The following is a 208,936-nucleotide window of genomic DNA, read 5'->3' on the forward strand; positions in this document are numbered from 1 at the left end:
TGTGAGAGAGTTCGATTGTTGTCCTAATGGGAAGAAGTGGACATTAAAAGAGAGTGAGTTACCGAGAAGATGTTGTCCCGTGCTGTCCTTACCCACAGCCCTAAAGTCATATAAGGTCAAGTTAAGGCAAGTGGAAGGTGTCATTATAATATTATTCATTATAAGATACAGTGGATAAATACATTTGGACTCAAATACACACACAAATAAGTCTTGGTTCACTTGGCCATCTGTTGTAGATACCAGACCTTTGCTAGTAGTTTTTAACAGCTGAACACAAGACGGATCTCTATTTTCCAAAATGTCTTTTGTAGACCAGGTGCTTTTCTACATTTTGAACAGGGAGGTTAGTTGTTGTAATAATATGATTCATAATTCACTTACTTTTTCTGGAGCTACATCACATGGCCTTCATCAACATTTGAAGTTTGTGTAGTTGTCATGTAACTGTAGATGCTCAAACTTTCCATTAGTCCAGTTCATTGTCATTCTCCTTCAGTGGTTAAATATTGGACCTGCTAATGGAATGTAAATAGTGTTTATACACACTTGACCTTTGGCACAGAGACCTAAAGAAACCAAAATGTGAGTTGGCCAACAACACAGATGTGGTCAGCAGTGCATTTTCATATCTGGGTGAACACAATGCCTGGTCATCTGGGGGCCCTGGCCCTCTGTTGCATCATGTGCACAGCCTCTGTCCCTGGCACAGCTGCCGGGTGGCCTCATTGTGACAGGTAGGGGATTTGGAGATCAGTGGAATAACTTACACTTTAGAGATGTTGATGAAGGTTCACAGTCATCCAGGTCACCTCTCATCCAAGACGTTTCTTCAGCTCGGAACTGAGGAAACGTCTTCAAGGGACCGAAACAAGACCAGTTGCCTACGATACAGCACTTAGAATTACACTGTAGAGGTGCTGCTACTAAAATGACTGCACTATAAATTCATGAAGCATCTCATCCAGATGTCTCCTCTGAGCTCCCTGACAGCTTTCTATCCGTGCTTGCAATAGACGACTTGTGACATCTCCATATAAAAGAACTGGCTGAGGGATATGAATAAGATGAGTAATAATCTCATGAAAAGAATAATTCAGACAAGTATGTCTAATACTTGTCATTGTTCAGCTGAGCATTCTCAACCCTGCCTGAGATCATCATTCTATGTTCACACCCAATATTATTAGTTATGCTGTATAAAAAAAGGGACCGATCATAATAGAATTTCATTTCAAATCTCGTTGTCAACGTACATACTGAGTATGTAATGTGCGGGTCTATTATCTGTCTGTGCTCGCTCTGTCCCGTCAGCACTGCTGCTGTCTGGAGGAGAGTCTGAAGCATGACTGGTTCAAGAGAGCCATCTAGTGGATATACATTGGTTTACATCACCTGTGTGTTAACACATGAAGGGTTTTGATCAATACGATACGCCATCGTTCAAAGAAGAACTGACAATGTTGAATTGTAATCAGTGGCTTTTATTTTATATGCCATGAAAAAGACAAAGCCATCCCTGTCATGCTTTTCTTTTCTTTTCTTTTCTGTCAAATAGACAGACTGCGGTTTCCTTCAGTTCTACTGCTAACAGTTCAAGTTCTTCAGCCCTCAGCTTTACTGTTTTGGTTCACTGTTACCGCTCTCGTCATTAGTTTCCAGCAAAAAAGCTTCCCTGTACGCTACCTTATTAGCACCAGACAACAGTGGATATAGAAGAAGATTTAGCAGCTAAAGAGCTAGATATATTTCACAGGAGTTAGTGGAGACCGAAACTAGCTAACTCTCTAAAAGGAGAGAAAATATTGACTTTAACAAATTCTTTAGGACACAAACACAATTCTAAATGAATGCTAATGTTGCTCTGTGTCTGCTGGATGTGTAAATAAGCAACTGTTAACTGCTAACTGCTAACATTTGCCAGAACATCTTTATATAGTCTTAATTTGTCAATGTTAGCACGTAAGCAAGGTTTTAAATTCTAAACATTTATAGAAGAGATATTGCAGTGTTGGTGATGTCCCTATAGAACATTATAACACATTTTTCGTGGACTGTCACTGCTGTGATGTCATAGCTTTGCATCTTGTGTTGGTGTTGTTCCTGAAACATAATTATTGTTGCACTGGGACCACCAGTACAACTTAGGAAAAAGCAACAGAGTCCCCATCTGGATCAAGTCATTGTGGCCAAATTAATTGAGAAGAGGACCCTGTTTGGAACTTATCGTTATAGTGTTCCCTTATTGTTTTGTGTGTTTTTCAGTTTCCTGTCACAGTTTGGTTGGTTCAGGCAACAAAAATACTTGGGCAGGTTTAGAAAAAGATGGTTTGGGTTAGACTCTTTCACGCTGTTAACCACATGTGAGAAGAGATACATTTTCCTTTGTGTATACTTTTCTGGCATTTTTTCCGCAGAGTCGCAGAGCAATATGGCATCACAAAAATAAGACTGCTTTCTGTCTTCAGTTGCAGTGATGGTTCTGGAGCAACATTAATTATGATGCTGTAAAGACGACACCAACATGGTGATATCAGATCGTGCCAGTAGATCAACCATGATAGCCTGACCTGCTGAATCCTCCTGAAAACCTGCTTTTGCTTTTTAAGAGGTGAAGATTTATGGTGTGGCTTTTGCACAGAGGTATATTTCATGTAACGTTGGACGCAAGCGATAAATCTCTCCACATATGTTTAGATACAAAAGAGCAAAAAATCTTGTTTCTCCTCTTTAGTGGGAAACTAAGGCTCCGAGAGCTCATTCGTCTTCATTCACCGCTCTCAACCTCCTCACACTTTTCTCTCATAAGTCATACCGCGCTATATGTAACCTGCTGCATTGTTCTGCTCCTCCGTACCTAAACTCACTTCATCTGGCTTTCACAATAAGGCGAATAGAGATAAATGTCTATTGTCTGCGTCTATATAAAATCTGTAATATTACTGTCACATACTATCCAGCTATCTTGTGAGCTGGAAGGGGGGGGTGCTGCTCTTTATCTGCAGTGGCGGATGTGACTGGAAGTGTGAGACAAATGAACAGGAGTCAGTTTAAAACAACAAAGATAATACATTTAATATTGTTTCTCTTTTGGGCAATGCGAGATACAATGTAAACATGTACAAGATACAAAAAAAGGCTTGTCAAAATGAAAAGGTAAATAAGAAAATGCCCTGTTTTCAAAAGGAATGCACAAATGCAGAATGTCTCCAATCAGAAAGGAATTTGGATAGCATTTGCTTTTATTGGATTTCATCCTAGTACACTGGAGTACAGTGTAGTGATGCTTTGAACAGATACGTCTGTGGCTTTGTCACCGTGTATGATTCGGTGGGGAGATGAGTCATCACTGGATGATTCACTGACATTTACAGTGGAATAAAGCCTCCTTAGCCTCCTCATGGCATATCTTTTGAAAACAAGGAGTTTGCAAGAGTTTAACACAATTTGCATAACAACAATGGTAATGAAAAAAAAAAGAAAAGAATAGCACCTCCTTTGGTCCAACTCGAGGCCTGTAGTTGTTACTGTGTTTGTTAGTGTCGCTGACATGCTGGTAACAGATGTACAGATCAGGAGTTTGATGGCATCGGGCTTCCAAGTGTTTTTTTCTTTTTTTGGCACACTGCTCTCCACAGCAGGGCGATGACAAATTCCATAAATGCAACATCGAGGCCAAAAACAAGCTCCACCTTCACATTAATCGACCTCAGCTGCAACTCAACATCAGTCACTTCTGACAGCTCACCTCCACCTTAAAAACGTGGCTGAGCTACGACCGGCACCTGAGGCTCCCACGCAAAATGACAGCGGCGCAGTGTTCTTGATTAGAAAGCTGTTAGTGCTGGAATATCCTCTGACTGGCTAAGGTTAATTAAGATACACTGTTGTGCTAATTAGAAACAGGGATTCAAACAGAGACAAAGAAAAGTGCCACAGAGACACAGCGGCGTGCCTCGTTCCTCGACACAGCCTCTTTTCTAGAACTCGGAGACAGCTCCCGCTGATGCCCGCTGGTGCATCAAACAACTGCGATTCTGTGAGGAAGTTTTCAGACTCACATAAATAATCAGCATTCCCTGATTCACACGCTGGGGATTTTTGTTTTTTGCCCCAACTGCTTGAGAAAAATCCCCACAGCTTAACTTGTTCTTTCCTTTCTTCTCATACTCAAACAAAAATAGATATTAATTAGAAAACGTACAAAATCTCCCCCCCTAAATACCTCCCGCCTACTCCCACACACTTACTAAAACGTTCTTATCAAACCTAACCCTCCTTCTATCAAACAACTCACTTTCCAGAGCCGGGTGCCTAAAGCTTGTTTCATTAGATGTGAATAAACCTTTCAAATCCTGTGCTACACTTTTACAACATTCAATTATTTTCTCAACTAAAACTCAAATGAATGAGGCAAAAAAAGATACCGAAATCTTTCACTTGATTCCATTCCTGTCTCATTCCACCCAACACCCAACTCAAGTCTCACACCCTCAGGGCTACATAAGAACTGAAGACGCTGACAGTATAAAAAAAAGCTAAAATCAGACGTAGGATCAGTTTTAAAAGTTAGAATATGGATGGAGAGCGAGACTGAGAGAAGCTGCTGTAGTGTGAACTCATTCATCTCTCCCTGACTCTCAGTTCCTTGTGAAGCAGCTTCAAAACATCAAGTGCTGCAATTAAAACACTGTTTGGTGTAATGAGATTTTACAGCTCAGGTTTGGAAGCAGTGAGCTCATTAGGTCTGGGGGTTTAAAAGGTAGGTAGAGGGAGTCGGATGAAATGTTCCCTCCCTGTTTGAATGTATTATTTTCCACAGTTTTAGGGCAGAAACAGTGCCCGCTCTCCTTCCATCTCCCTCCTATCAAAGCAAGCTCCTCTCACCTCGCTCTCACCTTGTCTCCTAGCATCCACTATCTGATCCATCTTCTGTCTCCCTGCATCCTGCTCTCGCAAATCTCCTCCTTGACCTCCCAATTCTTGTCTTCTGAGCGCACCTGCAAACAATCCATCTCATCATGCAAAAACACACACGCGCACACAAACAACACCCCACCCCCAATCCTCAAACCCCCTGCATATCTCAATCATTTCAGCGGGAATAGACTGCTCGGCTGTGTCGAGGAAGGGAGAGATGGAAATACGTGGCGAGGGAAGAAAAATAACTGGGGAGTGAAAGGCATGTATAGCCAGGAGGAACACACTATGGCAGCTGCTAGTGTTTGGAATTACAGCGCTTACGGTGCTTCACGCCTGAGAGATGCCGTCCATTTGTTAAAATAGAAAGGGAGCAAGGAACAAAACAGGGTGCCAGTGTAGCGGAGCTGTCTCACCCGGGTGACCTCCGGGAACATGTCGGGGAACTCACACATTTCCTCTGGCATGAATGACTCCTCATCATCGTTGAGTGTGTTGGCATGTGTGCACACGCTCAGCTGCGCAGGTGGAATGCAAAAATATTATCTCCGCCAATTCCATTTTCATTCTGCTGTGTGGATGCACGCAGCTTTTAAGAGTGATGTGGTGGAGAACTGGCTGGCCCTGACTGAAAAATAGGCCTGTAGCCTAAAGAAATACTTTCACATTTTGAGAAATAATCTTAATCCCTTTCTTGGTGTGAGTTAGATAGGAAGATTCATACCACTCTCATGTGTGAACGCTAACTATAAAGCTAAAGCCAGGATATATTTAGATTAGCTTAGTATAAAGACTGACAACAAGTTAAGTAATGAGCTTTAGAGGTGTCTGCAGACTTTGGATAGAGCCAGAATAGCCGTTTCCCAACACTCCCAGTCTTTATGCTAAGCTAAGCTAGCCATATCCTGACTTTGGCTTCATATTTAAAGATCCCCTAAAGATGTGTTTTAAGACGTGACTGGTTTGAACAATCATTTATGTCAGATTATGATTCTTTTCAACCAAAAAAGTATTTGTCTTTTTTCCAACAAAAAATGTAATAAACTGGTTAAAGTTCCAATCTTAATGCTAACTATCTTCAGCAAAACACACATTTGTGTGGAGGTCTTTAACAACATAGATATAGATAGAGATATAGATCTTCTCATCTAAGTCTAGATGAGAAAGCAATAAAAGGTACTTCCCAAAATGTCAGACAATTCCTTTAAGTTGGAGTTAAACTACCAACTATCCCAACAAAACAGTGTATAGACACAACCCCCCTCTAACAATACAGGGAACTCCATGAATTGGCCTGTACACACAGGAGGTCTTTAGCACAATGACATATTCACCTGTAGCACATTCTGTCTGGGGCTCAGCAAAGACAAAAATAAAGTTTTTTCCTATTTTTGGCGTACATCCTGGAAGTTGATGGATTGAACTGAGATAGCCTGAGGGAGCATTCATCTCCCCGCTCTCTTGTTTACCGAGACTCTTCCACCAACATCTCCTTGTCCGCTGTCGCAAACGATTCCAAGTATCACCTTTGCCGTGATGATTGGTGAGGACAACGGTGGGTAAATGTCAAAAGAGGCATCAGCGTAGGTGCAGAGAGGACAAAAAAGCAGAAAACAAAAAGAAAGGAAAACAACAACAACACAAAAAGAAGAAACTATCAAAATTCCATTCAGGCACAAACGTGACAGCTCAGAGCAGGGCCACTGAGGCCCCTGATGAAGGGCCAAGACTCTCCATCTGTGAAGAAGACCCCAGATGGCTGTAATGTCAATACAGAATGGGTAAGCAGGTTTCTGCCGTGTCATTCACAAATCACTGTCCGCTGCTGATCCGGGTCAGGAGGAGCAGAGCTCTCATGTTAGTTATTAGAAAAGTCCGTCGAGTCAGGATGATAATGAGATGTCACATACGACTGCTTTGGTCCGATGATGCTGTTAGGGCCTTTCTCATCCGCTCTTTTAGTAAGAATTGTAACGATACATTTGTAATGATGGTAAAAGCTCATGACTGGCAGTTTGACTGGGAGCGTCCACTCCCAACACATGTAATGGAATTGTTCACGTTTTTCTCGACCTGTGATATTTTTCCTCTTGTTGAAGCATGATGTGCTTCTATTGCACATTTCCTCGCAGGTATATTTTTCAGAATTTGACAAAAAAGGGTTGAAAAGGAAACAGAAAAAAGCATGAATAATGATAGATGCTACACAGCTGAATGTAAGCTCGATGCACAACGTTTTCCCTTGCTATTTCAGCCAAGTAAATTCAGCTCAATCAAACAAAGCAATATGCAATTATAATAATATGTGCTGAAGCGAAATGTTAAAAGTGATTCAACACGTTTACATAATGCCTTCGTCGGGATGGGGAGGCCTTGTTGCCTGACAGCAATTGTCAACATTGTAATTCTTAATTTAAATATTGACAGGTCCTTATAGGGTTCTTAATTTGTATTTATTAATGGTAAATAACTTCACATTCTCAATTAAAGGTTTTTGACTTTTTGTTGACTGCTGTGTCAGCTTTTTGCATATTCAGGTGAGTGAGGATCATTTATGATCTGTAGAACGCTTTACAGTCATATTTTGAATGGGGGTGATTGTCAAACCGTGATAAGATATAAAACTATTCATAATAAATACACATAAAATCAGGCATTATGTAAAGCACAATAAAGATGAAGGAAGTGCCCATGATTTGCTAAAGTTGCAGCACACAGCATAGGGAAAAAAAAAGAACTTCTTTTCAAAAAATAAATTATCGCCCAATACAAAACGTGCTACAAAAATAATTTTAGCTGCACTGAGAATTTCAAAAAAGAGAAAAAAAAGAAAAACCATCATGTTTCTGTACAATTACTGTTGAGACTCACTGACCAGCAGTGCATTTCTTATTGCACTGAGGTAGGACAGCTGGTAAGCCTTGTTGATGGGCTAAAAATCAAGTTGTAGTACTTTTGACGTCCACTGGAGGTGTCTATTTCACCAATTTTACTCTAACTTTGGCATGCTCACTGACTCATTATTGAGTTCAGCCTCTCATCTGAGGTGAGTTAAAACAGAAAAAATTAAATAATTACAAAAACTTAGTCAATAAATAGTATGCTGAGTATTTACTGCATCTTTACATTAATGCACCATAAAAACAGGTTTAAAGTGCACTAATTCACAAAACAGAACCACCTCGTTCCTCAATATTGTCACTGTGTGATCACAGAGTAACACATTAAACACAGTAAACAAATATGGTTCACTAAAATAGATAACTGCGATCTAGCAGGTACTGTACTTTGTTTAATACTATGATACTGTCCAGCAGAAACATAATGAAAAAGTGTTCAGCCTCGTACAGAGAACTCACAACCATCATTAGAAAATGTATTTCAGCAGTCTTGAACATCAGCCACTTGAATTTTGAAAGTTAGATTTGAGCTCCGTATTTCAAATTCTCTTATTTCACTTCTACACTGGGGAGAAATGATCTCTAACTTCATAGTTTGGGTGATTGCTAAGTCTTATTTACATGATCTGGTAATAGAATAATATCAAACTAAATTTGGAAGATTTGAACAACAACCAAACTGCACAGCAATATCTATTACAATATTACAATGTACTTGTTTTCTTTTTGTTTGTTAGATCTAATAGTTTGAGAAAATGTATCAAGGATCTTCCAGGAACTGATAAGAAACTTTAATTTTTCCATTCAGAGACCTTTTGTTGTATACTGTATTACTCATACCTTAAATAAATAGAAGAAAGAAAAACAAACAAAAAAACCTCTTTGGTTTTATCACATTTTGGGCTAAATGCTGTGCAAATATATCCCTGGGACTGAATTATCTCCCTGCATTTCCAGTACTTATTCAATGCATCTCTGCAACAGCGATATTATTATGTCTACAGAAGAAAATATGTACAAAGTCAATTGTTCCTTGAACTACAGTAAACCTTTGTAAACTAAGTGTTTTTATATTTAAAGGTTGTTAGCTATGCAGTTAAGAGGTGGTTTTGCTCTGTAGAGCACTCAAGTTACATGTTATGTCTTTGATTTTCCAGGAAACGTAAATTTCCAACAATTATTTTCAAGTTTCACAGGTTTTTTGTTTTATTTTGTTTAGTTTTTTTTGTTTTTTTACATGAGTTATCCTGAATAGTTGCATCTGTGATTAAAAACATGAATAGTAACACATTGTTAAGGGGCCTAAAGATCTACAACAAAACTATGCCAATTAATCAAACCTGAGCAGCTACTGTGTATTTTGCCTGTGTCAGATAATACGAGACATGAGGCAGGAGCTTAAATGTTTCTAATTCCAGGCTCTTGGTGGAAAACAGATGTCACAAGAAAGCAGAAATAATTCTCTAAGGAACACTTGCATTAACACAATTATAACATGAACAATGAAACTAAATAAAAATAATGATAACAAGATTAAAATGTTGTTTTAGTTTGCTCGATGACTTGGTGGCTTCAAACAAATAAATTCTGCGTGACTTAAATTCCTTAAATCTTGGTTTTTCTTTCTTCATCTGTGTTGTACCAATTAGAGCACTTAAGATTGAAAGTTTGCACTTTGTAAGCACTCTACAGTGGAGCTCTAAATTGGTTATGGAAATACTCTTGGTGGTGTTCATAGGCCTATGGCACTCTTAAAAGATTTGGTTGATTTAATGTTTTGCCATCCACCATTTAGGACCACCATTCAGGTGAACAAATACAAAAGGCACTTATCGGCCATCATAATCAGTGATGGGCAGAAATAAGCAGAGCTATAACCCTGCTTTACTCGAGTATTACACAATGCAAACCTCTTTAAGAGGTTATCACTCCCATTCATACCATTTTGTTTCTCAAAGACACTGTCCTCCTCAAATTCCCTCGCTCAAGGTTGACCAGTCCCACAAAAATCCTTACATTTCTCTTTGAAAACGTTTTAGTAAACCAGCACTAAAAGTGTCCTTCCTTATCAGATTAAAACATCTTTTTTTTTTTTTTTTGTTACACACAGTATTTTCAGAAATGTACATTTTCAAGGACATATTGCTTAGGGGAGAAAGCGGGCAAAATTCCTAAAAATTGATGCCACCCACGTCCTTGAAGACATCAAAGGGATGTGGGGTTGTTTTATTTCTTACGCTCTAGGTAGTTAGAGGGGACCCAGCCCTTGCGGGGAAGCAGGCTGTCCTGCACCTGGCAGTACCACCATCCATTGGGGTTTCTCTCCAAAACCTCCAGACAAGTACCCTCAGTGAAACCCATAGTTTCCTCATCGCCACGGTAGTCAGCGATGGACACGTAGACATCTCTACCAAGGTTATTGTGGATCAGCTGGCTCTTCTCTATGGGCTTGGGTCGGACTGTGGACACAGGGATGCCATTACGTTGGTTAACTCTGCTAAGGGCATCCTGGACATTGCTTGTGCTGAACGAGCTCCCTGAGGACCCCAGGCTGGAGCGCTCAGCAGGCCTTGTCTGACTTTCAACAACTACATGTGGCCTCACGGTGCTGAAGGAGGCATTTCGCCGTACACCAAGAGTGGCAGAACCAGAACCATAGTGATCACTTCTGCCAAGTGAGTCATTGCGCCTCAGAGAACCAGTCATGTAGTGCCCATCCTTAGCCGGCTGTGTCGTTGTCACAAATACAGACTGAGGCCTCACTGCCACCTGGCGTACCCCATTCCTCATCCGAACCCCCCCATTAACTATTCCAGACGGCTTCGAGAAGCCACCAGGGGGCTTGGAAGGAATCGGCGGAGTGTTCCTCCTCATGCCTTGATGCTGTGGGTTCAGACCCTGAATATTGATGTTATTGAGGGCCAAAACGTGTTGCTCATTTTTCTCCAGGCTGTTGGACTTGCTCCCACCACTCCCATGCCCATCTGATTCCAAACCACCTGGATCACCAATTTGTCTGACAGGTTCCAGGTAGTATGAGGGAGCCCAGCCCTCCTCGGATCCCCAACGGATGTACCACCAACCACTCTCTTGTTTTTCCAAAATCTCAACCTCCACTCCGGCTGGAAAGCTGATTTCAGAATCCTGGACCTTCTTATAGGCGTCCAGGGAGCGGTAGAGATTGGGGCCTTCCACGTCTGAATCACCACGACTCCCTTTGGAGTAAACAGAAGAGAGATCTGAGGTACTGCGTGAACACATCGAGTCCTCTGACGAAATAACAGAGGCTGTTTCAGAGTCGTCCCCACGGGTGGGTTTGAGGCTGTGTCGAAACTGACTTGTAGGCCTCAGTTGCCTTCTCAGAGAGCTGATATCCATCCTCTCAGGACTCTGGGGCTCTGATTTGGTCAGGAGTGGTTTAGGTCTGACAGAAGGCTTGGGCCTGGTGGAAGGGCTCTGGCCTATTCTCTGCTCCACATCCCTGCTGAAGGCAGGGGCTTTCTTGGAGCCTCTGCTCAATTCATCTGATGAGGAGTGGGGGCTGCTGTCCTGTGATCTGAGGCTGATATCTATATGTCTGCCCAGGGTCTGGCTTCTCCGGCTCATCTCTGGCGTCATGGTCTTCATGGGTCTACCAGCTAAAGGTGAGGACCCAGAGGGTTTGCGTGGGACTGTGGAGGAATGGTAGCTCCTTGGGGAATTTGGCTGACTGGAACCTTTGACTGTTGAAGTTCCCTCAATGCCGCTGCTTCGCCTGAAGCCGTCGTTCTCATAGATACACTCCTCTTTTGCAACCTCCTCTACAGACCTGAAGGACGCCCTTCGATGAGTGAACACAGGGGACGCCTTGCACACAGGAGGAGAGGCCTTGCAGGAAGGTGGGGAGCTGCGATACTTGTCGCTGACCACATTGCTTATCTTCACATCCAGGCTGCGTTCATCCTTCAGGGAATCTGTGTCTGATTCACCTTCGCATCCAATTGCAGGTACGTCATATTCAGGTTCCTCGTACACAGGTCTGCTTGGCGGCTCTGAGGCTTTAGAGGCAGAGTTAGCGGGAGGGGGAGTCTCCTCTGAGTCTTGTTTTTTGACAGGCGGCGCTGGGGGTGGGACTTTGGGCCTTGTAAGGGTGCTGGTCCGACGGCTGAGGTTGGGCTTCTTGCGCTTGTCGATGTAGGAGCAGGGGGCCCAGCCCTCCATCTCTCCAATCTGCACATACCACCAGCCTCCTGGGTTCTTCTCTATCACCTACACAACAAGACATGAAGGAACAAAGATATCAAAAACATAAATAAACTTGAAGGAATCAATTTTATCATCATCTATCTAGTAGCTAGAACTATCGTCTTGCTAATTCTGTCTACATCATCATGTTCACATCACACAAATCTCAAGGTCGCATCTTGGTTGCCTCAGCTTTCTTGTCTATCTGGGCAGCACTCAGTTGACATGCATATTCAATGAGCCATGACTGCCTCATCTCAGCAACAACAATGTAAATCTGGCCTCTTACATCAGCCTTTTGTCCTCCACGGAAACTGATGCCATCAGAGATGGAGGACTGGAAATCTGCTATAGTGTAATACTCAGCTTCCACAGCAGGTGGCTCTGGTGGCTTGGGTAACTGGAATCCCTGTGCAGCAGAGGGGGAGAGATGTGAGCAGCTGACATCATATCTAGTCATCATTATTGTATCAGACTACAACTTAGGAAAGGGTATATTCTTATGACTAAAGACAATAAAGGCAATATCTTCAATCATTTCAAATATAAGGTTCATGGCTTAGTAGGTTATAATATACACATATCATAGTATGTAAATACTGTCATTTAAGTGTGCACAGTGGTTGATACAGATCATCAAAGAATAGACATCGTTATTGTTCTTTCATGGTTGCTATGCCAACTCTCGCAGTAACCTGGGAGCCAGTTAGAAATCTTTCCTTTTATGTTGTATTCAATGTATATGTACTGCTTTGAAAATATTTTTTCAGCTAGAACTGGTGTTTGTAAATGTGCTGGAACATTCTTTAGTAGTTCTGTGATGTTCATTCTTTCATATTTCTGTTGCACATACAATCACATAATCACATAAAGAAAGTCTTGTTCAGATGTTAACAGTAGCTTGTTCATTTTCTCACCAAGTGGGTTTCTCTTCTTGGTGGAGGCTTTTGTCTCAGATTTGGAGACCCTGAAAAACATAGAAACATGTCAGTCTGGGCCTTTGGCAGTTACATATGGCTGATGCAGCCTCAGCTGTCATTCAAAATTAACACAAGATGCTTCTCGCTTCACCCCAACAGCAAAGATGAGGTCCAGTGAAACATTTCACTCATGCTCATGCATGTCTCACTATGGGATAGGGAGACTCAACACGTGTATCTTGCTTGACCGACACCACCTCACACAGAAGTGTAAATGGGATGGACTGCATTTATGTAGCGCTCTAAGTGCTTTGTCACAAGTCCGCATTCACCCATTCACACACACACGCTGGTTTGATTCCTCGGTTCGATTCCCTGGCTTATACGAAGTCGAAGAATCCTTGCGCAAGATACCCTAAATTCCATCGATGTATGAATCTGTGTGTGAATATGACAAGTGTTGTAAAGTGCTTTGAGTCGTCAGTAGACTGGAAAAGCGCTATAGAAATGCAAGTTAAATTGCTACTTACATTCATACGCTGCTGGCAGAGGCTATTATGCAAGGTGCTACCTGCTCATTCAGGGCACTAACTACTCATATGCACACTAACACACTGATACAAGAGCCACTGGGAGCAATTTGGGGTTCAGTGTCTTGCCACAGACACTTTTGACATGTAAACTGAAGTGGCTGACAATAAACCAACAACCCTTCAATTAGTGGACAACTGCTCTCCCTTAAGAGCCACACTGTAATGCCTTGGGCAAGTAGCTAGAATCATAAAGTTTGCCAAACTACTATAGAACTTTTAGAACCAAAATAGTACAGATGAAAACTAACAAAACTTGGTAATTAACCAAATCGGTATAATTATGTGAGAATGTGGTGTACCAGATCACCTGTCCAAGTTCTTCCCTACTTTCCTAGTACCTGGTTACACCATTAGGAATCTGACTGTAGACGGCCAATCAAAAATTACCTTCTCCAAATTTCTGATTGTCTTAAACAGTGGCACACTGTAACACTGAACATGGTTGAGGTAGGTTTACCTTAGAGAGGGAGGGAGACACTTTGAAAGTGTCCAAGGGTTTGCCAGCATACAGTCTAGTCAATTGTATTTCTTGGGTACTGTAAATATTAGCAAACCTGCTAACAGTGAGCATAACAAAGATTTTAGTTCGCTCTTTGTGTGATAATTATTTCTTCATTCATGTATTTGCAAAAAAGTATTTTTCTGTTCTCAGCATGTCCCATCACAAATATTCTTAGTTCTTAGTATGTGAGAGAAATGGATATTCACACAAAATTCCATGTTAAATATCCACAGGTTAGTTTGATAAGGTACATGTGACTGGATATGGGATTACACCACCACCATTTCCACCATGAGATACACCACCACTCATGTAGCTTACCTATAGCATCAAAGCCTATACAAAAGGAAAATGACATGTCATAATGTTTCATACAAAGACTAAAAGTCCCCTTCTTCTTAGCTACAATGCATTTACTGCTTTATTCACTGGCACAATTGTCTCCTAACACAGAACAAATACTCACCAATTTCCACTCTATGTGGTGCCACTCTCGCAACAGCTGGGGACCCTGGCTCGCCTCTCACTTTGTTTTCATTTAGGGCAGCACTTGCTGCTATTCCCAGACATGGGCTGTTAGTGTCACGGCCTGCACTCAGCCTCCTGCCCGTCTCGGCATTGATTTCAGCGCTAAAGGGCATGGGCAAGCTGATCTCGCTCTTGGAGATGTGGCGTTCGGGTGTGGTGCTACCCTCTCCGTCTGTCTGGATGTCCTTCTCGCTGACTGACTTCTTTTGCAACAGGTTGCTGATCTCCATGATGTTGCCGATGATCTCCACGGGGCCTGTCAGGGTCTTCTTGCGAGGGGAAAAGTCCTCTTTCACCTTTTTCAAGTAGGAGGCAGGGGCCCAGCCCTCTTTCCCTAAGTATCTGTGGGGAGAATGCATAAAGACGATATGTTTAATTTTGTATCTTATTGAATTTTTTAACTTTTGCTGTTATTTAAAGGGGCACTGCAGCAATTTTACACATAAAGGTCATAATTACTGAGGACATTGAGTTTGAAAGGCATGGACATTTACCAGGCAGGGAGGGTAATGGTGTATTCCATTTACCTCAGAAGTCAGAGCTGGGAATGACATCATATCCCAATATTCACGTAAAAGACGTTGGAATACCAGATCTAGCCAGGCTAGCCATTGTTAGCGATACCAGCTGATAACAACACATTACACAGTATTTTTTCTCATAAAAACACCAAAGCACTTCGATGGAAGTTAGACATGACTGTGTGTAAGACTGTTTAATGAGACATTTATGAGACAGAAGTGGTACTTAACAATATATTCTACAGCTTTCACAGATGTTGATGAGTGGGGCAGCCATCTTGGATTTTTGAGGTTGGGTTGGTGAGGTGCAAGCCGGCGTTAGGGGGTGCTCCAGTTGAAATTGCCAACTGGGAACTTAGAAATTCTGACTTCCCAGTTCAAATGGGACGCACCATAACACAAACCAATGTTGTGTGTTGCATTATGGGGAATGCAGGATCCAGCGTTTCTGGACCTTGACCTAAATTTAGACATTCTCTGGCATTTAACTATGTACTACAATACACCGAGCAAGATCCTATGCATTGAAAAACAGAGGCTATTTTCATTCTAGTAGCGTAAGGGTAGCCAGAGGCAAGTAAACAGACTGCATACAGAAATACATGCAAAGGGACACTGCTTCCCCATGTTTCAAAATTCATTGTTAAACTAAATGAGTCATTTTAGAGTGCTTTGCAAAACAATAAGTAATGTTTCCAAATGCCTGAGTCATTTGCCTCTAGGTGGGCTATTTTCTGCTCAAAAGAAAAACAATTGTTTCTGCTCCCCTATTGCATTACTCAAACTACAACCACAAGGAGTCCCCATAACTAAAAGAGCTCCGTGCCTGGACTTCACTGTGGTAAACCGGCCCACAGAGAGCAGCTTGACTCAGACATGCATCTGAAGGTTTATTTCTTGTTGCGCTCTAAAATGGCTTGTTGTGCATTCAAGTCCAATAAAGCCAATTTTATTGATTTAGCCCTTTATCACAAAATATAAATTTGCCTCAAGGGGCTTTACAATCAGTAAACAGCACTAGACAACCACTGTTCTTAAGCATTTGATTTGTAAAAGGAAAAACTCCCCAATAAGCAAGCACTTGGAAACATATGAGCCATTATCACATAGGCACACACAAGCACCTTTGACAGGGACAGGGGCATAAGTTCCAGTGTATTCAAGTTTGCACACTCTTTTGTGTGCATATGCATGTCAGATGCCACGAGGCAGCATGTGATAGTAATTCGCTGTGAAGAGGAGCTCCACTCTCTTATGCCCCCGGGGATACACAGAAACAAACAACTGACAGGAAATACACACTGCCCGGGTAAACAACACACATACACAATAGAAATCCCAGGAAGGACACCCAGTTGATCTGTGGAGACTGCCATATGTTAATGGTTTCTCCCCAATGCCATTACGCAAATGAGAGCTGCAGGAATGCGCTGCCTTGATCACAGCCCTAAGCTATGACAACTGCAAGCAGTGTCACTACTGTCCGAGGACTTGTTCACTTTGACATTGGATGAGAAAAACAATGAACTTTGGGCAGATTCCATTTCTCTCATTGAGCTTATATTCATTGATGCTCCTGCTGTGGTGGCTCAGTCAGCTGAGCATCTTAAACATATCGGATTTTACTGACCTGATGAACCACCAGCCCTCCAGGTTCTTTTGGATGACCTCCACGGTGACCCCTTTCTCAAAGCTGACTTCATCCTTCCCTTGACTGGTGTACGGCTGTATCGTCACATATTTCTCCTCTGGAGGAAAGAGAAAGGGAGGCAAAGTGAGTGAAATGTTGTCATTAAACAGTCTGACACTGAGGGGTTAAACTCCTGTTATAGTTTACATCTTCCCAGAGGGCCTTATGAGGGAAAAATGGCTAATGTGACCTACTTAAAATGCTCCAACTATTTCCATACCAACACAAACACGCTCCCCCTGTCATACACAGTAATAACCGGCTCCCTCTACTGGCTGAACCTCTCCCCCTTTCTCCATGTTGGGCCTCATTCAAGCTTTTTGGACCCAGATCCAGTGTTCATCTCTCTCCAGAGGGAGATTCCTCTTCTAGCAGCAGGCCTACATCAGGGCCTCCCATGAGGAGATAAGATATTTGGACCAAGATCTCTCTACTCTAATCCCTATCTGACCGCCACTCTGCGTCTCTCACGCTCTGCTAGGCTTCCAAGACCCTTTAGGGAAGGAAATCCTACAATGGTCATAGTGGGGAGCATTACAAGGTCAGGGGATTCATAGACACCAAGGCATAAGATGGGAGCAGAGGAGGAGATGAATGCAGATAGAAATAGCCGCAGGAAATAATCTAAACATGTAGAGAATAAATGAGTCAGACAGGAGTGAATGTGACCCCAGATGGCAACATTGTTCAAGGAAACGTGAGAGGCAGGGATAATATCTCGGATGCATGTGGTTATTCATCTCAATGCATGCTTTCAGTAGGTGGGGTATGTCTTCTCCTGCCCGCCACTGCAGAGCAGCTGAGGACAATAATGTGGAGCAGAGTGGAATGTCTGGCCCTGAACCTCAGCTCGCAAAGCATGCTGTGTGTGTGTGTGTGTGTGTGTGTGTGTGTGTGTGTGTGTGTGTGTGTGTGTAGACGTTTGGGGTGAGTACTTGCAGATGGACAGGGAGTAACAAATGGAGTGGCTTACATCTGGAACGTCTACCTAAATGCGTGTGCTTGTTATGTATGTATCAATATAGTTCTAACAAAATCATTGGAACTATGTGACAGTACTGTGGATGTGTGTGTTAATCCCCGAAATAAATGACAAAAGATTGAATTAATTACACCTGTGAGGTTGTTCAGATCCGGTATTAACATCCGTCCCAAGTGATCCGATCACATGTGGACAGCTCTAAGTCAGATCACACCTGGCATTGACATGCGTTTCAAGTGACCGCTTGATCGCTCTCACTCACCATATTTTTTTTACACAAAGACAGAAATGTTTCCATGTATAACATTTATTTAATTTACAAGACGGCCAAAACAGTTAAGAATTTTTTGTAAGCAGCGATTCACACAGTTTACAAAGTTTCTTCCAACTCAACAACTCAGAAAATTGGGCGATATTTTAGTCTGGGGACTTTCTCCACATGCAACAAAGAAGTAACCTATATTGGTTACTGTTTACTGTATTTGTAAATTTGACATGTTTGCTGTCAATAAAATGTTGTCTTTAGTGTAAATGTGAAATGCGTCAGCTGGACTATATAAGATAAGATTCGGGACCTGCTGTAATGATAGCAGTCTGTGAAAGAATGGACCACAGCCAGCAGGGCGGAGTGACGATGATTTCAATTGAACTTAGTGCGAGACGCCATCCCTGCTGATAACATAATGAGGTCACTTTTCTGGCAGCAGCCAGTCAGCAACCCCAGGGAGGTCAGGACACCCTCACCTGACCTGAGATGTGCTGTATTGTAATTTGAGTCCTGTGCCCGACCTTATTTTATTGTCAGTACTCAGGATCACGTTCTCATCTTCTTTATGAAGCGTCACATAAAAGGCAAAGAAATCTGTGTCAGCAAGTGGGCTACAGAGTATACGACTGTTTTCTTCCATTAGCAAATTACATCCTGGGAGAACATCAATCCTATGTGGTCGGTCTTTGTTTTTGTCCTTTGTCAGTGCTACTAAATCAAACTGTATCTCAAGTGTCTGCACAGAGCTGTTAAACCTCATTCAACCATTTCTTATCGCTAGCTCAGCAAGCAGGGACAGTTGTGCCTCCATTCAGCAAGTAGAAAAGGGTGGAATGGAGGACGAGAAGGTGGGGAGGATGAAAATAGAAGAAATGGAAATGGAAATTGGGAATTTGGGCTTTAACTTTGAAGATAAAATATATAGACTTTCTTGTGGTTATCTAAACTTTCTAGCACTCATATTATTTCTAATAGCAAACCCAACCCATCTGGTGTGCCAAGAGAATTAACACAAACCACTGCTGTAACTGCACACATTGGTATTTGATCCAGGTCTATTTGAAGCGCAGTTGAGGCAGAGACAGACAGACAGTGTACAGAAATTGGACAGCACGTCAACAGACAGCAATACAGTGCAGTCCCAAAATGAAGAGTGGTGGTGAATGAAAAAGTTGGAAAATCCACAAAAATGTTTGACATGACTCCAGTCAGCAGCAGCTGCACTTTTCATGATGAGACTATTTTCAGCTGTGGAAAAAACGCTACTGGTCTAGAAGCCGTTAGCTTGTTTGCAATGTAGCCAACAACACTCGATGCCATGAGAAACTCTAGTCTAAAGTCCTCTGTAACCTTATATGTGGCTTTGTCACATTCCTTTGAACTAATGAATCACACAGCAGTTTTTTAAATTCTCTATTTGAGCTACACCAAGGCTGCCTTAAAAAATATGTTAATTCAAATATGAATATGCAATACCTCCACAACAAAAGGTCCAAAAAATAACCTGAACTGACCACAGCAGACCTTGTGGTGTACAAAGTTGACAATCCAACAAATCATATTTTTTGACCATCTGAGAGCCAGATGCAGATGGTGAACGACCCACTGATGTGTTTCATACACAGTCCAGCTGCCTCTTTTTTCAGATCACGTACCCTTCAACTAAAACCACGTGCTGAACTATAGCCAAAAAACTGTGTGTTTGGGCTAAAGGTTTCAAGATTTGGCCACCATGACATTATTTAGCTCTTTTGGTGGCCTGTAATGACATTTGCAATGTAAAATCATGCTAAGGGGTAGAAAAGCAAGAAAAGATGACAGAAGAGACGTCTTTCCATGGCAGCATGAAATTATTCACCTGCTATGGGGCTTAGGGCAAACATGAGCTGCTGGCGCTCCATTTACCCTGAATAAATGGGGGCCCAACAGCATAAAATTACAAAGTTTAGTGATTAAGGTCTTGAAATGAGATTTTGGCTCTTCAAGACACGGCCTCAATATCAGATAATACAGCAGGATCTATCTCACGGCCTAGACACACCAAACATGCATCCAAGAACTAGAGTTGATGAAAGATTACTTTTGTTGCCTCCCATCACCTGTGTCCGAACACAGCCAACAGGCAGCTAGCTTGTACATTCTGCGCCCGCTTGCGAGGTAGCAGTCATCTGTATTTGTCATTCAAAATGGGAAACTGGAAGACTCAGGAAAAGGAGATACAAACCTTTGTTATAATAAAGCAGCATTTTTTTCTTGCTTAAGTAGCCAATTCCAATCAAGAATATGTCTGATGAAAATGTTGCAAATTGAGTTATTCCGATTCTGATACCAGTGTCAGAAATGCTGCCGATACTGCCGAAAACGTAGGTATCGGTATTGGTGAGTATGTGAGTCTATGCACCGCTCCAATACCACGTAATTTAGAAGCGGGACCCTTCTACTTCCCAGTTAGCTCCGTTAGCTCTGCTTAACGTTACACGCTGCAGATTCAACATGCTCAATTGGCTGGAAAGCTGCTGATAAGGGCTGACCAGTGGCAATGGTGGGAAAAACATCACAACAACTACGGCCACAGACACTAATCAATGGCCCTGACATGGGCCAAAGGCCGACAGTTGGTCTGGTGTGTCAGGGGCCTAAGACTATATCACTGTAAGAAATAAGGCAGCCCTCAAGTTCATTTGAATGGGGCCAGTCCAGCCATGAAGCAGGGGGGCCGGTACAGAGGACCCTGATGTGAAAACCTGCAAAAAAACCAAACCAGGTTCAACCTTTGGCGCAACGCAATATCATCTGCACCAGCCATACAAATACATGCAAGCACGTGTTCCTGGTAGACAAAATTTTACAAAACTGGGAGTGAGACTCAACAATAAACAATAGTGGCTAACTTTCTCCCTTCAGAATCGCCTACTCAACCATTGACCTGGGGCTGTTTGCGGTCTTAAATTCCTGCTTCGCCAGCAGCTTCACTGGGCCAGTTTCTTGCATTACTCTGAAATCCATTCTTGCATGGTAGTGACTAGAAGCTTTTCACATTTTGGAGAAACTGGTATGTTCAAGTGTATACAAATACAAGTGCCATCATGAAAACAAAACAAAAACAAAAGGTTTTAATAAAGCCACACAAAAATGACCTGAAATAGCACCTCTACGTACGAGAGTAAAAATGTCGGAGCCTGAAAAGGTAGGTGTTGGAATTGAAGAACAGGCCCTCCAAAAGTGTTTCATGCCCTCATTCTCTGGTGGCGACAGGGAGCTGGATGACTCACCCCCGCTCTACAGAGGTTCAAGTCTATGTGATTAAAACCAGTCCACAGATTGGGCTGCTGCCCCACTTTCACACTTTCCATGACTTTCTCACTGTTCTGGGAGACATATCTAGTACAGTAACATTGCTGCAGACCTGGCTGCCACTGTATCCCTAATCTGTTAAATGTCTCATATTCTTTGATTCCAGTCTATGAATGACAACATACTGTAAAAGGTCTTCTAATATCTCTTCTTAGACTTGTGACAAACGTTTGCCAGTTTGAGCTCCTAAATTAGCTGTGTGGGTGACGTGAATGAGTCATTTTCCTGTCTTTCAACAGCTATCACTACTCTTTACCCCTAAACCAAATATGATTAACAACATGAGAACAACTGTGTGATATTGTGTGTGTTTTCAGAAGAAGCGGGAGTTGTTTTCACACCAATGTATTCCTCTCCTGTACTGTAAGTTACTATAGGCTCTCTAGAGTAGAAGCACACGCCATTCCACCTGTGTTCAGTCTCCTCTGATTAATCATTTGTGCCCTGTAGCCCTGGTCTGGAGGAAAGTGGTTACACAAGCAAGTCCAGCCAGGCTTTATTATGATGGTGAGAAACAAATAGTTTTTAAAGGTTTTGCACTGGTCCTGGAACAGCTTCTAGGAGGCGTCTGTTAGAAGAACTGACTAATCCTGAAACCAGACAGGTGCCTAACGGACAGTCTGAGAAAAGTATGAGTTAGAAAGCACTAACTCACCCCCAGGAGAAGTGACTGTTCATTCAGACAGACTCATGTCTCACTTTCAGTATTAAAGCAATAATAACTGACAAAACCGCATGTAACTTGCCAAAAGCAAAAATGAAAAGCATGCAAAGACATTTTCATGTCGTTTTTTTTTGTTTTTTTTTAAGATTTACAAGCAAAATGCAAAAAGTCATTAACAACATTTTGAACCTAAGGGAGCTTGCTTTAATTAAGCAGCAACACTGTTCTACAGCCGTTTATGTTCACATGGCTCAACGGCCGTCATGGTTGTTGCGTTTGTTCTGTGGGAGCTGAAAGAGCCTTAATTACCCAAATCTGTTTAATGCAGTCCAATTATTTTGTTGTTCAGTGTGAGCGAAAGAACGTCCAAGTTTGATGGAGTGTGATTTGAGATTTTACTGTCAGAGCTGAGTCATGGCCACCCAATATGCTGCTCCCAGTAGATACATGAGGCCATTGGTTGATGGCTGATTTGTGAGGATGTAAATGAGTTTGTTTACAGTGTGGCCTCAGAATATGTGAGGAGTGGGGCCACGAGAGGGGCTTAGCAGCAGTACTGTAGGTCTGTTTCTTACAGTATGAGAGGAAGGTGTGGACTGTATGTGTATGTGTGGGTGAGTGAGTTTCAGACACTTGATTACTGTGTCTTGTCCTTTGTTAGAACTGCTTTCTCATCCACATTTTCATTACCCATTAATGTCCACTCTGGGATCATTTCTTTTACAGCATTTAAAGTACTAGCTCAGGTAAGCACAAATGTACTGACATGTTTCAAATTGTTCAAAGTATGAGGCTAGTATGAACATTTCTTAGAAACATTCAACTGGAATGTCATGTTTTGCCCTTTTGAAAGAAAATCAACTTTGTTTCCACATCACATTTTCTATTGAAACCTAGTTGTTAGTCAATGGCTTAAAAAACATTTTACATTTATTTGACTAAATAATCTCAACTCAAAGGTCTACTTGCTTCTGCATCTCATGGTCTTCATTTGCAAAAATAACTGTACGTAGTATGCTCAACCTTTTTATCATCATTTTCAATAGTCCAGAATTTTCAAATGAAGCGTATTTTAATGAAATGTGTATTTTTAGTGAGCAACACATGACCACTTGCACTGAATACATTTTAGTTTGCCAAAAACAGCTACAGTGCAAACAGTACACTTCCAAACAACCAGCAGGAACATTTATGAAAGCAGTTCTCTGATTCATGTTAGTGAAACAACATTATTTTTTGTGGACAACCTTTGTACACTTTAGCCAAAATGTTGGTAACAGAATTAGCTAACTAAGTAGCTTACGTAAGGTCACATAATTAAACCTGAGGCAGTTCTCTTCACTGATGAAGACTGTAAGATGCAGTTGAAGTGAGTTTGTGTTGTACATATATGTATGTCGAGGCCCATCCATGTGGGATGTAATGCATTTGTCCCAACTGTGTATTCTGTGTGTGTGAGTGTGTGTGAGTGTGTGTGCCCACTGTCTCCATGTTCACCTCTGCTCTGCTGGCGGTTGACTATACCCCCAAGGGTCCAACGGCGGTCCAGCCTCTTCAGGTGTGCCTTGCGTCTCTTAGTGACTGATGATGATGAGGAGCAACCAAGGAGGAAAACAAACAAACAAATGTAGAGTTAGTGTAAGAAGCAAGTGAACAAAGGCAAGAAAAGCTGTTAGTAGTAGAGCCAAAATCATTTCTGAGGGACGATGGCAAATAAACAACTTGCAATGCACAAGGTTTGTAAGTATTTTAGCCAAGCATTAGTCATAGTCCAAAACACTTTCTACACATTTCCCTACATGTGCATAAGTCTATGAAGTCAAAAAGTGGGCAGGATCGTCCTTATTCTTTTCATATGAATTCTAGCCGACCACCACTTGTTATACTGTAACATTATTTATTGGAGGATGGATGTGTACTGTACTTTCTGATGCACATTTATTATGTTGTGTAAATTATATTAGTAAGATATGTTGTTTTATCCTCCTTTTAGGGTTCTTTATTTAGCATCTGAACGGGACCCTAACAGAAAACATAACACCATGTTTGACGGTGTCAGACAGCTCTTGATTCAGGCAGCATTCACATACGTAACCCCACCTCTTCATAATCAACATAATCATTGCTGGCTTTCAACTGACACTGGTAGTCAGCACATTTTCACACACATATCGTAACATCCAGCTACTGTAACAGGTATCTTGGACCAGAGTTAGGTTTCACTGTGACAGGAAGGCAAGTAGACAGCTACAGTAGGACTGTCATGAACACACAGCTTTCTTCTTAGACAGATTCACACCAAGTGTCTGACTTAAAGAGTTTCAGTGTGTACCTTCTCTGAAACTATTATTAAGACCTGAATATGGCACCGCCGCTCAGCCTTGGTTTTACATTTGTAAAACTTTCCTTGAGTCAGGAAAGCAATTTTTTAAAAATGTGACATCATCATAATAAGTCTTTGGGCTGAGAGGGAACTTGCAGGCAAGATAACAACTACAGTGCATATTCAGTGGGCTGCACAATCAGGAAGTAAACCCAGAAGAACTTTTTAGGTGTATGAGCCAGGAGAGCAATTTTCATTGAACTGAATCGGTACCATCTTTGCCTTTGGTATCTAGCTGTAGTGTAAACCTATGGTACCCTCAAACCAGTACACATCAAACTTAAAATCATTTTTATTTCAGTTGCTCTTTTGATTGTTTTTTACCCAAATAAAGGATTATTTTTTTAAGACTTTGAAATGAATGAAAAAAAATGCCTTCTTCTACAATTTATAACATCCAAAAATCTTAATGTATCCAATTTACACTGAAATAAAACAAGTCTATAAGGGGCGAATTCCTTTTGAAAACCTGATTAGGTACACTATTATGTGAGGATATGTTTATATAGAGTATGTTTACACAACCAATGTGTCTTAGTAATTTCTGTCTATAATTGAGTACAAAAACCGTATATCATTAAACTGGTTATGAGGCAGTTTCAACTACAATACTGATCCCTCTACTGTATATGACCTACGAAAGCAAACCAGTGGGTCAGATAAGTCACAAAATGATAACTATACTTCATGGTGGAGTGCGGAGGGGCTGCCGGAAACAACAAAACATTCAAACTCCTTGTAGCAGCTTTAAAATCGGTCACTGTAGTCAGAATATCTTTGCCTGTTTCCAATACAATAAACTTGTTTCAAGAATTCTATGGAAATGAGTGCCTGTATCTTGAAACAAAAAGAATAAAGCAGGAGGAAATGATTTTTGCAGTCGTTGGCTTATAACTGACAAACCAGTTGGTTAACATTACTATTCTGCAGTGAAGAGTTTAGATCTGCTGATCAATTCAGGAGGAGGACGAGGCCCAGATCACACTGATGTCAACCGGTTACTCATGAGGTCTACATACAGTAATTCAGTGGGAAACGAGCTATTTCGCTGAACTCTTGACCTCTTTCACTCCTTATTAGTTCAAAGCCTGTATGATAAAGCAGCCGTCATAGCATGAGGAGTAATTTTCCTTTCTTAGTGCCTTCTCCAAGGCCACATGAAGAGCGAACACATTAATGCAGGAACAGCTAGATGGAAACAGCACTTGTCTTCTGTCTGCTGTGGTAATCTAATTCCTTCTTTCTTGCTCACTCTCTCCATCTTCTGCCCTCTCTTCACCCTCTTGTCTCTCCATTTTACCTTATGCTTGACATCCGCCCTCTCCCCCTTTGTGTGCTTCTGCTACTTGTCATTTCCTCTCCCTTTTGATTCCTCTCTGCCTACCATCCATCCCACTGAACATCACCCTACTCCTGTTGACCTCCTAATTGAAATATCAGCTAAAGGCAGGCACAAAGGGAAATGTTATTTCGAGGTAATTTCAGCGGGGCCTGGCTGAGCCTGTCGGTTCCTCTCCAGCAGGCTGAGCTGTCAGTGGAATTAGGTTACAGACCACGCAGAGATAATGAGATGTAAGAGACGACATGAAGCGAGAAGGGGGAGATCAGAAATAAGAAGTGACGATGTGTGCAAACACAAAGACACCGACCTAATGGGAAAATGAGGCCCACTGACAGGATGGGGCAGGAGGGAAGTGTGTGTGTGTGTGACACACAGTTACACACTTCTTGTGTGTAGTTGTGACCTCAGGTACTTCCTGTATAAATTCACTTCAGTGAAAAAAAAAATATATATATACACATATCTATCTATCTATCTTTCTAGCTATAGATAGACAGATAGATAGATATGTGTATACATATATATATATATATATATATATATATACACACACATATGTAATATCATGACAGTCATGATGGAAAAGGTCACTATCGATGCAGCAGAACAGTCTTTATTTATCCCACGCATTCTTCCTTGTTTAAACCTGAAGCCTGCATTACCCACAATGCATTTTGACTGGTGACAGTTTTTTTCGAGATTCGGTTGTGTTATGCAAGTAGCAGCTAATGTACCCTCGAGCCTCAAGCAGACATGATGAGCAGCTACAGAGGTCTCCACACCCTTGTCATTTCAGACTTTAAACATGTTACAACCCACACTGACTCAGGTGACATCCCTTGAGGATGTTTGGTTCCCCTTTAAGGGCCTGTCACACAGAGCATGTCATGAAAGAACAGCATGAAAATGGAAAAAAAAGCAAGTGTTAAGTTTTGCTCAGCTAAAGCACAAAATGTTGGTAAGACATTATGAATATGTGTTGGAAGTGAAAGCTCTGCATTTAAAAAGATCATAGGATAGTAGCTGTCTTCATTGTTAAACAACCTCTTTACTAAGTTAAATATATCTATGTGAATCAGGCCAGAATGGTCACTAAGGAGATAATGTTCCAGACATTTTAATGCAGAAATGTTACATATTGTATCTTTAAGTTATGTCAGTGGACAAGTGATAGTCCAGCTCACATCCATTGCCAGAAGCCTCTGCAACCCTTGCCTGATAATCAATCTAGTCTACTGTAATAAATCCCTTTAATTTTAGGACACCAAATTCAATCTAAGTATATTGTATATTTTTTAATCTAATTAAAAAAACATTAAGAAAAACATTTAATCCACAGACAACCAATGCTCCGTATCCATACGGCTGTTTCACCTCCATGTAAGGATTCCACTGTTACAGCCACTGACAACATGTAGTGTGTGTGAATGTGTGTCACAGGGAAAACATCCAAGAAACAAATGAGAACAGCAAATAACAGTGATGGTGGCAGCTGTGCAGGAGCTGTCACCACTCTAGCATGTGTGTGTGTGTGTGTGTGTGTGTGTGTGTGTGTGTGTGTGTGTGTGTGTGTGTCTGTTTCTTGCAGAATGTGCACGACTCAATGAAGCGTGGAGGCTTGCATGTCTTAATGAGAGGCAGAAAATGTTTGTTAGATAATCCAGTGGCACTCTGCAGCAGATACAACACTGTACCATTCCTGTTCCTTATGACTGCAGATAAACTGTCTGCATGTATGCATTGCCTGCATTTCAACTCACTCACTGCTCATGCTAGTGTGATTGGGCTTTATTTATCTCTATTGGATTCCCGCTGTCTAAAAGTAGAAAGGGGCTTATGACACAGTGATGAAACGCTCCCTCCCAGCAGTCAGACTAAACATTAGAGAGGATAGGGTCACAACAAAACAAGGCTCCTGCAAGAGTTGCAGCCTCCCGGGGGAGTACAAAGGAATTTTCTGTGGTGCCAAAATATTGCAAATCCTTTGGCTGCGGTCTGGTACCATTTCACCATGGAGCTGCGACTGTGGTCTTCAAGGTTCCCAATGTGTGGTTGGAAGTGTGTGTACGTGCATGTGTGTTTAGTGCTGACTTCTGTATGCTGCTTTTAGTCTTAGACTGAGATGTGAGCACAGAAAAACCATCCACCAAAAAACATTATTGAGAAATCGGGGCCTGGGACACACATAACAAGCCGGTCAGAATGACCTTTATGTCTTTTTCTTCCTGTGTTTAATGTGTGTGTGTGTGTGTGTGTGTGTGTGTGTGTGTGTGTCTGCACTAACCTTCTCCAGTCCTGGAAGTGCCCAGGTCCAAATCATCTCGGGTTACATTCTGGGAGTCCAGGTATGTGGCCGGCACCCAGCCCTGCTCCTCTGCTGTGCTGACAAACCACCAGCCTAGACAGAGCGACAGAGGACAGAGAGATGAAGCAAGACAGAGTGAAGACAACAGTACTGTAACAATCATCAAACCTGAAGGACAGCAGTGAGCATCATTCCCATGGGGTGATTTAAACCCAACAAAGGGAATTTCACGTAATTGTTGCTCATCTTTAAAATGTAGCAAAAATAATGTTTAAAGAGAGATGTGAGGCGGACTCATGGTGGCTGGAAGCTCCGGCTAATTGGACGCGCTCATCATTACTAAAGCAGACATTTAAAGAGAGGAAAGTTACCGGAGAGACTAAGTGTTGGAGCTTGAAGCAAACACAGATCAACACGAGCACTTAATGCGACTGTTGAAGATGAATCTGTTAAGATCCTTAGGTGGTTTTAAGAAGTTACTTCACTTTTCACTATTCCTCATTATGAAACATGTTAGCATCCAAACCAAGTGGCTCTAAATTAGACACATCAAGGTTGTACAGTGTAACCTTCTAATCATACAACGTCTACAGCCATGCTAGCAGCACTGTGAGCTTCTACTTCAGCACAACAGTGCTGTGAGTGAAAGGCTATCAACAACAACAAGGCTCACAAGGTAACATTACTAACATACTAGCTCACAATTATGCTTACAGGCTGGTTCTAAGCAGGTATAATGTTTACAATGTACATCATCTTGTAGTTGTAGATACCAGATCAATGAATTTAGCTGACTTGACACTTTTTTACAAAAACAAAAGTCACAACAAAAGAACCAAGAGGCAAGTCAGTCACATCGATCACTTTTTGACAGGCAGCATGTGCCGAATCATTACAAAGACTGTTTTACAAAATTCAGAGACATGATGAGTACTGCCTTCATAACATCTGGGATAAAATCAATGGTGCTGAAAGGGTTGGACATCTTAAAATGTGGGGGGTGTGACTTCAATATTGTGGTCGCTCTGGCTTCTGGCCAGAAACCACTGCATGAAACATTATACTAATATATACAAGACAAGCAGGCATGACAGATGACTCTGTTATAGACAAGGATGAGATTCTGTATCACAGCATTTTACTTTTTACAGTAAAGAAGTTGGTAATAGATGTATTTATATTCACAACAGCAGTGAGGTAGAACATATTTGGGAGGGCACTGCAAGAAAGTGTCCTGCTTGTGGCCACTTGTAATAGTAGCATTTGTGAGCTACTTGCTTGCTACAGACACCCTAAATTTTACCAGTATCCCAAGGTTTTAAATTAGCAACCCTCTGGTTTCAAGTGCTCAGACTGGTCTCAAGTGTCCTTTTCTATGTAAGTGTGATTGAATGTATGAATACAGCAAAGCGACAGAATTAGAGAGATGGGTGGACCGGAAAGTGGAACAAAAATGACAACAAGCTATTTCTTTTCTCTCTCCAAAGGAGTCCAACAATTAAGTCATCACTGCTCCAATGTATTTGTAGTCATATGGATCGGATTTCGAATGTGGTTGGAGAAGGCTGCGTGAATCACCCGCATCACACCCTTTTTTATTACCCGGCAAAACACCAATCACATTAACACGTGTAATGAGTGATGTGGAAAATATGCCTGTAGCATAGAGCTGTATCATAGGGAAAGAAACAGTAACGGTGGAAGGTGTGTCCGTGCTGTTTAAAGCATCTACAGTATAAGCAACTACAGTATATACCACCACTGCTTGAGCTGCTGCTATTGATAACTGGAATTACATAATCATCTGTCACATTACTCAAAGGTCATCTCCAGGTCAAACATGTTAACTTGCTTTAATGTTCAAAAACATACATTTTCTCAGTGTCTGTTGTTGTAGCACCACTATTCACCCTCTGTCTGAATGCTCTGTTTTTATTGCCTGTCTCTTTAAGACCCTCCTCACAGAAAGCCCAGTCTGCGCTGATTGGTCCGCTCTCACAGGCCTGAGCAAGCACCACCCACTGTCTTTCCGCAACCACAGCCATGTTAGTGACATGGCTGAAGGCAGCATTTATATAGCACTTAGACATTCTTTATAATAATAAAAGGCAGGAAATCTCATTTCCTACATGATGGGGCCTTTACTTTTTAAATTATTGGTCTATTATAGTCAGAAAATGGTGAAAAATGCACAAGTCAATGATTGCTTACAATTATCAAATGAGATAGGGAGGATAAAAGCACAATACACAGCAAAAAACTGCATCTTGTGGTTGTCCTCAGTGGCTGGAGTCTTGTCAGTTGGGCTAACTTGCAGCTAAGCAAACTCCCGCTGCTAAGGAAGAGCATTATACATTGTTGAAAGCTCTGGAGTAATGTAAAGTGACCACACTATAGGTTCATTTGAAGATGAAACAGAAGCACTGCAGGAAACACAGAAAAGTGGTCCTGAGCTCCGTTTGTGCCAGACTGTAACAACAACTACTACACTAACAGGCATTAAAATATTATTGGGTTGACACTTAACAGACCACAGTAGAGGACCCTGGCCAGCCCCCCGCATGTGGCCTCATCTCTCCTTATACCCATATAAGCACAGTGAGGCCTGAGCCACCCTCACCTTGACAGCTTATGTGCAGCATTAAAAAACCTTCTTCCAACACACACACACAAGCTCACACATAAAATCATACTGAAATACTGTCTCCCCTGAATTTCCCCACAGCTGGTCATGTCTCGCAGCCAACACAGCAGTTAATTCAAACCGAGGGCCTGTGGGGGTTTTGCACAGTAGCTGCAGTGTACAGTGGCTCCTCCAACTTGAATTTCCTCAGTCACACTAGCTGTCTGTGGATGCTCTGCACCTCTCCACCGACTGCTGTCATATTCCTGCAGAGATGTTACAGTGCAACTTGGCCTTGGACCCATCAGGATCAATTTCAGACCCTGTTTGGGTGTGACTGGTGAAACAGTCATACTATCGTTTAAATCTTACACCATCTCTCCTGACTGAAGAAGCCAGTGTTGGAATGCACAGAGCTTGCCACACTTCTGAGACTTGTAAAATCAGGGGGGGCTGTCAGACTTTCCTGACCGGGGGTCATCTACTTGTCACCTACAAGTTAGAAAAGTGGGCTTCGGATCAGCTATGGCTTTAAATCATGAATTCAACGACGACTTTCTTTGGTGTGTGTGTTCATATGTGAACGTTCCAAGCAGCCTTGGGTTCTTCAGTGTAGATTTCGTGCTTTGTTGCAGTGTGAAAGGTCCGCCTAGCAGTAAGAATAGCTTGCTCCATGTGAAACACATTAGGACTCTCATAGGCTGATTCATTGCAACTACTTAAAAAGCTAAAGAAGAATTGGAGCCACCTGTACGAGGAGAGCAGTAGTTCTGCACTGAGACAAATGCACCTGGCACACAGTGGAAAAACACACTGATAAATCTCCTGCACTGATAGAGGACTGAGGTGACTGCCTGCCATCAACAGTGGCAAGTGTGAGCTCCCCTGCATCTTACCTTCAGTAAAATTAAATATACTGTACACTGATAGGAGTGTTTGTTTTTGGCGAAAATTCAAAGGTCATTTGGATACGGACCAGTCATACATCAACTCAGGAGTAACATGGTTTCATTGCTGGTTACAATCACAGCTTCAGCACTGTCCACAATGAAGACAATGAAACATGAGTTTTAGATTGATGCCAGAATGATGAGGGTTGCAGAAATCCAACTGTCGGGAATCAAAATCATGAGCTGCTTTCTCCAGACCACTAAATAATGAAAAAATGTTTTCAGTTGTTTTTGAAGAAAGACAGACTGCACAAGCCTCTTCAGCCGTACAGATGATCAAGCCTGACATCAGAATCAAAAGATTATTCCTTAATTTTTACCTGCTGTCAACATCTAACACTGGCCAGCAGGAGTGTTCATTATAAAACCACTTCCAGTGTTTCAGAGGAAACTTCAGATTTCTTATTAAGCTTTGGAGATTTAAGTGACACGGCACTATTTTGGGAAACACACAAAATTAGCTCTCCTGCCCAGAGTTAGATGAGAACATCGATACCACTCCAATGTCTGTGCATTTAAACCAGCAACAGACAACTTTTCTGCTTTAAGTTACCGTTCTGAAGTAAATACTGACTGCACAGTGTAATGGCTGTAGCAAGATGACACCATCCACACAAAGATTGGTTGCCTATTAGGCCACCAGGTCAAATGATTGCACAAAGGAAGTGTGTCTGTCAATCCACAACCACAACAGGAAGAGGCATTGTTTTCTCAGGTTGTTATTCCCAGGTAATGAAAAAGAGCTGGTGGAGGAGGCAAAGAAGGTGAAGAGGAAAAGTGACAGAAGCAGAAAAGGTTTCTATCTGTCTGATACCTGCTGTCTGAAATTGCTTGGTCTGTTGCAAATAGGTGATGCCATCTTGTTCTCTGTGCCTGGACAAAATATCAAGTTTAGTCTCTTGGCTCAATACACATTTATTACAGTTTCAAACTATCTGAACTATTTCTGACATCAACAAGTCAGACAAAAATAACATGAACTTCTCCATAGGCTGTTTTGTGACAGTTGGCTTCTGCCTCTAGGATTTTCCAAGTGAGCAGGGCTCAGTGATCTCACTATCACATCATACTGCTTACTGATGGAATGAAGCCCAGACTTGTTTTATTGATTTCCATGTAGCTTGATTATGTTGGAAATTAGCTCAGAGTTTGAAATTGTGAAATAGTATATGTATATTATGTGTATTGTATGTGTAATGCTTGGGAGAATCTAGCTCTAAAGCTATATTTAGCTAGATCTCTAGCACTTAGTTTTTTTTATGGAGGACCAAATTACTTCTATATGTGATAGAACTACATTAATACTACACAGAACCACAATTTGGTTGCAAGAAAGTGAAAATAGAAAACATTGAAAATGAAAACATGTAGCCAAGTTTCTCTCGGATGTTCAGGACAAATTTAAACCCAATCCAGTGAAAAAGAAGTGATTGGTGAGGTTTAAAGAACACATACAAAGAATCATAAAAATGATTCAACACAATTGTTAACTGGGAAGTCCTCGTGTGTTGGCATGGAACTGCCCTACACTGTTGTATGATTGAACAAACGAGATATAACATGTTTATCAGTGAGCTTTAGAGGTGTATGCAGATTTTGTCAGAACCAAGCCTGCCACCACTTGCTGTTTCCCCACAAATCCTGTCTTTATGCTAAGTTAAGCTAACTGACTAGTGGCTTCTGCTGAAAACATTAGTGTACAGGTGTAAGAGTGGTATCAATCTTCTTATCTAACTCTTTGCAAGACAGTGACTGCCCCCCAGAATTAAACTATTCTCCTACATCATGCTCAGCCATACAATCATTTTTTTAAGAGGAAAAAAAAGTGGTACAGAGATGGTATGACCAGCTGTGCACAGAATAAAATAATCTGTATGGAGATGATTTCTTTATTTGCAAGCAACAACAGGCATGTGTGAAGAAAAATAAAAACTAATATTTTTTGGTTTCCTGTCTTCTACACATATGCCCAACGAGTCAAGAAGCCTCTTTATCTCACTCACACATGCCAAGCTTCAGACTCCCATCGTGTGCACATATGGTGTTGCAAGGGAAGGTTTTGACAGGGCCCAGTCCCCCTATAAATCCAGCTCTGGAGAAAGTGGGCACAGTAAAAGCAGATAAATGAGGACCAGAAGCGGTGCTGGACCCCGTCAAATATGCACATATACACAATTCTCCCCTCACAGATGATAAAATAGACCGGAGATAAAGGGTAAGAAAAACAAAATGGAGATGCAGATGTGAACATACGAGACTAAATGAGAAAGATAGAAGATAGAAAAGCAGTCACCCTCTGACAGTAATAGCCAGTTGGCAGCATGGCAAACCTGGGCCTGACTCTTGTGTGCAAGCAGCTTTTGGTTAGATTACAGTTTTCACAGAAAATCTGTCCCGTAGGAGGAGATCTGGGCCAAAGATTGGCAGCAAAGATGGAGAAAAATTACTCAGACTCAATTAAAGCAAAGCATAACTTGGCTCAGGATATGCGTGGGATGATGCATAAACAGTGGAGTTCAGGGAGGGCGTGGTGGGCCCAATTTACTGTAAGGGGCAAATATGCTCACTTTTAAAGAGATTCAAAATGGAAGGTAACTTATTTGTTAACTTTTGTCCCATGAGTGACAATGCCTAATAGCCAGTGTTCAAGGATAACGGTGCACAGTTTTGGACGGTCCCTCCTCAAATACACAGTGTTGACTTTCACACAGTTGTACACACCAGAAGTGAAGGAGGTCGTATTGTTAAGAAGAGCAGCTCACACCTGGCCAACTGCTTCATGAAGTGAGTGGGATTTTTGCAGAAAGTTAAAAAAATTGTCAAATGAACACCTGCCCCCAGGGGTGGGGGGCGGGGGATGAAGCAGCCGACCCCAACCAACACAACCCTTTTTAAAGCAATGTTGTTTTGAAGTCTGAGCTCTTGGTAAGGATTATGATACGGCTGGGTCGCTTGGTGTGTTGCACTATTTTAATTACGCATGGATATTCATTTCCACTTCGGACCCTCTGCTGCCTCTTGTCTAGTATCATCCTCAGGAGAACAAGGGCTGGGCAAAGTATCGATATTACATTGTTATTGTGATATGAGACTATACAGTATATCGTTTTAGACTTTGGATATCATGATATGGAACGAGTGTTGTCTTTTCCTGTTTTTTGAAGGCTACGTTAAAGTAAGTAGTCGTTTTCTGACCCTACCAGACTGCTCTACTTGTTCTAATACTTTCCTTTACCAACTTCATCATTATATCCACATTACTGATGATCATTTATCAAAAATCTTATTGCGTTAATATTTTGTTCATGGTTCCAATAGTCATCCCAAATATATTGAGGAAAAATCGATTTCGAGGTATTTGGTCAAAATGAATCTGATCTTTGATTTTTTTTCGTCCAGTCCTAGCATTTCATTTTGAGATATCTAATGTGTATTGCTACATAGCCAAAAAAATATCATAATATTATTTTAAAGCCATATAACATATGTGAACATATGTGCTCCCAATGTGAAATATCATTTGAATTTCAATATCTTTTATCTTTAAACACTGTCTTTCAGCCTCAGGACAAAATATACACCGATAGTTACACTACTTGCTGAAAAGAAGAACTAAATCCTTAGTTTGTTCAATGCCTTTTACTTTTAATTTTGAGATTATACTTCATGTGTGTAAAAATTCATGCATATGGTGGAACTACAGTATCTCTATACGTCTTGGAGACAGAGATGTTCAAATGTTTTCATCTTAACTTCCACATGTGGATGAAAAATGAGTGTGTTATGATAGTCTCGCCTACTGTGGAGTTCAAAGTGTCCCCTATAGGGGCTGAAGTTGTGATCAAAGACCTGCTTAAATCGGAGAAAACACATCACATTTTCTCTGAAACATGAAAAATAACTGCACATGTTCGTGTACATGAGGTGCCATGGAAAAAGGAGTCGGAGTCAAACCCAGCTGTTGGGGTGGGTGCTAGCAGCTGTGAAACTGAACCAGTGCAGAACAGGACGTGGCGACAGGGTGTTCAGGTACTGAAGTGCACACTGTACAGCCATCTGTACATGCAGCAGAACACACTTGTTTTAACAGATTGAAATGATCATACATTATTATTGGTGCCTAGGTTCACTCTGTGTACGTGCTTTTGGGTGAGTCATACGATGTGCAAAGCAAACTCATTGCTGTGTCAGTCCTCTTGACTTGAACCTCAGCTATGATGCGTGGTGTTCGATATGATTAGAACAGAAGTGCTCATTTCCTGTTAGGTGTCAGGTCTTTTTATTGTCCAGGTGCTTGGTGAAGTGAAGCTCAGCCCACTTCTACACTAAAATAGAACAGGTCAACATTGTGTTGCTTTTTTTTATTTTTTTAAATGGACTCTCTTGCTAGTTTGTCCGACATAACCGAACCGACTGTTCTGGAGGATTTATGAGGCACTGAACATCTAATGACTAATATGCAGAGAGGTTATGCAGCAACACCTGCTGTCTCCCACATTTATACACACAGCGCAAAATATGAATATGTAAGACAGCAGAGGGGCTGTAATTGGCATTTCTTACAGCGTGGAGCTCTAATTGGAGAGTCTAGCTACACCATGTCTTGGCAGGCAATAATTGCCTGCTTTCTACCACAGAGGGGAAGTGGAGGTCACGGTGAACACAGTGGCACAGTAAGTGAGCAGAGCAAGATTATCATTGACCGTCACAGGCCTGGGCCCCGTGGGAGAGGTTTGGGATAATGGGAGATGCATGAAGTGACACAATAAAAAAAGACATAGGCCAGAAAGAGATTAAAGGAGTGGTATGAGGGAAATATGACAAAAGAGGGAGAGCCAGTAATTGTTTGGCTGGAGCTTCAAAGCGGTGGTATTTCATGCATATTCCTATTCCAAGAACAACACCACATGCTTTCCTTTCAGTTTCTCATTTTTGGATCGTCAGAACGATCATCAGACAGTTCTGACAATGATGTCTGTTAGTAATGCAACATTCAGGGAGGATCCACAAGGTGACTGTCATTCTTGTTTTCTCCTCTCAGCATCTAATTAGGAACAGATCCCCTGGATAGCAGCAAGTGCTGGAACACATTGCTTCTTTTTTTTTAGATCCTCATCATCTTCACTCAATCTGTGCGGATGTGCTCAAGATGATAAAAGTTTAAAGTAGTGACTGAACCACATTCTGAACTCAGGACCAGACACAATCCAGAGCAAAGCAAAGTACAGCCATGCAAATAGTCTATGTCAAAAAAACAACAACCATACTTTAATACTTCACAATCTATAAGTAGTGAAGTGAGAGAAGTTATTTCAAGCGTTCAGGCTTCTCAAGGCAAAACTTGCATTCATTTTCTGGATTGCCAGTGTTAGGTTTGCTTAAGAGCACTCCAAACAACAGAATAGGAGTCCAGTTGAAACATCAGTGTGAAAGACGAGTAACTGCTAGAAAATACCTGCTGCTTTGACAAAAAACTCCAATGTCAACGTTTACATTAAAAAGAAGACAAGTCATGTCAACTAGTCAAGTCTCCCATTGAGCATTTGTGAAAGAAACATCCAATCACTGAGCTCAAAACCTAAATGTGTGTTCCTGTACTGCCAATGGTGAGGTAAGGATTAATACTACCAGGGGTGTGAATCTTCGGCGATCTCACAATTCGATTCGATTTTGGGTGTCCAATTCGAGTCAGAATCGATTTTTGATTCAAGACAATACTGGATTGAAGTTTGATTATCGATTGAATGAATAGAAAGGGGCACTAATCTCGGTCTTTTGCTCCCGTTCATTGTGTGCTAAACTATTAATTGGGGTCCGCAATCTGCTGAAATACAATATGAAACAAAACTGCAAATTAACATAAACGATCTTCAGCCTTTTTATTTTAAAAAGGGCATCAATCAACGACTGAATTAATTAGAAAACATACATTCTATATGTGAAGAACAAAATAAGTAGATGACCCTGACTGGCTCTCCCTCATTGTGATTGTAGAGCACTCTGAAAGTGAAGATGATTTGCATGAAATACTGCATTTCTAAACTGCCAAGAAGCTCAGATTGCCAGACACCAAATATCTGAACAAACTTTGACACCACAACACTGGCTAAACTGTCAAGCTTCAATGCAACTACTTTTACCACTACTTGGTCCTTAGGAAGATGTAATGGTGGCTGTTAAAGACTTCGTACTCAAATAATTAAATGTATTCCACACAACTTTGGTCCATCGGTGTGTATTAAATCTATACTTTTTCAAACCTTTTCAAACTTTCTCTTTAGGACCCATGCAGGAGTCTGGATGGTGGAGATCGGGTATTGGCCATGTGCATTTCCTATTTGTTGATTGCAAATAAGTTGCTTGATTGCCGAACAAACTAAAAAAAGAATTTGATAATGAGCACCCTCAACAACAATGTGATAAAATGACCCAGGGTACTCCCATGATTCCTCCTGTTTTGAGGAATGTTAAGGTTATCATGATAACTTTTAAATGTCAACTTACAATGGGGAATATACCTCCACCCACTTCACTGCTCTGAAGAAGAAGTCTGAACAAACTGAAACTTCTTTCTGCTTTGAAAAGGTGTTTGCACACTTTTACCATCTACCTCTCAAACATGTGGGTGATGACTATTGTATATTCAAAAGATTGGATATTCTAAAGGAGTGCCACTTTAAGACAAGCTTGTTTCAAAGATAAAAATAGGATATATGAGGGCTCAGCCAACCTGTTCTGTGCTGTTTCTTCCTAGAAAGTCTGAGCCAATTTCAAGGTTGTGCTCTTTATTGACACAATGAGATGGGGGCATAACATCCCAGTTTGAAGCTCATGTTACTTCCTCTTGAAGCTTATGTCATGGTTGGAGTTTTCATAAAATGTTGGAGTCTTGTTACCGAGCCAGACTTGTAACAAGTGAAAGTGGATAGCCAGCGTTGACTAGACATCACGCTCAGTGGGGTCAAGCTAAACCTCTGCATTAATCCCCCACATGGTGTGTGTGTGCTAGCATGTGCAACAGTACCACCCTCTAGCTAAAATATCCTCCTCTGACACACACACCCCTCTGTGCTAACTCTATCATCATGCTCATTAAAAACAATAGACTTTTCTGAGATGCAGAGTATATATGTCAGTATCAGTACCCATGTCTTTGCTATGCTTATTTAAACATACTGTTTTTAACCTGAGGCCCTCGACGTGGCTCCCTGGTCAGTTTAAAATAGTCTCTCCAGAGCCTCTGCTAGCCACAGATTGTCTGAGCTCAACTCTAAGAATGTGACTGAAGCAGTTTAGCACTTTTTACTGCCTGAGGGTGAAGCTAGCTCACATGGCTAAGCTAGGGTGTTGTGAGAATGATACTAGGCCATCTCTTGGCTCAAGACGTACCACCCTGATTAATGCTGGCTGTCTGTTTTATAGCCTGGAGGCAATGCTAATGTCGCCGACAGTCACCCATGTGAACTCTGTCCAAAACAGCGCTCTCTGATCCAGAACATCCTTTAAGCTAGCCCTCAGTAGACCTTGATTAAAGACATAGGCTACATTTTACAGCCTAAGGCGAAGGGTATATCAATCTAGCTTCTATGCAAAAATCCTTTATAGCGCCCTCCAGAGAAGGCTTTGAGAGGGAAATGGTGCATCATTTTATATTTTGACACTTTGATCATTTTTAGTGGGCTCGACAGACCACATAATATTTAAAATATAATAAATTCTGCAGATTAAAAAGATAGTTAAGCATTATTTTACAATGGTTTCATAAACGTGTCATTCATCTCTTTATGCAACATCATTGGATATATTTGTTGTATCTTTGTTGTATTCTCAATGGTGTAGTTCTGAAACAATTAGCTTATTAACAGATTAGTTGAGGCTTTTTTCCATTTAAATTAAACATGTTGGTTTCTTGTTGGAGCTGTTGACTTATGAAGGGAATTTTTAATGAATGATCATGTTCCAAGTTCAGAGTAATGAATCCTTTGCCCCAGACATCAAAGCCAGGTTCCTGTATAAGTTTCTGTACTACAGTTTCTTAACACTGGAGGTAGAGCCGAGAGCCAAAGGGCAGGCAGTCCAATCAACATACTACAAATCAACAACTGAACTCATCAATGCTTTAATTTGGTGGAATTTCTTCTTTTTTGAGCTGCTCCAGCATACAAATGCTGCAATTATTTAACTGCCTTAAGGTAAGTCTTACCCTAATCTTAACTAGAGCTTATAGTGCAAACAACCTAAAGCGATGTGAGGTTCTGATACTAAATTTTAGCTCAAGGCTTTCTTTGGAAAGGCATTATGGTTTAGACTGAATGCTGCAAGCCTCACTAGATCTCCTGGGCACTTTCAAAGGTGTGGTGGTAAAATATTACCAAAACTCCTCGATTCTTCCTTAAAAACAGTGTTGTAACTGCTGACAAGCAATGCTACACAACAGAGAGATCTCGTTTCCGTGAAGACTGTAGAAACATATGACAATGTCCACAAAAACATAACTCTTATCTTTTTCCAAAATAGAGGATTATTATCTGGCAACACAACTGGAGGTCATTCTCCATGTGAGGTGTAGAGTCAAGTCCAGAGAGAGGTAAGCAAATCTGTCTAATCTCTTTAAATCAACTGTGACAAAATGCCCCTGAAACTTGGCCGCGAGGAGGGCCAAGATATTTGGGTAAATGGCTTCTCCGGGTGGCGTTGTGGCTTGGGCGGTACACTAACCCAAAGACTCCAGTTTGCAGTTTAGTGTCAAGGTCCTCCTGGCAGATCCATTAGTCTTGGCTGATGAAACAGGGGGAAAAAAAGGTATTTTCCCCCACATTTATTTCCCCCTCTGTCACTGTGGCCACAGAGTAGAAGGCTATTGACGAAAATACAATTTAATTTCTGAGATGATATCAGGGAGTGGAGAAGAAAACACAGCCGTGTTTAACACAGCATCAGGTTTTTGTGTGGGCGTAATCAAAGCTTTGCTCTCACTTTCTTCAGATCATTACAGCCTGGCAGTAGAGGTCTTGATCCAGGAAAAAGATAAGCCAGGCTCAGTCGAAACAGAGCTTAATATAACCATAATGTGGTCAGCCTCCAGACTCACAAAGACCTCTATCTGGCAGGCAGTCAAAATTTTAGCCATACATTGGTAGAGATGACACTGTCCTTATGTAGGTCGGTCAACCACTTGGGTCAAGACTTAAATATCTTAACTACTCGCTGGATTGCTTTGAAACGTACTACAGATATCCATCGTCCCCAGATGATGACTCCTGATAACTTTGGTGCTCCTTGGACCTTTCCTCTAGCAGGACTAACTATAACTTGGCCTTCCAGTGTGTCCAAAACTTTGGCTTATAATGAATTACTTGATTAACTGATGACATGACCATCAGCCTCAGCTATACTTTCTGTTCAGTGCTTAGCTAACATACGGAGTTATTCACATCAAGTCCTATCCGACACAGGTCTGCAGCTTTTAAAACACCCTGACCTTTCCTCTCCGTCTCCTTCCCATCACTGCCTCCTCTTAGTCCAACACACCATATAATTTAACTGGTCACATATGCAGATTTATTTTCTCCAGCTGGGACATTCCTCTCTCCAGACGCTCTATGGTTCCCATGTCCGAGGGAGAAAACCATGACAGTGGCCCAGACGCAGCCTCTACTCCTCTCTCAGGGACAATTTTGGCTGTCCGAGCCCGACTCCCCTGGTGCTTCATAAATCTCAAATTACTAGATTGGATAGGCGAGGATACAAGTACACAGAATTCCCTCACACAAGGGCATAACCATCCATACAAACTCATCCACATACACACCAATCCCCCATCTCATGCACACTTCAGATTTAACCAGTTTTCACCGTGACAAAGGATCTTCTTGACACAGAACAGTGAAACAGCTGGGTCTAGACTTGCAAGTGCAATAACTTCTCACATGGGGCAAAACAACATCCGACTCTGGAGTTGAACCCATAATTATACAAGGTTGAGCCTGCAGACAAAACTGGTTGAAATATTCTGTGTTTGAATGAGGAACAGCATAATAATGCTTAGCAAAAAGCTAAGCATTTGACGAGAAAAGCAAGTCAAACATGGATTTCTTCCTTGCTTTGAGAGTACAGAAGGCTGCAGTAAAAGCTTTGAAAGCGGAAAGGGGGTTGTGGGTTACTATATGAGCTCTCAGATGTGTTTGTCTTGGCATAGTGTCTGAGTGATGTCATCATCATCATCATCATCATGGCTGTTGCTCCACTTCTTTGGCCCAGTAAATGACGACAGCACACATATCCAGCTCTTGGATGAGAGCGCCTCAGAGTTCAGCAGTTCCCCAAACTGGTCTGGTGAGCATATGCTGTCAGGCCAGGAGATTCAGAAATGGGATCACCAAAGAAAACTACTGTGTGGCTGAGAAACACTTCTAAAAAAAATAAAAAAAATAAAACTAACACTAACTCCAAAGTGTTCCTGGGAATCAAAGGGAGTCAAGAGTTAACAGGAACACTTGACATTTCAAAACCTCACAAACAAAGCTGAAAGGAGAGATGGAAATGAAGACATCCACATGCTTGAAGTTTGACCGAAAGCCACATCACAAAATAAATCATTTTCCATGGAACTTCTTCACTCTGTGAAAACTTCATTTCACAATTACCACATTTATGCTGACAGGGGCACAAATTGGGAATTACCCAAAAGCTACACAGAGACGAAATGACAAGACAGTTCAAAGCCAGAACCGACTCATTAAGACACACAATCATTGAAAGATGGGCGCACAAGATATCTCAAAGAAGAATGAATTCACACATTGTAATCAGGGTATAGATAAGAGCCTAGAGAACAACGGGATTATTTCTGCCAAGCTTTCTGCTGACTTCTCTTGAGTTGTGCAAGCTGCTGGCTGTCAGTGGCTGCTTGAGTGGAAAATAATATCCAGCACTGGGATTGCTAAACACAATTTCTACAGGGGAGAGGCAAGGTGAACAGTGAAGTGCTGCATCTAACTATTAAGCAAGGAATATCTGTCTACCTGTCCTATTTGCATATCTCAAGAACAATTCATCTAATCTACTTCATACTTGGCAGGTTTGTTGCTGAGGACCAAAAGAAGTGCTGTGTTGAAGATGGTGGACTCATTATTAACATAAATTAGGGCTGTCAAACGCAAATTCCTCTTAACGCTGTTCATTTTTTTGACGCACAATTAACTCATGCACGTTATGACCCTTGGCCTGCTCTGTAGTTTGGGAAATCAGGGAGTGATGCAGCAGTAACGTTGTGGATGGCAGCAGAAACAATCCTCCTTCAGCAGAAATGGATAGAAGAAAAGAAAAGAGTCTTTTGAATGGCAAGTTCAGCTTCAAAGCCCTGCCAAGATGGTTCTCTCGACAAGAACAAAGTTATATGCATTTACTGTCGATGTGGAGTGAGTCACCACCGGACTACATCGAGTCTCATATACGACTTGCTGGCCAAGTACACAGCTGATGCAGAGAGCCCTACTCCCCTCCAAAGGAAGACCATGGTGGATAGTTTGCGACAGAGACGCCTGAACAACTCTACATGAGACATGGTGTAAGCTGTTTATTAAACATTTATTAATATTGAATGTGTCGCTATTCAAATTTGCACGAAATTCAGCACTGCACTTCCATGGGTCCTCAGCAACAATACTGTAAATTGTTAAGTACATCAGTTAAACAGTTCTCAAGATATGTGAGTAACAGACTGACAGAGACTGTTTCCTTTACAGTAAGACTTTAGTTAATAGTTATTTTAGCAATGAAATGAGTTATAAACAATGTATGAAGCATTTGTAAAGGTTTATAAACATCAGTTGCAGCTTTACAATAAACAGTTGCTTAATAAATGGTTTGTAAAGCATTTCATTGTTCCAAACAGCGAAATAAATATCACCTTCAGTTTGATTAACCATTAATGTACCATGTAGGTTTACCAGAAACTGGTCCCAGCCACAACAATGCCTTTCTTCCACACACACACTAACATCTGCCAGCCAAACAGCACCTCCAGGTGGTGCCAAGTCCTAGCTAGGAGATCAGGAGATTGGGTGAGGAGGGGAAAGACTGCGGGAGAGCATAGGAGCGGGGGGGAGGATGGAGTGGGGGACTCTCGAGGACAAAGGGGTTAGAAAAAGAGGGAGTCAAATAAAGAGAAGGGAGAGAGTGAGATGCTGAGCGAGCATACCTCTCTGTGTATGTTTACACTACTAATGTGTACTCTGAGAGAGGAAGACACAAACAGGAAGAAACAAACCAAATGTCAGGCAGTTCGGAGAGCATGCTGGTTTTCACAAAGACACATTTTGGTTACTTTTCACACAGCATGTGTTACATTCAGTGTGTGAATGTTCAACAAAAGAAGATTCCACTCACCACTTTCGCTCTTCTCGATCACGTCCACTGTCTCGCCGGCCTTGAGGCTGATCTCCGAGTTCTCCTGCCTCTCGTAGTTGGCCACGGCCACGTACTGCTCCAGCACCATGGGCTCCGAGCTGTCAATCCCTGAGGGAAAGAAACAGGCTGTCAGCCACCTGCCCGCCGTGGCGCCCCGCGAACGCCCGCCGCAACCAACTACACCGCTGCCGCCATGCACCCGGTACGCAGCCATCGGCCAGCCCCTGCTCCCTGCCGCCCTGACCAATCACAACGCAAGCTTGCGACTCGGCTGCATCGTCCCAAACGTCTGGCCATATAGCTGAGTTGACCCCCAGCCCACAGCAAAGGACTGAGGAGCATCGGAAGGAATCAAAACAAAAGGAGGGAACGGGATGGAAATGTTTGTAGGGGCGGCATCTCACACCTAATGTGGATCCATGACCTGAAACTTTAAGATCCAAAATAGAAAGAAAGTGGCGAATTAAAAGAAAAAGGAGAACCAGAGGAGCAGCTAGTGGTTGGCGGGGAAGACTGAGGAGGGAATGAGTGGAAGAATGGTGAAGTTTCCCTGTGGAAAATCAACAGTGCGGTTGAGAGGAAAGGCCTCCCCTCCGCTGCCTTTGGGAGCCAGCCGTTGGACGGCGAGTCGGGAGGGGGGGTGAACACACCAATCATGGTAGTCAGCACTGCTGGCCTTAAATAGAAACATATGAGAGGAGGAGAGAGAGAGAGAGAGAAACAGGGAAGGAGGCTGGGTCCATGTTTATGTGAAACAAGAAGAAAGCATTTCAGTTGGGGTTAGGCCACTGTGTTTTCTCGCTCTCCTCTCTGATATTTAACCTTTTCAATGCCAGCAGTGATTTCATTGACTAATTTCATGTGGTGTGTATCTGATCTGAGCTGCAGACACGCCTATTTGCTTGCTTGGCCATAGCGAGATAATATAGACAGATTGGAGAGGACATTTAGGCCTATTACGCTTCACAACCTGTGGTGTTTTGTTGTTTAAGTGTCTCAGCATGTCTGTATCTGTGACATTTATACAGTGAGAACAGATACACTGATGTTGAGTAGGTCAGAAAATACAGTAAGAAAGTTAGATATTCATATCAGTCTGCCAGTTTGTTAAAAGGGTGATTTCACACCATGACTCAGATGATGTGGCTGATCATAACAAATCATCAAATGAATGCAACCCACTCCCCGAACAGATCCTTACTGGTCCACTGACGACCTTCCAGAACATTTAACAATCAACAAATAATTGTCACCACATTTGTGCATGGCAGCTGCAGCAAGGTGTAAGTTAATTAAAATGAAGGCATGGGTAAGGTTAGGCAGTTAAAAGATGGTTAAGGTTAGAGACAACACTACCGATAATGATTACAAACAACTCCCTTTCAGCTTGTACACGGCCTCTTAACAAAAGCAAATGTTTTAAGAAGTTGTAAAGTTACAATTCTTGCTCGTGCTTTAACATCAATATCAGACGGAAACAGCTCATGTTTCACCTGCAGGACCCAATTTTTTTTACTTTGGACAGACCCAGGGTAGCTGCTTCTCCTGCTTCCATACTTTAATCACCTCCAGCAAGTTTTCTCATATAACACAAAAAAAGTGTCAGGAAGTGAAAACTGGTAGTTGTTTAACAAGAATGTGTTTACACATTCATCCATCAACTTTAACTCTGGCACCATTGGCACTAAAGGTTGATACAGAATGTAAATCCTCAGTGCACTATTGTCCTAAAGAACATAATTTCTGGGGAGGTTGGGCTGAAAGCTCATATAAGTGCACCTGTGCTGCAATATACTGTCATTAGTCATACCTTGGCAGCTAATCCATGACATTATCAAACTGACTGTATGATTGAAGTCAGAAAGAAACCATTCCTGAAAAACAGCACTTCACTGCCAAAAATCGATTTCGATGATCAATCAGACACGTCCAGTGCAAATGAAAAGATCAACTCCAACAACACAGGTGACCTGTTCCATTTGTAGCATCAGCTTCAGCAGAAAACCGTCTATAAGTTGTTTTTGAGGAAACTGAGAATTGATCACCAATATAAGGAATATGCAGCAGACAGGTGGGAGCCAACGATCCTGAGTTTGCTTCCAAGCAAATGTCTAACTGCTGACCCTTATCAGTCATAGCAGACACATTTTGGCAAAGAGAGATGAAGGATGCCACATGTACCATTAACAAAAAGATAACTAAATATAATTTATAAAAAGAGAAAAAAGGCACGTCAGCGTCAGCAATGACAATCTACAGAAAACATGAGCGCTGGCTAATTACTGCAGCTGAGAGGAAAAGTACTACACTTTGTCAGCAGATCTCTCCATCTTCCCACTTACGACCACATCTGAGACAGTGGATTCTCTGCTGTCAGCCTCTTTGTCATTTTATAAATGGGATAAGACCTTGAAAATTGATTGTATTCCGAGAGTTAAGCTGTGCATATCCTGCATGTACAATGCCACTGTCCTTAAAAGTCTTCATGAAGCTAAGTGTTTACTGTGCAGCTCACAAGTGGTTTTCTCCAACTATTTAACACTTTGTTCCGATTTACAATTTTTCTGCCCAACCCCCTGGTTTTCCAGTGCTCCTTGACCCTCAGAACAGAGTTACATCGGGTAGTGGTCGAAATCTCTCCCTAGGACAACCCTTCAAGACCCTCATACGTCATCACTTGTCGTTGATGTCTTTCATGTAAACCGACCCGACCAGACATTTCCAACATGCCGTCCTCAGCTGGAGTGATTTCTCTGGTGTTACTGTGACATCACAATGCCATTTACCATTTATCTGATGGAGATAGAAAACATGGACGCTCAAAAAAAAAACACTGCTTCATTACCTGGCCACTAGCGATGCTTTATAGGCTAACATTAGCAACCCCTGCTCCTACCCTGCCAGTTTGCACTGATATATGAGGAGCACTACCAAGTGCAGCAACTTCACTGCTGGAATTTGAAACATGAAAGTGGGATGCAATATTGAAATACGTCAAAATGCAGGACTTCCATGCACAAACCAGCAATAACAATGCAGCGTTAGCTAGCTAGAAAGTTAGCTACCAAGGCATCCTCAAACTAAAAGCGATTATTTTACACATGCGATAAAGAAAAGAACCGTAATACATTGAAACAACAGATAGTTCTCATAACCCTTGGTTTTATGTGTGCCTCTGAAAAACCAACTACACCTAGATGTGAACCCGCAAAATAGAAGGTAGAGTTAAGTGGCAGGGCCAAAGAGTGTATCGGGATCAGGCCTGAATCTTTTCAAAGGGGGGTTTGTCTTTGTGGTTCATAACTCGTACTGACACAGTAATAGATCTAATGGAAGGAGACAACATGCATTTGTCTTTCCCCAGCAACGCCTCAATTACAGTTCAATGTCTCAGAGAATGTACACCAGATGGAGAAATCTGCGAATTTATGTCATGATATGTTTAAATCTGCCAAAACATTTTCTTTTCTAGGATGTTTATTTCCAACAGAGACAATTTCAAGTCAATTTCTTCTCTCACGACTCTGTACTGTACGGTACACGCAAAGTCGCAGCAGTTATCTGCATTCATGTTGCAGACAAATGTAAAGAACCAGACTTGACACCTCATTTCAGTTTTCGCCACATGCAGAACTAAAGTCCATGCTCTGGCCCTCTGGCACTGCGCCTAGCTGTTGTGTTGGCCAATGAAGTCTGCAGAGATGGATAGACAGGCCGCACAGAGAGAGAGAGAGAGAGAGGCTGATATGAGCAGATGGGTGGACGCAGAGGAAGATGACGGCGCATGCAAAGCAGATGTCGAGAGAAGTGTGAAAAGAAATCAACTGCAAAAAACAAAAGGGATGCAGCTGGCATGTTGCTCTCGCACGAGCACAGTAGTGCATGCATATTCAACATGTTGACATAGACACACAAGGCTACCTGAGGCCTCTTTCCTTGGGCTGTCTGTAAAGCCGTACATCCATACTGCAGACGAAGAGAAGGAAGGAGAGAAGCAGAGAGAGATTATTCAGTTGGACAGCATGCAGAAGCAACAGTATGGTAAAGCACACCTTATTCACACCCACTGAGCACAAAGTATAAAGAGGCAGAGATTAAGTCCTACGATCTTAGCGCTGGATGCTAAATCTGGACTGACTCATCCGGAGATGACAGACAGAGTATTGACTCTGAAGAGGACAAAGTGCATCTGAGGTCAAATAACTGGCCAATGTTTTGGTGCTGTGCATTACAAACACCCTTCCATTTTTAATCTCCTACTCAAACCCTCCGTCCTTCAGACTGCAAGACACTCCCTCCACCCTTCCCATGATCCCACCTTCCTCCATCTCTTCATACCTTTAATCATTTCTTCCATCCCCTCTATATGGACCTCCTGGAATGTTTGAGATGGTAGTCACCAATTTCTCAAGTCTTTCCTGACCCCCCCCAACCCCCCTTCTTCAAAAAACATCTCAGCCTCTAGCCAGGAAATTAAACGCCATGCATCAGGGAAGACAGGGACAGAGGAGCTGGTGACCGAGGTCTGGGGTGCAGCAGATAAAGCTACCTTGGTATATTTAAGCAAAGCTGTGATTGAAAGCTTGATTTGAGATCTACAGACCAAAATAATATATGAGTGTCTGGCTGTCATCTTGTCCTGGAAGTGAGGCAGCGTGAGGGCTGCAGGACTGCCTCAGACACAGGCCATATACAGTACACATAACACGACAAAGGAGCTGGAAGCAGCAGCCAGGCAGGGCAGGGCAGGGCAGGGCAGGGCAGGGCAGGGCAGGGCAGGCTGCTGAGAATAAAGGCACTGCAAGCAATGTCCACCATGATGTATGTGTGTGATCGGTCTTAAAATGTTGTAGTTTTCTTTACTCTTATGAAGTACTTCACTTGTTTGAAAGCAACTGATCCTCATTCAAGAGCTTGTTTTAAGAAAGGTTTTCATCAACTTTGCTTTATGTATGGATAGAAGTGAAAGTCTAAAGCCCACAGGCATTTTAACAGGGGAGAAATAGGAGCATAAGCTTGAATAACTACGGATGTATATGGACTTTTGCAGTATAAACAAGCAAAATGGGATGTTCTGTATTAAACACATTACATTTCAAACTGCTCCAGGGGTAGGCTGGCTAAACTCACCATAACTCAATCATCTCAGAATCCTCATCTGTGAATACTGTGGCGTTTAGGCACAAGCTTGAGTGAATAGTAGTGAAATAAAACTCTTCAAAAAAGGGTTCATTTCAATAAAAATTCACTAATTTGTTTTTATTTCCTGCTCATAGTTTTCTGTTGTGATGAATGCAGCTAGCCATGTAGGAAGATGTACTATTGATGATGTAATATTGCACTTATAAAGTTCCCAACTAAATATAAAACGTTGTGCTGGTGTTACCTCTGTTTCCCTAGAAATACATGCGGTCTGATTACTGACCAGACAAACAGTCACGTCAGTAGACTATTTGTACAAACTATTTGTATAGTAGAGTATATGTAATGAAACCTAAATTTGTATCCAAGCAATTAAGCCAACCCTCAGTAACGACTTAGCAATAGAGACGATTTCTAATTCCTCTTGAGTCAGCCTGTAAACCTCAGCTAACTTTACAGCTTTCCAGAGATCTTGTGATTTCCCAATTAAATAAATACCCTCGGTATAAACACAAAACTGCCTAGCTAGCTCAATCTTGTGCTATGCTGATTTGATCCAATCAAAATGTTAAATAGCAGGCAGTTAAAGGTACATATCTCTCACTTTAAAAATGTCTTAAAGCCATTAGTTTTGTACAATAATGGCCCACTTCAATGTACCTCACAACACATTTTCAACACTATAATCTTTATACTAATATAGTATAAAGTATATACTATGGTATAGTATAGTATAGTATATATACTATGGTTGGGGTGAAAAGAACCCTGACAAAGCCAACTGTTTGAACTCAAATCAAAGGTTTATGACCTGAGTGCATCTGGTGTTATAGCTCAACTGTCTATGAGAACATTTGAAACTCATGGAAATTTTTCAAAAATAAATGGTCATCAGTCTGAAATTAGGGCGGTTCCCTAAATTAGTCAACTTATCTTTTGGAGAGATTTTTATATTTCATTAGCAGTATGTACTGGATTCTGAGCGCCGCCCCTGCTGTGAAGCCGACAGTTCCCCTCTTGACATGAGATAATAAAAGCCAAATCCCCTCTCGCTCCACTAGAGCCTCAGGAGCTTTGCTGGATTGATGTTGGCCCCAGAGGGAGGCATATGGACTGGTCCCAGGTCAGCCAGGGTCGAAGCCCGCTCACTAACACCCTACCATGATTATTACCCACCCAACTGCTCTTAGTGTGGCGCTCAGCATCTGATTGATATTAACTCTCTTCTCTAGTCAGGGCTCCACGCTAAGTCACCCCCAACTCCACACACACACACACACACACACACACACGCACACAATGCTCAGATGCTTAATCTCTTTCAGGTTTGGGTGATGACGCCACAAACCAGCAGAGCCAGCGGTGTTTTCTCTGTCCCTTTGCTGCTGTGGTTAATTTTCCTAGAATTCTGACCCCAAACGTCTACATTACCCTGTAATTAAGGGCCTAGAGAAAGTGAAAAATGTTTTCTTTGAAGTCCTAGTTTCTAGGTTTGGATTTGGAGGGGCTTAATAGCTATTCGTCTTGTTTTTCCATTGACTAGGTTGATTGTGTTTTGAAAGAAAGGTTCCTGTTATCGCACATCCCCCAAACAAACCACAATCCATCACAAGCTAAGACCTGTGGCCTGAGGAATGAAGTGTCTGTTGAAACTGTTCAGCATAATTAACTATCTATTGGATATTTCTGCAGCTTTAGAGATCACATAAACTAGCTGATGCTGAAACCTTAAAGACACTCTCTAAAGGTCCGACATTACATCAAACTGCATGTTGATACTTCCAAACCTGACAGTCTACAGTAGATGTAGCATGTTTTGTAACTTAACTTGCCTTGTTTCTCATGTATGACAGTTATCTAGCCTCACTATGTCTCATTAACTCAATGTCAAAGACAACACCACATTGTGATGAACAGCCACAATTTAAAATATATTTATATTCCAAATACAGTAATAATTTAATAACAAGTATTTCAGTAATTCAAATAAGCACATTGAGCACACAAATATCTATTTTGAGGGAATACTTTGGAAGACAGCAAGAGGCTGATAGCTAGGGCAATGAATCGGCACATAAACCGATCAGCCACAACATTAAAACCACTGACAGGTGACAGGTGATAACATTGATCATCTCATCACAATACGATGTTCTGCTGGGAAACCTTGGGTGCTGACATTCATGTGAATGCCACTTGACACGCACCACCCATCCAAACACTGTTGTGGACCAAGTACACCCCCTCATCACAACAACACTACCCGATGGCAGTGGCCCCCCAGCAGGACAATGTGCCCTGACACACCACAAACACTGCTCAGGAACAGCTCGAGGAACACAATAAAGGGCCCGAGGTGTTGACCGGGCCTCCAACTTCCCCAGATCCCAATCTGATCGAGCATCTGTAAGACGTGCTGGAGCAGGTCTGATCCATGGAGGCCTCGACCCCCAACATATAGGACCCAGAGGGTCCACTATAAAACGCCCTGGTGCCAGACACCACAGGACACCCTCAAAGGTCTTAAGTCCATGTCTTCACAGGTCAGAGCTGTTTTGGCTGCACAAGGGGAACCTTCACAATATATATATATATATATATATATATATATATATATATATATATATATATATATGTATAAAATCTGTGGGTGTGGGGGTGCTATGTGATACTGTAACAACATCATCAGTGAGTGTGTCTTATAAGCGAGGCTGGAAGAGAGGGGACAGGTGAGACAGAGAAAGACAGATAAACAGTTTAAGAAAAAAGAAGTAGACAGCAGACAACTTTCAGCTGGTTGGGCCACAAATATTAGATATTACACATCAACAGCATGTACTCACTGTGTACCTTAATCCTACAGCCCTCTCTCCAAAAACAAACTGTCAAAAGTAAGATCTGAACCTTACGAATAGGTAGGCACAAGTCAGTTATCACAGAAAAGCCTGTAGTGGCCTGTACTCCCTGTATATCCATCACAGAGCTAACTGTAGCTGCTGCCACCACACAGGATCTTAAATGCTAAACCTCTGTCACCTGACACCAAGACAAAGGCGACCAATGACAAATTACGGTGAACCGATATTGATTCAACACTCGTGAAAAAGCACAGCAAAGTGATTTACACCAACGCTAACAATGTCAAACCACAGGCAGAAGCTAACTAGTATTGATACAGTGTTTAACAAGAGGAGAAAACAACAGAGAAGTAAACATTCACCCTGACTGTGACACAAATGTTTGTGGTGACAAATGGCATTTGCGTTCACTCAGTGTGCCGGCGGCGGCGGGGTGACAGTTGACGGGCCCTCTGCTTTAGCCTTGACACAGTGCTAGTGCTGCAGAATACAGTTCCCAGCCCAGGCCGGGACAGTGACATGGTGTGGGTGCTCGCCTCACGGTGAGGTCAAATCCCATCACAGGCCACATCTGTTCCACAGAGAGCACAGTCGCTCTCTCTTCTCCTTCTTCCCTCACTCTCTACTTCACTCTTTACTCTGACTCACCTTACTCACTAGTTTTTGGCTGAAGTGGGCTAGCATTACAAACATGTCCAAGTGACTCGATGCAGTTACACCATTGGTCAGTCGCGTGTGGCAGTTTCCCCATTGGCTGTTGCTCTTTCAAAATCAGTAGGCGAGATTGTCACTAACGTTCTGTAACTCTGGATTCAACGAGTATAGGTGCAGTACACTAATGCTATCACTAGTGGTGGGTTCATCCTTCACTCATGCAGGACTGAAGATTCTTAGTCTAGTTGATTTAAACTAAGCTGAGTGGGGATGAGACACAATCAGCTCTTGATAACAGTTTTTTTTTCAAGAGGGGTACACATAGATGACAGATGGCTACGCCAGTACGTTATACCCCTTTCACAATGGGCAAAATACCCACTAACACCTGACCAAACGGCATTCACTGATTAAACATAGAACAATTTGGCCAGAATATATCGCACTGACCATACACAATCCAGCCACAATCCAGCCACAATCCAGCCATATACAGAGGTAAACACTGTCACTCTGCAGGGAATAACTCTTGCTCCTCTGTCTTATTGTATATGCCTCAAAGTTTCAACACTGATGTGGTAAGAATGTGCTGACATTATAATTGCGGGAATTAAGTACTTAGTGTGTTTAACTCTGTAAAAGTCAACATAGGGAAGGGTTTTATTTTTACAGGTTGTTATATGGAGGCAGGTAATGGAGGGTGTAAGTGTCATATAAATGTGTCTGTTTACGGAGGAGCTCCTGATGGCACAGACAACAGACGAGGGCTAAGATCCTAATAAGCACAGACAGCTTAACAGATATGTGCACACACAAACTGCCCTGTCCACTAAACCTACACTTGTAAAAACGCTAACACACACACACACACACACACACACACACACACACACACACACACACACACACACACACACACAGCCCTCCTCCCTCCTCCATGTAAATATGACGGACGTCAGTCTGAAATTGTATCCACTCTGCGACGTAAACAAACTAGCGCCTGTCTGACAGTCTCAACCCCTGTGGCCTCTGCAGCCCAAACAGCACCCTCCTCCATTCCCTCTGAACGTGGGCCTCACATGGGGGAGCGAGCTTCATCTGCTCCAGGGGAGGAGCACAGAGCTGTGACCCCTGAAACTCCCTGGACCTGACCCCATGTTTAAAAAAAAAAAGCATGTCTGACATCTATGTCCCCCACTAACTTGATGCAAGACAAATCAGTATTTGGTTTCTGTTGGGAAACACACACACACACACACACACACACACACACACACACACACACACACACACACACACACAAAATGGTCATCCAGCTTTCAAAGTCCAAATTCTTTTGAATTATGCACTTTCAGATAATTTCCTCACCGTTATCATATTGTCTTAAAATAAGACAATAGAGGAGCAAAGAAGCCAGAAAATCTTTACATTTAGGAAACTGGAAAATTCAATTACTTAATAATCTAATTGACTGTTGCAGCTCTGTTGGTTACCTTTCTTCAAAGTTGAAAATTTTGCAGCCTGTCACCAGCAGCTTTTCTATTTCCTGACATATTTCAAATTGATCCGGCGTCAACAAATGCTGAAAATGATAGTTGTTTTGTACCTGCATTTTCGATCGACAGCGGTTAGTGCAAAACTCACTCAAACTCATAGCATTAAGAGCAGCAGACTTTGAGACTGTCACGACCCATGGCATCTTTTTCGACCATCCAACCTGACAGGCTGGACCACCCCAGGGAGGAAGAGAGTCGGAATAAGAGCCATGCTAATCCAGCTTGGTTTAAGGCAGCTCCTGGCTAATGTCCGGTTACAGGAAAAGGAAATGGACAAGATAGGATGGCAGAACAAGGTGAAATCAGAGACTGTTGTGCCTACAGAGACCTGTTGTCACAAGTTTATTAACCAGTGGGAAAATATCCTCATCAGGCTTCCCTAATTAGAGAAGATGACATAAAACAAAGGTCCCTAGATGTACTCAAACTGGAAATTGTAGTTGCATGGTGTGAATCTCTGATAGCTCCTCCACCAGGACACTGCAGCTGGTTCCATTTTATCCACTTGGCAACTCTATTTTATGTTTTTGTGTCTGGAGAAGTGCTCTGATGCAATGTTTCCCATAGAGACAACAACAATTTGTTTAGAAAGAACAGAGGAACAGCAGGGAAGATTAGCAATTGTCATCATCACAGACAACTCAAATCTATTACGAAGTGCTAGCCATAATTTTAAGCTGTTTACAAGAATCAAACCACCGGAGAAACTAGGTGCAGAGGGCACCTCATTAAGAAAATGTGACACACCCACTTCATTAAGGGATGTTCCTTCAATTTCCACTCTCAGAAATATTGCAGGTGTTATGTAACCACCCAAGGGTTTAAAAACAGACATTCAGACACCCTGCTGCCACACTGACTGACTCAATGTTACCTCAGGTTGTTGCAGAGATCACTGGGTCAGTGGAGTGGAATCCAACTGAGCTTTATCCTAAAGAGTTAGCTTGGCTGGTACAAAGGGTATGGAAGCCACCTGTTTCGAGGCATAATGCACTGCACTAAGGGGATGTAGAGAAAAAACACAAGCTGGCTAATCTGCAGCAGCAATCAGCTTCCAAGAAATCAAATCAGTTTGAGGAATGTGGATGTAATTGAATTGGTAGAGAGCTCCCTCTGGGGCTATGACATATCGATTCCTCACAGGAGGGTCGTAGACTTTCTTTGCTTTGAGTCCAAAAATAAACTCACCATCAATTTCAATGGTTGTTTACTGAAAGGAAGTCGCCTTGGCCTTACTCAGAACTTTTACGAATGAGGTCAAGGGGCCACAACATACAAACTTCTTCTTGGGTTGCTATACGCCCACTCATTATCAAATCTGAAGATATTTCCATTCCAGAACTCACTTCTCAAAAAACAAGAAAGAATAGTCATCTGTAGGGCATCTGCAGCAAGAGAATCATATTCTCCATTAACCACAGGCTATTTCCTGCATTTCCTCTTCAATAATTCAAAAGAGGTATAACTGATATTTCCTCCTAATTTCCCAAGTCTACCTCTGCTTAAAAACAAAGGGTTAGGGTTCTGGGTCCAAGATGCATAGAGACTCACATGTACCAATGCTTTTGTTAAGCAGCTATACTGCAGCTAATACCCTCTAAGAACCATACATTTGCTAAGATGGCTAATGAGGCTAAAAATCCTTGACAGTAAGGAATGGATGAATAGTCTTATAGACAAACAACCAGTTGTTTTGTGGTTTGTTGGCCTGTGCGACAGAAATCACAAAGATACAGTGGAACAGGACCAGTACCTGTCTATGGTAGGGTGTTTTTTACTTTATATTCTACTGAATTGATTGTGTGGTGTCTAATAAAAGTTTCACAACTGTTGTTTACCTATTAAGTTGCAGGAAATCAGACCACGCAGATCAGGATAAAACCAAAGCCCCCATAATGTACCTTAAAGGCATCTCTGTTAAAGAGAAATCATTCTTTCTCCTCCCTCAGTGAAAATGACGAATTAAGAATACTAAACATGTGTCATGAAAAAGCTCCACCTAGAACTTCAGCAAAGACTCAGTTTAAACAATCCATCAAACGTCCCGATTGTCACATTGGAGAATAACGCTTTCTCTTTACAGGACATACGCTAATGACTCTGTTTTGACATCCAACAGAGCTATCAGGCAATTCTCAAACCCCACCCTCGAGTGCTAGCCAAATTGAAACCAGAAGGAGAGGGATTGACAGCCTTTTGAACCCACCCCAAAACACAGTCAACAGTAAGTCACCGTAATGCAGCGAGACAAGTAAACAAACCACACGCTGACATCACATGGATGGCAGATAAGTAACAGAGAGGGTCTAAGAGTCACAACAGCCTCCCTTGGATCTGAGGCGGTTTGTTTAAGAGCAACAAGTTGAAAGAGAAAGGAGGGTGAAGCTAGCATTAGGGGAGGACAGTTAAAGAAAACAGGTGACTTACCCGACTTGCGCTTGGAGCCATAGTCCCTGAGAGAGAAGCAACACAAGAGGGACATGGTTAGTGACAGTGGACGCCACTCAGTCGACAACAAAGCATGCAGTCACCGCTGATGGATCCTGACACTCCTAAATGGCAAAAACTGGTAAACGCGAAAAACACATGCATGCAATTGGCTTCAGCACACCAACAAATGCATGTGTTTGAGGGAGAGAGAGGAAGAAGAGTGGAGGATAGAGAGAGAGAGGGAGGGTTGACTTTGGCCAGCTGCCCGTACTCCCTGCAACAGACACAAATTAGTCATGTGACTCCAAAGCGGCACCACCATCCTCTTCCTATACTCCTCCTCTCCCTCCCTCCTTCGTCCTGTCAAGAGAGGAAAGCGACCTCTCCCCATATTTGAACGACGGAGGATCAGTTTAAGATGCCTTGCTTAATGGATTCTAATGGGATTATGCCACAAGGCTGAGCTATACATGGGGGGTGACAGAGTTGTGAGCGTGCTTGTGTGTGGGGTTTGCTGTACTGAGTGTGTGTGCTTCTGCCCTTGTTAAAAGTGACTTCTGGACACAGGCAGCATGGCAGTTGGGGTAAAAAAGATAGATGAAGGGGTCGATCAGGTGAAGACAGAAGGTGCTATTTATAGAAGGACAAACCTGACAATCTGTCACTCCACATTCTCCCCTTATTTCTCTCTCATGCTACTCAGAATCAATATGTCCTCTCAGTTTCCCCAAGGGCTAATCAAAAACTCTCATCCAGCCTCAAATTTAGCCACGTCATCTTGCTGCAGTACAGTTGAAAATCAGATCCAAGCAGGGCAATAAAACTGAAGCACAATGCCGCAGTGAGGAGCTGAATGCCACTAGAAGGTTCTCACCCATGTGAAATACCCTCTTTTGTTTAAAAATAACCCAGAAATAGGTACTGATATCTAGCCACAGATGGCAACAAGAGATATAGAGACCAGGCGGTGAAGTGGTCTGTGGATGACGGACAACTGCACTCATTTCAAGAGGTTGCAGCTGATGAGGGATGTGTGTGAGGTAAGTAGGTGTATGTAAGAATTGGTTGTAGATGTTGAGTCAGTGAACATGGGGACTCAAATAGGCAGTGGATGTAACTGATCGTGGATTTTCCCCTAAGATTCAGTATCAACTGCCAAGCTACAAGAGCTGCCTTGATTGGGACAGTTGACCTTGCTGGCCCTGTTAGCCCATTACATTAATGAGGGACCTCTCATCTTGTCAGGTTCGAAAGATTATACCGCAGCACCAGGAGAGCACAAACTGCTCAGGGCAGCGTAACCAGCAGTCAAGGTAGTGCCCTCTCACTGCATGAGGTTAATGAAAACCTCCTCTTGGCTCTTGCTGTGACTGCACTTGAGCTAATAAAGAGACACACCAACACATACGCTGCTCGTGCACAAGGTCACACAGATACACAAGTGCTTTACAAGAAGACAGACAAGATAGCACATGCACAAGCAAAAGCCATGTCTCATTTGAGATAGAACAGATCCGGATTCTTCAGTGTCACTATGCTAGCTCTCTTTTACTCTATCCCTTCATCCATTCCCCTGTGATCTGATGTATCTGTCTCTTTGTGACCAGCCACAGCAGATGAATAAAGCCTTTATACCAACCTCTCCACCAAGATCACTGTGTGCTAGCAACCAGAATATGCTTCATTGTTACCAAAGTGGGGCACGGAGAGGGCAGGACTTGACCCCACCCCTCATCCCATCCATCTTGAGCCATACTGGACACACAACGTTAAATACATAGGGAATGGATATGTCAAGTCAATGGCCAATGACTTTCAATGAGTTGTACTGCAGAGTGTCTGGATGTGTCTCAGTGGAAAATATGCTGTGGACAGACCAAGCCTCAGAGTTGGCAGGAAATTTGCCAGGATGTTTGCCCTTTGCGCTCGAGGTTTGCCGCAGTGGCATTAAAGATGCTGATATCCTCTGTTCAGGCACAAAAGAATGTTTTACATTTCCAGGGAATGTTAACTGCTGTGCTCACATTTCCATTTTCTCGAGTACTCCTCTCTTACAAACACTCTTTTGCTAGCTCAAATGGATTGTCGAAAATGAGGTAAGGCAAGGTCCAAAATAAGCCACTTCCTCTAATTTCATTCTAAAAAGTAAGTTTTGCTTGTATGTCTTCTTTAAGAAATTGGAGGTCTAACATGGGAACATGACACAATTGGTTCCTTTGTCATAGAAGCTTACATGGACAGGAAAACTTAATATCCTGTTTTCTTAGTAATTCATTTCATTCCCCGACCTAAAATACTACTGTGCACTGAGCCTGCAGCATCTACTGTTGTTTTTTTTTCTGGTCCACCCTTGTAGGACTTAACAGGGCAAAAGGAATTCAGCTCATCTGGTCAAGAGGTCTCCAGCAAAAGCCCTTACAGCAACTACCAGATTTGACAGCACGCACTATCTGACCTCCTTCTTCATATTGGGGAAGAGGTATCAGAGTGTGCCAAGTCAGGTGAAAAGGGCACGTGTTGGACAATTTCAAATCAGCATCCCTGGATGGCAGTCATTGCCACTGTGGACTTGTTGGCTTGTTCATTTTCTCATGGTGCTGACTTGCAATTTTCAATTACCTTAAACTTTCTGCATAATTACGTAAAAAGTTGAACTGCACATGCATAACAAACAGTAATGAAATAATTGAACATTTTATTCATTTTTCACCCTATTTACTATTCAAAGTACAGTATATTTGTGTTTTCAGTGGTCCAGAAATGTATGGTGTACATGTAATGCTTGACAGTTAACCAAAGTACAAGAGACCCAGAGTGTATAAGGATTGACCCACCATTAGACAGACTCCAAAGATTTTATATGTATGCTGGATGCCTGCTGGGTTAATTGAACAAGTTAATCGGGACCTGGAAATTGTTGGTTGTAACCTATCAAGGAGGTGAGGACAGAGGCCAATGAATGAGTTTTGTTTGGTGGAAAACAGCGGCAGCATGAAAAGTACTTTGGTGAAGCAAACTCCCAGGGAGCCTTTTAAGCTTTTCTTGCTGTGCGTGGTTTGAAAGGCAAACACAACCTCTAAGCTCTATAAACAAGTCCCAATCAAGACAACGGCAGGGACGTCAGCAGTTTCTGCTCCAACTGGAGATGTCTACACAAATCACTCAGCCTTCAAATGAGGGTCTAATCAGAGGCAGTGCTGCATATGATTCTCTGGGGTTAATTGTTCTTGATGAATGATCAGATGAAGTCACAGAAAGTACAGCTGTTAAAGCCCTTTGTTAATCCCGACACATGTCATCGGATCAATAGCATGTGCTTTTACTGTTGTCATGGAAAACAGGTCAAAGTAGAGGTCAGTTTGTATCACATGTGGGTTAGCATTAAACATTCACAAAGGGCTTTAGTTTAACATGCCTGCATGACATCTAAGCATTAGCCCACTAAAACAGCTCAGGAGGCAAATATTAGTCAGCACACAGGCACATTACCCATGCTATTAACTAGCAGCTAATTACAATAACAGCTAATAAGAACCAAAAATACCCTAGTTTTGAGTAAGAACAGACTCTGTTTGTACGTAAAAAGAAAGACAAATGCTTTCCTTGTTAGCTAAGCAGCTAACATTTAACATTACATTACGACACACCAGTGGGAGTGCAGCTGGCTATTTTTGGCTTTATTTTCGGGGTATGGTTTTGGAGGCATCTGTAAAACATTAGGGCCAAAAGGAGGGGCAGGCGAGGGCAAAACTTTGAGTGAGGGTGGGAGGATGAGGAGGGAGAGAAGAAACACAGGGTCCCGACTCTATTCAGTGACCCGAGTCCCTGAGGCTGAAATCAAAGTCTTCCCTCGAGGGCTAAGCAACCAGCTCCGGCTGTCAGCTCTTTTCCTACGTCTCCTGGAGGTATGGAGAGAAGGAAGCAAGGGGTGAAAGGCGACGTGAAGAATACATACTGCAGTGGTGCAGAAAAGGGTGTTTTATGTGGCTAGGCGGAATCTCAAGGCCATTTTTTTCAGCCAATAGAGAAACACTACACTGGTCCTGGTGACTATTTGTTTAACAGAGGAGTTATGAAGTCTTTGTAGTTTTTACATTGATATTCATACACATGTTCCTGTATTTTAAAAAGGTTGTTAAAAAAGGTGAGAAATTGTAACATGCACAGATGTTGATGTGACAATGCAGTTAAAATGTATGTTATTTTGTTATTTTTAGTTTGTGTGTGTGTGTGTGTGTGTGTGTGTGTGTGTGTGTGTGTGTGTGTGTGTGTGTGTGTGTGTGTGTGTGTAAATCCGTCAGACATAGCAGAGAAAGGTATGTACATACCGGGCAAAAACATCAACAGATGGGCCAGTTGTATACATAAGGACACACACACACACACACACACACACACACATTTCGTCACACTTTTCATCACATGCTGACATTTCGTCACAGTGTATTCACTGACCACAGCTCCATGAAGCAGGAGCACTTCCATGCACGTCTTATCAGTTCCAGAGCTTGGAGCTCTCGACATTGATTGTCAAGCCAACAGATGTGAGTGAGGGTGGTGAGGCCGGCCATGTGGTGTAAGGGTCAGGCAGGTCAGCTCAGTGGTCAGCTGACTACACAAGTGTGAGTCAAGACATTTTACAACGCGTTTACTGTTTGCTCATGTCAAACAGTAAATTCCTCAAATTCACATTACACACAAAAATGAGTCTCCCTCCTTTTGTGTTTCACACTATGTGAATGCTGCTGGACCAGGATTATGTTGGCTACGAAGGGTGAACAAAATGAGGTGGTTAGCTATATTAATCCTCTTAAACAAAATCACTAGATGAGATTAAATTGTACCATAGTTCAGTTTCTATCCACAGATAGAGAATAGTAAGTGCTTGAACCTGCCTTTTTGTTTTTACACATACTGTATAACTCTGTAACTGCTAAGATCTGCTTGGAAAGGTGGGAAAACTCAATTTCGTTGTATTGTTGCAAAAAGAAATCTTGAAAACACGAAACCCAAATGAATCCAATATATTTAAAGCCCAACATTATGATCAGAATAATTACATTTATGTTATCCACTCACTCCAGGTCTCTGAGGTTTTGGTTGACACTGGGTGCTTGAATCCTTGCAAGTCTGGTATTATTAGATGTGTTTGTGGACAATTATGAGCTCTGACTTTATTCCAGTAGCCTAAAACCGTAAAAGAAACAAAGAGACAATGGTCTATGAATGCAATGTATTTACTCATTAACAATATATAGGTGGGCTGGCAGATAAAGAGCTAATCGATGCGTTTACATGTATTAGCATAATGGCAGCAAGCTAATGACTCTCAATCGCCCCCTGCTATGCTAGTCTTCAAGACGGGTAAATAAACACTTCCCGAGATTATCGCCTTAGCCTCTCTCTCTCTCTTTCCCTGAACACCACACCCCACTTCATCCCTTAGTGTCACCAAATCCAGACCTCAGCCCTAACCTTCCTACCCCCAGGTCCACCTAATCTAAACCCCTCAGGGGGCCCAAATTACCCTCAGCCATCCCCTGTCTTGTAGCCCTCGTGGCTATGACAAGGCTAAAGCCCATTGTGGGAATTAACACTCCAGATGGGGTTCAGTGACTCAATTAACCTCAATACTCTCCTGAACACACAAGTGTGGACACACTTATTGTAAGCACAGACACATACAGTATGCAGATACAAAATAATTGGTGGCTGAGGAATTTTTAAGCAAACAAATACACACAATTTGTTAATTTATTACTACATTAACATCGGCGGACCTGTTCACAGTCAGGCAGTCATACATTTTGGACTGCATGTGGACTGCAGAGACCCTCACATACACGAGCAGCTGATGAAATTTATGCATGAACCCTTGGGCTATGAAGATGCAATAGTATAATTTGAGCTTAATTTATTACAAACATTGTCCTATCTAAAAATGTGTAGTTTAAGTACAAACAACATATACAACGTAATGCAATGGTGCCATGAAGCGGTAATGAAGTGTTCACCTTAAACACAGAAATAATAACAAGAAGGCAGCTTTTTGACATAATAATTTAAAATTCTTATTTTTTTTGTTTTTAACAAAGCCTTTCATTCATTCCCCTCCAAGTGTCACCACAAGGTGATTATTTATTTTCCTAAAGAAATGATTCATTCTCCACTGAAGCCTACATCTGCATCCTTACCCACACTCATCTACTGCTGTATGTGACATTACCCAGTACAAGCACGTCAACCTACAGCACAACATAGAGAACAGGTAGAAAATTGGTGGTGGTTTTCAAAGGTTAAAGGTATCAAGGTAAAGGTTTATTTGTATAGCAAAATTCAGACACAAGGCAACTCAAAGTGCTTTACAGGGGCTGCATTTAAAATACATTAAAAACAAACAGGAAAACATTAAAACAAGTTAAGAAATAGTAAAAGTAGGCTAAAATTTTAGGTTTCGGTCTTCTAGGTTTAAAAGAGAAAAGACTAGAAAATAAAAGTCAGTGTAGTTCAAAGCCTTGAAATTGCTTCAGTGAAAGGCTGTGTAAAAGGTAGACCATGTATCTTTTACTGAACAATGGCTGAATGTAGGGATACTACTACTAAAAACAAAGAAAGAAAGAAAGAAAGAAAGAAAGAAAGAAAGATTAGCCATAATCTACAACTAACTGTGTTTTAAAACAAAAACTACCTCCGTCTAGCGTTTTAGCACCGTTTCTAAAATAATCTCTGTCCATACTAACACATCAAAAAACACACATCACATGGCCATACGTGTACACTGGGCATGTGTATGCCAGTGTAAACGGGAAGCTGATTGTCTACTCTGTGGTCGGTTGCTTAGTTACAGTAAAGACTATGAACGATTTTTACTTTAATGTACTCTTCACTTACTTACTTATACTTTTAGTTTCTATTATATATGTTACAGGTACCAGGCCAACAATGATGAGGTAGGATAATACTATTTTCATTCAAACATTGTGTTTTTGTCTTTCTTCGCCATCATTCTATTATCAATGTCTGTACTAAGTCAAATAATCCACAATAGAAAAACTCATACACATACTACTACACATATTGCCAATAATGTTACATATATGCTGACAGCACCCAATTTGGAAGCAAACGTGTATCTGCGACATTGTTTCCCAAAATCTCTACTTCTACTGGTCCAGATGTAAAGACTGACAGCAGAGTTTCTGAATATCTTATATTCAGTGAAAATATCAAACGCTGTCTACATGTGTATAAATAGGCCAAAATGCATAGAAATAGCTATATTTTAAGAAATACCTGAGTATGTGCAGACAGGGCTGTAGCAGCTAAACCCCCAAGTGTTTCCAATTGAGTAAGGGTGTTTGTGGATTCAACCTTTGATTTAAAAAGAGGTAGAATGCTGTGTCTTCTTTCAAAAGAAGTTACATAGTCTCCTTTTAAATGCACACTCCATGTGAATCGAGTCAGTATCAGTGAGAGAGCTGGAAAACACTTCTGCCCCAATACTCCGCCCTCACTCTGTAACACAAACACATTATCACCCACTTATTCCTAATTATCCCAAAAACACCAAATCTGTCTTCACCCCATCAACCCTGCTACTTAGGCCATCCCCTGTCGAGAGCCCAAAAGCTGACCAATCACGCGAGTTAGCGACTTATCCCGGTAATAATCTGATAATCTTGCAGCATCTCTCTGCTCAAGGCACAAGCCAAGGTCGATCCCCATTGTTATTCATGGGGAGGGTTGTGAGGGGGCATGATGAATGATGATAACATCACCCGCGTCTCACACTACACTAGCCTATGGGGGGCAGTCGCCAATATTTTCATCATGGCTGAAAAGCGGTATGCGCATATTAATAGAGAAATTTGTCAACCTTATGGTCTGCAGAGGACAGATAATGCCATTTAGCCTGATAGTTATTAGATTGCTATACCAGGCACCCAGACAGATAAAACTAATCACAGCCCATGTCCCATGCAAATGGACTTAATAAAAATGCAAGATGGGGGCAAAAATGCTAAGTAAGAGAAGGAAAAAAAAACATGTCTTACATACAGTGAAGGGAAAAGGGACGGAGGGGAGGGGAGGGGGTGTTTAGGAAGCTTTGGAGAAGCGAGAAATTCCATTGCGTGGAATAGATCTCACACAGGAAGAGCAGGGGGCCAAAATGGACATAGATACAGAGAGAACGACAGAAGGAGGCTGAGAGAAGTGCCTGAGAAGCTGGCCAGACAGAGGATAGTTTCATAGAGGACGAGAAGCCCTGGGGAGGTGTGTGAGTGGACAAGAGCAGTTGGGGGTTCAGGGGACATCATTTGCAGCTGTTTGTATTGTGAAGTACGCCACCATGTGGATAGTTACTGGAGAGTAGAGTCAGAGATAACGCAGCCCGATGGAGGGCTGTGCTGGGAGCAGTCTGATGCACATGCAGTGCGAACCTTGAGCAGTGATCCACAATCTTTCCTGCGTTTGATCCTTTCAAAGACAGATTCACTTCTTCTCTCAGTCTATCTTTAAACAGCACTCACACTCTCATGTGTACATATGAAAGGGTTTTTGGTATCTGTAGTTTTCACTGCTGTCTACACTGGCTATGAAAGAAGCTGACTCCAGTAAAAGAGTTAGAGGACAACTTTTACAGTCCTTGTTCTGACTTTTTAACCATTCTAATTTTAGCCATATTAATATATTTGATTAATTATTTCAAATGTGTTTTATTCAAGAATGTTGACATATATGTATAAACATGAGAACATACATATCCATACAAATATTCATGAAATATGATCGTACTGTGCTCACTTTCTTTTCCCTTTAAAGCATCTATATAAAATAACAATAAGAACTCAAAACAAACTGGAACCGCTTATGCAAACGGAGGATTGACAGAGAGCTTCATCACATGGTGCAACAACAATTACCTGAAGCTCAATATCAGCAAAACTAACCAGCTTGTGTTGGACTAATGCTGTAAGTTCACTGAGAGAAACAAGATAACAGTCAAATTCCTTGTATGTGTTCACATGCCTGAACAATAAAGCAATAAGAAGCTGCACATACTAAAATGTGGTTTCTTCACACACTTGTTGAACCCAGCAGCACAGAGTATCTCTACAATCAGCACATTGTGAAGGTGGACACATGAGATTAATGTCACCAAGTCAGTATCTGACCAAATGTGGAATATGGTCACATTCTCCGTTCTGTTGATGAGTTATGGTGTTGAATAATGGCCAGAAAAGTGTTTTTGCAGAACATTATGATATCTAATAATCATTTCTTTTCATCCTTTAAGACATTTATGTGAACATTTTAATTGATTAGCATATTAATTGATGGTTTATAGCCAAAAACTTGTTTTGTGATGTCACAGTGACCTTTGACCACCCAAAGTGGGAGTTTGTGCCAGATTTGGAGAAATTCCCTCAAGTTGTTCCTGAGATATCCTGCTCACTAGACTGAGAAAGAAAAGACAGCAGTGGGAGGCAGGTGTGGATGAGAAAGAGCTGGATTACAAAGACGAGAGCCTCCCCCCTGCTTTCAGACTACTGTCTGGAGGATGAAGCAGGTCGTTTCTACTTTTGTCATTTCATACACTAGAATATAAATGTTATTCAGATCTATTTATTATTTTTGATAGTTGTTATTTTATTTTCCTACTTTAGCAAAGTAATATATATATATATTTTTATTTTCTGTTTATTTTAGTACGTAGAGTTAATAACAACTAAATTGTGAGGACTGTGAATGTTGTGCATAAGTGTGTTTATTAAGATATCACTTCTTTAAAATGAATGGGGATATTCATTTTAGGAAATATTGCTCAGCCCTAGGTCCTTTACTGAGCTGCAGTGGAAGGATAGTAACACAAAAAGAGCTTCAAGAGACATGAAAAGACAAGACTACAAAGTGTTTCCACAGAAAAACACTAAGATTGGAAAGAATTCTGAAAAATAAACATACTACAACATTTTTTCTCTTAGTAATCATCTTGTTTCCTTTTAGATTCCTTGCGTGACTCCTTATGGGGGCCCTAACCCACATGTTGGGAACCAGACTTACCCTTGGTTTCCATCGGACGCGTGTCTACGACGTTATGTGTGCGATGCTATTTTGCTCCGTTCTCCACGAGACTTCATATCCCACCATGAGCATTACAGAAGCGGAGCGTGCTGCCGGCTGATACAGTAGACCTCCTGAGATTTTGTTTATTTCGTCACATTCATGATTTTTGTGCTTGTACCATGGGTGAGTAGGTTCCATAAAAAATAGACTCGCTGCATATTCTCCACGGAGCAAAGGGGAGCGCCGCTTCTGGGACGCGCTGTGGCGCAGCTGGTGGAAACACGAGCACTGACTGGAACGCGGCAGTGACGGTCCCATTGGAATCTAAGGGTTAGAGAGTATACTCTGCTCTGTGGGAGACGGGTAAGTAAAGTAAAGTGAAGTAAAGTATGTGTTTTCGCACATAAAAATGTCATTACGCTGTTATGATAAATCCATCCTTTGATATCCGCTTAAGCACCACAGGGGAGATATATTCATGGTTTTGTATTTTTTATTCTGCAGGACATTTCAATGCATCAAAAAGCAAACAAAAAGACCAGAGATCCAGCTGAAGATCCATTCAAAATACATTAAACATCAAGGGCACTCGGCTTCAAAAAGGAGCCCCTGATTGCACAAGAGTGACATCAGCCTGGAGTCTTAACGTCCCACTGAGCTGCAGTGCTTTACTCCGCAGACAGGGGTCAGTATCTCTCAAACACAGACAGATAGAGGGGAGAGGAAACTGTGGCTGATGGTGGGATCTGCTCAGGCGTCTGTGTGCTTTCTGAGCTTTGATTGATGGGATTGATTCCTGTGCTGCCCTGCAAGGCTCGTGGCTCCTTTTTCTAATCAGATCATAGTCAGAAAATTCAATCTTACATGGTAGAGTCGGAGAGGCGTTGGTTATTGTTAAAGCGTACCTCCTTTAATAAGATTTTACGAAGGGTGTATAAAAAATAAGATGTCACAGTTCGATCCGCTCACAAAAATGGCACAAGGTCAGATTTTACACCTTGCTTTAAGCTTAATGCCAATATATCCGCTGCTGCGTATATTGATCAGCTTTAAATCTTCTCCAGCCTGACAGAGTGCAGTGGGATGGCCAGTGCACCGTTGGCCTTGCACTCCTGTGTTCATGACCTCTTCACCTCCCTAGGGATCCCCCCCATCCTCCTCATCTCCTTCCTCCGTTCCCAGGAAGAGATGCTGTGGGCACATTTCATCTCCCAGGTAGCTACAGCTGCCTGCTCTATTCATCACACTCATGTACAGTCAGGCCCTCCCAAAGCTATTACTGTAAGCAAGCCGAACCCCACCATGACAACACCCTGTGAGTTAGTGTGTGAGGCAGAGAGCACAAGTGAGTCAGACAGCGTGTCGGGTGGCTGAGTGGGTGAATGAGTGCATCCGTGTAAAATGGTGGCAGGAGAAAAAAAGTAGAGCTGAGACGGTAGAACGCAGACAGAAGGGAGGTGCACTGAAATAACCTGACAACAACAAACAGGCTGCAACAACAAGCAAGACCAATTTAGTCCTGACAAAAAAAGCACTCAACTATTCTCCTGCCGCTCTATCTCTATCTATATCTATTTGATGATGAGCCAAAACATTTTGAAACCTAACTGCATGAAGTGTAGACCTGCTCCACTTGTGATCAATAAATACTCACAGATGAGAGCACATGCATACACAAACACGAGACCTCCCACAGGCCACACGCTCGGCTGACCACTCCTCACCACTCTGACACACTCAGTGTTTAACCCTGTTGACGCTGATGCTGCGCGCTGCTCGCTGCTCGTGTTGTGCTGTGCAGTCTCCAGTGAGTGCTATTGATCCTAATAGTGAGCGGAATGGAGCTGCTTATCCATTAAGGCTGAGTGAGTCTGTCGCCTGTCTCCTGCTCGCCGCAGACGGAGTGGAACGGACGGACGACTGGGAGGACCAATGGAGGGGGGGGTGAGGAAGAGATGGGCAGAGAAGGTAAATAGCCACGTGAAGAGAGAACAATGTGAAGGAGGTAGTGGAAGAGGGGAGAAATTAAGTAAGTTTACTGTTGTGGCACCTTCAAAGCGCACAACATCATAAAATTGATCACTATACTCATTCAACTTAACAAGAGCAAGAAATTAAAAAACTAAATTAAGAAATTAAGAAACTAAATAAAACAAAGCACAGTCTCCTTTAACATTAAGTCTAGAGTGAGGGTCACCATCATCACCACTTCAGCTTGAGAAAACAACAGATGAGATCTGCAATGTTTGTCAGATGGAGAAACATGAACAATTTAAACACTTAGAGGTCCAGTGAGCAGGATTTAGGAGGATCCATGGGCAGAGACTAAATATAATACTCAGAATTATGTTTTCATTAATGTATAATCACCTGAAACTAAGAATCACTGTGTTTTCTTTGACTTAGAAATAGCCTTTTAATATCTACAGAGGAAGCAGCTCCTCTGAACAAACAAGGAACCTTGTGTAGGAACCTTTAACAGCTAGATTTAGAGGAGAGGTTACGAGAGGAACTTTAATAACTCAGAAGGGTCCCTGGTAGTGTTGTCACGTTGCGTATCTCTAACTTCGATAGGCTACAGTACCTTAAAAGTCATATTCAATACCATTATCTTTTTTTTTTTTTTTAAAAAGATAAATAAGGCAAGGCCTTATTTGTGTACCTCGTGATCAGCTCAACAGCATTTAAGGTAATTGGGTGTGAGGGGGCGGTTCTACAGGCGCACTGCAGAGGTGTGTGTGTGTGTGTGTGTGTGTGTGTATGGCGGTAGAATCGTGTCATAATGCGTGCGCACCTATCAACTGAACGTGTCACACGCGCGTGCTTTGACGCCTGTGCAGCAAGCAGCGCCTGACGTGTAATGTAGTTTCCTCATTGACTTATAATGGTCCCCCGTTCACACGCACGTTCACGCGTATGACTGCTGCACGCCGGTAATCACACTACGCGTAGTGACTACGTGTAACATTCATGCGTTTTTATGCGAACGCACGCACGCACGCACGCATGAAGATAATTGAATATTTTTGTCACACGCTCACATGTAGGCGGAAATGACGTGCGCAAACTATGTCACGTGTAACAAGATGCTGCGTGCGTACGAAGCAGCGTGCGCACGTCTGTCTGTCACTGTTTGACAAATGTTGTCAGGCGTTCACACACGCGTGCGGTCGCAGTTTCTGATGTGCGACCGGAAGTTGATCTGCACCGTGCGCAACACAACGCGTACGTGAACGCCTCGCGTAGTCGGCCTTTTCATTTTATTGAAGTGTCGTCAACCAGGGGAGGCAGCAGTGAGCCAGACACTGCTGCCAGAATTATAAAAGAAGAATGAGAAGGAGGAGAAGTGTTTTTTTTGTTATATATATATGTATGTATAAAAAACGCTGCTGCTCGAGTCCTCAGTGGGACCAGGACGGTGGATCATTGATAAAAGTGCGTGCTTCCCCCGCCCCTCCCAACAAAAGTCCTGGGAGTGTGTTGCAGCTGTTCAGGTGCACAAACCTAACGCACCTCTCCAGCGGTCCCAGCAGTTCTCAATGAACTGATCACCTGCGGGGGGCGTGGTTAACTTACAAATGTTTGTCATTGATTTTGTGTCTTATGTGAGAAACAAAGTAAAAGAAACAGCAACAGAACTCTTTCTCTGTCTTCATGGAACAAATGAATCATGTCATGTAAAAGCCTGTGTGTCTGTATCTCGTATTGGATCGATGGCTCCATCTACTGGATGAACATGGAACACAGAACAACTACGCGAGGCGTCCAAGTACGCGTTGTGTTGCGCACGGTGCAGATCAACTTCCGGTCGCACATCAGAAACTGCGACCGCACGCGTGTGTGAACGCGTGACAACATTTGTCAAACAGTGACAGACAGACGTGCGCACGCTGCTTCGTACGCACGCAGCTTCTTGTTACGCGTGAAATACAGTCTGCACGTAACAACGCACGCACGCACGCACGCACGCACGCATAACAAAATTCTCATGCGTGCACACACCCGTTGCTGCGCATCTCTCTGGTTGTTTTGACATTGATATACCTTCATAGTGTGTGTGTGTGTGTGTGTGCGTGTGTGTGTGTGTGTGTGTGTGTGTCGGCTTGCTATTTCATATCTGCACAGCAGATTTATGTTAATTTCGTCTATGTCTTCATTTTGTGACAACAACAAAAAAACAATTATGTAAAGCTGAGATCAAGTTGAGTTTTCTCGAGATTTAAGATCACAGTTTGGCATTAGCCACATTTAATTGGTAAAACAATGAAAAAAATGTGAGTCGGGATCCAGGTTGATAAAACACCCACAATCATTATCTCTGAGACTAACAAGCTCTGTTTTTAATTAGCAATGTATAAAACATTGAGTTGTAGGCATCTGGTTTAATCAGCTGAAGCTAATTAACATTACGTGGTTATAGTGCTCACTGGGAGCTTTGTCGGTCCTTTGTAAGGTAGAAGAAGCATCTCTCACTGTGATCAAGTGGATTGTGTTTTTGAAGGTCAGAAACAGAGTCAGAGTGATGAGTCTTCTTCATGAAATGATCCAGTTGTGTCACGTCAATGTCAGAAGCCAGAACAGCCCAGTTAAAGGTCCTAAATGCCAAACTGAACACCAGCAGTGGTCGCAGTTCAGCACCAGCATGTTAGACCTAAACAAACCAGCGTGTCGGCCACACCTCCCCACCCCCCCCCCCCCCCCTCTCCCTTCCCCACCCATGTGCCCCACCCTCTCTACCGCCACGGTTTTCAGCAGTGCAGAGGAAGCACCCCCTCAATACAGGATATCACAGAATAAAGTTACCCTTTTGTGGACCATGACAACTGACGATGTAAGTACATTATACAAGGGAGAGATCTTGACTATTATTTGCTTCAGTTACTAACAGAGCTGGGACGCCGGCAGACAGAGAGTAAAGGCATGTTGAGCGTGTGTGTGTGTGTGTGTGTGTGTGTGTGTGTGTGTTCTGACTTATGCCACTTCTGGGGACACCAGAGTCAGACCACATTTGCACTTGCTGGTTTTTGTCCCCAAAAGTGGCACAAGTCAGAACACACACAACCCTGTTCACTGCATCTATAAAAGGGGCGATCCAATGGTTCTGAGGGGTGGGGGCTCACATGCACTAACCTGCACACATGGCCAGACCGGCTGTCCAAAAGAGAAAATCAAAGAAGCTCAATAATAATGATACTAATACACAGAGAGGCAGTGTGACATCACTCTCTGCTCAGTACGTCTTTACTCCACTAAGGGCCGGATCTACTAAGATCCCAAATTGCTTGTACTAATCTTCGCTGGCAATCTAAAAATTTGCGTGTGGGGTTGAACCGCGGTTTGCGGGCGATTTACTAAGAGTGATTGCGTTAATGACAACAGGTGCAAACGTGTTGGAGACACGCCTATTTAAATGAGGGTTTAGCGTGTTTCATGGTTTTCAGCATGGCGAGTTTGAGAGAGTGAAAGCGCAAAGTGAAATTCGACCCTTTGGAGTTAGAAGTGTTGGTAGAGGAAGCGAATAAACATTTCAATGAGCTGCAGCAAAGGAATCTGACGGTCGCGCAAAGGAACGCAGTGTGGGAGAAAATCGGTGAAAAAGTTGGAACAGAACAGTGGATGGAGTGAAAAGGAGATACCAAGACATCAGAAGAAGAACAGAAGAAAAATTGGCATATAATAATATAAATATAATAATAATAGTAAACTTGCAAGGAGTTTTGTTATTGCAGGTACTGCGTGACTCCTTCTCGTAGCTGGCTCCAAATCCACTCTGAGTTCCTCCAACAGCTCCAAAATGTCAAGGCTGGATATGCGATATGTTGTAATGATAGTTTCCTCATTCATCCCAAAAATGTTCACACGAGGGTGAAAAATGCGTTCTCGGCGTCTCCTTCCATTGTTTCGGAGTCTCCTTGCAACAATAACGGCAGACATGTGTGCGCATTATATTTTCTCCACCCACAACACGCACGATTGCGTGTAAACGCCCCATGTTGCATATTCATTGCTGCAAACGTACTAACTGAATGCAGACGCGCTATTTTGCACCTTTGACAGACGCAACCCTTTTTGCGCACTGTTAGTAACTCAGTTTGTGCATTTTTTTGCGTATGCAAGGAGTTTGCACACGTTTTAATACACGCAAACCTTTAGTAGATCCGGCCCTATATCTTTACATAGCAAATGTGAATGTTGTGTAATGAACCTTTAAACTTTTATATCATATCAATAATTTAAGCTTATTAACTTGACAGTTTGGAATCAGTGCCTCCAGTATTTGCATGAAGTAGCTCATGAAGCATAGGGTTTGCAAAATAAAGTATACCACTGTAGTTATTTCAATGTGTCAGATACATATTTCATCTACAGTTTACTTTACACCTATTGCTACTCATCTCATTTTAAGGTTGGAGCTACAGGTTGCTGGGACCTTACCACATGGTCTTAACAATAGAGGCCTGTATGTAAACCAAAGTCTAACATGCGGCCTCCATACACTAACAAAGCCTGTAAACAAAGGGAAAAGTGTGCCCTCTGTGTCCAGTAGCAACACCTGGTTGCTACAGTTCCTCAAGCCTGAGTTTGTTCACCGGCCGCTGAGTGATAGAAAGGCGAGTATTGTGTCTCCACAGCTCCCTCCTTGCTGCGCTCCCAGTGTTAGCCACCTCTCTCTCTCTCTCTCTCTCTCTCTCTATTTATTTTAATAATTACTATTAGTAAATATTAATTACTAATAACCAAACCTACCCGACCTTTGTACCCCAACAAGGTTGTCAAAGTAAAAGTAAACCTAAGTGGTACAGGCATTCAACAAGCGAGGTTGATTCTGGATTTAGATTTGATAAAATGTCATCAAATGTCATCAAATCTGATAAGGATAAGTGCTGACAGCTGATCAGTATCAAAAACTCAGATCAAGTTTCAATGTTGAAAACCTTATCATGACATTCCCCAGTCTGCATAAAGTCAGGCACATACAGACATAAAGAGCAAATTGAGGAGATGTATATGGTAAGAAGTCAATATCAGATCACTAGGATATAATAGATGAGCTGACAGGACACACACTTGAACACACACACACACAAGCCATGATGGATTAATATTATCCGTCAGCAGTCCATCTTTCTCAAGGCTCCAAATCACTTCCTCTACAGCACTCAAGACATGTGTGTATTTGGACACAAACATTAAAGAACCCACACACTACATACACACACTACCCAATCACAACTTTAAATCAATGGCCAATCTCATTCCTGAACACCCTCCCCCATGATTCATTTTCATCCAGCAGATGCGTCATGAATAGGGATTGGAAGGAAGCCATCCAATTTCGCCCCGACACAAGTCAAGTCCTCTGGATCATGACGTCTTACTTACCATTAACTGAGCAGTCGTTTTCTTTTTTAAACAGAGCGGGCATTAACCCCATGAGTGTTTTCTCATGGCCTTTACTGAGACCGAGAGAACGCCTGTAGGGACACATAGTAGCCACAAGAGGTTCTGGCTCTATTTGATCTGAACTGACTGGAATGGAGCACTTGCACTAAAATTACACCATCTCTGGGTTTAAAACACACTTCTACTTCACAAGGTGCTAGGTAATGAAAGTAGTCCACTGATCTATCATTTCACTCCTATAACACTGTTGGATTCATTATGGACGAAGACAAATGATCACAATCGATACAGCACAGCCAAAAAAGTACCCCCTTTTTTATTCATCATATTCTTCATCCTGTCCAAAACCTGGTGCCTACATTACCCACAATACAACTAAGCCACTGAGTGACATCACTGGAGGCAATTTATCAGATTATATGCAGCTTCCTCTGGAGCCACAAAAGGCTTTCGATTACTTTTTCACATATGCAGTAGGACTCTCCAAGACCTGTAAACACACTTTAATGTCTAGAATCTGTGGAGTTGCCCTTTAATACTGAAGCTTGTCACAGTGGTCCAAAATCTTAAAAAAAAGTTGTGTGCAAGTAACTTCTGGAATTTGTAGATAAAACTGTACTAATCTGATAAAAAAATTTTCCTTAAGAGTCATTAATGACATCTTGGCAGTTGAGTTCTTCTTGATTTAAGTGCAACTAAGACCAAGTGCTGATTCTTGGAGATTTTAGGCTTGAACATCTGGTATAGCACTTGAAACCTTTTCCTCCTTTTTATTTAAATCACAAGTTCTTTGTATCACTTGCTGACAAGAATCTGGTGATGCTCCTGTGATGTGTGGAGTTCCTCAAGTGTCGATCCTCGGCTCTCTCCTTTTTCTCCCTTTACGTGCTTCATTTAGAGCAGTTTGACTGTCTCTCTCATCACTGTCAGGACCCCTGTGGTCCATGTGGTCAACTTCTTTAATGGTATCCTTGAAGGATCTTCATGAACTTAGTTAACTTCAATGATATGCAGCATTTATTTCAGTGGAGGAAAACTAAATATGTAAAATGTGTCTGTGCACCATTGTGCGTAGCACAGATGGGGGTTACATACTGTGTGTGGTGAATGCAGTGTGCACTCAGATGTATAGTTTCACCTCCCACAACTCCTGACAAGATTGATGCCATTTCTTTATGCACCAAAATACACTGACATATACAGAACAGAGACAGAGAAGAGGAAAGAAAGAAGAGAGAGGACGATGCTTATAAAGAGAAAGAAAAGAAGGATGGGAAGAGATGAAGGGTATAAGCCAATTGAGAGGCAGGAGGAGAGACACTAAAAGAGATGAGAATGCAGGCAGGGTGGCAAGCTGTATGGACAGCGAGGAAACGAAAGCTGTTGATGAAAGAATGACTGCATCTGCGTTGGTGTTTCTAACCTTGAGCAGCCGCATCAATTAAACGTATTTTAATTCATGAGACCAAGTTGATACAAAGAATTACAGGAGAGAGGAAGATGAGGAGAGAGAGGGGCGCTTTACGCTGTGCTGAAAACACTGGCAGGCAGAGGTCACTAAATACTGCCTGCTATGCTTTCTCTCCTGTCATAGGAGAGGAGAGGAGAGGAGAGGAGAGGAGAGGAGAGGAGGAATATTGACAAAAGTAATTAAAATACAAAAAAAAGACATAGCCTGGGTCTAACAAGAATACTCGGTTGCAGTGCCTCGGGTGCAGCTGTCTTGGTGCATACAGGAGCACATTACAAATGAATAGTGCTATACTGACATTTGAGATTTGGAGAGGAGAGCGTGTTCTCTAATTAAAAACTACCCAAAGGGGCTATCTCCTGCGATGAAACAAGTCATTCTCCTCCTCCCACTCTCACATCCATCAACTCTCTGTACCCCCAACCACCACCACCACCCCTTCTGCCTGGCCTGGTACGATGTCTTAACGAACTACGAGATTTAGGAACAGACTAGAAAGTGGGAACAGACAGAGAGGTAATGAGCTTAGTCACGGTACAATCATTCTGGATTTTTGAGGCAATGTGTCAAACAGTGACATGCAGAAGATGCTAGAATTCATGACTCCATGCACAGGTGTGTCAATCTTGAGAAGAATTATCAATCAACAAAATCAGCAACATCATGTTTGCATGTTGAGCAAGTTTACATACCGTATGTGTGTGCATTCATCTGTGTCTGTATAGACTAATTCTGGTGGTAGGCAAAAGTAAGCAGGCCATTATTACTGCAGAGGCATCTCACTTGTAAAACTGTGCTGTAATTTATGTAATGAATCTGAATTTGAGCTGTTTTTGTGCAGCTCTTGCCAAGGAAATCTTGAACACCTGCTAAATGCTGACACACAGTCATGCAGTTGAAACTAGCGTTATACACTGATTTTAAAAAAGTTGGGACGCTGTTTAAAATATAAATAAAACAGATTTTGATTATTAGCTGACATATACTTAATTGAACTTTTTTTATGTTCAACCTCATTGATTTTTGTAAATATCTGCCTATTCTGGATTTGATGGCAGCAACATGTTTAAACAAGTTGGGACAGGGGCAACAGAACAGTGGAAGTTGTGGAACGCTCCAAATACACCTGTTTGGAACTTTCCACAGATAAACAGGTTAATTGGTAACAGGTGATAGTATCATGATTGGGTATGGAAGCGACATCCTTGAAAGGCTCCATCATTAAAAGTGTGCAAATTCTCTACTTGCACAATATACAGTAGTGTGACGCATGTCTGCTTCACCAGCCTTTTGCTTCCAGTGTCAACTCTACAAAAAAATTATCTCAGTGATTTTTCATATGTCATATGTTTATTTAATATAAAAATAAATTACTTTTCATGGCTCGCTTTTAATATATATTGTCAATAGTTTAATCTTCGTTTTTGTATATCGTATTTTTAGCATTTTGATAATTTAGATAATCACATAGGTGTTTTTAACTCGCGAGGTTAGCCTGTTAGCTTGACTACCTGGCTTCCTAAAAAGGTCTGCATATACTATACATATAACAGCAGAACCCTTCTGTGGTTTAAATCCCTTATCCAGCAGTTAGGTCAAGGCTTTACTGCTCACTTTCACAAGACAGTGTACATTTAATTACATTATTATACAGTTACTTTCATTTCTGGCAGCTCTACCTAGCACTGAGTGTTCTGATTTGTGATGTAAATCACTTATCCAGCAATGAAGTCTGAGCTTTATACCTACCTAATGTTAGCGTGTGGGTAGCTAACGGTTATCTATCCATCTTAAGGATCAAAAATGTTAAAAACACTGTACACAAAAATGAACAGTAAACTGTTAACAATATATACAAAGCAAACTGTGAAAAGTTAAGTAATTTATTTAAATGTTAGGAAGAGCTTCCAAAAATGAAAGTGACTGTCTTGTGAAAGTGAGCAATAAAGCTCTGACCTCATTGCTGGATAAGGGATTTAAATCACAAGTCAGGGGGAGAGGTGACTGGTTCTGCTATTATGTGTATATGCAGAGCTTTTAAGTGAGCCAGCGAGGCTAGTCGACAGGCTAACCTCCCTTGTTAAAAACACCTATGTGATTATTTATCAAAAATGCTAAAAAAAAAAAACACGATACACAAAAACAAACACTAAACTATTAACAACATATACAAAGCGAACTGTGAGGTGAAGTATTTTTACTAAGTTACAGATGAAAAAACACTGAGATAACTACAGACGTATACTCTTCAGTTGGCTCCAGACGTGCATTTGTAAAGCGGATATATGTCACACTAATATGTGCACGTGGAGAATAAATCTAAAAAGTACAATGTCTGCCTCCAAAATGTAAAAAAATGGAAATAGTCAAGTGAACTTTATTCGGTTGACCGCTGCAGTAATGATAGTGTCACAAAAGAGTCTGACACATAAACTAGATGGTGGATTAGTCTATACATATACAGTAAGTGTACACGTGTCTGGGTTTCTTTGTGCGTGCACAGTACAGTACGTGACACTCACTCTACTGGGGGGTTGACGTCCTCAGCTTTGGTCTCAAAGAAGCGCAGCACTTCCTCACTCTGAGAAATCTGAGGGGGGAGTCGCACCAGCGCCTGCGGAGAGACGGAGAGAGAGAATGGAGGGTTTAAGAGACAAAAGCCTGCGATGGAATTAGTCATGTTCTTTACTTGTTTAACTTTCAAGTACTAAACCTACTGTACATTTTTAGGTCTGTCTTTTGGCAGGATTTTTGGGGGAACTGCATTACGGCTGAGGTCTCTATGATTCAATATAATTAGTGTGGCCCACACAGAAACTGCTTTTTTGTTAATTTTGTAGTTACATCCTGTGTGCATCCTTCCTCCACTGTCCTCCCCCTATATGTTCATTCACAAAGCCACACCACAGTCAAAGGGAGCATCCTTTGTCTGACTAACCATCTATATTTAATGATCTGGCCAGCTTCCACTAAAGGTATAGCTTATGTACAGTACTGGGGTGCTGGACCGCAGAGATATGCGACAACACATGTACAGCATAGGCTTTTCATATAAATCGGCAGGGTTTGGGCTCCCTTCATAATTCATTCATCGGATCCTATATCATTGAAAGAGCCTCGCAGTTGTGGTTGAAGGGGCCGTATCTTGCTGTGCACCCACCACTGGCTGGACTCCCACAATCTCCAGAGAGCAGATCCTTTGAGAGTACAGGGTAATTACTCCTCTCTGTTGTTTGACTCATAAACAGGATGTAGGAAGTAAGCAGTGCGGCACACTCCAGCGCTGGGCCAAAAACACAGGCTCGCTATAGCAACTGTAAACATTGGAGTGCCTCAGGTTATTTGGGTAATGAGGAAGCCTTTGACTGTGCTGAGCTAAGGATCAGGTTCATTTCATATGGATGTAATTGCTTTCGGTTTTTAAACTTCTTTTGGTCCCAATTACTGTGGCTAACCTTTCCTAATGTAGGCCAGCAGTACTGCGCAGTAATTGTGTGCATAGAGACAAACATAGGAGCCCAAATTGGGTTGAATGCACCCTCTCTCTACTGCTAATGTGGCTTTGTGCCAAGAAGGAAGGAAGGAAGTGGGGAGGGCATGACGGGGGAAAGGATCTGAATCCGGGATAAATAATAAAAAAAAACTAATAAGAAAGGGAACAGGAAGTGATAAGGCCGGTCAGAGAATGATGAAAGTTTTTCAAGGTTTCTTTTTTTTAGCACGCTAATTTGGGAGAGAACCTTTTTTTCCTAAGTGTATCAAATAAAGGGATAAGGTTGTTAGTGAGTGGGGCTTTGAAATAATGAAAGAGCTCAAAGTCTGTTTCATGCAGTTTGATGCACATCTAGGTCGCCCTGCATCTCTGACTGTGGCACACAGGCAGATAAACAACCCTTCAACTGTAGTAGCAAGAGATCACAACACCAAGCTGAGCCTTCATTGACTCAGAAGACTTTAGTGTCAGTGCACATTACAGACGCTACAGATGTCTCAGAATAGCTCAGATACACAGCTCCTCCTCGTCTCTGTAAACTCATGTCTCATGTCCCGTGTTTAAAGCATGTGAAAGGACAGTGTGGGCTGTGACCTTTGACCCCTAACAGGCCGGGGGGGACATTCCCCAGAGTCAGATAGGGAACCGAAGGATGTTGACAGAAAGGCCTCTTTACCCTGCAGTAGTCGTCGATGAAACGCAGCCGCTTCATGGCCACGTCTCGTACATGACTCCTACGGAACAGGATTTTGCCTGGAGCGGGGAGAAGGAGAAAGAAAATCAAAATGTGTGGGGAGGGAAAGGGTGACGGAAAAAAGAGTGATGATGATGGAGACAATCTGACACATGCATACAGTCCTCCCTAAAAATACAACAACTTAAAGCTGATTTTGCAGTGCTCACTACTTTGTGTAATACCCTAGCCGACCAGGAGATGTCAGTAATGCGCGGTGGTGATCCCTCACAGCCAATCAATGCCCTACACTCAAGGCCCCAGCTGGCCCCCAATGGGTTCCACGACCTCTGCCTGTGACACGGCTTTCCAAATAACAAATAGGATTTATACACACATGGGTTAGCATCACAGGCCCTGCTGTCATCCCACTGAGGGAGAACACTGAAGTCACCACCCAGGGATCAAGACCCAACAATCTACATGTCTGCACTGCATCCTGTCTCAGATCTGTACAGTGAGTGTCTCTTGCATTGTCAGCTCATGGGGGTAGTATTATAGGAGCTGTACTAGAATAATCATAAGGATCTGTGTATATATTATTTATCTTTTATTGGTTTACACATTGACAAATAATACAAATGAATATATACATGAGCAACAAAAGAAACTTGATTATTTCGAATAAATATGCTACATATAAGCATTTTCTCAATCAATCGAATTAGATTTTGGTTTATAAAATAGGGACGCAACAATTAAAGATTTGATAGTATGATTATAGTCTAAGGAAAAATCCTGGTTTCACAGTTCCAAAATAATGCATTCATTTCACCACTAGAGATGTATACACATTACATGAACATTTTTATTCAGAGGGTTTATTGTACTTTGTCCCCACAACATTTATTTACTGACTGTCTTTCGAAACAGCTTTCATACAGTAACCAAATAATACAGAAGAAAATAATGAACAGAAATAAACAAAAAGTCAGGTCAAAGTGCAGTTTTAGTAAAAAATGAAAGAATTAAATTGAACATTTCTTATGCTGGTGTTATGCTCTTGGGGAGATTACATGCCGTCTTACTGAGCGTTAGTTTATAAAGGGTGTAACGCCCCCTGTCCCGTTTTGTTGCCGTTGGTTTCGCACTGAAATGCGTTTTCTCCATCATGTCCTTGGAGAGTGAGAACAGAAACAAGTGTAGCTGAGCTTTCAGTTACAAAACTGTCAAATTTTAGATTTCTGTTTGAATGTCATTTGACCTCTATTGAAAATTCTTCAATGGCATTGCTTGAGTTGGCTTTTGATGTTGACTCTTGAGTTTTATCACTGACAACAGTTTTTTTTTTTTTGAGAAGACCTTGTTATTCGTTTAATGAACTCTATAAAATAAATCTACAGTATTTGTCCTTAAACAAAAAAAAGGAAAGCTGTACAGAGGTTTCCATTAAATCAGGGACCATCCAATCAAAGAAAAGGTAGACTAACAAGCTGGTTCAGCCCAGCACCAAACAAAGGAACAATTTAGTTTTTTTGTGACGTCTTTGTGTGTATGACAACATTTTTGTTGAAAGCCCACCTTCATCTGAAATGTTGCCCTGCAGTTTAACGAATTCCAACAAAGGCAGAGGAGTTTATCCTGAAACAAACCTCCTCAAACTAACGCAGACAGTCAATAATGTTTGCATCTGACTGGTTTCAAAGATAAGAGGTAGGTGGATGTTTGGGTGGTTTCCAAATTGGTTTTGTTTGTGAGTGTGTCAGCCAGAGAGAGAGAGAGACTCAGAGGAGGAGCAGGGCTTGAGGGGAGATGGAGAGCATATACAGTAGGTGCTGGGACGGTGTGTTTGCCACAGGGCTTAAACAGAGCATTTAGTAAAATAGACTACACCAAACAGACAGTGTTTTACACCCTGAGCACAGATTCATCTGCAGGAATCTGACAAACACACAGGTGTACACAGACACACACACACACAGGACATGATTAGCAGAATCACTGTCAGCCCCTCTGCCCCGGACACTGAACTGTTACAAACACCACCATCGATCACTGCCACACTGTACTGTAGGTTGCCATGGCTTCACGCCACTGAAGCCGAGGGAATCCTGGTCAGTGGTGACCAGAGGCGCCGGGGCTCGTCCATCTCCCCCTGCTCCGCCTCCGGACCTTCCGCTGGAAAACAGGTACGACATCCTAAGCCTGCAGGATTTCCCTCCCATGGGAGCGTGCTCCAGCTCGCCTCCGGGACCTGTCCACCCAGCCGGTCGTGGCTCTCGCCAGCCCAGGAGCCGGGGTCCGCGCGTCCAGCCTGGCCCCTCCTCTCCATCTCGGCCAGAAACAACCGCGGGCCGGCGCCACCAACCCCGGGTCCCATTCCGCCAGCGGCGCACCTCCAGGCACCCCGCGGAGCAGTGCACCCCCTCCGTGCTGGTCGTCGGGACCTCGATGGTCAGGCACGTGACGGTGCATGGCGGCCGGACCTTCTGCCAGCCTGGAGCCCGCGTCAAGGAGGTTGAGTCCTCCGCCCTCCAGCTGTGTGCTCAGCACAGCTCGGCCTCCACGCTGGTCCTGGAGGCCGGAATTAATGACCTCAGAAACCAGCAGTCCGAGATCCTGAAGCAGGACTTCAGGTCCATGGTGGACCGCCTGCTGGACACGGGGAAGCGGCTGGTTATTTCCGGCCCGCTTCCCCCGCCGCGCTATGGTGACGTCATCACCAGTCGCCTCCGCCAGCTGCACCTGTGGCTGAAGGGATACTGCCTTGCCAAAAGTATCCCATATGTGGACAATTTTATCGCTTTTTTAAACAGACCCCACCTTTTTAAACCAGACGGCCTACACCCAAATCAGGAGGGGTCAAGGCTTTTATCAGTCAACATTGACCTGACTGTCCGCACCACAACCACCTCCTGACTCACTACACCCATACACAGGCCCCCTGCATCTCACTCACACTCACCTCCACCCCCCCCCCACCTACACCATACACACCCCTCCCTCAGTGACCCCAGTGGCACAGGACAATATTCACACAATAGAAACTATAATATCACACAGACAAATGAGACCCAGGACTGTTTTTAGATCAAACTGTGTTTTTAACATTCCACTGAAAAAAAGTGATGAGTGCACGTTCAGCACAGATGTTAAAATGGCTGTGCTGAACGTGCGCTCTCTTTTAAACAAATCTTTTATTATAAATGATATTATTTTAGATAATAACCTGGACAGCATTCTCCTAACAGAGACATGGCTTGGGACTGACGCACCTGTTGTTCTCACCGAGGCTTCCCCACCAAATTTTAACTTTTTATTTTCTACTAGGGGGTGCAGAAGAGGGGGCGGTACTGCTTCAATCACAAAGACCAACATGCACACAAACGAAGTCAATTTTAACAAATACTCTTCTTTTGAATACCATGCCTTCGTTTTTAGCAGTCCACCCATCCTCTGCATAGCTGTCTACCGACCACCCCAGTATTCCACTTCTTTTATTAGTGAATTCTCAGAGCTTTTATCAATTATTCATACCTCTTTTAACAGAATTTTAATAACCGGTGATTTTAATTTACACGTCGACATCTCCTCAGACTTAATGTCCAGAGAATTTTTAAACCTTTTACACTGCCTCGATTTTAAGCAGCACGTCACGCAGCCGACCCACAGCAGGGGACGCACCTTGGACCTGGTTATATCTTATGGTCTGTCCGTTGGTGCGCCCTCTGTTGTGGACCTGGCTGTGTCTGACCACTTTTGTGTGTTTTTTACAATCACCAGTTTTAATCAGCGGGAGGCCCCTGTGAGAACAGTGAGGAAACGCTACCTAACTTCTGAAGTGGCTGCAAATTTTATCCAGATCTTACAGAGCACTCCTGCCGAAATTCTACCAGCACCCTGCGATTTTATTACTGACAACTTTAACAATAAAATAAAGTCAACACTCGACTCAGTGGCTCCACTTCTTATCAAAACGATTAAAACAAGACCTACACCCCCGTGGAGAACTGAGGAAATTAAAAAACTCAAAAGGGAATGCAGGAGTGCTGAAAGGAGATGGAGAAAATCAAAGTTGACAGTTCACCATGACATACTACGTCAACACCTCAAAATTTACAATAACACAGTCAAACAGGCAAGAATCTCCCACTTCCAAAACCTAATCCATGACCATAAAAACAACCCCAAATTCTTATTCTCCACAATCGATCTTTTAACAAACAAAAATTTTAAAAAATCCTCCAAGACACCAGATAACGCCCTTTGCGAGGATTTTGCAGACCACTTCAGAAGAAAAATCAATGACATCAGATCAAGTCTTTTATCCCAACAGCTTTTAACACCTGGATCATTGCTTTTACCCGAGGAAACACTGGAGAGTTTTGCCCTGGTTGATGCGAGGACACTTGGTCGAGTTTTCACCCAGGTAAAACCCACAACCTGCCTTTTAGATCCCATTCCCACACCGTTTTTTAAAACACTCTATGGATTCTTTGAGGAACAGCTGCTGTATTTGGTGAATTGCTCTCTTCAGACGGGTGTCTTCCCCACCTCCTTTAAAACAGCGGTGGTGAAGCCCCTTCTGAAGAAGAGTGATTTAGACCCACATGTTTTAAATAACTACCGGCCTGTATCCAACTTAACATTTTTAAGTAAAATTTTAGAAAAACTTGTTTTTAATCAAGTAAACGAATTTTTAAACTCAAAACATATTTTAGAGACTCACCAGTCTGGTTTTAGGATGAACCACAGTACAGAGACAGCACTCTTAAAGATTTTAAATGACATCAGGTATAATTTGGATAACAACAAACTCACCGTCTTGGTACTACTGGATCTAACCGCCGCCTTCGATACAGTAGACCATCACATTTTATTAAATAGACTGAGGAACCTGGTCGGCCTCTCTGGTACTGTTTTTAACTGGTTCACATCCTACCTCACTGATCGAAGTTTCTTTGTAAGTATGGATACATGTTCCTCAGGAACCCATAAGATAAAGTGTGGGGTTCCCCAAGGGTCAATTTTAGGTCCAACTCTTTTTAATCTTTACATGCTGCCCCTTGGGGACGTCATCAGGAGGCATGGCATCAGCTTTCATAGCTACGCTGACGATACGCAACTGTACATCGCCGTGTCGCCTGATGACACAGGGCCAATTGATGTCCTTTTTAACTGTATTTTAGACATTAAGTCATGGATGGCAGCAAACTTCCTACAGCTCAACCAGGACAAAACAGAGGTTTTAGTCATTGGTCCTGAAGGCCAGAGAGAGAAACTTTTACCAAAGTTACAGGATTTTAAACCCTCAAAATCAGTTAAAAATCTCGGCGTGATTTTTGACTCTGAGCTCACTTTTATTCCACACATCAAAAACATAACAAAGATAGGTTTTTACCATCTTAAGAATATAGCCAGAGTCCGCCCGTTTCTCTCTCAGGCCAGCACGGAGGTGCTGATGCATGCTTTTATCTCTTGTCGTTTAGATTATTGTAATGCCCTGCTCTCTGGTCTTCCCAAAAAGAGCATGCATAACTTACAATTATTACAAAACTCAGCTGCACGAGTGCTGACGAGGACCAGAGGGCGGGAGCATATTACACCTGTTTTAAAATCGCTGCATTGGCTCCCTGTGCGCTTCAGGATTGATTTTAAGGTTCTTCTACTAGTTTTTAAGTGTCTTAACGGTCTTGGTCCTTCTTATCTATCTGCATTACTTTTACCCTATCAACCCTCGCGGACCCTGAGGTCCTCTGGTGCTGGCCTTTTAACGATACCACAAGTTAGAACTAGAACACACGGGGAGGCGGCATTCAGTTATTATGGCCCCCGATTGTGGAACAGCCTCCCAGAGAACCTCAGGGCCGCAGAGAATGTTGATGTTTTTAAAAAGAGGCTCAAGACCCATCTTTTTAATCAGGCTTTTAACTAAACTCATTTAACTTTCTAAGTTCTTACATTTTTTATTATTATTTATTACTATCCTTATTTATTTATTATTATTTATTTATTTATTTACATATTTATTTATTATTATTATTATTATTATTATTATTATTATTATTATTATATTTTTATTTTTAGCTTAGTTTATCCTGTTTCATTACTTTATTGTTTTACTTCAATGTTTTATTTCAATGTTTTAGTCGTTACTTATGGTCTATTTTATACATTCTATTGTTTTATTCCCTCAGTTTTAGCTCCTATACCTTTTATCTTATTTTACTGTTTTAGCCCCTCGATCTTCCAGTGTTTCCTCCTGGGGGCCTACCACACCGGGAGTTGCTTCTGGTCCACCGATGGGGGTGCTGTCCCGTGGATGGCCCTGGCCCGGGTGGCTAGAGAGCTCTACACCTTGGTGTGGAGCCTCCTGTCTGCCTGGGCTCGGGGGGTCTATGTGGTGGCGCCCCTGCAGTCATGGACCATGATTCCTCTCGGTGTGCATGGCCCCCAAAGGTAGCTTCTTCCTCACCTGTGATTTCGGTGCCCAGCCATGTCTCCTTAGCAACAGCTAGTGTATGTGTGTGGGTGTGTGTATGTTTGTGTGTGGGTGTGTATGTCTGTCCATATGTCTGTGTATGTGTGTGAGTGTGTATGTAAATGTATATCTGTGTGTATGTTTGTGGGGGTGGGAGGTTTGTGGTCTTCATGGTGTTTTGTATTGTTTTGTTCTGTTTTGTTCTGTTTTGTTCTGTTTTGTTTTTAACCTCTGTGAGGCACTTTGTGTTACCGTACAGTATGAAAAGTGCCATATAAATAAAGTTGATTGATTGATTGATTGATGAGCCTGAATGTCAGGTGGCGACTTACAGCAAGAGATATTAGCATGTGTGCTACGACTCCAATCAATACAAGGACCTGCTCACATGCTGTATATCCATGTCATCCAATGAATAAATGCATGCAAAAACTCAAACAAATTAAAATTGATCCAAATATCTCCTAAAAATCAAAAAAATACACTCACACACAGGCAGACACACAGCCAAGATTTGAAAGTCACAGATAGCGTATTGTCAGCAATAGCACAGTACACACACATCTATGCATACATACACACAGAGACACACACATGCAGCACAGGCAGGCATCAGTAACCAGCTCATATTGATGCTGCGCTAGTGCCAGCTATACATTATTAATACGGGAGCCTGTTCAGATAACTGGAGCCCTGGCGCAGGCTATTACCTGGGAGAAATGGGATGATCCTCTTCTTTGGGTCTTTCTGCCCTCCCTCAATTGGGAACTTGTCGAGTATCTGCATCTAGAGGAGGAAAAAGGGGGAAAAAGTTTCAGATTTATGGACTATAAAGTTAAAAATCTGCTTTCTTTCAGAGAGTAAATAAAAAGATCTGTATCAATCTTGTGTCTTTGCGTTATTATAGAGCTGGGGGCAGGAGGCAATTAGCTTAGCATGAGCACAGCTAGCCAGGCTGTGTCCAAAGTTCATACACCAAACAGCAGCTCTACAGCTCACTAGTTAATATGTTCTATCTCAATGGTTTAATCCCGACACAGAAGAAATCGTCAACGTGACAATTTGTGGTTTTACGAGGGGTTACGTCCTGTAGGCTTAGTATGTCTTGGTGTTTTCTTTGGGTCTTGGTATAAAAATAAGGATGCCAAGGCAACCAGCAGAGCTGTCTGTGGAGAAACAACAGCACGTATAGCAGCAGCTGCAGAGCAACACCGTGCCGCCAAATAGTGCTGCCATCATCGATCTTCACTGGATAAAACACATCCTAAAACCACAATTTCTAAAAAGCACTCCAGTGTTCAAACTCTGAATAAACTCCTGAGTTTCAGTAAGCACTGACTGAAAATGTGAATAAAATGCTTTTGTAGTTACTGGGGGTTCCTCTCATTTGGTAGAGACTGGCAACCTCCTATTATGTGGTTAGCTTGATGCTTACAGTCAATCAAATGAGCGGGATTCATTTACATTATCATTATCATGTCCTGTCACACTGCACTACTTTTATTGTAATCTGAAGTCGAGGAAGAAAAAGAAAAGAATACGTGTGACAAAATGCTGTTACAGATGCCAAACAGCTTGTGTGTAGGTATTCTCATAGAAACTATAGGCTGTGTTTGTGCCCGTTCCATACAAACAGATGCATGCTACGACCGGGCTCAGAGAGCTGATACTGATGAGAGGAGAGAGGGAAAGAGGAGAAGAGGGTCTGCTCTCATTGGCTGATGCTTGTTCCTGGCTCCCCGACCCATCTGCGACATGCCAGTGAGCTGTCCCAAATCGCGTCAATGAGCAGATTCTATATAATGATCATCACACACGGAGCGTTGTGCCGATTTGCTTCTGATCTGGGACTTTTTGTCAGCGATCTTCAAAAAACCTCGCCTACAGCAAGATCAGGGCTAAAATCCTGTAATATGAATTTGGCATTAAGGGTGCTGGTTTTGGGGGTTTGGAAATATGGCCACACTTACTTCCATCATTTTATTTTACTCTCAGATAAAACGCAATTTGCTTCATTAGATGTATGACTTATTTCAGTTGGTTTATAGACTCCCATGGACAAAATCAGACAGTCTTTACTTTTTATTCTGACCAGGAAACATCAAGTAAGATCTTTTTCTTTCAAAGTGGATGTGCAGCATTTTGGTGGTGACACCCTTCATATGCGCTTAATCCCAAATCCACGAGGGTATCACAAATATTCAAAAAATCAAAGCCTGTCGACACTCCTTTGGTCCCAAGGGCGTGCAGCAGAGGAGGTACTGTGAGCTGTGGGGGTTCACAGGAGTCAGGCGAGCTCCGATTTATTCATAAAGCATGGCGACACGAACATGGTGAGAAGAGAAGTGCTGACACTGGAGCTGAAGGTGCAGGCAGAAAGAACGAGAACGAGGGAGGATGGCGAGAAAGAGGGAGAAGATAGAGACAAAGCAGGAAGAGGGGAAGGCAAAGGGAGAAAAGGAGAGATGCAGCAGAGGTCAGGCGGTGTAGATGAGTGTGTCAGCCCTATTATGTTTACCCAGGTTCACCCTTCAAATAAATCATTCAAGAGAGGGATTAGAGAGAAAGTAAAAGCAAAGCACAGGAGAGATGCAGAGGGCTAGCAGACATACATACTGTACAGCACTGCAGCAGACTGTTTCCTACAGTAATCAGAGACAGAGAGCAGGTGAAGAAAAATGTGTGTGTGTGTGTGTGTGTGTGTGTGTGTGTGTGTGTGTGTGTGTGTGTGTGTGTGCGTGCGTGCGTGCGTGCGTGCGTGCGTGCGTGCGTGCGTGCGTGCATGTGTTTGCATGATTGCATACAGGGGTGGAAGTCCAGAAAGAACATTAAAGGGAAGAGAAGAGACATCAGTCGTGTCTGTGTCTAATGGCTGAGGGATGTAAAGGACCCCAGGGAGCTAAGTGAGCAAACAGCCTGGTGGGCCTTCAAGACATCTAGTATGGACACATCTACACATGCACACACACACACACACACACACAAATCCCCCACATCCTTCCCTAGATCCAGCTCTCCCCGACTATCTGTCAATCTGCATCCACCTCTATATAGAACTCCTGTCTTGGTTTTTACCTGGTTCTCCCTGGCTGGAGAGGTGAAGGACTAGCCTGTGTCCAGGACATCCCTAACTCATAGTCTTCTAGGGAAGATTTTTCATTAGCTGCCGTGAATGCAGAAGCATTCAGCACAACTCTTGCAGCCGGCCCAGCTGTTTGGACCCCCCACACATGCTGCCTGGGACAAAAAAATCCTGCTGAATTTACAACCAACTTTGAGAGACACGCAGAGGGACAGATGGATGGTGGACCAGCAACCAGACATTTAGCAGAGAAGCAGATTTAAAACGTGGCTGCAACCTTTCTTTTATGCTTTCTTAACAAAAGTGAGTGATGAGGTGGGATGTGGGGTGGGTCAGTCAAACAGTGTATGTAAGCATATACTGTATGTGTGTGTTCATGTGTGCACAGGTGCAAGAACTGGAAAGGACAGAAGCACCTCTCACAGGCTCAGCTCATGTCATCTTCAATCAGCTGACTTTTTCATCAGATTTCTTTCTCCCAGAGTTCAACACACTAAGTGATCACAAACCAGTCCACCCATTCTCATTCGGTTTGGTCCAATTGGCTCATTTGGACCAAGGTCAACTCATTATTCAAAACAGTCTCCGGCTCTTTCAAACTCGTCCTAAAATACAGGCTTTCCTGTCCCTGCTGACAGATTCCTGGCACCAGGAGCATGCTCGCATCCCTCCAGGAATCATGGGATCACAGAGGGAGAAAATGGTGAGAACAGGTGGGACGGTGGGGATCAGGTGACAGAGCCTGTGACTCCACTGCTCTTTTACATGCATGCATACATGCTGCACGCTGTACAGGAAACGCTCAGCACTCTTCCTTCCTTAACTTCTAATAAGACAAACACAATCATTAGTCTGGGTGGTTATATTAAACTCCCAGGATGTCGAAAGAGAAAGAAAAAAATAAATAATAAATTAAAAAAAACACTCATGCCAAACCATTGCTCCACTTCCCAGACTTCACTTCACTGTCTCCTTGGTAACCAGCACAGAGAGAGTGCGAAGAAGAGTTGTGAAGGGATGTGATTGGATGATGCTGCACAGCTCTGGACCACTGGTGTAAATGTTGGGAGTCAGGTAAAAAAAAAAAAAAAAAGGCATGAGGATGAGATTCTTTTATCTCTTCAGATTCAGAGTGAGCACAGATAACTATGACGTAATGTCCGATTCATACTCTTACACATCACACCTTCAGGAATGTCAGGATTTTGTTGTTGGTTTTTGCTTTCAGCACTCGATTCAAGCCAATTCAAACGCAGGATTACAGCTCTGGAGAACAGCATTTACCTTCAAATGTAAAAAGGGCTGCAGTGCTGCAACGGTCAAATTATAATTCATTAAAGGAAGACAAACGCTCTGTCTGTATGCAGAACAGACACCAAAACATGACAGAGTGAGCACTTCTAAGTCCTCATCAGTTAGTGTCAGGTTTGTAAGATTCTTTGGATGGTTAGAATTCATTAAGGCTACACAATTATTCAAGCTATTATCAAAATCCCAATATGGCCAAGTACAATAACAAAATTACAAGAAGCTGTCATTTTTTGATAAACTTGGAATGTGTGACAAAGCAGCATTATAATGTAAAGTATTGTAGTGCTGCAGAGAGTGTCCTGCCTGCAAATCTCCTGATGTGAGACAACGTGTTTATTTGGTACAGACCCTAGTCCTGCTCCATGGTTTGGGGTAGAGGTCTTCACAGGATCAGAAATCCTGGATCTTAACCTGTGCAAAACCCACAGTCTGAATTGACTAGAGGATAATTAAACGGGTCCAAAGTGCTGACTGAAGAGAAAACACCAGCATGATGTCCCATCAATTAAAAAGCGATAGAGATTGTCCATCTTGCTTCCAGAGACCATGACTATGACGTACAGACCTGAGACACATGGCAGTACAACGGGGCTATAAAATGAACGAAAATGAAGTAGAACAGGTTCAGGTGGGGTCCAAATCATATTCAGTCTGGTCTGAGGGAACCATGGAGACATCTAGCCAGGGGTAGGGCTGTAAATAACAACTGTAACTAACAAGTAGTTAGTTTTCAATATTAGGGGCGTCATGATTCTCCACATCCATGATCTGATTGACTTTACATTTTGTAATTCTTCTTCAAACAGACAGGGGTATTTTACAACACCAGCTTGATTTTATCCTGGTGGATTTTTGCAGCTTAGCGTTTGGCAAATTCAAATAATATTCATTAAAAATATAAAAGATTCCAGAGTTCAACAAAAAATACCACCCTTGGGTGATTCACAACAAGGATAGAAATTAAGTTTGTTACAAAGTTCGGTTTCTCAAATTTGTCCCGAATAAACCTTCTTCCCAAACAAATGTATGAAGGATCCCCTGAAAATAAAATAAATCAAACAACTCTGATGCTGCTGAAGTTACCTCTGGTACCGGCCAGCTGATCGTCTTCGTGCTAATAGGATAAGTGTCTCTAAGTGCAGCTGCAGGCTACCAGTAAGCTAGCTGTTATCTTTGAAATGTTTTTGTTCCCCTTTGGATTCACACAAGTAGCTGCGGTGTACAGAAAAAACACTGGGATAATGGCTGATCCTGCTTTTGATTCTTGTTATAGATACTGAACATTAATTTTGATTTTTGAACGTTGTATCGTAGTTTGATAGAATCAAAATCATGGCACCCCTATTCAATAACAACTAATCTGTTGAGTAATGTTAAGATTCAGCAGTTGATTGAGGAAACAGAACCATGCTTTCTGTCCTGGCTAACTAAATGTTTAGCACTTAGACAACAATTGGAAACCGTTCAGCACTCATTTGGGTCAAATTTGAACCATTTCCTAGCAGACCAAAACACTGTGACAGTTCCAAATATATACATTTTGTAGGAGGGCTTCTCAACTAATTAACAATATCCATTTGAAGAACAATACTCTCTTCAAACAGCAGCCCTTTTAGTTTCAGTTGCAGAAGCTTGTAGAGAGAGAGGTACTGAGAACTGGGCCAGGGATGGATTGTGCTCCTCCTAACAGCAGCTCCTTCTTCATATCATGCACATGAGCTAAGAATAGAGCCTCCATATAAGGAACTGTAAGGGTCAGTTGGCATAAACTTGGGGGATGCCATACTGTTAATAGTGCACTGGATTGATGCCTCACTTCCTGCCGGTGGTCATGTGACCGTGAGGGTTTACCCTTGGCTTCGCAAGTAGTGGAACAGAAATATAAACACGCATTCAACCTCTGGAGCAACTCATGACCGGCACAGCAGGACAACCATGTGATCCTCGCAGCATGGTGAGCGAGGCCACAGACTCAGCATGGTTGTTCTCACTAGTGTTGAAGCATGACATGATAAGGTCACTGCTCTTGTTTCTGCAAGCAAGCATACAGTTCAAGATAAATCCAACACATATCCTGTCTCTGATGTAAACATGTTGTTTCCTCTCACTCTTAGTCCCAAGATACATCAAATTCCCCCCTCATCTCTCTGACCCCTTGATCAAGCTCCGGAAGGGAGATTTCACACAAATCTTTGACAGTGAGAAGTGCCCATATGGACCAACTTCTGCTTTTTTTTACGTCTTCTTCGTACAGCTCAAATCCTAAAGACAGAAGGATGGAAACTAATGGAGCACAAGTCTCAACATGCATTAGTGCCTAGCAGGATTCAGTTTCAGAGAGACAGATGTCTGAGATGGGCTCGAGGGGGGAAGGCATTCCTTTCCAGCCACAATCACTCACAGTTGTGCATCTAAATTTAACCTGGCATCCTGGCATTAGATCTAAATGCTGCCCATGGTTGGCACATTATATTGGACATGGTTGAACATGATATCCCGGTATTCTATGCAATGAATGCATGTGTGGGAGTGGCGTACGGGTTGGATTTGTCTAAAAATCTGAGCTCTGTTCCTGGAGACGTCAACACTGGGGGGTGATACACCTCATGTGGCAATCCAGGCTCCCCTTGTTTCAATGAGACAACAGGTGCAGGGATGTGGTAACCGTCTGTCCACAGTCGTTCATTTGTCACTCCCCAGTCTCAGGCGGCAGAGCCTGCGGTGGCCTTTGGAACAAAGCTCAAGAGATGGTTTCTGACTGGGAAACACCCTTAATGGACTAGGATCCCATTTCCTCCTGGGGCTGAACCGGAATTCCAGCTTAAATGAAAATCTGGTGGCATCTGTGGCCATACGAGTGATATGAATCGGATGTGTTGTGAGGGAGGATGAGGTTGTTTGAATATCTTTAAGTATTATATATTATAGAAAGCTCAGTGTGATGTCTTTAAATTGCTTGTTTTGTCAAATAGTCCAAAACTATCAGGATATTGGTAAAAAAGCAAAAATAGAATGGCACAGTAGAGCACATACCTCTGCCAATGCCAAACAGTCGCCTTTAATTCAGTCAAACCTAATCCTATATCAAACTGGACAGCCCTGTATCTCTCTAAATTAACCCTAGTTTAAGCTCAGCAGATCTAGGATCCATATCAAATTGTACTCACATACCAGCCAGCTGAATATGCCTGATTTTTTTTTTTTCTTTTTTAAAATCAATATCCAGGTGGTATTCCCTGAGAAAGTAACGAAAATGTTTTAAAAATAGTCCTATTGTGCGTAGTAAAAAAATTCCTGTCCCTTAACCGGATCAACACCATCCAAGTTTCATGGAAATCTGTTCAGTGGTTTTTGTATAATTCTGCTGACAGACCATCAAAACCTACCAACAAACGAACAGACATGGGTGAAACCGTAACCTCCACCGAGGACGTAATGAAATAAAAAATATATTTGTATATTGAACTGTCCTTAGAACCCCTTTTCCTTTTTATAAGGAATATTACTAGAAGATTCTAATTGCTAAGAAGATAATCCCAATCCCAATCTCCTGGTTGAGGTTGTACCCCCCCACAGCAACACAACAGAAGGAATTACATTAAGGATTTTTCTCTATATGGAAAACATAACTGCCAGACTACAATTAAAAACATATATTCCTGACTAAATGGTCCCCAATTATCTCATACTTCTTCAACTGATGTCATCTAAGAGACAGTAAAATAATTGGTACGTTTCTTCTCTTTTATAATGTACATTCTCTGGTTTTCTTTGTGTCTGTGGACGACTGTCACTATTCTTTTATATTTTCAGGGTTTCTTCCCTGAGAATGGTGGGAATTATGTATGGACAATGAAAAGACGCCAAATTCCACTGGCTGTCTTTTCAGAAATGTATGCCAGAGTTGTGTCTCTGAACTACAGCCTGACCAGTACTCCTTTTTCAAATATGGATATAGAAGTATTTTACAGTTTAACAATAACCTTTGTGTAAAATGACATCAGTGCAATGTCATTATTATCTCTTAACAAAAAGAAAGAGAAAAAAAAGAGTTTTGACCATACGTTGATGGCCAACATCGGTCAATAATATCAGCCAGCTGTCACAGTTTGGCATAGCTGGTCACCTGCTCAGTTCTGCCTGCCCTGTCACCAGCCATTCTCACCTTATCAGCCAACTCCACTCATCTGTTCTCTCAGCTGCTCCTCATCACCAATCAACCTGGTCTATATACTCCAGCCTCACAGACACTCATTGCCAGATTGTTTTTCACCTCATGTAAGAGTCTCCAGCACTTTTCTCCAGACTGATTACCTGCTGCCAACCCTGCCTGCCTCTGACCAACCCGCCTCATCTGATCCCGGGTAAACTCACCTGCCTTCAAAATGCAGCACACGGGAAACCAGGAATAGTCGATTGAGGATTTTAATAGTCAGACTACATTTGAGATCCTGCACTGTGAGATTGCGCTTGTTAAAAGGCAATAAAAACACAAAGGAAATTATGGATTATGGATAAAAAAAAATAGGTGCTGTTGGATGATTTCAGTGAAATTGCGTAACTTAATTTCATCCAAACATTGACAGTGAAACAAATTAAAAGACGCATTAGCCAGTTGTGTTAACACTGTGCCGGTGCAGAACATCACCTACTGTAGGAGAGCCTGAAATCACTGGAATTCTCTCTCTCTCTCTCTCTCTCTCTCTCTCTCTCTCTCTCTCTCTCTCTCTCTCTCTCTCTCTCTCTGTACAGCGGAGGTAGTGGTGTTTAAGTTCAAACAAATAGAGGCTTTACTCACACACAGTCATTAAAAATACATTAATCAAAGAGATAAAAAAAAAGCATAAGCTGTGAGAGAACCTTGAAGACACGATAGGTCCATAGCTATTTATATTTAGTTTGTAATAAATTGCTGTTTTGAAGGGATGGGAAACGAGAACAGTGCCACGATTACATTTAAACAAAGAAGAGGCAATCATTTTATCCTCTGAGCTTTGCCCTTTATTTGTGCCCAACGTTTTTAACCTCCTTTCATATTTAATAGAAGCACTATAACTAAATGTTCCAGTGGCATTTTTGGGCCAATTACCATCTCGACTGCTGGTCTGAGATCTGCCCGGGCAACCGAAAAACAGCTTCACCTTCCAGACCCGCAACCCTAAATCTGAAGAAAAGAGCAGTGTCGGCTTACACACGGCCCGCTTTAGTTTGGGTTAAATAAGTAGGCCAGCCAACTTACAGTTCACTACAGGCGAGGCAGAGAGGAAGGGCTCTCACCTGTGCCAGGGTTCAGTGTTAACAGAGTAGCCTAGGACCTAATTTAGCCATGCTGATGGTCTCAAGAGTTTCCACACTGACAGCCAGGACAAATATTGGGCAGTGTGGCCAAACCACAGTCTCACCCAGAAGGGGTGAATCGGATGGCAATGCCGTGTGTGTGTGTGGGGTGCTAGATGCACTGCACACACATACAAGGGCGTGGAAGGGAAATGAAAAGTGAGGTTTTGAGTATAACCATGAGTGGGCTGAGAGGAGTAACAAAGTGGAAGAAACCAGAGAGAAGAAAAATGTGAGTTCAAATTAGCTGCTTTTCCTTGTCATGTGAAGTTATGAAATGACAAAGAAGCTCTGCCAAGGTTAAAAGAGTGCTTGATTGATTTTTAAAAAAACACGCTCAGCAGTTTACTGACTGTTTTGCAGTTTGAAAGATTGGATAGATGGACTACCTCAAACTCCAAGTTGGCTTATTTGAAAAACACCGTCACAATGTGTAAGCAACACTCCTCCACATACATATTTTAATGTGTTTTTTTTTTTGTAAAGGTGTCCAAACAGCATCAGAAGTCCTTTTCCTTACAGAGTATGGCTGACACTGACCAATAGAAGAGCAGACACAACACACTAGGGGAGGCTACCATTCACATTTGAACAGATATTGGTAACCAATGGTACATTTACAATACTTTACTCTCTCTCTGTAATAATAATACAAATTTAATTTCAAATGTAAAAATTAAGTGAGCAATTACAACTGGCATTGCTCCAAATGACGAAGTTGTTCAAATACCTGGAAGCAGCTGGAGAAACTGTTTTTACGATGTGCACTTTACTCGACCTGGAAACCTGGACTAAAATGAAGAAACTGACAGAATATCAGTACAGTATTGGACTATATAAAAAACATAGGTAACTGTCAAAAGGAATGTTAATAATGAACAGCAGAAGGCAGCAGTATTGCAGCATCTAGTCTGACTCACGCAGTGTCCGCGAGACTCACGCAACTGAGTATCTTCACACGATCACACTCTAATCCTCATGTCACACAGTGAGAATCAGAAGTTGCCCCTTTTTATTTTTTCCCCTCTAATATATTTCCTCACTTGCTGCTTATCATACTTGGAGCCCTACCTCTGATTTGCTTACCCAGATATTAACCCTAACCAATCATCAGTCCTCATGTCTAAGTCTAACCAACACGAAAGGCAATGAGTACCAACAATCAGAGGCTGGGCGGGTCATGCCGTCACATCTCAGGAGGAGTAAGAAGGCCAGGCTGCAAACATTCAAAAACTACTGTGATCTGAATAATGACCGTCTGTCAGCTGAAGCTGAAGGTCAAAACCCCATTCTGATATGAATGATGTTATTTTTCTAGATTAATAAAATGCCTTCTTAAATAGTCACCACAACTCACAGACCAGGGAAAATGCTATCGATCCGGACAATAATTTCTTCTGTAACATAAATGATAATAGCTGCTACTACACAGAGGAAGAGTATAATCAAACCATTAAGACAGATTATCAATAATCCACTTCACCTGCAGAAACCTGTAAGCAAACTTCAACAACATCAAGGAATCCTGAAGTCAGTTTACACAACCGTTCAACATAACTGTCATATCTGAAACATGGATCAACCTGATAAAGGAAGAAACTTTGAATCAGACGGATATGAATTCACTTATATAAACAGAAACAATGAGAGTGGAGGAGGAGGCTATGAGTGAGTTATAGTGTTAGAATGTACGACAGCTGTGGTGGACAACTTATTAGAGTATAACAGGTGAAATCTGCATAGAGGAAAACAAATCTGATAATTAGTTGTGTGTAAATACAGGGCTCCAGGGTCTATTGAACCTTTCAGGGACTGCAGGGAGGAAATGTTTTCAAACATAAGTCAGAAAGTACTTTTCTTTTGTGGTGATTTTAATATTGATCTGTTGAATCCAAATATACAAACAATGGGTGAAGAGTTCATCAACACAATATACAGTATGAGCCTAGTTCCAAACATGACAGACCAAGTAGAGTAACATCCCACTGTGTCACTTTAATAGATAACATATTCACTAATGACATAGAAAACCATACAATGAGCCGATGAGCATATGAATCATTCTTCAGAATATTCAGATCATTATGTGATTCAAATTGTTCCATAAAACAATATAGCAGAAATTATGAATATAGAGATCATCCATGGATCACCAGGGGATTACAAAACGCCTGCAAGAAGAAAAATACACTATACAAAGATTTCATAAGACAGAGAACTAAAGAGACAGAACATAAATACAAAAAAATATAAGAATGAGTTAACTAATATTATAAGGAGATGTAGGAAGGACTACTGCAGTAAAATATTAGATGATAATAAAAAATAATGTGAAAGGAATATGGAATATATTAAATAGTATAATAAAAATATAAGTTATCTTCAGTATTTTATTGATAATTATAATGAAAATTATAATATGGACGATGTTGTAAATAGCTTTAACACATTTTTGTTAAAAAAGTGTTGGACTGAACTGATCCACCACTGACAACCGAAGAAATTAATGATAATTCTATAGAAAGGAATCCCAGATCTGTTTCTGACAGCAGAGGAAGAGAAAGCAATTATAGATATTGTTAATAAATGTAAAAACAACACGCCTACTGACTTTAATGCAAGACAGTAGTGGAAAGGGTTATTGTTGGGATTTCAAAAGCACTAACATACATCTGCAGCTCGTCATTCCAAACCGCTAGATTTCCACGCAAAATGAAAAAAGCTAAATAAGTAAATTAGTTATTTTTCATTTTAGTGTCAGATTGGATTAAAAAACAGGTTGAACTTGCTGCCAGGGTCAGTTTGTCTTTCACATTTGGCTCTCATTTGCAATTTCAGTTTGGCATTAATTGATCATGAATCATATTCGGTAGAACCAATGTAATTCGGACAGAACCCAAAGTACCGAGGTCAGTACCCGACCCTAAAGTTCACAGAATCACACCACAACCACAAGATTTGTAAAATAAAGACTAAATTCTAACTAAAACTGAGGAACATTAACCAAAATAACAGCAGCACTGACCTGCTGATTTTTTAATTGTTTAACACTTTAACTCTTTATCTCTCATATTTTTGATAATAGTTTCTGGTTGCTTAATTGCACCCACAAGTTTGTTTTGCAAAATGAAGTGAACAGAAGTCACCCTCTAGAAGCTAACGTTCAAACTGTAAACTGCACTGTGCTCTGTAGAAGGGTTTTAATTTGAAGGTTATATTCTGTCAAGCTCGTTCTGTTACTACTGTATAAAATATAATCTGAGAGAGAGGAGAGGCCCCAGTGGGTGGAAACTGGATCACACACACACTTACACATGTGCACACACTAAAAAATAAAATGTATGCAAGCAAGGCAGCCTTACATGAAAAACCCACAGCAGCAACATCTGTGGCCTGTGGCTCTGTAAGCTAATGCACTTGACCCCGGGAACATGCAGGTCGTGGAAGATTGGCCAGGGAAAACTAGCTCAGAATAAACCAGAGGGGTGTTGGTGGGAGACAGGGAAGGGTTTTTCTGAGGAGACAGAGACAGATGGATGAGAGGGGAGAGATATGCAGGCAGTGGGGGGGGGGAGAGATAGGGTGAGAAATTGTAGGAATGAGATATGAATGTGAAAAAGTGTGTGAGGCGGGAGGGAAGACGTGCCGAGTCAGGCGTGTCGAGGGAGGCAAAGACAAATAGAGAAAAGACTGATGTGGAGAGCAGAATGAGAGATAGACACACGAGGATCACTTTGAATTCTAGCAGGAACTCTCGTCATCTCTTATCTCTGTTTGTCTTGCTCGTGTCTCTCTCTCTGTTTCGACCGGACTAGGTGGCTTTAAAAGTCTGTGTCCCACATGTTCTGTCCCACCTGCTGTTTACCCAATCACTGTTCATTAACCTACAGACAGAGAGGCCACGCAGGGCATTGGCTGGACTGGGACTGGCCATCGCCATCGATACTGTAGATAAGCAGAGGCAATCTATGAATTTGCACGATCAATAATAAACCTGAAGGGATGTTTGTCTTAACATTTTTGGAATGTCAGACAAGTGAGGCTTCAGGCATCAGGAGAACACAGATAGTCAGATAGGCTAATGAACACAGTGAAGTATGCTCAGTTCAGTTTCACATGCCTGGGTTTAGCCCGGTTGCATTTTGGAGAGTTTTGTGTGCAAACAAAAAAAACATTGCCCAGAAAAACAGCACTTGATAAAAATAGTGAATTGACAATTATTTTATTTCCATTGAAGAAACAATTTTTTTGCCTTCCAAAATTCAAAGCACTATAAGTAGATTTTTTTGTGAATTAGCATATTGTTCAATACATTGTTTTTTGCTGGTAGGAGAATGAGCTAACCCTAGTGAAAACTGGTGCCGTCACTCATTCTCAGGTCATACTTGTGTGAGACTTAAAGGTACATTGTGGAGTTTTTAAACACTACCTGTTTTGTATTGTACAAGGATGCACTTATGTGGGCAATAACACATTCCTTCCTGATGCTTTTCTGCTCATCAGCAATTTGCCGGTAACCCACCAAGAAACAAAGCAATTCACCAACAAAGGCAGTAAGGAGGAAGGTTGCAAGCTGGAAAAATGGACATAAACAATTCCCGATTATAAATATTTTAGAAATTGGCGTTGCAAATGTTTTATTGAAACAAAAACACTCAACACATTTGTTAGATCTAAAGGATACACACAATGCATTTTAAGCCAGCGTTTTAGGGATGAAGTATTTCAATTACATGTAAAATTTTCATCAAATTCTGATACAGAAGTTCAATGTAAAGTGTCACATCTAACAAAAGTTTCTCTATCATGTCGAGTCAATGTGTATAAGTTAAATAACCCACTGAATGGGTCACTCAATTAAAGTACTAAAAGTAATTAAAATATTTAAAGTCACTGTATTAGGCATAATTATAATTATGGTGAGTAACACTGAATGTAACTTTTGTTTGTTTGCAGTAAAACTTTAAGGTCTTACAGGGCTCCAGACTAACTTTATACAGTGGTTGCACTGGTGTGCCTAATGTGCACCAGAACATAATTTATATTTATATTTCTTAACACATTATGCTAATGATTGTTCACAGAAATAAAGGTGCAGATAACTGTTCTGTTAACAAGAAATTGTGATGACCTCAAAAATGTTTTTTAGGCTCTTTTTTGTTTAACCAGCGCTGTTAAATTTCAGGCGCATCGGTGCCACCAATGGAAATGTTTAGCCACCCTTGCCAGATTTTTGGGAGCATGAGTAAATAACTGTTTGCTAACACATTCCGTTTATTCCACTTGGCCTCGTCCATGGCTAGAGTGAAGGGCTTGTGTGAAGAGATGCAATCAATAATACTACGCAGTGCACCAAGAAAAGGCAAGTACTCATGTTAGTGCCAGATCACATCTTCTGGCAACAAATTATAAAACAGGCTCTTTTGAATCACCTGGAGAAGGTGATGATCAGACATTGACATGTGAATATCAATACAGGTTTCCTGCTATCTTTTGCCCCACAGCCAACCCCAAACACCCCATTCAGATCCATTTATTTTGACTGAAGACGTGGACTTGGCTTTAGTTTTTAGATTTCCGAACAAACTACGACAGTCCCACCCAGGAACCTTGTCCTATTAGGGCTTAATCAAAGTTCTTGTTGGATTGTTTAAAGGTATCTGAAACAGGCTTATTTGACATACTTGTGGTGGGCGTCCAAAGTTCTCAAAGGTTTCACATAGTGGCTTTTAAACATGACTATTAAAGACAAGGATATATGTAAGATGTATGTTATTGTTGATCCAGCAAGAAAGCAGGAATTGATTTGATTTACAGATGTCGACATGTAATGATTTTCACATAGTTCTGCTATGAAAGAGGAAATATGACAGAAGGACATGTGTAGCATTCCTTTTCTTCCTCGACTTGATCCTCCACATCTCAGGACAACAAATAACTGTATGAATTCACTTCATACTTTACAGGTTCATATTCCTTTGCATTACATGTTCCTGATAACATCTGTCTTTCAGTCATTCAACAGTGCAAGCTGCTCTGCGCTCAACAGTACCCGGGCATACAAAAAGAAAAGACACAACCCTGCCCTCTATACACAGTAGGAGTATAAAATAAATAGTGTTTTATCAAATGGTGAATGCAGGCAGCGGAGATTTAGCCTGAAATGTAATGAAAAAGAAAAAAACCTTGAGCAGCCTCTCTGTTCAAGGCTCAGTGTGAGGCAGAGCTGTCAGTGATGTCTCAGCGCACAAAGTGCTCAAAAGTATTCATCGACTCTCCTCACCATCCCATTCGGGTGGAGGAGACCTTGAGCCGAACAGAAACACGAGGACTGGCCAGCCGAGCACAGAGAGGGAAAGAAAACAAGACAGAGATGGATAGAGAGCAACAGCGGAAGTCTGTCAGCTGGCACATACTTCTCTGAATAACAGGCAGCAGTGTAAACAGAGGGGGAAAAATGGGGAAAACACGTACACTTCATCTGTTGACTATTCTACATGTAATCAAATGTGTAAATCAGCTAAAGTCAGAAGAAGAGAAGACACGTGGATGTGAGAGGGGACGGATATTGATGCATTGAGAAATAACACTATACAGTAAAAATCAATTTTAATCATGTAATGACCTTTTGAGAGTTCTGCTGAAAAAGAAAATAAGAGTAAGTGACACACTTCTTCGTGAATCCTCTGCATTCATGCCTCACATGCAGAGGTTGCCAGTCACTGGGAGGGCCTCTCCACCTCAACACAAATAGCAAAAGCCCGGAGAGGAACAATACCTCTCCTCTTCTCCACACACTTGAAGAGGCCAGCATCAACACTCCATTCAAACATATTGGATCAATGTAAAGGCCTGAGGTTCTAACTTGAGAGCTATCACTATATCGATCTACTGCAGCACACTGTGGCTTTGACCCATGCTTTTCTTTCTCTTGACTGCCTGTATGTTGGTGATCTAAAAACTAAAGCCAAGTCCACGTCTTCAGTCAAAATAAATGGATCTGAATGGGGTGTTTGGGGTTGGCTGTGGGGCAAAAGATAGCAGGAAAACCTGTATTGATATTCACATGTCAATGTCTGATCATCACCTTCTCCAGGTGATTCAAAAGAGCCTGTTTTATAATTTGTTGCCAGAAGATGTGATCTGGCACTAACATGAGTACTTGCCTTTTCTTGGTGCACTGCATAGTATTATTGATTGCATCTCTTCACACAAGCCCTTCTCTAGCCATGGACGAGGCCAGGTGGAATAAACTGAATGTGTTAGCAAACACACATCCAGGAGAAACAGAGTAACATTAGCATTCAGATGTAATCGTGTCTCTGGCCATCAGATGAAACCAACTCCACTGCTCACGCTATTTTGCCCTCCGCCAACACTATTTGACTCTTTAGATGCTAAATGCTCCACTAGCTGGTCATCATTTTGTCTGTCTATTGTCGGGTACAGGCAGGGATCTTTGAGTCTGAAAACGGCTGCCTGCTGCTTGAAAAAAGCGATATGAGTGGAGTTCAGGATATAAAACCAAAACAGCAAGCCAAAACAGGCTAAAGGGCTCCATACTGCATAATCACTGTGACATTATATTTCACTGTGGGTTTATCACTATGAGCGACCCCTACCAGATCACACAGTCATTTGATCAATTGTTATAAATAACGTATTTGGTGTTTCAGGTATCTTCTTGAGGAAGTTTCACCGATACAAAATAAGCTGTGTTCAAACTCATTTGTCTGTTTGCTAGTTAGGCATGTCTTATAACTTGCTAACTGAAATCTGGTGTTAGGCTGAAGTTAGGCCATAGGTCAAAGAACATGCATACACGTACATATCACGGCATACGCATCCAACAACTGACTTCTATTCCCACGGAAAAAAGAAAAATCTAATAATTTTGTACTATTAAATTAACAAATTTAGTGGATTGTTGCAGTTTTGTCTAAAGTATATGCTCACTAGATGCTTTCACGTTGATTATGTTTAAAGCTAAGTTTGGTAAATCACTTTAGAAGCATCAGCAGCTAACAGAGAAGCACAAAGAACACAGCCCCTGAACCACAGTATGAGCTGCTGTGGCACCAACAGAGTAGCTCAGCAGCTAACATCTTCTCTTTCAAGTTTTTTTTTATCATATCATATCTTGTGTCTACTATCGTACCTTAAACCTCAAGTTTCCACTGCCAACTCCACTCTTCTTTATCGTTCTGTCGGTCTATCTGCCTGTCTGTCTCTCTGGTTCCCTGAATGTGTCCCAGTCACCTCACAGTCACACAAGTGTTCTGAGCCATGGAAATGTCCCACAAACGCCTGAACTGTGCTCATTCATCCTAAATATAGCCCACTCTCCTGATCCCTTCGCCATGGCTGTGGGAAACACTGCATACTTTCCCCCCTCTGCTCGCAGTCCAACGAGAACCCGGACAGGGCCGTGCTCTCAAGTGCCGATTGTAACTCTCAAGAACAGGTCCTGTGTTGGGTGTGTAGGTGTCCTTCATCTGCCTCTCATCAAGGACTAAAAGGTATGTTTCCCTCTCTTCTCTCTTTCACACACACACCCATAAATAAAATAAAACAGCCCTTTATCCTCAACTTGAAACAATGGGCTAACTCATTCAGTTGAGTTACAGTACGTCCACAGAACACCTCAAGGACAAAGGGGCTGAGCTTGTGGCCCGGCTTTTCAGCAATTTATCCTCAAGGATGGCATACCGATAATGCCTTGTGGTCTAGACATATGTTTCCATCAAACAGCCCACTTAGAGGTTAGAGATTCCCAATTCAGTGACCTTGCTTTTAAGCGCTTTGACCACAGCTACTGTATAATTTTCTGCACTGAACATAACATGCTGTATGCCAAAAGCCTGCTGCTAGTGCTAGCATCCGTAAAGCTGTTTCTAAAAGGATTGAACATCGACCTTGAGACTGACTCTCTGAGCAGACAAAACTAATATCGGCTGTTGGTTCTCCAAATGTACACTGAAAAAGGGACATCGGAGATAAGTATCATTAAAATCTCCCCCAACTAAAAATATTCAGTTTTGTAGGGAGGCTCATACGAGGGCAGACTTGGAAAAAGAAAAGAGAGGGTTTGTGTTTGCGCGTGCGGACAGAATACAAACCAAAGGCTCTCGTAAAAAGCATGAGTCAGAGCGTGTCCTTCTTTCAGATGGTGAGCCATGCCGCAGCTTTAAATATACCAACTTTGCCCAAGGACACCCTGGGCACAATCACCCACTTCTCAAAAGGTTCCTGAAACATGCTTATGAAGGCTTCTTTGTAACAAGTGACCCTGAAGAAACCCACATCACATCACATCTTTTTTTTTCCATCTGCATCATCAATGACGTCAGCATCAACAGCATGAATCTTAATCATCAACACTGTTCACTATTGCTATCATCCTCATTACCATAATCACTTTCATATCTTTCATCACTGTCCTCCTCTGCCTCATTATCACCGCCACAATCATCATCATCATCCCACTCCAACTCCTCATTGCTCCTTTCTCCCCTGGCTGCCTGGCAGGCTGACCTGTTCCACTCCCTGTCCCGGTTTCCTCCCCTCCGACGAGTAACTTGGGCTGGCCTACTTCTGACAGAAGGACACACTGTTCGACTCATTAGTCAGGTCGTGCTGAGACAAAACTACGTCAGTGCACAGCAGAGCAAGGGAGATGAGCTGTTCTTTTAGTGGACACAAATCAGCAGGGCAGCTGTATCACCACAAACAACTGTAAAAACTGTAGAAGACTTAATGGAAAGACGATGGCAAAGGATGGCTGATAGGCTGGTCTGACCTGTCATTACCATCTGCCTTAGTGATCCGGTCACAAGTGGACAGCTCTGCGTCCGTAATTAAGTTTTTACTAAATAAATAAATGACCCATTTACATCAATAAAATGTCTTCTTCAACAAATTTTTGTGTAAATGGTGAAATCAGTTGAAATGTTGTGTTTAATTAGCAGCTAAATGTTGGCAGGTAAGACTTCAGACATGGACGCAGACAGGCTGGTATAGTGATGCCGCAGCAAACTGACACCATTTACAAGGAAAGAAAGAACTGAATTTGCAAGAAGGCGTAAATGATTTTGAATTTGTTGTAGCTGTTTCACAAATTGTGTCTTCTTCTCACTCAACAACTCAACAAATCGTGTGATTCGTTGAGGGAGTCTGGGGATATTGTGGTCACTCTTTCAATGGTTGGAATGGTTCGCAGACGGTGTGTTCACAAACATCTGCTGCTAACATTGACAGGTTAAACATGTAAATGTACATTACAGTGAGCCAAATGGAAATCAGACAGTATGTAATCCATGCTGCCTGTTGTTGTGGCTTCCTCTTGGTGTTTTTGCGGAGGACATCAGTTGAGTAGGTGGTCCTTCAATGTGGCACAGGACACCTGTGTGTGTACACACTGCTAAAAGAATTTGGTCAAATGCGATCACCTTTGAATGTGGTCCGACTCATTGGATCTCGAATGTGTCCTCGATACGTCTCGGAGGGATCCACACCTGAACTTAGAGCAGTCCACTCATGATCAGATCACTCAGGACGCATGTTAGCACCAGGTCTGAACAGGGCCTGAGAGAAAGGTGCTACTTTCTCCTCAAAGAAGTGGACAGTGTGGGATCCAACCCACGCTTAACAGAATAAAAGTGCCCAGACACAATGTCTCCCCATAGGACAATTCTGGCAACATTTTGCATTAATAGATTCATTCTATTAGCTGCAAATGACTTGGTTTTCACAGAGTGCCATTAAATAACACTAATATGGTTCCTATTATTTTTAACTCAGACATCCTACATCGCTGGCTTCACACTGGCAGAAACGCTTTGAAGCTGAAGGTTGCGTCACTGGATCTATTCAAATTCCTCATTTTCCAGGAGAGTTGGCAGGAAGCAAGCATGTGCAAGATTTTTACAGGTGATACAGAAAGAGACATATACACCTTGAATGGTCAGAGGTTGTATTGTGCTTGCATTCTACACAGAACATAAAAAGTCTGTTTTCAGGGCAAAACCTAACCAAAGTCAATCAAAGCTACCACTCACTCTCATTCTTGACACCCGTGCAGAACCAGGGCCACGATGTTTCCAGGAAGACTGCCTGTTCTGGTTATTACTAGCAATCAGTCTCAAAATCCCCAGCAGCCTTTGCCAAAGCTTTGGATAAAGCGCCCTCCGACAGTTTCGGAGAGGCCATCCATGTTTCTGCCTTAGGGTTAGCGGGGCTGCTGAGAACAGCAGGGTCCCTGCACCAGATAAATGTTTGGACAGGAGAGGCTCCAGGTTGCTCTGAAAACAATGGGATCAAACCGCACCATCAAAGGCATCTCGCAGGATCAAAGGCTGGCAGAGAGAACTTTACTTTTGGTCCATATACCGGCAGAGATGGAGGATTACTGACTATTAGAAAGCTGGTCTGTCAGAATTGCCAGTGGTAGTTTTAGTGTCACAGTGAAAATGGAAACATCAAAGAACTAGGTAAAGTAAGACGTGAGCGGTGAAGTGCTGCTGGAGATATCCTGCAGTGTGCTTTAAAAAGGACATCTGGTAAAACCCAGAAATATATGGAGCCAGGGATTTTCACAATAGCACTCATTTAACAGCAGCCAGCCCAAACTCTGACAAACTTTGGCTATGTGAGAGCCGCTTTCTTTGACAGCTCAATAAAGCTCCAACCAAGTTGGCTGACCTTTGCCCCCCGCCATCTGACAAAGCTAACGAAATCAATCTTTTCACTGCTGACTGGGAGTGATTTTGTGCCAAGCCATCCATGAACCATTAAGGTTCATTAGTTTCCTCCCAGGCAATTTAAGGACCACGCTTGCGTACGTGAGGGGCTGAATATCAGGTGGAAGACACGCATCCACTCCACTCACTGATGTCTCTGACTTTTCCAGAGCAGAGACATACTTTGCTTGCTTTTCCGTGTTTATTATTCTAGTTCTGCCTTTTATTCCACATTGGGAGTAATCAGTTGCAGGGGGTCCATTTTCCACCTTACACTGCCCCACTGGTTATCAATGGGACCTTTCAGAGAGGACCTTTCCTCCACTGATTGAAACATCATTTCCTGCTGGACTAGAACACTGAGGCTATTGATATCTATCTCCTGTAACTCTCACTACAGCCCTTTCATATTTACTAGTGACCCAGAGACCTCTGGTCCAATATACATTTGGTGTCAGCTTGTAGCACACAATGGGTGCAAGGAGCATAAATGCACACAAACACACTCTCAGTATTGAATAGTCAATCTAAGAGACACAGGGCAGGGTTTTCACTGCAACCCCTGCTCCGTTCCAAAATAAACCTGACAAGGGAACGTGACACTTTCAACATGAGAGTAAAGCATCTGAGCCAAGTCAAGAAAACAGAAGAAAAAAACTCCTCCATATAGGACTATATTTAAAGAGCCCACCAATCAGGACAGCCTGTACTAGAGAATCTGACGGTGACCCACTATAAAGCACGGTACATTAAATTGACTTCCCTGTGGATTTCTTGCTTGTACTATAAAAAAGGCCTGTCAGCTCCCTGACGTTTTGAGGGTAAGGCAGAGATGAGATGAGAGCGAGGAAGAAGAGGGGAGGGTAGAAATACAGCGAGGGCAGAGAGAGAGAGAGAGAGAGAGAGACGCAGTGTATTGCTGCATCTCTACGAGGCTAAGGGATACAAACCATGTCTCCCCTGCTCCCCGACCAATTACTAACACACACATTGATTCATTGAGGCGACGAGGTGTGGAGAACATGGGCACAGACACGGCAGCAGTGAATAGTCGCAAGGCTTACACATTAATCTATACAAACAGAGCTGCAAGTTCACAGGGCTGACATGTTCAAAATACATCAGCAGCAATGAACTGTGGATTTTGATACAAAAGCATGGTGTGTGCAGGGGAGCGCATGAGTGAAGAAGAACATTACCTGTAGGTCAAAGAATTTGCTGTATCTTCGGTAGATGATGTGGGAGGTGTTGTCAGAGTAGGTGACATTAATGAGATAAACCTGCCAAGAGAAGAAAGGCAAAGTTAAAACGTGGGCCACCGTCCAACCAACAGTGCAAAACCCAAAGATTTACAACCACAATAACAAGGTTGATATTCAAGAAGCTGCAGATGGCTAATTTTGAAGTTTTGCTTTTTTTTAAATGATGATTAATTTATAACATTGTCAATAATTTTCTGTCAGTCAACTTATCAATTAATCTACTGACTGTAATGTTACACGTAGACATGTGGTGCAGTGCCAACAAACACACAGGCAAACATGCTCGCACAGCCCAAGACCAATCCCCCCAACATGGCTGTTCAATGACACACAGGTATAAATCTGTCCGTGGTCTGTCACGGTAGATGATGACATCATCCCTACTTTGTCAACACACTTACGCGCTGCCCTTTACCCTTTGCTAAAGCAATGCTGCACCATAAGAGGCCTGATAAGATTGAGATAGAGAGAGTCCATTTATCTGTCAAGAGGAGGCAAGTGATGCTGCCATCATCTCTAATCTAATGAAACATAGATTACCAAGGTAACAGATCCAGAGGCCAGGAATTTTTCATCAGAGACTTTTGGAGCAGGTGGGATTTCTCGACTGCTGATATAGAGATGTTCAGAAAAAGGCTTTGGATGTGAAATTACCCACGTAGATGATCTGTTACATAACATTAGCTACATGCTTTTGAAGAGGAAATTACACTGAGTTAATAGTTCATTGGGTGCACCTCCAGAGTCACAACACAACGTTTTAAAGCTGATATTGTTCCAGTACTCTTCTAGACCTTAGAATGAGACTCAAAAATCAACTATCTATCCTCAGAATCACTTTGACAGTTTGCTTATATTACATAGTGTTGCTTTAATTGTCCACGTCAATGCATCCACACTGGCCTGCCTTGCATGTATGTGTCTCTCTCCTCTCTGTGTTCTCTCTACCAGCAATGTCATTTGCTATCTTCATCGCGGCAAATAACGGCAGCAGTACGTTTTTTATAAAGTCGACCAAAAAACATCATCAGGCAAGCCACGTGTGGAGGAAGCTTGTTAATGAGCAACATCACAACAACCAGGTGCACTTACAAGCTTGTACAAAACAATGGCATAAGTGGGCCAACAGCAAATACTAGAGTTTGCATTTACAGGAGGGATGTAATACCAGAGAGCGTCTCTCTCTCTCTCTCTCTCTCTCTCTCTCTCTCGCTCTCTCTCTCTCTCTCTGCAGAGCATATAAGTATATATTTATAGTATAAAATGCTAAGATGGGTTACCAGACCATTAATATACCTGCACAAAACAGAAAAACATAAGAAGGAAACACTGAAACTACAGCAAGTCCTAGACCTCAAAACTGGCCCTTTGCCGTTGCATTGAAAAACAAGCGTCTTCTTGTTACTGGTAGGATGGCCTTGTTTGTCAGTGCCTTCCAAACTGTATATGACTGTTGATCATTAGAGTCATATGAGTGTTTTCTTATCCAACACCTCCATGTTAAGTTCTGATTAAGTCTAGGCAGCTGAAACTACAGTTAGTTAGTTAGTTAAACTACTTGGGAATGATCGTAATACTGTTGAGAAGAAGAACTACTTGGTTAGGGAATAATCATAATGGTATGGTAAAGGACCAAGATGCCGACTGCTCATCTGGAGCAGTTTGGGTTTCAGTATCTTGCTTCCGATTACCGGACAACCCGCTCTACCTCCTGAGCTACAGCCGGCCCTGTAGAGAAGAAGAACTACTTGATTTGTATAATCATGGTGAGAAGATGAGCTATTTTTAGCGTTATCTTGGTCCTGGGTTACTTCCACCTTTGCTTCTGAGATTCAATGCATGACCCCAAGAGATCGCTTAGGAAAAAGAATTGAAGCATTCTAACGCAGATGCTATTGTCTTTTTGATGAGGAAATTTGTCAACAAATACTAACCATTAAGAGCTTCACAAAAATGTAATTTCTTGCACTTTGTTCTACACTTGAACAAAACAATGTGGTAACACTGTTTAAAGTGGAGATTTTATTCTTGACTGATTCTATTCTACTATTTTCTTCCCTTTTTGTGTTTACCATTATGAAATTACAACACTTATTTAAAATACAGAAGAAAAGCCATCAATTCTGACACAGATTTGCCGTTTTTCCATTGTTGCTGCCAGATCACAACAGCCTACACAAAAGCATTCATGATGTTTCCGTAGATTGTGTACCCACTAAGCACTACAAAGCTGTATACATCCGGCGTGTACTCAACGTACAGCTAAAATTGCCATTATCAAGTGATTTGCAATAAAACAAGATGTTGTCACCCGGCCAAGGCATTCCAGTTAAGTGGCCCAAACACAGTGCAAACAGAAATCCACTTAGCATCAAGTCGCTGAGAACACAGAAACGACTGACTTTGCCTCATGTATAGCATTCTGATTGAATAAAGGCAACGTGAACCATTCCTGCTCCTTATTCCAGCAGGCTTCATCTGTCTGACTGATCTTACACTGTCACTCCAACTCTCTGTATCTGCCAAGAGCCTCCAGAGCAGAGCCGAGATGAATGAGGTCGAGTGAAAGACCCTGACGTTGACGCACGAAGGGCAGCAGCTTGAAACAAAAAGAGGTTCCACAACAAAGCCGGGGGGTTAAAAGGCCTTGTTGCTGCTGGAAGGGGCTCAGCTGCTGCTGGCAAGGAGCCACTGCAGTATGTTCGGTCCCATGCAAACACAGTTACTGGCATCCAGAAGCTGTGACTGTCACACTACACTGACAAACTTGTTCTTAGCATGGTAGGGTGTCACCACAGCGATTAGCTTTGGCATTTGCTGCTATGAAAATGTGCTCCCCGGGGTTCTGTTGGGTTACAAAAACAAAAAAGTCAAAAACTGGCTTATGTAGCCACAGTCAGTTATGATTCCAAGAGTCTTTGTGACTTTTGTAGCACAACACAACTCATGGGTATAGAGATTCGCTCTTTGAACTTCTCAGTAACAAAGCATCTCTTAAAGAAAAGTGACTACATTACAAAAAACCTGAAAGACCACGCATGGCAAAGTGAGGTAACTGTTGGCTGAGGTGTACTTATGTCACGAGGCACTTCATCCTACCTTTGAAAGCTGTATGTGAAGGCTACACTTAATTTCACCTGCACAAATACCCAAAATATCTGTATGTTTCTGCTGTATAACAGTTAATACTGATAGGGACTTATCAGAATGACAAGATATGCCTCAGAGGGAATGGAGGGGTTGTCCTGGCCTTTGACACTGAGGGTGTAAGCCTGCTAGTACTACGATATTACTTTTTCAGCAAAATATCCCAAACTTCTGTAATTTAGTCCTCTCAGACAATGTATCCCAATGACTTTGGTGACCCCATTACTTTTCCTCTGCTACCAAGAGTTTGACATCTGTGGTTTTGAGTGAAATTACTACAACTACTGGATGAACTGCATTCAAATGTGGTACAGACCCCCACAGAATGAATTGTGATAACTTTGGTGATCCCTTAACTTTTCACCAAGCAACATCATCAGGTCTTTATGTTGAGAACTTTCGTTAACGGCCGAATACCGACAAATTTAATGACTTAGCCATTTTTAATCATGTTGGCCATTGTCCATCACCCTCAGCTGTGGTTTGTCTTTAGTGCCAATAAGCAAATGCTAGCATGCTAACCCACTAAACTAAAAAAGTTAACAGGGTACACCTGCTAAGCATCAGCATGGCTACGTTGTCATTGTGAGCATGTTAGAATGCTGAAATCAGCTCAAAACGCTGGTGCGCAGAGCTGCTAGCTTAGCGGTGAACTCTTGCCTGAGCATATCTTTGACATTTCTGGAGGGACGGGCACCAAAACCAGCATTAAATGGGCACCTGGGCTAAATTATTACATACTGTTATATTGATAAGCTCCCACCTCAACAGTTTAATCAGTGCTTAACGTTTCGGTGTAATTTATTATTACGATGTTACTGCCTCTCGTCTGCTGAGCTCCTACACACACACACACACACACACACACACACACACACACACACACACACACACACACGGAGCAAAGTGACCTGAGCAGAGAGGCTCATGGGGAGACAGTAAAGTGAAGCAGGTGAACATCACAGTTTACTCGAGTTGAGGACAGCGGCAGTTATTGTGAGTGCAATAAAAACTTTGCGAGTAAAATTCCAATACTTTATCAATACACCTGTTCAACGAGCATAAACGTGTAAACATGTAGAAAGCAATATTTTAATCTGCTCTTTCCGCAAGCTCTCATTCACCACCACTATGCTCAACACAAGCACAGCACACTTGTTCGACTAATGGTGTTATATATTTGCAGACAAGCTTCCGGGGCGCTAAAATGAAAGCCGTCTACCTGTTTAGCTTATTTTTCCACCTACCAGTATCTTAAAAGTTCTTATAAACTCAGCTGCTGGCTGAGACAAATGAACCCCTCCTCCCTCCACCAGCAGTACCTGCAGGTAGTGAACCACATCAGCAGAGGAAGGAGGACCGATACTGACTGATGTCTGTCTTCTTCATTCTTTATAAACTTCACTCAGTATTTTGATGTCAGGAATATTATTTATTTTATTGACATTGTTTCCAGTGAGATTTTATTGAGTTTATAGGGAGTTTTGCGGTTGTAAACTTTAGAGTTGCTGCTCCAGAAACAATATAGTTGAATTTAAACATTCAATTCTATTCATAGTCTGAAAATACTCTTTTTTTTTAATAATATATTATCAAAAAGCACTTATTTCGTAACAAGAGAAACAAATGCTTAGGGTAATTTATAACAATTAAATTTCCCATTCTCATCCGAGTTTACTGTTTCAGCGCACTGATGTCATTTGAGGCAGTAAAGGTTATTGTTAAACTGTAAAGTATCCTGCCTCTGTTACAAATCTTTGTCACAAACTTTCATTGCAAAAAATGTGTGTATATCGATGTATTGTTACTGGATTATCATTCTGGCTCTAGCAGGCCCACATGGAATCTGTGGCCGCAGACAACTCTGCAGCAGAATATCAGATCCAGTGTGACAATATGTCAAAAATGTTGTTGTTTTAATGTGTTAGCTTATGTTTGTTCCTAGAAAATCTTTGTTATCTTAAAAGAATATCGGTCCGATTGCCAATCGGTACAAGTGTAGTCTGGCCAGCAACATGGATGGTAGCTCTGTGTGTGTGTGTGTGTGTGTGTGTGTGTGTGTGCGCGTGCGTGTGCGTGTGCGTGTGCACTCTATAAACTCCTCTGACCTCAACGGTATGCCAGAGTATAATTCGGACCATCATGCCTCTGGGCCAGTCAATTCAACTCAGAATCTAATCCACACTGAGCTGAGGTATAAGACAGGACTCAATATAAAGATCCAAACCCAAGAAACAGACGGATATGTGATGGCAACCGTAGTGGAAAACACTACCAAAAAACATCCATGGTCTGCCCACGCCCCCCTACAGTCCTCAAAATAGAGTCAACACAGCCATTAAATCATAACAGTCTGGGCTGCTGCCTCTCCATATAGATGGAGCATCCAGCAGTAAACATCTTCTAACGTGCCTGTAATGAGATCTGATCATATCATTTTGCATGATACAAGCTAGCTGCTTTTTCTTCACCTTTTCATGAGGAATGAGACGCACTCATGCAACAACATTAAATTAAGCCAACATGAGCTGACTCAGATCTCAAGTACATCCAGTCATGAGTGTTAAGTACAGCCAAAATGCCCTCTATCAAGCAGTGGTGGAACAAAATGGTAACAGTTTAATTGAGGTCCCTTTATTTTGCATTTATAACCACCATATACATTTTTGTTACAAATGTTATGTTGTATGCAGCTATGAGAAGATGTTTAATTAAATAGTATTTTTCAGCAATTATAACTTCCACTATGAAGACATATTTTAAACTGTGTTTAACTATATTGCCATTTAGTTTATACACAATATCCACTTGTGGCTGTCCACCGGAGGAGTTATAGTTGTTGACAAAAACATTAATAAAGACTTATATCTGCGCATATAATGTGTTACAAAAAATGTATTAAATGATTATATGCTACTACCAATGCTAAATAAGGGGGATTAAGGTGTTACAAACAGAAAAACTAATTATCCCTCTGCCAGTTACATCCCTCTACAATTCCATAAGACAAGATGGAACATAAATAAGCCATTTACACAACAGCAACAGAGACATAATTCATTTGGAAGCATAACAGCAACAGGTCGTCCCATGTTCTTGGATTTTAGAACCACAGATATCCAGATAAAAAGTCAAACATTATCTCTTGATTGCTGCAAGACATTCTTCCACAGCAGGCATGTCTGGACCAACCAACACGTCTTGAGGGCATTGCTGCAATTCCAGATTGAGTGCTGAAATCTGGGCGAGGACACCAAATGAAAGCTCTGCATGATCTTTTGATTACGAACACTCAGCTGTTAACAACCACTCCTATTTGAAAACAGGAAGGTGATGGAATCGTGGGATTAGGAAACAATGAGTAGGCTGCACCATAACTCATGATTATGAGATGACTGTAAAGTCATGAGTAAGTTTGACCACATGTACATGTATTTCAGTGCATAGCTGCTACTGAAAAAGGAGTCTTTTCCCGATCAAAGACTTGTCGTGTTTTTCCTCAGATTCCACGGCAGTCACATGTCAATATTCCATTTCTGATATCTAAAAATCTAACAACTGATTCAGAACATGGAAAACACAAACAAGGGGAAAAAACTAAACAACTCAAAGAAGGCTTTGGGGGCTTGAATGTCCCAGATAGCAAGAAAAGATCTGTTATTCCCACAGAGGAAGCAGACTTGAAAACAAAAGTTTTATTCATGCTCAGAAGCAAAGGAAAGAACATGGATTCTTACGACAGTACAAATTGAACCTCTGATTATTTCATCATGTTCTTCTAAAACAGCTATGATTATTCATGTCAAGTTAACAGCTTTCTCTTTTCCCTAATAATATGAACTTTAACACAGGAGTTAGTTAGGATACTATATAAAGAGTAAAAACAACTTACAGTTTCAGAGGAAAGCCAGGACCAAGTCCTTTCAAGTGAAGAAGGCAAAGAGCGGAGTGCTTGGTTGGGCAGAGAATGTGGGCCCAGCCACTAAATGCAGTGAACCCCGCCTAAACTTCTATATTTAAAGTAACCTATTAAACAGACACACATCATACTTGCAGCAAAAGCGCAAAAGATCTGACAACAAAAAAGTCAGGTTGGAAAAATTCTCTCTGAATGGGAGTGAAATCTTTCCACATGGAACCACAACTGCTCTAAATATACTCACTTGTCTAATACAGTCAGTTTCTGCTTTCAGTCTAGCCAGAGAGGTTAACAAATGACAATAAAGCCTGACAAATTCTTCTGAGCTGTTGCTCTGCAAAGCCAACGAAAATGTCACAAGAGTGAAATAAACTGGAGTACAATTCCATTCATAGGCTTTGGCAGGGGGTCTTTGGAAACCCCCTTTAGACAGAGTTTTTGTCTCTGCTGCCAAAACAGTGCCCTTTATTAACCACACACCAGGCCGACGCCTCGACTTTCCTTAACTGTGCTGACTTCCACTTTGAAATGGTCCAATCATGCTTTCTGTGCCTTTGTGCTGGGCACAGGAAGTGCCTATCATGGGGTGCTTAGGAAAAGTGGATACAGCAGGTACATCCTGTGCACCTTTGATGGCTCCAAATAGAAAATAAGTCTTCAGGAAGGCCAGTGCTAATGTTTTTGTCTTGGCCACTCAAATCAATGGAACAATTTGTTGACACAACAATGACAAATTATTGGCTTATAAAGTTAATATTGGGAATATGTTAGCAAACAGTTGCCTATTTACACATCCAGCAGTCTACATTAGCAACATTAGCATTGATTTGGAGTCGTATGTGTGTCCAGTGGCAAATGTAAGTCCAATATTCACTCGCGTATTAGCTCTGTTGTTGTTTCTGCCAACTCCTGAAGGACATGTCTGGATATTCAGCTGCTAAATGATTCACTATATTCACAAGCTAGTCTCAAACTTGTGTCTATAGTGCTGGGCAAGTAGTGAACAGTGGATTATAGAGGTTACTGCTAAAAACAACTGCATTTGCTGCTGCTAGAAACAAGGTTGTGAGAGAAGTAAGGCTGCATTCACATTGGATAAGGCAGTGCGGCGAAAACACAGGTTTTGCCATTCATTTTAATAAGGGCAGTCCATTCTGGCTGCTGTGGTGCTGGCCACAGGGAGCTCACCCTTGGAGTTGAAGCCGACTCAACTTTTGGAGAAACGCAGCCCGGCGTCACATTGCAGTGGCCAGTCACAAATGCTGGCAATCAAACTTGCAGCATAAATGACTGAACGCACAGTGGATTGTAACTTAATGTGTCATGTGTATTCACTCAGTTTGGCATTGTGCACCACTCTAAAACAAGATCACTGTAGGACTGGCATGTTTAACCTATTGTGGTAGAGTCATGACAGCAGATCATAGGCAGAACAGAATGGGTCAGTAGCAGGGCATGTTATTTAGCATGGCTAAATGCTCCAGAAGGAATGCAACAGCCATTTCTCTGTGTAGCACGATGTTTCACTTGTGATCACTCGGTTTGCTCTTGTGCCCCAGCTTAAAACACACAATAATGATCTGCCTCGCATCCTGGTTGTTTGTTTACTGTTATTTTTAGTCCATCGGTGAGGACAAACAATCACACGTAGCACCAGCATTATTGTAGCAATACAACATAGCAGCTTCTCCTTTTGGCAAACTGTTCAGTGGGGGTCCCCAACACGTCACACACACATACCACAGAGTGACACTGCCACACAAGCCTGCAGTGTTTCCCAACATCACTGTGACATTTCATGTGAATGTACCCTAAGAGTGAACCAAAAGGCAAAGGTCATGGGCCATAAAACCAAAACCATGAGCTAAAAGATGCTAAAACGCTCCCTAAAACAGAGCGGGAACTGCAGAGTCAGATGATAATTGAGTTTGTGACTAAGACATTACAGGTTGTAATTTAATCATTGTAAATCAAATAAAAATATTTATTACAGCAGCTTTAACAGTCATAAAAAACAATACTGAAACAACCTCTTATAACCTCTGAAAGGATGTGTTGTTTCGTTTAATTTTGATTTACAGACCAAGATCTGCTGAGTACTATTCATTTAAAATAGCTTTTTTGGCACTTAAACAGCTTTGTCACACCTGCAAAAAAAAAAAAAAGGAAAAAAGGCAGATGATGTCATAGTGATGCCATCAGTGTTTTCTTGGCTTGGGCTAAAAGGGGCAAAATATCAGAATCTTAGTTGAAAACAACAAAAATCTAAAATGATAGATTTTGAAGTTTTGACATTATTACATCTATGTATTCTGTTGCAGAGATAGCTACTAAAATTAGCATACTTAACCAGCTAGCACTGTCCCGTCCTAGTCCAAAGCCCTTTGCTAGCATGAACACCAACACATCCCTGTTCTCCGAACTCCCGGTCCAAGTCGCTACATGTATATGCACAGCTAACTAACTGTTAGTGATATGCTGCCTGGGATTTTGTTGCGATTCAACAGATGGCCAGTTTTTACATATTGCACCTTGAAAGACTACACATTTAAGTTATCTGAGTTATAAAATTGGAGAATGGATTTTGAAAGACATGAGGACTGAGGCAGGAAGGTTCATGTAAAAGATGCTAATGAGATGCATTATGGGAATTGTAGGATCTGGTGATTCTGGAGCCCAATGCATACATGGGACTAACAGTTGGGATATCTCTGCTGCCATTGCACAGAGTTTGACCATTCTTTTTTCAATTTGTCTTTAGTGAGCCCCCAAAGCTCAGTAATCATTAGGGCACTCCTTTAATTGACGTATTTGTGTAAATATTTTAGTATGACATAACTTTTAATGTACTTCCTGGTGGATGTATTATTAATCGGTCAATCATTTCTAATAAATCCTACTGGAGTGCTTTGGTAGACAAAGAACATATTTTCATGCTAATCAAGCCAGTCTGATTCTAATAACTTTTTTGCCAATTTCCCTGACTATCTAGTAATCTCAAGCAGAGAGCTGTGAGCAACTCCATCTCTTTTATCTCTTTTTTTTCTTCCAATTTCTCTCTTCCTCCTCTTCTGTCTCTGTCTTTCTTCTTCTCACACAAAATCATGCAGCAGACATGACTAAAATGGCACAACAACACACCCAGTATTGTTGAGAATGATCAGTTCAGGTCATTTTCCCATGAAAACAAAACAAGAGCCAGCACAGTTGAGGCCGCACATGATGCCCACACATGTTCTGTCTCTCCACAGAGCATCGCCATTTCCAGATGACGTTATCATAAGTCAAGCTATTGAAAAGACTGCCGGGGACCTGGAGGCCATATTCAAGCACAACGACATGTGCTTTCACCCTGAGAGCAGGCAGAAGGGTGTGGGAGACATCTTGCTATCAGAATTGAGCTGTTGTCATGCATCTAAGACTTCTGCAGGAGACAAATAAAATGTTCGGTGATAACAAACAACATCTGGTATTTAACACATGAAAACAACCCCCAGCATGCATGTGAGGTCCCGGTAATAACAGTGCAAGGACGACAGCATCCGCTGCTTCTGTCAGCCACTCGTGTTGCTGCATGCAACACAGATACACACTCATGTCAGTATCAGTGTCAGAGTTAGGGCTCTATAAAACTGAGCATCAAGATCAGTGACTTCTCTAACAAACGTCAGCAGAGCTCCTGACTCACCCTCCTCTCTTTCTCACACACACACATGGCCTTTGAGCACTCCCAGCTAGTCGTCAAACTATCCCAAACAATGACCAATCCAAAAGAAAGCCAGCCTCATAAACCTCTCCCCCAAGCCTGCACCTCTCAGTCAGGGGTGAGCATCTGAAAACAGGCACCCTTTTCACCGAGATCACTCTGTGTTTGATAGGCCAATAAATATTTGAGTGGGGAACAGCTCTCTGAAGAGATGTTTTATGGTGCCAAATAACAACACCGTCTTACAGTCTGGGCCTCTGCGCAGCACAGGAGTCTCTAGAAAATGAAATGTTATGGGACTGGGACTTGTAGGGAAACAGAAACTTAAAGTAAACATGGCCGTGCCCAACCTTGCACTATCTTTTATCACCTCCGCCTGCAAACACACATACACACAAATCGCTCGCAGGAGAAGAAAGTGTGTGCGTGGGATGCGCGTTTGCGACACAGCGGTCCAGCTTTCCCTACGGTCCGACGAGCACTTCCCTTTGACAGAGCCCAGAGTCTCATACCCCCTCCTCTCGCAAGATAAGCATTTCCAGCTGGTTTCACAAACATTACAAATGAGATTCAATGGGTGCCACAGATTGTGTCTCTCTCGTTTTCTCTCTCTTCTTCCCTCTTTCCCTCTTTTTTTCTTCTCACAGTGACTAGCCTTGTCTCATGAGACAGGGTAGCTAGGGAAACTAGGCCACAGACTGGCCCGCTGAGACAGAGGAGCCCAAAACATAGAACAGCTCAGCTCAGCTCTGAGAAGCTCCTGTTATACTTTCCTGGAAGCCTGACTACAGCTCAGCAAGCCTACCTATAGAGTTGGACTGATCTGGGAAGCTCATGTTACACTACTAAACTACTCTGTGGAAGCAATAACTGTGCATTAAGAGCCCTTGTTGATTTAAAAACATAATACTGTATATGTACAACGAACCATTCATTCCTGTCTGTATCCACAAGAGGATTCTGCCCAGTTATTTGTTTTCAATGTGTGTTTTTTTAATAGTTTAATATTTTGCTGAGAGTGAGATTTGACTCAGTGTGGAGCTAGAGGTAACTAGAATAAACTTCCATACCACCTCCATACTTGACACATAAAAGAGGGTGGTATCAATCTTCTCATCTCTCTCCGTTTTGCTGAGAGTGAGGTGAAAAGATTGACACCATTCTTCTGTGTGTGCGTCATGTATGTAGCTTGAGGTAGGCTAACGTGTGATAATTAGCATACACACTGAAGGATGTGGGAAACAGCTAGCCTGGCTCTGTCAAAATGGCAAGATGTAAAAACCATAACTTGACATTTTTACATTGCTGTATGTGTGCAAATTAAAAACACAAACACAAAACAAGATACAATGTGTTAATTAGTGAGCTTGAGGGATATTTTTGAACATTTGACCAAACCACACTAGTTGTTTTGCTTCCATTTTTAATGCTAAGCAACTAAGCTAATAGCCTGCATACTTATAGGTTAACACAACATGAGGCAGTTATCAGTATTCTCGTGTAACTCTCCACAAGAAGGCGAATAATCACATATCCCAAAATGTCAGACTAGTCCTTGAATAATTGTGCAAAAATTTGAGTGACTTTTTCACATTGGAGGTCAATTAAATAAATTAAACGTGTGTTTTTGGTGCTTGCAGCACTGAAATATTACATTTAACCTTTAAAAGCAATGTGTCACTTCTTGTTACTCTGGATAATCGACTCGACACAATTTTTGCAAATTTAATACAGACTATTTCTTTGTAGTAAGTAGATCATTGTAAACTGTTTACTCTGTGGATTGGCAAGCACAGCCGTGGTTGTTTCTTGAAAGAGATGTATTATATTGTTATTGTTCTTTACATTTTTTTGGGTAGAAACCTGTCCAAAGTGACTCACAAGAAGTGCATTCGACTTCCATATGAACAAGAGCTACAAGGAATCAAAGATTGTTGTTGCTGTGAAGCTGTTTCAACATAATGTTTCATGTTTTGAATCCCATTCACCTTTATTGTACTGTGTTGAAGGCAAAAACCGAAGAGACAGATATCTCAAACCTGGACAAAACCAAAAGTGTCTGCAGAGGACAAACATGTTTTGAAATGTGGATAAACCTCATCACTGAAACTTACATTATCAAGTCCACCACCAGCATATGTGTTTTCATACAAAAGTCCTATGTTATCAAAGCTGTTGAGCATTTGATATCCTTAGTTGAGTTGAAAGTGAACAACCATGACACCAGATCTTAGTCTAACTTAGCATTAAAAGGTTACTCATACCAAGTTAAATGGTAAATGGGCTGTATTTTAAAAAGACCTTTCTAGTCTTACCAACCACTCAGTGCACTGTACTACACAAGTCAGCATTCAGCACACACAGTCATACAGTGGTGGTGAGGCTAGGCAAGTTCACACACCGATGGAACACCAGACAAGTATTTTGCCATGTAAGACAGCAGAGGCAGGCGATCCAACAACCAACTTTCCGATGAGTGAATGACCACTCTGCCTTCAGTGGAACAGCTGCAAGTAAGAGACACTCATTCCTCTGAGGCACTTTAAAGAACTTCTCGCTGATCATTTTAATAAAATGTGAGATGTCTGAGATTAAAGCGTGCACCTGGACAGGTTTTCTTTATGCTGGGTCACCTATGCTAAGCCATCTACAAGACTGAATTACAGCCCACGCATAGTGGACATGTTCCACCGAGCCAAAGCCATCAGGGGCTCTTATATAACTATTAACTATAAGTACTATCGTTTGATGTAATAATGAATACACTGATTTGTTTGGGAATATGCACAACTAAAGCACAATATTAACTGAAGTGCCTTAAGGCTCATTTTCCATTATTACCTAATCTTGAAGCCATGTCAACATCTAGTTTAAAGACCATTATTATTTCACTTGATATCGTTTTTACATGGGGCGTGAATAGGTTTGTGTTTAATCAAGTAAACACAAACTAATTGGCACACAACAAACCTGGGGGCAGGTAGTACTTCAGAAAGGAGTTCCAGAGCTCCAGGCAAAATATATGTAACTAAGCTGCCATGTGGAGTCACACAACACCCAGAGAATGGGGGAAGGGGGGACTGGGGTTGTCAATTTTGCCCCGGGGCTCTGCACAGTGTCAGAATGTACAGCAGGTATCAGTTTAATTGGGGACATCCAATTCTGAAAAAATATACACTCATTGTACCGTACAGTGTTTAGGGTGCCATTATACAAAGTTCACGAATGCACTTTTCTTCTGCATGAGAAAATGTATAACATGTCTAAAATCCCCATCACACTTCAAGTCTGACAAAGGAGCACATATGGTGAGAGCCATGTGAATCCCTCCTTTTGAAAAAAGAGTCAGTGTGCTAATTGTGTCCACATGTCATTATGCCCTGCAGGAGTGCAACTGCATATGAGCAAGTCATCTATTATGACTTGTCTATGAGCTCAAAATAGGCTCTGAACTGGGGGCCATGAAGGGCAGAGCCCATACACAGACTCTCACTTACAACAAGTGTGGTATTGATGAAGGAGGCCACAGGAGGTAAGGATCGGGAAGGTAATAATAATCACTGAGGCCTGCCTGTGGTTTGTTTGCTAGAGAATAGTGTTCTGCATTTTGTTTTCAAATTGATTATTAAAACAGGATTCAAACCAAACAAGGGTGAATTTGAAAGGTGATAGTTGGTGCTATATGGACCTTGTGGTGAGATTGTTTTGTTAACTGCTGAAGCGAGAATGATCTTTAATCTCAATTTTGTAAGCAACACTGACAGGAGGCCTTAAAGTGCTGAGGAGAACAAGGTCATTAAACATCTATAACCCCAAGACAACTAGGCAAACTCCATCTGCTGATGAAGGTGATGTGATATGATCAGAAGCTGCAGAAGAACAACTAAATGGCAAGTGGTAACTACAGACCCTATGTTTTTATGTGACAGAATCATTTCAGGATCCAATCATTTCCAAGACAGACAAATCAATCAAAGAAGATGCTTTTCTACATTTATGGGAACGAAAACAGTTTTCATTTTCGCAGACTGTCCATTTGTGGACAGGAAGTGCTGAACATGAGGTCTGACGAATTATTAACGAAGATGACAGAATAAATCCAAATGAAATGTCAGGATATATAATTTAGATTCTTATAAATGTAATGTTCTACTATTGAGGAACAGAGGCTGAAGATCATCTCTCTGGCTGTGGAAGTTTTGCTTCCACCTTAAAATAAAATTCTAGAATAAAATGGTCAGCTGGCACTACATGGATTTAATCCTTTGGTGATGGCAGTGAAATGAATCATCTTTACCCTAAACATGAATGCGTGTAAATTCATATACCGTCTCACTTGTCACAGAGTCATGATAGTCTTGACATGGTGAAGATAATAACCCACATTAGCAGGTATCAGAGCTGATGGTGCCCGGCTGCATATCTGACAGCACACAGTTGTGACAGCTCACCTGTGATGATGAACTTGGTCAGATGGAATACTGTGAGGGGTTAGCTTAATGGTCTGGAATGGTTTATGATTCATAAGCAGGTATCTTTGCTGAACAGTGTAACACTGAGCATAGCTTAGCCGTGGTCTCCACATACAGCAGCAGCTAGGCTACACTGGTGGACTAAATGCACCGTTTAGGTGTCACGCTGTGGCTGTGAACAGGCCAGAGACACGCCGCTCACACATCTGAACGGGACAAGGTGGCAATAAGGTGACATGGATGAAGACGAGGCAGGCAGACAACTCACGTAGTGTTTGGATGGATTGCGCCTCTTCTCCACGTCCACGACTTTCACGTCCAGCACAGTCCGAAACTGCATCTTGACCCTGCACAGGCTATGCATAAAAGCGTCGGGGCAGGCGGCTGACTGCGGCTCCAGATAAGCTATCTTGTATCACGGGAGGGAAATCACAGCACTCATCGCTGGCATTTAACAATTCAGCGGTCCATTAAGACATCAGCTCGCTCGCGGCCAGCTGGCAGCTCGGACTGCCCTCGGTTGACGCAACGATCATCGATTTGATTGAAAACTTATCAATAGTCCGTCAGAGCCCGGGCAGCTCGCTCTCACAGCTGAATATCCAGGCAGAGGGCGATTTTTTTCACGTTGCCTCCGGGCACACAGGCTGGCCAGCGGCGGGCGGAGCGTGACTCGAGTCGGTCACCTTAAATATAGAAACACAGGAGCGCGGCGAGCTGCGTTGTGTCTGCTGCGGTGCCTACAGCGGCGGCGGCATGCTGGAGGGGACGGCGGCGGGCTGAGGGTGAGGAGCCGGCAGGTCCAGCGCCAAACGCCTCCTGCGTTACAGCAGGCGCAGAGGATTTCGGAGCGGAGTGGGATGGGCTTCACACACCGTCCTCACGGCGACTTGGAAAGAAAAAAAATCATTTGGCTGACTGTGCCTTCTTCGACGAGAAGCGTGCTGTAATGTGACATAATGATGAAGCTGTGTTTGGAACCGGCTGACAGTCGACTGTTAACATTTCACTCAACACACAACTTTCCCTCCCCCCTTAAACATGTCATACATGTCTGGTACGACATGAAGGCCTGAGTTCACACATCAGTGTGTTATTATCGGGATCTGGTCTAATCCCGTCCTGTGCGATCGATGGCAGCGTGGTTATGAAGCCACACTCGGCTGTTAACACTCGGGCTCTTAGATACCGGCAGCTTTCTTTCTGGCCGGAGACACGAGCAGCTGGAACTATGGATACAGATGTTTCACAGGCGACCAATCAGCGGCAGGCTTCTCTACATGAGAGAGCCAATTAACGACCGAACACTGCCCCCCTGTGCACACCGCAACACAAGCAACATGGTAAAGAAGCTCATCTAAAGGCGAGACTTGCTCCCCTTTGTCCTTTCTTAGCTCATAGATTCAAACAGCTAAGATGCTGTAGGACCCTTAGAGGGACATTATGAGACCAGATCAGTATCATGACTCATCTTTTAAATCCCTAATGAAAATCTTTTTTATATTTAATGACTTGATTATAACCATTAGTACAATGCTGGAATTCCAACTGAGCAAATGCCCCAGGGCCCCGGGACTCCAGGGCTCCACAAATCTCCAGCCTAATGTGTGTCAACTGCTTCTGTGGTGATGTAATTGATTATGCATAAGTGAATATGCAAGGCAGGATTACAACAAGGCAGAGTGGGCAACTGCCCCAGGGCCCCAGATCCTCAGGGGCCAGAGGGCTCTGGGTTCATTGTGAGGGAAATCATTTGCGGCTATTTAACTGATTGATATATAAAATACAATGGAAAGGGCTTTTCTGGTCATATCAGATCATACACAGATTTTACACATTGTTTACTCATTATGAAGGCTTCCTAAGCTGGGTTCACATTGCATATTCCAAATCCAAATCATACTTCTTCTTGTACATACTGCAGCTACCCTTACAAAGTACATACTGTTGCATGCAGTACACATACAACTAGGACATACCTCTTCATCATAACTCTGCGCCTTGTAGTGTGAAATTTGAAGTAAAAAGAAATATCAAGTGATTTGGGACGCAACCGTGCCGTCTGTGCTCTCTCCACGGCTCAGTCAGTGCTAAGTCTTCCGCCGGGCAGAGGATTGCGCCTCAGAACAGCCAGAAAAGCATGTTGGCTTGTGTACTGCAAAATACGACAGAATACCGCATGGACATCCTGGTATTTTTGGCAAACTGCATTCGACATACAATTATTGGGGCATACTGCATCATTTTCTGGCATACAAAATATTACAATAGTATGGATTTTGGAACACAGCCAGTCTTGTAAAACAGCTTTACACATTTTTTTCCCCTGTAGCTCTGCAGGGAGCTTCATAAAGTCTGGGAAAACAACCCTGATGATGTTATCAGGGTTATCTTAACTTGGGCTGGGAGACTACAAATCATTCACTGAAAGCCTGCAGAATAGCATTTGAAAGGTTTGGCCATTTGGTAGTTAAGGGAAGTCTATTGACAAATGCTACCGAGTTGCATTGTGGAAATGTGGCATCCAACATTTTGAAGCTTGAGGATCTCAGCCTCTAATGGAAAACCATGATGTGGCATACTTGGCACGAGGAGGCTACAGTATGTGTGTCATAATAGCCACATGAGGATGTGACATATAGGTGCATGTTGCAATATGTGGTTGTAATTTCATGATGGCGACATAGTAATATAAATAACCAGCATTATTATTAATTCTAATTTTTTTTTACATGTTAATCATATGTAGCTTGTCGGGTGGAGGCATCAGTGTGATAGATGAAATGCACATTGTTTTAGGGGGTGGATAAGGCAAACGGTGGAAATGTCAGGTATACTGTTGCTTCATGGCATATTTTCTATTTTCAGTACTGAGTTCTCTCCTCAGACAGCTCAACAACCATTCACACCTGGGCTCACCTAGCCCTAGCAACCCACAAGTGGCCCAGACGACTCTGAAACTCAGAGCTCACACGTGTCCTTAACAACTCTGTAAGGACACTCCCACACAGAGTTTAAAAGCCAGCAACTCCCCTCCAGTTAGTTAGAGCTGAAGAAGCCTCTTGGATGAGAGGTGAAACATCTTCAAGAAACATGAGACTTGTTTTTCTTTTCTTTTTTTTTCTTAAGAAAAGCTATACACATTTTAAATACAGTAAGAAGAATGGGGCTTAAAGGGTAAGGTCACCTAAAATTGAAAATTCAGTCATTATTTACTCACCCCATGTCGATGGAGAGTCAGGTGTTTCATAAGTTTCATAGTCCACAAAACATTTATTGAGCTTCACAGCAAAACAGTGTTGCAGCATTTTCCTAAACAAGTGAAGTAGATGGGCACTTGTTTTAAAACAAAAAAAAACAACTGCAGCTCTTCCAACGTAATCCAAGTCTCCAGAAGCACCGAGATCCCAAATTCATTTGAAAAGACTTTATTAACACCCTCGACACGTGGTTAAGCTCGTGCAACCACTTCAGACGAGCTGCGCACTAACACTTTTAGCTGAGCAGCTACAGTGACCGTGTCAGCTTTAAAAAAAGTGTAAACGTATTTTCAAATCAATTGAGGATCTCAGGGCTTCTGGAGACTTTGATTCCACTGGACAAGCTGTATGAAAACATTTTATGTTTCAGTTGTTTTTTGCTATTACCCATCTACTTCAGTTGTTTAGGAGAACACAGTTTTGTGCTCTACAAAACTTCACCCAACTCTCTAACGGCATCAGATTATGACAGAATTTAATGTTTGGGTGAATTTATCCTTTAATGGGAACCCAGGAGCTCATTTTTACTCCAGGCCCCCTGACAGGTTAATTCAGCTATGCATGAGCTTTATCTTTGTTTCTTTATATATTTTTACATTTCTACAATCATACATAAATATACATAGCAGCAGAGAGCAAAGTGGTCCTAGAGGCTTCTCTGATGTCCATTTTCATAGGCATGTCTTTCAAATAAATTTCAATTAAACTTAATATTTAACCATAACACATTGACATCCAGCAGTAATTAAAAATACAAAAAAATAGGGAGTTCAATTAGTGGTGGCAACTGTTACAATAGTCTAGATGAATCAAGGAATGCAAATGGCATGATTTACTTAAACATACTGGATGCTCACATTTTGGAGCAATAAGCTGTGCTTCATATGGTACAGTATATGCAGTGATACTGGGTTCCCAAGCCTGCTGTGCTCGAGTTAAAACACAGTGTAATAGTTATCACTGGTGCTGACAATGTCACTGTTGCACTCCAGTGATTTGAGGACCAGCTCCAGTGCTGCCTTGCTCACGTTGAGGCTGTAGCGCTGCCTGACCGCAGACAAGATGTGCATGATGTGACAACCCTTCTCTGCATCTATAGGAATAGGAGAAAACAACAATGACACAGGTCAGTCCAGAGGCAGGTGGAGACTTTAATATAACACTTGAAAAAAGTGATTCATGAAGTTTCCTTTTTCAAGGGTTTTTACATTTCTTCTTGGATTCTTCCAATTTTGATTACTTCAAATGAATGATAGTTACTGCTATATTCAACACACTGCCACAAAGGAGACTGACACAGTCAAACTAAAACAAGTTTAATAATTCATGAAGAGCAACACTTAATTCTACTTACATTTCTCTCTCTTTGAGTCTTCCCTGATGATGTCTTTGACAGCAATGAGTAGATCTTTGTCATGTGCAGTCACCTGGTGATGTACGACAGTATCAAAGAGACGCATGTCCATAATGCATCCAGATGACAACAACTTTCTAAGGTAGGAAGAATTTTTCTTACACGATAGACTTCATCCTGGGACTTGACCTTGCGGTACACCGTCCCATTGTCCTGTAATATTTGCAGAGCCTCTTTCAAAAGCTGGCGTAGCTGCTGGCATGCAGAAGGACCCGCCACAGGCTCCTTAAGAGCAACAGAGAAGCATAATAATTTGAAAGCGCTGAAATGCATTTGTTTCAGTTATCAAATGACTAAATGATTTTGTGTTAAACTGTAATGCAACATGGTAATATCTCAACTTCATGATATTTTGTAGGAAACCAAAATATGGCAAATGGGTGCATTTATACAGCGCACACACACACACACACACACACACACACACACACACACACACACACACACACACACAGATTGGCAATCGGACCGTATATCACTGGTTGAAGAGATGATCGACAATTTGTTTTTCCTACAATGATACTAAGATGACTTTAACTGACCTATTATCAGAACTATGTTGTAGAATTAATCTGTATAATCTCTGGCCGACTGTATATTTAGAGATGTTTCACTCACAATCCTTAATTACTAACGATTTTTTCCTCTATCCATGGATCTGACACCACACATGTGCCTGCTTCACAAACTTAAATCAGTGCTCTATAAGAGTAGTTAATGTTATGGATAGTGATATTAAAGATAAGACAATGTTAAACAGATCATGACGCTGTGATACTGTCGCACAACTAACTGACACAAAGACTTTAATATAGCTTGCAGATAGGCTGTGTACTTTATCTGTTTTTATAATTCCTACTGCAGTCTAATCTGTAGCCCTATAAAGGAAATTGCTTAAAAACTGCACCCCTAGTTGGGGACCGTAGAGTATCTGTGGCCCTAGTTTTTGCTGTGTGTCTGGCACCGTTGGCACTAGTCAGTCCTTGTCGGCAGGTTTTTGGCCGACTAAGCATGTTGAATCTGAGGAAGAGTCCGTCAGTGAGAGAAGTCAGTCTGATTGGCTGTTCATTTCAACGAATCAGTACATGAGAAACGGAAAAGAAAGGGAAACCCCCTTGAACCTGACGCTAAAGTATCCATGAATTCATCGAGTAAGTGCGATTTCTCTTTATTTTTAACTTCTGCCTCTTCACCAGTGCAACTTTTTATAGACGGATCTTTTATTAGGAAATGCTATACTAGCGACAGTGGTGTGAAAGAACATTGCTTTATCATAACATCGCTTGTATATCCAGAGTCTTAAGTCTTCCTGTTTCCCTTTTAAATGACGAATACAGACTTGCCGCCACCTGGTGGTGTGGAGAGTCATTTCCTCCCATGCAGGTGTAGAACCAATGGGGCTACCCTGGAGATTGAAACGCCAACCCTGTGATCAGTTAACAACTGCCCAAGAAGTGCAAGTTCCTTTGTCAGCAGCTTTAAGAGTATAATAATTTCCATTTATATGACTAATAACAACTATAGAGAATACAAATATGCTTCAATGCTAGGAATTAAATCGTGGCCGGATTTCTATTTTTCATTCATCATTCTCACATAAGAAGCACACTTCAAATAAAGTCTGATGTCTGACTTTCTTTTCATCCCACCAGCACACATCTTCAAACAGAAATGGGTCCCATATTATTATTCTGGTGTACCTGGTCTGCTGATGCGGTTTGAGGCTGGCGGGAGATCAGAGGCTGCAGGAGGTCCTGAACATCATAGGGTCTGAAACTGGTCACTGACTTCTGCTTCAAGAAATCCCTGAGGATATTTGTCGCTTTGCTGAGGGGACTGATGGCTGAGTCACTGAAAAACAGAATCTGGCCTTAACACGATTCATACCAATATGCTTTTTAAACTGTTATAAACTGATATGCCCTTTAAACTGTTATTAACTGATATGCCTTTTAAACTGTTATAAACTGATATGCTTTTTAAACTGTTATAAACTGATATGCCTTTTAAACTGTTATAAACTGATATGCCTTTTAAACTGTTACAAACTGATATGCCTTATAAACTGTTATAAAAGTGTTTTTTAACTTGTTATGAAAGGGTCGCAATTCAATATTGATACCTCTAAATACGCAAATTTGAGTTTTTCTGGTTATTCTTAATAACAGGTTGGATTTCAACTTATCCGTTTTGAGTAAGTTATGAGGATAAAACCATTTATTATAGGGGACTGCTATATGCTAGAGGAAAGAAGCTGCTCTGTGTTCTGCTGGTACGGCACTACAACAAAGTTTACTTTTTTTCACTATCGTCGTATTACAGTTATTAATCTTACATAGTTACAAATAGATACATTAGCTTTACTATCTAGCCTGCAAACAGCTGTGTTTAAAAAAGAAAAATAATATTAAAATCCTTTTTTTACTCACTCTCAAAACAAATGCACTCCCTAGCCACATCAAGATCTTTGTGAGAGGAGTCAGTGGTTCCTCATACCGCTGTTGTCCACAGGGACCACCAGAGTCAACAAAAAATGTAACAATGTGGCTGCTTTAAATAAATGTACTTTTACCACCTATTCTTCTTGGCTTTATCTGATACATTTCTGGTCCTAACTTTTAATAACATTGACCAGTCCTGTTGCTGTACCCAGTGTAAGACTATACAGTACTTGTACATACATCTGGAACAAATCATAAACTTGAAATGTTTCCTTGTACAACAGGAATGGGAATCAATAGGTAAGAAACGGCCAAGAACTCTATTTTCATTGGTTTTAGTGAAGGGTATTAGTGTCATGACTGTTTCAGGGGCCTCTCCGACCTACAAAATAAACATTCTTGGTTAAACATTGGGCTGTAAAAAATATTCAAAAGTGTTTTGCTTGGCTGAGATGGAAATATTGATATACCAATAAAAGCAAAATATGACAAACTGCAGACTGTAAACAGACAGTGACTCATGTTGTGCATGCAAACATCCTCTGAAGCTTCTTCTCCACTCTGTGTAAACACCTCACATCACCATCACGTTTTCTACATTGTTTTTCAACATTTGTGGATTTACTGCCACACTTTTAATAATGTCATGGTGTGGTGTCCTCTTTCTCTACAGTGACTTAATGGCACCAGACTGGAGAATTAGCGTCACTTGAACCAGCAAATAATATTCTCACAGCAGTGTTGAATAGAAATGCTTTCATTTACACTTTCTTTAACCGATTTCTTGGAAATTCAGTTAAAATTTGCACTAAACACTGGATTGAAGCCTCACTACAGTCTTGTAATACACTGTGATGTTACATTAAGGGATGGAGGTTTGTACCTGGTTTCATTCGGTTGCAGCTGAAATGGTTTGTCATAGCACAGTCTGTAGAGCTGAGGAACCTCCATCATCCACGCTATCTGAACCGCCATCACTGGGTCGTTCACTTTATCTGGGAACACACACAGACCCAGACACACACGATGAATGGGCAGAGGATAAAGATGGCATGTGCTCTCAAATAAAAAATGTGCTGTGCGGTGTTGTGTATGTATGTGTGCGAAAGAGAGACACATGTAGGCCATCATAAAACGAGACTGCAGTGCTAGGATAAAAAATGTCCTTGCTCGGCATGTGTGGGTAAGGGACTGTCGGAGCTAAAGCATGTTTTTGGTTGAGCATTTGTAGTTTCTAATGAACAATCATCATCATCATGTCGGTGTTCTTGGACATTTGTTGTCTTACTTTGCTATTTATAAAATGTAGCTTGTAAGTAAAAGTGGATGGTAACTTCAAACTGCCACTGCGGCATGCAGAGAACATCCCTCTGCACTCACAGAAGGTGGAGGCCATGATTTCTCTCTGCTGCCTTGACGTCTTCACCGGTCCTCTGACTCGGAGCAGCTCTCCAATCTCTAGGTGAGAAAGGCTCTGCTGGGCCTGTCGCAGTTTGTCCAGCTCAGCGACTGGGTTGAAGCCTCCTTGAGCCCCATCATTGTGCTTTCCCCCTGCTGGAGATGACAAATACATGATATTACACACTGGTTTGAGTCAAGAATGAATTTGTGAAGCACCTTTAAAAATAAATCAAATAATCCATAAAGATGCAAGACTTTAAAGCTGCACTAATCATCTTCTTAGATAGACAAGGGATCAAAGGACTATGTGTAATGTAATATAGGTCTCTTGTAGTGATGAACGAACAGCAATTCACCACCAAATTCCAGTTCTCCTCAGCTGTACAGAGCTTTTAGGCCTCTTTAAGATCATCGTTTTGGTTTTATGGAACACAAATCCTGTGCTCATCAACCCCGCTTTCAGTGGCAAAGCTCTGATACACTTACTAGACACTACATGCCCAGCACAATATGGCAGACGGACAAAGATAGCGACTAGCTGCGAGAATATAACAAGCAAAATACCTGGACATTTTTCTTTGGGACCAAAACAGAGAGTGGATACTGGACTTTGTTTGACTGCTGAATGTGTCAATACGAACACATCTGCCATAAGGTGATGTCAATTGCTGTGTTTCAGCTTGTTACACTTCCCTCAACTGGCAAAAAAACAGTACAAGGAACCTGTACTAAACATTGCATATGCATTGCCTGCAATTTTGAGCTTTCCCTCACAACAGTGTGAATCACACCAACATCTTGCTTCAAGCTAAAGTTCTTTGGGAGAGGGGGCATTGCAAAGTCCGGGGCCCTTTTGAACCGTAGGTTAAAGTTACCCTGTGGAGTTTTTGATGACTAGTGGCACTATAGAGCAATGTTTTGATTAGTGGTGTTTGAGTGTTAGTATCCAATGCCTACTGACTCACAAAAGGAAACTCGCACACACACTTGATCAACATTTGGAGACTACAACATGCAAAGAAACAACACAAGTGCCAGCAAAAGAAGGCATAAAGGAGACTGTTTCCTATGCTGACCAATGTATATAAGGATGTAAACAAATCCAATTTCAAAATATTTATTAAAAGGTTTTATAAGAACAGTAATGCATTCAACAAAATGTGTTAGGCCTCAACACACATTCAGTGAGAAATATGGAATGTAAACAAAACTGCTTAAAACTAAAGGGTACCTTTAATAATAAGCATTGCAGTCGTAAATTGTATTTGGTGATACTGACAATGTGTTTGTCTGATATTTACATGACACATAGACCTAGAAGGATGCTAGAAGGCTGATAAAAGCTATTTCATATGAACAATACAGCTGAAGGGCATCTGCTACATAGTCCTCTGTCAAATTAAGCAGCAAGGCAAGATGAGCCACAGAAATTATATTAGTTGGGTTCAAGGTGGGTGCACAAAACAATTTCCCTTCTGATGTCAGTGTGTGGTGATTTGGCAAACTAATACAGAGCATGACGTACAATCATGCCAACACTGGGGTTAATACAAACACAAACTCACATGTAGTGGGATGAACTTCCTCTTTCATTAGGTCAGTTTTCCAGCAAAGGCAGTTAATAACGCCAGTACCATCATCCACTGTGAACAGGAGGAAGATACTCCAAATCAGACAAAAGGAAGGGAAGTCAATGCCATGTTACTTTGTACAACAGGAGTGTGTGTGTGTGCGTGTGTGTGTGACAATATTTGTCATTTTAACAAAAAACAGGCCATTGTCAGGGATGGAGACTTTCTCATTGCATTATCCATAACATGCAACAATGTCACTGCTCTGCTGCCACTGTTGGTAGCTCAATGACTCCCAAAGACAACCTTCACAGTAAGAATATTGCTAAATGACTTGATGGGTTAACATAACTTAGAGATACATAAACACATACAGTACATACTTGTGTACTGAAATATCAGCAAAGAATACATTTGTTCCACACAGTGACACAATTACCTCCATAACAGAAGAAGTCTTCTCTTTCTCTCTTGTAAACCACTGTCCCGAGGACATCAACTTTGTAGATAGGATGCAAGTTGTAGAAGTAAATACCTGTGGGCCAGGGGTGGAGACACAACAATGTTTCAGTTTCTTTCAGTATCAACATCAGGCATCAGATCTTCCAGGTAAACCTAATCACTTAAAGTTGTAAAAAGCTTCATAATGTTGATCTGAATGGGTACCAATTTAAAAAAATACTGGATACACAAGTTATACAAATGTCAGATAAGAATACAAAACTTCTGAAAATGTCATACAAGATAATTAACGTTCAGTTAGCTGTTGAGCAAGAACAGTCGGACATGTAATGCTGCGACTCATTCACAATCACTTAATACAATAACATGGGGTTTAACAGGTGTGTTAAACGTTACCTGGTACCTGCGTGGACTCTGTCATCTGTAGGATGTCTTTGACATATAGCCTGGCGAAGGCAGAAAAGATTGGGTCCAGTCCCCACAACATAGATGGGGGTTCTTCCGCTGGATCCATCGTATCTGCCTGCATTTCATCATGAATTCAAAATTAGAATACTGAAGTTTATGTCTTTTTCGGGTTTTTTCCGTCGGACATGCAGTCCATGTGCAGTCAGTCTCTAGCAACAAAGTAAGCTAGCAGCAGGGGAGTGTCTTGAGAAGTAATGGTCACGTGACGTGTTAACTCGTGTTAAAAATTACTTATTAGTTTTTTTCTGTGGCGTGATAATATGCTGTACATGTTAAACAGGTTCCTCCCGAGGAAAGTCATTGAAACATTTCTACTTTAAAAAAAAAAGTTTAGTATTTTTCTGTCTGCAAGGCGCGTTCATGTTTCGCAATGGTGTATGGGACATGTAGTTTCAGCGACACAAAGAAACCTGACTGTGACGGTTATTGGCCGACAGACGCGATAATGACAGTTATGACAACGAAGAACTACTATGCAGCAGACAGTACTGCTACTCATAGTAAATAAACTTTTCTGTTGTTAATAGTTTAAACACCACAACATGAGTTGTGTTCGGTCTCCAGTGCAGACGAGGGCAGCAGAACACTGAAATTACCCCGCCAAGTGTCAAGCACGAGGGGCTCGAAGAGAAAGAATCGCAGCCGCGCGCAGTCGTGAACGCGCAGAGACACTAAATCCGCTAGATTACTAAACCCGTCTCCTACCAAGGGAAAGATGACTGTTTTTTCCCGTTTTAGCGATTGCTAATGTGCCGACCAACTGTACCCGTCTGTACCTTCAAGGAAACTAATTAATTATTCTGTTGAATACAACTATTTGGAAGGACGTCTTACTCATCTCTTTTTTCTTTTTGTTGAGAAAGAGCCCCACCGGGTTGTCTGGCCAGTGGGTCGTCAGGAGTTGGAACAACAACGAGCTTCCCGTACTACTTTGCATTGAAATGCTATCTTGTTTAGGCGGATTTCAGATGCCACGACACGCCTAGGTTAACCTTTAGTTATTATTCGATGGGTTAACAATGACCTTTGAAGTGCGAAATAGCTGTTCTCTTGACCGGCCCAAACGGTGTCAAAGGCTAAGCTAGGTTCTGATCCGAACTGTTATGAAAGCTAACAGTTAAATGCTGTATTGACCAAGCGGATATTTATAGCTAATGGGACACATACGCTAACTCCAAAGACTTATGCTAAACTGTTCAGGGAAATTTCCATTGTCAACTTTCTACGTTGGTTGAATGACCCAGGATTCAATATGTCATTTTTTAATTTCCGTAAAATATTTAAATTGGGAGCTGAGAAGAAGAAGAAACAGTATGAACACGTCCGCAGAGATGAAAACCCAGAGGAAATATGGGACATAATCGGTGAATTAGGGGATGGAGCCTTTGGAAAAGTGTTCAAGGTAAGGAATGCCTCCTTCAGAGCCATTTTATCTGCTTCTTTGTGGCAGACTTGTGTTTGTATTAAATGGGAGTAGCCTCTCTGTACCCCACAGTCCTCTTATTGACACAACTAGCCAGCAGTGACACCTCAGTCTTGAATTCTCTGACCCACCCACCACCTTCAGCCCAATACACTAGCCCGAGAGACAGAGGTGGTGTCAGATACGATTGCAGGGGTCCGTCTCCACATTACCCAACACGCTTTGTCTTCAACCGTCTCCCTGTGAAGTTTGTTCACATGTGACAAACATCCAAAAGTCATCCGATCCACTAATTGCTGGAAACTTGACCTCTTCACCCACTGGTCTCATTAGCGTGCAGTTAACATTAAGTTTGGTCATGTACATGCCGGTATAAGCTGTCACAGACTTGACATTGATGCTGGTGGGTGATGTTTGTATTGTATCTGCTATTCAGCTGTTTTTAGAAGCTCAAACAAACCAGCCAAATAATTCCCCCTTTTACATTTTCAGATTAGCTGACCCAATGTCAAAGTAACATCATCAATTTAATAGTGACATTGTTTGGCTTGACCCTATTTCATAAGTGGAGCCAGAAGCCTTATTTGCATGAGTGACAGTCAATTTTATCACACAGGAGGGCTCTACCAAGTCTAATACCAGGAAAGCTGTGGCTAACTGTGTTGTTTACATTCTCTGTTTTTGTCATATTTGCTAAATGCTATTTTTGGACACTAAAATTGTTGCCCGAGCCAAGATTTCATGACAGTGTTACTTTACATCAAACTTAAATCAAGCCTAATCTTCTTGCACAATGATTTAGTCACAGGTTGGCAATTTCAAAGCATTCCAACAGTAACTAGACCTACTGTTCAAGAAAGGAGAATGTACCAATAGAGATCCTTTATCATCATTGAAGCAGTTTATTTTTGTCCTACTGGCAGTGGCACTAGAGTCAAACTGAAGGAGATCTAGAAATAGTAAATTGCAGTGTTATGTTTATATGTCTGGGCTGTGGGCCACACCAGTTGTAATGCATCATGGCACTGATTCATTACTGGGATAGTCCACACTGTATTGATGTATAGTGAAATGCTAGGTGCCTGCTTTAGCACTGAGGAGGATATTATGGGGGTTTATTTTATTATTTTTTTAAATGGCATGTATGGCTGACCACGGAACACGGGCAGGTCACCAGGAAGTGGCTGCATCCCATATCGCCGCCGCGACTTCATCGAGCACATCCTGCCCACAGAGAAGCCAAAACAAACAGGAGAAATTTCCACTTCAACCAGACATGTCTCATGTTCTGCTGACTAACTCTCAGCAAAGCAGAGGGTGTTTATTTGCTGTTTTTAGATCCTCTTAATGGCTGTTAAAGGTGCTTGTTGCAGGTCTGAGGTCCAGACAACTTCAGGTCCGACATAGGCCACGTTTCTATGAGTCTTTGAGATAACATGTGTTCATCTAGAGCTTTAGATGAGAACAAACATTTTCTGAACTAGATCAGAGTGCTGAACGTGCAAGACTTGAAATGTGAAGTGAAGTGAAAAACTGTCCTTTGCCATCCAACAGTCTAATAATATTCTCATCCTACAGGCTCAGAACAAACAGACGGGCATCCTAGCTGCAGCCAAAGTTATTGACACTAAGACAGAGGAAGAGCTGGAGGACTACATGGTGGAGATCGACATTTTGGCCTCCTGCGACCACCCAAATATTGTCAAACTGCTCGACGCTTTCTATTATGAGAGCAAACTCTGGGTGAGTAGAAGGATAAGCTCTCTGGAGTGACAGTGTCATCATGTTTGTTCATGTAAGCAACCAAGCAGGGGTAAATATGGACCTAATACAGCAGTTTGATTCAGCAAAGTTTCTTCTGAAACACCAATTAGACCAATCTTGAAAATATGAATGGAGTATTCAGTAAATGTTTTTGGCAGTGCAACTTGAGCAGCCTAAAACTTGGACAAAAACAACACTGAATGTGATTGTAAAAGTAAATCTCCTCCCACAGTAAATCAGATCTATAAAACCAGAGAAGAAATAGGCCCAGTGTTTCATTGCGTCTTCTTTTTGCTTTTTGTATGCCCTGTATTCCAGTTGTTATGATAATGACACTATGGGCTCAGAGTGGGCTTAACAATATTATCTGTACCAAATTAAAGGCATAGTGCGTAATTGAACTGATACTGTAAGGTTGTTGCAGTATGCAATATCCTTTTTTCTACTACTGTCTTGCTATCAGAATTTGAGGCCAAAGTTCATATGAGCCACAAAAACTAGGTCCATATAGAGCTGGTTAATCATCATACAGGTTCATAATCCGTCCACTTTTGATATAAACTCATTTAAATGCCTTTGTTTGTCACTGTAGTCCCTTTTTCATTCACCTTTTGTAAAAAAATGTTAAGGTATCTTTCAAAACTTCAAGTCTGACTATTCCTTGCAACACAAACTTTGAATTTTAGGTGTATTTCTCTCAATTGGAACATTGGTGCTGGGCTCCAGTGAATACTGACTAGTTGTGTCGATACAGTGCCTTGGCCCTGGAACAAACTTGTGTCAGTAGATATGGATTATACCCCAGGCCTTAACGTGAGGGAAGTGTACATGAATAAATAAAAAGTGTGTGAGGAACTCAGTTACTGAGGTACGTTATAAATTGGTACAACCCAGCAATTCAGGAGTTTTTCTCATACATTGTATAGAATACCTAGCTGGCTCCAGCTGATGCTGCAAAATGTGTAAGCCATGCTCGATGTGGTAATATATTGCTTTGCTTTCTCTAGGAATACGATAATGGATACATTGGCACCAAACACTGATATTTTTATTAAAACAAGCTTGCGCTCTCAATGGACTTATCTGACAATTTGACTGACCAGAGTCATTGCTTCACAACTCCTTGTGGTGTAAATCTCTATAAACTTAATTTACAATGATAAAAAGTATGTAGTGAGCCATAGATTTATCCTTACTTTAAATATTTAAACTCTGTTGAACTGTTGTGATTTGTGGCAGTTCCACCCTCTGCCAGTTTTTGCCTATATTCCATTGGATGATGGCACACATGGACATGGACAAACAGAGTCAGTGTGTGCACTTTTTTATAAATTGTTTCATCCTCCGTTCTTGGTATTCATGCAGTGAATAAATTAGGCCTGAGTGTCATGGCTGAAAAATCTATCACGTTAGTGAAGTTTCATATCAGTCGATAATCATTGATCATTTGTAATTATCTGCCCTATTTTTATCATTTTCAAAGACCAGCCAAAAAAGGTTGAATTTAACCTCTTTATTTTAAATTTAACCACCACTTTATCAAGGCACGCAAGTCATAATTAATGTTAACACAACAAGGAAAAACCCACAAATATAATTACATAAATAAGTAGAAATACTGTCATACCAACAAGCTGACCTGTCCTTTTTTTATTCACAATTTCTGTCTGGCAGCACTCATTTTCTCTCACTCTGGTGGTAATGGGTTGTGCTTAGGATTTTCTCCTGTTCTCCCTCTGCCTATTAAATGATTGGCTGTTTGCATGTCACTTGTAGCTCGCTCCATTATCAAGGGATATGACAGGTTGCCAGGGCATATTCTTATAGGGCTTCCATTAGTTTGCATGTAATGCATACACATGAAACTATCGAACATTTTATCAAACTATTTTTTTATTTTTTTTTAAATATCGATGACGTGTCTATCACATATTGCTATCGTTTTATTGTCCAGGAATGTAATGAATACATTATTCCTGTACTTTGACTTTTGAGGGTATTTTGTATCATTTAGTTAGAAAAATATCATGATGTATTACTAGTTGATTGTCTTGCAATATATCGATTATCACAGAATTGCTGTATTGTCGTGATACTGACATTATCTTGGGCAAAATATCATGAATAATATCAGATTGTGAGATACTCTGCAATTCCCATCCCTACATCACACACTTTTCTGTGAGATCTCAAGTCCCTGGTATTGCCACTCTAAAATCCTATATATAATTACCAAGTGTGTGGTCCTGTGTCTTGACTCAATCACCTGGTGTGTGCATTCTTAAGATCAAATATTAAAAATCAATTAAATCTGTTATGTCCGTGGTGTCCCACATTTTTCAAATCACTTAAGATAAGCAAAGGACATTTGAAATTGACATTAAAATTTCTTTTGCCGAATTAGAAGCAGTATCTCCGCATTCAGGGTTGAGAACTTCATTGTAAGTACTGTGCTTTGGCTCATGTGAGTCAATATACAAGCATCTAAGAAGCCAGTCAGGTCATTAGAAAGACTCATGATAGTATTTGATTTTAGTGCATTTCATTGAACGCTCAGCCCTTTCCTCCCCATTGTCCTCTAAACAATGGCCACGACCTGACTGAGGTTGTCTGTTGATTTTTATCTTGGCTTGTGTGGCACCTGTTCGTGCAAAGAGGAGAGAGTGTCCAGGACATTTCCTCCTGGAGATGAAAGGCGTTATTCCACAGGAGGTTTGGGAGGTGGCTTACTTCATAACTGCTTACTAAATATTCTCACCTGTTTATATACCCTTTGTTTCTATATTGCTGTGTTACACTACAATCTCAGTTGCACAGCAACAGTCTCTGGGCTGTGACGTTGTTATTTTCATCTTTTAAGCCTTAGAACAAGTAGGTGAGATCATACAGACTCACAGCCTCCCTCTCTGTACCACATGAAGGCATTAGAAAATATGTGGGCACACACTTCTCCATGTATTTGTGTGTGAAATAAACAAGTAGGAGGAGGAAGCCACAGCCCTGGCCCGTGGTTCCTCTCTGCCTGCTGCCACTCTGAAAAACCACTGTGGGGGCCATTGTACACCAGCAGAGCCACTAAAACAACAGCACGCCTACAGAGAAACACTAGACTGGTGTGCGTGGTGACTAGCCAAGACTGCTCTGAGACTTGAGGCATTGTATGTCTTGTAGGGGCTTTGTTGTTATAAGTAGAACAGTCTTGAAAAGCTCAGCTGAATAATGGAATAGCATTGAACCTTGGTTAACAGTTGGAATTAGTCTTTTTTAGGAAATAAGCCCTTAGAAGATTTTTTCACTTGTCATTTTAAATACAGGCCGACCATGTAACAAAAGCTAGGGCTTTAACCAACGTATCAGCCACAGTTAATTTGTCAATGGTTGCAAAATTGCAGAATTGTGGCTTTACTTCCTCTTCCTTTATGTGTGACATTTGACCAAATGTTCCCCAAATCTCAGTGTTGACGAGTGGGTTAACTTCATGCTATAGGGCTAGCCTTGTGTGCAAGCTTAATAAAAATACCCCTCCAGATGCTTTATCTAACTTAATGCCATAATCATACTCACCCCTGCCTCAGCTGCTGTGTCCATAGAAACTTTAATCCTATTTACAGAATAAGGCCTAAGGTCTGGCAATATAGCTGGCTAGCTACCTCGCACATGTGTGAAACCTTTTCCACAATGTGGCCCCAACTGGGCCAATCCTCTTAAGTCAACAGCCATATTGAGAGCTCCTAAATGCCATTAAGGTCTCAGAGAGTTTCATTCACACAGGTTGGGTGGAGGTTCATTCTCAAATTACCTTAGCCAAGTGAGTAGGTAGGGTATATTATGTGATGTGGTGATGATGATGGGCCCATTTCATTTAGTACATATACAATGCATCTTTCAGCAGTCTAAATACATGAAAGTAAGCATTTCTCTCTGAACATGAGAACCATCCAGACCCTCACAATAGATTTGAGGGGTCACTGGGTTCAACTTGAGCATTATAGCCTCATGAATGACCTGCGTTCGCCTCTGTATGAAATGAGTTTTGAAGCATAGCTCATGCTAATCTCTAAATCATGAAAGATTAATAAAGACTACATTTTTATATGATGGATGTAGGGTTGCAATGGTGTATAGTGCCAGTTCAGTTTTTTCTGTGTTCAGTTCAGTTCAGGGTATATTGTGGTGTGAAAACTGGTGGCTATCATACTGTGTACATTTGCTTATCTACAGCATTCAATTCTTCCATATTAGTCTTATTAAAACAATATAGTTCAAGGTCATATGAAATTTCATGTCTGTCAGGACATAATAATAAATAGAAATAGAGCTGAACCAAATAAAACCTTTTATTTTCATTCTTTAAGGGTTATAGTAACTAATAATTGTGTAATACTGTATACTGTGATATTTCCTGAGGTGGCTCTTGTACTGTGAAAATCATCTAGCATTGCAACCCTAGTTGCATGCTGCTTTACATAAACAAATACCTGTTTTGCTAATGTTGAAAAACACATTGACTCTGTGTTCCCTTTTTCCACTTATTGTTGGTAGATCCTCATTGAGTTCTGTGCAGGAGGGGCTGTGGATGCAGTCATGCTAGGTGAGTCAGCATTTCCACTTTGCATACAGGTTGTTACATCAAAAGGGAAACTGTTTAGAAATCAGCACTGAACTGAATTGAGACACCAAAAGTCCTCTGTAGACCAGCAAATCACATTCTTCATTACGCGATACACTGTAGCATAGCTTATGTAGCTTAACGCTTCCTATAGTCTATTATTAGGTTGCTTTTGATTTCATGCATTTGTGTGACCCTGCAGAACTGGAGAGACCACTGACAGAGCCTCAGATCAGGGTGGTGTGTAAGCAGACTTTGCAGGCCCTCATCTACCTTCACGACAACAACATCATACACAGAGACCTGAAGGCTGGCAACATCCTCCTCACGCTGAACGGTGATGTCAAGCTTGGTAAGGCCGAAATCAATTCATAGATGCTTCCATGGGTATGTTGAAGGAGGAGTGGAGAAAACTGTAACCTATGTAATACACACAGGGTGTAGGCAAAAGTTAAAACCTGATTGTGAGTTGTTTTGCCTACAAGTGTATTTTTCCTCGCTCAGTTATGGAATTTTGTTACTTTGAGGGAAAATTATGAATGAGTTCACAGTCTACTGATGTAGGCTGTGTGCCTTTGGCCAGAGGCTCCATATAAGCTATTTATTTCATGTTTCCTCATAAGTGCTGGAAATGGCCCAGGAACGTACTATGTAGTGATTCTAGGTGCTGTATCGTAGGCAACTGGACTTGTTTCAGTTTCTTCAAGATGTTTCACCTCTCATCCAAGAGGCTTCTTCAGTTCTAACTAACTGGAGGAGAGTTGACAGGCTTTTAAACTCTGTGGGTGTGTTCTTACAGAGTCGTTAAGGACACGTGTGAGCTCTGAGTTTCAAAGGAGGATCTTTAATAAACATCATATCCGGTTCACTTTAAACCTACCAACACACTGAGGCAGAAACTTGTCCATCCTAAGGACATAACACCCAGGCATAAACATAGTAATGTAGTTTATGCTGGTCAATGCAGCCAGGACTGCACAGATTTGTACATAGGGGAGACAAAACAACCTCTCCATAAACGAATGGCACAACACAGGAGGGCCAACTCCTCAGGTCAAGACTCTGCTGTCCACTTACATCTGAAGGAGAAAAATCATTCCTTTGAGACAACAATGTAAACATCTTGGCCAGAGAAGACGGATGGTTTGAAAGAGGAGTAACAGAATCCATCTATGTCAAACTGGAACAACCACCTTTGAACAGAGGAGGTGGCCTAAGACATTACTTATCACCCACCTACAATGCTGTACTGAGTTCTCTCCCCAGACAGCTTAACAACCATTCACACCTGGGCTCACCTAGCCTTAGCAACCCATATGAAGGCCAGTTTGACCAACGACCCACAAGTGGCCCTAACGACTCTGAAACTCAGAGCTCACACGTGTCCTTAACGACTCTGTAAGGACACTCCCACACAGAGTTTAAAAGCCTGCAACTCCCCTCCAGTTAGTTAGAACTGAAGAAGCCTCTTGGATGAGAGGTGAAATGTCTGCAAGAACCTGAAACAAGTCGCCTACAATACAGCACCTAGATTTACCATGACCTGGATGACTGAGAACCTTCATCACTATATAGTGATACCATCCATTTAGAGCCACTTTCACACATGCAGCTTAGACACAATGTTAGGTTTAGTAATCTAAGTAGGGTGTTGGTTCACACAAACAGGTCAGTCTAACAGAGAAACTGTATTGAGTCAAGGTATCATGTGGTATTATACAGATCTAAAAAACAACTTTATCACTTTGATGTTTGCCATACTCATGTTTTAGCTCTTTTACTGCAAGAAGCTTACAAGTTCACATGATCTTTCTCATGACATTACACTGTGTGCACGTAAGACAGACATATGAAAGAATGTTTGTGACTTTAAGTGCTGCTCTTGTTCCGACCACAAAAGTTTTCCAGAATAACACTGACATTAAAGTTGCCATATTTACTTGACATTTTCGGTTTGTTGAAACGTGTGTTTTATTTTTGTAGTTCTGGCTATTAGACCTGCCAGTAAAAATAAATTACAAAACATAAATAAAAATATGATTATTTAAATATTTAATTTAATTGAACAGTTTTCAGCATTAACATGGCTGAGCCTGAGATACCTTAAGTACAGGTCAACACCTGCATTTTTTTGTTGCAGTTTTGTCTAAATGTACGCAGGTTTATACACAAATTGTGTGTTACTGAAATAACAGAACCATGAAACATGAAAAAGCAAAAATTAATGGAGTTAAGGAATTTGTCACACAGATTATAATTTTTTCTTATGTCTACTAATGTTGCCATGGAGCCATTAAGTTATTTGTGAACTACACCTTTAACTACTAACCCTTTAGCCTCTGTGTGTTTATATTATAGCACACTATGGCCCATTAAAAGTTTGCTGAATTAGCTATTAGTATTTTGTTTTGACTGTATGTATGTACAGAAATCTGTCATTTAATTTGAGGAAGAAAAACTTAAAAAGATGAATTTTGTCAGGCAGGTTCTGATAAAAGAGGTGCATTTTTTCTTTAATTTCCAAGTGGGTTTATATACATGTATTCACAATGGACATTGGAGATCAGAACGTGTAAGTCACACTGAATAAAATGTCTGTGTGTTCAGATTTAGTTGAGACTGATAGGAGTACAAATTCTAATGCAAAGTACAGCAATCTGCTGCCAAGGGTTATAAAGTACCTTAAATGAGTTGTGTGTCTCCACTTCCGCTGTAGCTCAAACTGTTTTTAAGTGGTCCAAATAAGTGGGCCAAACTAAAGTAATTAACTTCCTGTTCTTCTTAGAACACTGATATGCATGTGCCCCTTTAACCTCACGCAGTATCTTGCCTCATGTCTGTCCATCCACCCACAATGACATCATCAGGGTTATTTCTTCTCTGGACTATCTCAGACTTTGGAACGCTCCCTCCAGAGCCACAGAATGCATTTAACAACTGTTTTCATAGACTATGTAGGTAAATGTCTTTGTGACAAGTGTGCTGACTTTGATCTGTAAAATCGGTGAAAAAATTGATTCACTTTGACTTATTCTGCACACTCTTGCTGTTGCATGGCAATTGCAGAGATGGCAGCATGAACTTGTGACCTTTATGCAGAAGTAGAGCTGCAGCTAACGATTGTTATCATTGTTGATATTTCTGCCAATTAAATTCTCGAGTTCTCTACGGGTACTACTGTGAGCATAAATGGTGGATTGTTCCTGTATGTCAGCCCTGTGATGAACTGCTGACCTGTCCAGGGTGTAACCTGCTGCTCGCCCAATGTCAGCTGGGATCAGCTCCAGCCCCCCTTCGACCCTGCAATGAATAAGCGGTTACAGATAATGGATGGAATAATGAATGTCATAGGGGAGTAAAGAAACCAGAAAAACTCACATTTAAGAGGCTGAAATCTGAGTTTTTTCCTAAAAAATTATTCAAACCATTTAATCGATTATCAAAATGGTTCATAATTTATTTTATAGTTTACAACTAATTGATTAATTATTGCAGCTCTACACAACAGCAATTGTTTGGTGGTGCTACTCAGTGTGTCATAAACATGTGTCCACTGCAGATGCAGTAGCGTAGCTTGTTTAGACGGGTATGAGTCACTGCTGGTGAATGAAACAAGCTCAGTGAGATAACACACAGCAAGCATTTTGTCCAGTGACATTACACACTCAGAGGTGGCTGTGCATCTGCTTGCCAGGACACTGATGAGCTGTTACTCATACACAATTCAAACAAGGCATGATGTCATCATGCAGATGTAAGACTAGTGTTATAACAGCATAAGGTTTCTGTGTAATATTTTGTTCCTTTCATGCACTGATGAGTTTAAAAATTGTGCTGCTCAAGAGAACAGTTTATCATTTTGTACTTGTTGGGTTTGTGTGGCTACATGTAGAAAATAAATAATGACAGTGGTGTTAGTCTGGCTAATTTTGGTTTGTCTTGAATCACATGTCTTCCAGCTGACTTTGGTGTGTCTGCCAAAAACACCAAAACGCTGCAGAGGAGAGACTCTTTCATTGGAACACCTTACTGGTGAGTGAAACATAGAAGAGACAATAAAAACACTTTTTGTCCATTTTTTTAAACAAAATGATAACATATACTTTGGCCATTCTTTTTGCCTTTCTTGCACAAAATACAATAATCATCCACAAACTTAATCCTTCCAGGATGGCTCCAGAGGTGGTGATGTGTGAGACGTCCAAGGACCGTCCATACGACTACAAGGCTGATATCTGGTCACTTGGGGTCACCTTGATTGAGCTGGGGCAGATTGAGCCGCCCAATCACGAGATGAACCCAATGAGAGTCCTGCTGAAAATAGCAAAGTCGGATCCTCCTACCCTGATGCAACCATCACGCTGGTGAGTCACAGCGTGAATCTCTGTCAGCCCTCAGGAATGAGGGAGAAGATGCCTTGAGGTCACATGTTTGACTGAGCATGCATTTGTTTTGGATTACTAAGTAAATGTTTGCCGTTATGTTTTTATGACACTTATAATATGCAGAGATCCATGATGTAGAGCAATACATTTTGTAATTGTACAAGACCATATTCGAGTCTTATTTTTTATCAATGTTTCTCTACCTGTAAGGTCCCCAGAATTCAGTGATTTCTTGAAACGGTGTCTGGACAAGCATGTGGACAACAGATGGGGTGCGACACAACTGCTACAGGTATCTTTGTCTTGAACATTCACACTCAAGTTCTGAACTCCTATTTCACTGTCTATCAATTGGCCCAGCCCTGTACCTTGGCCACTTAAATCAAGTTAATAATAATCCTCGTTCCCCATCCCATACCCATGTACCACCTGCCATTAGGAGTGTTAGCAGCACAGTCCTAGACGACATCTGTTTACGTGCTTGCTGTCAGGTACTGAACTGTGTGTCCTGGCAAGACACTCATCCCACTGCGCTTGAGCTGACGTCAGCAGTACAGGCTTTTCTTTTTCCATAGGGTTTAAGGTGCTCTCCAAGTCAGAGCCACTTAGCAACAGCGAAGCAGTAAGGAGACATTCACACACACACACACACGGGATACACTGCTGCTAAAGGATTGTTCTGCGCAGAGGAAGACTCAATGGGCTTGAAAATCCAAAATAGCGGTCTGCCACCGATGAAGGTTTTGATATCAAAGAAAATGCATATTCTCAGGCCAGCCATAGAGTATATGCAGCAGATTTCTAAGCCAAAGAAGGTGAGGCTGTTGAGATGTAGATGCAGTATGTGTAGTCTTTAGTTGCATTAAAGAAGTTTGCCAATAGATTTATTTATTTGCATATTGTTGTTTGCATGTAAGTCAGACAGACAGGTGACAAAGGATGCAGCAAAGAAAGTTTGAAGTATTAGTATTGTTTAATGTGTGTTTGTTGGATGTGCGTATTTCACCCCATCTTGTGTAGCTTGTTAAACTGTAAACAGTTTCTCAATATATCTCAAAATCTATGGGATTAGTTGTCAGACGGTTGTCTAGTCTTTGCTTCCAGCTTCAAGGGCTTTTATTGCAGCAGGTAAATGTTGAGTTTAACATAACATATGTTCCACACTGGCTGTTAATATATAAATAATAATGTGATTTCTAATCATTTTACTTTTGTTTTTTTTGTACAGCATTCATTTGTGTCCAGCGTGTCAGAGAACAGGCCACTGAGGGAGCTCATAGCTGAGGCGAAGGCTGAGGTCACCGAGGAGATTGAAGAGCACAAAGAGGAAGAAGAGGAGGAAGAGACAGAAGCACATCTGGTGTGTAAACAAAAATCAGTTTTCATAAGGTTTACTAGAGGAGTTGGCATTGTTGAGGAGAAAGGATTTTTTTAGTTTTTTATAGTTTTGTATAAATGAAGTGGAGCATACTGAATTTTCAGATGCACATTTACCTATTCTGGTAACACGACAACATTTGGCTTGTGCAAAAAACGTATAACTTTATTCTAGAGCTGAAATGATTAATGAATAATCAATTCTAATTTCATTAATGAGCAACTATCTTAATCATTAATTGTATAGACTGTTGGCTGTACCAAGACACGCAATTTGAATATATCTCCTTAGGCTCTGAGAAATTTTAATTTGATAATTAAAATGATCAATCAATTGAGAAATAGTCATCAGATTAATAGATGATTTTATTTATTCTTTTAATCATAAGGTCCAGCTAGGGCGGCACAATATGGTCAAATCATATTGCAATTATTTTGATGGATATTACGATCGGCATGTGAGTCACAATTAGTGCGACTGGTCATTTAAAAATGAACAATTAAAACCATGAAGTGACATTTGTTAGGGCCTGCATGTTTTTATTACAAGTGGATAACAAAATGTGTAGGCCAGGCCATCTCTGCAGCACTACAGTACTTCATTACAGTGCTGTTTGGTCACACATTTTGCCGTTATCAAAAAAATGGCAACTTCTGCAATTTGGATATTGCATTTGGCCATATTTGGATTTGAGTAATATTTTGATTAAATGTGCAGCCCTAGATGCAGCAGTACTGCATTCATGATCCAGTAATTTAGTCATTAATACTTTTCCACTAACGTATTTTAAATATAATAATTAGAGCTAAAACTAACAATTCATTTCTTCATTGTTTAAACTGTTTTTGCAGAAACCAACATTCCTAACTTCTGTTACTGTCACTTCTTTTTCCTCTTCAGGGCCACAAACGAGCTCCCTCTGACGTCAGTGTTGCCAGCTCAGAGGATGAGAAGATCCCCCTCTCTCCCTCCATCTTGGAATCAGTCCCAGAGAAGGTCGAGCCTATTCTGCCCGGGCCCAAAGCCACACCCGCTGAGATCCCTGTGGCCAACCATGTGGTGAGCACTAGCTTTGTGGAGGAGCCCACTGCCCCTGTAGCTGGGGAGCTCAAAGAGGAGACCTCAAACACACCAGTTGATGATGGAGTGGGAGAACAGAAACCAGAAGAGGAAAAGTCTCCAGAAGGAGGAGAAGATGTTGCCTCCTCAGACGCAGAGGCTTCACCAGAGGCTCCTGCTAAGGAAATGCAGCAGCTGGAGATTGCTGTTGAGGATGAAAAAGAAGTGGACACAGCTGAGGTTCCTGCCAATACAGAGGCGGGGACAGAGATGTCAGTCACTGAGGCTCCTCAGGAGAAAAATGTGGCTGTTGTGGAGGAATCAAACACACCAGCAGAGGAGGAGGAGGACAGGTACAAACATCTAAAGGTGACATTGACACTACCAGAACAAGATAAAGTTGTTCCAAAAGAGGAGAATGGAGAGAAACCCACAGAAAAGGATAAAATTAATACAGAAGATGAGAAGACGGTTCCAGACAGAGCAAAGGATGACAAAGAGAGAGACTCAGACTCTGGGAGTGGCTCAGCTGCAGATAACAGCAGTGTAGACCTCAATCTGTCTATCTCAAGCTTTCTGTCCAAAACAAAAGAGCCTGGATCTGTTTCTATACAGGTGACTCACACAGCCCACACACTCAAATTTTAGAAACTCTATTATAGCCTTACATAGCTGCAGATACATCTATAAATTCTTGCTTCTTCTTTTCCCAGGACACCAAGCGCCAGAAGAAAACGTTAAAAAAGACTCGTAAATTCATGGTGGATGGAGTGGAAGTGAGTGTGACTACGTCAAAGATCATCACTGACAATGATACCAAGAACGAGGAGATGAGATTCCTGAGGTATTCACTTGCCTTATTTACATTCACCCTGGGCATCAGTTTTATGCAAATATTATGAAAATACATTTACCAGGAACCTCAGTGTACAACCTGACTGTGTTCATGTGTGACCTGCTTCATGCTGAATAAAGACACATAATCAACATAATTTTCTGTCTCCTCTCCTCCCCCACCTCTTCAGGCGCCAGGAGCTGAGGGAGCTGCGTCTACTGCAGAAAGAGGAGCAGAGGGCCCAACAGCAGCTCAGCAACAAACTGCAGCAGCAAAAAGAACAGATCTATCGGCGTTTTGAACAGGAGACCACAGTGAGTCACTCCACTCAGAAATGTCAAGGCTGAGATAAACTTTGTTTTCAAATCACTCAGTGTTTCCCACAGGATTGTGTGAGGCTACAGTGGGTGGACCTTGGACCCTCTAAGAAAATGTTGCACATTTTAAAGTTAAATGCATCAATCTGGTGCACTTTGAGAACTACACCTTGACTGAGAGACCAGATAATCAATGACTTGTTTATAAATTGTGAGTGCCCGTGAGTGCCATGTTAACTATATATTGTCTGGTCTGTATGATTGAGATTGCTGCTTAAAAACCGGAGTGTCATTTTGTGCATGGCATCTGAGCGCGTGTACACGTGAAATGCCTTTATCTTTCCGAGCTCTGTTTCATAAACACTGCTGCCCGTTGGCATTTATCAAATTTAATAAATAACGTGAGTTGTATTTCAGTCTGATGTTTTTCAGGCACAGAGTCACAGAACAGCGCTGGAAGAGGCTGGTAGATACAACACAGACAGGGAGATATAGGCTAAGTACTGCCTAGCTAGGTTAACAAGACAGACAAACAGACTGGAGAGAGATTGAGTACAACCTAGTACATCAACTTAACCTTACTATTATTACGATTACCTGACAGCTGTTCCTGTGAGTGTTATTATTAACACTGGAAGGGAAAAGAGGCTTTGCTGAAGCAACGTTGTGAACATTTGAGATCTTCAGCTCTATCATGATGGGTGAAAAAGATTTTTGGATCAATATGAAACAATGGTGCAGCAAATTAGACTATGGCGGGCCGCCAGAGTCTCATTAATTAATGGGAAACACTGAATGTCACATGCGAACTGGGCATTTTCAAGAGTGATCAGCATTTTTCACACATGAGACCTCCTGTAGTGGTCCGCATGTGAAAGTCACTTTTTCACAAGTTAATTACATACATTCACATGTGATTGTCTATTTTTTACATTAAGATTAGAATTTCCACATGAGAAAATAAAACATTGTACAGGAAATCACATGAAATTTCCTTCTTTATGTGTAAACTCCACATTTTCTCATGTGAAAATACAATATCCATACATGTGAAATGGGCATTTTCACAAATTATGGGCTTTTTTCACATGTGTGGCAACAAAATTTGACATGTGAAATTAGCTTCTTCACTTGTGAATACCATATTTTGCTTGGACCTGGAAACTCATATGCATGTTGCATGATGTTTTAGCTTGACAACCTGTAGTGGTCAATGACCTCAGTAATTTCTTTTATTTAAGCTCTAAAAGGTTTGATGGAACAATTATAAATAAGGAATTTGAACATAAATAGAGAAGGGTTGGAGGAAGGTGAGTTCATATCTGTAATGTGTTATGTGAGTACTGCCCCTGGCTGATGGAGGACTTATTAACTTATTTTTCAGTCTGTGACAATGGAAATAAATGTGACTCTCTGCATTCCAAAACCTCCCATGAGCATCAAGTTATGTCATTTTTCTGGGGGGTAAAATGTGAAAAAATAGACTCGTGTGGTTGTTAAATGAAGGTTTGCTTTGACCTTCTACAAGCATAACACTGTCCAGATGTAGAAAAAAGTGCAAAAGATACTGACTCATCTGAGTGTGATACTTTCTGCCACTACACAAAGATCCAGATTTTGTGGTTCTTAAAAATCTTTTTTTCAAAAGCCTTCATGAGTTAGCTTTGGATGCAGGCAGTGAATAGCAAATTTGTCATGTTACCGTGTGAAGGCTGACATGATTCTCTGCAGTTGTCATTAGTCTGATTGTCACAAGCAGCTGTGCCATTCATTTTCTGTATAGTGAACTGTTAGTGAGCCTGTTTATCGTAACTGATGCAACTTGGCAAAAGTTGTGCATATTTCCTCCTTCACTTGAGAATCTCTAAAATTTAGGGGAAAATACTCATTCTTAGACTTTGATTATTTGACATCCACAAAACGTCTGTCAAATCTAAAGCTGCTTCAGATTGCCTGTAAGGTTTCACACACTGAGAGAACAGAATTGCTTCTTCTTTCACAGTAATTCATTTCACTGATATGATGTGACCCTGTGTGTTCTCCAGAGTAAGAAGCGTCAATATGACCAGGAGGTGGAGAACTTGGAGCGGCAGCAGAAGCAGACCATCGAGAGGCTGGAGCAAGAGCACACCAACCGGCTAAGGGACGAAGCCAAACGCATTAAAGCAGAGCAGGACAAAGAACTCTCTAAGTACCAGAACATGCTGAAAAACCGCAAGAAAGAGGTTGGCACATATTTCATTTCCTTTTTACTTCCTTTGCACATATAGTCCATCAGGAGGATGGGATAGCTGTATAGGGATATTTATAGTAGTTTGTTTTGATACTTAGGCACACACACACACACCTCTCTGATCTGTCTTAAAAGTGTTTACATAACCACTGTTTAGCTGCACAGGGGCTAAATCCGTCTGTGCTTCCACTCTTCATTCATTTTCTCACATAGTTCTAATCTATCCTCAGCTGCTGTCTCATTTTATCTGCCTGTATTATTCATGGCTGTCCTGAGACAGGGCAAACATGAAGTGGGACTTTCTCCAAAGCATGTGACAAACACTATGATGAAACGTATTAAAGAGGATATTGTCCAAGCCCCGCCTGAGGAGGTAATGAGGCCTCGGTTTGCTGTGAAATTTGATGCACACACCATTCCTGTCAGTTGTCCTCTACATGTCTATTGTTGGAACAGGCTTCAGACTGTGTGAGGGAGCATGTGCAAAGTTAGCTAACAGCTGTTTGATGCATTTTTTTTTATAAATTACCCTAACTTTTCCATATTTTACACTGACATGGGTTTGCAGAACCAGCGGGAAAGGTGTGTGTGTGTGTGTGTGTGTGTGTGTGTGTGTGTGTGTGTGTGTGTGTGTGTGTGTGTGTGTGTGTGTGTGTGTGTGTGTGTGTGTGTGTGTGTGTGTGTGTGTGTGTGTGTGTGTGTGTGTGTGTGCAATGGTTCTCCAACTGAGGTGCGGGACCCCCTGAGGGTGCATAAAGCCACTACAAAGGGGGATCTGGATTACCAGAGGATAAATAAGGAACTAAGTTGAATGGATATGAATTATGACGGGAAATTAACAAACAAAAGATTTTTCTGATGTTATCATGGTGACCTTTATTTCACTGAAATTCAACTTGATCTCTTTTTGGCTCCTCCTATCATCATTGATGATTGATGAAAAGAAAATTGTGCAGTGAGGAGCATGAACTTTTTTCAGTTCCTGAAGAAGCATGAGAACCACAGGTTTAGTGCACTGTATAGGAGGGTAATATACTGTGATCCACAGGGAGTGGCTCATGTTATGATTCAGTCCTTTCAGTTGTACAACACTCCCGTACAGGATGAAAGTGAAACCCCTGAATGCGGCCTCTTTTGCGTCTCTTAAAGCATCAGTCATTACTCTTAAGACTTCACACACTTTCTTTTCTGTATATCAGTCCTGATGTAGTGCTATGCTATCACAAATCTCTAACCTGGTCACACTAAGATGAATGCTGAAATTGGAATGCTGTAAATTTTAACTGTTCTTCAACAGTAATGGATCAGTAACGGTACCAGGAAATGGCCAGCACTTAAAGTTAACTGCTTGGCAGTGAGGAGAGGTTTTTCCTTCTGTTTTTCTGTTTTGTGCCTACAATAAGAATCTGTGGGGTATTTTGTAGACATTTAGAGAAATATGATTATAGAAATCTTGAAAATGTTTACTGTATATCAATGAGCACTGCATCAACGTGTAAAATTGCAGCTTCTCTGTCGGGTGTGCCAAGTAGGCCAGATTAATGTGACTAACGAGCAGGTAAAAACAATCTTTACTGCCACTTGTAACTGTCTGGTTCATCAGCAAAAGCCGGGCTTAACCTGAAGTTAAGTTGGCACAAAGCCTGAATGCCAGCAAACACAATCACACACCCTCAGTTGGCCTCATAACATCTATCTGGCTTAATTTATTGATAAAGGTTTTTGTTAGAGGAGACGATGATGTGTCCTTGATTATTGTTAATTCAATGAATCTCTCATTCTGCCTTTCTCAAATTCTTAATGTATTGTATATTCCGAGATTAACGCCTTGACCTGCTGTCCTCGTGTCATTTATAATCTGTGTCATCCTTCATCCAGGAACAAGAGTTTCTTCAGAAGCAGCAGCAGGATCTGGACAGCGCTCTGAAGAAGATTATCCAGCAACATAAACATGAACTCGCCACTATCGAGAGGGACTGCCTCAACCACAAGCAGCAGCTTCTCCGTGGTAAAACCTTGATTATCAAAAATATAATATTCATTAAATAACATAAAATATTATTTTTTATAAATATCATGCATAAATACAGTAAGGTTCAGAATGAATGGTCTGGATTTATTCGTTAGAATCCTGCTAATTTATTCCCATTGCGTAGCTTCAGCTGCTGATGCAAAAAAGCTGAACAAATCAGTAGAGCTGCAACAATGATTCCATTAGCTGTCAACTATTAATCGCCAACAATTTTGATAATTGAAAACAAAGTCAGAACTCTCTGATTCCAGCTTCTTAAATGTGAATATTTTCTGCTTTCTTTACTTCCACTATGACAGTAAACTGAAAATCATTGGATTGTGGAATAAACAAGACATTTGAGGACATCATCTAGAGCCTTGGGAAACACTGGTCATCATTTTTCACCACTTTCTAGACCAAAAAAACTAATTGATTAATCGAGAAAATAATCAACAGATTATTTGACAGTGAAAATATACACGCATACTATACAGTTGTATGTTGCAGCCCTACAAATCAGTATTTTTTATATCAACAATAGATCAAATCATTATCTTTAGACATCCACCTAGAATTCTCACGACTCTCTGCCGGTCCTTTCAGCTCTATAGAGCACTTTAGCCTCTGTTAGCTCATTGTTTAAAGTTTACAGCCCAGCTGTCATCAACCTTGTTTTCAGCAACTTTGATGAAATCACTGTATGCCAAGTAAGTTAGCTACCAACTGGTTAGGATAGGGGAGCATTTAGCTAAAGAATTGGTGGAGACCTAAACGGAGCTAAAAGGACAGGGAATATTATGATATCATACTTAAATGACAACAAACAACTGTCCTCTAGAGTAAGCCCCACTAATTTCTTACAAAAGGCAGGTTTATGCAAACATAATTTACATTATTATCCTTCTTGTCAGTCACACCATTATGTTTTTAGTATATGAGAAAACAAAAACATCCCATGTGTAGTGACTAAGATCAGCAGTGAACAAACTCCCTTCAGAGGGTGAATTCTGTCAGACCACTGACTGCAGCCCCTCCAACATGAATGTAGTGAACAGCAGGCTGTTAGCTGTTAGCTCTGCCTGGGACTTAATCCCATGCTTAATGTGCCAGGAGCTGCACAAACAACGCTTCTCAGAAATGCTCACTGAACCAAGTCACGGGAGGTTGTAGCTGTGCTTTAGGCGCTTGTAAAATGCTTTCACTGGGAATAGAAATGGTCAGATAGTTCAAAGCTTCAAAGCTGAAACCTCATTAGCAAAGTCGGTGTTGGTTGACATAAGTACCTCAAGCATTCAACCATTTCCTGCTAATGAGGTAACTTCAGCTCACAACTGTTTTTGTGTCTTCTGCTCCATCTTGTTTGTCTCTGCTGCAGACTTGTTAAGCAGGATGCTCTTAAAATGAGCTGTTTTGAGGAGATATTCCCCTCCAATTAGCCTGTTAATGGTTCTTCTGTGTGATTGTTTGGCTTTGTCTTTTGTTCACTTGTGTGTCTGTGAACAGCACGAGAGGCTGCCATGTGGGAGCTGGAAGAGCGCCATCTGCAGGAGAAACACCAGCTGTTCAAACAGCAGCTCAAAGACCAGTACTTCATGCAGAGACACCAGCTACTGAAGAGACACGAGAAGGTATGGGCTGGATGAGGGAAAGACCTTTCTTCTAGTTCTTTTACACACTTAAACGTATTTAATCAGTCTTACAACTTCAGGATTACACTCACTTGTTATGTAACTGTCAAAAATAGCTTCGAGAAATGTGTTCAGTATTTAAAATAAGTTGCTCTGGAAGCTTTGTCTGATGGCACGTGTCCTGTACAGGAAATGGAGCAGATGCAGCGCTACAACCAGCGTCTGATTGAGGAGATGAAGAACAAGCAGACACAGGAGAGAACCAGATTGCCCAAGATTCAGCGCAGCGAGGCCAAGACACGCATGGCCATGTTCAAGAAGAGCCTTCGCATCACCGGAGCTGCCATCACCCCCGAGCAGGAGAGGGAGAAGGTCAAACAGGTGACGAGAATATGGAATGTAATGTGCTAGACATGAAACCAACATTTGTCCTTGTGTCATATATTTAATGGAAAACAAATTTATTAGAAGAATAACAAAATATGAAGCCTAATCATGTGTCTGTTTTTCAGTTTGCAGCACAGGAAGAGAAAAGACAGAAGAACGAGAGGCTTCACCAGCATCAGAAACATGAAAACCAGATGAGAGACTTGCAGTTGCAGTGTGACACCAACATTCGAGAGCTTCAGCAGCTACAGGTAGATGTTCAAAAACGCTAAACTTAACGTTGATGAAAAATCTACACATTTAAACCTATTTCTGAACCATTATTATCCACTATTTAAAAGCAGTCTTGCTTTTCTTGACCATCCCAGCCTCCAAAAAAAGCCTTTGCCACAGTAACATGTACATCCCTTCACTTTTCGTGCACTAAGTTCCTGTGTGTGTTTCAGAATGAGAAGTGCCACCTGCTGATCGAACATGAGACCCAGAAGCTGAAGGAGTTAGACGAGGAGCACAGCCTGGAGCTGAAGGAGTGGAGGGAGAAACTACGACCCCGGAAGAAGGTACAGTGTCTGCTATACCTGATTGCATGTGGAGTAATGTTTTGTATGACTACACTACAGGCTAATGTCAAAGTGTGTTTTTATTTTTATTATGATACAATATGTAGTTAATATTGTTTATCAGGTGGGAGTATATTTGGTAGGAGATAGTAAGAGCTGAGTTATACTAGAAAAAAAGTGGTTTGAACAGTGCGTTTGTCCAACCAACCAACCATAACTCATGAATAACTTCATCATCCTCTAACTATTCATAACTATAACTTCACTGTTGTCAGGTCAATATTTTAACTCGTCCTGTAACACTTCTATTACCAAATACCTGCAGAACTGTTATTCCCATCAGCCTTCGCTCTACTCTGTGTTCCATGCTAATAAGCATGTGAGCATGCTGATGTTCTCATTTAGCTCATAGCACAGCTGTTCAGCCTCACAGAGCCAGCATGGCTGTAGACTTTTTGTCTTGTTTTCTGTTTTCTGCCATCGATGTCTGAGTATTTATCACAATATTAACCTTTGAATTTGTCTGTTAACCTAGACATGAACATAGACCAATGACTTCAAACATGTTCAGAGTGCAACAGAATCTGGGATTACCCTAAGGCTCTCAGGCATTAGTGACAATGAATATATGAGCGCTCCTAACTGCATCTCTGGAGTAACCAGAGTAACCAGGCTGTGTATGTCAAACACAAGGCTAGTACATAGAGCTTTTGTTTGATCCACTTACCAGTACCAGGTATACAAGGAACCAGATTAAAACACTTGTAATTTTGCATCAAAATGCCTCCTCAATATTTATATTTATACAACACCAACATGTTTTTGTGCGTATCATCAGGCCCTGGAGGAAGAGTTTGCCAGGAAGCTGCAGGAACAGGAAGTGTTCTTCAAGATGAGTGGAGAGTCAGAGTGCCTTAACCCCTCCACCCAGAGCCGCATCTCCAAGTTCTACCCCATCCCCAGCGTCCACTCCACTGGTTTCTAGGAGAAACCTGCGTACATATGCAGAGACGTAACACAGTCTCCATACACACAGTGCATGTGGACATGAGCATGCACACACACACACCAACAGTAGAGACAGAGTCTGTGCTGCCTTGCCCTCATCCTTTGAGAACTGTTGGAGGGTGTAAGAAGCATTTGTGTTTCTGGACTCTGTTCCTCAGTCTGCAGCTCTGCTCTGCGTCTTCCGTCTACTCTTTATGTCGGACTTTCACACTATTGTAGTCATTTCGAAGGAGAATTATGAAGGAGATTTTCAGATTGTGTATTCCGTCATCACCTCAAAACCACTAAAGTGAGTAGCTCTGTCCAACCTTCTTTTTGTGATTGCATTGTTTTTATAAAGATCCAGTGCCTGTAGAATTTGATGCTTTTAAATCCAAGCAATTGATAAGAATTATTTGTTGCTCAACTGCTCTCTCATTCAGATGTTTGCACTTAAGAACGGATAGCATTTTTATACCTCTTAAACACAATGTTGACTATTTAATTTGGTTAAATATGAAATAGCAACCTTATCATTTATAATTGATGATGAAATAGAATGTATTTCCAATAAAGGAGACGGAGCACATTTTTAATATCAGTCTTGTTGAAGGAATGATGAAACAGTGTATTTTTATGAAATCATATCTCGGTTTGAGTTTTAGATTGCGATACATTAAAGGTTAAAATAACCACTCTAAACAATGATTTCAAGCAAACTTTGGGAACCTTTTAGGTTTCTCCTCAGATTGCCTTCCTGTCTTGAGCACAAAGCTTTAGATTACTATTTAGCAACAAGCTAAGTTGGAAACATGTTTGTTGCAGACAGTTAAAGGAGATGTGGAGATGATATGTTTACACACACACTGTTTATTGGACACTAAGGAAATCACTGTGGTGGCAGAAACAAAGGCTGTCGAACAAGCATTTATGTACCTAATGGTTGGTCTGGTTTTTATTTTTTTAGGTAATACCACATTGTTATTGTCAAGCAAAGGTTATGTATCTCTAGGCACATTATTCAGGGATGAATAAAGAATGCAATGTTTAATATTGTCTGTAAAATCTGGAAGTGATGTCATGTTTTTAATTTTCTTGGGTGTCCTAAAACTCCAGACAGCTTTCAGTTCAAACAAAAACCAGAATCTGTAGTTACAGATGATGATGCCTCCTTTTTATTTGCTTTGGTTTTCTTCCTTTGCCTGCGCATAAGGTATTTTGCTACCATGTGTATCATGAGTAGGCCTGCATGGTTCCTCTTCTTTTTATTGAAATGATAATACAGATTTCATTGTCATGATAGCTAATAGCCTTAATACGTCAGAGAAGCTGTAAGGATATACTGTATACGTGATATGTCCGCCTTTAAAGATTTTGGTCAAACTTAAGGTTTTATGCCAGCTCGCCAACTAAATGTTGTCATCTATGACTGCATGAAACTATTTTAGAATGATTGCATCTGTATTCAAAGAAACAAAAACAGAATAAGAGCTTTGAGCAGGTTTTTTTATTTAGGCTGATGTATTGATGCAGTTGTAAAAACAAACATGGACCTGACTGGTTTAGGCCATCTAGACTTCTGATTGGTTCATTTTATCATCTCATTTCTTTGCGATTGGCTACTGAGAGTCACAGTTAGTCAAAGATATTTAATACCTAAACTGTAAAGAACAAACAATGAAGGAGTGCTGTGCACCTTTTTACAAAACTTTCTCAGTAGCTATTTATATGGAAATGTCTTACCCATGCTGCTGCATCTGTGCTGTAGCTCACTCACTCGTTTTGCAGCATACAAAAATATAATAAAAAAAAACAATCCTGTCGGTTCTTATTCTGTTGGTAAGTTAGATTCTCCATAAATCTTAGTAAATTGATAAAATTCTGACTGTTGAATGAAAAAGAAATGATATCCATATCAAAATCATTATGCATTTTTTAAAGTAAATGTATAGTTTCTAGACTGTCTGTGTAATGTAGATTTTCATTTTGCTGTAAATAAACATTTTCCTCTTTACTACAGTTGTGTCTAGTCTTTGATGTAATTCCATACATGTGTAATTATCTAGCAGTAATTAAAAGCTTACATAATTCAACATGATCTCATTGGAAAAATGCCTTATGTATGAGAAGTTGAGACACCTAACACTTAATTCAATCCCCAAAAACCCCTTTGTATGACAGCCCTTAACGGGTAACGCCACCTATTTTACACATTAAAGTGTTTTTACTGTACAGTTATGTTGTATTTTAATCATTTGTTATCATTTATAAAGGAGTGTAATGGTAGATCAGTGGACTGCTTTTCAAAACCTGGTGCCTATTTTACCCACAATGCAACTTAACCACTGAGTGATATCACTGGAGGTAATTTATCTGGCTACATGCAGCTTCCTCTGGAGCCACAAAAGGCTTTATACTACTTTTTGACATATGCAGTAGCACTCCCCAAGACCTGTAAACACACTTTAATGAAGAAAATTGGGGGAGTTACCCTTTAACAGTGTATTAAACAACCTAATCCAAAACTATAATGAACCCTGATCTCACAAGACAACTCCGTACTCAAGAACGTAAAAATACAATCACAATTCATTTAGAAAAACACATACACTGGTCAAACACATCAATCGATACCTTTACCCTCTTTATACACACCAGACAATTTCGATATATCATAATATATGATATATAATTTTTAAAAAAGTTCCATATATTCAGTAACTTGGCTCTTAAACACCAACGTCCCTCCTCCTCCTTTTAGTGATCAGTGGGTATTCTCCTGAAAAGCAACACAGAGTTTATTAAAAGGTTGATTGATGCGAATTGCTTTGATCATTGGGTTCCTGCCTGTTCTAGCACATTAAATCAAGAGGAAGAAAAATCTTTATCACACACAATCACACAATGAACAATACAGTGAAACTGGCTTTCTGCATTTAACCCATCCGTGAGGAGCAGTGGGCTGCTACCCTATAACATCTGGTGACCAACTCCAGATTTAAGCCAATACCTTAGTCAAGGACAGGATTGACATGTTTTACAATAATGTTTTGATTGCGGGGGACATTGAAGCACCTGGAGGAAACTCACACAAGCACAGGGAGAACATGCAAACTCCACACAGAAAGAACAGACACCAGGCTTGTGTCAAATCATCAACAATCATATCAAACTAAATCAGTTATCCGTGTACGAAACAAGTGGCCCACTTCCTAATGTGAGAGGACATCAGCTGACATCTTTCTCCTTTTTGGCCCAGGAAAGCCTTGTTCACCTACAGTATGTCCACACAGAGGAGAGTGCTTTGAAATTGAAACTACTTATTGACATTGATAACCACTTAAAATAACAGTTGTCATAGATTTTATGGCATGCCAAGCTACTGGAAGCCATTCTTAAAAACTCTATGTTTTTGTCCCGAAAAAGCACCCTCTGAAGCATCAAGACCCGAGCAAACTGTTAGATGTACCTCTCTCTCCTTTTGGTCCTGGGAATCCCATGTCCCCTTTCTGTCCTGGTCTCCCGGGCGGCCCCACAATGGCCCCATGTGCTGTCAGAGGACAAATGAATCGGTCATCATCCATGCCAATGTGCTCTCACACCCTTTCCCTTTTTCTCTGTACTGGGAAAATAGTGTGTGACGTTTTTAACTGGTATGGTAATGACTTCTTTACTTTTGAAGTATTCCACTAAATCAGTGACATCTGTGTTGGAACCAAACAATCGGCTGTATCCAGGGGGACCTGGAGGGCCAGGTGGTCCCGGCGGCCCTTGGATGGCGCGTTCATTGTTGCTCCATTCACCATCACTTAGCAGACCATGAGCTGGAAGAAAACAGACAAGGTGAATAGTGTGCCACCAGTAGATGTCATAATGGGACTCTTCAACTACATTACATGCAAGTCCTTCAATTTTAAAAGCACTTACAGCTCATATCTACTTACATTTGATGTATTTCACCACATCCACAACATTGTCATGGGAGCTAACCCATGAACTGTGTCCAGGTGTTCCTGGAAGGCCAGGAGGTCCTGGAGGTCCTTGAACAACATGTTCAGAGTCTCTCACAATATCATGGAGAAGACCATGAGCTGCATGCGGAGGACAGTCAGGTAAGTAGACGTCCATGTAACAATGACAGCGAGGTTCAGAGAGAGAAAAGTGTTCATGCTGTGGTGTGATGTGTGATGCGGTTCATGGCAAACTCCCTCTAGATCACCTACATTTGATATAATCAGTTACTTTGACAGCCATATTGGTGTAGTCGCCAGTATCTGGGTTCCAGTCACTGGTGCTGGTTAGGCCTGGCTCTCCCTTGTGTCCTGGAGGTCCAGGAGGTCCTGGTGGTCCAGGAAGTCTGAACATAGCTGCTCTCGAATTGTCACCTTGTAAGATTGGAAGATCAGAAGAAGCAGTGACTCAGCCAACAGAGTCAAATGTAACTATAATGCAGACGGGTTAGTCAAGTGACATTTAGTTTGTTTATTGATCACTCAGCATTATTACAGGCTCATAAAGACAACTGTCATTAAAAACACTGAATTATTTTGTTGTCACAGTCCAGCATCACAACATGTTAACAGGCTAAAATCTAATATCTCATATGACAAAGGTGATATCTAAAATCCACCATTATTTAGGAGTCTGCATATATAGGGGATTCTGGTGAAGGTCTATGTCAAGAATGTGCCTGAATTAAAGGTACATTTCTGTAAGAATTCTAATATATGTCAAAAGTCATACACTTTAGCTCTAAAGACACATTTTGAAATTTTCTCCAATTTAAAATTGCTGAAGTATTCCTTTAAACTCACTTTTCATATATTCTTGCAGTTCTGCTCTGAGCGTCTGTCTGTTGGCATGCTCAGCATAGGAAACCAACCCATGCATTTGACCAGGGGGGCCCTCAGGTCCCTGGGGACCCGGGGGGCCTGGTGGTCCCCTGAAGGCGACACCTTTAGGAAGACAATGGAACAGATGTGGAGGCAGACACGATGATAAGTATGCTTTCTCAGATAGGTTCCTCATGAACTGATGTAGTAAATGTTTGGACCCACTTTGCAGGTAGTCACGAATGTCTGAATTGAGGTAGGTCCCATATCCTTGTGGGCCGGGTGTGCCAGGTGGACCTTGTGGACCAGGAATACCTGGGGGACCGGGAGGCCCTTGAGGGCCCACATGTGCTTGATACCCAGCTAGTTGGAGTATGAAAATAAACATCTGTCAGCTTGAGAATCTAAATACTTTAGAATAGACACACACTAACATGAACAACACACACTCAGAAAACTGATTTTAATTGGGAGCTAATGGTACAATCCATTGAATTGGAAAGTCGGAAATTACTAAACAACCCCAACCTCAAAATCCAAAAGAAGGCCTATGCTGCTGTATTTTACTGTTGGTCATATTGGAGGTACTGGTAGAGCCTTGTATTTTCAAAAGTGGTACAAAGTGGCCAGGTAAAAAGGTTTGAGAAGCACTGGTGTCATGTGTTATTATCAACTGGCATCACTATTAATGACAAACAATGGCTAACTTGGCTAAAACTTCTACTCGAGTAAGACATTATTCCCAACTTCAACTTCCAACTCCCTAGGTAAATGGAATGCACCAAATCTGTCTGTGTTTTCATTGTGTTTCTTACTTGATAACGAGGTTCCAGGAAGACCAGGAGCCCCAGGAGGTCCTTGGGGTCCAGGAGCACCTACCACCCCCCTCTCTGGTGAAAAACAGGACCCATAGTCAATAAGAGTCCTGTTCTTTCAACATAACACCTTATTAATAGGAAACCTGTTGGTCATTCTGTAACACTCACCATTCATGAGGCTGAGGACACGTTCAGCCACCTCCTGGGTGTTGAATCTGTAGCTGCCATGGCCTGTAGCTCCAGGAGGTCCTGGTGGACCGGGAGAACCAGAAACATATCTCCTCACGTTCTCTCCTGGACACAAATCATTGATACACTTTTGCAAATAGTCTCAAATGCTATAATCTTCAGAGCTGGTATCAAGCCAACAAACTTCAAAGTTAAATGACATAACACAGATCATTAGACAGAAATCGTATGTTAATGTGTATGTGTGTGTGATCCTGACCATCCTTAAATGAGACTTACGTTGTAATAGATTGATGATGTCATTGACAGAGATGGAACCAGTTGAACCTGGAGGTCCAGGAGGACCAGGAGGACCAGGAGGGCTATGAGTCCCATCATATCCTCTACCTGTACCTGAATGGGTGAAAGATGTAAAGTGGTTTTCACCACTATTAGAAAAACAGTTGATTCTCACGTGAGGGCATCTTGTGTGGTAACAGAGGTAACATTCTGAATGTCATTGGTCATACTTTGGACGTAAGCTATAACTTGTTTGGCCACATCGTCCACCAGCCCTTCCCCTGCGGACCCTGAAGCACCTGGAGCCCCTTGAGGACCAGGGGGCCCAGGAGGTCCAGCCAGGTACTGCCTGATGTTATCACCTGCATATCAACACAATTTAGTCTTAGACTTAGCTCTTTGTTTCATTCAATTGTAACATTATATAAACCAAAGTAAATAAATATGTAGCTTACTCTGAAGGTATTCTGCAATATACTGGCCCACATCGGTTGATCCAGACCCACTTCCATCTCTTCCAGGCTGACCAGGTGGTCCAGGTGGGCCTTGAGGGCCTGGGGGAGCAGGACCGTATGAGCTACCTGTAAATCAACACAAAATCTTATGTCTGTGTTTTTATGTCTGTACATGGAGGAAACATACTCAATTAGTAATTTTAGAGAATATTTTCTATAACTACTATTATTATTACTGCTGAAGTTTTAGCAGCAGCATTTGACCAAGCAACAATGACCTCTGCTGACTGGTGAAACAAATAAAGAAGTGTGTTAATCTGCAGCTAGTCAGTCACCAGATGCTCACTCCAACAACAACAAGAAAGTCCATCTTCGCGTTTAAATGCAAAGTTAATACAATTTCTCTACAAGAAATTTGGATCATAATAATTGGTTGTTACTTGAAGGATTTTTTAAATAATTATTATTCCATTAAAAGAATACTTTGCAAATTTAGCTTTGCATATTGTTGGACTCAAAATGGACAGTTTTTGTGTGTTCAAAAACAGCAGCAATCAGAGATTCCTCTTAATTGTCAAAACCTACATTACCCACAATGCAATTTGATTGCCAACAATTCAGGCAGAGATTCTGGTGTGTTACGCTAGCAGCAGCTAACAAACCCTTTGGCAGCTAGCCTCAAGAGGAGATGAGCTACAGAGATCTTGTATTGAAAAAACTTGTATTCTTCAGCCACTAGATATGTGGAAAAACAGTGGAGTTACCCCTTTAAGATTAAATCTCAACTTAAAATGATTTCAGAATGTGAAAGGGTATATTGGGGTACTGCTAGTCCCAGCTTTATTTGTGTTGATCAGTATTGTTAAGCTTCCCCAAGAGCTGTCAAAGCTGTTTAGTGAATAAATAAAAAGACATATCTGTTGGAGCATGTTTGCATGATTGACAGGTGCCATAATTGCTGTTGCTTTCTCACAGCCCTGTAGACCTTCTAAAAGCATGTCACTGGTCAAAATTATTGAAAAGATACTGTCTTAAGCCACAATTTGATGTGATATGATATTTAGGACAGTCTTACCAACAGATACTCCGGGGACTCCTGGGGGACCAGGGACTCCTGCATCACCTGCAAGAAACACATAGACAGTATGAGAGACAAACTCCAGTGCTGCTGACTTCTGAATCAAAGAAAACACGGGGAACAGGAGAAAGATAGACAGAACAGACAGAAAATGTTTGTGTGTAACCATTCACTATGGTTATATCCTGTATAATAACACAGGGAAAAGACAAGAGGATTTTCTAACAGGTCTGTAGCAGGGGATTTATAGAAGGTCACTCAGAACATTTGGCTGAGTTTACCTTTAGGTCCTTGTGGCCCCTCTGGTCCTGATGGACCCGGAGGGCCTCTAGCTCCAGGCTGACCCGGGAAACCTGACATGACAATCAAAACACTGATTTAACATCTGGTAAAAGAGCCTGGAGGTTCATTATTGACCAGTGAAATATCTCCACAACAACTGAACAAAGCCCGCGTCTGATGAGGGCCACAACATGCAGCTAAAGGCTCTCGAATATTTCCAGCATGTGGACCAGCACGTGGAATAAACAACACAACAAAAAAAGGTCTTGTTGTTGTTCTTTAGAAATGTAAATGCAGAAATGTTACATATTACATCTTTTTAGCAAACTATTACTGTCCTCAGAGCCATGCCCACAAATAATGATTCTAAGCAGGACCCCCATGATAATCTTTTATTATACATAAGTAAAAATCCACCTTATCTAATCTAAACGTTTTTCACATACCAGCTCCTTGTTCCCCTGGACTCCCTGGAAGACCCGGTTGACCAGGTTCACCTGAAAAAAAATCATCATTACATATATATATATACAGTATATATATATATATATATAAATATATATATAGGTATATCTGTTTTAAAATTCTGTAGTTTCTAAAAATTGTGACATATGCAGCGGTATGCAATTTTCTCACCCTGGTACCCCTGTCCCCCTCGGGCACCTAAGGAGAAGGAATGATAAGATGAAAGAAACTTTCTGTGAGCCAGAGCTTCTAAATCATTTCCAAGAGGTATCCTAATCTTTCTGTTGAGCTGAGACCTGCCACATTCACTCATTAGTTTAATACATTTTGTAATGTATGAATTATGGCTGGGCAATATGTACAATAGATATTGTTATCATAATATGAGACTATATATTGTCCTAAATTTGGATATTGTTATATCGTGATAAGTTTTAAAGGCTGCATTACAGTAAACTGATGTCATTTTCTGAATTTACCAGACTGTTAATACTCGCCTTTACCCACTCAGTCTTTATATCCACATTACTGATGATCATTTATCAAAAAATATTTTGTGAAAGTACCAATAGTCATCGCTACAATATTGTCTAAATATGAATGTTGTATTATCTGTTAAAATAGAATAGATAATTGCTGTTGTCCCTCAGTCTGAGCATTTGAATGAAGAGGTTTTGAGAAGCTTAACAGATATACTGTGTATCGCGATTGACTTAAAATATGTGGATGTTTTTTTAAGGTCATATCACCCAGCCCCGGCAAGAATCCATTATATAATGCACTTTTTTTTTTGTTAGATTCTTCTGATCAGAAACATCTGATTTGTCAAACCCACCTGGTGAACCCTGTGGGCCTGCGGGTCCTGGGGGTCCTGGTGGTCCAGCGAAAAAGGTTTCTAAGACAAAAGAGGGAAGAATACATCAAATATGCCATGCAAAGGTTAAATATGACATGCTGTATGTCCAGTTGTCTGAAGGCCAACAATACATCTGAGACGAGACGTCTTTCACCAACCTGAGGTTGGCACAAAGCTGCCAGGTTCTCCTCTCTCTCCTGGAGGTCCAGGTGAACCAACACCTGTGAGGACAGCAACGGGTCAATTACATTTGAGAGAGAAAAATGTAGCTTTTTATTCCAACACTGCTTAAATGATGTTGTGTGCTGATAATCTATCTATGTGTCCGTCTCTAATGCAAGATCCTTGTTTACCTGGCTGTCCAGGAGGACCTCTGCGTCCTGGAGGACCCTGTCTAGTCTCACCTGAACAAGAGTTACAACAGCATTTGAATAAATCATTAGTTTGATCCAAGCCTCAGTACCAAGTATTTGTAAATTCCTTAATATTTTACAAATAGCTTTTGACATACCAGAAGGACCCGGTGCACCAGGAGGCCCTGGAGGTCCTGGTGGGCCAGGCAGTCCAGATACTGAGGAAACTTCTGTTAGAAGTGAAAACACAGGAGATGTGGTAGTGCACATTTCTGTAGATACAGTGTCATTCTGGATACGACCACCAGATGGTACCAAAGTGATGAATGAGAGAGGTGCTCACCGGCTGTCCGGGTGGAACTGACAGTTTCTGAACTCGTGATGCTGATCCCAGGCTCGCCAGGGTTTCCTTGTGCTCCCTTCTCCCCCTTTTCTCCTTTCTCCCCTTTCTCTCCTTTCTCTCCCTGTTCTCCCTTAGAGCCTTGATAATTGTTTGAATTTTCCATCGTAGAAAAGACAAAAAAAACAGAAAAAATATGTTCAATGCAGGAGAAAGATTCTTACATTTCATTTTACAGTTAATCCTTCTTAGACGCCTAACGTGGTCATCAAGGTTTTGGATTTACCAGGTTGTCCTGGGACACCAGCAGGGCCGATGGGACCAGACAGACCAGGGTTTCCAGCAGGACCTGGAGGACCACCAGGCCCCGGTGGTCCAGGGACAGCCACAGTATCAGAGCCAACTGAAAGAAATGAAAGAGAAACACCAGTTACACTGCACAAGAGACTGTGTCTCCTTTGGACTAAAAACTTACACACGGTCCACTTTGTACAACAGATTTTCCTGTTCTTACCTGGAGCGATGACTTTACCAGGTGATCCTGGTTCACCTGGAGGACAATGTTATGTTAGCTTATTAATGAAACAATACATTGTAAACATAATGTTTGTCTATACTTACATTAGCCTTTGAAAACAGTCTTTAGCATTTCTAATCAGAACCAGTCTGTGTTAAGGCTTTAATTAAAGCTGCTGTAAGTGTCATTTTAGCCAACTTCCTGTCTGTTTTGGAGCTAGCAATCTCCTCCCTCCTCTCTACGTCACCACATGAACACGCAGCGGTAATCACCAGACATCTGCTGATCCTGCTCTTTGCGTGATCACGACATTCTTTCTGTTATTATTTTAATAACAGAAAAAATATTACTTACAGCTGCTTTAAAGACTAACAGCACACATCAAATTCTTAGCTTGGGCAACTTTGGCAATAAAAGGTTTAGTTATTCTGATATAACTCTCACATATACAGATGTTTAGTAGTAGTCTGTACCCAAGTGGTGGCTTTTCGGATGCTTTATTTTCCCTTCATTGGCACTTTTTAGCTTTTGTACCCAGCCCCTCTGTGGCAGTGTGTGGTGATGTGGACATTTTTGACTTTGTGTTTTTTAAGGAAATGTGGCATTACCTTTAACACCAGGCTGTCCTGGAATTCCAGCAATACCTGTGATAATTAGTCAGAGTATAAATATTTAAATACACAAAATTTTACTTGTAAGGAAAGTAAAAATTATTTGAATGAAATATACTCTCATACCTGGGGGTCCTTGAATCCCAGGAGGACCTGGAGAAAAAATTTGAGTGTATGCAATCAAACAAAAATAAGATCCAGGACTTTTCTCATTCAATGCCTGACAAACACAATTGATACATCATAACTGATTGTGTGAGCTACTATAATTGTACAGTGTTTTGGTACCTGGTTGACCAATATCCCCAGCAAGTCCAGGTGGTCCTCTCAGACCAGGAAGTCCCATCGAACCTGTTTCACCTGCAATTCATACACTGATAAATCTGTTGTGATCTGTTTTTGGCAGCTGCTGCAGAACTGTTGTAACTGTTGTTCAATATTTGAGAGGTTGCATGTCTGATCTCTGCAACTCCAACTCATTTTTACATGAAAAGACACATGATCAGACAGTGTTCTAATATCAGTAAAAATATCTGTGTGAAGCTTTCTCTGCCAAGTCATTTAATGTCACTGTCTTGTTCTTATTCATGACAGATCCATCTATCTAATAGCACTCTTTTAGTATGGTGACAGCATACATTTCTATCCAATCAACTTAAACCGTAGCAGCAGTTATTAAAACATGTAACTCTTTTAGGACACCATTAGAATACACTCAGCTGACTGGAGATATGATGTATTCCGAATCATTCTTTAGCTCTCAACAGTCAAGACTCAATCACATATTTTCTTTTATTACTATTCTGAAGCCCTCTCCTTACCCGCAGTTCCCTTAGATCCCTTCGCTCCAGCAGGGCCTTGTGGTCCATGTTGTCCTGGTTCACCTTTAATCATAAAAAAAACAAAACAGGAACCATCAAAATCAAAACCTTTACCTAATCTATAACAGTTTTCTTACGAGAGTTTGTAAATAGTATCTGGCAGCGAAGTAGTGTCACTTATTAATGGTCTTCTGATATAATTGCAGACTTACAATGTATGTGGGGATTGCTAATGTCAGCCTTGAAAGCACTGCTAGCTGCTAGATAGCGAAGCAGTTTTCTTTGTTTCACAGTGTTTGTTTGTTTACATAAACGCCATCAACGACAACTAATGACATATGAGAGTCTTGAGGGGTTGTTCCAGTTCATAGGGGGAGATTTTAATCACTATCGCCTGTAAGTGAGAGATTTGTGAGAGAACGATGGTATGTAGACTGATGCCATTACTCAGTGCAGACACAACGCATGTAAAAGTTCACATTTTAAAAAGTATTTAAAGCTTACAAAAACACAAAATAAATATTTTAGTTTGTCTTGTGGTTTTGGTAACTGATGTTTATGAGCAGCATAAAGTTTTCAGTACATTTTTGGTTTGGGTTCTGTGTTATCTGAATAGATCATTTGGAAAAAGAAGTTCACAGTCATCTTCACCACATATAAATTCAGTAGCTGCTGCGGTAGGAACTGTGTTATTACTCATTTTGCGCATGATATATAATGTTCTCCTGGGACACACCTGCCGGTCCGCGTGGTCCTCTCTCTCCCTGGTCTCCTTTGGTTCCTGGCGGCCCTGGTGTTCCTCTATCACCTGCGTCAAAAATAATGAAAACTGTCAATGGAGGGACCAGAGAGATATTTTAAATTGATGAAAGCTATACTGACATATACAACTATAATTTACAGATCAAACAATGTTCCTCAAAAACAGCCCAATCTTTTCTCACATCTTTTTGTCTTTTTGTTACACATCGTCATTACTACTAACTATACATACGTCTTAACCAATTGTTAGAAGACAATTTTAGAAGATTAAGCCTTAAAGTTACCTTTTTCTCCTGGAGCTCCAGCATCACCCGGGAAACCCTTTAGACCTGGAGCGCCTGCAAACAAATACAGTATAATAGATTTATTATGGACTGGCGATCAGGACCAAAGAACTAACAATATATTCAAAAAAATCAAGTGGAAAAGAATATTTACCAGGACTTCCCACTTCACCATGCTCTCCAGTGGCACCTACATCAAAAAGGAAAGAAAAGATACTGGCCGTTGACTATCAGCATTATTAATACTCCTTAATGTACTGCAGCAAGTATACCATGTAATGTTTCAGCTATGTTAGTAGTAGCTGCTAGATAACTGACTCTAACGTGTTTTCCCAACCAGGCAAAAGTTTCCATTCCAGTGTCTTGGTACACTTTAAAAAGGAAACGTTTCTCTGTATGTTTTTTCATTCATGATGTAAAGTTAAAGTGGTTTGCATATGGGCTGAACATACAAAGCACTGGCATTGTTCCAAAAATGTTATCTGAACTGCATCATGACCTTTGACCTTACCTTTCGGCCCCACAGGTCCAGCAGCACCAGCAGGACCAGGACGTCCTGGCTCACCTTGATGTCCTGTCAAAACCAGGTCTCATTATAAGGCTGAACACCTCAACGTACAACTATATGTGATTCAACATGGGTGGCATAAACATTTCCTACCTTTCTCTCCAAAACCTGGTGGTCCAGCCTCACCGCGGGGGCCCATCTGTCCCTCCCGGCCTCTCTGCCCTGGTGGTCCCTCTGGACCTGGTTCCCCTGTACAGAAAGGAGGAAAGACTCAGCCCATGTTTTCTTTTTTCCTCGTGTCCACTTGTCCTCACAGAACAATGAAAATGATCTTATCACTACCTGCACTTCCCTTAGTTCCCCTTGGTCCCTCTAATCCTGTGTGACCCATCTGCCCAGGAGGACCTGTAGAAATAAGACAGAGGGGTGGGGTGAGTTCATCGCCTCTGTAGGAAGGAAGAGGCTTCAACACATTTGCTCTCAGTCTTACCTGGCAGGCCAGGAAAGCCGCTGTCACCTGCAAAGATCAATGCATAGCTGTTGGTTGCAGTTCATAGAGTTTGATTCTTACATTCTACAGAACTGGAGACTGATATACATAGTGTCGTGACGAATACCTAAAACAAGTTCAACTACACGTTCTTTCTGGCAATAAATGTACTTAGGTATCTAAAGTACAAATAAATTAAAATTACATTTTAACCCATACATTATGGGTTGACTGATAATTTTAATCCAAAGGTTAAATGTGCACTACCTTCTCTGATGCCACATGTAAACTGAAAAGTACCTCGTAACTAAGGTTATCAAATAAATTGAGTTTGCCTCCAAAATGTAGTGGAGTAAGTATAAGTAGCAGAACAATGGAAATGCAATTTCAGGTACTTAAGTACAGAACTTTAGTAAATGTACGTAGTTACATTCCATCACTGGATATTTATATATGATTCTTCATATGTATCAACTGAATACACATAGAAATGCAGGGCAGTCCCTCACCTTTTGATCCCAGTGGCCCTGGATCGCCTGTAAAGAAACAGTCAGTTAGGATGGATGTAGGTAAATATTCATTTACTAATTATTTAATGGTTTATACAAACATGCCTTTAGGGCCTGGTTGTCCTCTCTCCCCTTTTAGTGAGTATGCAAGTGTTTCTAAAAGTGGGGGGGAAAAAAATAGGATTATTTACTGAAATCAATCACTGATCACTGACAGCTGAGTTGATTTAACATTGTGTGATATTTCTGTACCTCTTACAGCATCTGATTGCAGTTCAGCCCTGACCAGATGCTGGACGGTTCTCTGCAGGGCAGCACTGTCCTGTGCTGATCCACGTCCTGCACCAGGACCAGCGGCCCCTAGGGTGATCCCATTGTCAGAGTGTGTGAGGGTTGATCCAGAAGAACTTCTATCGATGTATGACGAGTCCAGCGGGTCAATGATGTTGATGCCAGAGGAGGCCGACAAGTGGCTGGACCTGGCTGAAGCAGTGCCAGTAATGGCCTCAAGAGCATCGACACGGTTCTTGAGGCGTTTCACTTCTTCACCTGAGGGATGATGGACATGTGCACACCATCTTCAGTGAGCCCTATGAAGGTAAATATGCTACTGGAGATACATGTTTTATTTTACTGTCTCACCCAAAGCAATGAGTCCAAAGAGGAGGCCGAGGAGGAGGAGCAGGCTGAGCAGGAGGCCAAGCAGCCACTTCCACCAGCTGCAGCAGGAGCAGAAGCCAAAGCCCAAGCCTGATTTATCTTCACGGATCTCTGAGAAACAAAACCTTGTTCTGTCAGGCTTCTATTTTTTTCTCCCAAAACAGTAAGAAAACTGAAGTGGATGCATTACAGGAGGGTTAAACATAATGCCTCCAATTAGTACTTAGTTTAATTAGTATAATAAATTACACTGAGCTCAGTGTCTTACTGTCCATGGTTTTTTATAATTCTTACATTTATTCTAACTTGTCACATTTTTTTGGAAAGCAAATAAGAATTTTTCTTGCAGTGTCGAAGTATTTAGTTAGTCATGGAGCTAAGTAGCCCTGTTAGCTGACTGAAGTCTGGCTAGACCGTGACCTCGGATCACGTGGTGTCATCACAGCAGGCAACTACACTAAGCTTTACCGGACACAGTCATCTCCCAGGGAACACAGGGGGACACCAGACTGGGATGGGACATAGCCTTGCCTGTCATCACACTGAGGCTATACTATTGGACTATAAAATGATGGCTATATCTTAAATCATGCTTCTTTAAGATGTGTAACGAACAACATATTATTTTACATAGCATTTATGTCACAAAAGTGAAAAATAAAACTGAATACAAAAACAATTTTTCATGTGTAATAATCCAAGAGCTACTATAGCAATTCTGTTGTTAATCTAGGTTTTGGTGGGGGTCTGTCAGGATCTGACTGTAAACCTGGACAGACTATAATAAAAAGAGAAAAGTGTAAATGGGACAATACCTGCATAGGTGGCTTTGTCTTTGGTAGCAACTTTTAGGGCTGCAGCTTTAAAAACAAAATGAAACAGCAAATATTTAGATGCCAAACAAGAGACATAATGTATGTGATTAATCCAATAAACAATAAGATCTGTTGTATATTAGTCTACATTTAGCTTCTGTTCTTTCCTCCATTGTGCTGGATGAAAATGTTTGTTTCTCTCTCTTCAGTGAGTCTTCCGAGTAGGGAGCTACAAGACACAACAATTACATGTACACCATCACTAATCACTAAAAACACTAATCATGCATAGGAAATGATTAACAGGTATAGATCTGTGTTATTTCTAAAATAGAAGTAGCAATTAAAGTATTTGAGGCAGCATATCACTTTGTCAAACACATGATTCTGTATTTATTAACATTTTTCACAACATTCCAACTTATTTGGGATCTGGGTTGTAGTGTAAGCAGTAGCAGAAGTACTGAGTAGTATTCAGTATTACCAGAGGCAGTAACAGGCGCAGCAGACATGAACTGCTTCCCCGTGTCTTTGGTCATGATCAGCCGCTCTGTCTCCTTGACAGGAGCGTTCTCCTTCTCGATCATCACAAACTTAAAGTCTTTGGCCGAGGCTTCCTCATGAGTGGGACTGCTGGGTCTCACTGTGACAAAACAAAACAACATGACGTTCAGACATAATGACCTCCTGAATGCACTGTACTAACTAGCATCCAGCGATATTGTAGTAAAGTACAAACAGACTTAACTGTAACGGCTACATGATTACAATATTTTGAGATATTTTGATTCACAGTTTAACTTCTTGAATAACCACAGTGTCACATACCATGACACCAAATCATTTTATTTGCTATACCATGTTATTATTAATGTATATTGTTTCTAACAAAAGTTGGTAAACTCTCTTTGACAGATGATAAAACTACTGATTCAAGTCAAAGTGTATTGAAACACAATGAATCAGTCTAACTATCACAGTTCACCTGTGGTTGTGACGATTCCAGTGCCAGATGCATTTTTCTGCACACCATAAACTGTGAAGAGACAAACACACATATATATAATAATTCATGATTCCTTAATAATGCTATAGTACTAAATCTTACAGAACACAGTTCAATTCAATTAACTCCTAAATACCCCCAAACATTTTCACTTTTCCCATTGTTGTTGTTACAGTAAGATATTATCAGGTGATTTGAAGAAAAGCCATGGATATTTTTAATTCTTCATATTAGCATCTTCTACAGCATCTTCATCATCACTACATGCATGGAGAAAACATGTCTTACCAAAATGTGCGTTGCTTCCAGTGGGAGAGACGACAGTGGGGCTGGTAGTGACCAGGTTATTCTGAACACCATACATAGGAACTAAGGCAGAATGGGACAACAACATGGTTATCTACTGATGATCAGTGACAAGCTAAGGGAGTGGACCCGACAGGAAGAAGCTCACCAGTGCTGCTGGCAGACAGTCCACTGTTCATGGGGGGACAGCTGAATGTCAGGTTGTTCTGAACTCCTCCTGTAGGTGACAGAGCAGAGCACATTTGTCCATCTATTACAGCTGGGAAATAAAAGCTTACATGAAAAACTCAGGCTTTATTCACCTATAACCAGGAGGCGATTTGAGGGGCAATCACCCAATTCAAATGACTAACATGCACCCCACATGGTAACCTGACATCCCCCCTCTCCATCCCCTATAGCAGAGAGAGTGCAGGGGCAGAGGGGTTGTTTAGTTGAACATGTTAGTCCAGTCTGCCTGACTCACTGATCCTTTATCTGACGGAGGTTTGTGCAAATTACAATCTATGTCCCCGACCATGGCTCTGAATTATCAGTAGCCCAACTGTGCTGTGTATTGATAAACCTATGGTGCTGTCTGCGTTGCTGAACTAGCTGACAGATGAGTAATTGCGACTTTTGCTCTCAGTCCCATCCTTCTGTCTGTTATGTCTTGGGTCTATAACATTTCATAAAGTAGATACTATAAATTCTCAATTCTATACTATATTGTAGCCGATATACTCGCATGAAGATCATAGAGACACATTATCATATCCTATAATATTCCTACAATATTAACTTCTATGACCCTAGCCCTAACCCATCTTGGCCATCATCTCCTTTACAAATGACCAAATGACCAACTGCCTAGAACTACCATCTCACACAACAGGAAAAAAAAACAAAAAAAAAACATTTTCACAAGTCACAACATGCATGACTTAAGGTGATGTCTAATGTTCATTAGTCCATCACACCTCAGTAACGAACATGGTGCCAAATTGATCGACTGATTCACTATAAACAACGAAGGGTCTTATTGCAAATAACTCTTGGTACACAAAGTATTCCAGTGGGATTTCAATAATATAGCCTTTGTATGCTACATTTCTTGGTGATGTCGGCTTTCAGTTGTATATTTTAATATGGTTATTCTTATTTCATGTTTCAGCTACATGACAGCACTGGCAAAGTTTGTATTTGACCTTTAAAGTGAACACCCATTTCAACTTTTTTGTTTTTAAATAGCATTCCTAAGTTAAGCCTCTGGTTGCTTGTTCCCCTCAATCAATTAACAACAGGAAAATACTGCGTATGTAGAGTGTATCTCTTGATGACTGAATGGAGTTTTTATTGGTAAAACCTGTTTAGACAGTGGTTCCCTTGGCTTTAAAGGGTCAGTTCACCCAAAGTGTAATGGGTTGAGGTTTTTGGATAAGCCACAAACTGAGTTTTTGTTACTTTCTACTTTCTGTTGTAGAATAGTCCCTATGAAAATAGCAGTGTCTGAAAACACAACATGAATTTTAGTTTTTCTGATGCTTAACACTTAAACACAAACAGAAGCTGAGAACAGCTACTACTGCAATTATCTTTCAATGCCATCATCTTGAAATCACAAGTGAATTATTTTGTTGTCTTGAGATAACAAAGCTTATTCTCTCAGTCAATCTATCTTGTTATCTCGTATAAAAAAAGCCTTGTTATCTCAAGATGCTGAGATAATTAACCCTTTATCAAGAGAGGTTGTTCCCTCATATTACTTATGTTGTTTATTAGTGATCAGGCATGCATAGATGGCATCTACACATCTCAACAACTGATCTGAGCTGAAAATGTAAGATCAAGGAGTGCCATATAACAAATGACAAAGGTTCATAACAAGTTCATTTGGTTTGCATTGAAACTCCCAAACCCACCCTGTGTGTATGTTATGGTCCACTCTTATGGATCTTATGAAGTTGTTCTCTCATTTTGAATGATCTTGTAATCTCAAGACATCTGTCTTTATTTTCTTCAGATAACAAAATAATCATGAGAAATCAACTTCATAAGATACATAAGTAAATACATATTAATAATAAATCATTATTTTTATCTAAAAAAAAGATTGCAAGCATGACCATTCTAGGCTTTCGTGGTATTGATAAAAGAAAAACGTGCTTTTGTTGTGAAAAACAGATCAGCTCCGGTATAAGGTATGCTCCTGTAACAGTTAACTGAGAACGGTTAAATATGATGCAATCACATCCTCAGGCTGCTGATGTTATGGCTTGTAATATATGACTGACCTGACTGGTAGAGGGTGGAGGAAGTGGACAAGTTGTTGGGGTTGGTATTGTAGCTGTAGCTGCTGCTCACACCTCCGGACCAAATGCTGCCATATTGGTCTGGTATTGAAGAAAGAGAAATAGTTTACAGACACGTGAAATACTAAAAACTGAGGGCAGACCACATGATTAGAATTCTTTAATATCAATCTCAAAGATAACAGCCATGACAGCTGATTAGTTGAACCTGTGTTGGAGCTCTCAGACATGGCCCTAGTTTCCGTGCTGGCCTTCTTGGGGATGGGCAGCGTGTTGTTGGGGGACTGAGCGGGGCTGGTGCTGGTGGAGGGGTTTCCTCTCAGCAGACGCTTCACATCACCCAGCTCCGTCCCTGCACGAGTTTAATTTTTATTTTTTAATGGCGGGAGCAAATGATCATTTCAATTATGGAAGAATCTGCTCTTTATTTTTTTTATCAATCAATTCATTGACTTTTATATACTGTTGGGCAGACATATGACTCAAGTCATTTGGTCCAAGTCTAAAACAAGTCCCTAGTCATTTTTTCTTCAGCAGGTGGTCAAGTCACAGGTGTCAAGTGAGTCCTCAGTTTAAGAGAGTCCTCCCTTTAACACTGTAGTCTAACCGGCAGTATCTGGTCCTTATAAAGACAACAGACATGGTATTGGTACCTGTCTAGTAATATTGGCCATTTTCTAACCTGTTCAAAAAGTATGACAATGAACTGAATGTATGTTATAAATACTTCATTCAGTGAAATACATGTAATCAAGTAAAACACAAATAACTTCATAAAAGCTCTTATTTTTTCATTTAATCTCAATCAAAGAATAAAAGTCCATCCCCATCCCCTTTAAACAGTGAAATACTAAAAAAAAGAAAAAAAGAAAACTGACAACAAAAAAAATGTAAACAATCATGTCATTTAAGTCATCAATTCTCAAGTCGAGTCAAGTGTCTTTAACTAAAGTCCAAGTTGAGTCTTAAGTTATTTATTTGCTGTCAAGTCAGGTTGCAAGTCATCAAAACAGTGACTCAAGTTGACCCGAGTCCACATCCCTGCTGTCGAGCTGTTCTTTTTTTTCTTCATGTTCATCAAAGGTTCTTCATATGTTTTATATGTCAAATCTTTATTGTTAAAGGTGCTGGTAACTATAGCTGTCACACAACTGCAGTGGAGTAAACAAATACATAAATAAATACATGTTCCCCCTCTGGACTAAAAGTAGTAGAAGTAAGGTACAGATATCTTATATTTGTACAGTACTTAGCTACATTCAGTCACTGCATATACTGTATGTGGATATGCATCAACATGAAGAGTCATACTCACAGCTTGCTGTAGGAGAAGCACTCTGAAGCCTGGCCCTGATCTCGCTCTCTGAAAAACAGAAAACGTTGTTGAGTAAATGTAATTATTGCTGTAACTTATGACTAATCTGTCAAGTAACGGTCAAAATTGTATGGATATCTAATTATATGTATTGTTTATGTTCTATCCCTTTATGTATACTGTGTCAGAGCTGTCAGTGTACCTCTGCTCGGAGCTCTCCCTCTTGTGGCAGGACTTGAAGTTGCAATCGAGGTGCCTGAAAGAAAATGAAAACGAAAATTCAAAAATGAATATGAATACATGTGCACATTCCAGAGTATACTGTGAGATTCAAGTAAAACTTACTGTACTCCTTCCTGTTAAACTCTGGAGAAGAGTTTGCGCTTGAACTCTCTGAAACATGGTGGCAAAATAAAGATCGTATTAATCTTGGGTTTATTTGCTCTGAAGTAGAGCTGCTGGCCCCTCAAGTCTACAAACAATGTGAAAGATGAGTACAGCAGTATGAATAACTGCATGACCTTTGACCTATGACTAACCATCAAAGACATCTGAGAGAGCTGAAGCCATGGTGGTCACACTCTTCCTTTCCTTTGGAACAGGTGAGTAGTTGATTCCAGAGGACGATCCTTTCTTCACTTCCCCAGATCCTCCTGAAGTGTGGCTGGTCTTTGTCACTTTTGAAACTGTCACAGCACCTAGACCGCCTTCCCCTTTTCCTTCTCTGCCGCCACTTGCAAAACTAGATGACATGCTAGAGGACCCCCCTCCAGCAGCCCTTAACCCTGCCGCTGAACCACCTGAAGCTGCTGAACGTCCTCCACCTGAGGATACAGCAGAGGAAGCTCCTAGAGTAGTGATGCTGATAGCTCCGGTGCCCTTTCCAGTCCTGGATCCACCGGCGCCATGGGAACTGCTGGATGTGATCAGAACTGAGCTGCTCGTGCTGCTATAGCCTCCTGATGCAGCTCTTCCACCTGACCCCACCGCACTCACAGAAAGATCACCTAGAGGAAATAAATTAAATTAAAAGAACAAAGGAGAGGATTTACTAACTTGTAATGATGAATCACACGAATCATTTATTATATTTTTCATTTAAAGGAAAAAAAATCAGACTTTTTTCTCTAAGGGCGCACTCACACCTGGCCCAGTTGCTCCGTACCATACCGAAGCATGATTTTCCCTCCTCCCCAGTTCCCTGCTGGCCTGCACTCACATTGCTCCACCTGACACCAGGCCTGAGCACGGTCACCTCTTACACATACGTCATCATGTCGTAGCACGGTCGCGCCACAAAGGAGAACAACACAGAGAACATGACTTTACTGACTTTTTTATGGTTTATTCTGTGTCGTTTTGGTCATAGACGACCTTCTCACATTCCTGGATTTCTTGATTATGCAAGGGGGCGTAATACGCATGATTGTACTTCATGTCCAAGAGGCAAGAGCAACCGTACCGTGCCAAAGCACACCTCTTCCAACCATGCCAGAGCCAAGAAAGTGTACCGTGCTTGAGGAGTGCTCACACTAGTCAAACAAACTGGACTTTGGGGGTCAAACGTGCCTGGGCATGGTAGAGATTGCCTAGTGTGAGTGTGCCCTAAGAGACACATCTTTTCCAGTACACAGATGGCATTGCCCGCTGGGGCTGAGGATGGCTAATATCTTACTGCATGATCCAGTTTCAACTACATGACTGCACTGGCAAAGTTAGTATTTGACCTTTAACGTGAACACCCATTTGAACTTTTTTTGTTGTTAAATAGCATTCCTAAGTTATGCCTCTGCTTGCTTGTTCATGTGCATGGACATGCCTTACATGCCTTACTCTATACCATTAAAACCTTGTACTCTTATATGAGATTGGTTTATGACACTGACTCAAGTGTCTACTGCTGGTGCTGCCCACAGTGGTGATTTTACTGGTCTATGAAAAATGATTAACAATCGTTTGGAAACTTGCCTCTGGCCTCTGGCTCTGAAATATCACATTTAAAGTGTTTCTCAAACTGTCTGTGACTTTGAGCGACTCCAAAGCCTCCTAGTGAATAGAACAGATGTGTTGTTTTCAATACTAAATCAACTCATTTGTAAATGTAACTATCATTATTTGAATTTGCTGTTTTGCTGTGTTGTCAGGCTTCAGCAATGTGGCTGACCTTGGGATCGTTTTTGTGCCACTGCCTGCAACATTAGAACGTCGCGTCACGAGGGGGGGGTGGTTTGGGAGATGTTGGGAAGTTGGTGGTCCATGAAGTTTTTTGTATTGGTTAAGTGGTAAGGAAAAAGTTTGAGAAACACTATATGACGACAGTGTGTGTATCACTAATTATATCGTTGTCTAATATATTGCAACAGGAATAAATCCTGAAACCTGAAAATAAGTTTGCATTTCTGCACCTGTGGTTCCTATGTCTCGAAGTCAATGGGTTTTCGGTTAACTGCTTGCAATAAGGTCTGTGATTAACACAAGCTAAAGAGATTACCATGTTTTGTTCTATGACACCAATTACCTGAGTAAATATCCAACATTTGAATAGTGGTGGTGACGGCGAAGTCGTCACTGTGATGTAGGCTAGTTTGTTCATAATGTTAGCTTTTTACTTCTGGCAATTGCATTTACATTTCAAAAATCGTAAAAGTGGTGTTCATTTCCAAAGATTATCTTGCTTTACAAAACATGTAAGTATCACAAACTTGTGTTCAGCATGGAGTTATTGAGGTATTGAAGAATCCATATCCATTGTCTTTTCAATTGCTTTTTTTGTTTGGGAAGCGTTGAAATGATAACAATTTGTCAGACAGTCAGAGGAAAATGGCTGGCTTGTGAATATGGTCTAGTGTCATATAGTAACTATTATCAACTATATACCACAAAGTGTAAGTCAAAAATCCTATTCTTATTTAAACATACAGCAGATGTATGTATGAGCAGAAATCTCAGCAACAGACACCTCAGAACTTGTGCCCCTTAAATGCTGTCTTCAAGCTAATGCCATATACAGTTGTTACTGACAGCATATGACAGCTTTTCTTAGCTTATTTAAAGTAAATTATGCTTTTTCAAAAATACTAAATAAATAAAGCATGTGCATCATTGCATTGCTGGTTTTGCATTTCAGAATAGCCACAGTTAAAGACCAACACCTCTAAGATCTTACCTTTGCTACTTCCTCCATCACCTCCACCAGAGCTGACAGTCGTGGCTGTAATTAGATTGTCCATCCAATGCTAGCTATTGCAAAAAAAACAAAACAAAAAACAGCTTCAAATGATTCCTGAGAAAAAGACTGAAATATGAAAGACTAAACTGCTTGAAAAAGTAGGTTTTCAGTATGTTGAACTGGAATGTTCTTCTACCCTACGGCAGTATCTGCAGTCCCTCTGAGCAAGTCATATTCTTTTCATTTAGTGTGGTCATATTTCTTTCTTTTGTCGTCAAACCTCCTATGGAAGGGCTCTTTAGAATCCAACATGCCATTGATTTAAAGGGCCCACCTGAAGCTGTATAGAAAGGGCGTAGTTCTTTATTCACTTGATGAATGTGGCTTTCCTTTAAACAAAAAGGACCTATAGTACAAAGGCAAATCACTGCAGAAAATGAGATGAAAAATGTCTGGTGTTTCAGTCACAGATGGAGAAAATGGCATAAAATCTTTGCCCGGCAGGCTTACGGATTGATTGAACCTATAAGTGATTACTGCTGGCATGTACAGACTCTGTCAGAGCACAGACATACACTGACATAGGAAATGTTGTTTGGTAATGATCTGATCTGAAAAAAAAAGTAACACTGCTAAAGAGTTTCTTCATTAGAGGTCACAAATATATGGAAACAGATGAGGGCCATTGTGAAAAATGTATGAGAGAGAAAAGAAATTCAGAGCTTACATACATTTTTCACAGGTCACTTAGGTAATGGTTTTCAATAATAACAGACGCATTTTGAAATTAAAGTTTAAGGACGCAGTATAAACATGTGGTATTTGTCCATTTTGTCATTTTAGCCACTATGAGGAAGACGTTTATGTGATTACAGATTTGAAATTATTCCGACATCATAACCTTTTGTTTTTAGAAAAAATGAGAAATGTTTCTGCTGAAACAGAAGGACAAGAATGGTCAAGAAACAGAAGACATGAAAAAGAGAGGGTGCAGCCTTGGTACAAATTGTTCTATTCATTGAGTTATTTGCTGTTACCTGTTGGAATGGATACTGTAACCACAAATACACACTCTTCAAGCAAAATGTGTGACTGTCAAACCAACACAGTTATAAATACTGTTTTAAATACCTCTCTCCAATGTCTAATGTAATGACACAAGTCCAGTTCAATACACTCAGGCTGCTACAGCCTCACTTGGTCTGGTATGACCAGAAGCTTATGGCGGATAATGCTAGTTAATGTTAGGAACTATTATTGTAGTTCACAGACTTTATCACTTTTCTCCACTTTGCTTCTGTTACACTATACTGAAGCATTTAGTATCGCTACATACTGTTTCCTGATGGCAGCAGTAGTGACTGTTCAGAAAAAAAATTACTTCGTCTTGCTTTAAAGCTACTAACATGACATTTGACATTTTATCATTTTTGTTGCTAAAACATGAGGAAGAGCATGGGGAAGTTAACTGACATGTTAACTGAAATGACAAATTTTCTGCTTTCAAATCATTTCCCCATTATTCATTAACATAAAAATCCTATGTCTGTCTTACACTGACTGTTTGACACAACATTTGGGCCATCGAACTGTTAGACACTGTTGTATTCCTCCTCTCAGCCAGTCCTCGTTATTGTGAGAAAATGTTCAGTCTTTTAAGCAAAATGAAACATATATAGGCCTACATGGCTTGCATTTGATTCCACAATTATTTTGCGACTTTAATGCAAAGCACTTGAATTTTAACAGCCCTACAACAGTCTCAAATTAATACTGATGCCCCTACATGAACTACATAAGCAAACAAGACCGGCATCAAAGATTGACTATTTTGGCACAATTAAAATAGTGTCAGATTCCAACTCCGATCCTAAAATGAAAATATCTTTTTATGGAGGAGTGCTGAGGATGATTTGAGGGGTCTCGCAGCCTGAGGAAAAAAGCCGTTCAACAGTCTGGTGGTACTGCACTAAAACAAACTTAACTTTGTTTCACCATCGTCATCCTCTGTCCAAGGGGGTCTCCAGAATCAACAAGAACTAAAGTACCTTGCTGTGGCCTTAAGGTACCGCTATTGTAATATCATCTAATTATCTACAGTATATAGGTTTACTTACATTTTAGGAGTCTTAGGCGTAAGCAAAGTTCCAAACCAAGACACTTAGAAATGCATGGTCATAAAGCCAAAATATATGCTTTTTGATATATACTGGAAATATAACCATGATCTGACAGGATAATCAGGGTCCCCTCCCCAGCGATGTCACTCATATACTGCAACCCAAACCACCTTGATGTGATGCGGGCAACTAGTGCAAACATCAAATCCAAACAGCGCAGAGAGCAGATGTGATGTTAGGTTTTGCAATGTTTTCAAAATATTCTACCTTATACACACTTCACTTGCTCAAAGTGCAATAAGCGTATTTAATTTCAAGTTTACAGTTTTTTATTGAAACATGCAGTGCAACTTCATCATCTCCTCACTATATGTGTTATTATGCATGTCCAAATGTACTTCATAAACCACAGTACCTTTAATTTTCTGACAAAAATATTGACACTTCAACTTCCCTGCCTGAGATCAATAATAATCGTATCTAATCTTCAGAAGTCATGAGCCAATACAACCTTCAATTAAAAACTTGTTATGAGCACTCTTAACAGACCATCTGTTGATGTATGCTTTGGGGGCAGCTAATAACAGCTGATAGCTATATGACTAAGCTATGTGTCACATGCAATAAATTTCAATCACAGTCTACTGCCATAGTTATTACTGTTAATTACAGCTATTATGTGCTAGTATTGATTATGTTATTATTTTTTATAGCAAAAACCTTAAACCAATTATAGTTCAGTCTTTACTAATACATGCATGACTCCTTTTCCATCCTTGGCAAAGAACAGTGGCAACTTTTGCTTACCTTTTAGGTCATTTGTGCAAAAATAATCCCTCTGTCAACTTTATGCCCCCAACAGAAACAAAGAAAAAAAAAAATCAACTTAATCAATCTATCCTATTCATCACATTGCAGTGTATAAAGTCCAGGTGCTGCGGGAAAACGCGTCGCAGTGCCAGTGACTTGCATGTGCCTGGAGAGTTAATGCATTAGCTTTTTCTAACTCATAGCTTCAGTCGACAAGTTCCAACAAAGTGAGAGGGGCAGTTACTCAGCCCGTGACAGGCACACTGTTCAGACAGTACAGAGAAAAATAGCCCTGGGCTCAATGACTGAAACACTGCTATAAAGATATTAAAAGTGAACAATATGTTTTACTGCTGGGTTACTAATTACTTTTGTTTGTTTCCATTATGACATGCTTGTTCAATATGTGTAGACTAACTGAACTTGCTTTGAGTCATAAATATTAAAGGAATGTGACCTTGAATCTCAAAGACCTGAAAAATAATGGAACAAAAGAGTGAAAACCTTTAAGACTAATTTTCTTTTATAGAAAAAGTGATGCAGTGCTGTCGGTTCTGAGGATCATGATTCGGTAAGCAATAGACATGAACAAACGGTGTGTGAAGATAAACGATCCACAAATCCAACTATTTAAAGACGAGCTTCCATTGCAAAAAGAAAAGGTTGCTGTTTGGAGTTTGATGACTTTGTTTACATGCTTGGAGCTTTACAGTGGCAGTGAGGCATGACTTGCACACTGAGCTTGGCACCACACTCACCTGAACCATGACTGCACTTGGTAAGATTTATATGAATTTTCATTTGAAGCTGAGAAATGCATGCTTAACAACACCACAGGTAGCGACTTCAAGTGGCTAAAACAAATCATATTTTATTCTAGGGTTTTGCATAAATCAGCAGAGAAAACAAAACAGACACCACAGATGACATAAAAAAAACAGATTTCACTCATAACAGCAAAAGAAAACAATCGAACAAAAACTCAATATCAATATCGGAAAATGAAAAAAAAAATGTTTTTGTTCATTTCGTTATTCGTTTATGAATCTGGTACCAAAGAACAAAAACATTTAGTTTTTTCATACTTCGATTTTACGCTCTGATCATAAAAGGGATATGCAAAAACGAGCGATGGGCCAAACTTGAATCAACACCATGGCTGCACTGGAACCATACGGTAGTATGATAGAAGACTTATTTGAAACTGGGAAGACACAAGCAGAGATTTCCATCACACTGCAACAGACGACGCTGAAGTTAGCGTTCGATTCACAGCTTCTTACTGGAATTTTCCAGTCCACCTTAAAAGTGGCATTCTGTTGTTCATTTGTCATTTTCAAGCCAGTTCATGGACTGAAACATGTAATAAATATAGGGAATATACAATGACACGGTCTGTAATTGGTTTACAATTCTACGTTTTGACCATTTTAGCTCTAGCATTCTTTTCTTATTGTCCTTGCTCATGGTAAACTGATTTTCAGTCATATTTCTGTTCTGAGCTATTTGCTGTGGTTCTACCTGCTCAGTATTAAAAAGTCTTGAGAAACAATCACGAGGTTTGATAATCCCGACTCTTATTTATTTTTACTTTATCTCCTGTTGACCTAAAAACCTTTATTCTATTCGTGAAAATACAAAAATTTCATTCATTTAATTTCCTAAATTTTGGTTTCCCAATTGAATATTAAAAGAACAAATGATACACCATTTTCAAAAGACTGCAGCCGCAGACCAGTTTGTTATTTGTTCATTGTGCCATTCAACATATGAAAATCTGTAACCTTCATGACATTTTACTGAAAGCTAGATTAGCCTACATTTCCAATCCTATGATGGATGTGTGCTCTTTCCAATCAATTACATCTGTTGCTCCAACAAGTCTGAAACCATCTTGAATGAAACTCCTGCGAAATGAATTCTTAAGTGAAGCAGACGCTTCTTTTTAACAATGACACCCTTCAAATGTCTGTTGATTTACAGTAATCTAATAACAACACATTATGATGTGTTTTTCCATCTCCCTATCAAAGCATGTATGTCAACTTTACTGAGTTGTCCTCTGATTCATTCACCTTATGCTTCAAACTAAAAAGTACAGGCTTTGTTTGTGTCTAGGCCAGGCTGAAATAGTTAGAATGTCATCTCAGCACCCCTGGCATAAAGTATAATTTAGACTTCTGCCTTATTTTCCATCTCCAGGCTGTTTTAAAAATGCATAGTTCAGGGAGAAATCATTGAGTGGCATGTAAAGTCCCTCTCCTAGCGGCTAAAAGCTATTAGTCAGGTATGTTTCAGTGCCAGCAAGTGTGTTTATGCCTCAGGGCCTCCAGGATTTGGACGATAAAAATAATAGCTCCAAGGTCCAAATAAAAACCAAACCTTGGTAAAAGAAAAGGAAATGTTTTGGCATTGGAATATTTACGTATAAAACATTTCTCAACCTTTGGCTCCTCATACATGCTGGTCTCTAAATTCAGTGGAAGTTAACTTTTCTTAAGCTGCCATCTGCCAACAGCAGCATTCAACATAACAGTCAACACAAAGGATACAAAACATTGATGTGGACATTTTGACATCCTACCTGTAACAACGAAGCCACAACAAGCACTCCACTGTACATCTTCAGAGCCAACAGTGTGTCCTAGTGAAAGTCACAGACACACATTTCTTTTGTATGAATCATATTTCAGGCAGCCAGCAAGCCACAGGTGTTTCACATCATGAACAGCGAAGACATATTTTGTGTTAAACAACAACTCCCACGAGTTACAGTGGTTGGTCACACTGACCTGGTCTCACACTGGCCATATTCTAATTGTTCTCATCGTCAACAAATGACATGAAATGACTAAAGCCAACAATGAATTGATGCTGCTAACAAGTATTATATGTGTAGCCAAAGCCTGAAATATCTTATTCCCCTGTCATCCTCTTCTGTTCCCGGGTAAGAAACTTGTTTGAAAACGCTTATTTCAATGAAAAGCAGCTTAATCTATAATAAAGTGCAAAAAGTGCTTTTCTCGTAGAGAAATGCTCAAAATGATCATATCTGACTTGGAACATAATATGAAGTGGAACTTAGTTGAAATCATGTTTGCCATCATATTTATCCAACTCTACACATTCCTTGGTAGGAAGCTTGTTTAAAAACTCTTCTTTCAATGAAATACAGCTAAATCTATAATAATGTGCAAAAAGTGCTTTTCTTGCAGAGAAATGCTCAGTAGGCATAGCTGACCTGGAACAAAATATGAAGTGGAGCTAAATTGAAACCTATTTGCCATTATATTTATATAAATTGTTATTGTATTTAAATATAATATATTTGTATAATGAATACATTGTAACGTTTTCAAATATTAAGGCAGGGAATAACTTAAGTGATAGGAATAACAAGTTTATTGGTACTGTTCTGAAATCCAAAGTGTTTCATGATTATAACAGAGGGTTGCATATACAGGCAGCTGAGTCTATAACCTGGTCTATTATGGATAGCACACACCAAATTTATCAAATGGTCAGTTTCCCCAAAAGTTAAAGAAACCCGTCTTAAAGTAATTCATACCTGTACGATTTATCCATCAGCTAAGCTTCTTATAAAACGGTTTTAATTTGAAGTGGACCCCTGTACCTTCTGTAATCAGAGTGAAGAGACCTCGGGACACATGTTCTTCTTCTGCCCTGTGTCTCTCACGTTTTGGACGGATAATTTATAGAAAATGGTAATCACTAAAGGTACAAACAACATTCCATCCTTTGAAACCTCTCACATTCTTTTTTACTTGGATAATTTGAACTCATCTGTCTCTGACATGGTTAATATAATTTGACTTATGGGTAAATATCATATTTATTGAAGTACATGGAGAAATTCCAAGCCCTCCTTCTGAATGGTTTATAAATGATTTTAGACTGTTATTTTTCATGTTTTTGCTCCACTTTGTATTTTGAATTTTTGTGCCTAGTGAATGTGACATTAGCTTAATCCTTTTTTTCATATTTGTAATAATTTGTATATAAATCATTATTTAGTTTTACCTTATCCTCATCTAAGTTGATTGTTGTTTACTCTGTTTTGTACTATTTGCATATCCTCCACAAGATGTTGTATGTTTTGTATGTTTTGAATTGTTCAGTAAATAACAAAAAACATGTTTTGCATTGGGACATACTGCATCTTTTTCTGGCATATGAAATTAAAAGAGTACAGCCTACTGGAATGTGGTGGAAGTGGATAAAGCAGAAGGTGCTTCGTCACCTTCCTAATGAGAACGGGACTAATCGAGGGGACTGATTAGGAAAATCTTACATAGTGGACTGTTGGAGTTACTGTAAGAGATCACTAACTCCAAAAGGTGGCAGTAGCGCAACATTTAGGATGCAATCTGAAGAAGAAGAAGAAGAAGAAGAAGAAGAAGAAGAAGAAGGAGAACCTGTGTGTAGAAATAATTGTGTACAGTGTAATCAGTGAAAGGAGAACAATGAAGCATGGCGAGCAGAACGCTGCAAACGGAAAACAAGAGATGGGAAAGTAATAAGAGTCAGAGCCAAGAGAAGGTTCAACCATGAGGAAGCAGAATACAAAAGAGTCAAGAAATAAGGAGGGAAAAATCTGATAGGAAGCTTTTATTTTAGTTTTATTTTTGCAAGGACATGATGAAGTTCCTAGCGTTCCTGGCCACAGTGATAAACTGTGCTGCTGAGGCACATCCAGACATAGGAAAAACTGTTTATCCATGGACAATCATGGGGAGGGAATCATGTTCGTGTGGGTACCAGCACACAGGAATTACAGGATATGAAAAAGTTGACAACCTAGCGAAAGAGGGCTGGGTTAGGGTCAGGGTTCACACAGGTCAAATCATCATACAGGTCATTGTAATCACTGTCAGTGACTGTGCTTCAATGTGGGAGCACGATGGAGGGGAGTGAGTTCGGTTTCTGGAATCAACTGGAATAATTAAAAGATAAAACTGTAAAATGTGAAGCAGTGGCCGATTAAAACCAGAGGGGGCAGTAATGCAACACAAAGGATGCCAAGTGTTGTTCAACACCGTAAAAGAAGAAGAAGAAGAAGAAGAAGAACAACAACAACAACAACAACAACAAATATGATGTGGAGTGAAATAAATTACTTAGTAGGATATATGAACTAGGGCGGAGATGGCGTTTGGAAGGGATTTTAGGGATGACTGACAAACTGAGGGAATGTTACAAGGCCCTCATTATTTTTCTGAAAGATACAGGTTTAAATTGTAAGATATAATGACACGTGTGTGTGTGTGTGTGTGTGTGTGTGTGTGTACATATGTATATATTTATGTGTGTTTATATTTTTTATTTCATTTTATTTAAATTTGTATTTTTCGGAGCGGGGGGGGGGGGGTACTATTATTATCTATCATTTACTTGCAGAATGTAACCATGGATGTATTAGATCCATGAAACCGAAGTACATGAAGCGCTGCGCTACATACTCCGGTACAGTAGGTGGCAGTATGGACCTTTTCACGTTGGTTTGCAATCCGCCATTAAATTAGAGAAGAAGAAGAAGAAGAAGAAGAAGAAGAAGGGAAAGGAAAGGAAAGAAGGAAAGAAAGAAAAGAGAAGAGAAGAAGGCGGCAGTACATTCGTGGCACTATCACAGATCAGCAGCTTTGGCAGGAGAGGCTGTGGCAGGGTGAAAGGTATTGTCCGTGCCTGCCTTGTCTGTCTGTAGTGGTACTTCGTGGTTGTTGATAGCGCTCAGGGTGTAAAGCTGCTAACTTGTGATAGTTTGCTGGCCTGGATGTGTGATGTGGTCTGTATGAGCCATGAGCCTGGTTGTTGCTGCTGGAGCGCAGCGTCAGACTGGCTGCAGCAGGTCCGGGTGTCATGCGTTCATTCAGCTCAGTCTAGCACACACAGCACGACAAATTCTGTTCTGACCCGAAACCTACAGAGAAAAAAGACATTTGTTTTCCCGTGTTTCGCATGAAAGGGAACATCTAATAAATATGGAAACCAAAACGAAATAATACTTCAGATTTCCGTTGTTCTCTACGTGTCTCTGTATTCTTCGTGGTGTCTTTCTTGTGCGTTCACGCTTTGCGCCTGTACAACCTGCCACAACACATGAGGCTGCATCTACCGGTGTGACAGGTCAACTGGTGGCCGAGTTAACTGGTGATGGTCCCAGATAAACCAGAGGCTAGAGAAGTGTCTTTGCGCTTGTCTGTTACCCAAGCAAGCTAAAAAAGAAGGAAGAGTCATTACGTCACTGAACCTAGCTTTGGTGACAGCTGTATTGAAGTCTATGGGAGATGCATTGACCAACACACTAAAACCCGACATATCTACGTTGTATGACTTCTGTAGAAGAAATGCCTCCAGAGAATGAAAGATTCATGGACCTCCAGTCCTCTGATTAATTTAAAGCAAGCTAGGAATGACTATGTGGGTGTCTGTGTCCAGTGGTGCAGTATTTACTCAGTTTGGGAAATCCCATGATCTCTGGAGCGTTCAAGGCGGACTCAACAGAGATTAGATATCATCAATGCTTCACCAAAAATTGCTGTAATGTGCCTTCCACATGTGGAAAATATGGAAAAATTAGCAAATGTTTGGGTCTTTGTTCTGAACATTTCCAATCATTTCAGAGCACTCAAAAGTCCAACAGTCAAAATATATTGAAACAAGATCGATGTAATCATTTCCAAAATCCACAGCATGTTGTTAACAAAATATTCTGCTTCAGTCCATATTTGTTACTGCTCAGCCTTTCAAAAGTAACATTTTCACTGTGGCAAAAAGATGTTTGCTCTTGCATTTCCACACATACCTGAGAGAACTGACATTTAACTACAATAACAAACAAGAAAATGGCTCTTACACTATAATAGATTGTCCCGGCACTGACGAGTGCACCAGTTTTTTCCTTCCTATTAAATCATGAATTCCTCGGCTGTATTACTTTCACTATCATGCAGTACTGTTGAAAAACAAAAGGATGAAGCATAATATTGATGACATCATGATATGGTAGTCTGATAATCATTAATTATGCTCTGTGTGGGAATCACTCTCACACACGTCAAATACTGTATGCCTACGATACAGTAAGAACTGATTCACGCTGATCATCACTGCTCCTCCTGGTGGATGGATAAACCATTGCAACTGGTTTCCCCACATGGCGCTTAGGGGCGTGACTATTCAGGCCCACGTTCACTACGTCATCTCGGGGGATCTCATTCCAGTCACGTACTCTTCCAGGTCCGAGCACGGACCCATCATGGACCTTTTAGGGCCCTGTCACAGTGGGATGGAAAGCTTTAAGAGGCTTCATCTGTATGTTGTCTGATATGAGCCTATATGAAAACTTTTCACAGACCATGTAATGTAGAAAATTATGCTTTGGGTGATTTTACCTTGTCCAGCAGAACGTGCTCCGACTTCGTTATTACAAACGTTCTCAGACTCAACAGGGCACATGTAGCGGAGTTCATTTCAGCTGAGTAGACAGTACTACAGACGGAGTGAAGCGGTGTCTTTACATGATAGCGAGTTATTTTCTTCACCAAAAAAGTTTAACTACGTTGTTTAACGCTGCGGTGTGTGTTGGTCTCGTTTGTTCCTGCTGCACACCGCACTGCCTTTCCTTGTTAGTGATGATGTAGAAAGTAATCACAAAAATGTGATTACTTTGACTACTTCACGTTTGTCTAGCAAAGGTAATTATTCAGTCATTGACGAACAGAAGTACTTGATCAATTTGAAGTAAACTCTAGATGTGTAAATTGTCCGGGTGCTGCACTTTCCTCACAATTCACTTCCGCCTCGTTCTGTTGACATCATGCTATTAATCAACATTTGGAGCTTTGAATTTTGACATTTGTGAATGGATTCTGATTCGTAGGAGATAACAATGTAGATTTTTATGTGATTTGATTTTTAAATTTTTTTTAAAATTTTTTATCCACCTCTAGTGGCAACAAGTTTATCATATTCACTAATGCCAAATGCTAATAGTGAAATATTCAATCAATAACTCTTTTTTGTATAGTGCCAACTGACAACAAAAGTTATCTTTGACACCTTCCAAATTGAGCAGGTTTAGACCATAATTTTAATAAATTTATTTAGAGACCCAACATTTCCTCCATTAGCAAGTACAACAGTGGCAAGAAAAGAAAACTTTTTTGAGTGTGCAGCCATCTGCCTTGACCATTTGGGTTGAGAGAGAGAGAAAGAGAGAGAGAGTCGGGGACATGGAGTTGTACAGAAGCCACAACAATAACAGCTATAACTAGATGAAATAGGTATGAAATAGGCCCAAACCCAAAGTTGTACAAGTCTTTATATATAACTCTATACTGTATACTGGCCACCGTCAGCCCATCAACCGGCGATTTCCCATATATTCGCGCAGGTGTGTGCCAGGACGTGTAGTGGGTGGGGAACATCCTGCTGAGTACGCTATGCTTCTACCGAGCACTTGGTTGTTGTTGCTGTTTATTTTATTATCAAAAGCCTATGTGATTGCTGCGTGATTTTTGTGGACCAAATATTTATTCTGTTTGAATAAATTTGCCTTTACCTTACCCTCTCATATCCTTGGTCTTTAATGTGAAAAGCTAATTTCACTCAAACATTACAGCCCAAAGTTTAAGGCTACACTTTTTAATAAATCTCCATGGGATCTTTTTGAACTGTAAGCTATTTTGCCAAGACAGCTTGAATATAAACTTGTAGGTTTATGCAGCAATTTGGTTTAGTCACCACTTATCCTACACTGAGAGATTCACTGAGTATTTCATCTTGTAGTCTCCTGCATTGTTTTCTCTCACCAGACAAGCGCTTCTCAGCACGCAGGGATGATGTGGATATGTGCCTGAAAAATATGGATAGGAAATGCTGCACGTGGCATTTTTCGAATAGTTTTTGAACTTGTGTACAGGTTACATTTATTCCCAACTCCCAAAAGTGGCGGAGCTGCACTCCTCATCAACTCGCTCCAGCAACTTGTGCACAGAGCCCCACTCCCAGGCGGTTTGCTGGCATTTCTTTGTGCTAGTCAGCTCCTCCTCGACTCCTTTCTAATCACAGACTTACAGGTTAATTATTTATTGAGTGAAATTTTCAAGGAGGTGCACCACTAATGTAGCAAAATAAAATGTCAAATATAGACCAAAACATTCTGAACTGCAGCAAATAAGAATCTAAAATCCTATGTGAATCATGTGATCATCATCAAGTAATGTCTCTTTATTTGATGTTTTCAGAGCTGAAACAAGCTGACGGGAAGAAAAGAATTCGGAGGACGTTTACTGTCACTCATAAGCCAGGGACATGAGTTCTTCAGAAGAGGTGAGATCAATGTTCCAAACTTCTAGTCTGTCTGCCAAGGCTGGTAAACAGAACAGAGAGATGGTGCGAGAGCTTCACACTTACTACTGAGGATTTTAGGCTGCTGTCACTGTCATTTAGGCCTTTCTACCTCCCCAAGGAGTTTGGACAGTTATTTATTACCCATGTCAATATTCATCTGAGAGCAAAAGTTCGAGCTGCTGCAGATGTAAGATATGATACTTTGGTCAGGTTAGAAAACGCTGCTTCTGATGCCCCTGAATTTGTATTGGGGGTTTTCAATAGCAGTTCTATAAATGGGGTACTGCCCCACTTCTATCAGAATGTTACCAGACCCACAAGAGGAGAGAGGACACTGGACTTGTTTTGGCAGTTTTCCCATCATATCTGCTGGCCTGGCTCTACTCAGTTTGACTTGGCACGGCAGCTCGGCATAGCAAGGATTATATTTCCACCACAACTGAGCTAAGGTGTGTCTTAAACCAATGATGAGCCTGTCTCAATCCCCTCGGTACTATTGAAGAACCAATGCTAACAAAGTGGATCCGCTAATTCAGTTACAAACACGTTTTTTTCCCCTATTACTTCTTTACAATAAAAGCCATTGCTATTTAGTCATTTCAGAGCTTTCATTATGAAGCAGCATTACAGGAAACATTACGTTTTCACCAGCAGTAACTAAACATGACTTCCAAAACACACGAAACAGTTAAACACAGCAGTTGTTTGAAAGTACAAACAGGATGAGAGAAACTAAAGAGATTTCGTTAGAGGTTACAAAAGTCCTGAGAGCTGAACACAGACTTTTAAAAACGTCTTTCTCTCAAGTTTCCTGCACATATATGAGTTGAGTATAGATTTGCAACAAACAATTGGTTCAGGAGGAGACTGCTTGTTACGGGTTGTCAGCAGTCGCAAGACGTCAACGCAGCCGGCTTCGAGGCGGGGCGGGTGCGGCTTGGCCCTACTCCGGAGCAGGTCCATTGCAGGGCTCAGCTCGTGGCCAAAAGGGCTGGTGGAAAAACAGCATAGGTGACGCAGACCATAACTGTTGTCTACACAGTCCATCTCTATAAACAACCAGCAGGCCAAACCATCCAGACATGGATTGCCAAATCAGTGGATTGTCTGAGAGGATGTTTTGACTGTGCATCATCGGACATCTTCTTAGACACCGGTGGAACCTGAGATGGGCTTAATACAGTCATGACAGACTAATATACACTTTTATTATGACAATTTTATACCTACATGTATCAAGATTTTAGAAGTCTGCCGGCAAACTGGTGAACTGACTGACAGAGTCTGTGTCTGTGAGCTGACCCTGAGCAAATTCAATGCAAGCATTTTGATACAGTCCAGCAGTAGTGAATGCCAAACAAAAGGGCACACTCAAGTGGTCAAATGAAGAGGGGGGCAGGGAGGACATATACAGTCCCCTCCAAAACTGTTGGAACAGCGAGGCCAATTCCTTTATTTTTGCTGCACACTGAAAACATTTGGGTTTGACATCAAAAGATGAATATGAGACAAGTGATCAGTGAATTCAGCTTTTCTTTCCAGGTATTTACATCTAGATCTGTTACACAACTTAGAAGATAGCATCATTTGTAACAGAACACCACTTTTTTAGATGAGCAAATGTAAATAACTGCATCAAGCCTGCGAGCAAGCCTTGCATTCTTCTTTTGTGATGCTTTTCCAGGCTTTCACCTCAGCCTCTTTCAGTTGTTGTTTGTTTCGGGGGGTTTCTCCTTTTAGTCTCCTCCTCTCAGGTAAAATGCTCAGTAGGGTTTAAGTCTGGAGATTGACTTGGCCAGTCTAAAACATTCCACTTCTTTCCCCTGATGAATTCTGGCAGTGTGTTGGGTTGTTGTCTTGCTGCATGCTCCTAATCAGTTGCATCTTTCTTTAAATAGGTAGACAAAATGTTTCTGAAGACGTCTGAGTTCATTTTGCTGCTGCCATCATGTGTTTCATCATCAGTGAAGATCAATGAGCCCATGAGAAGAAGAAGCCATGCAAGCCCAAGCCATGATATTACCTCCACCTTGTTTCACAGAAGAGCTTGTGTGTTTGGGATCATGAGCAGATCCTTGGTTTCTCCACACATTAGCCTTTCCATCACTTTGGTAAAGGTCCATCTTTGTCTCATCAGTCCATAAAACTTTGTCACAGAACTTATGAGCCTGGTCTCTGTACTTTTTGACAAATTCCAATCTGGCCTTCCTATTCTTATTGCTAATGAGTGGTTTGCATCTTCTGGTGTAGCCTCTGTACCGAAGTCTTCTGCGAACGGTGGATTGTGATACCTTCACTGCTGCCCTCTGGAGGTTGCTGGTGATGTCACTGACAGTTGTTTTAGGGTTTTTCTTTACAGCTCTCACAAGTTTCTGTCATCAACTGCTGATGTTTTTCCTTTAGTTACTTTCTTCTTTATTTACATTTAGGGCATTTAGCAGACGCTTTTGTCCACAGTGACTTACAGTAGTTCATACACTACATACATACTGATGGCGGTGGCTGCCATGCAAGGTTTTTGGTTCGGTATCTTACCCAAACACACTTGCAGACCAGGGGAATCGAACCAGCGACCTTTCAAGAACAAGACACTGGCTCTTCCCCTGAGCCAGTGTCTTGTTATCGGAAGGTCGCTGTTCCTGAATCAGGACATTCCATATGGTTGTACTGGCTATGGACAATGTTGATTTTCCATCTTCTCTCAGCTTCAAAATTGCTTGCTTGTCTCCCATAGACAGCTCTCTGGTCTTCATGTTGGTTACACCTTTTTAACGACTAAATGCAGTCTGCCAAGGCAAAACCCAAATCTTAAACTGAGAGCAGACATTTAGCGCTATTTATTGTTTGAATAATCAGTGTAATAGGACATACCTGGGCAGCAAAAAACACCTGTCAGTCACATGTTCCAATAATTTTGCTGACTTCAAAAATGGGTGGGTTCAAACAAAAGTTGCTGTCTTCTAAGTTTTTTTTAACAGTAACAGATGTAACAGATGTAAATACCTGGAAATGGAAGCTGAAATACTGATCTCTTGGTGAGGCCGTAGAATAGAAGTCGATCACCATCTCGTTTGTTTTATTCACGTTGAGGGAGAGGGTGTGGGATCTGCACCACACTCTTAGCTGTTGTGTTGTCAGCAAACTAAATGATGCAATTGGTGTTGAGTCTGGCAGTGCAGTCATGGGTTACCAGGGTGAACACCAACGGGAACGGGGTCAGGACACAGCCCTGGTGTGAGTCTGTGTTCACTGAGATTTTTTTTTTTATGTATGGCTGCCCCTTCTCCCCCTTAAGAGAGACGCACAAGACACAGTTTAACTTCATTGATTACTGGAATGTCCCAACTCCTGAGCTTGATCTGTTTCCTCTACAGAGTACTGTCCTGTTTACAACTACAGATTTTAGTTTTGCTGCTTAAATGAGCCATGATGTTTGCTACAATGACATTACTATGGGCATGGAAAGGAAACCTTTAAATGACTGAAAGCAGCCTCTCTAATCATTAAAGCACAGCATACATGCATTGTAAACCTGCCTATGAAGGTGCATCTTACTATATGAATACTGAGCCCTCTATATAGCAGGTAAAACACTGCGGCATTGACTTTAGATCAAGGGCCCATGTTATTACTGCAAATGCTTTCTGCTGCACAGATTTCTACATCCAATTTTTTTTTTCTACCATGTGACCCTAGAGGGGCTAAATACAGACTAATTCAATGAGGAAATAAAACAGCGTGTCTGGGTCAAGAGGGAGGAGACAGAAACTCAGGGTCCTGATGTGTTCACTGTAGTCTGGACTGTTCACATGTGCCACCTGATGGTTGTTGGTGCGCACTGCAGCTAATGCAAAATCAGGTGGCTAAAATAATAGTCCCCCCTCCTTTTCTGCCATGTGGAGGACCCTTTAACACACAGCAATGGCCTCCTCCATCTGTAGTATCCTGAATAAAAGTCTGGATGTTATTTGTTGCTTACACTAAAGGCAATAGTGTGTGTGTGTGTGTGTGTGTGTGTGTGTGTGTGTGTGTGTGTGTGTGTGTGTGTGTGTGTGACTGCAAACAAAATTAACAGACATCAAAGTCCCCAGCCCTATGGTGATGTCATCAACCTGAGGACGTCTGTATAATTCAGATGCACGCCAAAACTAGGGTCAAACAGAGTTGTTGTCATCATCTTTACTGATTACTGGTGACTATCAAATACAATGCAGAAAGATAGGACTGTCAGCAGCTGGTCTGGGTTGCTTGCTCCATTACAAAAGCTCCAGGATGCTGGGATGTAGCCAGGTCTCCGTGAAGATGCTTGCACGACAGTCTCAGATTTTTGTTACTGAGTGACCCTGAGTCTTACTTCATCCATGTTTATCTCTCTGCGACCAGATATTGGCCAGAAGGAGGCTGGGTAAAGAAATAGCCTGAGGTCCAAATGAAGTCAGCTCAGTTTGTATTTTCATTGAGTGTACTCTGTCGTGTGTTAGAAAACTATGAAATGCTTTTTTTTTCATTAAGGATCCTATTAAATCAGCAATCCCTGAGCTCTCCCTACTACATATTTCTCTCTACACCAATGACTACACTTTGTTTATGTACAGACTTATTTCACCTTATTTTTATCTTTCTTTGTTGAGCTTTGGTGTATTTGTTTTTACCTGTATGTCAATTCCTGTCTCCCTGTAAATAGTTTTTCAAGCTTTGTGAACAGTTGAGATGGAGGAAGTGAAGTTCCACTGCATGGCTAGCTGATGGCTAATAGTTTGTAGTGTTTAATCAAGTCCCTTACTCTGAACTTTTTTTCTGTCTCTGTTTTCTCAGTTGAAACACACAGACACAGACAGGACCAGGCCTCAGTGTGAGATGTGTGGAAAGTCTTTTCGTCGCATCTGTAATCTCAGAAGACATGAACGCACTCACGCTACAGAGAAACTCTATCACTGTGGACAATGTGGCAGTATTTTCAGCCAGCTAAATGCATATAAGCAACACCTGCAGGCCCACACTGAAGAAACATCATATTGCTGTGACCAGTGCGGGAGTAATTTCAGCACCCAAAGTTCGTACAGGAAACACCTGCGTTGCCACACTGCTCCATACCAGTGCAACCAATGTGAAAAGACTTTCATTTACCTCAGCATTTACAAAATACACATGCGTGTCCACACAGGAGAGAAACCATACTGCTGTGACCAGTGTCCAAAGAGCTTTAGCTTTTTAAGTTCATATAAGCGACACCAGCTTAGCCACAGTGGAGAAAAGCCGTACCAGTGTGACTTTTGTGGGAAGAGTTTCACTCAGTCAGGGCATTTCAGTCTGCATCTACGTAATCACACAGGAGAGAAACCATATGAGTGTGACCAATGTGACAAGAGTTTCAGTGACTTAAGTAGTTATAAGATACACATGCGCATCCACACAGGAGAGAAACCATACTGCTGTGACCAGTGTGGGAGGAGCTTCTCACAGCTAGGTAATTACAAATCACATATGCGTATCCACACAGGAGAAAAACCATTTCGCTGTGAATTATGTGACAAAAGTTTCTCTATTTCAAAAACGTATAAGCAACATGTAAACACTCACACTGGAGAGAAACCATACCAGTGTAAAGAATGTGGGAAAGGCTTTGGTCGACTAAGCAACTACATGCGCCACCTTCGTATCCACACTGGAGAGCAACCCTATAGCTGTGAGCAATGTGGGAAATGTTTTAATAGTTCATACAGTTACAGCCGACACCTGCGTGTTCACACTGGAGAAAAACCATACTGGTGTTCACAGTGTAAGAGACTGTTCACTCGATCACAGTCCTTAAAGAAACACCACTGTGTTGAAGTAGATGAGGATGGTTCCACTCTGTTTAACAAAGAAGCACAATCGAGCTGCGCGCCAACTGAATCAACAAACCAACAGGGCCCAAAAAAATAAGTGTCTGTTCATGGTAATGAAGGGACATGTTATATATGTCATTTTGTAAATGAAGTATTGTTAATGAAAATATGGAGACCTCAGGAAGAGTAGCTACTGTGTAAATACAGAAGCCAATGGGGATCTTAATAAATGAACTAACAACCACATCACCCAATGCAATTGTGTGATTCATTGAAGTGTTCTTTATCAATAAAAGTCTTTATCACAGAGGAATAGGATACATTTGGCTTTGGATATACACAATATTTGATAATATGACATTGCCATTTTTTGCTTTTTTGGTCTTTTCATAGGACACAAATAAAAAATGTGGAATATATCACCGCCCTTATCTTTTTACTAAGTCTCTGGGAGTCTGTAAGAATCTGCTCAAAACACTCCGATCACAGAATGAAGGCCAGATGCCTGTACTGTGAAGCAAGTTTAACATACCCAGGACATACCATTTTCCTTGGCCCAAGAACTGCATTCATACTTGGCAGTCTCATGAAGGGGTTTATCAAGTCCATGAGTTTACCCAGGTTTTCCACATGTAGCCATTAGTGCATTCACATAAAAGGGGAGGCATTTGCAAAAAAATGACTAATCGCAAAATGGACGAGTCTTGTGGCAGTGGAAAGTGAGGGATCAACAAAGCATTGCTGATTCTGATTGAAAGGATTTTTTAAATGGAAAAGCAAACCATAATATACAAAGTGAAAGCTGTCAAATGCAGCAAGGAGAGGCGCTGAAAAATTGCACCAATGCGTAAACTAATAGGCCCATAGTATGCCTTGTCATTAAGGCAGGAGTAGATCTCAATATAATAATGTTGTATACAAGTACAATAATCACAAGGCCTCAGTGCTTAAATTGCAATCTATTGTATGATGGTACTGGTATTCATTGGAATACAAAAGCACAATGAAATGCCTTTGACATTGCTTGCAAACAACAGAGAAAAATGAAATGAAGACGACATGAGGGGGCTTCTTCACAGGAGTACGCCTGTCATGATCCATGCACCGAGCTCAGGGGGAACATCTATGAATGATGAGTGATTTTCCATTAAACTGATTGGTCAGTAGGGGGTGATTTCATATGTGCTGATCTGTCATCTTAAACAACCAGCTCTGAAGAAGGTTAGGTGTGCAGCTCACATTTCCATGAAATGCCCCAATAAGAAGTGAACTACTGTTGCAGCCCTGGAAAATTAAGGGTTAACCCTGAAGTTACCTAGCTACCACCAAAACCTGCTCATAGTACAGGCCTTTGTCCCAGGCTGCAGGAATATGAATTGGCGTTTTGAATTAATTCAAAGTTTATTTTGAATGAAAAGATAAATAATGTGTTTATTTTAAAGCATATGCTATTAAGTTTAATTCAATTCAATTCAATGTGTGAAGTATAATCATTTGTGTTATTTAATTCCCAATCTTTTTAGTCTTCGGCATTTAGAATTGTATAATATACCAAAGAATGGAAATGGATTTTCCTGATGCATTTCTGTTGTTTTGTCCAACCTACTGTGCATGTTTGATTTTTAAAATTTAATCCTGTATGTTTTTGGAAAGTACTGTGTAGTTGTTTTAATATAGATTGTTGTTAATACAGGTTCCAAAATGCAACTTAAACTCACAACTGTAAAATGTTAATCTAAGTGTGGATGTAGGCACGCTCCAGGAACAACTAAATACAACAAATGTTTTCCAAAATACGATGGTAGCTTTCCAGAGTCACGGCCAGATTGATGTCCATCATCACACTATTTTATCATTCCAGTTCGTGAGTGGTCATTAAATCTACGTATGCTACTAACCATTAAAATAGTACACTAGGATTGTTACTGTATTGTATATAGTACATAGTGATTTAGTCGAGATTGAAACATTTAACCATAAAATAATATATGAACATGGACTGTAATATAAACAAATGATTTTTGAAGTCTGAAATAAAGTTTTGAATGTGTACTAAATACCTGTTTCAGATCAGACTGAATTGATTACTGTTAATTGATTACGTAACCAATGTCATTAAAATAAAAGCGAGCAACACCTATTAAACCTGAAGCTGTCCAACTGGACCGATGGAATGGCTCCCAAGGCAAGTACGGAGGGTTCACCTGGTTCAAGCAAGCGCTTGCAATAAACAAGAACAGTACCCTGGCAGTGAGTCAATAACACACACCCTTGGTTATATTAACATTAAAACGAAGAAAAAAATATAGTCTAGACTATTTAACTTTTTTAATTAAATTATGGAAAAAAATGAACTTTTCCATGATATTCTAATTTTTGAGATGCACCTGTATATCAATGCAGTCTTGAGTTTCAAGCACAAGCACAATAAAACACCGACCAGCAAAATAACAGTCCAAATGTAACACTAGGGGCGGTGAGACTGTGCATATTGGTACGGATCTTTTACACCGCCACTTTCCACGCAGATTTCCAAATGTATAAAAAATCCACAGAGGGAGAGAATGGGCCTCCTGCAGCAACATTCTCTTAAATTTTCTATTACTTTTTTGTCAAGAACAAAAATAAGAGAAGTCACTCCAGATGCACCAAATGTTCTTACCATCCAAATCAGCTCTAACCCAGGTGAAAATAACAGCAAAATGACACTTTACACACTGAGCTACATTTTTCTTCACAGTATATGCAAACCAGGTAATTGGGGGCAGTTTAGAGACATTTATAGTGAATTGTGGGGATGTTCAGACAGCTTGTGTGTAAAATGTCAGGATGATTGAGATGTATGAGGAAAAGATACTTGGGAACACATGAACATGGTGTTTTATAAATCTGAAAAGACTGTGTATGCATGTTTCCTGTTTTGTGTGTACACAGATTTCTACACCTGAATATACAGAGTTTTATATATTTGGCCCCTGGAGTGCAGCGGAGAGTTTTGAAACTGATGCAGTCATCATTGTAGGTTGTAGAGATCCACGATAACATCAAATAGTAATACAGAATGGGGCCTGTGTATCATCCGTTCACTCAATTATTCAATGTGCTCTGTCGAAATGAAAAATTAAATGAGTGAGAAGTTTGTTTGTTTTTTCTGTATCCACCAAAGGCTGAACAAAGTCGTTGTTTTCCCATCTCCTACTTGAAAGGGAACATCTAATGAATAAGGACAGAAAAACAACGAATCTCAGTGGAATCTCAAATAATCAGTTACGTTTATCTGCTGCTTCTTGTTCAGAAATGTGCATATTAAGGGAGATGTACACATATCACATTTCTGCTGCTGGAGGATCGCTGAAGGTTATGTCATTCATATTTTCCTCATAAAAGACGTATTTCACCCACCTGCAGCCCACCAGCTACTGATAAGAATGATTATTTTTATGACCTGTCCCGCCTGATGCATAGACTGAGATCCATGCACACACAGAGGGGCGTGCAGCAGCACTCCTCTAGAGTTTAAAGTGTATTTTCAGATATGCAGTCAAATGGACTTGTTGATGATGTGAGACGGCAGAGACAGCAGGACAACCACATTCCTGTCCCTCAGTGAAGACGAGTGCTGCTGTTTCAGTGCTCCAGGTACTGGCCATTTAGCTCTGACAGGGAATGGGAGATGGCACTCTGATTGGTTTGATTTAGAATATGCCCAAAACACGCCCATGAATAATGAAATGTCTAAATACAACCCTTTTGCGCAGTATGCCTCCCTTCCCGCCCAGATTATCCACCCTTTACATAGCAAAATTGACTTGGACACGCCCTTAACGCTGTTGCAGCAGGCACTTTAGACCAGGCGCCATAGGCTTTAAAGTAGAGCCCCTCAACTCCTTCGGCTCACAGCTGTGGCACATCGGCCACGGCACTTTGGACATTCAGCCTGTCTGCTCTCTCTCGCCCAGAGACACTCTAGTAGCAGAGAGGCCCAGTGTGTTTACTGGGGAAACTACAGGCCCCCGTTATTAGCACCACTGCTAAGCTCCAGGAGAAAATGCGATGCTTTGCCTGATTTATGCTCCTGTGTTGAATCGATGCTGTAGCCTCTGCGTGGGGCATGCCCTACCGTTGACACTGGAACACACACACCGACAGCTTCCTTTTACTGCACCAAACTTTGTTTGTTTAAATAAAGAAATGTTGCTTCAGTTTGTCTGACTTTCATTTCTAAAACACCACTCCACTCCACCCCCCACTCTCTCTCCATGTGTGTTGACCAGGCGAGGAAGGAGCTAAGGAAGACCAGGCTATGAAGGGCCACTGGACCAGATGGCATCAGCTCCAGGCTGCTAAAGGACTGTGTAGAATAAGCTCTGTCAGGTGCTTCTGCATATTGTCAACCTTAGCCTTGGTCTGGATGGAGTCCTAGTTGTGCGAAAAACTTCCCGTGTGGCTCCAGTGCCCAAGACTGTGCCCCCCTGGGAGCCCAACCACTTCAGAGTGCAAAGCCTTTACTTCTCACCTGATGAAGACCATGAAGAGGATCATCCTCAGACACCTTTGACCCCTGGTGAGCTCAGCGCTGGACCCCCGGCAGTTTGCTTACCAACCATGTATTGGAGTGGATGACGCAGTCATCTATCTACTACACAGATCCCTCTCACACCTTGAGCACATCGTAAGGACTGTGATGGTCATGATTTTCAACCTTTCCAGTGCAAAACAACGGACAAAATAACAAGCCAAAAAAAAGTTTGGTGCAGTAAAGAGAAGCTGTAGAGCCATTAAATACATGTAACAATGTACATTTGACTTATTTAGTTTTTGTTTCCTTCTTTGTCAGATTTTCCCTTTCAGTGTTTTTTCTATCTATGGTGGATACAGAAGTAAATGAATAAACAACATTTTCTAATTTTTCGTTTCCCAGATCGAATTGAATAACTGAAGGAACGAATGATATGGATGATTAACAGAGACTTCACAGGGAGCTTCAGTTGTTTGTCTTCAAAAGGATGTGAACTCCAGTCTCTGGTCAGTTACACCACGGGCCACTAGTTTAACAGCACAAGTCCAGAGGATTCTGGCCCTGACTGGAGGCATCATAAGTTTTAAGCATATTTGACAGTACAGAGGAATAGAGGAATAGTACATTTGTGCATATTTGAATACCCTTGTTTCCAATCTTTGATTTTACCAGGCCTCAGGTATAAAATCTAAGGCATGGAAGAAAATATCAGAGAAGATGAGGATACCTGGTTGGATAATTATTATTATCAATCAACTCAGCCTTTAATCCTGTTCGAAAAGTCATAATTCATATGACAACTAGGGGTCATTTGGGGTATTTGAACAAATTACAAATTCATTTTTTTTTCATCTGAGTACAGTCTACTCAGTGTTGTTTAATGTTTCTGTGTTTTTTAAGAATAACATTTTGAAGGCAGAAATGTTTTAAAATACCCTGAAAATTGTCATATCACAGTGAAACATTCAATGCACTATGTAGTATGATATAAATAACCCACTGATTGTTTTTGTTATCAATTTATCCAATACTTACCTTTCTCTATTGAAAAGCAAATTACAAGATTTTGGTCAAAATTTGCAAGTTTAATAGAAAATGAAGTCATGTCACAAGTGAAGAATGATCATTTCCCACATTTCTCTTAGTGGTTGCCATGTTTGGGAGCCATCCATGGTAACTCATTATAACTTGATTATAACAACATGAAAATTTCATGATAATTACAACATGTGGTCATTGCAAGTATGAGATCATGAGAATAAATGGAAGCAGATACCTTGACATTTTCAGCTTTACTTTACCTGGCCTTTATCACACCTTGGGCATTTATTAAGTTGTGGGAGAAGCTTTTCACTAACCAGCTAGCTTCTAACTAGCAGCACAAATAACAGCTTCTTGGTGAAAGAAAAAAGCAGACTTGAGTTCTTAAAAGCATACACTATACATAACAAGAACCACATTAATACGGCAATTAATACTGTTGATATTATTCTTATTACTATCATTATTAATCACTAAAATGCAGCCAGGTGCAAAGTTTCAGGCTGACAAGTTCATCTGGAAAAAAAACAAAAAACTGAAAGTGACATGCAAACGTTCTCTTCGTGCTCTCTCCGTCCTCTCTCCGTCCTCCTCGTCTTCATTCTTCTCATCTTCATTGCTATCTATTTTTATTTAAGAAGGTTTTTGTTCACAGTTTTGTTTCCACCTCACAGCAGTGAGAGCTCCTATTGGCTCAGTTTCAGTATCAGCAGCTGCCATTGGCTGAGCATGGAGAGCTCCGGTTGGTTCTCAGTATATTTGGCACATCATCCAGTTGGCTTCAGAACTCGTAAGACAATACTATGTGTATGTGTGTGTGCACATGTATGGTAGAGGTGTGTTTCACCTATCATCATTAATGACTGTGATACACTGTATAGGTGATTCTCGATGTATAAGTGTAAATGTTGCTGTATTTGGTGTGCTGACCTATAACAGGGATGGGCAGTATTTCTCATATGTATTACTATGCTATAAGTCACTACCACCATAGCCCTTGAAGACAGTGTTCTTTAAAAGTATCCACAGTTCTCTTCAAAGTATTAAATGGAACTTAATAAGCCAACAATATTAGACCTATGTGAAATTCTATGCTGGACTGATATTTCTCCAACCAGGTAATGGGAGAATGCTGCACCAATAAGGTGGAAATGGGTCTTGTGATGTATGAGTAAAAGCATTTCAATTCAGCATTTCGTGAAAATTCAAATACAAATTCAAATTATAGTAGTTGTAACACCCCAACCTACCGTGAGAACACATTTTCAAACCAGCCCTAGTCTTGCATGCAAAAGAGACATATTCTGTAAGGATGCTCCCATTGTTAACTCCCACCAGAGTACTATTTAGTAGTAGAAGTAGTTAATAGTATTTAGTCAGTAGTCAGAGACAGCTGTGGTGCTGTGCAGTTTTATGAGCCAATCTGTACAGATTCAAACAGAAACATCTTATGTTTATGCAGTTGTGCCTGCATGGTCTGAAAAAACAGCCATCAGCAGCCACATTGGCAACAAATTCGAAACGACATATCAAGTTGAAGCAACTGGCCAGTCTTGTTAAATATCTGCAATTAAATGATGATCTCTAAAAATCATTAACAAAGGAGAAGACCACTATTGAAATATTGACTACTGAAAAATAATAGCTTGGAGCACCTCATTTAAAAAAACTGAAGAAATGAACATCAGTCATTATTAATATGGCATGTTTCTGCCCACCCACGCCAGGTCACACTCCTTTTCACTGACAAGGGAGACATCCCCTGATAACCACTAGGAGTCACTCGTGCATTTACCAGGATGGAATCCCCAGTTGGTTTGTCACTCACAAACACTACCATGTGTGATACAGACTAAATATACAGTATGTCCAGTTATTGTCTTCTGTGGCTGACCCTACCCAAGGTAATATCTTCCTAAAGTAATGCAATAACTCTAATGCTGACAAGGATTGGACAAGAAAACATAATGTAACTGACTTCACATTATTCATAATGGCTGTAATACACTTTTCCTATACACTATCTGACTATCATAGGGTAGAAGAGATGCGTGCACAGCCTAAACAATAATTTTGATTGTAAAGCTCCCCATAAATAAGAGGAAATCGTAAAGTAGTGAGTAAAAAGCATATACAGTAATACTTAACACACTACAAAACATATTAATAGGATACTGTAAGTTGTAAGCGCAGTAGAAATACTAAGAACCAAATGCTAACAATGCTATCATATTACCACATGTTTGCGTCTGAGATACTTGTGCAGTTTCTGTTTTTTTGGCTGTAGTTCAGTCATTTAGTCTATGTATGAGTGGTGTAGCGCAGTTCATTAAAGCAACATTGTGTAACTGTTTT

At 41.2% G+C, this 208,936-nt stretch overlaps 5 protein-coding genes across 10 annotated transcripts; 2 read left to right on the forward strand and 3 right to left on the reverse strand.

The window, feature by feature from the left end:
• Nucleotides 1-8,192: 8,192 nt before the first annotated feature.
• On the reverse strand, nucleotides 8,193-125,557 carry sh3pxd2aa (SH3 and PX domains 2Aa). Of its 6 annotated transcripts, XM_084342243.1 has the most exons (16): nucleotides 124,553-125,557; nucleotides 108,978-109,058; nucleotides 87,021-87,096; nucleotides 79,833-79,909; nucleotides 78,186-78,277; nucleotides 56,718-56,743; nucleotides 48,002-48,046; nucleotides 44,060-44,188; nucleotides 28,076-28,189; nucleotides 23,564-23,647; nucleotides 16,739-16,856; nucleotides 14,526-14,929; nucleotides 14,381-14,395; nucleotides 12,962-13,011; nucleotides 12,334-12,453; nucleotides 8,193-12,068 (listed from the first exon to the last, which is right to left on the reverse strand). In XM_084342243.1, the coding sequence occupies exons 1-16, from the start codon at nucleotides 124,646-124,648 to the stop codon at nucleotides 10,047-10,049; spliced, it is 3,549 nt and encodes a 1,182-aa protein (XP_084198369.1). In that variant the 5' UTR covers nucleotides 124,649-125,557; the 3' UTR covers nucleotides 8,193-10,046. The 6 variants fall into 6 exon arrangements, with proteins under 6 accessions (XP_084198369.1, XP_084198371.1, XP_084198370.1 ...); XM_084342245.1 differs by lacking the exon at nucleotides 48,002-48,046; XM_084342244.1 differs by lacking the exon at nucleotides 14,381-14,395 and having other exon boundaries at nucleotides 124,553-125,556.
• A 1,838-nt stretch (nucleotides 125,558-127,395) lies between these two features.
• On the reverse strand, nucleotides 127,396-135,470 carry stn1 (STN1 subunit of CST complex). The gene is made up of 9 exons (XM_084365521.1): nucleotides 135,230-135,470; nucleotides 134,811-134,906; nucleotides 134,366-134,443; nucleotides 132,780-132,953; nucleotides 132,283-132,394; nucleotides 130,659-130,809; nucleotides 129,061-129,183; nucleotides 128,899-128,971; nucleotides 127,396-128,637 (listed from the first exon to the last, which is right to left on the reverse strand). The coding sequence occupies exons 1-9, from the start codon at nucleotides 135,360-135,362 to the stop codon at nucleotides 128,480-128,482; spliced, it is 1,098 nt and encodes a 365-aa protein (XP_084221647.1). The 5' UTR covers nucleotides 135,363-135,470; the 3' UTR covers nucleotides 127,396-128,479.
• Nucleotides 135,471-135,764: 294 nt separating this feature from the next.
• Nucleotides 135,765-160,899, forward strand: LOC311266689 (STE20-like serine/threonine-protein kinase). The gene is made up of 18 exons (XM_084369188.1): nucleotides 135,765-136,703; nucleotides 138,303-138,467; nucleotides 143,031-143,079; nucleotides 143,300-143,449; nucleotides 147,057-147,129; nucleotides 147,267-147,461; nucleotides 147,693-147,774; nucleotides 148,711-148,842; nucleotides 149,761-150,534; nucleotides 150,633-150,763; nucleotides 150,945-151,068; nucleotides 153,117-153,296; nucleotides 155,183-155,312; nucleotides 156,822-156,946; nucleotides 157,136-157,327; nucleotides 157,459-157,584; nucleotides 157,780-157,893; nucleotides 158,732-160,899. Exons 1-18 carry the CDS (start codon nucleotides 136,554-136,556, stop codon nucleotides 158,876-158,878), a joined length of 3,039 nt encoding a protein of 1,012 aa, XP_084225314.1. The 5' UTR covers nucleotides 135,765-136,553; the 3' UTR covers nucleotides 158,879-160,899.
• A 684-nt stretch (nucleotides 160,900-161,583) lies between these two features.
• LOC311263924 (uncharacterized protein) lies at nucleotides 161,584-182,958 on the reverse strand. The gene is made up of 51 exons (XM_084364299.1): nucleotides 182,889-182,958; nucleotides 180,262-180,729; nucleotides 180,068-180,115; nucleotides 179,925-179,978; nucleotides 179,723-179,770; nucleotides 178,616-178,759; nucleotides 178,390-178,488; nucleotides 176,265-176,333; nucleotides 176,099-176,179; nucleotides 175,790-175,840; nucleotides 175,289-175,447; nucleotides 174,953-175,033; nucleotides 174,805-174,849; nucleotides 173,972-174,100; nucleotides 173,582-173,878; nucleotides 173,435-173,485; nucleotides 173,330-173,347; nucleotides 172,821-172,847; nucleotides 172,673-172,735; nucleotides 172,484-172,579; nucleotides 172,334-172,396; nucleotides 171,977-172,012; nucleotides 171,823-171,876; nucleotides 171,513-171,584; nucleotides 170,777-170,839; nucleotides 170,244-170,315; nucleotides 170,082-170,108; nucleotides 169,953-169,988; nucleotides 169,342-169,377; nucleotides 169,114-169,230; nucleotides 168,831-168,968; nucleotides 168,646-168,717; nucleotides 168,488-168,538; nucleotides 168,293-168,355; nucleotides 168,114-168,173; nucleotides 167,450-167,476; nucleotides 167,260-167,310; nucleotides 166,813-166,884; nucleotides 166,529-166,576; nucleotides 165,454-165,579; nucleotides 165,229-165,360; nucleotides 164,999-165,112; nucleotides 164,699-164,824; nucleotides 164,528-164,602; nucleotides 163,938-164,075; nucleotides 163,695-163,835; nucleotides 163,104-163,265; nucleotides 162,825-162,971; nucleotides 162,555-162,704; nucleotides 162,350-162,430; nucleotides 161,584-161,659 (listed from the first exon to the last, which is right to left on the reverse strand). Exons 1-51 carry the CDS (start codon nucleotides 182,950-182,952, stop codon nucleotides 161,610-161,612), a joined length of 4,692 nt encoding a protein of 1,563 aa, XP_084220425.1. The 5' UTR covers nucleotides 182,953-182,958; the 3' UTR covers nucleotides 161,584-161,609.
• An 8,431-nt stretch (nucleotides 182,959-191,389) lies between these two features.
• On the forward strand, nucleotides 191,390-203,072 carry LOC311251033 (uncharacterized protein). Its single transcript, XM_084343298.1, has 3 exons — nucleotides 191,390-191,511; nucleotides 195,088-195,172; nucleotides 200,009-203,072. Exons 2-3 carry the CDS (start codon nucleotides 195,155-195,157, stop codon nucleotides 201,116-201,118), a joined length of 1,128 nt encoding a protein of 375 aa, XP_084199424.1. The 5' UTR covers nucleotides 191,390-191,511; nucleotides 195,088-195,154; the 3' UTR covers nucleotides 201,119-203,072.
• The last annotated feature ends 5,864 nt before the right edge of the window (nucleotides 203,073-208,936 follow it).

The sequence above is a fragment of the Pagrus pagrus genome (assembly GCF_965226575.1).
Source record: "Pagrus pagrus genome assembly, chromosome: 2".
NCBI classification, from domain to species: domain Eukaryota; kingdom Metazoa; phylum Chordata; class Actinopteri; order Spariformes; family Sparidae; genus Pagrus; species Pagrus pagrus.

Excerpts from the sequence above, each read along its gene's own strand:
- sh3pxd2aa (XM_084342243.1), bottom strand. The coding sequence starts at position 124,648 with ATGCATAGCCTGTGCAGGGTCAAGATGCAGTTTCGGACTGTGCTGGAC. Across the intron at positions 109,059-124,552 it reads GCAATCCATCCAAACACTAC|GTTTATCTCATTAATGTCAC; the intron begins GTGAGTTGTCTG and ends TTCTCTTGGCAG. Across the intron at positions 12,069-12,333 it reads GTGGAGGACAAAAGGCTGAT|GTGATAGAGAAGAACCCAGG; the intron begins GTAAGAGGCCAG and ends CTTGTTGTGTAG.
- stn1 (XM_084365521.1), bottom strand. The coding sequence starts at position 135,362 with ATGCAGGCAGATACGATGGATCCAGCGGAAGAACCCCCATCTATGTTG. Across the intron at positions 132,395-132,779 it reads AATCATGGCCTCCACCTTCT|ATAAAGTGAACGACCCAGTG; the intron begins GTGAGTGCAGAG and ends GTGTGTTCCCAG. Across the intron at positions 128,972-129,060 it reads CCCAGGATGAAGTCTATCGT|GTGACTGCACATGACAAAGA; the intron begins GTAAGAAAAATT and ends GTACATCACCAG.
- LOC311266689 (XM_084369188.1), top strand. The coding sequence starts at position 136,554 with ATGTCATTTTTTAATTTCCGTAAAATATTTAAATTGGGAGCTGAGAAG. Across the intron at positions 143,080-143,299 it reads TGTGGATGCAGTCATGCTAG|AACTGGAGAGACCACTGACA; the intron begins GTGAGTCAGCAT and ends GTGACCCTGCAG. Across the intron at positions 150,764-150,944 it reads GAGGAGATGAGATTCCTGAG|GCGCCAGGAGCTGAGGGAGC; the intron begins GTATTCACTTGC and ends CCACCTCTTCAG.
- LOC311263924 (XM_084364299.1), bottom strand. The coding sequence starts at position 182,952 with ATGGACAATCTAATTACAGCCACGACTGTCAGCTCTGGTGGAGGTGAT. Across the intron at positions 168,174-168,292 it reads CAGCTTTGTGCCAACCTCAG|AAACCTTTTTCGCTGGACCA; the intron begins GTTGGTGAAAGA and ends CTTTTGTCTTAG. Across the intron at positions 163,266-163,694 it reads ACTGCAAGAATATATGAAAA|GTGACAATTCGAGAGCAGCT; the intron begins GTGAGTTTAAAG and ends CAATCTTACAAG.